Source organism: Hippichthys cyanospilos, chromosome 3 (assembly GCF_059441005.1).
Source record: "Hippichthys cyanospilos isolate Australia breed blue-spotted pipefish chromosome 3, RoL_Hcya_1.0, whole genome shotgun sequence".
Classification (NCBI taxonomy): domain Eukaryota; kingdom Metazoa; phylum Chordata; class Actinopteri; order Syngnathiformes; family Syngnathidae; genus Hippichthys; species Hippichthys cyanospilos.
The window spans coordinates 2,239,327-2,503,672 of NC_142371.1; the positions used below are offsets into that span (position 1 = coordinate 2,239,327).

A 264,346-nucleotide genomic window follows, 5' to 3' on the forward strand; every position below is an offset into this window, starting at 1 on the left:
TAAATTAATGGCAAGTTTCAATTTTTCCAATTTGTATTTTCAAGTTGGTGATGGTAAAACTGCTCCAAGAGAGTAAGCACCAATACCTTGAAATACTGTAAGGCATCAGCCCAATACCAATATTTCTTATCTGTATTTGTGCATGCATAATTATAAAAACGACCTGTCTTTGCAATGGTTGTCGAATATAGGTACCACTGGAGGCATGTAAAATTTTAACCGGTTTTCTGCGAGCAAACCTAATTTAGTGCTTTTTTAGTGCTGTGGCAGAAACAGTACATTTTCAAATCAAAAGCACGTTGTTGCGGTTTTATTTAGTCAAGTTTTATGCAGCTGTGCATTGTCATTAGTAACACAATTTTACCAGTAGATGAGACAGAAATAAAACATGATCTGAACAAAATATTACAAGTCATACTGCTAAAAAATGCAGATCCAAAGATGTGTATATCAGAAACGGGTGGCACAGAATCCTGTTTAGAAGCTTTTTTTTTTTTTAAATCAGGTCAGGTGGTGCTTAGCTTAAAAAAATACTTCACGTGCCTACACCATTGATGAAAGGTTCAGAAGCTCTGTCCTCACATTAAAAACACGAAAATAAATAAACAGAAATGCTGATTGATAGGTCAAAGACTAGTCTAGTCACTTGAAGAAACAAACCCACATAAGGACTTCAATGAAAGTCATTTCCATTGTCAAATTTATTTACAGTATGTCGTTTGTATGCAATCAAAACCTGAAGTCAAAAACTGATATTGAACACGATTTTTAAAACGGGTGCATGCGCTCGATTGAAGGGTCAGAAAAAGAATTATTGAATTAAATAAAGCACAGATTGTTCTTTTGTAAACATGGACAACTCAGAGTTGCACTTAATACAAGAAAAAAATAACATTTAATGAATCAAAACAAACCAGCTGTACCAATCTGCAAGAACGATTCGAAATTCGACATAAAATATATACCTTAATTAGATAGGCTGACGCCGTCCAGTAAAAACTGAAATGTAATAGGCTCAAATATTGTCAATCATCCTCCACGTGACCCCTTGTTCCCCGCCCCCGCGGAGAGCACGTGAGCCAGTTAAAGTGACGCAGAGTGGAGTTGTTGTCACTTTCCGTCTGCGTTTTGTTCTCGTGAGTCCAACGCCAACTCCAGTGAAGACATCATGAAGCGAAGCAACAACTACAGCTCGTCCGACAGCGACTTGGACGACAACATCGAGGTGGAGAAAGACAGCGGCGACGAAAATGGGTCGGTTTCCTTCAGGGAATGATATTCTGTTAAGCGATTATTTTGCTTGTTTTACGCACAAATGATGACGTTATTATGCTGCTGCAGGCCGCCTGATTCTCACGGCTCAATGTCACCGTCCACGACCACCACTCAAGTTCAAGCTAGAAAAAGACGCAGAGGAGTGAGTAGGACTACTTTTTTCCATTACTTGGCTTACTGCGGGGTTCTACAATGATGTTTGCCTGTTTTCCCTAAGATAATTGAGAAAAGAAGACGCGACCGCATCAACAATAGTCTGTCTGAGTTGAGAAGACTGGTGCCGAGTGCATTTGAGAAACAGGTAAAAACAACATCAAAGACATTGTATTTTATAAAGTTGTATAAACGATGGAAGGGTTTTATAATAATGTATTGATATAGCATGAATCGAAACAGCCTTTTTTCTGCTTGATTGTTAACGAAGTAGCTAATTTTACTTTACTCATTTAGTCCATCTATTTCGATGGAAAAATTTACAGCACAAAGTTATACCCTAAATAGTCACTTTTTAGTGCCGCTAGATTTGTATGTCTATGTTTTGAATGTTATCTATTAGGGACTATTCATCTTAACCAATATTTGAAAGGCTACGTGAGCAAGATAATTGAGCCGTGGCTCATTTATGACTCTGAGGTAAAGTTTGTGAAATGCAAATAAGTGTCTTCACTTGCTTGACTGCAGGGATCAGCAAAATTGGAAAAGGCAGAAATACTGCAAATGACTGTGGACCATTTGAAGATGTTGCATGCATCCGGAGGCAAAGGTACAAACTATCACACATGAACTGACTATCGTATGACTGCATATTGCATGATTCAGTGTACTTTCCAGACCCACCTATATATATATATATATATATATATATATATATATATATATATATATATATATATATATATATATATATATATATATATATATATATATATACATATTTAGACCTATTTTTAAACTTCATTTTTTACCACATATAAACTCAGCAAAATAATTTTTAACCCTTAATACTTTTGTTTAAAAAGAAAGGGAGTTGTGCTTGCATGATGTAGTTTGTTTTTCACTCCCTGTTGAAGTTTTTTTTGTACAACTGACACATAAATGTTTAAAAAGACCTGTACAGAGGAACCCGACTATTTGTGCTGCGTGTGTGTTTTTTTGTTTTTTCAATAGGAAAATCTCGGTGGGGCGGGGAACAAGTATAAGCTCCCATGAGAAAGGAAACAAATTAAAATTTCAAAGATTTTTAATAAATATTGTGGGAAAACAAATCTGTGACTATGTGGGTATCGCTTGCTGTGATTTTGTCTGATGATAGTCTGCAAGCTAAATGTAAACATATGGGAAATAACCATTAGATGAGCTAACAGAAACTAGCCTAGGCCATTGGTTCTTATACCAGCTACCACCTCAAGAAATACTTAGACCCATAGAGACCACCATAATAACCACCATCATCATAAAGTACAGTTTAATTACTCAAAAAACATTTCTAAGATTATTGTAGGCCACTATAACATTGTGCACAGTTTGAACTTACAATTAAAAATAGGAAAAACGATTAAATTAAAATGGATATCACATCCAAAAAAATGGAATGACTGCTCAATAAAGATCAGAAATGGACTCTTTTCCCAGATTAAATGCAGTTATTAAACGAATATTGACTGCAACTGAACTGTACTTGTTTTGTTTTTGTTGTTGTGTACCACTAGAGGGTGTCCATGTACCACCAGCGGTACTAAAACCACATTTTTAGACTCAACCTTTAACACACAGCAGCAACACATACAAGCCCACAAAACAAATATGTACGAGTATTCTGTGCTCTGCGGGAAGAATGAATATTCAGGCGGGGGTTTGATAGTATAGTATGGTGTGATGACGCGTCTAACTCGGTGACCGTCTCTCTTCCAGGTTACTTTGAAGCGCACGCCCTGGCGAAGGATTACCGCAGCCTGGGCTTCAGGGAGTGTTTGGCCGAGACCGCCCGCTTCCTGAGCATCATGGAGGGCCGGGACAGCGCGGACCCCCTCCGCATACGCCTGGTGTCCCACCTGAGCAACTACGCTTCTCAGAGGGAGGTGCAGGCCGGACTGGAAAACCTAGCCTGGGGCTCAACCTACGCCGGCGCCCCGGCGCCGCTGCCTCACCCCCTCCTTCTGCAACCCCCCCAGGGCAGGACGCCCGCGTCCAGAGGAAACAGTCGCCCGCCCTCCACGTCCTCCTCGGATACCCCGTCCAGACTCCTGCCCGCGGCGGAGCCTCTCAGGGCGCCCCCCAGCGGTTCACTGCCCCTCAGCGTTCCCACGTCCAAGCTCTCGCCGCCCCTCCTGTCATCCCTCTCCTCGCTGTCGGCGTTCCCCCTCTCCTTCGGCGCTTTCCCGCTTGTGTCGCCGTCGGCCCTCGGCGCAGTGGCCCCCCCTTCCACTCTGTCCAAGCCTTACAGGCCGTGGGGCACGGAGATTGGGGCCTTTTGAAGACGACAACTGGACTGAGGGGGCAACAGCTGAGCTGGGCTATGACCACATGACCATCTGTTTTCCCAGCTATAATAGACAGGTGAACACAACAAACTAGCCTCAATTTTTTTTATTTTTTTTTTGTAAAGGATGTTATCGTTGATGGACTTTATTGACTCTTTGTTTAGAATTAAAGTTGAGCTCTGAATGATTGTATTTTATGAATTCAAATTGATAACTAATTTAGCTAACATGCACGCCGGGGTTTGAGGGGCCGATACGCAGTATTGGACTGAATCTTTTCAAGCTGTCGAGGAACAACTTCATGAATGTGCGTATTTCATATAGTGAGATAATTTGGTCTGCTTGTTTATATCAGGACTATTTGGAAAGCTAACTTGCTCACATTGGGACACTTGCCTTTTTATATCTGTAATATTTTTGTATCAATAAAGCAGAATCAGAATCATCTTTCTTGGCCAAGAATTTTGAAACACACAAAAAAATTGGTGTGGTTAAATGGGCTCCTGAAATAAGAATTGCATGCCTTGTTTCCCCTCCATACGTTAATAGACTTAATACATGCTGAATCTAATATAACTCCGTATATACAAATATAATGTTCAGGTTTGCTATGCCTATATTAGATGTATGTATGTGTTTTAAAACAATATTATTGTGGTTTTAGTTTAGTTTTAGTGTCTTTATTTTTAGGGCCCTCATATAAACTGTTACTGTCGCCTGCAATAAAAATAATTTTCATTTAGTATCTCTTTCAGCAGGGACAAGCAAATTTAAAAAGTTAACTCATTGATCAAATAAGGAAGAATTTATTATCTTAATATGTTGATAAAACCACGGAAGTGATTGTTTTCTTTAAATAACTAAGATTTATGACTGCGGTTACACAATGAGTAACTAAAATAGTTTATTCCACTAATATTTTTGTTTACAGTAAATCAGTTAAAGAGTTAAATGGTATCAATTATTTTTTCATTATCCAATTAATTGGAGAAAAAAGATGCTAATTAAAGGGCACTTTATAATGCATAAGCACTGAGTGTCAAATTAGAAATCAAAGCAGGCCATATGTGGGACCTCGCACCATACTTTGCTCACCTCTGCCTTACAGTAGCTGAGCGTTATTGTCTGCAAAGCTGAGTTGTTGGCACATTTTAAGCTCGCAGGTGTACCTAATGATGTGCGCGGTGGCTATGCAGGCACTCGGTCACCAAAAATCCCATAAAAGCTAATAAGAAAAGTAATGAGGGTCCAATAATGGACCTCAGCAGCCGTCCCTTCGCTTCGTGCCAGGTAAGTAACCGAATCCAAGAGTATTGTTACCCTTCTGAATAGCCAGGAAATCATTAAGAGCCACAGGAAATCCTTTACAATGTTGCCCTGACCTCACCGTCTTGGGTTGGCCCAAAGCGGAGACAATAGTGTGAACAGGATGCGGACATTGGAGGGAAGCGCTCACGAGCAAAGGCAACACACGCATGGCAGCTGCGCCTCTAAATCACCGCTCGACTGCAAGGAGAGATTTTTTTTCTTGTGTTTGAACGGGCACGTGCAGTGGGGGGTGCTATGGGTCCCTGTCAAAGGCCCTTTTGGCAATGATGCCCCATGTGATGCCCAATGTGCCAGTTTTTTGTTGTTGTTTTTTTGTTTTGTTTTTTTGTGCACGTTAAAGCCCTCCTGTGTCCTTTCATGAATAAACGTCAAAGGTTTTCATGAATTCTTTTCTTAAAGGTATAGTTTACGTATTTAACCATTTTCAGTAGTAAAAAGTTAACATCTTGTCATTAATTTTTCAAGTACAATTAACTCCTTAAAAATCGCATTTTACCATTTGATTTCGACTGATAATGAAATGACAGTCACCTGATACTCGCTGATGACGTCATCTACACGTTGACAACACGAGTTTGTTCTTTTATTCATCTTGGAGTGAGGTTGACCATCTTGCATCCTTATTTTATCGAGTGAGTCATTGGCCTTTCTTTCTTGTGGTACAAATCTTAAGTACGATATTCTGTACTTGTAGGTGTTTTTTTGACTCTCAGTGTCGATGGTCAGTAATTTTGCAATCAAATAAATCCAATTTGCAAGCAATTAGGAATGATCGTATGGTTTAACCTTTACCCGTTTTGACAATCTAGTCGTTTTAGCCTCCTAATGTTTTTTTTTTTTTTTTTTGCTTTTTTAATGCTTAATTTATCAAAATCAATGGCCTAAATCGGGTCGAAATTGACACCAATGAGGTGCTGATTGAATGTGTGCTTTCTGAGTAATCAAGGGCGAATTATGAATGAGCCCCATGGAGCAAATTTGGTTAAATCACGTATTTCTGGAAATGAAATATCAATGTGTCTGTTTTACATGCATTCAATTATTTACAGTATTAATTTGTCAATATATTATTCTGCAAAAGTGAAACTTTGAACATGGAGACTCCATTTTGTCAGCAGTCCAGTAGAATATTTAGTGAGTCGTTGCCTGTGCCCACGTGTTGTGATCATGTAAAACTTGTCTAACCAACTATTCTCATATTTTCATCTGTAGCCTCGGCACTCTGGCCAAATCCGCTCAGCCCCACCCAGAAATATCCTCCGTTTCATCATCATCATCATCATCATCAACATCATCATCATCATCATCATCATCATCAGTTTCTTAGTCCCCAAAACAGAAGCTCTTCAGCACACCCAATCAGGTAAAACCGACCTTCCGCCCTTACTTGAGTAGCGGAGGCACTTTAATAGTTCATTTATCGGTATTCGAGCTAAATCTTTTACTGTCATCTGCTGGTGAGTCAGTACACTGCAAGCAATGCAAGCATGATGACGGAATTCTCAAATTCTCAACATGTAGTTTGAGGTCTGCTAACCTTGAAATTGGTGTCCAAATATAATTTGCATAAATCATGTCATATTTTAATGAGTACACACCTATATTTATATGGCACCCGATCAAACCAGGCATACAAAACTAAACTTCTTTCCCCTCCCTACCTTAGACAACCAAACTGTAAGTGCATTAACACTGCGATTAAACAAAGGACAGTTTTTTTTAATTTTCTTAAATAATAAGTGAATTAAAAAGACAATACTATAAGGCTAAATGCAAAAACAGTACCGTATGCTGAACTGTACTACAGCAGTCATTCTTTTGAATACCGCTAGATGAAGATCTGAGTACCACAAAGTGCGTTTTACTAACTACTTTCATAATTGTGTTTTATGTCTTAAATTCGATGCAAATAATTTAGAAATGTAATACAATGTTCCATTTGAGCGTAATCACTTTCACAGTAAAACATTCCACAGATCATATTTGATCTTTTATTTGGCAGTTGACACACTCTCTGGTCTCCATCACAGAAACTTATGAGATGGTGCATGCCATGTTCACCAAACCCCAAATCTTTATTAAGCAAAGCTTTCACAGAGAAATCCATTAAGGACGGGGAAGAAAAACACAAGCAGCAGAGGTCGCAGGCAGATAACAGCGGTGCTGTATATTAAAAAGAGACTACAAGTAGATCAGTGTGCTGAATGTATACTAAAGCATCCCGTATCCTAAATTCACGCCTTGTGTTGAGTTCCTATTCTCTTGCAGCCAAGCAAGCACACATTTTGTTTTTTCACGTAATCAGATTACAGTCAGAGAATATTCTCGGAGTTAGAAATGCATGGTTCCAATATGTCGGTACATTCTGTCTTCATAAGCAAAGTGACCTTGGGAATCAGCATGAATAGAAACAGTTGCCGCCTTTTTTTTTTTTTTTTTAAGACATTCTCAATCCTAATAAAGCACCAATCGACCATCGGGCTCATTGCAAACGGACATTTTCTATTATACATTCCAAGCGTGCGTAAGGAAGATACAAGTGGCTTGTGTTTGTTTTGTCGGTTTTTGTTTATGACCTCAGTTACACCCTACATTCTTCACAAAGACACAAAAACATCGTCATCGTCGTCGTGACGTCATCATCAGGAATACATTGCAATCGTCAGTCTACATCCAACTCACAATTCACAAGAAAAGAGTGGTGGCATAAAAAAAAAAAACACTGTACAGTGCAGTACACAGAAATCAATTGATAGCAGCTAGCAAGCTAGCTAGCGAGATAGGTATATTAGATTAGATTAGATAGATAGATAGATAGATAGATAGATAGATAGATAGATAGATAGATAGATAGATAGATAGATAGATAGATAGATAGATAGATAGATAGATAGACAAAACTAATATGTACAAAATAAGACAGATCCCTCTCTAAAATCAAGAAATCATCGCAGCTTTCAAGAGATGAGTGACACTGATGCTTGTCAGGGATAATACTGAATTGACGGATTGATTGCTGAGTGTTGTGATGTGGTGACGTCCTCCACCTATGGGGCGCTCCAGGTTTGCATGTCTGTTTGGGGAGAGGGTCGGAGCAGGTTGAGGAAAGAGGGATGGACGGATGGATGGACAATGGAAGTCGGGACTTTGTGCGGTGTTCACGCTGTAATTTCTTCTCTCATCTCTTTGTTTCTGCGCACCAACGCCGCGCGTCTCTCCTTTGAAGAAAAAAAAGGTGACTGTTTAGCTATCACTACAACAAGTGGCCACTAGATGGTGGTGTTTCTTTCTGTTTTAAATTGATTACAAAGAAATTGTTATTCTCCTCCAAAGTGATTTTTTTCTTTCAGGAATTGTATCGTGTCATGAACAGTTTGTGTTTATAAAATTTGTAGTTCCAAACAAATGAGATCGAGTTGATTAGACATTAAGAAAAATATTTTGTTCTCGCCAGGTTATATAAACACCATTATTTTGACAATTGACTATATGCATGCACAGATTTTGTGCTGCACAGACTACCTGTTGAAAATTAGGAAACGAAGATGTTATCTTGGCAAAGGGTAGGCAACTTGCAGTCTAAATTTTAAAATATATTCTGTATTGATGAATATTTTGACTTTGGTCAGTGAATTTAATAATCAGGATTTTCTTTTAAATGATCAAAAACACTGAATTACAAAATAAGTGGTTAAGATAATGGACAGATGTATTACAGTGTGTTTCCAAACTTTTGACTGCCATAGTACACGATAGAAAAAGTCTATGAACAGGGCTGTGTACACTTTTTATAACTACTGAAGTGTTATCCCAAAATATTGTTGATTTACCATCACAAATCTCAAGCCAGAAGGGCTGCAATTTTACTACTTTTACTTATTAAATGGAAATATTTTGTTAATCATATTTCAACTTTAATTTTGTGTTATTAGTTTTCCTTTTTTCATTAGAAAAATCTGACCAAAGTGAGAAACGCATTTGGCACCTTCTCCTGTCGACGCTCCATCATGGCTGCCAGATGGGCGTCGCGGTTCTCCTTGATCTGCTCCATCTTCATTTGGAGCTTCTCTTCGGCCATCCTGCTGAAGTTGTTGTTCTCCTCCAAGGCCTTGAATAGCACGTCCCTCTCATGCTCCCGCTTTTCAGCCAAAGCCCTCAGCACCTGTGTTTCTTGGTACTAAAAGAAATAAATAATTAAATAAAACACATCAAGTTATTCATAGCGGCTCAAAGTGAAGTAAAAAAAAAAAAAAAATCACCTTTCTCCGCTCTTCGGCTGCTTCCAGTTTCTTATTAATGTCATCCAATGAGATGTCCCTCTTGGGGGGAGAGGCCAAGTTGTAACCCACATCTGATACTGGAGACAGGGGCTTGAGGATCACCTCAAACGCCTGCCCGGAAGCTCGCTTCTTTATCGGCCTCACCTCGATGTCTGCAGTCAGTAATGTCCATTTTGTCAGAATTACAAGAAGAGTGGGTGGGGCACAATTTTCGAAAATCAATTCCTTACCTTCCAACTCATTCAGGACCTTGTGACCTTCCGGGTGAAAGCAGGAGCAGATGAGCGAGAGGACGGAGAGTTCCTTCATCTTCTCCTTGTATGCTGCAGGTGAAACGTAAACACGTCATCCAGGTGAGTCATCATTACAGTAATACAATACAAAAGCATACAGTAAACGTCCTTAAGAGCCTTCTTAATAATTCATTGCGTTCTATTCTTTTATGTCGAGGGTTAAGCAAGCGTTGGCCTTTAATATGACTGCATAATGGAAAACCAAGCACTCACAAATTGTATTAAACACAGAACTGTACTTGAAACTCTCACATAAAAACAAGATGAAAAAACAAAATAAACTACTGTCCTATATTCTGTCATAATGAGAAATAGCTTTCATATTTGGAGTTATCTTATTAAAGCTGCACATTAGTGCGTTGGAAATGATCCAATTTCACTCTAGTACAAATACTACATTTTTACTACAAATATGTATAACCTATCTATGCATTTTAGTGCTTTATTCCAACTCGAATAGGTTATTCATGAGTCCCACGATTGCTAGTGATGTTAAAGAGAGAGGTAAGAAGATGATTATATAATATAATCATATAAATCTATATAAATCCTTTATATAGATTTTTTTATTTGATGTGATTTAATTGTATGCAAGTATATTATTTATAAGTAGCACTCACTATACCATTTTGATACCAATTTTTAATATGTATATACAATTTTTATTTTTTTACCTGGCGTTTTGCACGCATTAGCTAATTAACATAGGTTTGGGTTGCCCGGCAACCACCAACCACAGAACGGATTAATCTCGTAAACCGGGCCACTGTATAGTGAAAGTCGGAACGTGAAATGTTCTTCCCCTATGTCAATAGTTGTCCATTTTTACACCAAGGACCACTTCAAGAAATACTTGGCAAAAGCAATAAATGATCATTAAAAACAAGGCAAAGGCTTTATATCTAAAAGCTACTGCGCAGGAATGTTCAGTATATTTTGTCACGGGGTATTTATTCCAGGATCCAAGAGCAACTTCAGCAAGATGCTACGTCATCAGTAGGTAAATGACTAGTTAGTATAAAGCGCTTTGAGTACCCAAGGTAGAATAGACCTATATAAGTAAAAGTCCATTTACAGAGGGTGTCATGCGCACTTTGTGATATGCGTTTCCTTTGTGTCATACTTTCTCTTTGGGCTGTCAAAATTAAAGCATTAACTTTACATTCCAAGGAAGCAGAGAGTCACTGGCAAAAAGACAAAATTGCATCTTTACAAAGTTTTTACAGTGAGTCTGATTTAGTAGTTTTGTTCGTCAGTTGTATTTTACAGGAAAAGAATTGTATTAAAGCATCGAAGAACACTATTACGGCAATCTTTTTTTGAGATATTAATATAAACAGTATATCACGTTTGTAAATATATACCTGTAATTTAACACAATAACAAATAAGACCGAACAATAAAAAATTCTTTCTGATTGCAGAGGAGTCAATCAGCCACAGTATAGCGCCAACTACTGCCTAGTTTAGTGACAGTTCCAGTGACAGGTATCGGCATGAGTAGCCGATTCCTTAAGAAAATGTAGGTTTCAGCCAAATCTTAGTAAATTCTGGTATTGGCACTTGCATATCTCTAACATTATGCACATTTTATCCTAATCACTTTGTTAAATATGTACAAAAAAAAATAATAATTGTAGCGACTAATCCAGTGGCCTTTTTAGCCGCTCAGGTGGGTGCGGGATGGGAGATGTTTTTTCTGGCGGTGAAATGGTGAGTAAATGATGTGCTGGAATCCAGAATTTATGCTCGTGATGTTTCCGGTTTATTTACATGTTATGTATAGCATGGAGTGCTTGAGTTGTGTTTTCCTTGCATCCTTGTGTGGCGTCTAACGGTAGAGTTGCGTGGTAGTGTTGGTGTTGCCTTGCGATGCCGTTGTGTGCGGTAAAACCACCTCATCACCCATCACCGTGCTGCCCACACACCTGTCCTTAAAAATGTTCCTAATTACTTCCTCAAACCCTACCCCGCCCACCTATACCGCCACCCAGTGGCCACTTATACAATAATAATTACAGAAAGAAACAATGGCTGCTACAATAATAATGCACTAACCCTAACCCAATGAGTCAGTCACGTCACTGTACCTTAAAAAGTCAAGTCATTCGTCAAAATAATTACAAGCAATTCCAAAATGGTGCACTAATGGTATCTGTTTTATTCAAAAACAATAATGACCCTTAAGAGCGAAGAGGCAAAGCAATATCAAATTTATGAATGAATTCCAAAAGAAACTAAATATATTGTTTAGTGGCTCTAGTGCCAATCAAAGGCAGTTGTCTACACATCAATTGTACAGGATCTCATTAGAAGCCCTTTCGGTCCAGCGGCGGAGTGATAAGAAAGCTGACCATGTGTGATAAGTAATTTAATTTCCTGCATTGTGTGCAATATCATCTGGTAGGTCAGTCTGTCTTCAACTGCTGCTTTTGTACGCTTGTACAGTATGTGATGAGGTTGCTAAATAAAAGTGCCGTTCTCACTGCAGGGCTGCCTAGCTGCCTTCACACCCCAACCTATGGCTTCAGTTCTTTTTTTTTTTTTTTTAAATCTAACTAGCACTTGCCCATCAAAAAGCTATATGCAAAAATCTGACATGCTTACTTATAGATAGCAAGAATGCTTTACCTTACATTAAATTACTAAAACTTAGATCGAGCAAAGAGTGGGGTATCTATATGGCCCTGGAGAGTAATTGACAGTATCCACCCACATATGCTCATACTAATAAACATTAAAGTTGATTGCATCATATTATCCCATCAATGTGTTACGACCCTCCGGAGGATTCAAAACAACTGTAATAGGTCCTTATAGGCAAAAAGATTCCCTATGATGTTTATAGAAGTTTGATAGAGTCGGCCAACCAATTATGAAAGACCTAACACGCCTTGACTAAGGCACCCAACCCACCCGAATGCTAAAAAGTCGACCACATGATCACAAGTAGATTTGAAAGAAAAATTGATAATGGCGCTTAGTTTTGATTGACAGGCATGTATTCATTTGTCATTTGGCCTTATGTCAAAATGAAAACGAGTACAGTTGCACAGCCACACTCAGAAACTGTAGATACATCTCTAAAAACAAATCATCAGTTATCTAATGTTAGATAGCATTCTATTGTGCAAGTGTATGGAAAACAACAGCTAAATCAGAATAATTACGTTTAAAAAAAGACAATGCACTAGTCATATAGAATTCAAGCTTCCCAACAGCTAAACATTGCTGCCACATGTTCTACTGTGAAACAAAGGATGATGGATCACTACAGAGGTGTTCTAAAAAAGGAGTCGTTTCTATTCATAAACTGATTAATGATGATTATGGCAGAGCAAAAAAAAAGTGGGAAATGTTGAGGTTGGTAGCCTGGCAGTGGAAAAAGTGATGACGCCCTCTAAGGCCTCAATGGTGGGCAGCATCAGCATCTTGGGTGGGGTCCGTCTGCATTATGCTGCATGCTGGGGCCGATGGAGTGATGGAGCACGGGTATTTTGGCAAAACTCTTGCTAAATTGCACTTTTATGAATATCTTATTCATCACGGGCAAAAGCATATTTATGCATTTAATCTAAATGGTGGAATAAAATAGCCCCTTGGTTCATGCTTGCCTTGCGCGACCACGCAGATGAAATCATAGAATATCTTCGCCATAGTCCTGAAAACCAAGTCCATAATCTGTTTATACAGCCGTAAATGCTGCCGCTATGTAACATACGATTGAAAAGTGGTGATTTTTCACATTAAACCTAATCGCCGGCCGGTAGACGACACACGCCGGGCCCATAGAAATAAAGAAGCACAAATAGCCGGAGAATTAATTCATTTTCCTTGTCTTTCGATACCTAATGGAGGTGATGAAAAATATCTTACCGGTTGCTGTTTTGGCCATAGCTGCAGGGGTTTGTGCGGAGAGGATGTATGTCTGCTGCTGTGCTGCGTTCAGGTGAGCGACGAAAATGCTCAACCAAGGCACTGAGTCAGCGGGCAGGGGCGGATCGGGTGGCGGCGAGGGGGCGGGCGCATGTCCTCTGACGCACGCGCAAACGCACACGCACACACAGTGCACAGGACGATGCACTCATTGAACCTATGGCTGAAGTCGACCGTCCGCAAAGAAACGATCGCATGACAAAAAAAAAAAAATCTGGCAATGCATTCTATATGAAAGCGATTAATCTCCAGAGTGTGCTGTCATAACAATACAAAAAATGTGCAATGTAGCTGAAGGTGCAAGAAGTGCATCGTCAATGGGAGCAATCATTTTTAACACTTAATAGCGGTCAATAATTTGAAAAAAAAAAAAGGCAAACCAAAGGGGGAAAAACAATAGTATCCATTTGTTAAATCATATTGATCAAATATGGACGTAGGAGATTTACAACATATGGAAGCAACGGCTGCTGCTTGGTCGTTTCGTGTTCGCCAATAGAAGCGGTTCCGGTTATTTATTGATGATCTGACGAATGTGATTAATTCTTTTGTGTTTTGGGTAACAAGCTCAAATTCAGACAAACGCTTTGGTACTCAGAGGATGGCACTTGACAGTGCAGATGGACAATGACCTAACGTATACTTGGAATTGTGTCAACGTTCTAATATTCAGCATAGTCCCGGGATTGCACTTTATTATATTTTATATAAAGATGCCCATGTGTATGAGCAAAGAGGGACTCAAATGTTGGATCCGACTGCTAGTTCATTTCTTGGAACCAAGAAAGTAACAACCTTCGTTAACACTGCTAAGAGATAAATGACGGAGAACATAAACCAGAAATAGAGTGCAGCATTCCAGATTAAAAGCAGTATTAGGAAGAATTCAATACACAATAAATCTCATTTTGATGTCCGTTTGTGAACATGGATAGATTCAGGAGTTGGTTCAGTCTGCTTGTTTCTTTTATTGAAAATAATGTGATATAACCTTAACAAAAGCTGCTGTAAGCAACTCCTCTGGCTGCTAATACCCAACAGATTCCGTCCGCTTCCACCCTCCCACTCGCCCATTACTATGATTATCATAAGAATACGTTTGAGATATATGTATTTATATAAACATCTTTGTTTCAGATGTAACCAAGTGTTTGTGGCTCTCGGTGTTCTTATCTGTGGAAACTGGGTCAAAATGGCTCTTTTAATGTTAAAGGTTACCAACCCCTTGTCTAGAAAATTCAATCATCAATTGAATTTAGGTAGTGTAGAACTGCAGTTTTAGATGACTGATTTTGCTAGAAAGGAGCAAAGATTCTGAAAATGGTTTAAAGTTGGATTGTGTTAGGTGCACTTAATGGCTGGTGAGATCCATTCTACATAGGCAGACGTAGCTGAACTACAGAAATATGGGTGTATGCTTTATTAAAATGATACATTATAGTCAAATAACAAGGCACTGTAGAACAATAAGAAAGTCATGCTTCCCTTGAATATGAAAAAAAAGCAACACAATCAAGTAAAATCTGCATTTATATTTGTAATTGAGACATCAGGAATTCATATATCACAAAACAAACTCCAATCTAAATGTGTGGCACCATAAAAAGTGGTCATGGCTGGAGTGCTTTCAGTGCCTTGAGCTGCTTCTTAATGAAGTATCCCACAAGGATCTGAGGCCGCTGCTGGTAGCTGTGAAGGACTTGATGAGAGCTGGTCATTTGGTCTCCTTTCAGACGGTCCACCAATGTTGTGCAAACTACGGCCGCTTTAATATTCCAAAACAAAATGTCTGAAGGTTACATGTGAAAGAATTTCCATCCATTCCATCCATTTCCTATAGCAGCTACCCTCATTAGGGCCGCAGGCTTGCTGATGCCTATCCCAGTCGTTTTCGGGCAGTAGGCAGGAGACAACCCAATCACACCTAAATTAGAGCGTTCGATACACCTTCCATGAATGTTTTTGGAGAATGGGAGGATGTTTTTGGAGAATGGGAGGAAGGCAGACTGCCCGGAGAGAACCCACGCGGGCAACAACAACATACAACATGCAGCCTAACCCAACTCCACACAGGAGGGCCAGAGCGAGCCGGAATCTAACTCGAGACTCCGAACTGTGAGGCGGGCGTGCTAACCACTCTTCAATGTCACCCATTAAATTTTGCTGATGTCATTTCTCACCTCGCAGGCCGCTCTGTTTGCACATGGCAGCAAAAACGGTCGACTCCATTTCGATATTGCAGACTCCTGCTTCCATGGCTTTTTGTAAGTATTCGTGCTTGTCCTCCTCCGTGTACGAGCAGAACGCACCATCTAAACGGCCTTGACCTACTTGACACCACACCAAATGTGCATTATTGTCCCTTCATATGGATCAAATTGTTGGTACCCCTCAGCGTTTATGTAGAGAGGATGTCTACAATCCTGTGAATTTTACATTTCTGAATGATTAGAGGACACATCTTGGTTGAACATTATATCATTTTTTGTGGGCCTGTTTCTTTTTTTTATGTAATTATGTTGAACAACAATTCAAAAGCACTCTAATTTCCACTGACTGGTATTTTTTATTCATGATTGCACTTGTCAGATTCAAATAATTTCTGTGACCATTTGGGAGGTTTTTTTTTCTAACAGAGGAATACCAACAATTGTATTTATATGTGTAACAATGACAACAAGAATGAGGCATACCTTCGTAGAAATCCAGGGTGCACATAGTGTTACCCATCACAGCGTTGAACTGGCCTAGTTCCTTGCTGCACCGAAGTAGCTCCTCGGCTAGGTCAAGGTTGAGGTCAGTATTGCGGATCACCAACTTCCCTAAGATCAGCTGCTCAAATTTGGGCACGAATGTGGCGTCAACAGACTGTTTGGTAATAACGACAGTACCAGGCTCAAGCCCTTAAAATGAAACAAGGAGTTAAAATTAGTAACGTGGAATACATCAAATTTAACAACCAAGATTTAGACAAATCATGTTTGCTTAACCCTTGTGCAGTATTTGAATCATTTTTGGGTCATTTTCTTCTACATCATTCTTGCGGTATTTTGGCCAATGGATGGAACTCTCCTGGTAGTATGATAACTAAGTGGTTGCGCCATTTTGAACTTTGACACCATCTGGGTGAAATTTCAGCTCCCTGGTGCCTTCTTTCAACGCTTTCACTTTGTTGTGAAATGCTGTTGAGGTAAACGGATTGGACAAAATATTACACAAGGATTAAACTCATGACTAATTGTCTATTCCACGCAAACTGCTAGTAGAAGCATATAAAAGAAAATGTTCGACTTTTTTAGACAAATTCTTTGTGCTCCTACTGTTTAAGCACCCTGACATCTGCAATAACTCAAATGAAAATACAGTAACGTTGAGGGCTACTGTTGACATCGTTTAAAGTTTAAGAGCGCCCTCTTGCGGCACTTAGCAGAAGTCTTGGTTGTCTGTATACTGTATTGTTTTAAAGCGCTGTACTGTACGATCAATTCGAATTCCGCATTACAAGCTTACCTATACCACCTGATGTCCCAATGCGAATAATTGTAACATCTGTGCAACGTGCATAGTGAAGGAGCTTTATTAGCTCATGCAACATTATTGCCATGGATGGTATTCCAATTCCATGCTGCAACATACAGAAAATCATATTAAAAAAAAATCTTTAGCTTGTACATTTGAATATAATACTGTAGTTGGCTTCTGCTTACACTAACAGAGAGTACAGGACCAAGTTTATACATGGCATAGCGGTCTGTTCCGGCACAAATATTGGGGTACTCTGATTTGGGGTCTTGCATTCCCAGCTCTGCAGCAATGTACTCGATGAACTCTTTCATGCGCCAAGCACTACCCCCGACACATACAAACTGTTGGAAAACGCACATTAAAAAAGTAAGAATAAAATGTTCCAAAATATTATTATTATCAAATCATGAAATATTCTTACTCTGACATCCCCAAACAGGGCAGGAAGGTTGTGTGTTCTTGTTCCCAGACTGAAGTGGTACAAGATGTCATCTTTCATGGCACGGAGGTTAGGGTTGTGGATAAGAACAGGTCTTGAAAGTGCCAAATTTGGGGGGAAAACATAATTAGTGCACGTTGCCTGATAAATGCGCACTGTTTAATGATAAAATATATATTATTAATTTATTTTTCATGTATTTAGTTTTTATTTTTGATTTTCACTTTTTGTTGCTTTTTGAACCCGGTTCAATAAGTGGATTTGTTAGCATTTGTTTGTTTTGAAAGCTGTTTTATTTTTGTTCTTTGAGCCCAATGTGAAACCTCAAACTTAAAAACTGTTATGTCAGATTTCCTAACCACTTTAAGGAGTTGACCCCTCCCCTCATTTTTTTTTTTGTTTGTTCAAAGTATTTTACTCCAGTGTATCTACTGCTGCTTAGAGTATGAATACTGTTGCACTCGTAGTTGTTGTTGTCTTTAAAATACACATTGCACAATGTTTATGCTCAAGGCTAACATTGTCACTTGACAATGGTCCTTAAAATATGAGGACAAATATTTGATTTGATAAAATGAAGACTTGACCTCGGCTAACATTGTCACTTGACATTGGTCCTCAAAATATTAAGACAAATATTTGATCTGTTAAAATGAAAACATGAAATGGGGGGAGGGGGGCACGTTACCTGCTCGTTTCCTTGTTCTTTGAGTCCATCTTCTTTGTCGGGAAAAAGGAACTAAATAAGTAAAATAAAAACAAAATAATGTCAAACTACAGCATTAACTGACTGCACTATGATGCGCCATTTCAGATACTCGAGCTGTTATCAGCAAGCGTAATTGAAGAGATAAAAGTACGTATTCGAGGAATCGCTGGTTGTGATGTTTGCTTTTCCCTATTCAAAACGGGGTCACTGAATGCACCGTGAACACCGGATGGTTACCTCGGAAAGTTGGAGAAAGTTCGCGACCCTTGACCTGACCTCCACTTTCAAGGTGGATGCTCTCGTGTCAACATTTAACCTTAGCTTTAGTTATGCCGTTTTTAAACATCAAATATATTTTTATTTGTGTGAAACACATGTTGTACAAGATGTTTGTTTCGTGGCTGTGTGATGCGCCTTAAATATTGGTAGCCCAGCTGGAAAAAAAACGGTTTTTTTTGCACCGGTTTTTGTGATAAATTTAAATGATTTCAAATTGAAGGCACGTACCTTAAAATTTGCTGATGAGCCGAAGCGTCAGTCGTCACCACGTTTTGCTTGTTCACTTCATGTGATCTCTTCACAGACACCCTTTGTGATCCTAGCTTGCCTTCATTTGCAGTCCAAAGATGAGAGACGACTACTTTCATCTATCAACACGTCAATATTGTAAACTTCCTGCCTGTTTAAATGCCTTTCCTCGGCCCAAGAAAAGGTCTGTGTTTACAACTTTTAAGTCAATTGTGTATTGGGTTTTAATATTTGTAATATATCAGCGAACCACTAAACAAAAAAGGGCACAAAATTGGAAATATGCTGTACTTATTTTTCTTATCTCGTCTTGATTTATTTCCAAATTTGGGAAAGACGTTTAGTAAAAAAAAAATTATATATATATATATATATATATATATATATATATATATATATATATATATATATATATATATATATATATATATATATAGGAGTGATTGCTTTAATATTTAGCGTTTGAGGGGGGCATGTTCACACAAAACAATTTCTCTGAAATCCAAAATATTAGGGTATGATTAGTCATGTGTAATTATAGTGAAGATTTATCACAATTTTTGGACATTTGACATTTTTACACAAAATTTTATCACTTTAGACCAGTGGTTTTCAAATGCGGGAATATGAAGGCATGAAGTGCGTACATTTAATTTTTACAAGGTTAATGCAGGTATCAGCAAATCTAATTGTATGATTTTTTTCAATGCTGCGACAAAGACAGGTTGTATTAGATTTCAAGTTAAGAGTAAATTCATTAAAACAGTTGTTGCTAATTTGTGTAATCCTTTACAGAGCATTGAATGCCTTTATTTTAGGTTTTACACCAGAAGTCACCAACGTCTGGCCTTGAGGGCACTTATCCATTGTGTTTTTTTCCTATAACCCTCCTTCAATTCATCGGGATAAGTATAAAGATCTGCAGAGCTTACTGATGGCACAGCACTGTAATTTCTTTGCACTGGTTAGGAGATCATTGGCAAGAAAAAAAAAATTACACAGGGGGGCGCATCACTGGAAAAAAAGGTTCACAACCATTGATTTAGGGAACCATGCTTGATTGAATGTATTTATGTATGCCTTTTCACATGTGAAGGCCATAGTGATTTTACTTTTAAAGACATCTAATGTCCACAAGCTATAATAAGTAGGAAAATAAAATAAGCTATAATAAGTAGGAAAATAAAATAAGGTTGAATAGAATTCCTCATTTCTTAAAATGAGCCACAATCATGCAGGCATCGATCTTGGCTTTATGACACGTTGATATTTTGCACAAATGTTTTATTGAACATTGTCACAGAATGCAGAGTAGCAAACATCACTCCCAAAATAAATATGCAATAATGCAAAATCTTTCTTGAAAAGAAAGTGTAAACAATAAGGTCAGTAAACTATGAGGAAAAAACACACAAAAACAATGAGGTACATCTCTGCGGGTGTTTTGACTAATTGCACGGGATCAGTTCCCACTCGGTGATGTTGTAAATGGTCATCTGAATCTATTATGAGGCGTGACTGGTGACCAGTCCAGGGTGTTGTCGGACTTTCTCAAGATGTCACCTGAGATGGGCTCCAGGACCACGTGACCTTGAACAAGTACAAAAATAAAGCCATTTTCTTATGCTCACATCTTCACGTAATTGTCTTATGTTGGAATCTGTTAAACAAATTATATGATCTTTCCCTGTGGCAAAGTAGTCACAATTAAAAAAAGACAAAATGAAATGTTTTGGGGTGAATGGTGTTTTCTGACTCCCACATTTGGAATGTGATTGGTTAATTTGTTCCACTATTGATCTCGATCTAATTTTTTACACCACACATTTGGCATTTAACCAGAAGTGTGATGACAGCACTAAGTAAGTAGGTGCAAAGTTAGATGCTTCGCAATTAAAGTAAAAAGTCAGACAAATGTCTCATAATTAGCTAAAATTTGGATTAGCAATCAAGAAAGTTACACAGACAAAAAAACTCACCCTCCTTTCCGTGATTCCAACCAGTTTTGTTTCCCCACAGACAACTTGGATCTCTCTATTGACACAGTATCGACAAATCCATATTCCATCACGACAGCATGGTTATAAACGCTAATCTTGTCAGGCGGACTTACTGCCTTGGGTAGGACTATGGGGTGGTCTGGTAAAAAATCAGGCTTCTTTCTGGCTGCTGGACAACTTGCAAGACCCATTAAAAATTCTCGAGAGTAACACAAAATCTCTATAAGGACATATTGGGAATAACGGGACAAAGAACTGTCAAACAATCGTGTCAAATCAGTCAAACTCGTAAAAAAATTACCTTTCTTCTGCTTTTGAGGGATGACAATCTTGAGGAACTGCTCAACTGTAATCGTTGACTACAAAATGCATAAGAAGATTAATATTATAGAAGTTAGTTCAAGAAAAAGGGCCAGCTTTGGCAAAGTGATCAAAGATTGGAAGAACAATGTACATTCACAGCAGTAAGCCTGCAGTGTCATCACATCAAAACCAATGTCACTTTTTGTTAAGTTTAACCGTGATTATTAACGCTTAAAAATGAAGACTTGTATGATTTTTGAGCAGCTGCTTCATTAAAATACTAGTAAACCTCATACTTCTTGTTTTATGTCCTTTTGTGAATTAATATTGTGTTACTATAGTATATAATTGTGATGCAGTACAAAGATATTGTATTGAATAAATCAGATATCCATTGGACAACCCCATGCAAAATCTCTCCTCCTCAATTCCGGAACAAAAACAAGACATGGATAAGGTCGGGGTATATATATACTCTTGCACGGATGGTACGAGTGCTTCCTGTCGGCCTCTCGCAAGTCATGTTTATCTGCTCGGGTGGGGCTGGTGCTTAGAGTGCAGAATAAGACAGGAATGCTTCCATATGCATCAAGGAAAATACCGTAAATGGGCGCGAATGCACGTCAGGATGCACGCGAATGGAGCGACGCGAATGGCCGCGCGCGGTCACGAGAAGCGAAATTTTGCCTTTCGCGTGAAGTTAATTTTTTTTTTTACTTTTTCCGCGTTTCGCGTCGCGACAGCCAATCAACTTCGGGAACATTCAACTGCTCACGCAGGGGCCAGGAGTGAATCTTGGCGGCCGCTCCAACACGGCCAGCTTAGCTTTCAATACAAAACAGAGCCAAGCAAGAGCACTCACCTGGCTTGTAGAAAGGCGGAAGCGAGAACTTGGGACAACTGGCATGTGCAGCGTTTGCTTCACTTAACAGCTGTTGAACCCTAGTTACTGTGCTAAGCTAACGATAGCGCGGCATTGTCAGCACGATATTTAGCACGGTCTCGGCCACTGCGAGATTGCGACATTGAAAACTTTTGGCGCCGCCTCTGGCCGCTGTTGATCTTACATATATTACATACATGGTGAGAAGGATGATGTGGCTTTCAGACGTGATCAAAAGGTTGGGGACCACTGATTTAAAGCACAACATATACTGTCAAGGTATGGCTTTGTAGTACCCCTGGCCTGCAAGCTTGGTCTTAAAACCCACCCAACATTTTGCTTTTGTGGAAACGTGTTTTTTTTATTGGCTGTTTCATTTACAAATGTCTTTATAATGGACATTATAATGCTGTAACTGGTAATTTCCTACGCGATCATTGATGAGATCGACTGACATTCCAGTCCATTGGACTGTTTTAAAGCATTTTCTTACCTTGTCATCCACAATGTCAATCAAGGTCTGTGTACGCGAAGCTCCACTTAATATGGGTTCTAAATCAATAAATAGATTATACATTAGAAGAGGGGGCAATAACTCCAAATCAAAAGAAAAAACACAAACATCCTTTATTGATGAGCGTTTTACCAAGTGAGCTGCCGGTGCCGACGGGGAGGAGGCGTCGCAGCGGTCTTGCAGGCTCCAGGTGCCTCTGGAGAGTTCGTCTCCTTGATATCTCCATTCTGATATCAAATCACAAGTTTCCAATGTTCATTTTTAGAAGCTCACATTGACTGTTTGTGTATGCAGTGTGTTTTAAAGTGACATTTTGTGGCATCTGTTGCTAGCCAATATATAAACACATGCATGCATCCATAGCCGAATGTAAACTCTGATTTCTTGTTTTTATGTTTGGTCAGCTACGGGTTCTACTCAAGGCCGACGTCCGAGGACCGTTACTCCGAGAGCAACTCCAGCCCTCCCTGTTCCCCGACTACGCCAAGTGATGGAAATGGTAAGGGATAGCAGTACAATTACTGTATAAGCTTTATTGATGAAAGATTTAAGTAAATATGTGCACTGCAGTAATCTTTGTCTCATCTGTAAATAATACTTTCCAAGTTTTAAGAATGTTCCCACATACACATGTGTAGCAGGAGGAGTAAAGTTCACTACTTCCTGCTGGCGTAGCAGTGTTACCCTACAGACTGTTGGCAATTCAGTAATTCGGGCTCCACCTATAAAAGGAGGTGTCACTCTAGCAGGCGTGACTCCTTGGCTCCAAGGTCTGCCCGCTTTCAGGGCTCCTTCTAATAATCAGGCAGGTAAGGTTTGTGAGGTTAAGTTGCGCAGCTATTTAGGCAACAATCATGATCCGAACCCATCTACTTTTTTAATTTTAGACAATGCGCCTCAGATGTTAGGTGCGCACTTCATGGCCGGCATCAGGCCATGATGCAGCTGGGAACTGGCTGCGCCCAATTTCCCCTCCATGTCCTCAATTGAGCTGATTTGGAGGTAAGGTGGCCCACAGACACGTGTTTTTATAATGAAGTTACTGGTTTAATGTTACTGTTCATTGTACAGGTTTTGAATTAAAGCAGGACACTGCTCTTTTGTTTTGGCCGTCTGCCACTAACGCATCGCCTGGGTGTGGCACTCAACTGTCATGTCTGACGGGCAGTGCCATGGGTTTTCACCCTTTAATACCTTCAACAATTGGTGGCGTTAACCAGCGTCTATCCAGTTAGGACTTGAGTGGGCACAGTCAACCCTGTTTTATTGTTTCTAAGAAATGTTTTACTCCTTTTAAGAATGTTTTAATCAAATTCCTCAGTCGTCTTGGCAGGTCGTTTGTTGTGAGTTTCTATTTGTGTTCATTTATTCCTTGTCCTTTATATTTAGGACTGGAGACTTCCGGTGCCGGTCTAGGTAGAGGGTTCCCATTTTGAATTGTGGTATTTTAATTTTGGGGTCGAGTGTGCGTGTGTCACTCGGATGTTTTGCTCGAGGAGCAGCCGCGCTAGCTAAATGGATGGCTAATCAAATGGGATTTAATTTTTGCCGTAAACTTCCTACTGTTGTTTACTTTGGTGCGTTTAGAGGAACGATTGAAAGTGCCTAAATATATTAAGTTTTTCCACGTGTTGGTAGTTATTAACGCGATGGTTCTTGTGCAAAGTGTTTGTCCACCGAAAGATAGCGGTGACTAACGACCGATATTGTGTGCTGCATCACCCTTCTAAGAGTTAGAAGCAACCGAAACATGTTGACTTGTTAAACCTTCATCTGATGTTGTCACGGGCTCATATTAGTTTCTGCACTTCTACGTTATAAATAAAAGTTTCTAAATTCACCTGCAGAGGGATCTCTGTCACTGCTCCGTGGTCAAGTGGTGTGATGGGACGTTCGACACCGAGATTCCGGGGCCCGTGTCAGCAGAGATGGACATACCACTGAAAAGAAGCGCTTCAAAAATGTTGCTCAAATGTCACTTGATGACGTAATGCGACTATTTGGGTTACACGCACTCTGGAATTACATGAAGGTATTCCTGTGTTGCGTGACATTTAAAAAATAGTGAAAAAGTAGCATTTTTGCAAAAATCATTCTAATTGGTTTTCCATTCATGCGAGTATTTCAGAGAAAGTGATCCCTTAAAAAAATTATGAGGCGGCTATTCAAATGGATTATTCTAAACAGTACCCCCTCTTCAGATGGTTCGGCCCACACAATCGTTCTGCTGCCAAGAAATCTTTTTTTTTTTTTTTTTTAACTATTTGAAACTAAATTGATGCGTTTGAGCATCGTTAACGTAATCCCAGAGGACACTTTGTTGACAGTAATTTTGTGAACACTTTTCTATAATTACCTTGTTTATTGTCCAATTGCTCAAGTGAGTCGATTCTATCAACCCACGGAAAAGATTAGAACCACTGACAACTTTCTGTAGCCTTAGCTACATAAATTACACAAATGTAAGACTTAATGCATTGGTGTTATGTTGTTCACCCAAATGAAGTTAATCGTTGAAGTTGTTAGGCCCATCTAACCACCAAATGTCACAAGAGTGGGTATTTTAAAACAACTGACTGATGAAATGACTTTTTCCAAATCAAGATGGCAAAGACCTCGTTTCACAAGGCTTCTTCAAATTTCTTCTATTCGGACGATGCCTCGCCTACCAAGGCATGAAGCTAGTAAAATACAATTTGTGACATCCGATATAGTTTCTAAATAAAATGCAAAAATTCTAAATTACTCTTTTTTGTCAACCGGGGTAAGCTTAATAATTTGCTACATATTGATAAATTCAAACATCTTTCAATTTCAACAAAAACAAGTCATTTAGTTAAGCGAGGCAAAAAATCATTCAAATATTGAATGCTGATTTCTTCTTTAAAAAGTTTTCGGATAAAAGTCCGCTGTAAAAAGTCAAGGGGAGAATAACTTTTTTTGTTTTTTTTTTAATAAACATCACATTAACAAAAGCTTGAACTGTATAACCCATCAAGAGTTTACATCATGAATGCAGTCAAAGGTAAAAGAAAATGTCATTGCAAGTAAACAGTGAAGCACTGTTCAAATGGATAAAAGAAAAAAAAGACACAAAGGAGTCAAAAATAAAAACTTGATTTCTAAACGTTAAAAAAAAAAAAAAAAAAGTAAATGCACACACAATTTCCCTCAAACTTCGGATAACATTTATGTTCAAACCAGACCACTTAACCATCAAGCTCCCAAAGTCACTTTCAGGCAAACAGTAGTTGAATCTTGCGAGAACCAATCGGCCTCCCATTGAGTTCCTCTATTGCAATTACTGCCTCCTGGCGACTCTCAAATACCACGGTGGCGGAACCCTTAAATGCGCCGCTTCTGTCAAACTGCAATGAGATGGATCCCGGAATAATCCGATATCCATGGCAAAAATCATAGATTTCTTCCGTTTTTATTTGGAATGGTAAATTTGTCAGCCTTACGCATGTGGACTCTGCAGACTGCTGCCTTGGACCGCCACTACGCGTACCGTTGCCTCTGTCAAAAGGCTCGCCAAAAGACTTGTAGCCTCCGTGCGTATGAGGCCCCGCATTCATCGGCGTATTCCCAGAATGAGAGCCCCTAAAGTCAGAGTAGTCACGCTCACCGCCAACACCTTGGAAATCGTTGTATCTTCGCTGCGGTCCAGCGAGCAGCTCCCGCATCTCAGCATGCGTAATGTATTTCAGATCGATCTTTGAGCCAAGAAACCTTTGTCCGTCGAACGTGAGGGCCCGCATGGCTGCTGACTCGGAATGAAAAAGGACCAAAGCCCTACCGGTCCCTGCTCCAGTATTGTCCCGCAGCAAGTGCAAGTCTTCTTCCGAGAGACTCATCCCAAAGAAGAAATCCAAGATCTCCACTTTACGCACATCAAAGGGAAAATTTTGCGCAAGCAAGCACGTTTCCGATCCAGAATAATCCCTGGGGTGGGACGGGGGCCTGTCATTACTCCTCCTGGAGTTTCCAAAGGGGCCGCCCCTCATTTTCTGAGATTCCATGACGGCTTTCATTTTCTCTCTCGTGATTGGCCGGATATGAATCAATCGATTGAAAAAGGGCTTTGTCTCCATGTCCAATGCCTCGCGATAGTCTTGCAGGCTGTTGAAAAGTATAAATGCAGACTTACTTTTCTGGTCGTCAAAATTGACAAACAAGATCTGGTCATCGCTGAGTCTCGCATGATGAAAAAGTCTTTTAATGTCCCCTATTTCTACTGCAAAGGAGAGATTTTCCACCAAAACACAGTAGTCCTCCTTGAAGGATGGCATCCCCCAGCCTAAGGGTGACTGTGACCTCATACGGTATTGGAAATTCTTTTGGTCGTACGAAGGCGAACCACGACTTTCGAACTGGTCGCCTCGTGGGTTTGCGTTCATGGGCTGCCTTCCGCTTGCCCGACGCAAGTCCTCGTCTGTCGTCGGACAAACCTCCACATACCGAGTACCGATGTATTCCCGATCCTTCTTCAAAGCTTCCGATGCTTCGGCGGGGCTTGAAAACCTCACGAAACCCATCCCGTTGTTTTTTCCGGATGCGTTTTTCAACAGGACAAGGTCAACGACGCGTAAACCACTAAAAAATTCAGCAATTTCTCCTTCAGAGACGCTGAACGGCAACCCTTTGAGAAAAACACACGGGGACTCTTCAGCTGCGTTAGAGGGTCTCTTTTGGCGGGGCGGAGAGATGTCCGATCTACTTGCCGGCCTCTTGTTGGTCTCGGCTTCCACAGATCTTCGGCTGTGCCTTGTGTCGTCGTCGTCGTCGTCGTGACTTCTCTTTTGCTCCCTCTCGGCATTCATGGCACTTTTCTCAAATACGTTCTGCATCTCCGTTTTGCTACTGAGGAGCAAAGTCACAGGTCCGCCTCTAATCAGCCCCCCTGAGCGAGTCATGGCTCTTCTCGCATCTTCATCGGAAGCAAAAATAATGAACGCTTCCTCCTTCTCGCCTCCAATTATGTGCACACCACCATCTGGAATTTTGAGGCCAGTGAAGAATTTGCGAATATCCTGAGAACCAGCAGTGATCCTCAATCCCTGTAAACGGATGACGACTGCCATGCTGAAGCACAAACAACAGCACCTGCAGACAGAAGGGTATAGAATAGCATTATTCCTGTAGCAGGTTCTCAACTCTACACCCCCTGCCATTCCAACATGTCTCTTGTAACCCGATAAGCAACTGCATTTAAGGCAAAAAAAAAAAAAAAAAAGACTTGAAGCCCAAACCTCAAAATGTCAACAGCACACGCAACAGCATTAACGTACTGCAATGGGAAACTGATCACCACATTATCTCCTAAGTTCCAATCCTTTTTTGTAGCATCTTTAGTCACAAAGTAACTAGCAGTCAGATTCTGTTCCAAACTACATCCCAACTCAAACTACTAACCCTTCAACTCAGCCAAATATCCTTACACAGGTTGTGCAAAAATGCAGCGGTACCTTGAGATTAAGGGCGGAAATAATTGTTAAGTAATTGATAAATTATGTGAATTCATCTTGGTTTTCTTAATCCAATTTACCACTGCTTTGTTCCAAACATTGACAATTTCATTATCAATGCATAAAATGCACTAATTTTGGTTATGTTCCTTATTTTGTCCATAATATCATAATCGGGAGGTAGGTATGTTTGCAAAAGTCAAATTTTGAATCACAGAAAAAGTGACTTAAAGCTAAAATCCCAATTAGTTGGACAATTCAATCATGTATCAGCTCTAAACAATTATAGGCTAATTAATCAACATTTTTAATACAATTGATGATCATGAAAATTTGTTGATTAATTTGCTCAGTGATTAGTTGTGGATTAATCGATCATCAAACTAAGTTGTATTGCAAATCATTTATAGGAATTACAATAATCTATCGGTAAAGTGTAATGTACACTTAGGTACCCCAAAATTGTCTCATCCACACAGAAATCCGTCATAACCATGTGTGATATAACCCTTAATCAAACCATACTTGATGAGTCACCAAGAAGTTCAGACACACTACACGAGATTTGTTTTTCTTCTCAGATTCTACAACTGCCTTTCGAAAAAGTCACATCTCTGCATCTTGCATTCCGACAAGAAAAGCATAGTTGAAAAATAACACCCAAAAAGATGAACTCTGCCTGCACAAAATTGTTTTAATGAACAATCAAAACAACTATGGTCCACATGTAAATCAACCGCCTACAGCACTGCAGTCCAGCAAATCCAATTACAGTAACACTAAATGTTTTACATCAATGGTTGTAGTTTGCCAACTTACAAATATTTCCTATTTAAAATTACAAAAAAAACTACACAACCAATTATCAACACATGTCCATTCCAATATCATCGGCTCTCCACCAACCTCAGGTCCCACAGAAATAACATATTCCAAACATGATCACTCACAATCAAGCTACGCAGATCCCCTCCCATTATTTCACCTCCGAAGTCACTGCGCAAAAGAGCGCAGCGAAACGTCACCTTCCACCACATAGGCCAACAAAGTGAAACCCATTGAACACACGATCTGGAATACGAGCTTTCTCGCCAATCGTTTCACAAAACCACGCTTTGACTACTCACGCAGTACGTCACTGGAGGCTAACTGACGTCTGCTCCACAAGTCTCTATCCGCCATTACAAACGTGATCCATGGTAAAAAGAGCACCACCCCCCAAACGGTCAGACGACGCACATCCAAAAAGCAACGTTGTTAATTCGATTGCCATCCATCCCATACGTCGAAGAAAATACTCGCGCGAGCTCAACGCTGAAATGGCGCTTGATCGTCACGCAAAAACAATTTGGCAAAATGCTAACAAATGTTAGGGAACAAGCCCACCAAGGCCCCTCGCAATAATTTAATATGCCAGGCCCAGAAAATACGTTCAATATGACGTCACAATAACTACATTACCCAACAACACAACTTACAAAAGCGACAAGAAGACTCTTGTGCAAGTATTTGGAACAATTCTAAAAATATTTGAGCCAAGCCTCGATTCTGTCGCCTTATTCTTCACAGCCGCCGCCGCCGCCGCCGCTTCCCGTCTTCTTCGCTGAGAAAAAAAACACCGATTCAGAACATGTTTACACTGCGCCTCCTGCTGGTCAGTTGCGCAACATGCATCTTCAGAACATGTCTTGAAGGTACTTAAATGTTAACACTCTTAGCTATGGGTGGCTCCAATAAAATTACAACCGTATCCACAACAAACGTGCCAACATTGACGACATTTTATAAGATACATGCTCATTTGCGGTAGAGATCCGTTTAAAAGTGGTGAAAAAACACAACATACTCATTTGTTTTCTCGCATTCGGCGCGCGAATTTGATGTGCGCAGAGTCGAGCAACCGCGTCTGCCGCTGGTTCCGATTCCCGACCCGCAGTGACGAACCGAACCGGGGGTCCGCGTCTATCACGGCTGATGCCAGGCCAGGCCAGCTGTGTCCGCGCATCATGTGACGTCGCCGCAACAAGACACAGCGAATGCCGCAGAGGAAAATGTAAACTTGAGACATGGTTCTCATCCCGTCCCATTTGTTTCAAATGGACCGAAGAGCGGAATAAGTCGAAGCGAATCCCGGGGGTGGTTATCGCCGCGGACCCGATTACGATAGGCACTACTGGCACTGTACTCCCAAGTGTTGGCTCAGTGTGAGCTAATGCTAGCTGAGTAGCACAACATTGAGTGAGGCGCAGGGGAGCCACTCAGCGGCAGAGCCTCAGCCGACCATCACCCCCGACAACCCCGGGCGGATTTGACGTCGGCACGCATTGGGACTTGATGTTCGGCGAAGGACTCCGTCTCGGGAATTTTGAAGATGGAAGAGTCTCTTGACCTTAAACACTTTCTAAAGTGAGTATCCTTTAAAAAATAGGTTTGCCTACGCTGCGTGGGTTCAAGCGAACCATACACGCAAGTAAGCTAAGACAAAACCTCCCCCCTGTTAGCATGCTGGTGATGCCCGATGAAGGGTTTCATGAAACGAGGGTGTGTGCCTAGCCGCAGCACAAGCTGAACCAATGTCTGCAAACTATTCACCAGATAACGAATTAAATTCAAATGGGGTGCAAAACAAGGGCTGTAAGCGCTCCTGTTATCCTCCATGTTCCTAGCTACATGTAACCTAGTTAGCCGCTAATGCTCGCCCAAGATTAGCCTTCTTGGCACAGAAAGACAATCGATTGCTTCCCTCTTCGGCCAAACCGAACGCAAATACACAGGTCGCTTTTCCCGAGCATAACGTGGAAGATATGCTGGGAATATTTGAACCAAAACAAGCGATTTTACCTGACGAAGGCTAAGATTAGCATATCAATGTAGCCCTTTTGGTTTGCACAATTCTTGTGTGTAAATGAACTTGCAAATGTAACAGTTGTGGTAACAATATGCCTGTTTGCATGTAAAGCTTAATCCTAATGTGTAAACTACAAGTTTCATAGCCTAGCCAAGTGGAACTGAATGAACTGCCTTGATCTAGATTACACACTGTCTTGAAAAATGGACAGGAACTGGCTTTTAAAAGGCCATGTTGGGCTGCACCAAGGCTTCCTGCACAGGCCATGTTGTCCCTCTTTGCTAGTTGCAAGTGCTTCACAGCCGCTGATTATTTACAAATATATATATATATATATATATATATATATATATATATATATATATATATATATATGTATATATATATGTATATGTATATATATATATATATATATATATATATATATATATATATATGTATATATATATATATATATATATATATATATATATATATATATATGTATATATATATATATATATATGTATATATATATATATATGTATATATATATATGTATGTATATATATATATGTATGTATGTATGTATGTATTTACATATTTGCTATGGTAATAACGAGTTTGTAACATGAATTTTTACATTCTCGAGGCAGTTGCTTAGCTCTACTAATTACAATACTGTCTCTTTCTGATTCTGATTTTGTTCAGCATTTTTTTTTCCCGTTACAGTCTTTGTTGTGATGCAAAGGCACATCCACTCCGAATGAAACCCAGCAAGAGTGACAATAAAATCTGCATGAAAGTATGCAACTTGCTTTGCTCTTTGCAGTGAGCGATATCCATCTTGAGAGAAAGCTTCAGTGGATGACAGCCAAACCAACCGGTCAACAGCATGTGCTCTCTTTACATGCATACGCTAACAACATTCAATAAGTGCCTCTCTTTGATAAGGCAAAAGCTTGTTGGACTCATTGTTAGCTATTATGGACACACACCACAGTTTATTCCAAACCTATCTTTCTTTTTGCCAGGTGTGGCGTCACTTTGGAGGGTTCGTTTCTCTGATTTGGATTATTCTTGGCCAAGCAACGTCTTCAGGCCCACTAATCCTAGACGAGTTTTTCAATGGACACTCTGCTCAAGTCAGAAATCAGGTATTAGATGCCAGACAACACAAATTCCATTGTGTATGAGCTGTTTCAAAAGAAAAATTGTGGTCGCGACTAGGGCTGGGCATTGTTAAAAACCATGTTTCAATTTTGAATCTTGATTGAAACTCAATTTCATACTGTTTCAGTGAGAAGTAAAAATACACAAATTGGAGTAGTAAACTTTTGTGGTGGCTCAATAAAAAGAATGGTCACCACAGATAATAAAACCTTTGAGTGACCTTGAGCAAAATTGTCAAAGTGCCTCATGTGTCCAAATGAAGTCTCTGCTACTCCTCCGGAGAAGTGACTGCCATGATTTGGTAATGCTGTATAATAACTTCATTTTCATGGTTGAGAAGTGTTGGTGGAGAGGTCGAGCAACTGAAACACCTAAAATGTGTTTTCGGTGTTTGGTTCTGTTGTGATCCGTTGTTTACTAATTTGTCTCAGAATTGCAGTAAGTCAGTGACCCATTTTTTTAATATTTGTGTATAGTGGATCTATGTGAATCTGTTCAAGGACAGTTGTTGACTAGTGATTTAAAGAGATTTTTATGTTCCCTTTGAAATAATTGGAAAGCATGAACCAGGCTAAAACTGTGACCCTACAAAAGCATTTCTTATTTTTGTTTTGTTTTGTTTTAAGCTGTCAAAAGGTTTACAATGTCCATCGTAAAATAGAAAACCAATAAAGCATCAATTTTTGCCTTGTTAAACTTGTCCGATGTTGGAGTTTTTTTGATTGATTGTGAGTCGGGTTACTTCAAGTAACTTTCAGCAGGGTGAGTCAGGTCCGTGTCTGGGTTGTGTTAAGTTTTGCCTTTGAATACTGTGAGTGTATGTTGTTGTTTTGTTTATAGCTGCTTTCTTCCAAATGTCTGTTAAATCCTGCAATGGTAATTTGGGGAAAAAAAAAATCCTTAATGATTAAATGACCCAGATACCAAACACACTTAGAGAGGTTCCTCCAAAGTAACCGTTCGTACACTTTTATCAGCCCAATGAGATCAAATGAAATGTAAGCTAATGAGTTGCTGCATTTTTACATGTTGAACACAGACATATCTGTGCTATTTCGTCTGTGGTTATCAATGCTTGTTAAAGGTTGGGTATACAAATACAGTAGTGTCAAATCTTGATGGATGCAACCATTGAGTTTTCTCTGAGCTGTATTTGCAAAAACTGTTATACTTTTTCTTATTCATCTTTATATTTTTTTCTGGCTATACCTACATAGTAATACACATACCATTGCACCCCTGGGCTCTCCGCTCTTTCATGCGCGTTAAGTATTGTGCTGGCTGCTACTGTTGAGAAACCAAGTGAGGTTCTGTTGGTTCTAAGGCATCACATATAGCTTCTAATGTTATTGATAACGATTATCTCCTTAAGGAAATAAGCTTTACTCGACATGATTCTTGGGTTATGGCCAGCAAATTGAAGTTAAAATTCAATCAAATTAAATAACATATTAACAAATAACACCACCAACTCAACATTTGAACATCTTTAAAAAATTCAAATGTAAGTTTCTGAGTAGCCCAGTCTCAGTACATACTTGGGTCTGATTGAAATACTTAAGCATGACTCTGAAAAATGGCATTGATGCTCATAAATGCCCCTTAGTGTTAAATTAAAACAATTCTGAAAACATGAGTGAGACAAAATATTTTCACTGAACATTTGGTGTTTATTTTGCTTATCTTTGTCTGATTTATATTCGTTTGATGAGCCTAAACATTAGCTTGTGAAAACGATGTAAAGCAGGTAAAATTATTTAAAAAAGAGTGGCCCGCCACAGAAAATGTATCAGGCAAAATACTGCGGCTATAATATCTTAAGTCTTGGGTAAGATCAATGGTGAAAATGAAAATATGTTTATTAAATACAATTAACTAATAATGGGCTGTTCTTTTTCATGTCTCCATGCTATTCCCATGTATCTCAGAGACGAAGGAAGCGGTGCCTCGGTAAGTACATTTATAGTGTATTTTTTAAATATTTATCAGACTATTGGTTCTCAACTGTTGTAATCCTAGGACCTGCATCTTCCTCTTTTGGAAAAGCTGTCACCCATTTTATTGAACAATAAACAATAGAGCATTTTGTGTTTAAAATGTACCGGTAAGTATTATATGAAATTGTGACTCGTATTTTGCGACCTGCCCACAATGGGTCCTGATTGAGAAATGCTGTGTTAGACTTGCAAATTCTAAGATATGTTCATCCTTGCAATTTTCTATTGTCTACTAAGAGCAATGTATTCAAGCCGTAATGGTGTCTGTGTTTCTTGATTGTAGGTAAAGGTGGAGGGCCTTTCTAAGGCAGCTCTCATCAAAAGTCTGTCTCCTCGAGTCATGCTATCCAACCATCTTTTGCCTAAAGGGACCAAGATGAAAGTCAACCTAGAGGATCAGAGTCGTCAGAAAGTGTCCTTCAGCTTTGCGCAGACCAAGAAGCCACTGCACAGCATTTTCGTTATCCCTTCCAGCCCTGAAAAGTCTGACACTGAATCTCCCAATGCATTTGACAAGGGAAGGGATTCTGACAGTAAAAATGAACAGAACCAGACCTGCGCGGTGCCAATTTCCACAGAACAGACTTCCCAAGTTCCAAACTTTGCTGCTAAGCTGAAAATGGACTTGGCAAAGATGCATTTCAAGAAGCAAATACTCAGTGTGTCTGTGACTAGAGAAAAACTATCATCTGTTCTTCAGGGGGAGCAACTTACTTCAAGTTTGTTTATGCAGAAATCAACCAATGACAGCGAAACCAAAATCCCAATTTCGCAGCATCAGAACCCCGTAAGTGTCTGTCCTTCTGAGGATTCACATCGTCACTCCTCTGAGAGCCAGACAGTATCAAGTCACAAGAAACCTGCTGCATCTTCAGGAAAAGAGGAAGAGAATTCTAGTAATGAGGATAAAAATGTATACAGAAGAAAAACCAGGTCGCAGACCGAATCCCGAACAGAGCCTGAAGAGCCACCTCCGATGTCTTCCAGACGCAAATCAGTTGACTCCAAAAGTAAACCAGATTTGGAAAGCGGTAGCAAAACTGTGACAAAAAGGTCTTCCTCTCGGTCTCGAGGGGACGAAAAAGAAAAAAGCTCATCAAAACGATCAGAGAATCATGAAAGGTCATCTAGTCATACGAAATCGGACCGTGAGTCCAGATACTCGTCATTGCGGTCGCTGCGTTCAAACAAAGATCGCAGAAGATCCAGATCAAGGTCTAAATCTAGAGGCTCTCGTACCAGTTCATCTCACCCAAGATCAGATAGGTCGAGAGGTGACAGGGGGTCCCGCTCAGAAAGGTCTTATTACCACGATTCAGACCGCAGATCGTACCGAAGTTCTCCACGAAGAGACAGGCGACGATCTCGTTCTCGCAACGACAGGACTCGCGACAGTTCGGGATCTGAAGATGACCATCGCAAGACCAGGACAAGGACAAGTGACTCCAGTCGATCATCCACCTATACAAAGTCCTCTTCCTACTCTAAATCTGACAAAGCTTCTAAATCTGTAGATACGCCACATTCGTCAGAGTCAGTCAAAAGAAATCAAAGTTCATCGTCAGTGTCAGAAAGGACTACTTCAAAGCGAACGTCCGAATCCGACCCCCAGCGCAAATGCTCTCCAAGTGCAGATACTAGGCATCATAAAACTGGAACCCATTATACACAAGACGCTAACAGAAAATCCAACTCATCCACTCAACATATCTATGTGGATATTGAACAACACGAACATGGAAATTGCCTGAAAAACATCTCAAGCGACACTGAATCTAATCAAAGGACAAAATCACAGGCGGGCTCGGTTTTAGAGGTAACAATTAGTTGTGTCGATGCAAAACAGACCGCCTGCTCCAAATCTTCAGAAGACACCAGTGAACATAATAGACAATCAGAAGACATATTTTATAGCCCCATTAATGAAACAAAACATGACTCTACGGTAAAATCGCCTTTGCTAGATGAAAAAGAAAAAAATAATGTCAATTGCGTTCGAACGAGAAATCAAGGGGACCATCAAGATAGCGGGTTGTCAAATTGTAACAGATTAGATGCACTAAACTCCAGTGTCAAACTAGAAAAAGAAATCGCACCAGTTATAAGCTCAAATGAGGACATGCCACATGTAAATGCCACCCTTGAAAAAGTAAACAATTTGAACGACAGCCTTTCTTCTCCAAATGTACCACACGTGACTTCAAATGCAGCTTCTGAAAGTTTACTCGATAGTAATAATGATGTGGTGTGCAGCACGGATGTGAAAGGGGTTGATTCTTTGCAAGGGTCAACGCCTCTACCTTATGCAAACGATTTAGACGCTGAACATACTGCTCCGACATGTAAACCACAAGATGATTTTTATGATGTTGCCACTGCCATTGAGCAATCGAAAATAAATGCCCCATTGCAATCAGAGCAACAATATAAAACGGAGAATCTGATAACACCTGAACAAAACATAGACAATGCTCAAAAGAGCACTCCGAATAAAAAGTCCCGGTGGGATATTGTTGGACAGAATAGTCCAGGAAATGAAGTTTCACAGCAGACACTTGTTGCTGAACAACATAAAATGATTGTCTGTGTGAAAAAAATTGAATTTTCCAAAAACCAAAGTCAATTAGAAACGATACAGAGCACGCATGAATCTGAAAGGCATTGCATAGCTGAACAGGAGAAGGAAAGCCCCAAGCAGGCACTTAGTTATGTCTGTGGGGATTCTTCACATGGGATGAAGGGCATTGACCATACTCCGGCAACGAACCTAGACAAGCCTCTGTGCAACAGTGATGCAACGCAGATCAACAGCGCTCCAAAGATAGAGAGCTGCAGTGTAAACGTTAAAGAGAAATGTAAAGCTAATACATTATTACCCAGTCAGGAATCCAGAGAAGGGCAGAGCGAGGCCAGTGAGAGTGACAACTCTGAATATGACTCTGATTGTGACGAGACAATAAAACGATTGCAATCTGTAGTGGTTGTGCCAAAGAATTCAACAGTAACAAGTGAATCGCATGACGCCGGCCCTTCTTCGTGCAGTTCTGTTATCGTAGAATCCCCCATTAGTAATGAAGTGAATAGTCATGAAGTCCAAAATCAAAGCGGCTCTCAACAAAGACTCGAGAGTGTTTCATACCACACCGGGGCTTTTTGTCAATCCCAGAGTAATATGATTGACAGCACTAGTCACTTGGATGGATCCAGCTCTACTGGTGTCTCACAGCCTTATGTGACTTGTTCTACCAATGTCCACCAAGGTATCACTTTCCCGCAGAGCCTTGACAGTTCTGGACATTACAACCAACTGCAAGGCCAGCATTATGTTAACAACAGAGGTGAGCTGATGCTGGCACACTATCACCATTCTGCAAGTATTGGCCATATCAATGACAGGGGTGGTTTCAACCCAAGCTGGAGTTTTTCACAGCCTGAACAGCCAAGTAGTACGTATCAACAGCCGGACAGCAGTCATGGACCGTCGTTACCGCAGTCAAAAACCTTTCCTAGCGCACAGCAGCATGGGCACCACAATATCCCATGGAACCACCAAACCTCAGGCATGCAGACAAGCAAAACTCCCTACCTCCATGTTTATCAGGATCCCGCAGGTGAAATCCACCCTGACTCGCTCACTAATGACCATGACGATTATTGCCGGGCCAAACCATCCAATCAAAGTAAACCGACTGTCGATCACGGCGGTCCTCCGGGTGCGCCCGGTTTCGTTCAAGGTCACGAAATAAGCAGCAACAGCAAGTGCTCTGCCGTACCCGACCCCCCGAGGGAGGACAGCTTCAAGGCCCACAGAAGCAGGGGTCCGCCCAAGAAAAGACGACCGGAAATCGAATCCGATTCAGACAACGAGGCTGAAGCCGGACCCGCTGCCAAGAAGGAGCGCCAGGGAGAAACTGAGGATTCCGCACAAACTCAAGTCAAAGTCGAGGCGGTCCGTCCATCGCTCACTCTGCAGCACTTCCAAGACTCCAGTCGATGGAAAGAGTTAGCCAAAACAAAGAAGATGCCACCTTATTTTGACCTGATTGAAGAGAATCTGTACCTAACTGAGCGGTAAGAATTTGTTCACAAATTCAAATGATTTCATAATCTCAGACTGAAAGAGTATGAATATTTGTAGAAAGAAGAGCAAATCTCATCGCGATATCAAGCGTATGCAGTGCGAGTGCCCGATCCTGCCCAAACAGGACCGTTTAAGGGGGATGATGGCATGCGGGGATGATTGTTTGAATCGGCTGCTTATGATTGAATGGTGAGTTACGTTATACTCAGAAAATATACGCCTTGTTTGAAAAAATGTACAGAAAAAAACTTTTTGTTTGGCCGTAGCTCATCACGCTGCCTGAACGGACATTATTGCTCCAATCGACGCTTTCAAATGAAGCAGCATGCGGACTTTGAGGTCATCCTCACCGAAGCCAAGGGCTGGGGTCTCCGTGCAGCTAAGGACCTGCCTTCGTAAGGATTTCATCTGCAACGAAAGTAGCATTGTGTCAGGTTGATCTTTACGTACATGTTTGATTCCATCACAGAAATACCTTTGTGCTGGAATATTGTGGTGAAGTGTTGGACCACAAAGAATTCAAAACAAGAGTTAAAGAATATGCACGCAACAAGAACGTCCACTACTATTTCATGGCTCTAAAGAATAACGAGGTAGGTAAAATAAAGGTGGCAATACAGTGCAGACTAATATTTACAATATCACAATCACAATTCGATGCTTGACTTTGTCTTGTGTCTGTTCAGATCATCGATGCAACACTGAAGGGTAATTGTTCTCGGTTTATGAACCATAGCTGTGAGCCCAACTGTGAGACTCAAAAGGTACGGAAGCCAAATGAAGCAGTTTTTAAATAATACTGTTCAGTTGTCATGTGTTGTCATGTCATTACTTAATTGATCTCATTTCAGTGGACGGTCAACGGCCAGCTTAGAGTTGGGTTCTTCACCACCAAAGCAGTCAGTGCGGGAACTGAGCTGACATTTGACTACCAATTTCAGAGATACGGGTACCCCCCCCCCCCCTTTTTTTTTTTAAATTCTTGTGTAAAATCATAATGGCATATGTAAACATAACAAATAAGTAATATTAATCCTTTGCTGTAGGAAAGAAGCTCAAAAGTGCTTCTGTGGAGCTCCTAGCTGTAGAGGCTTCCTAGGAGGGGAGAACCGAGTCAGTGTCCGTGCGGCTGGAGGGAAGATGAAGAAAGACCGAACTCGAAAGAATGCTCTCACCACAGTAAGTTCACACACAACTGAAAGTTGTTCCAATTGCTTCTTTCTAATGGTTTTCGTTTGTATGTTTTATAATATATGCTTTGGAGACATTGACAATGACTGTTAGATATCATTTGGACAAATAGAAATGTTTTTTTAAACAAGTGAATAAAATGCAATATGATAATTATGTGTGGAGAAAAACACAGCAAAATTAGGTCCGCCAAAAATAAAGAAAAACTTAGCAAAACAACAGCCAAAAAAAATCAATTCAGCATAAATAATACCATACCTGCGTACTTGGGCACATATAAGTATAAATGTATGTATTTCTGCCTGGTATATGTATTTTCTATACTACATACTGGTCTTGAGGAATAATCATATTGATGCACAAAATATAATACGATAAAATAAGAGTCTGATTTGCCATATATATATATATATATATATATATATATATATATATATATATATATATATATATATATATATATACACACATATACACACACACACACACACACAAAATTTTACCGTCCCTTCCGCTCTCAAAAATATGTTGCATATTTCCTGCTAGTAAATTGTGTTTGGCTTTATAAATTAATTGTGCACTTTCAAATTCTACATGTTCTGCAAATTGAAAATTCTGGATTAAAGAAACAACTGGTTAGTGTGGTGAAGAAATCCAACATTCTGAATAGTTCTCATTGCTTGTACTGAATTTACAATGCTTGGAATTCACTTTTATAAGAATTTTTACTTACCATCTACCGTGTGTTTTTTTTTAGGTTGATGAAGAACTGGAGGCATTACTAGAGAATGGCGAAGGACTCTATGATGGCAAACAAGTGGTGTCCCTGTGCAGGCTTATGGTCCGCGTGGAAAACATGGAGCAGAAGCTTACCTGTCTCAAGCTCATACACGTAAAATCAACATTACAGTGTTCATATTCAAGGTGCCTATTGCTTTACATAATTGTGAGTTTGCGCCATGTAGGATACACAGAATCCATCATGTTTGAAGCAGTTCTTAGATCATCATGGCTTGTCTTTGCTTTGGATCTTCATGGTTGAGATATCTGAAGCCAAAGGCAACTGTGCCAATAACATCAAACTACAATCTGAGGTGAGATCTTTGCAGTCTTGATTTCTATACCTTTGGAAAGTAACTTATTTTTTTACCCCTAAATTTTTGCACAATTCCTTTTTCTCCAGATTTTGAAGACCTTAGCTGTGTTACCCATATCCACTAAGAACATGCTGGAAGAGAGTAAAATCTTGACCTTCATTCAGCGATGGGCCCAAACAAAAGCACTCCCTCAGCCCACCGAGATGGACGGTTACTCCAGTGAGAACACGTCTCGTGCCCAGACCCCCCTTAACATCCCTGATGCTACCTCTTCTAAATTGGGGCCAGAATCTGACAAGGACACCTCCAAGCCTGCTGTGGACCGCCGCCTTAAAATCATCAGTGAAAACAGTCTGGACAGTGCACTTTCAGATGCCAGCAAAGCATCTGATGGAAAAGATGAGGAAGAGGAGGAAGATGATGACGACGAAGAAGAATCTGTTCCGAGCGCTCTGCCTGATGACAAACTTAAGGTGGATGTGGTCAACGAAGCTGCTGATCCAGGGAAAGAAACTCCACAAGAAGGGGTGACAGAGCAAAAACAAGAAGAGTCTGAAATCGCAGAAAGTCGGCAACAAGTTCATGTTGAAAATGTAAAAGACCAAGCTGAGTTGGAGGATAAACCGTGTGAGGTAAAAGTAGACTTGAATGATGAAGTGACGAAGAATCTTGAGGTATCTGGGATTCCTAGCGAAGAAGAGCTGATTGCAGAGGCAGGTACAGAAATGACCATGGTGGAAGGTGACCAGCCCGCAGTTGAGATTCAGGACTCAGAGATTGAATCAGTTCAAACAGTTGTTCCAACTGAGGAGCCTGTAGAGCAGATGGTAGCTAACACAGAAACGTTGCAGGCTGAAAATCCTACTAGCCCCAAGGCCCATCTGGAAGAACCTGCCCCTGTTGCCCCCTTAAGCACCGACACCCCTGAGGTCAGTACGGCATCTGAAGACACGCCGGCACCTACAGATCCCCCCGCGGTAGAAACGCCTTCTCAGGATGAAGAGGAAGGAGTTTCCGATGTGGAGAGCGAGCGGAGTCAGGAGCCCCAAGTCGGCGCTTTGGACATTAGCAGCATGGCGGCCAAGCTGTTGGACAGCTGGAAGGATCTCAAGGTGAGCTCAGACAAATGGGGGGAAAAAAAAGTGTGTGTTCGTAATATGATTGGATTACAAATCGCAAAATTTGGATTTGAGCCTCAAATGATCTGCCTGTCTTTCAGGAGGTGTACAGAATACCGAAGAAGAGTCAGGTGGAAAAAGAAGCCAATGGTAATTGAATTTAAATGCTCTCCAGTCATGTTCATAATTATTTGCGACATGTGTACCAACCGCATTGTCTCAAAACAGATCGCAGTCGAGATCGTGACACAACTTTGACTCCACGCAACACTTCTGGTAGTCGAGAGCGCGAACGGGAGCGTGACAAGGAACGGGACAGGGACAGAGACAGAGACCATGACCGGGATTGGGAAAGGGACAGGGAGCGAGAGAGGGATCGGGAGAGAGAAAGGGACCGGGACAGGGAGCGTGATCGAGACAGAACTCCGCGCAGCACTGAGAGACGACGGCGACGCTCCACGTCACCGCCCTCTTCCTATGAGCGGAGCAGCCGGCGTACTGAGGAACGGTAAGAATTGGAAATAGACCAATTTGTTTTGTTATGTTTTTTCGCTCCATGACCAATGCTGATTGTTAGTATTTCAAGAGGCCAATAACCAATATTTGATGTCAATTTTCACATTTTTGGTCAGAAGGAAAATCTTGGCATCAAAATTTAGCTCATTCACAGCCAGTCTAGTGACAATTTATCTTTGAAGTCTGTGGTCATATTTGTTGTAAAATTATAAGAAAACATTGAGGGATCTCTGAGGGTCACCGGCACATCTTTAAAGGTTGAAATCAAATTTCCCAATATTTTACTTATATACTTTTACTAATACTGTATTTGCATTCATTTCAAAGAAAAGTGTGGTGTTCACAGAGTCAACAAAATCACATATATATAATGTTAACTGAAATGTCAAATAAATACCTGCATTTCCCCGGTTAACATGATTTTGATGTGATCTGTTATCTTGCCCTCAGAAAAAAGAAAAAAACACCACCACCAATTATCTGTTCCGTTGTCAAATTACAGACTATCGACGGCTATTAGTCGAACCCTAGTAAGAATTTCTGCCATCGGGAGCGTTTGACCTTGTGTACACTAGGATGTGGAGCAGTGTGGTTTTTGTTACGTGAATGATTTCAGGTTTGACTCGTCAAAGACACCGAGGGGCGTTAGCAGTAAGGAGCGCAACAAGCTGTCTACAGAGGAACGCAGGAAGCTGTTTGAGCAGGAGGTGGCTCAGAAAGAAGCTCAGAAGCAGCAGCAGCAGCAGCTTCAACAGCAGCAGCAGCAGCAACAGCAGCAGCTCCAAACTATGACCTATGACCCTGCCTTGGCCTATGCCTCCACTTCTGGCTTCATCACCTACCCACCTGGATACCCCCTCCAGACATTTGTGGACCCCACCAACCCCAACGCAGGCAAAGTACTACTACCCACCCCTTCGGCCGATGCCACCATGACCTATGAACAGACTCCGCCCCAAAGACTTGTCTCAGAGCTTGGGCTTCCCTCTCCGTCATCCACTTCACAAGCCACTCCTGTCTCTAATATCTCTCAGCACATCACGACCGCCGACCTCACGCCTGCAGACACCCAGCAATATGCCCAGCCCGCTGTCGCGGCCCAGAATTCCAGCGTGCCTGTCCTCTCCGTGCCTGCCCAGACGGCGCCGCAGGTCCAGGGCCAGCAGGGTTACGCCACGCTGTGGGACCCCGCCACCCAGCAGGCGGTGACCGTGCAGACGCAGCCGGCGCAGCAGTACGCCGCCGCCCCGGCGCAGGGCGCCACGCAAACGGCCATCTACTACCAAGGCCAGCCCTGCCAAACCATCTACAGCATCCCCACCGCGTACCCTCAGACCAGCACGCCAGTCATACAGGTGGGATAATCATCGTAGAGCCTAGGCATTAAACCCGTATCTTTATGTAGGACTGCGACGGCCTTAATAATCTAAAAAGAATTGATACCGTCTCGTTTTAGGTGCCTATCGAGGTCAGGCCTGGTTAGTTCAGTGGTATCGCTGGACCTTGGATGGGATATCAACTGCTCAGCTTAGTGCCGGTTATTAGCCCAGATAAATCTGTGATATTTTAAATTTGGTGCGACTGACGTTTTTCTCAGATTTTCTGAAATAGTCAATGCAAATTGCACTCAGCAGAATTTTCAAGTCCTCAACCATTACAACGTTCCACATTATTACAGTTTTCCTGAATTCTTATCTTTCTGGTCTAGTGACTAGGCATTTTTTTGTTGGTTTTCGTGCCATTTTTTTAGCAATACAAATAGAGTACTCAGCATTCAGTATAGTAGTCACAGATATCAAGTACTGATACTCAAAACCAGACCAATTTTTCTCCACATATCTGTTTCAATAACATTAATTCAAATGCAAAATAAGTAATATGTCATTTAGAAGGCTTAAAATGATTTTATATACCTCTATTACAATATAGTATGCATCCGTTTTAGCGCGTTTGCACTTTCAAATCCATTTTCGTCAAGGGTTTTATTGCCTCTTTATTATCAACGAGGCCAGGTGGATAATTTTTCCGGAGGACTTTAAAACATTATGAAAAAAAGACAGCTTGTCCGTTCAAGACAAAAATGCGAGAGCAGTGGCGTGGCACGCGTGGATGTCAGAAAGTGGGGGAAGAAAAACAGCCAAGAGCAACCGATCCACGCTCTGTTCTCACCACAATCGGCACTTGGGTAAAGAAGTCTTCAGCAAAGAATTTTTGGAGACCCCCATTTCAAGCAAACTGGATTCACCCAAATTGTAATGGGGGGGGTCAACTTAAGCACGAGATTGCCTTGTACACTGAGAAATACAATAATTATGAATGATTGTTTTTACAGCCTTTAAAAAAAATTGAATAATTAAAATGTTTTTTTTTTTAACTTTTTATTTCATGATGTGCTTTTGCAGGCGTACTCTGACCCTTCAACCAGCTACTTGCATGGCCAGACGGTGTATCCTGGGCATCAGCAGGGTGTGGTGGTGCAGCAGGGAGGCACAGTCACCACCATTGTTACCTCTCAAACTGTCCAGCAGGTAATCAGGCCACCTTCATTCTCAATGCATTACTAAACCCTCACTAGAGAAAAGATTTTGGGGATTATCGTCCTTTTACATTTTTCTTATACTTTTTTTGTGTCACTTTTTTTTTAAATTGTAGGTGATATTTTCAAAATGTCTAAAAACCTTTTTCTTAACGATTTTTTTTTTCTATACCTGAAGCATGAAGAACAAAAACCTTGTTTTTGCTCATGCTTTGTTGCATGCACTCATCTACATATTTCTTTCTGTGACACTCAATGGTGTTGGACAGTTAAAATAAAGGAGCCAATGTCACATAGGATAAAATACTTCGAGCCTTTGGCCACAAGGGGGAGGTATATGTGTGCCACACACCCGCACACCAAGCTGTGTGTAGATATGGTTATTTGATGGTGATTTTTTCCATGGCAGGCTGAGCAGTAATAACAGGTTGTAAATTAAACAACTTTTCCTTTCCTCAGGAAATGATCGTCCCCAACAATGTGATCGATTTGCCTCCTCCCTCTCCCCCGAAACCCAAAACTATCATTCTACCTCCCAACTGGAAAGTGGCGCGGGACCCTGAAGGAAAGATCTACTACTACCATATTACAACGAGGTGAGGAGTGGCGATAGGGGGCCATAGAAGTTTTCCAACTTTTGATTCATATTCTATATATACATACAAACAAACAGGTATCTTTTCTTTCAGGCAAACGCAATGGGATCCTCCAACCTGGGATGGAAGTAGCGAGACCAATCTGGACCATGATTCTGAAATGGACCTGGGCACTCCCACTTATGATGAAAATCCCTCTAAGGTAAACTTCTAAAGGACACGTGGGAACTTATTTTCTAAATATAAAAAAAGGGTCATTGTGTGCTTAATTTGTTGTACAGTACATAAATCCGCCTTGTTGGTGATGCGTCGTCTTTGCTTTTTCATCCGCTTCTCAGACAGTTTGAGGTTGGATGAGAAGCATAATTATAGCCTTTGTTCTTTGTTCTTTGGAGCCGGAGACGGTGCGCCGGTGATTACTTTCAGCTGTGTTTTATGGAGAGGAACAAACGTCATCACAACACCATCTCCAGGCACCTAGATGAACTCCGCATATTTGTCTCAAAGTGACAAAGATGGTCTCTAAAATCCTGTCCCACTACTTAACAAAATGTCCCCTGGGCTCAGGGTCATAAAGTGAGGACAAAATTTGTCCCATTTGTTTCCCCTTCTTCACTGGGGATAATGGAAAGCATCTGGATGAGCCAGAAGTTATTTATTTGGGATTTTTTTATCACTCTTAAATGTTCCCTCATTGTATCACTGAGATGCATGCTGAAGAAGCACAATGAGGTCACGCGCATTTCATTTCGCAGCACTTGAAGTTGTGACACGTGTTCATCAGAGTATAAATGACTCCACTGTCCCGCCGCTGTTTTTTTTTTTTTTTTTTTTTATCATCACACTTGGCATCTCAGCTGTTCTTGTCTCCTGTGTGTTGGTCACAACGGTTGGACGTCCTGCCAGGATATTCCCGCTTTGTGTCAGGTGCTGTTTGATTTCCCAGTTGACCTCCATGGCTACTCTTCAGGCTGCCAGCTGCCACATTTAATTGGGGCACATTTATGCTCTCACCAGATCATAATTATAGATGGCCCCGACACTGCTGCTTTTAACCTCTAATGTGGTTACAATGTCTTCCACTACAGCTGAGAAAATGTCTGAAATTATACACCTTTAAAAGCCATCACATGAAACCTGGAGACAAAATATTAAAAGGGCACTGTTGCTTGTTTTTTTTGTTTTGTTTGTTTTTTTAAACAGTTTTCAACGAAAACTGCAGAAGCAGACACTTCGAGCGAACTGGCGAAAAAAAGTAAAGAGACATTCCGCAAAGAGGTAGGCATGTGCCCCCCATTTACTCGCATGTGTTGGACTTCAAGAATGGCTTTTGAACACGTTTGTGTGTTTGTTACTCAGATGTCCCAGTTTATTGTGCAATGTTTAAATCCCTATCGGAAGCCAGACTGCAAACACGGCCGCATCAGCAACACTGAAGACTTCAAACACCTGGCGAGAAAGGTAACATTCAACATGTTTGATCATTGCTAAGCCCTTGGAAAAAAAATGTGCTTGTAAAAAAAAAAAAACAACAACAAACACAAAATATACAGTATTAACTCATTTAGTGCCATGGACGAGAATTCTCATCTTTTAAAATAGTACTAACAATGATACATTTCTGGTCAAATACGTTTTTGTATGGAGAGGAGCTGACACCCTTACCTAAAGCTCACCTAATGTAAGCCAATTGAGCAGTGTAGTAACAACTGTGACCATTGGATGGCAATGTTTCCACACATAGATATTACCTGCATGCAATTCAAAATAAGGAATGCAAATCAATCTTTCATACAATACCACCCATATTTACATAGAAATAGCACGCAATTTTCGGCCGCAGTTGAAAGATGAGTGAAAATGTTGAACATACTGGCCCGCTAGAGGTTTCCTTTTCCAATAACGCTCGGCACTGAAAGATTTAAAAGTTCAAACGGACTGAAGCGACAGCAATGAACGTATGGGCTAAGCGCGACTGTGTGACCGGCAAAAGGCTACTGCTAGTGGGACAAAATATTCATGATACAAATGACTCTCTTGTTTTTATGGTTTCATCATAACCCATTCTCTGACAGCGCAGAGAACACGGGAAAGTATTCAATTTGATTCGTTAATTAATCGCTGTCATTTGGCATATACACACAACCATAAACTTGGTGGAATGGTAAAAGGAACTCGAGCTGCGTTGCGAGGAAAAGGAAAAGCAAGTGCTTGGAGTGCATCAAAGTTACATTGGCGAGGCGTTCACCGACCGCCCACATTGTGGGAAATCTGAAATAAATATCTAACTTACAGGTATGAACGCAAGAATATATGAAGAGTTTACAAAAGATGTTGATGATTTATTCTGTTTTTCTATAGTTTTTACATTGCCAAAATGTCGGTGCGTCTTATACACGGTACCGTAGAAAATGACCAGAATTTCACCCCAAAATTAATAACACAGGTGCGTCTTCTATTTGGGAGTTACGGTAGTTCCATTAATGGGTTCAGAGTTAATTGAAGATCCCGACGCCGTAACAGTCCCAGCAATGTAGCTTGTCCTTTTCGCCGCCAGCTAACCCACGGCGTCATGAACAAGGAACTCAAGGCGTGCACCAACCCCGAGGACCTGGACTGCAACGAGAACGTCAAGCACAAGACCAAGGAGTACATCAAGAAGTACATGCAGAGGTTCGGCGCCGTCTACAAACCCAAGGAGGACACGGAGGTCTACTGAGCGCACACGTTTGCCTTTTCCCAGCCGTGAGCCACGGCCGCGTTGAAACGTTGAAACCCGGAGGACACGCAGGGGTGCTACACACAACTTTCATACACTGGTGGAGTTCTGAAGTTCTTTTTTCCAATGCTTTTAAAGGCCTGCGAATGAAGTACAAGCCAACTTTTGTTTCTTTCCACTGTCGAAAATGGACCAACCAACAGTCCGCTTCATTTTCTGGTGCTGCTTTCAACTGCGGAGGTCCAAGCTCCCGCTCGATGAAACGCCGGCGGGACTTTTGAGGGTCGCTTCCGAGCTTCTGTCCACTCCAGGTCATCCGTGTTTTGACATTCATCATGTCTTTTTATCCGTTAGGCCGCTTCGCACGCGGGGAGCACGGTTTGATTTCTACTTTTGATGTGCCACCCTCACGTTCTCTTTGAACTTGACTCGCGCAGAAGAGTGTAGCATTGCAGTTTTAACTTATCCATTTTAGTTTTTAACTAATTTCATGACGACATAAGGAACTCTGCCTTTTTATTAAAAATCAGCCCCTCCCCCTTTTGTCTCGCAAACCGTCACAGCCTATTGCATTAATTGTTGATATTTGAAATAGTCGTTTTGGGAATGTTTAAATTAACCAGACACTTTGTAAAATGACTATCATTTCGTGATTCTCAAGTGTAAATATGTTGTATTATTATTACCAAACGTGTATGCAGGAGCCACAAGTGACCAGCTCGACCCTTACATCAAGATGTGTCACCCTCGCCGGCTCACGTCAGTGCACGAGGGGGACTTTGTTTTCTTTTCTTTATTTTTTAAATGTACAAAGTAATTTTCACCCTATTCGACTGTAAGTATTGTGCAAGCACATTGTCATACCGAGTGTACAAACATTTTAAAAGATAATAAACTGTTTTTTGTACACCTTTGCTGTGACTGTGAAGTGGGAAGTTCACTCAGGTGTCAGTTTAATGCAGAGATGGAAATCGCTGCATTAGGCGTTTCACACAAGCTTGTTGACTAATTTGGAGTCACTCACTGCCGACCCTCCCACTTCCACGGCATTTGACATCGGCGGCAGGACGTGATTTCAAAAACCGCATGCGGCAAGTGACACATGCTTTCATCAAAAGCCTCGGGGAAGTGTGACACTTGAATTTGACGGGTATGCTCCAAATTCCTTCGCTGGTGTTGCATCAAAATTGAAATATCCCGTGCCCAGCTACCCCCCACCCCTGTCCCTGTAGTTACAGTTAATTTAAAACTGCAAGAGATGCAAAAAATGGCTTAAGCAGGTGTTGTAAAAGGAGATGAGTCACAGGCCAGATGTTCGGACACAGTCTGGAATCCACGCAAAGACCTTCATTAGAGACATTGGCCCCGTTTTCACTGCCAATGAACGATCGATCACACGAGACCTCCAAACAAGCTCCGTTTCCCTTTTTTAATTTCCAATTTTTACACACACAAAACCCGAAAGACGGCTCATAATGGATAGCAACACTGCCTTCTAGCGGATAAAAGAGGGATAGATTTTCAACGTGAATATGAGAATATCTTAAGACACACATTCGGCACTTCAAAAACACAACATTTATTTACAAACGACAAGTCACGATGAATGCACAAACATTTTAAAAAAGGTGAGAATCGCGCACATTTGTGGATATGAAATTGTAAAAATCACGTGGATATTGAAAACGTGGAAATAATATATGCATTTTGAGACAGCTCTCTTTTTGCTTTGTTCTGTGTGAAATTCATACTAATGGCTCACTATGCAAAAGAGGCTTCAGAAGCCTGTCCAAATAACATAAGATGTTCAGATCTTGCCGTTGAAGCAGGGTTGCGTGTGTAACAGAACTGCCCTGGGCCATTCAGCCGCATTGAAAGAGAAAGGAAAAAGATCATTAACAGATTGGAGCTGTGAGAAGAAACTTTCCTCCACTCTATTTTCATTAAAGTCTTATTAAATACCAGTCTTCCCCTCAGGGTCCTCCCCGGATAGGAAATGTTCTGATGGACTTAAATCCCTTGATATGGAGCAGGCCGTCCAAGTACGCCTGGGTTTCGCCCAAACCCTCACCCGTCCTCCCTGTGTAATCCATCAAGTCAATGTGAGTGACAGAGAGTCCGGGATCGCAGGCCAAGTCAACAATCCTATTTCCAAAAAGGTCAGCAGAGCAAATGAAAGAGACACTTGTGCCAGAATGACAAGAACAAACGCTGCGAAAATTTTAGTAGAGGCAGAGTCAATCCTGAAACCAGCAATTAAAACAGACACAAAATTACTGGGCCGTTTTCCTAAAAAAAAAAAAAAAAATAAAAAAAAATTAAGCACTAGTTTTGAATGAGTTAATTGAGACTGCACGGCAAAGGTATACTGTAAGTAGAACAATAAATTACTGTCCTATACAGAAAAATGAAAACAAGCATTTGACACATTTTTGTCATTGATATAGGACCTAAAACAGAGCCCTGAGGCACTCCTTGATAAACATAAAGCAAGGAAGAAGACTCCCGTGCAAAATGTACACACAGGGTTCTCTCTGACAATGTTTTTATTCTGTTGAATAATCTGCAGGTACCTCTGTAATATACTGGACACATGCACACCATTACAAGAGCTCTGGCAACTGGGAAAGAGAAACATATTTGGTGACTTAAGGCCAAAGATCCAAGCAAAGCACAAGTCTTGCCGGTCACAGGAAAGTGGACCTAGTTACTTTTTCGGTTGCTTAAAAAGACTCCCAAATATCCAGGAAAAAAAAAAAGCAGCAACGGCGTTCTCAGTCGTAGTGTGTGAGTGTTGGGGCAGGCGTTGCATCACACTACCGAGACGCCCTGCGCGGGGCAGTTCAGAGCCGAGACCACGTCGGGCCTCTCGATGCGGGCCAGCGCCGAGCACAGCAGTCCCAGGGTCGAGCCTTCTTTCAGGGCCCAGTTGGAGAGTAGCGTGTGCGCCGGGGCCTCACCGCGCCCAAACAGGTCCAGCTGTTCGCTTTCGTACCCCAGCGCCTGGCCCAGTTGGCGCCAGCCTCGGCCCGCTCCCTCCTGTAGGAGGCGCTCCACCTCTTCCTGTTTGTGGGGCGCCAGGTTGATGTACAGGCGGGTGTCCTGCTTGCTGTCCCTTTTTGTACCTGGGAGGGGTGGCCACAACCAAGTCATATTTTGACAGTTTTTAAACAATATTTTGACAGTTCCATTTAGGGTGTGCTCACTTTTGTTGCCAATATACAATAAATACAATATATAGGCTTTATGTTGAGTTGTTTTGAGGGAATACACACACACACACACACACATATATATATATATATATATATATATATATATATATATATATATATATATATATATATATATATATATATATATATGGGTTTTCACAAAACCTGGCATATGTTGGTCAAAATTATAAATGAGATATTGTTATATTTTAACTCCACATAAAATGACATTTAATGCATGGCGCTAGCTAAAAAAAATCAAGGTTGCTAAAGCGCTTTGAATGTTGCCAAATTGAAGTCCCAAGTTTTTAGAAACAATGTGCTTTAAGTTTTGGTCCATTCATCTCGAAAAAGGCCATAGCAACCAGTACCTTAGGAAAAAGACATTGTCTTGAAACTTTCAGGAAGTGTTAAACGAACACTGGAGAGTAAATTCAAAGAGCAGGTAAGGACATTTGAGCTTGAGAAATTCGGTTTAAGATTTTTGTGTCAATTAAAACGTGTTTTGTCATTTAGCGTGACCTAGAAAGTTTTATCCTGTATATTCTATCTTAAAATGTTGATTTTACAGGCTCACTATAATTAAGCGCTTGTTGGTGGACCTAGCGCACCTTTGCAAGGCTGATTGTCTTGCACACTCTGCGAGTCGAGAAAAACTCCGCTGTCACTTTGCAGCTTCTCTCCCTCTGGAGACGCTCCCAACTCAGCCGCGCGCGCCTTGGACAGGGCCTTCTTCTGTTTACACGATCTCCAGCTGCGACCAGTATTGAGAATACGTCAGGCAAACGCGCTGCAGTTTTGGCTATAATCCTTCTTATGCCCATATAAGGATATGGGCCTGTCACTGGTGGCCACCTACCACTTGTAGGCCACATAGACCAGCAGGCCCAGGACCACCGCAGCCAACACCGACACGTAGATCAGGATGTTGTTGCTGCCTTTTTCTCCCTGCGGGGTGAACTTGGGTGTCCCGAGGGCAAAGCCGTCTCCGCCCGGCGTCACGTCCTCCACACCAGACCGGCTCGGAACGTTGCGGGATCCATCGGATAGGATGTGGAGCTTTTTATCTGGCAAGAGAAGTGCGCAGACGGTCTTTTCAGTGGGTGGATCATGAAAAGGCCTAAACGCATCCTGAAGCACCTACACTTCAACCTAAATTTTTGTACCATAAAATGATATTCATTTACCCCCGTCAGCCTTCATCATGTAACATTTCTATTGGCTGCACTGCTTCTAGTCTTACATAGTGAAGGGATTTATATATTTTTATACATGATAATGAAGCTTTATTATCATGTATAAAAACATATAAATCCCAACTCAGCCGTGCGCGCCGTGGACAGGGCCTTCTTCTGTTTACATGATAATAAAGCTTGTATAAAAACATATAAATCCCTTCAGTTATATAAATCCCTTCAATAGGAATGTTTGGATTTTTTCTTTTTTGGTCCAATATGTTGTTAGCCTATTTGATGTAACTCGAACTATACAAACATGCCTTGATTTATAAGTTTCATTAGTTTTATGACTCAAGCTCAAAACACACATATTTCCGCATCTTGCTGACATTAATTAAATTAAACTGCCATTCATGCATTTCAACCCCATAAAAAAAACTCAAAAACACATCGTACGTTAAATATAATATGTTATAGAGAGAGTAAGGTAACACACAGTAATAACAACTAAATAATAACATTTAAAATCTAACTTTGTATCATGCTTAAATATCAGTCACAAATACAGTGACCCATTAGTCAAAAACAATAGCTGAATGATATCTCGTATACCGAAAAGCTCGTAAGTTGGGTCTTTTGAAAGTAAAGATACAAACAATAGGGTTGTTTTTTTAGCCAATCAGATTTCAGATTTGTCCTCACAGGGCCAGTTTTATTTAGATCAGCATTTTTATGTCTTCTTGTTAGTCAGAACAAAACAAAACTAGTGAGAACTTTGCAATATACTGTAGGGATCTTTATGCGTTATTTAAAAAAAAATGTTTTAAGTGTGATGTATTTTATATGAATAATTCATAATAGTTACTGATCCTGAACTGCTCCAAGTAGTCTGGTAAGTCCCCACTGAAGGCCCAAGTACCAAATGCACAAGGCGCTAGAAGTTTCATTTGTTGAGCTCCCCCGAGGTTTGAAACTCTTCCATTCATCTTATTTACCTAGCTGCTGTCTCCATTTTGTTGTTTCACTTTTTTAGGCTCAAACGTCACCAGCTACTGTGACGACCCCTCGCAGATCAAAGAGTCACGACGTGCACAGATGACTTCACTCCCAGGGAGCCAGCGTAGTAAATTGAAAACCAGGAGACAAACTGGTGGGCTTGTCTGCGATTTGGCCCTTGGTGCTGCACTTTTTTTTTCTGCTGCTACTTCCTGGTTGGGATTTTGTGCAGTTCTTATGAGGTGTGGATTCAGATGTTGACCACATGTCCGTGTTTTTCCGCTGAAGCCCTCCCACTCCTTTTAGATTCTTTTTATCTCACAGAGGCCTTTTACGTGACGCTCGTTTCAAGTGATCAAATCTGTCGTTTTGGCTGTCCCTTCGCACGACATCAGCGCTTTAGAACGTCCATGCGAAAACCGTTTTCAAAGAGGGTGACTTCAAAAACAACATTATTACATTATTATTTCCGACACAAAATGTTCCATCTTTGATAATGGACTGCACACACATGTTGGGCGGGTCAACATTTAAGCATAGTCCAGTCATTTAAAAAAGACATTACTGTTGGATTATGGCACACCTGATGAGCCTTTCATGGCACACTAATGAGCAACTAAAAATAGATAGATAGATAGATAGATAGATAGATAGATAGATAGATAGATAGATAGATAGATAGATAGATAGATAGATAGATAGATAGATAGATAGATAGATAGATAGATAGATAGATGGATGGATGGATGGATGGATGGATGGATGGATGGATGGATGGATGGATGGATGGATGGATGGATGGATGGATGGATGGATGGATGGATGGATGGATGGATGGATGAACATGCCATTATAGTGCGCTGCCTTTTCTTCTCCCTCAATTATTTTTTTCCCACAACTTACCCATGCAGAGTGTGTCCGAGTTGGGCATGCAGGCCCGGATCTCCACCTCGCTGTCCGTGCACTGGGTGCAGGACTGACACGGTTTGTCATGAGCGTGCTCTTCGGAGAAGGTTCCCAAGTCGCATATGCGACACTGCGTGTCGCCCTTGGGCCCGCACTGCTGCGTGGCCCCCTCGCCACGCTTGCATTTGGAACAAGGCGCACACAGGCCATAGGCTCGGAAGAAGAAGAAGCCGCTGTCACACTGTTCACATTGCGTGTCTTCGACGGCGGAGCACGCGGCCAATGTAGGGACGCCGTACGGGCACTGCGAGCACGGGAGGCAACGGCCGAGGTCTTCGGAGGAGGAGAAAGTACCTGGGAGGAAGACGAGGTTAGTCGGACATTGGCCTGTTGCACCGACAAAGGTAGCAATTAGACAGGTCTTCTGTATTAGTGGGGAAGGACTAGAAGATAATTGCTTACCCTGTGGGCACGGGGCACATTTGGTGTCTTCTTTTCCGCACTCCACCGCTACTCCAAAACCGGCGGGACACACACTGCAGCACTTGCCCGATTCCGTCAACTGTCCGCTGGTGCAAGCATCACAGAAGACAACCTGGGAGGAATTACTTTATTATTATCTCTATCAAGAAGGTTAGGGTGTTGCCTACTGATTGAACATTTAACAACTAAAGGTTTGTCTACCTACAATTTCAAATCTCAAACATTTTATATGTGAAATCTGATGTCATAAAATGTATTAAGTCATGAAAGTAATTACAAAACACATACAGGCAACTTCCATCCAGACTGATTTTGTGGATAGTATTTTGTGTACAGATTAGGAACAGTACAAAACTAAGTAAAATCATTTCGCAATATTTTTCTCATCAGGCTGGCCTCAAGCATCTAATGACCTCATTTAAAAAAAAAAAAAAATCCGGTGGTTGAAATGAAAGGGCACCAAAAACAGTTCACCAGAAATAAGAAATTGTGATTTACAAGGCATGTTTCAGAAGTGATCGTTTAAAAATGTAAACTTGGTCAACATCAAATAAATCAATAAATCAAATGAATTAGATTTTTCTTTCTAATAACCATAAAGACCATTTGAAAATTAGCTAAATATTGGAATTGCACAACATAACAATTACTATTATTGTGGCATATAAGTTAAGCAAATGCTATGAATGAGTTCATATATATATATATATATATATATATATATATATATATATATACATGTGTGTGTGTGTGTGTGTGTGTGTGTGTGTGTGTGTGTATATACACACACTTATAAAAACTTTTTTTGGCCTTGCCCCACGTGTGGGAAATGACATACCCATGAACAATGGAAAAAAAAAAAAATCAGGGTAGCTGGTGACTGGGTGGATGACTACACAAACACGCACACTCACACACGCACACAAGCACACACACTAATAAGCACTCTTTTATGGCCTTGCCCCACATGTGGGAAATGACATACCCATGCGCAATTAAAAAAAAAAAAAAAAAAAATCAGGGTAGTGGGTGACTGGAACGGGGTCTAATCTTTCCATCTGCCACGGTTTTGGCCCCCTTGAAGTGCTGGGAGCCCTTATCTACAAGTGGGTAATGGAGAGCCCAGCATGAGTTATGACATGAGGGCTAGATCAGACATTCCTAAAAGATTGTGCAGCGGGGTTTGGCGCCTGACAGCAGAGGCTGGCTTTAATCAGATGGCTTTAGAGCGCTGCGAAGAATAAAAGGGGGCGAAGAGGGAAAAGCAGGAAGGAAGAGGAGCTTCGACACCTCCGGCTCACAGCCGGCGAATGACAATAGCTGGACTTTATGTGAATTCTCCGGAGAAAGACGTGGGAGGCGGGGGAGGCATATCAAGGGGACGCTAGCGGCCTGAGGCGAGGGTGTCGCTTGCACGCGGCTGCCCAGCATGCGAGTGTCTGTCTGGGGGAGAGCCGGACCTTTGAAGTCGCCGAGAGCCCTGCAGGTGTGTAGATGAAGCTGGCTATTTCACTACTCCCCTTCTGGAGGCATCTTAAACATGCACACATTTCAAGGCGGATCGGCCCGCCGTGCCCTGGGGGGGGGGGGGGGGTCTGACGAGAGCAACCAGATGTCTAACAACTAACCTAAAAGGAGCAAAGTAACAGCCAAACAACCCGCCGATGTTTCTTTTTGTCTCAGAAGTCTGAGGAAAGGCTGAGAATGCGCGTGAACCTGCACCCAAAGCCGCCTTTTCAAGTACACGCCGTGATTCTAAAAAAGGCTCCGAGCTGATATGGACCGGAGGAAGCGTTTTGAATCGGGGGGCTAGTCCGAGTCCAAAAACAACACCGGGCCTGAGTGCGGGCCTTTCAGAGGAGTCCGATGATATCCGAGCATCGGCCACAAAACCCAGATCAGACGCAATAGGGCGTTGAGGCGGCGGCATCCGGAACAGAAAACAGACTCAACTCCTCTTAAATCTCAGCTTCACTAAATATTTAGAGACGGAGACTCTGTTTGGGGGTCCGACACGTTTCTCATCGCCTGAGTGAGTTCGGTCCAGCCCAGAGGCCGCAATCAGGCCGGAGCTGCAAAAAAGGCCTGGCGGTGTCCATGCGAGCGTACAATGAAGTATGACATCCCTCCACAGTGGGAGCACTCACTGGTGACTAAGTCATTAGGCACTTTATGAATAGAATTGTGGCTACTGTTTACAAGCAGGAGTTACAATCATACCCTGAGTATGAGATTTATTATGATAATATATTTGTTTCCTGTCAATGCAATTCAATAGGTGTCAATAATATGTGGATTTCCACTATTACATATTGCTAGCGAATATTTAGTAAATATATTGTTTTAAAGACAAACAAAAATCCTTTTCGGTCTTTCCTCTCATTTTGTATTTGTGTTACTAGTAGTTGAGTGGGTGTCATGTTTAACACATTTATGGCTAATCTATATTGCACTATGTATTTTAAGATTTTTTTTTAAACAAACTGTGACTTTAGCTTGTGTGTAAAGTGTTGACATCCAGGTCAATTCTTTGCAAAACTTGCTTGCATTGTTCACCCAATCATTGCTTTTAAAAATTAAGATTTGCTTTGTTTTGAGTGACAGAAAGAGTTAACAAATTTCATTATAAATATGAAAGGATGCAAGGTATTGCTTTATGTTAAATAAATAAAATTGCTTTATGTTGAATAAATAAAGACATGTGTTACTTGTATAAAACTGCTGCAAATGGTTGGCATACGTAGCGGTAAAAAGTTAAATGAATCGATTAATAAAATAATTGTGAGTTGCAAAGCTAAACATGAGATTAAGACCGTGAATTTGTCACAGTATGTATAAATATTGTACTTTTACTTACAGTATATAACTAGGGATGTTCAGTACCACCTTTTTTCCAGTCCAGACCAATACCAAGCACTCAACTTCAGTAGTCACCAATATCAGGACCAAGTACTGATATACTGGTACCTTCAATGCACAAAAATTCCTCAAAAACAATGACAGGTAATTTTAAAGACCTATGTACTTCCTCCAATGTGGCATTTTGTTGGAAATATTTTGAGTAACTAGGGATTCTGGATGCCCCATCCCCCTTTTTTTCCAGACCAAAACCAACTCTTGAGTTGTCATCAATACCAATATAAGGTACGGAAACCACAATTGCTTTTGATACACAAAAGTTCCCACCGAATCCCTTAAAGATCATTTTTAAAGACCTACCCATTTCAAAATTGCAATTTCTTAAAAGGTTCATGAAATAGCAATGTTCTATTTGTAATTTCATGTGTGTGATCCTAAAACAGCTTCTAGAGAGTGTCTGATTCGAGGATCATCTGCCATTGCTAGTACAGATATTGTACCTTGAGGGAAACCCAGGAATCGACCTGATAACGATACTTGGTGTCAGTATTCACCCATCCCTACGTATAAATATGCTATCTATCCATCTAATTTCTTCACTGACTATCCTCACAGACATGCTGGAGCCTAACCCAGCTGTCTTCGGGCTGTAGGCGGGAGATACCCTGGACTGTTTGCCAGTCAATCGCAGTGCACACAGAGGCAAACAACTATTCTCACTCATAAGCACACCTAAGGGCAATTTGGAGAGTTTAATATACCTACTGTACCAAGCATGTTTTGGGAAATGTGGGAGGAAACAGGAGTACCCCAGAAAACCTAAGTGGGCACGGGGAGAACAGGTAAACTCCACAGAGAAAGGCCTGAGCCGGAGAAGAAACCGTGATCTCAGAACTGTCAGGCGGACATGCTAACCATGCTGCCAATAACACAGATGATCAGAACATAAACAATCACACAGTTAGTGCTTCATAACTAATTATGTGTGTACTACTTGTGTCATACAGTCACGCAAACAACAGAGCTAACCCTAAGCCTAAATTTCACTAGTTTTATAAGTCACAATAAAATCCTATTTGTCATTTTCACAATGGGTAAAGAATATTTGTGAGTAGTGATTTTTTTGTCTGTCTACATGAGTTGCTGCATTGATTGTGTTCAAGTTCTTTTGCTTGACATTTTGTAACTACTGGAAAATACTAATACTTGGCCATCAATGCAACAGCCTCATCAAGCTTTTCATTTTCCGTTTTTCCTTAGAATGCTGATTGTGTTCCGATTAGCTTGACACGTCCAAATCCACGGTATCTGTTGACGTTCGACATTAATAACTGGCACATAACAACAACTAGAACAAAATAATAATATTAATAGTAATAGTAATAATAATAATAATAGTAATAGCAATAATAATAATTCTTTAATTAAAAAAATGCTGATTCATGTCCTTCTTAAATTAACCTGCTATAAAACAAACTGCAAAATGCATATTTTTTCTATAATATTGTTGCAGGATTTTGTGCATGTGCCTTAAATCCTCCAACCTCCCATGTCACACGCTGTCTGCTCTGGAAGTCCAACCACCAATTTGTTCATATTTATGATGAATCTATTCCAGAGGTTAACTGTCGCCATCATAAATCCTTTTTCACGACCAAAAGATTCGAGTGAAGTGAGGTTTTTTTCCATCTCAGTTAGGAATCCTCTTCTAAAAAAAAAAAGATCCAAATCAAGCAGTGAACTGCTATTAAAAGTCCTGCTGTGACTTTGTGTGCACATTTCAAGGAGGCTTTAAGTGGAGCGGCAATGCACTCAAGCACACTGACACTTATCTGCTGCCTTTAGGGCGACAAAGTCAAAGAGTTGAGAAAGAAGCAAATGGGAGCCGCAGTTGCTTTTTTTTCCATTAGAGTATGAAAAAATGGCAAGATGAAGGATTCCCCAGTGGGAAGAGACGGACCACCAAGGAGCGCGGCTTACAACGTGGGGGCTTCTCTACTGCACGGCTGCCCAAGTCACTCAGTCAACATCACGCACACACATGTTCACACAGACTTCAGCCAGTCTTAGTGAAACATTTTCTGCGTGCTTTGAAGTGAGTCAAAGCTTGCTTTTTAAGCATGTGACAGCCTCTCTGCTGTTAATTTAATCTGCGTGAAAATAAACACACAAAAGGATGCACTCACTCTTGCCACGGCGCGAACACACTGACCCGTGAACTACACCATCACGCCGACAAGACGGGCCTCTTTCAGCAGAGGGAGATCTCCTAGGCTTGGGAAGGGGTTAAAGGTAGGGGGAGGGGAGGGGGCTGAGTACTCTCGTTAGGATATACAGGCAACATGAGGGACACATTAAAGGATGCTTGTTGTGCAAAACTATGATAGTAAATAAAACCGGAGTGTCATCATCTTACTGGTTAAGTGCTTGAGATTTACGCGACACCTCCTCCCCTCGTGGGGAATTCTGCTTAACGTAAATGCTGCGGTAAAAATAACTTAACTCCCCACCCCCCCTCGCACAATTTATATGGGCCACAACGTGGGAGAAAATAAGGATAATTGCTCCAGTCCGGATATCCCGACACCAGCCATGCTGAGAGCGAGGCCATTTTTTCGATGCCCAAAGTAACAAGAGGACTCGATTAAAAGCAGGGGACGTTTACACCAACTTGCTTGTAATTGGAACCGGATTAGAGGTTTCTTGACATGACCACGTAAAAGGAGAGAGATCTGAAAGTTACTCGTTGTATCATCGTTAGATCTAAATGGCCAAGTGCAGAGTGGGCAAAGTACGGCCTGGGGTCCAAATATTGCCCACCCCATTCTGTAAACTGGCCCAATGAGCATTTACATTATCAATTGAATTCATGTTTTTTTTTATACTGTAATTAATTATAAATACTAAATTTTGCATACTTATAAGTACTAACATTTAAAAATGACATAGGAAAAAATAAAAGAAAGACTCCAACTGTTGCCAGTGATATGTTATGCAATGTTATGAGGCTTAATCTATTTCTTACCATAATGTAAACCTTATTTTTTGTTTAGTTGTATTTAACATTTAACCACCATACATTTGCATGTAGAACTGTTTGATGAATTGTTGCTTAGATTTTCAAATTCCTAATTCCTTGTATACCTGCTGTACAATGACAATAAAGGTATTCTACAGTCCGGGTTCTACTATACATTTACAGTTACCTTTTATGTGCAGCAAATGTTAATTAAATCATCATTTAAGTATTTTTGTTTTTGTGTTTTCATGTTTAAACTGTGGAGGGCTTAATATTAAAAATACTATTAGGAATAAAATTTGCATCCGTGTCTTGTTTTTTTTTCTTAATATCATTGGCAATAACGGTTGTTGTTTAATTCTGGTGGTACTTAGCGAGCTGAGTATTTTTCGGGTGTGCAGTAGAGTCACATTACTTATCAAGGTTGTCATTCAACGCAGCACAAATTTGCAATCGAAGTGTGTAAATAAAAAATGCTGCTATGCTGCTTTACAATGACATCACCAACTACTGGCCTGGCATACACATTACAGTCATTTCCTATAAAACCTTTGAAAAGAAAGTGCCTCTAAACCAGTGCTTCGCAATATTTTTTGTTGTTGCAAAGCCCGCCCAAGGAAGAGAAAACCTTCTGCCCTATCCCCCACGAGTATCCTCCAACAGTATCCTTTTTAATGTTAGCAAAATTAAAAAAGCAAATATTAATCAACTTTCTACAAATGTTATCTACTTTTTTTTTACAGCATTTATACAGGTTACAGGTTAGTATAAAACAGAAAAAAATTACCGAGTGCAAAACAGTCTCTGAAATTAAAATAAATAAATGAAAATGATGTCTATACTTATTTTATTGCAATTACACTTCACCTGGCAAAAAACAAGCCTTTCCCCTGGGGTCATACCCCCTTTATTTGAGGAGGACTGATCCAAGAATAGAAATAAGCCCTTTTTAAACCAACTGTTTACATAATTGTATGTCAACCGTATTTAAATATATATCCCTTTGATGTGATTAAGTGTTTTCACTGGGGAGCATGTCCAAACAAGACTGCAAGCCCCAGGCGCTTTCAAACAGTCATGTCTGTGACTGTAGGCCCCCCTTTATATACTATAAATGATTTCATAACAATAATAACACGTGATCGCCCGTGACCACTTCACTCATCCTCAAAATCCATTATTCTTAAGACTTTAATGGGTATAACGTGTTTACAATCTGCTTTACTTGAGCTGCTGGCAATTATGATGACTGAGGGCGGAAAATTAAGTGTCATGGGGTGTTCATATTTTTCACAGATGAATACATTAAGTTTTCCAGCATGAAAACTCCCCAACATGCCATTAGTGCGTGTTGTGTGTCTTTTCGGGAAGTGTGCCACAAAGGACTGAGATTTTTTTTTTCAGTGCCATTATTAACGAGGTTTTTGTCACCCTGTGAAAATATTGTTTGTGTCGACTCTGTAAAGTTACTTATTTTCCTGTCTTAATACTACTGACTAAAATTATGAACAAAAACTTTAATTAGCCATTTTAAAATATGGGGCGGGGCCACAAGCGTTACTGTAAATTTATGAAGATTTTCTTACTTTGAGAAGAATAACGCTGCAGATGAGGAGCGCAGCCATCCTTTTGGACTTTTTGTATGGCGAACGATGAAGGAAACAGGAGTCAAAAGCAGCAGAATCCCATACAAAAATATACCAAAACTGAAAGAAAGTAGCCAAAACGTCTGTTTTGCTTCGGAAAGAACAAGAATTTGTTCATAATCCAACAACACTCGTCTTGTCTTTTCAGACAGACATTGATGCGTTCAAAGTCCCTGGGTCATTTCAGCAACGTCGTTTTTCGGCCGATTGGCACAAAGTTTCTTTTGTTTCAGCTCTCAAGATGCAGCGGCCGTGTGTGTGTGAGCGTGCGCTCTTGCTGCTCCTCCACAGCACAGGCGAGAAAAGCTGCTGCGATCTGTGCTTATTACATTTTCCTCCTCCCATAGCCACGGACCCCACAGAGGCCTCCTGATTGGCTGCATCTATCCAGGGGCGCGGTCTGTTCGACCGGTTGCCAGTTACAGTCTTTCATCATTTTCTGCAAATTATTGGGGTACTTTATAAACACACTTTGAAAGTTGGCGACAAATGTGAATTAATGAATCATGATTTAGTATGCTTTGGCCCACGAGATGTTTCTTGTCATAGAGCTATCCAGTTTAACAAAATAGTTCGATATTATTACTATATCCAAAGCATACCACATCGTGTGTCAGTCATTATACGAATCACATGACAACTATGTTTTATAGAGCACTTTTAAAAACACAAGGGTAAGCAAAATAAATAATATACATACGTACTTATAAATTCTCTACATGAATGAAACAGCTCACAATCCAAAGCATACCACATTGGTTGTTAAATATCCATCCATTTTCTTAACCGTTTGGGCAGTTGGTGAGGTAAACCCTGAAATAATGACAGTCAATCGCAGGGCACACTAACCCTCACACAAACCTAAGGGGAATTTTGAGTGCCCAAGATACCGACTTACCATGCTGGTTTTTGAGAATGTGGTAGGGAACCCACGCGGGCACAGGGATGATTATGGAAACTCTACCCAGGAAGGCCAGAGCTGGACGCGAATCAGGGACTGACTACTAAATTGTGAGGCGGACGTGCTAACCACTCATCGACTGTGCCACGCTGAGTAGGACAATAATCCATCAATCTATCCTAGGCGCTTATCCTCACTAGGGTCGCGGGCTTGCTGGTGCCTATCCCAGCCGTCTAGGGGCAGTAGGCGGGGGACACCCTGATGTAGGATCCAGTCAATTGGCAGGCACAGAGGGACGCACAACCATTCAAGCACCAATTCACACTCAAGGAGAGTTTAGAGTCTCCAATACACTGCCATGCATGTTTTGCAAGGTGGGAGAGCGCTGTTTGCCCAGAGAAGAGCTGTATGGGCACGGGTAGAGAATGCAAACTCCTCAGTGATACCAGAGCGGACGTGTGGATCACTCCACTGTGCCACTCAGATAATAATAATGATAATTATTATTAATATTATAATAAAAGATAATAGTAATGATGATTTTAATACTAATGATAATAAATGATATAAAATAACATACAATATCAATTTATAAGATTCAACAGCACCTTTTGAAGCAGTGGTTAGCACATCAGCCTCACAGATAATGGACAGATACCTACTGCCTGAAGTCAGCTGGGATAGGCAACAGCAAGCCTGCGACCCTTGTGAGGAGAATCGGCTACAGAAAATGGAGGGGCGGATGGAATATTCACTTGTATGGAAGGAACACTTCATGATCCTAAAATATGAAACGGCCTATAATCCAAAGCATATCACATCAAGAAAATGAATTACAATCAATTTTACATTTGTTGCAAATCCCCACAATTTGCTTGGATGCATTTGCTATCTACAATGGTATAAATAAGTATAGGACATTAATGAACGCAGCACGAGAAGTTGTAAAAGTGGAACGTGGTAGATTTAGTGTGATTAAAGTTTGGCGATGGTCACGCCGGCCTGCCATCAGTTGTTATCAGCAACAAAAGAGGAGCAGCCGAATCAAAGGACGGCCCCCTCCAGAAGATGTCCACGTTTGATCTCCGCAATTGAAAAGATTAGCAAGCCAACGTGGGCTCAATGGCACACCTTGTAAAGTGAAGTGAATGCATGGCAGGGGGCCTCAGACATCAGAGGCAAACAAATGGGCAGAGCCCTCAGACACAATGCTACTTACACTTCAAAGCCACAGACCGGGAGAGGACGTTGCAATTTTGATAAAGCGCCGGGCATGTTTTGGGAGACGTGCAGTTTTCTTTTTGGCCTCTTGCGCATGCATGAGCCGGTGAAATAGCCATCGTGTCCATTGAAGTTACCTGATATAACAAAATGAAAAAAGGTTGCAGAAATCCCTTAACTCGCACTGCAAAGCTTTGAATGAACTAGCTATTCGGAATGAAATGCAAAAATGTTCAGAACTATTTTTTTTCCATTTGTACCACAGCGGTTGCTGAATTTTTCACACCAACTAAAAAAATGCATGGCTCCATGACATTTAAGGAAATAGTGAAACAGTACGTATTGATATTTAGCCATTATTCCAATTGTGAGAAATGATGAATGTGATTTGTAACATTACATACATATTTGACATTTCTGTACTATTATATAATGGCTGTGTTTTTAAAATAAATTATTTCATGTTATTTGTATTTCTTACTGTGCTTGATTTTTTTTTATATAATAGGTTTGTACATTTTTATAAATGATTTCCTGTTTTTGTATGATTGCGTCTGGTAAAATGTCCCATAATCACAAAAGTCTTTTAATTTTATTGCACAGTTTATAATCATCTGTGAATGTGTACTGTATTGAATGTGTAAAACATTCACTGAGATTTACAAATTTGGTTTCCTATCCAGAAAAGTTACACCCATTTAAAATCATGTGAGCACACATTACATACATGCACTACAAATACATTTTAGAACGCTAGGTAAAAACTTGAGGGGAAAAAAAAGCTAGGAAATAAGAATAAATGCCTGCTCAACGACAGCGGAAGAAGACAAGACATGGTGGGTTCGGGGTCAATGGGGAGGGGGGGGGGGGGGCATTGTAGACGAAAGCTGCGTCTTGAGGATTGAATTGGACTTGCTTCCAGGACCTGCAACAAAATTGCTGCAATTTTACAGTGCGCTCCCCCCTCGGCATGCCCTCGGGTCTGGAGGGGTTGGGAGGGGGGCCCAGGACTCGGAGACGCTGCCGGTGAGTGAGCACAAGGTGTCGACCCCTCCCACCCATTGTCAAAAGCCACATCAGAGCGACTGCTGCCCTCTTTACCCTCTTACTTCACTTCCCTTGGTCACTGTTTTGTGTTTGTGTTTGACTGGGGGGGGGGGCAGGTTGGTTTTATCACCCCCCCCCCCCCCCCCCCCCCCCCCCCCAGCCCCACCCCCCCCGCGCACACACACACACTCAATTGTACCCCTGAGGTGTTTACAGGGACACCGACAGGATGTTCAGCCCACCAGGACATCAAAGTGTCCTCTTGAAGCAATACGTTATATTGCTCAGCAGTGCTGACCTTTTCAACTGCGACGGGACTAACATCACAGACGCATGCAAGGCCCGGATCACGGATCGGTGCGGCGGCTTCCTCCCTTCGCACCACAATCATCGTCTCGTTCTTCACTGATAAGGAAAGAGGAAATGGGATCAAAAAGGGAGCTGGGAGCGTCGTCGCAGGCCGCATCACATTTTTCAATGCACACTTCTACAGTGGAACCTCAAAGGTTTACTGGTAATAAATTCAAGCCGCTTTAGAAAGAAATTCTCCGAAAGTAACAACAGGGAAGTCCTACCTCTAAAGAATGAAGAATAACCCAAATGAGATACTTGACACGTGTTTCACATTCTTACTTATGTGTAAAGGAATACAGTAAACATTCACTTAGTTGGGTTTAACAGGGAAACCAATATTTTTTTTTCTCCAAATCCAAACAGCCCCACTGCTTTCTTGGTTTGGTCATGTGACATTCACAAGATGAGCAGTGATTGGTCGTTACCTAAGCCTTAAACACGGTGATGTCATTTTCAGTCACCGGATTTGGTTTTTTTTTAAAGGTAGTAATTTTACTTTAAAATAAATTGATAACTAAATAATTTCAAACACACTTTTATGTTTTTACCGCTTAACATGGCCAAACCAGTTTGGTATCTGTTTATGTAGCAAAATCCAGCTGTTTTTTATCCATTCAAAGGGTAGCCATTTTGACATTTGCTGTTGACTGAAAATACATCACATTTGAGAGTGAAGACCAACCATGGCTTACTTTGTCAGTCACATGACCAAAAAGACAAACAAGCTCAAACTATCAAACAAAATCCAACTTTTTAATTTTATTTCAGAATCAATAAAGAATTTTATAATAAACAGTATCAATAAAGGTATCAGGATTGCTAAATTCTCATCTATAACCAATCCAAATATAAAAGATGAGGTGTGGGTCATTTCATTTTTTTTGAACAATTAAGTGCTGCACACGTGTAAAATAATTAACTTTTAAATGTAATTAAACATAAAATAAACAGCAATAATAATAATAAAACTAGAAATGGTGAAATTCCTGAAGAAATCAGATGAACTGGGAATGAGTTGAAACACGTGAAAAAAACGGGCGGAATAAAAAAAGAGGAATAACAGATGTGTGAAGGCTTTGATACCTGCTTACAAGATCTGTGAGTTTTTGCAACTTCAGACGAATACTTTGCTTCCTAGAGTTTTACTGTGTTCTGCAAAGAAGATATCGATGTAATCCTGTACAACAAAGAGTCAGCTGAAGCCATAGTATAATAAATGTATTTATAACAGTCACAAAAAACACAAAACAAAGGCAGAATAATAAGGCAGAGTACTAGGCAGAGGTGGTCCAAAGCATTAAGTTAAAATCACACACCAGAAACGTTATATACAGTTTATATTTACAATAAACCTGGTGGAAACTGAGCATGACTGCAAGGCGAAATGTTACATTCATAACATTTGGAGCGCAATATTCAAAAGGCAAATTGTATTTTCACATGATTATACAACAAAAATTCACTCTTTTTGACAGGCTGAATAAGATATAAACTAGTAAGGCTCGACGAGCTCTTCCAAACGCTGCTCGGCCGTTTTGTTTTGCTCACGTTGACCCAAACACTTGGCCGGTTTGGCGAGATGCTGCATAACAACGACCGTGTTCCAACCGCGGCCAAAGAATTCCTCTGAAGCTCTCATTGGGACTTCAGATGTTTTCTAAACAGCGCAATAGCAGCCAACACTTGACTTCATGTCATTAAAACTATCTTCTGCACATGTGAGTCATGCCTGTGTGTTAATAACCAAGGCATATGGTGAGCTGGGACAGATGATTGCAATCAGTGTTTGCACAGTAAGACGCAAGCTAAAAAAAGGCACATTTTAGGTTGAATGTTCACTACTCGCATACGTTTAAGAACGTTTGAACTTAAAATTCACGAGTCTTTACAAGTGAACCTAATTTGACCTTCTTGAAACTTTTGAATGTACGCTGCCAAATGTTCAGAAGTCATGCAACTTGCTCTGTAAAATAACACAAAATCAGATAGAAAGGAGCAAGGGCTGGTTTCTTATTACTCACACTAAAACAAAATATCATATCAGGTTATAATGACACGGAACACATTTTAGTACAAGTAAGAAAGCCAAAAATGGTCACTTTTCCTCTGAGAATATCTGGTGAAAAGGTTGATCGGTGACACCTTGGATTTATGGGCAAAATATGAGCACAATGAAGGCCAACAGTTCCGATCGGATCAAAAAATAGATATTAGATTGATGAATAGACCGATGCATTTGTTTTTAAAAAGTGCAGAAGTGTGGAGCTACCAACCAGGAGTGACCATTTTTAACTGATAAATTGGCTTGAAGGTATTTACTTTTGTTCAAAGGTACGTGTTACTTAAATGCTAAAAATATTTGTTTTGTTTTGCTCCCATCCTGAAGAATTATCAGAAAAAAAGAGCTTTGTCTTCTTTTTGTGAATGTCAAAAACATAAATTTTGTTCCCAAAAATGCCACAGGATGTTTGTGAGAATACCCTGCAGCATTGTCAGATTTAAAAAAAAAAAACTTTTTTCAAAGATAATAATATAGGATTTGTTCCTATAATCCCTATAATAAATACACTCATACATAGGGTATGTTTTTTTTTTTTTTTAAATGCAAATGTTGACCCTACCTTGTAGGGGTAAAAAAAGAAACAGTTATTAAATGTTAAAAACAAAGCATTATTCCCATAATGCCATAGGGCGTTGATAAGCACGCATCACAGAAGTATGGGGTAAATAATTATGTTTCTAGCATTTAGTTTACAAGTTTGTTCAAATCATTTGCATGCACATTCAAACAGTTTTGCAAGTATGTTCGAACAAGTTTGAAAAAAGGTTCAAACAGGCCTGTTAGAAGGTTTCAATGCATTTAAATGTTCAAAAATGTTCATTACACATTGGTGGCACCACCCTTCCGGACGGGAGAAAATTGTGAAAAAAAGAGAAGGAAATAAAAAAAAAAACTCAGACGTGAATTGAAAAGTTTAAAGAAGGTCACATAAGGTCATCCTGAACAATCTTCTTTTTTCTGACTCGAGCATATAGGTTTGTGGAAAACTCAACCATGACATAAGCCACATTGCGCAAGACGAAATCACTCACAAAAGTATTATTTGATATGATATGCATGAGTCAACTACATTTATTCTAGTTTTACCCAATTGTATTATTATGAATTATTTCTGGATTGAGTGAGTTTTTCCTTCATTCTCTCTTGTATTATTGTTTTATGAATTACCTTTTATCGGAGATGAAATGAACAGGTAAATAATTAAGTGCGCTAACAGGGAAGTGGAATCAACCCCTCCAGAATTCAACAGTGTCAACATCAAGGCGAATGTACATTACTTACTTGACCATTTAAGCACTTTTTTACTTTCAATGTAACAGCATTACAGTTATAACGACGGCAGGGTTATTTGCTAGGCCACTGCGGTGGACATGGGCCGCGATTCACTGCTATTGCATTAAGCAGCTCCTTAAAGGTTTTCAAGTTTGCAGGAGTTTTAAGAAGCATTGGCAGAGCTACTGGGAAAAAAAAGTGGTGTGTTTGTGTGTGTGCGTGTGTGTGTATCCTTCCTGAAATGTTTGTACAGTCCAACAGCAGTTTTCAAGCTCAAACGCCAAACTTTTCTGCCTCTTGAAAACAAGGCCACTCTTTGGAATGATGCTGATTAAAAACAGACAGTAGTTCACAATCAAATATAAAAGTCTACCCGAATTAGAAAAACAACCCCCCCCCCAAAAAAAAAAAAAAAAAAAAAGTGCTGAGTGTTCCGTTGGTCTCAGAAGTTCCCAGGCTTGTGAAAAGAAAGCCATAATAAGTGTGTGGGTGTAGAGCAAGTCCGCCGGCGCTCGCCAAAGTCGCTCTCATTTGCCGGCGCTCTCGGTGGCAGGGTTGTATTCCGTCTCGCCCGCGGACACCAGAGAGATGCGGCGGGTGGATCCCCACAGACGGCGGGAGAATTGTCCCGAGCGAACCTGACACCAGAAAACGTCATTAGTCCGCTCTGAACCGCTGGCACTGACCTACATTTGAATGCTTATTTCAAAAATTTGGATTCATTAATGTTTAGCATGACACCACAGACATCATGTAAAAAAAGAAATCTTACCAAGGTGACCCCCCCCCTCCCCTCTTTCTTTATTTTTTTCTTTATTTTTTTACAACTCCCTCTTTTCAGAAGAACTTTGTGTCCCGTTTCTCACCTCCTCTGGCTTTCCCGCCCCCACCACTATCAACTTCCCGTCTTCCAGGCCCACCAGGATGTGGCTGCTCTCTTTGGTGACAAACACGCTCCTCACGGGGACTTTCAAGGCCAAAGGTGGGACGGCGGCATCTAGGCTGTAGAAAATAAACAAGATTCTACTTGAAGTCTTTTGTTTTTTTTTAAACTAGTGGAAAAACAATGTCATAAGGTGGATGCTAAGCCCTCACTTAAACATAGTTCCTTGACAACTAAATAATGTTACAACATGACTTTATCCTGAGCAAAAAAATAAAAATAAAAACAGAGAATAACTATAACAAGTTTGCAGTGAGTAATGGAGGGGAAATGTGCTTGGTTCATTGCATATAGGAGATTTATCATGATAACCAATGAAACCCATCCTGACCGCACATCATTAATACCTGCATTTCGGGTGTCCTGTTGGTATTACAATAACAATGCTACATTTCTATACATGGAATTGCATTTGAAATATAATGTGGAAAATCATCAAATTGCAGATTCGTCCATAACTGCAAACCTAAATGTTTTTTAACCGAACAAATCAGTCATTAAATTGGTAAGACAATTGTGGAGAACGCAAGTGGAATCCATTGAGACCAAATAAACTGAGAGCATGCTCTCAATCATAGGGAAGTATGTTTATTTGATTCAACATTCATGTTGACTACAGGTCTCAACAATTTCATTTTGAAAACTATATAATGCCAAATGAAATCGCCAAAGGGAAAATCTCTTTCTGACAACTATATTGCGCGCATGTATTGGTCAACATACACACAACCAAGGTGAGATGACAGAGTGAAGGGGTCAACAGATCCCGTTGATTCCAATTAAAAGCCAACTTTGACTAGTTCATAAATTCCCCAAGTTTCTGGAATCTGGATAGCCAACTTGCGGATGTCACTGAATTGTGAATCTTTGCAGTTTGGAGGTTTTGGGGTAGCTACCTGCATAGGTGGCGAATGTGGAGTCTGCCCTGCATGGTGCCCAGGATGACGTATTCAGACACCAGGTGGAGAGCGCATACTTGCTCCTCCATGTTGAAGGAAGACAACAAGCAGCCATTGACCGAGTAAACGAGGATGGAGTCCTTCCCCTGGAGCGAACGAGCAAAAGTGTAGGTCGCAATAAACATAAAGTCATTGTCTTCGCTGTGCTGTGTTCACATACCTTTGTTGTATTGGATGGCTCAGCCCTCGAGGTCTGCACCACCACGTGGCCCTCCATGCCCACCTGCAGCTTGGAGATGTAGGAGGGCTCACCTGGTGGCCTCAACGTTCTCAGGTACTGGCCTCGTCTGATCGTGTGCACGATCACCGTCCCGTCCTATCAACATTCAAGTGAGTACAATGTGGTATTCATTATTTGACTAAATCCACATACACAAATATTTCTGAAACCAACTATCTTTCTACCTACCAACCAATCTACCTTATCTAGGTATCTATTTAAAACCTAGCTACTAACCAATCAGCTCCCTCCATACCTTTCATCTTGCTACTAGCCACCTACCAACCTACTGCATCGCCAACCTACTGTACCTGCCAATCACCTACCTACCTAGCAACTTACCAACCCATCTATTTAGCTAGCGAGTTTTGTACGTATCGACTGACATACCTATGAAGATCAGTACCATCTACCTACAAAGAACTATTAATTGCGAATTCTCACCTTCTCTGCTTATGCTTACCACCTAGACACCTACCTTTGTCTAATCTACTTACCTACTACCTACCTTTGTATGTAATTGCCGAACTACCGACCTAGATGATTGCCATCTACCTAGCCACCTACCTGCCAAAACTATCTACTTGCCAAAACTACCTGCATATATACCTATCTACCAGGCACCAACTGGAGTACTTCCTACATAGCACCGATGTTTTCTGAGCCAGACTGTACTGTATGTACTGCGCTGTACTATATAAAGTACAATGTACTTTATAAAGTTGTGTGTTTTGGAGCAACTAGAGACCTTTGAGCCTGAGATAGCCATGTCTAGTTCCGTGCTAATGGCCACACAGGTAACCTCCTGGTCGTGTCCAGATAGCACCTGGACGGGCCGAGGAGACAGCGTGCTGGAAAAGCCACCCTAAAAAGGAAAAAAATGACGCTTTGTGAGTTTTCCATGAAGATCCTTATCTTTTTTGGATGTAAGACTAAGTTTTTTTCCCTACCTGCTGTAGAACCTGCCATACAATACAGGACGTGTCTCTGGAACCAGAGATGAGGTAGATGCCACACAGATCCAGAGCCAAGCATGTGACAATATCTTTTAGGAAACACACAGAATTCAATTAAAAAGACAATATTAGGTCAAGCAGTGGAAAATGCAAAACTTTGATTGACACCTTGCCTTCAAATACATCTGTGCATTATACATATTGTCAAATTAAATCCTCTTTTATCAATGTTTCAACAAATTGAGTGTATGCATACAGTACATGGGGACGTACCAATGTGCCGGCAAATCCTGCCCACCAGTTTGCCTTTGCCCAGCTGGGTGACCCGCAAACTGCAGTCCCAGTGCCCTCCACTGAACAGCAGACGTCCATCATTAGACACCACCAGGACCTGAGCGCTGATCTCCACGCTGGGTGAGAAAGGTCCGCCAAGAAAACGTTGTGTCCTAAAAACGAGCAGATGAGAGTGCATGTGAGCTGCAGCCTGAAAGTGATTATTATGAGCGCATTAAAAATGTCACTCCAAAAAATGACATTTCCAAATGGCTCTCAAACACATTGTTTGAGTTTTGGGGGAATGTGTGTCGTTATCCATGTTCAAGGTCAATTTAAAAGGATCCAGTTAAACAGGCTCTGAAACATCCCAGATGTTTCCTTATAGAAATACAACAGATGTTCACTATCCTGTTGATGTTTTTAAAACATAGTAAAATGATGGAGATTAGATTATTTACGTAACGCTATGATATTTACAAGGTTTGAATGTGATGTAATAATCATGTAATATTATTTGGCATTCTGCTTAGGTGATGTGACAAAACATCTGGCTCTTTTTTTCTATCTATCACAATCATTACAACATGTACAGTATAAGTGTAAAAAATGCAAAGTGGATTCACTTGGGATTATTAATGGTTGGATCCTTGGTGAAGGTGAAGTAGTTGGCAATGTTCTTGTCATATGGCAGCCAGCTGTGCGTTCCTATCAAGCCGCTAGAGCTCACTGTCACCTGGAGAGACAAATGGAGGCCGATTTAAAAAAAAGTTAGCAGTCTTTATGGTGAACGTATAAGAAGTAAAATGGTACCAGTATATCCGAGCCATGGATGATGAAGGAGCGGTTCTGGTTCTTTGGTACGACCGCCTGGACCAGAGGGAGGCCATCACTCACTACCTGAGGTACACAAACCAGTAAAGGTCATGCTCCATTTCGGCTGAACGTGAATGCGTTCAAATCTTAAATGGTTTTCTTTTTCAATGATTATAAAAATTGTTGGGGTACTGTATTCCTTTTTGTATGTATCTTTATTTTTGAAAAAAAAATGTTTATAGTAAAGATATATTATTTGCTCCTTATTTAACATTTTGTTACAAGAAAATGTATATTTCACTGGTCATCTTAATAAGTAAATAAAGTATGCATCAAAAGTTTGGAAACAAACTCTAAAATATTGAAAATTTTCCCATATTTGCCCAAATAACTGCACATCTTGGTACTAACTGAGTTAGTTTAATGGTGTGGATCAGTGGTGTCAAACAAATTTTTATTTTGGGCCGCATTGTAGTGATAGTTTCTGTCAAAGGGCCGGAATGACTGTGAATTCAAATACATTTTAAGTGTGTTGATCACACATTGACCAAGATTTGGTAAAAGCCGGCAAAAACTGTTCAAAAGAGATTTGGAGAATAAGAAAATGTTTGTTTTTCTTCCACCAAATTTTTGAAAATTAAAGACAACTTGCAATTTTGGTATTTTAGTCAGAAACCTGAAATCACATCAGCATTTCAAGGGCCACAAAAAAGTGAGGTGGCGGGCCGGATCTGGCACCCGGGCCCTGACTTTGACACCTGTGGTGTGGATGATTTATGCCTGGAATGACTTTCAGTTCACAGCGATGCATTTTCAAGCATTAATAGCTTGGATGCCTTGGTTTGAGACCATATGAGTTTGAAGGTGTTTCGAAACTTTGACAGGTACTGTACAGTAAATGTTTGGAAAAATCTTACACACATCAAGAAGATTCAATTTGACCCTTCAGCCATTGGTTGCATCTTTACCTCCACAAATGAGCGTAGCTTATCGAGGTGATCAAAGATGTTAACGGGAAGAGTGTCCAGGCGGGACTGCCGCCTTGATGCATTTGCAGCAGACATACGTGGCGGATGAGGCTCCTGTTTGCATACAAAAATGCGACTGTAGCTTTTCAAAAAGCGATCAAAATTGTATTCATAGTTAACAATGAAAACAGAAATTTAGAGCATATTTGAAAGTCACACCTTCAGCAGTTGGCAGGGTGTTTGTCCAAAGTTGCTAATGATGCCTTCAAGTGCCTTGCGCTCTGTTTCATCAGCAATGGCATCCAGATCTACAGCACCTGTTGAAAAAGCTCATTGAGAGTTTGGTCTTTTTATCTTACCAATTCAGAAAAAAAATATTAAAGGTTGTCGTACCTTCATAGGTGCAGTAGTAGAAGACATTGAGAGCTTTCACTGCCTCTTCGCCTCGCTGCTTGTAGCCGAAGATCAGGTCAATCCACTCGTGTAGATGACACGACACATGCTCGCTTTCCTGAAGTGAAATAAACTGATGTCAAGTTGAAGCGTTCTTTTGACTAAGCTGGAGGATAAACAACTTCTCACCAGAGCTTTTCGATGCTTTCTGATGAAGTCCTCCCTTGATGTAGCCCAACGGGGAAGTAGAACGTCCTCCACTGGATCCAGTGATATCTGCAAGGCTCCCAGGTCAAATCCTGCAACAAGAAGGAGGGATCAGAGAGTGTTTTGTGAGACAAATGCTGTATTTTCTCAAATATTATGTCTCATTTCCATCCTGACCGTGAAAAAAAAAGGCCAAATTTGACCAAATTATTTCTCCCATAACACTTACATTCAAGGGGGAAATGTATGTTCATGGGGAAATGGCCAACATACTCTTAGTGATTCCTTATTAATTGTTAAGATTTTTCAAAGTCCTTTTTTAGTTTTAAAAGGTAAGGTAACCCTGGGACAACTGACAAAGAAGATTTAAAAAAAAAAAAAAAAAAAAAATCAAAAACCTGAAAATATATTTGGGGTTGACAACTTTTAAATTGTAATATTACCAAGCACTACTAGATGGCAGGCATGCTTTTGTTGCACTTAGACTGGGTATGCTTTTTTTTTTAAATTATATTTTCGAGGACATGGAATATGCAGGACAAACAGTACTGTAGTTGAGTTTTTGTAAAAAAAAAAAAAAAAGAAAAAGTTCTTGCATTAAATATTGGTCTCGTTTACAATTTTGTGCCTCCTTGAAGTATATTAAGCATTTTGCACAAATGCACATATTAGTTCATAAATAAACAGCATTTTTGTCACACATCTGGTTGAAAGTGTGCGGTCCTATGCCCTCCACCCACCCAAAAAAAAGCACTAATGAAAAAAACAAACAAACCATGAAATCATGAAACCTTTCATTTTGTGTGCGCTAATTTGAAAGGATTTGAGTTTCACCCAGCTACTGAAATAAACAAATACTGGAAGTCTTACTCACCATTCATGTTTTGCAGGAATTCTGGAAAGTAGAAAAACTCCGGGATGAGCTCCTTGACATCAGCGGGGCTTTCTATACGAGCTTGCCAGGCAGCTGCCACCGAGTGGAACTGTCGGTCCGCACAGTCGAACCTGAACGTAGTTGAAAAAAGTGCTGGTTGAGAGCAGCCTGCCGCGACTTGGTACACCTTGATGTAATTCCCACCTGCCGCTCTGCAGCTGAATGTGTAGCGTGGTGAAGGGCTCCATGCGGATCATGTAGTGCATGACTCCTGCTGCATTGGAGTAGTGTGTGCCATAGTGAAATTTGTCGATGGTGCCTGTTGGATCCTCAAAACTTTCATACCTAGTGGGAAACAATGAGGAAAAAACAGCATTGGATTGAAAGTTAGTTGGCTCCACTTTTAAAAATCCAATTAAAAACATTTTTAATTGCTGCTGATTTGCCTGATTTCATGTAAAACATTTTGAAAAGAACCTCCAAAGCTCAAATTGTGTGTGTTGCTGGTTCTTTACAAGCTCGCACAGGCTTTTTCCATTTATTTATCCTTTCATTTTCATGTGCAACAGATAATTGCAATTGTTTTTAGTACAATTAAGAGGCATAATAGTTTGATTGGAATAGTTAGTGGTTCACATTATGTGGCTGCTCTGATAAAAAACATGAGTGTCTATTTATGACAACCATTTTTTGTACTTTTTTTAAATATAGCACATTTTGTACTTTGATGAAAATGGCTACAGTAAATTTACCGTGACACTTTTATTAATGCCAATATTATTTTATTTTATGCAGATTTCAACTCCTTAAAGGGACATTTAACTTATACTCGGCTCATATATATTTCACGTTACATCCGAGAGACTACACACACACACACAAGGAGGCATTCAAGGACAGACGAAGAGTAAAGTGTGCAAACAACGCAGCACCTCTTGAGCTCGTAGTTCGCTCAAGTAGCGTAGGATGCCTTGCTCAACTGCACCTCGGCAGTAATCATAAAGCGGACAACAACTTCAACAACTAACAATAGTTGTTGTTTTTTTTTTTTCTTATTTTATTTGAGAAAGAACTTTCTTGTTCCAAATGAGATATTGCTCGTCCTCAGGCTATTGTTTGTCACAAAAAGACTTTGAAGGCCAACTTACTTCTCTTTGACTGCCTGTGCATGACGAGGGTTGACCACGCCGACAGGTTTGGACAAGTCTCTGAAAACTGACGGGTCCTCCAGATCCAGAACGGGGGAGGTGTAATCACAGAGAATCCATGGAAACTGACCAAAGACAACATGGACGTCATTTGTGGTGTGTATGTGTGTGTCTGCTGCCTCAAGTTATCTTTCATCTCATGTGTGGTCTTACCACAGGATATTGCGATAGGTCATTGTAAGTGCGCCCAGCGATGGTGTTGAGTTGCATCAAATATTCAAAATTAGATATTTCCCTGCAGACCCATTTCTGTGCAACACATGAGAAACATAAGCATAATATGAGGCATTTAGCAAATTATAATACTACAAGAAAGAATAACAATTATAAACACCTGTGTGAGGCCTGAAGCTTTCAGCAGCTCCTGAGGTGAACGGGATCCAAAGTAAAATAAGTTGGGAGGCCGCAGTCCCAGAATCCTTGAATACACTTTATTACGCAACTAAAATGAGCAAATACAAAGACTCCGTTATGAGGTTATGAACTGAGCAAATGTTCAAATGCTAAGAACTGTACATCACCTTTTTCTTGAAGTTGATAAAGTAGTGAGCCTGGTCAATGAAAAAGAGCTCCAGCGCAGAACGACGCAGGTTATAGCGCCTCAAATGGACCTCTCGGAGCTGGGAAAGAGGTCGTTTGAAGTCGAACCCAATTCCTGCAGGGATGGACAATATCCATGCAGATGCTTACCAAAATACCTACATACAGTACATTATATACTATATAATGTCACATTATGTATTTCTGTCTAGGGCTGGGCAATGAATCAAGTTAATTTTAAATTTTCATTTAAAAAATCAATCATTAAAAAATGAGCTGAATTGTGAAATTGAGGTTTTTCACAAGTGGCGGAATGCTGGGTGTGTGGTTTACATGTATACAATAGTTACTAACTACTGAATTTGACATTCAAGCAACTTCTTTACTAGGTAAGAATAGCTATTTTTTGTACACGCTATGAATGTTAAGTTTATGAAAAATTTGAATTAATATCAGTATACATTATTCTTGACTGACTGTTTTGCACGATTTTTAATAGATTTCTAATTTCTTGAAATAGATACCTTTGATGATATTACAGTGGTGCTCAATAAAGATAAAAGTATTAAATAAGGGCAGTGCGGCTATGGCTATACGTGAGAGAGCTATGCAGAGACATGCACGCGAGAGAGTGGTGGTGAGAGAATGCATGAGGAAACCTGCATTCTGGGTAATAGGTGGGCGAGTGTGTGTTTGTGTGTGTGTGTGTGGGGGGGGAGGGGGGGGGGGTAGATAGTGCTCAGAGACATGTTGAACTTCCGTACTACAGTTAGGAGATCACTAGGCATGGTAGGCACGTTATGGAATTCACTTATCATGGCGGTTTTCCCCATTAACCACGAAAAATGAGGGAACACTTTAATAGAAATTGCAAATCAAAGTTACACTGACCCAGGCTGACAGTGTCGTTCAAAACTGAGAATTCTAATCTTCATAACGGCAACAAGCTCAGACTGCATCTGTATTCAATGAAGTGAACTTTCCTCACCCTCTTCAGTTTCCTCTTTTTCAATGCTGCCGTCGTAGAAGTAAAGATGGTGCGTGGTCACCTCCAGTCGACCAGGTACCTTGGCTACAATGGTGATGAGTTCACAGTCTTCGGATAAAACCAGCTTTTCCTTTTGGCTCTCATCTTCGGACTCCACGCTAAATGCAAATGTCAGAACATTACATTGGATTTGGATATACTGTACTGTATTTCGGTCTATAAAAGTGATTTTAACTTGATGTGACGTGCACATTTAGTCAAAGGCTCACTTGTTATCTAAAAAAACAAGATCCTCTTCTCCTAACTGGTCATCCTCCATATCGCTCACTTTGGCTTCTTTGGCAACCGCCAAAGGGAGTGGCTCAGAACGTGGACTGTCCGCTCCTGGAAAATTGATGACATCATTTTGAGTTTAGATTTGTGAAAAACTAGCCAAATTCATTGTGGTCCACTGTATGACGCACCCATGTTGTCTCTCTGGGCACTAGCCTCTGTGTGGGGATCATAATGATGGTTGGGAACAAGTTTGAGGCGCATTTTTGAATATGTCTCTGCACTAGACAATATCCACTTGGTCTGAGGCTGATTTCTGCAACACATAAGGAAAAATATGCCTTTATCATCTGCATGTGCTCCTCTGTCGCTAAAAATAACAAACAGTGCAGTGAGGGAGGAAAAAGTTGAAGGTCAGACTGCAAAAATAAGTTGGAGAGTGCTTTGAGGCACATGCAGATTCCAGAGGAAAGTGGCAAAGCACCCTTTTTGAAGGAATGTAAAGCATGTTTGGGTAAAGTGAATAAAAATAACATTGGCTAAGTCCTACTTCTTGGCCCACACTGCTCTCTCGCTGGTCAACAGCCTTCGCAGAGCCTTCCAGTGTTGCCATACCACCCCCTGCTGGTTGGAAATCTGCTTTTGCCAACTGACATAGCGTCCGTTTTCACTTCGAACGCGCTTCAGGTAGGGATCAACGATCAATTCCTGTTATGACACAAATTTGAGTCAGGTAAGTGGAGAGGTCAAAAGTTAAGGTCATCGATTAAACAACTCCACGTTGCTGCCACCTGAAACTTTGCTTTGCTGTCCGATCTGTCTTTGTCTCTTTTGAAGGCTGTGCTCATAAGGTCATCGAAACAGGAGTTCCAGAAATTGGACATGATGTCATGACTGCGCCCAAATGTGTCCAGCTCATACTGCTCCATAGTAGGCTGAACCTGTACATATGTGAAAAAGCCGAAAATAAATTGTAACAGCATCAAGATTGTCACTTAACAACATGTTTCTTTTTGTGGTTGTAAATTCTATAGTGGTGCAAACCTGTTTTAACATAAGACTCAGTGAAAAAAATACAGTAGGCCTACTTTGGTTAATGATACTTATTAACAGTACATAAATTGGTAGAAGAATCCTAGCGTACGAGGGGTTTATGGAATAAATGTAAACATTAGAAAAACAGAGGGATAAAAGTTTTCAAAATGTATTTTTCAATATAGTTCACGTGCACTTTGTCAAGGGCTGAACACTCACTCCAATGGCGCTGAAGCACTTTTATCCAAGTGAAGAAGTACACTTTTATTTGGGGCATGCATTAACACTCTTACAAACTGCTTAAAGGGAGTATGTGTAATTTTTCACACGCACCCTGAAGAAGTGCATTACAGCTCATTATGAGCATCGCAAAATGGGCTGAGATATAGATGCGTAGGTGGGACTTGCCTTGAGTGATTTCAGCTCAACAGTGGTCAAGAAGCTCAAACATTTTAGTAGCCTTTTGTTTGTCCCTACCAAGATTATATTACTTGTGCCAAAGCCCAAGTCTTTATAGTTGAGATTTCATTGTACAACCCCAAAATAAATTCTGAAATCAGCTGGCTAACACAAAGCTATACTGTACCAATTCCCGCACTGTAAACAGAAAGAGAAGTATAAACTTTAACACATCTAAGCGAAGAGCACCTCTGTTTAGTATACAAAAATCTGTTATCTCAATATTAAATATAAACTGATTTGTGTGTGTTAATAAACATGTTTTCTGTTTTGAAACAACAAAAATTTATGAGCATGAAAGTTTGCTTGAATCTATCCAAAATATTTTTTTTTTTGCTTTCTTTCTTTATAACCATTGACAGCTAGTGCACCGACCTGTTGCTGGTAAAAGCTCTGCCACTCCAGCGTGTGGCAATAGGCTTTGAGGTCCTGGGCAAATGTGGTGCTGCCATTGGTGATGGGCAGACTTGGAAGCAGCTGCTGGACTGTAACTGGGTCGGCGTGCTGGTCCAGGAGGGCTCGTACCACCGGGACCACCTGGGAGAACATCTCTGAATGCTCGGTGTTGTTGATATCAGTCAAATCCTTGTCTGGCCACAAGGGGACGCCGATACGACCCAGCAGGAAGCAGACCTCCTCCCAGCTGAGACACAACACAGTCTGCAGCAGGCTGTGCAGCTTCACAAAGGCCATCACACACACCTGAGTAGACATGAGGGCCTTTTCATCATCAATTCAAACCATTCATTAAATGTTTAGATTTTCAGAAATCTCTATATAAACGTTCTTATAAAGCTTTTAAAATGATTGTTTTCGAGCCTGTAATAATGTGAGTCAGTGACAAACGCTATCTAATACATAAATATAAAAAAAAATCTTCTGCCTTTAAATCACTGTGACCTCATTTAGTTAAACAACGTAGTAAAAATATTGGGAACATTTTTCAGCCTGGTGCATTTGACAACACTTTAGACTGTACCCACATTTTACCTCTTTTGTGTGTGTGTGTGTGTGTGTGAAATGTCAACAAAAATCATGTTCTGTGTTTGTTCAACCTATTAAAGTATGTTTTCTTTACGAGCTAGTGGAATGTTTTATGTGAGCTCAGTTCCTATCTACAAAGCGCCAGATTGTAGTTGTCCATAGGATAAAAACATGGAGTGTAGTATGAATAATTGATTTAGCCTAATCTCCTCACAGGAAAAAAAAATATTATCAAGGCAGATAAATCTCACTGATATATGATAAATTAAACAGCACCCAAGTTAGAGTAAATATCACAGATGCTGAGTCACAGCACAATTAATTTTATTTATTTTGAAGAATGGCTTTGTGGGAGTTGCTTCACTCTGGAGATGAGTAATTCAACCAACAAGTAATGTGATCGGAAGCCTTGTGGTTGCTTCAGTTATGACCACTCGCACAGTCCCTCAATGCGACAGCGACAGGAGCAGCAGTCATAACTCAAGAGAGGAAATACTGTTTCACACAAAACACTCCCCATGAGTGGAATGACTGAAATGCCTTTGAAATAAATCCCTTACAAGGTTTGGCATTTGTAATCTGCCTCTATCTGTGCGAACCCTTCACATCACCTAAATATTGCAAAGCAATAAACTGGACTGCAGACCTGTGACTGCTGCTGTTGGATATATCCGGTGATGATACGTAGGCCGATTTGGGACATCTCCTTCAGTTCTGTGCTGCCAGGGCTACCAGGAGTGCTATGCCAGGCTTGCAACTTGTCCAGTAGGTTCACCACCCCCTCAAAGATCTGTGATACAGCGACTGTCAACAAAGGACTGGCAGTTCTTTCCGAACCTAAAGCCATTCAATACAACAACATCAAACCCGAGCTTAACTACAATTTCAACAATGATTTGAGGGATGCTTTAAGAGCTGCAAATAAACTACAGAGTCACTACTCCAACATGATGGTGTGAAAGAAGAGCATGTCAAATCAATAATGGCAAATCCTCACCACAAAAGAGGTATCGAGTTTCAAACATTTGCACTGACTATGAGAAAGAAAACACAAATGACGTTGCAGGCAGGCAGTTGGATGTACCTTTTCACTCCATAGTGTGTGATTGTCAGTTCCTTCGGCAAACAGAAAGTCCTGCAGCAACCTGAGGAGCCTCAGCAGGCTGGGACAAAAAGGCAGGAACATTCCTTGGGCTTCCCTCAGGTCAGACAAAGATGATTCCAGCATCATCTCCAGCAGACTGTTACATACAGTAGCACAGCACCATGGGATTTCATCAAATGTACACAAAATCTATAATGTAAACTAAACAGTTTTTACAAATTTACCGCATTTAATGACAAAAACATGGTTAACAGCATGTCATAATCGACAGAGTTGGCCTTTGAATTTTCTGCCTTCCAAGAGAGCCAGAAGCCTAACAGTGGAAGAACAGTGATAGTGTCAAGATATATAGCCCAAATGTGCTGAACTCAACTGTCATTGCCGTACTGAGGTCACTGAGGCTGCGTGAGTAAACACAGTAATTTTGTGACTTGTGCGTAGAAAGAAAAAAAAATCCTCCTCCTACCATTCAACTGCTATGCCAAATTACCAGGAATGCAGCTTAAAAGTGGCATCCCAAATTCCCGCAGGCAATTTAGTGTAGGCAGTTATCCACCCAAGAAAACAGTTTGTGGAAGGCTTTTTTCTGTTAAGAGGCATCCCTTTTATTGATCATGAATATGGTTTTACTGATGATCCATATGTAAAATGCATGTGGGAAAAAATAAGATTTGGTGGCCCGGTGACAGCTAGGGAAGGAAGCAGGGAGCCTGCGACCCAAGTGAGGTTAAGCGGCTATAAAAAAAAAAAAAAAAGGATGGATGAATGGATAGATGGAAAAATAAATGGCATTCAACCATTTTAACTGATAAAAGTGCCTTACTCAAACATGACCGACAAAAGGACATTCTATTATGCAACAGTAAATCAGATTGGCTCTCCATATTTGAGTATTTTTGCAAAATCTGAAAGGGACCATGGAGAGAAATTTCTAAGCAAAAATCTGACCTTGAAAAAAAAGTTAGTGCAACTATGTTATTTTAATGACAAAAAGCATGGTAAATGACCACCAAACCTTCTAAAACCACACTCAATAATAAGATCAACTAAAACTTCAATTGAATGTTTGAATGTTTTAAGACCTCAAGTACTGTTACAATTCCACGTTTTTTTTCTAATTACTCTATGGGCTTTGTATGAAACAAGTGAATTATTCTGGTGGGATTTTCTGTAACGTAATGTCCAGTAAAAGAAGCTAACCTCCGTTTAATCTCATCAGGCGGGCGGACCAGTTGAAAGGAGGAGCCCAGTTTAGTGAGAACAGAAAACACCTGCCCCCTCTCTCTCCAGACCACATCTTCATGGCCGTCTGCCCCGCTGCCGCTCCAAAGCACGGAGAAAATAATGTTGGTGAGCAGGTTGCAGAGCTCCTCTTCTGGCGTCTGCTAAAATTTAACACAGATATGAAACCTCACTGAAAACAACAGAAAGCTCTTTGAGACAAAACTGTCATTATCCCTACCTGTGGGTTGGACGTGTTGGAGATGGTGTCTGCAGTGGGAGGGTCAGTACCATAGCTGGCATGGTCCAGAACATTGGATAGACTGGAGCTTTTCCTGGGTCTCAGTGGTGGAAAGGGTTTGCTGTACTCCAGAGGGGATGGTGTGTTTGTGAGGCTCCCTGCTGGGGTAACTATATCTCCCATGCTGCCTAGTTCCAAATCAAAAGGCGGCGATGTTCCATATGGGGAAAAAGGCTGGTAATCTCTTCCTTCCTCATCGAGGCGAGACGAAGCAATATCCACCACCATGGAACTGGAGAGTGAGGACGAGTGACTCTCTTGGTCTGCAGAATCGAATGACTTGAAAGTTTTAAGCCCTACTCCCACTCCACAGGGTGGCGATTGGGATAAATCAGAATAGCCCTCAGAGATATCTCGCTGGACACCGTCTTCCTCTTCCTCATCGTCGTCCTCTTCCTGCGAGGTGCCGTAGTTCAGGAAGATGCCGGTGCGTGCATCCTCTATGAGCAGACTCTGGTCTCTACGCAAAGGAGGCCTGAAGTTGGACTCTGTGGATCCTGAAATACTGGCAACGAAGGACTCATAGGACTCCTTCACATAGAGCTTGGTAAGAACATCCTGCCAGCCGGGCTGCTTGGAAAGCTGCTTCACGTAATCTTCGCTGAGATAGATGAGGTGAAAGAGCTGTTTGGAGAATCCCAGGAGACATGAAGATAATCTGCCTCAATAACTGAAAATCGCAATGATTCGGATGATGCTAGAGAAGCATAAAATCAGACTGACCTTGCGACAAACATCCAGGCGTACTGCCAGGTCAGCTCGGTGGGACAGACACACCACAGCCAGGAGGTCTCTAAAGTTAGGGCTTGAGTCTGACAAGAGGCAGCAAACTCAGTAGCTGGAAACTTTCACATATTTAGCAGTCAATTCAATTCAAGTACAATACAATTGGTTGTGTTAACTTCCCATACCTTTTGTTTTATTTGGATTAAAAATTAAAGGACCATTTCAAATTATTCCGTGATATTAACTGCATTCACTCTCATATATATATATATATATATATATATATATATATATATATATATATATATATATATATATAAATAACTAGCCATGTCATGAGGAAAATAGCAAAAAGGAAGCATACTACGACTAACAAAAACAAACTGAGAAAAAAAAATATATATATGTATACTTTTGAGTAAATTGCTATGACTTATTCTGAGAATTTACCATTGTGTACACCTAACATAGTCGAACTGAAATACCTGTCGCGAGGACCTGCTCGTACAGACATCGCACAGTCGTCATGGTCACGGGAATGTCTTCAAGGAAAAATACCAGGCCCAGATAGCCAAAGTCCTTAAGTTTGAGGCGCTGCTTGTTGCGCTCTGACACACGCTCGCTCTTCAGGAGTTTGTATAAAACCTGCAGACATAGTGTACTGTTTGAATGATTGATGGTGTTGACGGTGATTTTCTTTTAAAGACAGACAGACAGACAGACAGACAGACAGACAGACAGACAGACAGAAAGAAAGAAAGAAAGAAAGAAAGAAAGAAAGAAAGAAAGAAAGAAAGAAAGAAAGAAAGAAAGAAAGAAAGAAAGAAAGAAAGAAAGAAAGAAAGAAAGAAAGAAAGAAATGAATTCTGACCCTGAAGACCATCTCTCTGGCCCGGTCCCCAAAACTTGGGTTGAGAAGAAGACTATAAAGTTGTTCCACTCCCCACTCCAGCAGCACAGCCTGCACCTGTTCACGAGGTGGGCTACTTCGCAAAAGCTCATAAAGCACATCCAGCGCCTTTACAACCTAAACAAACAAGTGCAAGAAAGAGATGTCGGCGTGAATTAGAGAGGACCAAGTCAAGTGTCCAAAAAGTATGCTATTCAGAGTAGGTCATTGTAAACGGGATCATTTTGACTAGTGTGTAAATAATCAGTACCTGTTGCTCATCTCCCGCACTCAGAATGTAAGCGAGCACACTGTGGAGCTCCTCAGCCGTCGGAGACCTGAGGAAGTCTTTCAGCAATGCAAACAGAGAAGTCTGAATCATCTGCTTCTCGTCACAGAGAGAGCTGCCATCTTTCTCTGTGCTGCATTTGAGACATGAAGAGCCTGTATTAAATGGCATCTTTGGTATTCTCTGCAACAGTCCTTTAGAAGCAAATGTAAGTCCACCTGTAGTAAGTACGAATGGTATCCAGAATGTACTGAACTCCATATTTCCTCTTCAGGCGCTGTTTTCCTTTGTGTATGACGGACGAGATGTACTGGATGTGATCTTGGAGAGGACGAATACGTTTGATGAAAACAAAACAAAACAAAAACAAAACAAAACAAAACCTATGAATTCGAAGACCAGAACCTATGTGTGATAGACTCAGCTTCTAATATTTCATCTTACCTAATGTTACTTACACCATCTACTGTAATTCACCACTTAGTCACGATGTGCATTGAAGCATTTACATTTGAAAGCATCAAAAACATCTCGGTAGAAAGAGCTGGGTACCACGATCACCAACACAGAAGCTGCTTGTGCCTCACCGTGACAAACAGCAAAATGACTCCTGGTCCACAGGCGGAAATCAAAGAGCAGGTGTTGGTAGAACTGCTGCAGAAGTGGACCATTCCCCTCGTTGAGAACCTGATCCATTAGCAGCCGACATGCAATCAAAACATTCATGTCCATCATAGTGCCTGAAACCTGGAGGGAGGAGAAATGTGTATACGTTTGTCCATAAGACTTCATCATGCTTATTTTATGACATCTGACATCTACTCGACATCAACTTTAGCCAGTACAAATCATGGAAAATTTACGAGACCAAAAACTCTCAAATTTGCAAAAACAAAAATACTGTAAAACCACATCCATTGTGACACTACACTAATGCAATTGAGAAAAAAAAAATCACTTCATAATTGGCTCACTGCTTGAAGAATTAGCCAATCTTACTTTGCTGAGCATGGCTCCAATAATACTGGGCCCGTGACACTGCAGCAGGCCTTCCTGATTGACAGGATGACGACGGATCATGTTCTTCATCATCAGCAAGAAGGCTGCAATGCTGTTCCGCTCTAGTCTCGCTTCTGGAAGGACAAAACAAACAAACAAACAAAAAAATAAATAAGAAAAACTTGCAGACAATTACATTGCAACAAAACTGAGGATTATAGACAATATTTTACAGAAAGTTAACGTCAAATTGTGGTATCTTTTGGAGAATGTTGGATTTGTTTGTCATTAAGGACCATACAAATAAATTTGACTTGGCTTATATATGTAGTGCTCGGAGATGAATTAACTGCCCTAAAGAGCACATATAGGAAGAAGCACAGCCCACAGGGAAATCCCCACTCTGGGTCTGTTAGAATGTGTGACTGTTGTTGAGTCAAGTTAAAAAAAAAAACAAAAACAAAAGATCCAGCACATTTTATTTTTTTTAAATAGAATACAGAACGCTGGAAAAAATTCAACTGTGATCTAATCATTTTCATGTGTACAACCCGAGATTTACCATATAATAGTCTATCTACAGTAATATTACCCGTACAATTAATGAACCAAAATCTGACCTGAAGACTTGAGTGGCAATAGCATGGCAGCCGGGCTTCGCGATGATGTCACTTCTGGTCCGAGGAATTCTGATATTTCCTGAGCGCCGTTGCACATCTGCTCTTCCTCGCAAACTTGCTCAAGGAGGGGCAGCAAAACCCCTATACCCCCAATAACATTAATGGCATCCTACAGGGGAAACACATCCAGACATAGACAAAACAGGTCAAAACGGAAAATATCTATGTATATACTGACAGCAATTGATCTTATTAAATAATGTATTTTGCTTGGATTCTGGGAAAAGCACAATAACTCTTACCTTAACATCCCAGTTGATGACTCTGTGTCCTGTTAGCCGGCCGTCATAATGATGATTAGGAGACAAATCCAAACATATTTGGCTCTTGAATGCCTGAAGCATACACGAGGCATAGCAATTACTTTTAAAACGTAGTGGCTGATATAAACACTTCACCATTTTTTCAGTTTGTTACCTGAGGAGTATAGTAGAGTACAAGCTTGCCATTGAGATCAGACAATTCTCCATCAGCTTTGAACAAAGGCACATGATTTGGCCCTATGATAGAAAGCAATGCGACATTTTACACATGCACGTATTCAACTGTTATCTCTTGCCATTTTATGTTAAAGTAGTGTGGCTTACCTGCAGTATACAATGCCCTTGTTTGGCTCTGCTGCAGAGGCTCATGGCAAATGAAGGCAGTGCCCAGGAGTCCATCCAGAGAAGAGGGAGTTCCCCACTCTGTGTCCTGAAGCCCCGCTGGGATGGTTTGCACCGTGGAGTCATTCAGGGGACCCCAGCGGCCCCCTGCAAAGTTGGCCGGAAAAGACTGGGAGCGGAGTAGGGAGGGGGCGTTGGTAGGAAAGGAAAATTCTGGGGACTGGCCGGAAGACAAGGATGTGGGTAAATTAGGTGAGGTTGTGGTGGTAGTTGTCCGGTTGCCTGCAGAGCCGATGCAGCAGGAAGTAAAAGGCTTCAAGGGAAAAAAAACAAAACAAAACAAAACAAAAATGATGAGGTAATAGAATATTTATGTCAACTCCACAATGAAGTAACATAAGAAAAAAGTGTAACTTACCTCACTCAAGGATGGAAAGCGAATTTGGGCAGTTTTGGATAACTCTCCATCAATGAAGATGTTGACCAGGTTTTGACCAAAAGGACGACGTCCTTGAACGTGGACTATGGCAACTGAATGCTGAAAATAGGATCAATAACAAAATACTTGTAATATTAAGAAGGTAATGGTGCTGAGAGAGAGTTTGGCATATATAACGGAAACTAAATACGAACAACTACCAAATTGAATTCCTTGCTAATGCAGAAGGTTCGTTTCAGCATTTGTCTAACATTTGAACTTAAGGGTCAACTATGAGTAAAAAGTATAATTTATTATCCATTAACTGTGGAACATTTTCAATCAGTATGTAAATTTAGAGTGATGAAGGAGTGTCTCTAAATGTTTTGAATTACAGTATATATGTGAGATTATAGCAGGTATCATCAGCAAACGTAATTGAATGTTTTTTAAATCCATGAGAGGAACTATAAATGTTCTATTTAAGTTAAGAGCAATTACATTGGAACGTAAAGCAACTGATTGTTCAATGGTGTTATAGTGACTCCTTCGCACAACATAAAGTTTAATATGGATAAGCATTGTCACAGCAGAATATGGTACACTATGTAACTTATGGAGTTGCTGAATAAAATACATCTAGAGATACCACTATGAACATGGTTCCAAAGTTTACTGAATCAGACATGGACGGCATGGTACAATGTCATTTTCTTTCCGTAATAAAAAGCATCGGGTGGTGCTACTTGATGTGCCCCCAGTGAAATATTTTTACAATCATCAAAAAAGGTTGAGAACCACTGATTCAGACCATGGGGCTTTCAAAAAAGGTTGAGAACCACTGATTCAGACCATGGGGCTTTAAAAAAAATGATGTAATATTTTTTCTGGGTTTATTTTTGGGAGAGTCCGAGTTCTCACTACACTTACCCAGCGTGAGTCAGCAAGAGGGAGTTCTGGCAATGCGACAGCCATGTAATCCTTCTTAGTGCAAACAGCCACGACCAGCACACCCTCCATTGTGAAAAAGGCTTCCAGTCCTGTTCCGCTAGCTGTGAAGAAACTTTATGGAAGACCAGAGATTTAAAAACCAAAACATACGACATAATAAGTCATTTCTCATGCCAGCCCTGCCCTTCTACCTGTAAAGCTGCTTCCTGCGAGGTCCTTTTCCCATGTCATGTTGACTTGCTGTGACCACGTCGGTAGCAGGTTTGTTGAAGTCTAACTGAGGGGTATGGGGGAAGTCCATATTGAGGCGAAGCCAAGCATGAAAGGCGAAGCTGCTCCCTGACCACCGCTGGATCGTGGGCACCATGATACCCGCCATAGGGGGTGTGAGATCAAAGTACTGCAAGGCGCTGTCACGACCTTCTCGAGCCGCCATCGCAGAGAGCACTTGGATGATGCGAGTACAGAATGGGTGTATGCCATTATCTTGATCCAACCTGAGCAGTTTGAGAAGGCTCCTCAGCTCCTCAGGCTTCAGGCAAAGTGAGCCTAGGTCCTGCAGGAGCCCCAGCATGGCATCTGCACATTGTCTGTCCAGGTGCTGCGGCTGCAAGAGCACCTGCAGGAGGGCCCCCACCATGCCCGCCTCCACTGCTACAGTTCGACAAGATAGGGAGCCACCGCATACAGTGGCCAGCCACTGTGCCACCAGCAGCTGAAGCTCTCTATGCCTGTGCAGTTCAGGGAGCCACTGCAGGAGCAACAGCAAGGGCTGGTCATTACTAATGCCTAAGTGGTGTGCGTGGGCATATTCGCCCTCCACTGCCTGGAGAAGAACAAACACAGAAGTGGCTCATAATGAGGATGAGATCGGGATGTGGAGACATGACGCCATCTAAAAAGGTCATTTGTGAGGGAAAATGGACTGTTCTGTCGGCAATGAGCAGATAATGAGAGGAAAATGCTTTTCACCATGTTCATCAGCTCCTGCAGCAGCCTTTTGGTAGGCTGACCTTGACTCTTGAGCACGTCAAAGAGCTGGGAGTAGCCGATCCTCTCCTTGAAAGTCTCCTGTGGGATGGGACAGAAATAGTGAGTCCACAGAGAATGCAAAATTGGCACACTTCCACGAAAGCAGTTGGAATACAACGAGATTTCCGACAAGAATGAAGAACAGCCTTCCTCAGAAGCTCTATCTATTCTAGTGAAAACATTGAGATCAAATATATTGTGTGATTATATATTGGAGCTGAATAATTTTGAAAAATAAACAAACTCAGACTTTTTTTTGTGCAACTTAGTATGCAGTTAAAGTTTTCAAGTCCTCTTCCCATAATTTTTTTTTAACAAAGACAAGCGATACATTTATCTTTTATAGAATAAACATTGGAGGTGCAAGGATTAAATGACAACTAATTGATTACTAAATTACAGATAAAGCTTTTTGATAATAAGAGCTAAGATTGTCCAAAATCCTCAGAATTTCTGCTTCTCCACAAGAAATATTTTCAGATTTCTTTAGTCCTCTATGAAAATAGATGGATTAGCATGATGTTGAAAAATAAGAAATATCTACTTTTACTCTGGGAAACAATGATCAACATTTTCAGTATTTAGCTGTTATGCTGCATGCAAATGGATTAAGTTGCCAACAGAATTGAAGTCAGCTCCAAATAAATATGAATAATATATATAAATGCTTTTCAAAAACATGCTAGAATCTATGTTTTTCCCCCATTTTTTTTATCAAAGCATTTTTAAAACCAGTTGGACCAAAGGAGACATTATAATGTCTTTACCTTGGCAGTGGGAGAGTTACTCATGATGGCTGTAAGGACTCCTAAAGCATGCACTGTGATACTGTCAGAGCCTCGCTCCAGCACCTACATCAACATAGGGAAATGAGCTCATCATGCCGGTGCAACAAGTCAAACCGTACATTGTTCACCATGAAAAAAAAGGGATTGAAGTAGAAGTGGAAGGAGAGGTGCACAGTCCACACCAGGATTATGTGAGATACCCAGGGCAAAGAAAGAGAGACAATTAAGAATCCCAGGATACGAAAGAGGTCTTTATGGTATTACCATCAAACCAGCAGCCAAGGGAGTAATAAGTGTCATGCATCAACCACCATTTCATGCACTTTGTAAAAAGTAGTCAAGTGTAATCAACAGGGAATTCAGCCTCTAAATAGGAACATGGTTTATTGTATGTATTGTCTCTCAGAACATTACATTTTTTTGTTTCAAACAAGACGAGTGAAAGTTAATTTCACTTCTCAAAAGAAGAATCCCATTGGTTTGAGTCACTGACCTTAATAGGTCAGATCTGCATGCTCATTAAATGATGAACAGCACTTCTAAGCCAACTGTTATTTTATATTTTACTCTAACACTGCTACAGATTTAAAGTTTCATGTAATATTGGATTATTAATATTTGAATTCTTTCATTTTTTGGGTGTTTGTGCATTTTTCTTACTGTATTGCAATTTTGTGGAAGAGCCAAACTAGGTGGTCAGAGTTGAAAATTAGCGTTTGCTATAATCTACATGCATTGCAACATGCATTGCATCATCTTGCAAGCCTGTAAACTTGACTGCATTGTCCTTGTCAAATAAAGCTTCATTTATTAATTCAATCAATTTATAGTGCTATCTATTGACTCCAAAGGAAAACGTATAAACTGGTGTAGCATGTGTAGAAAGGATTAGCACATCAGCCACACAGAGGAGCAGTTCATCCTTTTTTTCCTTCTGCGTTCTATAAACTTGTATAATAAATTGACTGAAGATTTTAATATTCAAGATCCAAAGTGTTTATCGTCATGTGCACAGTGTAGAAACAAGTCTCTCTGTACAATGAAATTCTTACTTTGCTGTCCATACAGATGTAGTAAAAAAAAAAAAAAAAAAAAGAATAATCACATGCGCGACTGTGAGTGTGAATGATCATTTGTGTATGGTGGCATAAGACTTGAATGGGGAGGAATTGCAATTATCTTTCAAAGTATAAGACCCAAATGAGGACACGCATAATGAAAAAGTGACGGATAGATATACAGTAAGAGAGGAATGAGGTACAACGATCAATGTTAAAAAGATTCGAATATAACTCAACAGTTGTTTTTCCACCAATCCCCTCCAAACTATCAGAGGTCACTGCGCAAGATGTTCAAGCAAAGTGCCCACTGAATTTGAATGGTCTGCACTCCATCAGTTTTGCAAAATTCTACATTCCACCCTTTATCCAGCCAAAAAACCTGCAACTAACAGATGTTTCTTATTTTCAGTGTCTGACTATCAAAATGAAGTTTCTCAGGATATATGTGCAAAGATAAGGTCAGTGTCTTACCCCAAAGCAACATTTATCACATCATGCTACCTGCTTCATAAGCCTGCCTTCCTGTCTAGAGTTTCCTGTTTAGACAACTAATAGCTGTGAACAAGTGGAGAGAAGGCTGAGTTTCCTGCTGACAGATCAATATCAACACCAAAAGTTTATTTGGGGGGAGTACCTGGTCCACTTTGACCTCTGTGAGTAAACTTGTAGTGAGGTCACACTCACTCTTCGGCCTAAGCCTGTTGCTCTGAAAGAGCTACAGGACATATACACACAGTGGAACAGTGGAATTTAAAACAAACGTAAAATACTGTAGATTTGAATATTGTTTTATATTAAAGTGACACACATTGTTGAGGGAAATCAGACAGCAATCAGACAAACAAATGAGGAAATGCATTTGAGGAATATGAAGAGAATAAATGAGGAAATCTGTGCAGACTAGACATGAATAAAACGCTGACGGGCACATTTTAGACTAAACATCTAACCTTGCTGTTCTGGATGAGCCTGAGGATGTGCTCAAAGCAGTTGTTGTTCAGGAAGACAGCCTGGAGGGCAGGCCGATCTGAACACTGCAGGATCTCAGGTACTGCATCTACCGAAAGAGAACACGTAGTAACATGATCGTCACGTCAGTCGTTTTGCCTCCGTGTGCATCCAGTCATCTTACTCAGCATCAGGCTCTGAAGCGAAATTAGGCTCTCTTCAGAGTTCTGTCGGTCTTGCTGTTCAATGCTCAGCGGACGGTTCCAGTTTAAGAGCTGGAAGAAACTCTGCAGTATGGTCTTGATGTTCACTTGCCGCTCTGAGGGGCTGCTAAAATGCAGCAGGTGGATCATTGCGGTCAGGCACTGCAAGGTCAGCCGAGGGAGCGATGTATCCTTTGACTGATTGGACGACCGGCAACACCAAGCTTGCAGCACAGAGAAGAGGTCCTCCACAGCGTGGGTCGTGACAGCAAGCAGGCCGTTGTCCTGGAAAGATGCATAATACGAAATGATTCCCGGTAATTACATTCCCTGACAATCATAACCTCTGATTATGAGGGTACAGAAATTATGGAGACAGACCTTTCCCCCACTAATGACAGCACCCTGGAGATGAACCAGCCTGAGGGTGAGAAGCTCTGGGATCTTCTCACTGTCCTGCAGACTTTCTGTACATAGGTCAAATGGAGACATTAAATAAATGCAGTATTAAGAAAAAGACCTAACTAGACGCACAATAACAATTTTAAAAACCTTTTACTGAGAAAATGCATAACCCTAAACAATAATAAATAATATAGCTCACATTTTACTTTTAGAGCGGTGACAAAAAGAAATAGATACAAAATATACCAAAATCGATTTAAAAAAAATAAATCCCAATTCTTGTCAGGGAACGACATCATGTACCATGCTGCGAAGGGCAGGGTCAAAATAAACACAACAAACAATACATGGGTATCAATGCAATGCAATGTGGGGAGTAATGCATTACAAAAGTAATGTAGTTACTGTAATGCATTACTTTTTGCTCTAGCGCGGTAGTGTAATGCATTACGCACAAAAAAAAAATGGTAATATTTTACACTGTACAAATCAGAACATCGCAATGCATTTTCAAGACAAAAACATATTTAGATCTTGTCTTTAAACGTTAGGCCTACTTTCCACTGGATGTGTAATGACCGTAATAAGCTACATTTCGAATGGCAAACCCATATTTCCAGTTATGTTGGTATGAGTAATAATAAATAAATAAATAATGCATTACAGTTTTGAAGTAACTTGCCCAACACTGTGTAGGGGTACAGTTAACATTTGACAAACCTATTTAGCTGAGAAGATGAAAACAAGCTCTCAATACTACAAGCACAGTAGCACATGCAAAATGTTGACCTTCGCCAAGGCCGAGCTGTCTTAATTTGAATAAGTGCCAAATGATATGGCCCTCTCATACAGCTGCTTGTCATCAAGACAAATGCATTATTCATTAAAAAATTAAATCCGGGCCCGGGGTTATTTATAGCTCTTTGGCACTGCCAATCAAAACGGACCATTGTTACGTTTTAAACAACAGACTGTTTTTACACATAACTCGTATAGGACCACATTGTATTAATTTAATGTGGTTACTGAGTGATTATGGATTAGCAGCTAATCCCGCTTTTGCAAATCATGTTATGTAAAGGAATCTGGGTCTACTGAGACTACTCAAGATTCCAAGTTAGAGCCAACACGTTAAAAATTGAGTAAAAAAGCCGTGGCCATAAAAAACATGCTAATATTTACAGTATGTGTACAGAACAGGCTCACAATATCTCTAAATGTGATGAAGATCAGCAACAAGGCCAAAGGGTGAGCTCCTCACCATGGAAAAGAGCGGTCATCTCCTCTGGCAAAAGCAATGGAGGGAATTTGTACTTGTTTCTCTCCAGCACGCTCACCTCCTCCCTGCAACATACACACAAGGCAGGAGTCAGACCCGCCTACTCATGCTGAGAAAATAGCGCTCTACTGATGCTTGACGTCAAGAGGCACTCAGACAAGATCTTACACATGCCCTACGGTTGAGTAAGACGTTAAAAGTATAATATGGTGAACTTCAGTTTCGTGTCAATACATTCCACCCCCAGACTTAAACATACAGTACGTGCTGTACGCACACTCACCCTGCCAGCCGTCTCCTCCACGTCTGATAAGGGTCAAAGACGCACTCCCAGAGCACCAGTCCATGATACACGACTGACTGCAGGGTTGACTGCTCCCCTTCTCCGTTTTTTATCTGAATAAAACAAAGAATACAATCACACAAATGGACACACCTAGCGTAGAGTTCATACACCTGCTTCAAACAGGGCTATCATAAAGATCCTCATCAATATACTCGTGGTATATTATGCGGTAAAATATTTTGTGTAGGTATTCACTGTACATATTTGAGTGTACAGGGGCAAAGACATTTAGTGCTTGAACATTGATTAAAAATTCTTCATTACATCTTTATTACAATCCACCCATTGACAGTTTCATGTTAGAAATGACATACCTGGTGCAAACAAAAATTCAGAAGTTTTATTGATTCGAAAACAAAACTGGGGGTCTTGTCTGGGTCGATGTTCTCCATGTTTCTAGAAGTTGAAAGAAATGCAATATTAGGAAAATGAACCCCTGCAAGATGGCCATCTATGGTAAAGAACACAGCATACACGCAGAATGAAAGGGAGAACTTCCTGATGAAGGGTTGCGGCCCCTTTGCACAATTCATGTCGCAATGGCAGGACAAACCAAATAACTGTAAATTACCAGCTTCCCTTCAGCCAAAAATAAATTATATCGGTGGTTCTCAACTTTTTTTTTTTTGAATGATGTACCCCCTGTGAAATATTTGCTAAGCGGTACGCATATTCTCTTTGGTGAAGCACGAAAGAATTATTGCCCAAGTACAGTTCTACAATTTTATTGACCATTAGATTGGATCTTTCCTAAATTTATGTGCAGCTTTAATGCTCAAACTGTACGTAATGTTGCACTGACTTAGAAAAATATTATAACGAACACTTAGACCGACTACCCAACTGAATTTCAATGTTGGTCGTGGTGGTACTTGGTACTTGGCTTTGCTATGGTTATTTTTAGATGATACTTGGTGTAAAACGGTTTGAGAATGATTGAATTAGATGAACTTGACTCTTGATTTTTGTGTCTATATTAGGGTTTCATAACTTCTTGAATATCTAAAGCATTGGTTCCCAAATGCTGGTACATGTATACCGTTAACAGAGTATATGCAAGTATCATCAAATTAAATTTTGTGCTTTTTAATGCCGGGACAGAGAATGATTTTCTTTTCAAATTATGAACAAATTCAATGGAACATGAAGCAACTTTTTTGCTAAATTGTGTTAACGTGACTTCTTTTCCTTTATTTTGATAAATTCATAAAGATGCATTGTCATTAGTCACACAATTTTCCAGCAATGAGTCAGAAATAAAAGAGACAATGTTACACAATCTAAATTCTGAGAATCTGGAATGAAATATGCCTAGTGATACCTCTACATACAGTATGTAGTTCCTACGTTGAATAAAATCGGATCCTATAGCACAGCAATCTGTACTGTATCTTTTTTGTTTTCCATGCAAAAAAAAACACATTGGCGATTTGCCTGAAAATTTGTCTCACTGCAGTTACATATTTGAAAAATGGTGCAGAACATCTGTTCTACTCAATACTTAAATATGTGGTTAGTTTCCACCATATTTGATGCTTTTACTGAAAAGGCAACCCTGCCACTGAGTAGATGACTAACCTGCAAACGATAATGAAGAATTTGATGAGTAGGAGGGGATGAGGGACACTGCTACTGTGGTCATGGCTATCTGAGAGGTGCGTCACACTTTGCCAAAGCTGCGTGCTAAGGAAAACCAGGACCTCCTTGGGTAGCAAAGGCACCTCGGAGGTGCACTCCTCCAGCCTGGAGGATGAGGGGGACGAGAGATGTGAGGGAGGAGGAAAAAAGTGTTCTCAGGGTAAAATAACCTTGACAATACAGTATCTTTGGGGGAATGGTTGAAGCTACACAGTTTTTGCACCAAAGATAAAGCTTCTTACCGCCGAGGCTCGAGCGAGTGCACATCGATGAGCCTTTCAAAGGACGCCACAAATGCCTCCAGCCACTGCTGCAGATAGCCCACATCTTTCTGAAAAGGAAAAAAAAGAGAACATAACCTAAATATGATAATGCCTGAAAATACAAACTAAGAACTACTTGCACAATCTAAAAAAATAAATACATTAGCTGTATGAAAGGTTTCTGCACTTATTTTTTATATTGTACTCAATTTTGATTGACACTGGCATAGAGATATTAATTGAACAGTACATACGTAACTAGAAAAACTCAATTCGTTCCCTGTTTAAATGTCTTGAAGCATATGTTTACGGCAGGAAGTTTGTCAAAAAGTTTAAAGGAAAAATCAATAGCTCTCTATGGCTGTCTACAATGAAGTTCTCTAAAATTTTAAAATAACAGGAATGCTAAAATTTCACACATTAAAAGTGATTTATGCTAAAAGGGTCAGCAGAATCTCTAATAAAGGAAAGAGATTTAAAAAAATAATAATCCTTTGAAGTTTTAAAATACTTTATTTTTGGTCACCAGATTTTTAAAAAAGGCTGATGCCGACAATTGTCAAAATGCCAAATATATGCGCCGACAATCATCCAATCTTACAATCAGTCTATTCTGTATCTTATACAAATATCATATCTTTATGTTCCTTGAAAAAAAATCTTGAAACATACTACAGTACATTTATTTAAGCAGTGTTTAGACTATATTGTTTTTAAACTTTGAAGTATTTGAATTAGTGCCTTTTAAAGAGTTTCCAATTATGCATATGCATCAACTATACAAATAAGTCAAATTAGGTTTTTGATTCCCAAAAGTAGAAATACTGACATACAGCAGATATTAGTTGCATACGATCAAAAGTCAGCTCAGCGAGTTGAGCTAGCCCAGTCATGTCAGTGATCACAAAATTATAACACAATAAAATAAAAGGAATGCAGACTGGGGTTGCCCTCCGGTAAAAAAAAAAAAAAAAAAAAATCTGCTTAGCAAAGGGGTACATTGTGTCTCCTGTCAGCCTTACAACCTGATTTTTGTAACAGGATGTTGCAAAGAGATTTAACTCAGAGAGGAAAAGCATGCCCCATCAGTTTTTTTTTTTATCCCATCAAGGTAGGATATTGAACCAAACAAGATGCTGCAAGATAATTAGTCATGAAAATGACGCACAATAATTCACAGCACTGTTGTAAACTTTCTAGTATGCAATGTAAAAGACTTGAATTTGTTATTTCAAGTCACGTGTTGCTCAAATGTATAAACAACCTATTTATATAGAAAATTACTTTAATCATTTTTTGTGGACCTCATCCTTCCTGTCTTCAACCCTCATACCACAATCTTCAACTCACGCCCACCACAAGAACACAATGTCTTATAGGTCACGTTTGTGGGTCGAACCTTTCAACTTCTTTACGATTTGCAATCAAGACCTTGACACGCGCACCAGAACCAAGGAGATGGTACCAGAATAGTGACAAACAAGAAACATTCCCTGATATCTTGAAGTATCGGATGATAAAATAAACAGCAGATTGAGATGTAGCTGAGTATGTATGAAACCTATGATAGTGAGGAAGCATCCTTTGTACAGGCGGCATGAGGCATACTTTCAGACTGACTCACAGTACCAAAATAAAACTGTATATTGTCAATATAGTATGGCGTGACAGTCCCATTGGAGTTCCCTTTACCTGACAAGTATACTTGTGACAAATTCAGCATTCTGACATGAAGATACATTGCAATGTGACTGCATAAAAGGTACATAATCATAAATAGATATGTAGTTAACATGCAGTAAACACTGCAGCCATGTCTTTTCTACTGCTTGCTTAAGTTTGCATTACCAGCTGGTGTGGACTCCTGAGCCAGTCCATCTTTCATTGTTATGAGTTTGAGCTTGAGAGGCCAGAATCCAGTCTTAGATGTGCCGATACCGGTATGCAGCTCGGCAGCTCATTTCTCCACAGAAAGCACTCTAGTGCTCTAGGTCTTTCTCATGTCCCAACATCTAGTGATCAACCAGGAAATGACATGCCGCTTTAACTAAAACTTGTTTCCTTCAAACACAACAAACCCCTTCCTCTTCTGCCCCCCCCCCCCCCCCCCCCCACTATGGACCATATTCATGCTAATTTAATGGATGGTAATGGTATTGATGTCATAGTATTGGAGCTTTTTTTTTTTCCATGTACAGGTATGGATACAGAAATACACAGGATTAGCATTTCCATAGTTTTGGCACTTGTGTGTGCAGTAGTAAGGACAGCACTTTTTAGTTTAGGACTGAGTGTCAGTGAAGGAAGAGGCTCTCTTGATCTCAACAAGTACAGTATCATCAAGGTAATAATTGTTCTTAAAAAATTCTTAAAAAGTTCTGAAACAGTCCTAATTGTTTTCAAACAGTCTCATTTGTTTTATGTGTTGCGAGGAAATTTTGAACATGTTTAAAATTTCAAATGTTCAAAATTTCCTTGCGACACAAGAAACAAAGCCCCCATTCTAGTGGGTTCCAAACGTTTGCGAGTTTTGACCAAGGCAGTGTATGCACAGTCATTTCAGGGAATAGTCAAGGTTTTTTCTACGTTGCAATTGTTCTTAATAAATTCTGAAATGGTCTTAATTGTTTTTTTGTCCTTGCTACACAAAAAATAATTAAACATCTACAGACATCTGCCTTTACTTTGGAAAACGATCTGTGTGTTTGCTGATTTACTGGTGTTACTGATGTTTTGAACCAGCTGCCAAACAATACAAAATTAAATAAAACTTTTAAATTGAAATTTTAAATGAAAAAAAAATCTTATTTATAATAAGGGTTGAAATAAAAACATTAATTCATTCATCAAATATTGGACAACATAATCAACAATCGATTATTTAAGTAATTGTTACTTGCAGCCACATACAAGTTTACTGAGAACTCCAAAAAAAGTGAACATTTTTTGTTTACCCACCCAGAAAAATGAGGTCACTAATGCTGGACCAGAGAGCACTTGGTATCATAAAGAATCTGATGTCATGAACCCCAGAGGTCTTTTACAGGACTCATCAAATGACCAAAATCATGTGAGCATGAATTTATTGAGCTTGCTTTGTACATCATTGGAGACAACTCTTTTGTTAGTTCTCTTACATTTGCAAGTCTAGAATAGTAAAAAAAAAAAAAAAATGTGACCAAAACTGTGTCTCAACACTTCTGTCCACAGCTGTTTATGTCTGACAATCTAGTTGTTGCTGTACAGCAGTGCTTCTCAAATAGTAGGGAGGGGCCCCTTGGGGGGGCGCGAGGTGATGCCAAGGGGGGCGTGGATGATCCCATAAAAAAGGCTGTTTTTGACATGTGGAATGTAATTACAATAAAGTAATAATTCTCATCATTTTCTTTTAGTTTCAGGCACTTTGGTGCGCTTCTTTTTTCCCGTTTTAGACTAAGCTGTAATCCATATAAACGCAATGTTGAAAGTTGATTTATATTGCGTTTTTCTGTTATTAATGTTAAAAAGGATAAATGTGTAGGTATACTTAAACAATTTTCATCAAAAATAATCTTATTTATAGTCAGTGCATCGACTGGGGGGGGCAAAAAGTTTTCTCTTTTCTAAGGGGGGCCTGTTAAAATATAGTTGAGAAACACTGCTGTGCAACAACAAGCTAACAGTTATATTTCTGCAGGGTTTAAGAAAAACATGACAAAAAAGGAAATGTTTGCTGATAAGAAGTAGAAGGAGAGAAAGTACCTTGAATCGTTATCAACTTCTTAAATAATAACCCAGGGTCACACTACTTTTTTTTTTTTTTTTTTAAAGATCAACCCTTCCAGTACATATCACATTTCTGTTACAATTTGCCACAACAACTGGCCATGTGATGTGTGGTCATAAAAGGCCAAATTAAGAAAAAAACATGCCCAATGAGATGTGTCAACTCCAGGCATGTACCGGTATCTGCTCTGTCTGCAGCTGCTGCTTGACATTCAGCTTGGCTCCGTCTTCCTGCTTTAGTGGCAGCAAAGAGCACTTTGATTGTCCTGCTTGTTGGCTCTTGTGCTAGCAAAGAGTGCAGAAACCTCAAGTGTCATGTGAGCCGCGCTTGATTTTCTGATCCAGTGTTTCCCAACCTTTCTTGAGCCAATGCGCCAATTTTACATTAAAAAAACAATCTTAAAGACAAATGTCTTTGTGGTACAATTGTATCTGGTTCTCTTATCACTATCTCCATCATTACAAATGTGGAGGAGGATTCTCAGCTGCACAGAACCAGGATGTCATGTAGCACACTTAAATTAGTCCCTCACACCACTTAGGCCAATAATCACAAGATAACCACCCGTTATTTCTCATGCAGAAACCGTTTTATTTGGTCCAGGCTGTCACACAGCCACTAGAAAGATGTTTTCTTTACTTAATTTCCGTTTGGAAAGATGGTTATGTGCACAGAACAATACATTGAAAAAAAAAAGAACCATTTCAATATAATTTAAAAAATAATCTGCTAATCATCCATTTCCGCAGGGGTACATTCTACTCCTTGAGGCGTTAATGATCATTATCATCATGCTTTCGAATGGTTGTTCATTGTTATTCATTATCATCATCATGCTTTCAAATTGTTTCCCTCTGGTTGGCGCTACCCGGCTCTTAAAAACCAGTCAAACACAGTCAGACACAGCTTTTTCCTCAGAGCCATTAACGCTCTGAATAACAACAAAACAAGAATGGACTGAAAATAACAAATGATTGCATTCCCGTTAAACCATGATAGGCCTTGCATGACAAACTATGGGTAGCATCACAGCTCAAAATATACCACAATTGTGAATTAAATCCCAAATAATATGGATTTTTGTAGACAAATGAACATTTTTAGCTGAAAATAAATACTGATTATAGATAAATCCATCGATTAATTTAAAACATATATAATAAATAAAATAGTATTTGTTTACTCCCAAATATTATTGGTATTAAATCCCAACTAATAATAGGAGCCAACAGTAAATATACTGTCCAAAAAAAAAAGAAAATCTTCCCTTTTGTTTCAAAGAATGTATTGCATGGCGCCATACAGACATTACAGTATAAAGGCATTAATTTAAATTAAATGTTAGATTTTGTGATTTTTTTTAAACAAACTGTGACCTTAAGCTGTGTCTAAATAGGGACATGCAGGCCAATTCTTTGCACAACTTCCTTGCATTGCTCACTTTATCATAGTTTGAAAAATTTAGATTTTTTTTGGTTTGTTTTAAATGATAGGTCCACTGAACGATCGAATCAACATCAACAAATTTCATGTATATATATTATATATACACACAGTATATAAAACATTTTAGGATACAAAGTTATGGTCTGAATTTATGGGTAGTAAATAATGGTACTGGTGTTACTTGTATATAAGTAATATAAATGACACCTGAACTATACACAATAGTCATTAGTGCTGCGCTCGTATTAGTTCTTCAATGCAAACGACAGAAAGTATATGACTTTAAATGCTGTTATATTTTCTGCCTACATGTTGTTTCAGGGATGTAAACATTCATTCTACTGTTTAAAGTGTTAAATGACACATCAACATAAGTGCTAAACAGCATAGCATTAAGCTGTCAAGGACATTTCTTCAGACTGCTGTTTGGCTGCTTTAGATCCACAAGGCGTAGTTCTATTTGTTTTATGTTAAGTTTGACAGTAAACTCAAAGTTGGGAGTGGCATTCGACAGCTTGAAGATCATTTTTTATTCACTCGTTAGCTGCTGCTTATTGTGAGGTGAGATGAATAGAGTTGCCACCATTTAGGGCTCGTATCTCAATTTGTGCTCACAAGTTGAAGGGGGTCATTCAGATCTCATGCCAGTACTGTGAGTACAAGCTGTCGCTTTAATGAATGAACATGAATGTGCAATGGGAAGGTATACCAAAATATCTGTATATACAGTACACATGTCCTTTACACTTAGTTTTTTTTTGTCAATTCAATGATGAATCGGACAAAAAACAGTTTACTTTCTAACCCTTTATGGAAAAACAGGACAACAAAATTGATAGGGCAGAAAATGTACAAATGTAAATTAAGATTCAGTTCCTGGTTTGGTCCATGCAGTCAGAGAAAATTTACTGTTGAGAGCCTGAATTTCAGAGGATAAGTATAATATGACATTTAACAAAGTCTCAAAACGGTTAAAAGATTATTATAAATATATATTTAGTTGAACATTGATTACTTTAGTCAATTAATTGTTGAACCATATTCATGTGTGGGTGTGCGTAAAAATGATAAATGACCTTTGTACTATCTATTTGTTACCTGTTGATTCAAGCCAATATTTTATTGATTTAAAATTGTGATTATTTTCACACCTGTGTGATTTAGTAATTAAAAAACGATACTTGCAAGTAAGGTTATTATGATGAAGCGACACTGTATTGAAAGCTATCAGATGAATAACTTTTATTAGATAATAAATATGTATAAATAAATATCACTAAAAGTTGCAAACAGAGAACTTGTTTATCATCCAGGAACACCAATGATTAAAAAAAATGGAGTGAGGTCTGGCAATTTTGGCAACGAACATCTTGTTAAAAGTGTACAATACATAGTGGATGCAGGCAAAACACCATGTGCCTTCATTGTGGACATCAACAGCCAATAATTTTTATTTTGGTTGATAGATTTATTATGGTAGCCCACTTACCCAAATGTGTCTCTGCTAAACATCCATGAGCTTTACTGAATCAGGGGCCAAAAACGTCAGATGACAAGTCAAATGCTATGTCAAGTTTATGATGTGACAATGGTACATTCCGAAACAATACAAAACGGAACTGAACGTTTATTAGGAGGCTAATACATTATTGTATATCTGTTTTATATGATCTACTGTATAAACCTAATTTGATCTTTAAAAGACTTTGCACGGGTGTGTTGATGTGTTGCACAATCAGAGGAAGCCAAGTTCCTTCATCACACGTAGCCAGAGCAACTTTTCTTCTGACAGAATATATACAGGAGGAAGGCGATGGGACAAACGTGTTTAAATCACTAGTTTAGATGTACAATGCTGTCTTTTCTATTTATTCTTTTCAGTTTGACTTCAGGGATTAGCGGCAACAACAGTGAGATCTGTTAGGATCTGTCTGGGTGTGTTTGTTGTCTCTAAAACAAGGTTCCAGGTCAAAAGTCATGTTTACTGTCAAACAAAAGACCTTTGAGTGGAACTCAAGTCTTTTAATGGAGCCATCTATGCTAATTTGCCTCATCCAGAGTTGTTTTTCAAAAGAAATCAAATTGTGGCTATGTTCAGATACATACACAGGACATGAACACACAATGACACACTGAAAGTCTTTAGAAGCATTATTGTTTTCTCAAGTGGCTCTGCTGCCTTTCACCACACTATTATGTTCCATTTGATCACACAAGGTGCAGAGAATAAAAAGTAGGCCCAATTTAAAAACCAGCAACATTCGAACAAATGCAAATTCTGCTTGGTAAACATCACACATATTGATATTTGATACTAGGTACATTAAAAAAAAATCATTCCTATCAGCACACAATTGGATACCCTCAAGCAGTAGATGGATGTTGTCTCCTCAAATATTTAGTGACCAGGGTATTTATTTATTCAACTGCAAAAAGTATGAGGTGGTTATTTGAAGGGGGCGCCTATGTGAGAGGTTAAGCAAGCGCTTGTGTAAGGGTGGAGCCAGACACACGAGTGTCTGTCAATTGGTCGAGGGGCAATTGTTACTCCTGTGTTACAATGGGTATGGAATGTGTAACAGCCTCAAATAATCACTTTTGCTTCCTGTGTCCTTTAATTTTTGCTTTCTATCAATAAAACACAAAAAAATCTTTTGCATTTAATTGCTGTTTGCCATGTAAAACATCAAATGGGAACTTCATAAACTCTGCAATGGCAAATAGACACTGGGAAACATTGTTATGCTCTTAGGCTGTTTCTCTACATTTCTAGCAATACCTTATATCCATAGAATTCCATCTTTAATCACAAGGCAATGTTTGCTCTAGGATTTAAAAAAAAAAAAAAAAAGTTATTTATTTATTTTTTTAGTAGAGGTGTTCTAGGGAGCTTGATGTGCTTGACCACCGCAACCCTAAACAAGGAGGGATTTACTCGATGTGCAAAATGTTAGTGTCATGAAAACGAGTGCACACAAGTATATATCCATACTGGGCAAGATAGTGATATACATCAGGCCTCTACACTGCCTTTTACACTGGGCAACTTGAAACTGGTGCAGCCATCTCTTTGAGTTTGTTGATACATAAACATCTCAATTTGCATACCATTATTTCATATGACAATGATCAACAGTGACTCAAGATATGATATTCGCAAAACATTTTACTGTAACAAGAACTGTTCAACAAGCAGTGGCTGGAAAAACAGGGCAATCATTTTATATAACTTTAAAAAAAGACATCTGAAAAAGGAAAAAGGTTTTATTTTTCTGTGAACATGATTTTGTTCACTGCAGGGGGGCCAACTGAACATACTACCGGTAATTTAAACATATGGTCACACCGTGTGACCTATATTTGGAGCCTAAATTCATTTCAGTAAAAGGGAAAAGAACAGTAGCAGCAACTTATAAAAACGACTAACCTCAACTTAACTTTGTTGAAATATGTAAAGGCAAATGTTTATAGAAGTGTTTGTTGTTGATAAAAGACATCTTTGGTCTTAAACTCTAATAAAAGCTCAGGAAGCTCCCAATGCTATCATTATGTCTTAAAAAATTAATTGACAAGCAGGAAATAACATAGTGCCCTTAGTTTTATACAGTAAAAAAATGTTGCCAATATTTCAAAATAATTGTAATTTATTATGAAACTTTTATTTAGAGTATCTTTGTTTTAACTTCATACTAGAACAAAAGGTACAGCAAGTTCCCAGGGTCAGCAGCATCTCCGATAAAGTTAACTGAAAATGTAACTAAATAATTATCACAGTTTTTTTTTACTAATCTTTTAATGCTGGTCAGGTGATTTAAAAAAGGCCAATCCAAGTATTTGTCAAAATGCCAAATAATAGCGCCAACAATGGGCCCAGCTGATAATTGGTCTTTCTCTAGAACTGTAAAGTTTTGGTACGATCTGTAAGTCTGTTCAACTTTGCACTTGCTGCATGGCACAAAGACCACATTAATGTGGAACTGATAACTGATAACGACCCAGATAATTTGAAACAGGTGTATTGGTTGAAAGAAAATATAGAAAATAGACTGGAAGGTGGCTCTCAAGGACTGGACTTGGCCCCTGGTTTAGTCAGTCACGCTACCATCCGCTTTTTCCCATTACATATTGCAGTCCTAACCCACTTTTATAGAAATCAAGAACAGTCATTGTTTATAAACAGCTTCTCAACAATTGCTTAGTGTATTTTTAAAACTCTATTTCAATTGAATTTGTCATAGGCTATTCACCAGCCATGATATATGCTAGCCAGAGACTGAGCTTTACTTCAAGGCAGGAAAAAGTGTAAGCATGTTGTAGGGCATATAGAAACTGAGATTGAAACAATATATTGCAAGATGCTGCCAAAGCAATACTTTTATTAGACAGTGCTTTGGCTTGGGCACAAAAAGAGCAAACAGGTAAATTCTTGAGTGCCAAAATTGCTCCACAACTCGACACACCAGTTGAGACTCACTGGCTTAGAAAAATCAAAAACGCTTGAGTTGCTTGTTTTCTTCTTCGACTACAGATATAAAGTGATTGTTATCCATTAAACTTTGTGGTTATCAGTAAGGTACCCACCCACCCCATCCTAATCAAATCTGTGGATGAAGGTCCAGATGAAGCACAATACGAAACAAAGGACACATGCAAATGCATAAACTGGAGGCCAGGCACCTCTGTTGAAATCTGTTCAAAGCGACCACAATGTCCACTTTGATAGTGACTTATTCCACGAGCACACTTTAAGATTTTGACAGGCTTGATCTTAAATCCAGCCAAAATTTCACAGAGATTAAAAACATAAACAATTGTCCTTGTACATAACAAAACATTGCGCTTATCAAGAGAGTAACACTTCTGCTGCAATAAGACAAGGGGAGCTGCTGTCCCACATAAATGGGAAAAAAAAGTCTCATCTTGTTTCCCTCTGTCCTCAGGCATTGAAACATATTGCCAACACATTAAATAACAATATCATCCCCAGCCCATTTATCGTTCTCCATCAAGTGAAGACATGTCATAAATGAAAAATTGGGAGTACTTTAATCCTCATAACTAAGAAACATTAGAATGCCCTGTAGTCACATACACAATTTGTAAAACGTCTGGAAAACAGTAACAAAACAGTACACAGGTATGCAGAGAGAAATGACACATTCATTATACTGTATGTAGTTTGCTTTCCTTTATCTTGCCAGATCTTTGACAAGACAGATGAAATGTGATTTATAAGTTGAACTGCATGACATTTTGGCATACAGTCACCCACAAAAAAAAAAAAAAACAATCTTTGGGATACAGGATATATTGTAATTCTGCTGCTGTCGGCTATAGCACAAAATTGTGAACTCATTTAAGAGATCCAGAGCTGGTGTTGGATCGTTCATGGTAATTGTTTCCTGTTGTATGCACCTATGAAGTTGGAATGCAATAATGAATGTGGTTTGAACATAAAGCGTGTAATCAAAACTACATTTGTCTTTAAAGGCTTGACAATAGTTAGTAGCTCATGTAATTTCCATCATGATGGAAGTGAGCTAATTTTTGTGCTTCAGGTTACACTTGATTTTTGAAGTGGGTAGATATACCATTGGTTGGACCCGATGGATCATTTGTACATCAGTTAAAAAAAAGGGGGGGGTGTGAAAGATCAAACAAGTTTTCAAGTAGTTGAAAGGTGTATTTGCAAATGTGTAATTAATTTTTAATAATAATCATAAAAAATGCTTATTTTAAAACATTAATTTATTTGAAAATCATTTGCAATAATTTACAATAAGGTGTTTCTTTAAAATGAGATTAGAATTATCCTAAAATATATTTTCTAACAATCTATATGAAATGCAACAAACATTAAAGAGCTCGTGTTAAAGTAAAAGCTTAAAAAACGGCGTGGGTCATACTGTATGTTGCATGTGGGTCTTACTTTTGCTCTCTAGGCAGTGATCACAAGTCACTGAATTCTTCCTGACTCTACACACACATACAGTTTTTTTTAATTTGGCTGTTAGCAGTTATACATACATTTTCATCCCAAAATATGAAATTCTAAGAGTTGTTGATTACAATAAAATTCAAACTGATAAATATCCCAGAGGCAACACGGGGAGAAATTAAGCAAATATTATGATTTTGGCTGTAGTGTGCAGTGGCATCACCCCGCGAGCTGTTTTCATATTTTGCCTGTCTTATGTAACTAATAAGCCAAACATTATGACATTGTGATGTATTACAGTTCTACACTACTGTAAACTCCAAACACAATAATCCATCCATCTTCCATAGTGCATATCTTAGTGTGGGTCGCAGGAAAGGTGCAGAGAGGCGGCCTACACCTGAGACTAACCACCAGCCGATCGCGGGACACAAATACACAACGATTCACACTCATATTCAGATCTATCTGGGTGGACAGTTTCAAGCAGTCATTCTCAACGACTGTTTCTCATAGTATGCGGAAGAATCACTGCTTAAATACAGTACAGTTGTTTTTAACTTTTAGGTTAAACACTGCATATTTGAAATTAATATTCTACAAGTTTTTTTAAACATTTACATATTTTGATACTTTTTTTCACTTTTATGTGCAATAAATTTAAATTGAAGCAATATTTAAGTACTTTATTTAAGCACAATGTGAAGGTTCTAAATGTCTAGATAATGTCACAGCGGTTAAAAATAATGTCAAATATTTTTTAAGATATTTTTGCTGACTGTTTGGGCCAGGGGTGTCAATTTTTCTCCTCTTTAGGATGTATACAGAAAATTGTAAGGATGTACACTTAAAGACCACTATTCTTTTTTTTATTTCAGCTCTATGCCGCCAGCATTATGTGTCCACACCTCTCGTTTTCCAACCATTTTAACATCATCATTACAACTGACCTCAATTGAACTTTATTCAAACAACATTTTTAAATGCCTTGTTTACTGATCAAATTATACAAATTCAGTAAAATGGATGTTAATATAGACGAGTGGTCCTTAAATTGGGGTGGGATGGGAAAACATCCAGGTGGTACATGAGATGTTAAAAAATATTTACAGAGTAGAATTCATTGCAAAAATAATTATGGTTATATAATGTGTTTGTTTCAGAAAAATATACTGTGAGTTTATAAAAAAAAATTCTATTCAGTAGCCTATTCCATCCATCCATGTATCCATTTTCTAGAGTCGCTTATCCTCACAAGGGTTGCAGGCTTGTTGGTGCCTATCCCAGCTGACTTCGGGCCGTAGGCAGGGGACACTACACTGGTTGCCAGTAGTAGATCACTGCAAAAAAAATCTGAGAAACAATTCTCGATGCGCAACTAAAAAATAATAATAATAACAAAAAAAGATCTCACATATGTTTTGGTTCTTATTATTATATGAGGAAACTTTTTTTAAACAGTGTTTAAACAGTTGTCGCAATGTCTTTTTTTTTTAAAGTAAAAACAGTTGAGGGCCACAAATGACACTCATGCTGTAATTTGAACAACTCTGACAGAACCTTTGTACAACTGTATTTCAGGCTTGGTCATAATGGTGGTCCTGGAAGACCCAATGAGTTTGTGAGGTGCATTGATGTAAAATGTTGGCGAACCACTGATTTAGAGTTGTCAATGAACATAGCATGTTTTTGGAATGTGGGAGGAAAGCGGAGATTCCACACAAGAAAGTCAGTTAATCCTAAACCTCAGAACTGTGATGCAGTTGGACACACCAAGAGTCCACCATTCTACCTGAATCATAAACACATTGTAAAATTATTACTTCTGTAACTGTGAGTCCACATACTGTCCTTGTAAAGATGACATACTGTGGCTGTTGTGTACCTAATAAACCGGCTTTATTTGACCTATTTATTTGTCTGCGCAATTAAACCGTCACTATTTGAATACCTTAAACTACAGACACGTGACAATGGGGGCGTGGCTACAAGAAGCAGGAAGTAGTCGGTATGAGGTTACACCTGAGTCACAGGCCAGGTGCCAGACGAAACAACATACTGGGTCAACCTGCTACCAGAATCTCACACGATTTGAACTGCATCAGCGTCACACACAAAAAAAGCCAAGTGATGCCACCTATTTCATTTATAAATAGGGAAGCTAACGTGCAACAGAGTTACTTCCGCTTATAAACGGTCTGTCACAAACACGAGTCAAAGAGCACCTGAGGTGTAAAAAGTAACCAGTTTTAGAGATTTACAAATAATAACAATAATGATAATGAAAAAAATGTTAACAATAAGCATGAAAGTGAAGCAGCAACAACAGGTGTCTCCGTCAGGTGAATGTCCTCACCTTAGTGTAGTACAACATCCACAGCTCGTACAGCTTCTCCTTCGATGCCATTGCGTCTCCAAGCTTCCGGTTGCTCATTAACCCCCGTTTGCGTTTGATTAAAAACTCCAAGGAGGGAGCAACATGGTCAGTGGCGAGCCAGGCGCAGCGTCAAGTCGTTTCCGACACAAGGCAGCAGGACGCGGTGCGCTCCTGCCGTCAACCATTCCTGCCACATTCGCCCTCAGTTCATTAATCCGCCTCAAAAGTGCAGACGGGTTTTAAAACTTCTCACGAGTTCTTCTCAAACAGGCAGCGTGGAGTACGTGCACACGACGAGAATAAAGTCGAACGAGGAAGAGAAATTGCGTGGAAATAATGCGTGAAGAGGAACACCCATGTTCAGAAGCGAGCGTCTCGGACAGTGGCTGCTTCCGAGTGAGGGGGGGGGGGGGGGGGGGGGCGTGTTTGTGTGTGTATGTGTGTGAGAGTGAGTGAGAGAGAGAGAGAGAGAGAGAGAGAGAGAGAGAGAGAGAGAGGGAGAGAGAGAGAGAGAGAGAGAGAGAGAGACTTGAGCAGGAAACGATCCGGCGGTCGCAGGTACATTGTGGAGAGTAACGAAGTACAAATATTTTTTGACTGAATGTTGACTGTAGATTTGTCAGATATTTGGACTTTTGTTGGGTATTTGTATGGAGCCGATGTTAACGAATCGCCTGGTTTCTGGGTTAGGCCACGTGACCTATGCACGGCTCAGGGCGTTTTGTCGTCAATTTAGTTGACAGCAGGTGGCAGTACAAGACAAACTGGCAACAGGGGCGGAGCTAGGTGGTGGCCAGGTATGGATATGCCAACCCAAATCACTCTGTGGTCCAATAAAACCTTGTTTGTTTTTCTGACATTTTCACATAGATGAAGTATTCTTAGACTCCGTAATGTTATAAATAATAATTGATAAAGGTCACAGTCACAGGGAGCCACTAAGAAGCAACGCCAAAGACAGTGGAGGTGTTGGTTCATTTTCCATGCTATTTTCAAATAAATTCAAAACAGGTTTTGAAGTGTGAAATCCAAAATAAACCTAAATATTACTCTTTGAATGGGGGTTCCCGGCGCTATGGATTTCAAAAATCCGTAGAAAAAAACCTAGAACAAAACAAGTGTTTTCAGCAAATTGTGTTTCTATGTACAATGAACAAAAAAAGGCATTAAAAATTGAAATAATTAAAAACTAATCATTTTAAATGAGACAGCTTGGTGAAATTCAAATCACCGAGTTGTCCAATTCTATTGGACCGTATTCATATCAAAGAACAAATATACAGTATAAAAATGACCTGAATGCAAAATATAACAGAATTCTCCCTAAATAAAAATAAACATTAAACTATACCAATCAATATCAATCAGTTTATGCATCTTTATAGTCACGGGTGACCATATTTATTTAATTTAATTTTATTTAATATGACATGAAATAATAATGAACCTGTTTATTGATGAAGGTAGCAGATTGGACATCTAAAGCTGAAAACACACCATATTGTTGTCACTTTGGTGGCTAATAAATAAGTAAGCAAACAGGTGCTACACAGATAAATAATTGAACAGATAAGATAGAGAAAAAACAAAGTTCCATATAGCCTAAATGAATGTTATTTGTCATCTTTACTTCAACCCCACCCATGTTTGAGTTATTACACACGATTACCTGTACTAGGAACTAGTGAAGAGTGGATCAGCCGTACTTCCATGCTGATGACCTACATTCCTGACAGTGGGAAAGCATCTCTCTGTCCTATATGTGGCTCTTGTTTACATTATGGTATGCAAAGACTTGAATCAATTAAAACGATCAACAAGTCCAACCACATACATGCAGTTCCTAAGCACCTTCTGTTCACCAAAGCATGTAAGTATTTTGTAACTTGACTACAAACACACACTCATGCACGCATGCACACACACATTGATTTTAATGAGCCCCAAGAGGCAGTGTTAGACATCTTTGTGTCCCTTGACATGTGCTGAATAAATACCGTATGAGAAGATGTTATCATGCTTCTTCTTTGGGCTGCACCTAGAATGACTAAATTAAATTAAATTGAAAAAAACATTTTTAAATTTCCATCTCCTTATTAAAAAATAGGACATTATTTTAAATTGGTTGGGTTGTAGATGAATTGCATATATATATATATATATATATATATATATATATATATATATATATATATATATATATATATATATATATATATATATATATATATATATATATATATATATATATATATATATATATATATATATATATATATATATATATATATATATATATATACATATATATACAGTATATAATATTCTTCTTCCTTATCTTCCTTATCTTTCGTTTCTGTGCTTTTATTACCACAGTCATCAAAACTCGCAAAAAGAAATGCCTAATAGATTCCACTTCGTGTGTGAGGAACTAATAAGTATACTTTTTGAAACAAAGTATTGAAATAAATGGACTTTTCCCTCGATGTTCTAGTTTAGGGGGACCTGTCTGTTTTTGTCTTAATTTTAAAAAAAAATCAGAAAAGAAAAAAACAGTCGAATGCGATCGATTTCTCGTCAGTTGACTACTCTGACCTAACGTGGGTTTTGTAACAGATTGAAGAACAATCGAGCGGCGTGTGGATTTGAAAAATGGAAAAAAATATCGGGTCTCTTCAGGAACAAGCTCTGAAGCGAAAAGAGAGATTGAAGGCGTTGAGGGAAAAACAACTCCACGTAAGTATAGCTACGATCTGCTATATGCAAAGTTAGTGATCAAAAATACTCGATATTTTGTTGAAATAATATGTGCAGTAACGTTAGCATGTAGCTAGCCATTAGCTAGTGTATGACTGTATTGCGGTTTTAAACCCACATCTGGACTTTTCTGTCGCATTGAATAGCGTTCAAACTTCGTGTTTATAAAATAATGTCACAAGCCCGCTAAGAATTAGCTGCATTTTCGTAATTTTCATTGGTTTCGACGTAGGTTTAATTTAATGTTGACGCTATAATATGATGTCATCGACTCGGCGAGTACAACAGTTCTTTCACTGTATCAGTTTCGAGGGGAAAAACTTGAAAAATGAACAGCAAGTTTGAAAGTGCATTAACACGTATTCTCAGAGCAACAAAACAGAACTCCGGCTTACTTATAGAAGGAGACCATTTGTTTTAGTTGGTGATAGATGTTTACCATTGTAGGGAAGAAAGGAGGAATTTAATGAGCCGTTTATGTAGTTTGTTTTTAAAATTTCTACATACGTGTGTATTAACCAACCGAACTCACACTCCCTGCACTAGTTTTGTATCGGCCACAATATACAATCTTCACATTTAACGTAAAAGGCAAGTCAAGTCAACAACATTCTGTACGATTATATTTTAAATGCATATTCACTATTAAACATTCTGATTAACCTTACACTTTACGAATATGAATTTAGCAGCCAAATCAACCCGTTTTTATCCATCTCGGGTCGGCCACTTTGCCACTTGCTGTTTGGTTGGAAAGGACATCACATTGGCTTTGGTCTCAGGTAATGGTCTTTGGTCATGTTGAGCCACCTGCAGGGAGAAAAACAATTTTCAATTTTCACCAAGATGCTCTAATTACTAAAGGACTCCTTCACCCCTGTTATTATTGTTGTTATTAGTAGTAATAGTAGTAGTAGTAGTATTTTCTTTTTTTTCATTCATCTTATTATTATTATAAGAGTAAGAATGCACCCCATCTAGCAGTGAAACGTGTTCACTTTGGACACAGGATGACACTGAGGAGGCAAAACATGGAAGCAAATTGACTTGGCAAGCCAAGTGTGATGGAGCGCTGTTGACATTCTTTGCTTTCCTTTTTTGCTCCCCTTCAAGAATGAGTCAGAGCTATGAATTGTTGTAGCATGTGAACAGGAAGCGTCTTCAGGAAAATACGCATTGGGTGGGATTTGATATCCTTTGTTACAATTTGTCTTTTTCCAGGATTTGTGCAAGCTTGTTATTTTGTTTACTTTGTCCCCACTCATGCTGGTGATCGATTGAAATGCAAAATATTAGTTTGTTAGCGTTAATGGCTCTTGTAATGAGTCCCTAATTATGACTTCGTTTTTTTTTACATCTCTGTTTCTATAATTTTTTAAATGATCGCTTTTACAACATGCCAAGGAAATCACAATGCCCTATCAGGTGATCGGACTATTCATGTGGTCCATGTTTTATTCCCACAGGGGCACGAGCAGGAAGATGGTGAGCCAGAGCATAAAAAAGCTTCTTTAGAAGAGGAAACGCCAGAGAAGAGACACACGTTAGTTCATCATTTGAATTTGGAAGGTCTTATTATTTGTGTCTTGGCTGCACGGAAGTGAAACTGATCTGATGGAACGCCACAACATTTATCTGCAACTCATCTCAACACCAATTATAGATGACACATTGAACTCTGTTTACTCTGGCAACTGTGACATCCCTGTGCTATTAGCTGCTCAAATATCCTGCAGCTTCGTGCCATTTGGTATGCACAAGCAGGCAGCCATCTTTCCTGTCCTACAAGAGCTTTTCCATTGTTTATTTTTAATGACTCCTAGGTGACCGCGCCAAGGGAGTGCCTATGTATTTCCCCTGGCCGAACTGAACATTTTTTTTTTCAAAAGAAGGCCGTTATGGCCTTATATGAATGACAAAAAGACAGAAAATAAAAATCACCTGGCCTAGCTAATTGTTCAAGGCAATTCAATACACATCTTTTGACCCAGTGTGTCATGCATCACATGTTAAAACATTAATGAGGGATCACTTTGCCAAACTAAAGCTTGAAAAGCCACACAGTCAACATGTTTGTTGCAACTTGTGAAAGTTAAAAAAAAAACAAAAAAAACAGAAAGATGATTGTTTCCGCTGCTATGTGCAGCAGGTAGATGTTGTATGCATAGTTTATATTTAACCACAAAGTAAATTCCAGCAAGAGAAAGTTTGATAGATTGATTTAAGTGTAACGTTGAAAATATTCTGAATCCGGTTTGTGCTATTTCTGTAAACACTATTGTTAAGCAGGCCCCGCTGTGTGTTAAGTCACAGTGTCCTATGTGTCATATGTGGCACAGTTTTGGGCCCTTCAAGCATTCACACACACACGCACACAAAAATGGATTACACAAAAGAATTGAGGAATGGTAGGATGGATGAATTGGACAATCCAAATTGCCCGTAGGTATGATTGTTAGTGTGAATGGTTGTTTGTCAGTGCAATTGGCTGGCAACCGGTCCAGGGTGTCCTCCGCCTACTGGCCGGAGATGGCTGGAATAGGAACCACCAAGCCAGCAGCCAAAGGAAGTTGACAGATGGGCTAGTATTCAGTTAAGGGGGGCTTGCGAACCCACAAAAGCCGACTAGAAACACCCATGTACCTACCTTCATTTGAGAAAAGCTACTGAACATGATTAATTGATCAAATAGTTGTGAATTTGATATCAATGTGCCGAATTTCATTTCAAGTTCCGTTGAATTGCAACTTCGAATGATATCTATTATATCTGGGTCAAATATGCTGCAGTATTGCAGTATTTTTATTCCATTCATTTCAAAGGGGAACAGGAATGAGTGTGACACCCCAACTTGACACGCTAACTCAGCTGTTTCACATGACAGTTTGACCTCCAAGCCCAACCTTTGAAGCAAATTTCCCTCCAGATTTGTGTTTCTAAAATAAATTGATACATCATGCACGTTGCCAAAATAGATGGCTTTGCTCACATTCCCTTTCCATCAGAGACTTAAGATGCAAGGAGAAAAGTAAGAGTGGCGAACATGACCAGCATCCTTGCCTATAGCCATACAAGGCACAAGTCTGTTGGTTGCAAAGGGGGGGGTGAATGTGTCAGCTACGTGCCCCCGCTAGCTTGCTCAGTAGCTCACTGAACTCTTTTCATGTTCCACACATGGCCAGACGGCGGTGTACCTTCATAGCACCAGGACCCTGTGTGGTCGTCGAGCTCAGACTGCCAAGAATCCCTCTATGAAGAGTCATGATGAAAGTAATTAGAATGTCAAGGACGGCATTCCTCAGCCGGTTGTTGTCTGTGCCCGGGAGCAGGTGGGACGCGTTAACTAGACGGGTTCACAGGGAGGGGAAAAAGGGTGACTTTATTCCCCAGCCTCCAGTCAATCAACAGACTTCCATACAGGGATGCAGATGGTCTTTTTTTTTTTTTTTTTTAAACATTGAGTTTTACCTAAAGTCCACACTACCCTCTGCTGGACTCACCAAACCTACATTTTGTATGCTCAAGTCCAAAGGTTTGCCAAACATGATTTAGCCAAGGCAAAGACTTAACATTGCAAAAACCTCATAGACATTGCCCCAAAAATCTTATAAGTGGAAATATTGATCTGTTTACTGAAATCTGTGCATATTTATTTGAGCATACAGCTGATATACTCAAAGGCATTGATTTCTCAATCACTGCTGCCATTATTTATTCGGTGAAAGATTGTCTCCCTTTTTCTATCTGCACAGGGAGCTGAAACTGAGAAACTACACTCCAGAAGATGATGATCTTAAAGAGAGGCAGGTCCCCAAAGCCAAACCGGCATCAGGTTTGTGAAAAATTCTTTATGTGATAGCTTTGGAAGTGCTACTGCTGTTGTCATCATATACAAGTAGATATCTCCACTGCAAATTGGGATTAAAATTCCCAAAAGTTTTGTCCATTTATCCAAAAGAGAATCCATTTACAGCAGCTGTATACGGGCAGCACAGCTGTCATTATTTCTTACACATTTGATTACATATTTTGAAATTTGTTGATACGGTCGTGCCGTTGACCTGTCATTCAAAACCAGGCAAATCTGAATTTTTTTACAAGCAATGCAAGGAAGTTGTGAACCAAATTGACCTGGATATCACTACTTGCCACACGACCTAGTCACAGTCTGTTTTAAAAAAATAATAAAATACATATTGCAACATAAATTGAGCCAAAACATGTTAAGTATGGCACACAAACACATGACAAGGATCAATAGCCTTATAACGTTAATAATTAAATCCAATTAGACACATGATGCATTCCGGGAACTGTAAAGGAATCTTTTTCTAACAATATGTTTGACCCCTGCTTATCTGGAGTAAGTATCAGGCCAGTGGAATTTGCATATAATTGATGCCCCTTGAATCCAGTGGGAGGAAACAAATGTTACTGTTTTCATTAATTGTCCCATTAATCAGATTTTTTTTTTCTACGAAAAACTGGCATCGATCTCAAAAAATTAAAAAATAAATAATGGAAGGGTGCTAACAATTTTACAAAACATTTGAGTAAAATCTAGATTTCAAATTCAAAATGTGTCTCATTACCTTTGCCCACACACATTAGATTAATGTTAGAGTACTTATTGGATTTAAAGGAGATTTATTTTTGTTTCCAGTGGAGGATAAAGTCCAAGACCAGTTAAAGGCATCTAATCCAGAGCCCATCATTGAAGAAGTGGTGCGTTTTCTTTTCTTCATTCCTGATTTTATTGCTGAATCACAAATGCGTTTTAAAACCCTCTTCAATTTGGTTTCACCAGGATTTGGCTAACTTGGCCCCGAGGAAACCAGACTGGTAAGAAGACAATTATTTATTTTCACTTTGGTGTGAAGTGAAGGTTATATCTCTGATTGTGTGGTTTTGGATCAAGGGATCTCAAGCGGGATGTGGCAAAGAAACTGGAAAAGCTGTCAAGGAGAACGCAAAGGGCCATCGCAGAACTCATTCGTTAGTATTATTATTTATTAAACCCTTTTTTTATTCAAGCTCTTCTGAAATTGTAATATTTATCTGTGTATGGTGTTCAGGGGATCGATTGCGAGGCAGTGAGGAGGAGCTGGCTGGTGTGGTGGGAGCGGTACAAGCAGAACAGGAAGATTCAGACTGATTTGAAGATAGGAGAGAGGAAAAGCCACGCTGGAAATGTGGAGGCACATGGCAGGGGTCCAATCCTGGGATTTATTTTTTTTTTTTTTGGTCACAGGTGTGTGCTGGAAACTTTGTCCAGTCTTGCCTTGTCTTTTTGTTTTTGTTTTTTCTTTTTGTATCGTGACAGTCCAATGATACAATCTGTATATGTGGTTGAATTGTCAACTACCAGGCTAAAATGTTCAAAGAATTGTATTTTAAAATAGAAGTACAACGTATGTTTTTCAAATCCCTGTGTTTTATTGGGTCATTCAGCATCCACACACTTTTAAATACAGTACATCATATTCATTAGGAAAACTATGACTCTGTTATTAATAAGTGGCGACTACAGAGCATTAAACTGATGGTTTGCTACAAGTGAATCAATTGAGTTTTGATTCACAAGGTGGTACACTGGAACAATGACTAAAGGACAACAGAAACTTTTTTTTGGTATGACATTCACTAGTGATATCTATTGCCAACACCTAAACACCTTGGTCCGAAATAACAGCGTCCTACTCTTTAACCATAAAGTGCATTTATTGTCCGAACCCTTCTCCTTGGTGCATATTGCACTAACCACCACGCTACAAGGCCACCTGCACGCTTGACTGCCATTGCCCTTGGTAAAAGGCAAAAAGATAAGGCTCTAAAGAGAAGCAAAGCATTCAGTCATTCCCATCAGATAACACATAAACTACAATATTGTAAATATGTGAATTAAGTGTCACTACCTAACATGTTTGACTATCTACTACTTTGAACAAAATAATCGGTCGAAACGGTCAAACAAGATGACTTGTTGTGTTTATGGGAATTGTAAATAAATGCTGATGTTGCTCTATTTCTTCTAAAGGAAAGTGAGAAGACTGGCTGAGGGAAGCATAGAATCATACATGATGGAGGCAGATGTTGCTTTGGCACTCTGAGTGAAAGTATAAATATGCCTGCATGTGATCGAAGATGGCGGACGGTGTTCACTCACTTGTCTGTGTTGATAGTGTCTGACCTGGACAGATTTTGTTAGCCCTTGAGCCGGATAGCTGTTAAGTTTGTTTTTTTCACAATGAGTGTAACTGTTTGCTTGGCTACGGGAAGCGTCAGGTTCAGTCGCACTGCCCGCCGCCAGATTCGATCTTCCTGGCTGCAGGGCCTAGCTCCACCTTGCACACCCTCTGGGCAAACTTCAGCGAGCACAGCGTCTCACCTACGTTGCTCTCCAGAGAAGACACCTTTGGAAAAGTAGGTCAAATTAGGACAGGCCAAAACAAGTCTCACTTAGGTGAATTTCATTTGTGTATGTGAGCGTGTGTGTGTGTGTGTATGTGAGCGTGTGCGTATGTGTGTGTGTATGCAAATGCTTGACAGCCTGACATAGTAGCCATTACTACTGATGACATTTTAACAAACCATACTGACTTAAAATATGTTGTTTCAGGTGGTAAATTTGTTGCTTGGACTAAAAGGGAGGGATTTGCCTAAATTCTTATTGTTTTTAAAGAGGAAAACTGTGTGCTGCTAACCACAGTTTAAATTTAATTGAAAAAAATGTTGATCATCAAAAACTTCGTCATTCGTAACAAAATGGACATATGTTATATGGTCTTAGTTGTTTTGAATAAAGTATTTTAATATAGTCAATAGCTGCAGCCCTACACTAGATTTAAACAAAAAATCTTAGCAACCACGGGACTGTACAAAATTCACACTTAGATGCGAGATTCAAAGCCAGGACCTCTTGACTGTGAGGTAAATGTGCAAAATTAACCACCAAGGCCTCCATGTTACCCAACAGAAAACTTGAGTTCCAAATGGGTTGAAGTCTTACCTGCACCACCATGGCTGTTTTGCTGCCTTTACCCAGTGAGTCCTGCAACAAGTACGTAAGGCGAGAGTTCCTGAACGGGATGTGCGTCTGTCGCGCTCTCAGGGCCTGGATGACATCACCGAGGGCCAAGAGCGAGCGGTTTATATTCTGGGCCTCCTTTAGCCTCTCGCCCTCTGCCCCAGACTTCCATACTCGCTCCGATCCCGCCAGGTCAACCAGGTTCAACTTCCCTAAAGGCAAGAAGAAGAAAATGGCAATGGTGCTGAAATTACCATCGAAATGTCACCTGTCCCTATTGGGGAAAACGTCTCGTCACATTAATTATACAGCAGGTATTTCTCCAAAGATGTTGAAATGTTGATGCCCGTGGCGACTGACCAGTGGTTTTCGAGCCAGTGGCGAGGTCCGTGCCCTGAACGGTGATGCAGAGCAGAGCGTGAGAGCGAGAGCTGTGCTGGTTCATCTGAGTGCCAAACGTGATTCTGTTCCTGCGGGCCATGGCTAAAATCTGGAAACAAATTGGGCATTTGAAAAATGTAGCTCCGCCCCTGAATAGTAATAATATGTAGGGGCAATTGTGCGTTTGATAACATTGTAAAATGATTGTCAAGTGATGCTAAAAATACATTTGACACCCCGGCAATATAGTAAAAACATCTGTCACCTTCTTGATATGCTGAAAGCTCTTAACCTCGATGACCCTGAGGCCCGGCACGTGTAGCTGTCCTGTTCCGTCCGGGTTGATTTTAATGTCCAGTTTTTCTCCATCCTTACTCAGTAGATCTCTGAGAGCCCACATATGTCATTAACCAAAAGTCATCCTATCATCTTGCTTTGTTTTCCTGGGATTTATCCGTACCTTAGCACCTCGTTGTAGATCTCCACAGAGCAGACAGTGACGGTGTAAGACCACATGTCCTTCCGCTCTTCTATTTCACTGAAGAGATGTTTCAGGGCCCTTTGGTTGATGCCTGGGTTCTCCACACTGCCCTAAACAGCAAAACAAACACAGCCTGTATTGAGTTGACAGAATGTGTTGAAAAAGAAATACCAAGTACCAATTAATTGATCAATTAATTACAAATATTATTAAAAAAAACGTGTTTCCCGATAAATTTCAATAGGTGTCAATTAAAATTTTTACACTTCACAAGCTGGCCTAGAGCCGCAACGTCAAGTTATATCGTATATTGTTAAAAAAAAACGTTCCATTTCAGTTCCAATTCTTTTAAATAAAGATTTGCTGTCACTGAATGACAATTCCGTATCAAAAAATTTCATAATATTTTGGTCAGGCCGTGATTACGTAACAATCAAAATTTAGAAAAAAAAAAGATGAATTTTGTTGAGATTTCACAGTACTGTTCTAAACACACAATAAATTACAATTCATGGGCTAGTTCTTGAAATAGCCCACCAGTGATGGGACATTGTGATGTCCCAGGAATGTTGTGGAAATGCAGCTTTGAAAATGTTACTACTTTCAGGTACTCCTTGAAATGAGGTGTTGCATATAATACACATTTGATTCCAACTTTTCTTAAACCATTATTGTTAATTATGCTGAGAAAACATTATTTTGTCAGGGGCGGCTCGGAGGTCCAGCAGTTAGCACGTTTGTCTCAGAGTTAAGGGACCTGAGCTCGAATCCAGCTGGCTCTGCCCTCCCTGTCAGGAGTTTGCATGTTCTCCCCGCGCCTGCATGGGTTCCCTCTGGGCACTCCGGCTTCCTCCCACACTCCAAAAACATGCATAGCAGATGTAGTAGACATAGTAAATTGTCCTTAGGTGTGATTGGATGCATGAATGGTTGTTTGTCTCTGTGTGCCCTGCAATTGGTTGGCAACCAGTTCATGGTGTCCCCCGCCTACTGCCCAATGTCAGCTGGGATAGGCACCAGCAAGCCTGCGACCCTTGTGAGGATAAGCGGCTATGGAAAATGGATGGAAATAGAAGGATATTTTTTTACAAGTGTGTATCAAATCAATAGCCTTTCAAAATGATCCGTTTTTAAAGTCAGCGACCCCCCTGGTTGCCTTAGTACGTACCATGCAGTGGAAAAACATGTAAAAAGTACAAACTTTTGCATAGAATCTACATTACCTCCATTGTGTATGTTTTTCCAGACCCGGTCTGTCCATATGCAAATATGCAAACATGGTATCCATCGATGCATGAGGTTACAAGTGGCTCGATCTCTTGAAAGACCTGAACGACGGGAAAATGCAGGTTATATTTCAGCTTTCCAAAAAATGCATTTTCCTCATCTGTGTTACCTCCTCCTGTGTGGCCTGAGGATGGAAGACCTTGTCCAACTCAAAAGTGCGAGCCTTTCCCTTACTCAACACACTAAGAGAGGACTCGTTGTCGGGGTCTGTGGTAACCACAACAGATTGGCCCTCCTCGTGTTGGTCCTCTTTCAGCACAGGCTTTACGCGACACAGAACGCGGATGTTGCCTTGGGGACAGAACACATCAAATATGATCTAACTGCATTCTATGAAAACCATAAGCTCTTGACAACTTCTTATATGATAATATTGGTGCTAAGGTCATTTTATTTTGTACCTTTTAGTTCCACCAGTTGCTCGTGCAACTTCCTGCGCAGTGCAACCTCCTTTCTGTATTTCTCCAGGAGGTCTTTGTTGGCCTCTGACATCTCATAGATTGCTGCTGAAACCTGCAAGACGTAAATGATGAAAAGGCATCCACCTCATAGAACCAACACGACTGCCAAATGTTTAAATTATTCGGTTGCATTTTTAATGTTTATTTTTTTCTAGAAAAAAAGACCAAATATTGCGTGGCACAAAGAAAGAGTGGTTAGCATGAGCGCCTCACTGTTTAGTTCTGTGATCTGGCTTGCACGTACAATTGGTGGCTTCACTTTCTCTTAATTTCATTTCTCCTTACAGCAAAATTGAGGAATCACACACAAGGCTGAAATATGATTGGACAGAAAAAAAACTAACATCCACATATAAAAAAGAAACGATGAAATGAAGGGATAAGGCAGTTATGAATAATTGAGAAAGTTTTTTGGAAGAAGTTTATTTGCCAGTGCCAATGATATTGAGTAATGGGATGCTTGTTACCTGTTTCTTTGCCTCTTTAATTGCCGCTCCATAAAACTCAGAGAAGTTCCGAACTTGGCTCCGTAGGCTGGCATAGTCTGTTTTCATGCAGCGCAGAGTCGGAGGAAGGGCAGTCAGACGCTTCTGTAAATCTGTTGGGGAAAAAAAAAACGGCGTTTAATTTGGATGTATTAGATCAGGGGTCACCAACTCCGGTCCTCGAGGGCACCTATCCAGCATTTTTTCAGTGTAACCCTCCTCCACTGCACCTGATGCAAATTATCATGATCATTTTGGTGCTCCTGCAGAGCTTCTTGATGAGCACATCCTATGAATCAGGTGCAGTGGAGGAGGGTTACACTGAAAAAATGCTGGATAGGTGCCCTCGAGGACCGGAGTTGGTGACCCCTGTATTAGATTGACATAAAGAGTTAACGTTGTAGATGTTGACCGAAGAACTGGTGCTGCAGGTCCTGAAAGTGCTCTGCTGAGCAGTTTGCAGCAGCCTTCACTGCCTCCTCTTTTCTCTCCTCCAAGTGGCCGATCTCCTTCATCAGCTCCTCTCTCAGCTGTCCAATCTCCCGCTCATAAGCTGCAATCTATAAAAAAGGGTACAGATATGTCCACCAGTCAGCAGATATAAAACTGCCATTATTATGCCATTATGACCTGACAGTTGTACAGGATAACTATAGTATTATCTGTGAAAACATAACCGTCTCTGGTCCCATCTTGTGGCTCTAATTTGATTATCAAGAAACTCTGCCATATTTGAGCATTTTGCCACCCCAGAAATTTACATTATTAATAATGATTGTTGCTGTAAAACTGGCATTTATCGGTTGCAAGTTCTATTTGTATGCCGGATAAAAATTCCCCCCTTTAATTAATTTGATTAATTTACTGTAATGGAGAAAAGCTGCTGAACTCATCAGTTTTTTTAAATTATTTTATTTATGATGATGATCTAATCTGCCCTTTTTAAAAAAAAGATGAACAATTGTAATAGAATTCTATATACAGTTCTGGTTAAAGATATTTGTGTGCAATATAAATGGTGTCCTGAACAGTAAATATAATAGAGTACATTTTACTGTAGAAAGACTATATTTTGTCCCAAAAAGTCCAATTTACATTTGGTAGTCACATATTCGCAGTAAATCCAAGAGTAAATTTGACTTTGTTTAGACTGGGACCTGATATAGTCTGTTTTGGGTAAAATGTATGTTGCAAATTTACCTTGCGCTATTTATAATGAACATCTGCAAGTAATTGACCTGCACTTGTAATTGCCAATAAATGCCGTAAGATGGCAGCAACAGTTTTTTATTTTTCCGAAATGAAACTCCTCCCTTTACTTTAATATACAGGTATTGTTTTTACTTGAATGAAAATTGCATCAAGGTGGTGTTATCAGTAGGCAATGATTATAATTATTACGTACTATCCTTATTTGATTAAATATGTTAATTTAGTTTTATAATGCCTCACAGCAGACCTTAGGTGGGCGACGCCGTAAATAAAAAAAGACTATGTACCTTGTGCTGCAGATTACAGCTGTATTCATCCGATTTGCGGATTTGCTCCTCCAGCTGTTTGCAGCGCTCATTCTGGGTGGACAACTTCTCAGACAGTAGCTCGTTCCTCTGTCTGGCTTTACTCAGCTGCTTCATGGTGGCCGGGGACTCCACCTCAACAGTCTGAGTGACATACTGGGAGACACAATAATATGCATCTCAGAAGGCGCGTAAAGGTCGAATGTTTCCAAACGATAGATCCCAAAGTAGTTTTCAACCTTAACCACGGGCTCCTTGCCCCTCTCTCTGTCCAACTCCAGCTGCAGCTCCCTCACTCTGTCTTCTCGCTTTCTCAGCTCCTCCCCTCTCCTCCACTCCCTCCGTTCGCTCTGCTGCTCCAGCTGCGACAGCCGCTCAGCGCGCTGCTGCAGCGAGGCCTCCAGCTGCTGCACTCGGCTTCGCAGATTCTCGTTTTCCTAAGTCACACGGTGGGAATCGTTTCAAAATGTGCCAATGAATGACACGGGAGAATCTCACCTTGATGAGCATGGTGCTGGACTGTGAAGGGATGGTGCTGAGTTGCTGCAGGAGGCCTTGGGTGACAGTCAGGCTCTGCTTAAGAGTCTCGTTCTCCGCAGAAAGACACAATACTCGTTTTTCTGAATCTGTGGCGCCCTGAGGAAATGAAACATTTGGGACAAAAGAATTGGGACAGAGTGGAACTTTATATAGAGAGCGTGAAAAGACAAAAAAATAGTATTGGTCACCTTTTGATTTTTGGAGTGTGCCACCATAAAATTGTTTTGGTATTATGACAACTTAAAGGAAAAGTCATACCCAAAATGGTCTTTACAATAATAGTTTCTATGCATCCCCACTAGGCTAAACACGGTGTTGTTATTATTATTCTGTTTGTTGAATATGAATTGAGCAGCGAAACCTACATTTTCTTTTTAATCCAATTCATGTGTAGGCCATTTTGCAGCTTTATGTCAGCTGAAAATTGCATCACAGTCACTCAGGTAATGACAGCTCAATTTACGACAGACATTGTGTCATTTTCACTCGACATACAACACATGGCAAAATGCCTGTACCAGAGCTGGCAAAAAAACGGTGGATTTTTTAAACTTCATTCATATTAGACAAACACAATATTAACCAGCTATGCATTTTTTATGCCAATGCCGATATTTTGAGGACAGAAATACTTATTATGGATTAGTGAATACATTCATAATGAATAAAATTACATTTGTTTGCTTCCAGCTCGTCTCATCGGCATTAATTATATTAAGATGTTCACCATTCCCTATAGTTTCAAAAAAAAAAAAAAAGGTTGGGTCAAACCATTCAAGAATGAGGCAAAATCAGGGTTTTAAAAATAATTCAATTGAATAACCTACTGAACAGAAATTGTGTTTTATGAACATATTTTCTTGAAACATTTAAATAATTCAATAATTATTTTTTAAGGATTTTTGAATGTTTGTTTGTTTTATTTAAAATCTCAAGTACTCCCAGAGGTACTCGTATCCTCGTTTGAGAACCACTGCTGCAGAGAAGTGATCCAAAAGACATAATTTGTAGTAAATAAGAATTTCCAGAACGTACTGTCTGCATTCAAATTGCTCACAGGTTTGCGACAGGATAATAATTTAATCTACTACTGCTGCGTTTGATAGCACTTACAGTAGCAGTTTTGAGTCTGCACAGCTCCTCTTCGCGTTCTTCAATCCCACTTTTAAGCTCATCGATCTGTACAAGAAAAATATGTATTCGACACAGAAAAACTCCAAGCGGTTTTCCTATGGTGGTTAAGTTTATCTACCTGCTGCTGAAAGGCCAATATGCGCGAGTGTCGGTCTCGATCCTTTTGCTCCAGCTGTGAGCGCAGATGCCGCAGTTCTCCTCTGAGCTTGCTGCGTTCCCCCTGTAGGCCGTACAGGGACTCCACCAGGCTATGAACCCCCACTTGAGCATCAATGCCGCTCCCCCCTGGAAGTTCACAAATTAGTCTCTTTAATAGCGCTGGAATGAGCTCTGATTATATTCTGTCACATCTTACTCACATTCCTATGAGGTCAACCAGAAATAGCATTACTTTGTCTATGACCTTGTTTTGTAATAGGATTTTCATTAAGCAAGTTGGGTAATTGCAATTGCATCAAGTGACAGTCTGTTTCTCAGCTATTTTATGATCATGTAGCCCCTGTGGAATATATATATATATATATATATATATATATATATATATATATATATATATATATATATATATATATATATATATATATATATATATATATATATATATATATATATATATATATATATATATATATATATATATATATATATATATATATATATATATATATATATATATATATATACATAAATTACTTAAATTCCAAACATTTGAATTGCATGATATTATGACCATAGTGGTGTATGGTTCCATACTCTCTGAAGGGCAAAGAAACCAAAGACTCCAGTTTGCTTGGATTCTTAAACACGTGTGAAGTTAATGAACATTAAAGATGCACTTAAAGCCTTTTCACACTCTGTGTTGAGAGACAGTGAGGCTATTTGGATTCTCCAGGGTAGCCAAGCTTCTCACGTGTAGCCTCACTCAAGCACAAAAGCCGCAAAAACCCTGTCCTCATAAAACTTAATAAGAACAGAAGGAGCATCTTATAATTACAGATTCAAAATTGACCAGACAGGCTCTTTCGCCTCTGATCTTCAATGCAGGTCATGATAATGTGCTATGACACCATGTTGCAGGGAGCAATCATGGTGCAAGCAGAAAGCTGTGCATTAGTAGTGCAAATATGAGCAACAAAAGAAGGCCTGTTTGAACCATGACACACAATGCGTATTATACACATAGCATTGATTTTTTTTTTTTTGATAAACACAAAGAGACTATTCAATGCAGAATGCATTTTGTATGAACATTTCCTAAGGGCTTGCATGTTGCATTCTAAGCAAAACAAAGCTAACAGCTTTACAAGGACACCAGCCACTGCAGCTATTTTTAGCCCAACACGGGTACACGTGCCACCTTGCATGTGCCAGACTTGTAAATGCAACTCTCACATATTATTCATAAACACCTCCAAATCCAAGAATCTCAACGAGGACTTTTGCATTCTTGTCCTGTAACCTATAAAGGATTAATATTCATGAGCTGGACATTGCACATTTTAGTCCCTATGGTGGTATCACTTCCAGAATCATGTCCATGTGAATATACTATGCACTGTATATGTGTGCACAAGCACAGAGCTTGGAATTAATTCTGCCTGTCTGCTCTCGGATCAAAGAGCCATCTGTTTCATGCTGATATCCACCATACATATACTCACATGAAAAGCATGTATTGTAGAAGTGCAACGATCAATCAATATTCAAATTAATCAGTATTTATATTTGATAGTCAACCCCCTCAATAGTAGATTTTCTTAGTCCGCTATGATAGTAGACCATATTATTTTTTCAATCAAAATAAGACATTTAAAAATTCTGCTTTTATTTTGGAAAGCAATGATCAATATTTTAGCCAATTTTGTGGCATGTTACCAACCAAACTATTGAATGAATCACAAATATTACTATATTACAGAATTTCCTCCGCCGTGAATTTTGAAGGAAAAAAAAAGGACTGTTTTTGAATGATATAAGAGAAATAACCCTGCAATACAATTATACATTAAATTCTTCAATACTGCTATAGGCCATTGTGACTTAAAAAAAAAATCAAAGATTAAATACAAATATAGAACAAGTGTATCTTTTAGGTGTAAATTGATGGAAAAGTTATAAAATAGAACTTAAAAGGTGTGAATCACTCATAGTGTTCAAAAAGAGATTTAAAAACATATTGTTACACAAGTATAAGTCAGTGATGAAAATAAATAAAATTACCTGTACACATTTAAGATGTTTTTATTTTTACTTATTTTTCTTTCTTTGTCAATCTATGTGTGTGTGTATCGGAAAAGGCTTTATAAGTTGCGCTCATACCATAATTATTCATACACGTGTTTGAAACAATCGTTAGCCTCTAAATCTGATTTGTTACCACACTAATAGCACAATTGCAAGTTTTGCACTTCCTCCATTTCCTACGGCATTTGTCCGTATCAGTCATGGTTGAGCTCCAGCCTATCCCAGTTTCCTAAGGGTGAGAAGTCACGATCCGGTACTCACACTTGCACACTGATAGACCTTCTTGAATGAACCTCAGCAGCTCATAGTCCAATAGCTGATGTAATTCTGTTCTTCTATAGACTCCATTGCAATGCATTGAATGCCTCATATGTGAATGTGCAACTATGCACCCTCCCCCCTCACGTGCTCGACCCTTTCCCTCACCGTCACTCTGCGGGCTCAGCTGCTGGCTGACAGCTTCCTCCAGGTTACAAATGATGCTCTTCTTGTCCTTGAGTCGCTGACGGTAGGAGGCCCGCAATGCCTTCATCTGTCGGCGGTGCTGCACCCGGTGCCGCTTGAGCTGTACGCGGTACTGCTCGGCCTGCTGCTGAAGCTGCTGGAAGTGGGAGTACTGCTCCAGGAAGCTCAGCAGGTGGGACATGACGGCCATCAAGGGGGACTCTCCCAACTGAGCACAACAGTTTTTATTGCACTTGTTTTTGTGATCAATGTGCTTATGTATGTCACAATATTACCTTTCCCGTTGTCTCTAGCTGCCCTTGTGAAGTCCTCCTTTTGTCAGACTCCTGCTTAAAGGATAAAAACGCTGCCAGAGGAGTGCAAGCTGGGATATCGGTGCCATCTGGCTCGTCTTCGTCACTCAGGGATATGTCATCACTGTCACTGCTACTGCCTGGATGAACACAAATCACATTTACAGGAAGTAAACATCACAAGGCACTCGCACTTTATTCGCGATCGACAGATGATTTTTATAAGGACCAATTCCAACTATTAATAATCAAGGAGAACAATACATGATATTTGTAGCTAAAGCAACATTTTTTGGAATAAATTAGAATGAAATGCCTTAATTGCCAGATTTGCATAATAATGTTTATATTTTTAATGTGTTGACAATATACATATTTGCTGTAAAATTTTAACAAAATTAGAAAGCTCCATGGTACATTGGCATGGCTTAAAAAATTAATAAAATGTTAAACAAATAGCTCCCTAGTTTCCTACAGGACAAAAAAAAAAAATCTAATTGACTAAAATGTTCAACATTCACTAATCTTTTGTTTTTTTCCACACAAAAAAAGGTGCAGAATTCCCAATGTCAGAAGAAATAACAGACAATTTAGTTCCCCGAAAACAGTTTTAAATTCATATATTTTTTTAGGCATCAGATAAAAAAAAATATATATATATATATATATATATATATATATATATATATATATTAATGATCATCATCTACCCCTTATCCTTGTCCATTCATCCATTTTCTATAGCCGTTTGACCTCACTCCGGTCGCTAGCTTGCTGGTGCCTATCCCAGCCGTCTATTCACACATCCAATCACGCCTAAGGACCATTTACACCCACCATGTATATTTTTGGAGTGTGGGAGGAAGCCAGAGTGGTAACCCACACGGGCTGGGGGAAAGCATGCAAACTCCACACACGGAAGGCCGGAGCCACTAGCCACATTTCCACCGAGTCGCCATTATTCATATCCATCACCATTTATTTTGTGCACTTACTTGAGTCACCAACCCTCGCACAGGCCTTCTTTCTCATTTTGGAGGTGTGGCCATCATTCCCTTGACTCCTTGTTTCCATGGAAACAGCTCTTGCCTCCTGAGCAGAGCAAGATAAATGACGGTCATGTGGTAATGATCACAATATTTACACATTGCATCTGAGCTGCGTGCAACACCATTTCAACTGGCAGTTTTTTGCAATGGCTCATGCGCCACCCACGCAAAATGCTATTATTTGACAAAACGACCCCCGAGGCTGGATCTAGACATACGTCTGTAGAGGCTCCACATGATGCCTCCAAGGCGTCCTCCTCCTCCTTCTTGAAGACAGTGTAGAAGATGTAGACTAAAAGGGAGTAGAAGGCGTACATCTCCACGGTGCAACAGTTCCTGTACATTGAAATCAAATCACATAGCAGAACATATTTCTTGCCATGTTAAAAAGAAAAAAAAACACAATGGCCAAATTCCATCACGCAGTGTACTCCATTTTTTACCTCAACTTGTATCGTCTTCTCCTTTCTGGCAATTATTCGACATCCCCGTCATTTGTATTTGTCTTTCACACTTCATCCGTGACACATCCTTCCCATGCAGCTCCTTTTCTCATGCCAGCAACAGCATCCCAGTGCTGTGCAGTTCATCTGACCGTTTTCTCCGCCTCCTTCTCCTCCTCCTCTGCACTCTTGGCCCATTTACAGGCTGCAGCTGCAGTGAGCATGCTCAGTGCACAGCCTCAGTCAGCCGCGATGGAGGATTGACAGACATGATTCGTGCGTTCAATGCAGAAATAATGAGCTTTTAACTCACAGAAACAGATATACAGGGTGTCCATAAGGTCTCTTTAACATTTTAAAAAAATATTAAAAATGCAATTGATAAGATATCTTACTCAGATTTGTTCTATTGTATTCAGTGTTTATTAAACTTTTTTTTATCACACTGCATTTGTGTGTATCTTTGTTCGTGTATCAAACAAAGATAAGGGACATTACTGACCTTAAACAGAGGATTACTGATGCGACTGCCACAATTGATGAGGCTATGCCACAGTGAACATGGCAAGAAATATAGTACCGTCTTGATGTGCTTTGTGCTATTGGTGCCCATGTAGAAGTGTATTGAAAGAGGTAAAAAAAAATACAATAGAACAAATATGAATAAAATATCCAATCGCATTTTTGACAATTTTTTGAAATGGTAAAGAGACTTTATGGAAACCCTGTATGTTTACTTACTTTGTGGATGTTTAAAGGGGAAATTAAGTCAAGAATGTTCTTTACAATAATGTTTTATGTGTTCTTAACATGGCATTCTGAATAATATTGAGTTCATGGAATATGAATCCCAAAATCCACCCGTTTTTATTCATCTCGGGGGCACTTGATGTCGGTTGAAAATGACATCACAGCCGTTAAGGTAATGACCAATCATGGCTCATTTGTTTTCTGAGTCCGGTCTTGTGACATTTGCAAGCTGAGCCATGACTGTTCCTTCCCACAGCCCTAATAACTGTGATGTCATTTTCAAAATGGCTGCCCTATACTATGGATAAAAACTGATGGTTCTGGCTGCCTAATTCATTTTCCATAAATGCAATATTACCGGTAATTTGAATATCATATTTTGCCCAGTGTGGCTACATTGAACATATTGCGAAGAAAATGTTTGTCTTGATTTTTCTTTTAACAAATCTGAACAGTATTTTATTAATGCATATTGAAGACATCTGGTACAATAAATCACTTGCAGTGACTCCTAAAAAGCTATAAATGACACATTAGGTGATTGATAAACCATTCACAAAGTATAAATTGAATGAATAATAAATATAGTACACAGAAAAACATGATACATGAAGATAAATGTAACGAGATGAATAGATGTTTTAATCCTGAGTATTATTCAAGTTAAACATATGATACTTTAAACCAAGTGCATTATATATTCCACAGCAAATGCATTTAGTAGAAACATGTTAACTGCTTAGTTAGCACTATATAGCCAATTTCCATTTTTTCCTTTGGGAAAAACTGATCCAACAGGAAGTTAACAGAATCCCAGACTGAATTGTGCTTGACCTCAGAGCTTCCACGGTATTGTCTCTCTTTATGAACAACTGTGCAATATTTTGACAATTTTTGGATCATTTTCTTACGCATCATTTTTGCAGAGTTTTAGCCAAAGGATGGCACTCCTGGTAGTTGATAACTAAGTGATCATGCCATGTTGAACTTTGATATTTTGTCACCATCTGGGTGTAATTTCAGCTTCCTAGTGCCTCCTTTCTATGCTTTCCCTTTGATGTGAAACATTTTTTATGTAAAGATCAAAGGATTGGATAAAATACCGCACAAGGGTTAAACTAGAACCTGTCATTGAGAGCTTTACTGATTATATGCCAACATACGTATGTACATGAACAATGTTCTACATGTTTAAGTGGTATTTGTCAGTCACATCCAAAAGAAGCGTATCCAAGGAATGTTTTGAGGTCCAACAGCTTGTACACATGGAGCCTTTCAAAAGCCACTTCAGAGTTCCCACATTGGTGGCTGGAGAGACAAGTGAGGCAAATGTGTGTGATCCAAAAGTAGGTGCCAAAATTACTGGCAGGCTGATTGTTACACTGGTCAGAGCCCCCATGGGGTTTCCTGCAAACAAGCACACCATGAGGCAACAGGACATGGACGCCAGGCCAATGCAGCGACTCAGGACAGTGAGTGTATCTGGTGAGAAACTGTCACACAGTCCCAGTAGCAGGCATGAGCTACACAGGACACAACACGCTGTGTTGCGGTCTTGACTGAGCCAAAGGAAGTGGAAGGCAAGCAGTGCTGGAGCCAGAATTTCTCCGGACCATTCTGCATCTTTTTGGAGGGAGGTAAGGAAAGTACTAGAGAAAGGCAAAATAGCAAGTCCTGCAGAGATTCCAACCACGAAAAAGCCAACTGAGGGAGCTCTGTGATCCTACAGAAGCAAGACAAGAGACCAAAAATAATAATCGAACATATACACACAAATTTCATCAAAATAATCAAAACTAGAAAAAAGGTCAATACATATTAGTTAAGTACAATGTTCAAAGTAGGAAGTAGTTCACGACGTATAAGTCCCAGCTACTTGTTCTCTAGAAATATTAAAGAAAAATGTTATCCAGTAGATGTATTTGTATATTTACCCAAATATGCCATTAATGGAAATGTAGATGATTCCACAATAATGACAAAGGTTTTCAACATAGGTTGTCAACTAGGAAACCTACCTTAAATAGTTTATATGAGGAGAAAATAGCTGAGCAAAACAAAACAATATTGATGATTAATGATATCCACGCATTGAACGCCATCAACTCGAAAGACGATTAACTTGTAAAACTAACAATAGGGCGCGTGTCAGGGAATAGCTTTAACTATAATATATTATAAAATCGGATTATATGCGATCTCCTTTTGCGGTTCACACAAAATGTTAACCAGACAAGTCGAACTTTGCTTAACAGTGGCGCGTTTGTTTGATCACGTGACACAAACAACTCTCATCAATGCGCACGCGCAAAAATCGATGCGTTCAATGTATCTCGTAAAGTCGGACATCTGCTTTGCGACATTTTCTTTTTTTTTTTTCTTTTTTCTTTCTCTGGGTCACCTGGGTAATATCTGAACATTGTCCGGTTTAACTAAAATCGCGGACAGACGTTAGTTGACCTAATTTCACGACTTTATTTTAAATGGTTCCTCCTAGTCTCAGATGCGAAGACATTTCTATTTAACTGTGATTTAGTTGCAGAAATACGGATATTATTTAAAGGCGTATTAAAAAAAAACAGTTACGTTTATTTGACTTGAATGGTGAGAAAGTCGTTCAGATAACTTGAAAGCAAGTTCTCAAGGGAAAAAATGGCGCCCTTTACTTTGGTGGCTTTAACTGAAGAGTGGATTGTAAACAAATTGGGACTAAATCACGAACGCCTTGGTAACATTACTTCCTACTTACTAGAACCAAACACATTCACGAGTAAACTAAATCTCAGTCAGTCAATGAAAAATATAAGCTATTCTCACTGGTTGTGGAATTGCTAACATAGTTGCTGTAAATATACGCTATAAACGGAATTACTCTGAAAAGAAAACTATTTTTAATTTTGCTATATATTCCAAACAGGAGATGTTCGTTCATTGAGTCTTCCTGGTACATACAAGCAGAAAATTGGATTTCTGGGAAATGGACTAGCCAACTTTGAACGTCTGAAATCACTGAATCTATCACATAATTCTTTAGTCTCTGTTGAGGTAGGGTTAAACGTTTGAATCACTGTTTTTTTGTGGCTTTTTAACGTGTGTAATGTCTTTTGCTTTATCTCCTTAGGCTCTGCAACATCTAAACCATTTGAAAGTCCTAAATCTATATTATAACTGCATACCTTCCCTTGAGGAGGTAAAGGTCCTATTTGTGTTGCCAGTTTTGAGAGACCTTGATCTGAGACTCAATCCTCTTGGCAAGACTGAACCACACTACCGGCCTTTTGTAGTTCATGCCATGGCTGGCCTACGCAAGTTAGGTAAGATGGTGCGCCAAAGTTCGATAAAATGTCACGAAGATTGTTAGTTTTAGGTTTAGTTTGCGTGTTTCATGCACATCTTTGCTTTCAGACGGACGTCCGATTGAAGATGGTGAGCGTAAGACTGCCAAGAAGAAGTATTCACAACTAAGGTACAAGGAGGCCAAAAGAGTTGTTGTTTTTTAATGGGGCCCCCACAATCCCTTGGCTGTCTGCATTTTCTCACTCTTGATTATCAGAAGTCATAATAACAGACAGGCCCTATTGGATCGCCTCAACAAGAAGCTCTCCCTTGTGACTGATGATGAGTCAAACCAGACTGAGGCCCAACATAGTAGCCGCAGATATTCAAATGAAGAATTAAAGTCATCTCATCAGCAGCCAGGTAAGACATGTTGTGACACTTGGCGTCTTAGAAAAATAACATGGCTTCACACAACTGTTCAGTTCTTGATGATTGTAGTTTTCCTGTAAAAACATCAGTCTGTTTTCTTTGCAGTATGTGATTAAATTCTGCATAAGGAAGCACAATGTGATATTTGTGACACAAGGTGATCTTTTTAAGGAAATGTACCTTTTTTTCCAATAAATCCTTTTACAGAAAATCTTAATTCAATCTGAAAAAAAAAAAAGCTTGTTCATGTTCTTCTCAAGCGTCTGCTTATTTTAGTTGGGTAATTCCAGCACTAGGTGGCAACAGTGGACCACTTCAAAATGTTTTCATAGCTCCAACATGTTAGTCAAATGAATGTTTTTGTTTGTTTGTTTTTTCAAGAAAATGGGACTCAGTTGTTTATTTTGAGTGTTTAGTCAGTCAGGTTTTGACTTCTGAATTCATAAATGTGGACAAAAAAGTCTGCTGTCATATTACTAATGTTACTAAGGCCCCACCCGTATGTCATCCCTTTACTCTAAAACAGTGGTTCTTAACCTGGGTTCGATCGAACCGCCGCAGAGGTCCACCCCTCAGTCTAAAAAATCATATTTTATTTTTTCTAAAGAAGGTTTCGGTGAATGAGCATATGAAACTGGTGGGGTTCGGTGCCTCCAACAAGGTTAAGAACCACTGCTCTAAAACAAGACCTTGCATTTCTGTTTGTGTGTGTACATGTCTGTGTCATGTGCAACCGATAATGTACAGTATAATCAACCAAATGAATACAAAAAATACATTAACAATAATCTCTGCATGCATTGTAGGCAAACAAATCAGTGTTTATTACTGCAGTTGTAAATAAATACTGTACTTAATAGTTTGTCCAAAGTGCTGTCATATCCTACCACCTCAAAAATATCAGAAATGTATGTTACATTTGGACCCAAAACCTGATAGTGGTGGTAGTTGTATAAGTGTTGATGTTAATCATTGTGTTGCGACATCTTCAAGCTCAAGACCGCCAATCTCCCATTTCCCATCATACTGGCTCCAACCCCAACTTGCACCCTTCACAGATGACTGAAGGCGCCAGCTCACTGCCACAAGAGGAAAAAGAACAGGAGGTACACAGTCGGCAATATCATCAGCTGTGACGATTTTCTGTTCCAGCTTGTTGCTACATTCACATGTTATCAGATAATCTAAATGCTCCTTCCAGTATAGTTACAAGAAGCCCTTGGGAGAGTTGCTTGACCTCATGGACAAACAATGGGTGGGGCAGAGAACTTTGCAACTTAACACTAACTTCCTGAGTGAGTTTGCAATGGGGAATTTGTGTAATTGCAGGAAGTTGCACTAAATCAAAACAAATCTTCACATTCTCTTTTTTCTGAATCCAGCTCAGATTGTCCAGATCCTCTCCATGATGGAAAACCATATCTCTAATCAGGATGCTGAGATCAAGACCTTAAGAGAGGAAGTGGCTGCGTTGTGTCTCTATGCAGCCACACTAGAACGAGAACATGAAACTGACGTGAAAAAGTTCACCGCTGATCTGGTGATGACACTCTTGTGTGTTGCAAAATTTTGAGAACTGACAATGTTGAAAACGTTTCATGGGAAATCGTGGCAATTATATAACACAGAGATCCTTTGAAAAACATAATAAAGTCTAGATGAGAACGTGTACCTCTGTACAATATGTACGCAGTGTAATGAGGCCACAAAACCATTGAGTGTTGCAAAATTTTGAGAACTGACAACGTTGAAAACATTTGAAAACATAATACAGTCTACATGAGAACCCATACCATGTACGTAGTGTAACAAGGCCACAAAACCCACAGATTTCATCCATACAATCATGTTTTGACTACGTGTACTAATAGTGTTCATCATTGTGTTAGATTACTTTATTTCAAGAGATTCTTAGGGACAATGAAATCTAGCGTGGTTACAATAAAAGATAAAGATAAGTGATGGAAAAACCCTATGATAGGCCACCACAAATTTTATATAGACAGCTGCCACTAAATTTATTAGCAATAAGTAATATTTACAAGTGAATGAAGCTTAAACAAACCTCATTAAAACGGAATTTAATCTCTAATTCATTCGATAACGTCAGTATGTTTCATGTACAATTAATACCTTTGAAATGCATTTTGCTATTTTCTATCAACTGAAAATAATCCCGTGTTCAGGGTTCAGGTAACGACCAATTGCAGCTCACCTGTTTTCTGGATTTGTTTTATGTGACATTTGCAAGCTGAGCCGTGATTCGTTGTTACCTAAGCCCAAAGCTCATCTGAAGTCATTTTCTGCCAACAGCGAGCGGTAAGATGCGTGTTTAAAGCTTTTAATTGTACATGAAAAAGTATAGTTATCTAATGTATAGGCAAAATACTCATAACCTTTTATTGATGGAAATGGCTAAATATGTAAGTATCCCTGCAAGACTATTTCCCCAAACATCCCATGGAAAGTTTGCATTTGCGGTTTCTCTTGCAAACCAACACACATTGAGCATTTGTCCAAACTAATGCAGGGAGAACTCAACAAGCAGCTGAGGATTGCCTTGGAGGACAACGTGACCCTCCAAAAAGAGCTGATCACATCAGAACGCATATTTCGGCAGCATATGATGGAACACCCCCGTCCTTCTCAAACATTAGGTGAGTGGCAAGATCAATTGTTTTATTTCAATTTTTTTTTTTTTTTTGCTTGTTAATGATAAACCGTCACGTTTGCACGAACAGAAACGCAGAGAAGGTGGAGAAGAGCAAGGGAAAAGTGATGGAGGCCCAGCGTGCCAATGAAGATCCTCTGGTATGCTCCACTATTTTAGCTTTGGTGAGAAAAAAATTCTAGTGTCAATTTTAAAAACATCGAGAGATGAATGAATTGAATTTCATAATTAATTCATCCAATTAACCTCTTTTGTTGCCAAAGGAATAAAAAATGAAGAGTAATTAAGATTTGTAATTACTTAAGTGAGACTTAAAATTTGAGTAATTAGAGTAATCTCATTTTATTCTCACAGAAAAATTTCTGAGAAAAACCCTCAAACAATATTTTAACCTTTAGTTCCTATGTTTTTGATTGTCAATTGCCACATAATTAGAAAGTAACAGACTTGCTCAAACGCGGTTGTTCTCAAGTTTAGTTTGGCAGAGAGCTTTGCTATGGCTCATATTAGTGCCTTTGTTGCTACTGCTTGGTATGTCTGCAGTTGCAGTTGCTGGATGTTTTACATTTATGGGGTAGGGTAAACTTGAGCAGCTTCTATGGTAAGCACTGCGCAAGAATGCACTGCTAGCCAGATTTGCAGTTTGCTTTATTTTCCCCTCCAATGTGTTCGGCCGTATTTTCACTTAGCTGTTCATTATTTTAAATAATGTAGAAAGCCAGCGTTTATTCCAATTTAAACTTAAGAAAAATAATTTATTAAAGGAGGCTTGTGTGTGTATTAACAAATGATTTTGGAGTGAAATGTTTGTGACTCGTGGTTGTGTCTCCTTTTAACCTCTGTTGTCTTTCACATTTGTAGGTCAGAGCAGATGGAAGACTAAGCAGCACTGAAGCCCAATGGATGCATCAAGCTTTCAGCTGTGCTGTGAGGTTTTTGTTTTTTTTGTTTTTTTTACACACAGACACCACCTCAGATTCGAGGCATCAGGCACGTACACACACATGCAAAGACAGAGCAGTGAAGACCATATCAGAATAGTTGCCACAATATTTATATTTTCTGTTTTATATGCCCAAACAAGCTGTAACATGATGCTTTCACTTTCACAGCATGAGTGTTTTGTGTGCTTTTTTTTATTGTTATTATTTTATTTTCAATAATGCACTACAAATCATGAACACACAATTAAGAGGTCTAAAGAACAAGTACAAAGATCCACTGCATGCACCGGGGGACACAATAGCACATTAAAATGTTATGAATTAAAAAATCACACACACATATTGTTCCTCCACATTAAAGGTGCACAGTATTTGGCATCAAGCACAGGGAGCTTACTCGAGCGACTGCAGCAGACAAAATAATTACACCGATAGCTGCTATAGTTTTGCGGCTGCGATTGCAGGCAAGTGTGACAACAAGCACTTGTCACTATGTTAAAAATGTTCTACAAAAGTATACTGTTAGAATTGTTTTTTTCCCCTTTCATCTTAGACAGTATTTAAGGATATAACCGGCATTCCCTGCTTTACTTCAGTTCAATTTGTGCCTTGGATGATGATACCACACGTTAAAAGGTTCTCTGGATAACAAATATAACAGCATTTGATGGTGGCCAACATTGTACACGTACATATTCTTTAGATTTCAAGCATTCACATCATTTCATCATCACTTTTCAGGACTTCAGATTTCTGAGCAAGAAAACAGCTGTCCAGTAGTCTGTCCCTTACAGCAGGCACAGTAGAGCAACCACAACACAGTTCTACTATCATTTCTGCGCTTCTCCATCAAATGTAATATACATAATAACATGCACAAGGTACAGAAACACAGAAAGGAATATTCAGCCAGAGTCAGAAATCAAACAAAGTGGCTACAGTTATTAGAATACACATCATCTAACCACAAATATATTAGAAATATTTTGCATACATGGGGGAGCTAATATCCGATGTCAAATGTTAAAAATACAATCGTAACTTGCGTAACTGTGCTTCTGCTTGTTAAAGTCACAGATTAATTCAGTCACTACCAGTGACGGCTAAAGACGTCGAAAATCCATTTTTTACTGGGCTGGCAATGAATAGTTTAACTCATTTACTACTAGTGGGTAAAAAAAAAAATCCATTTGAACTGGACTGGCAATGAATCGACTTTAAAAATAGATACAAAATAGTGTTAATGAAGATGGGAGAGAAAAATATGAGAATCACATTAACTGGACTTGGGAGACAAAATGGCTGAGCAGAAGGCATATTCATAAAATGACTGATTTTATAAAAGGAAGAATATGAACAGCAGACAAGCAATAGACAAAAATCAGAACATTAAATATACATCACCATATGTATGCCAATTGTCTGCCAATTAAAATCTTATAAGTGGGCATAGAAAGTATTTTTCCTGCAAATGAAAGTGCAATGTTATTACATAAAATCCTTGTACCTTACTTGTTGCTTTTCTTGGCTTTCATTGTTCATTGTGCTTGATGAATATTCTAAGGCCCGATCAAACCACAGAGCTTCATTATCATCATCATCATTGGCATTCTCCGCTTGGCAGTAACTCACTATTAGACAGGAATGTACCAGCTGGTGAAGACTTTGTAAAAATAGATGTAAACAGTTTTCCAGTTCTCACACTTTCACAAAGAGAGGAATTCTCCCCGCACACACATACACACAAAATAACCGCTGGGAAAATATTTGACAACCTGTTTTGTTTTGTTTGTATTTTTTTTTCGGGTACTCTTTTCGAAGGAAATGATCCTAGCCGTCTGCACGTTTATCTCCGCCCCTCACATGGGTTTGGCAAGGGAAGGTTTGGTGACCTTTTTTTCGTAAGAGCCTTGATGCTTGTATCCTGAGACGTACCCCGAAGTGTCGACCAGGTCTACTCGTCCCGCTTTCCCCTTCCCGCGTCCCGTGTCGTCAAAGCGCTCCTTGTGCGACCCCGTGAACTTGCTGGTGTCTGTCAGTCGGTTCACTGTCGGTGAAGCTACGGCTCTCTGCAGGAGAGTTGAAGGATATTAAAGACCCACCTAAAGGTCACTTGAGGATCCGATTTTACAAGAACTTTTACCGTGACACCGGAGATCACAGGCGTCTTCCCCTCAATCAGCTTGAAAACCTCCGCCTCCGCCTCCTCTCCGGTCTTCTCTCTGTACTTCTTCCTGGCAAGCTCTCCTAGCGCAATCTTGAACTCGTCATATGTGATGGTGCGACAGGATTTCTTCCTGAAACGGTAAAATGATTTGTTACAGGAAGGCGCTGGGAACTCTAAAATATCCGCTCACAGGATAATCAAGAAAAAGGAAAGTTCTCAAAGCACTGATGACAGCAGATGATGTAGTGATGGTCTTACCACTTTCAGTATCTTGCTTCTCAGTTTGTACATAATAATTGACAGTCCTGGTGGCTTAAAAGCCTTAAAGGCACATCTTATTTACCCAAAGGTAAAAGTTTGTGTAATTATGCTTTACGCCAGAAATGAATATCATAATTGTGGGATGTAAACGCACTTGAATGAAAAGTTAGATTTTGTTGTTGTTATTTATTGTGATTCTATAAGACTTAGAACAAAAACTCAGTTTATTGGTGCTTAAGTAAACATCTTAACTAGGGGTACCAATAATTATTGAGGGTGCTGTACGAACTGAGAAGCAAGATCCTGGAGACAAGACACACCTAAGATAACAATCCAGACTAAAGTGCTGAAGTATCTAATTTTAGTAATCTACCCATCCTTATCTTCAAAATTCTGAACACAAACACCAACCAAACTATCAGACACTATCCAAACACTCCAATAAGTGACTCAAATATTTTTTCACAAAACCCCACATTTTAATGTCTATGTCGCGCCTCGATAACACACTCGGTGGACACACCCTCCCATTAATCGACAAAAGCCCCGGAGCCTCGTCTCGTTACTAAAAAAAACTCTTGGGTTGACTTCCCCTTTAAAAATGATGTCCAGATATGATGTCCTTCAATGATAACTTGGCATATCATGTCACATCCGTTCAAGGTCATAGCATGTGCTTAGAAACTTGGTCGTCAAATCAAATAAGCGGATACCTCCAATTTCCAACCTATGCTTGCCTCAGTCTGTAATGGGATATTTGCACTGAACATTTAGATTACTATAATATTCTGTAATACTTTGACTACTTTTATAGTTCCGAATGCGTTTATTTCATTGAAATTTTAGCGCAACGTCAGCATTCATGCGCCGTTTGAGAAAAGACACTTTTACTTGTAACCGGCTACTTCATGTGGAACCAAACGTATTGACATTTATAAGGTCAGCTTGTTAACAGCTGGCAATAAGTCAGATCTTCCTCACTCATGCTCCCATCTGAGAGCGCTTGACTTGCCTAGTTGGCCGTGTGCCCCTTTCACTTCCACATAGTAACAAACACAAACATTCATCGCTGTGGAGATAGATCAACCAAACAACAGCATACGAAGCCCAACCGTCTCCCGGGGCAACCTGCCGTCATAGCAACAAGACACAGTAAACAGGGGTGTTAGGGTTTATCATTCTTTTTTCTCCCCCAATTGACCTGGTCTGTTTAGGCGGTCCGTCAGTGTTGAATATTTGGGCGTTCCATGCTCGGAATCATTCCCGTGCTGCCTAATGTCACACGGGAAGCTGAACTTCCACTGCCGTTTCTGTCTGATGAAGACAAATGTGTGTCCCCATCAGATTGAGTCATACTGGCTTATGGTTAAGCTTTGTAAACAAACAGCAAATCAGCATTTAAGACGGTTACAATGAAGAAGGATAAAGGTTGGACAGGGAGTGGAACATTAGTTCACCTTGGAAAACTGCAGCTGACCTGTTTTAATTTACATACTTGAACCATCTGCTGGACCGCGAACCATAAGTACGCAGACGGAAGAATGTGTTTAATCCACGGCTTCCAATAACGCTCACTGATGGGGAACCACGGCATGGAAAATAAGGCCACCAGAAAACCATGCCAGTAATTAATTAGTCTGCACTTGAGTTTTACGGCTGTCACAGTTTATATTGAGGCTCCGTGCTCTTAACACTCGAAACCTCCGGAATCACTCAGCCACACGGTCTTCAGCCAGCGCTCATTAATTTCATGTACATGTGCATGCAAAGAGCCTTGACACTGATTAAAGGAAAACTCACAGCCGTCTTCCGCTGCTCAGTCATGCCTGGAGCCAGTCGGTACGTGAATGCCAACCCCCAGTCTGGACCCCGCTGCACTTGACACAGATGCTACTGCACTGACCTCAACGCGATAGACGCGTGTCTGTTGTCGATACAGTCGCCAAATTACCAGTTTCCATAGCTTTGCTAATGTGAACTGAGTATCAACACAATACAAAAGACATCTTGTATTTTTTCAGATTAGATGAAGAATGATTGAAGGCCTGAAGTTAGTATTCACTCCCAGCCCAATTAAAAGGAATTATTGACTTACATGGCTGTCAATGGCAGTGAATTAGGTGATATTGTGTTTGAGGAATATAGAATTAGTTAGCCAATTTTACCATCTCATGGGGTAAACTTTTTGCCGTTTGTTGTTGATGAAAAATGACATCACAGTTGCTCTGGGCTCAAGTGAGCAATCATGCCTCGGTTGTGAATGTTACATGATCAAACTCTGAAATTTCACTGAATGTTGAAATTAGGCATACAGCGATCAATCTTTGCTATTCAGATATCCTACCACAAATTCAAGTCGAATATTAAGTATTTCTGATAAAAATAAAAAATAAATTTTATTTTTGCTTGGTATTTTCTTTGAATATAGATGACCAAATAACACATTGCCACTTAATTATGAATGACCAACCTTTATCATTTTTTAATTATCAACTTTTTTTTCTTTTTCTTCAAATTTGAACTGAACTGAACTTAGGTACACATGACTTTCCACCTCATCCCCCCATAAAATTTGGTCTAAGAGATGAATTTGCAGGCTGAAAAACCACACTTGAGTCAGCATGGTTTGTTTCATGTGATCATTTGGGATGGCAACTTTGACAGCTTGTGAGCATTAAAGTGTGCAGTCATTTACATCTATTACACTATCCTATATGGAGCACTCGAGTGCTGCGAGCTAGCGGCTAATGCGGATTATTTATGTTAGGCACAGCTATAATGGAGCCTGAACCACGAGTAAAAATTGACAACTGGTGCCGTATGCCTATCTCAGTGTGATTAAGTCGTTAATTGGGGGTCGTATTGGGGGTCAGAGCAACAATTGCAAAGAAAGACAGTGCAGATGTTATGCGGCAAAACACTTCTAATAACAACTTCAAAATAAATGCATACCAAGACATTCATGTCCATATTTTATTCAGTAAAGTACGGTTTATTTTGAAGTTGGCAATTCCTGACATGTATTAACAATTATTGCTGTAATTGGCTTGTCATTTTTTTCTGACCTGTACATAACTAAGCGGGTGTCCAGAGTGAAAAGAATTCATATATGCCACAAGTCCAAAATTCTATTATAATCTTGATTGCCATGGAAACCATCACAATTTACACAAGTCTGGCTGGTTATGTTCAAAATCCACAAAGTCAGCCTGAAATTTCATATTTCATGGCCTGTCCCACTCCTGCAGCAACACTTGATGAGTTACTTCCAACCATATTCTCCTTTGTTCTCATAATTTATCTAAGTTACTACCATTTGATTATATGACACATATTTGCAGGAACAAGTTGTGATACGTCCAACTATCTAGCACACTTTGTTCACTTAGTAAATAAAACATTTCCCTCTTTAGTGCAATTGAGGTCACAGTTTATTATTAGAGTCTAGTGCACTTAAATCAAGCAGCAAAGTATGAACCAATCTAGCCTGGGGAGGAACAGGAGGACTCATCCATCCAGATCTTTTGTTCTGGTTTTTGATAACAGCCTGGCTTAGTGGCATGTTCAAAACCCAACAGAAATACTGTAAAGCAAGTCATGGACCAGTATGGCTCCAAAACACCGCTGCATGTTTGATCACATCTAAATGTGTTTTTCCTCTCCCCCTTCAGTGTGCTCATAATTACAACCCAAGCGATGTTTATGCCACTTCATTGGACTTTGGGGCATGCGTGAGAGTTCAGTGACTAAGTCTGAAGTCATCGCCGCTTCGGCATCCGTAATATAGAAGCAGTCCTGTCATGGCACATCTGTGGTGAACCGCATTTAGCCAAATACATCAGCCTCAGAGTCATGTCTGGATTGATATTTTCTCATGTAACAAGGACTTATCTCTTCTATTTACGGATGGGTGAGTGCCGATGTCAATATTGGGCCAATACCAGCCTTATTTTAAAGGGATACCAAATTCATTTGACTTTTTTCAGCAGTAAAAACTTCAGTTAATCTTTTGTCTTTATATCATTTGACAACTACATTATTTTTAATGTACAATCAGTTGCCTTTTAAAACAAATATCGGCACTTGCTGTTGAACAAAAAATACATCACACGAAGGCTCAGGTAACAACCAATCATGATTCAGCTTGCGTCACATGACCAATCCTAGAAAGGTATTAATTGCACATGAAAAATAATTACTGGTAGTTATCAAATAAACTATAGACCAAAAATTAACTATAAATGTGTTAATTATTTAGTCAAAATGGCTAAATAAGTTTAATAACATTCAAAAATATCAAAGGTTTATGGTGACTGCTGATACTAGCCACAGATACCTAAGGGGATACAAAAATTATGCTATTTTTAGTAGTCAAAGTTTTATATCTTGTCAAGACTTAATTTGACAACTAAATCATTATTTTTTAAAATACATATAAAGTATTTTGCTAGCTGCTGAAAATGAAATGTATGACATGTATTCAGGGCATAGGTCACAACTTAATCATGGCACAGTTAGCGAACGTCAGAAGATCAACCAACGTAAACAGATGTCACATTAGCACTGTTAGAAATTGTGAATCATTTTCAATGGACAGCATGTTGACAGTAAATGTTTTACTGCTGAAAATGGCTAAATATCCTATTTTGGGCAATGAAAAGTTCATATTTGTCTATCCTCAATATGACAACCGAATATTTTCCAAGTACTATTAAGACATTTAAAACTACATTTTGCTACTTGCTGTCGACCGAAAATGAATTTACTTAGGGGGTACATCAAATCATGATCCAACATGCAAACGTCACATGACTAAACCCAAAAAGCAGTTGAGCCGTGATTGGTCATTATCTTGGAAACAAATTAATTTCTGAAAGTATTAAATGTGCGTGGAAAATAATTTAGTTGTCAAATTAAATACAGAGAAAATAAGAACTTTTTACTGGTGAAAATGTCTGGATAAGTGGTCTATACCTTTAAGACAGTGATTCCGGGTTCGATCGAACCCAAAAGGTTTGGTGTGCTGGTCTCAGGGGTTCGGTGGAGCCTTTGCTGATTTGTTGTGAGTTCATGGACCGTGTTAGTTATGTTCTTTAAACAAGGTGATGTTCATACACGGTTCATTTTGTGCACCAGTAAAAAAAAACAAAAAACAAAAAAAACCCATTTAACTGTGTTTTGAATTTGATAGAAATTATATTTTATTCTTCACTTAAGCAACAAGGTTAAGAACCACCGCTTTAAGACCAAAAAAATGTATCTAATCCGACTGGGCAGTAGTTGGCGCTATAATGCAATTTGACACTGACACACCTAGCCATGTTTATGGTGGAGGAAGTCTGCTTTCTTACTTGACTTTGGAGAAGACAATGTCAACATCTGTGAGAGTGATGGTCTTGCCGTCGATCACGCCGCAGTCCTTGCAGAGCTTGGACCAGTTCTTCCCGTGCATGTCTTTGCCGGTAGCGCGCGTGTCGCCATGAATGGCAAAACGTCGGAACGCTTCCTCTAATGCGGTCAGCTCCACCGGTGTGGATGAGCCCACACCTCCTTCGCTGGTCCCGTTTGAGTCGGTGGAGAGCCTTTTGGAGGCACGGTCTCTCGAGTGTTCGCTGTGCGGCCGTAGTTGGGCCGAGCTGATGTTGGTATTCTTGGCTGTCTGAACTTTAAAGTCATCTAGTCTGTCTCTGAGGGAACAAAAATTGTTTATTTCACAATCGGTTTGGTTTAAAAGACGAAGAAAGCAGATAAGATCAACTGATGTAGTGATGTTTTTTTTCTCTCGTATGTGACCCGCTCTGGCAAATATAGATTGTATAACTGAACTGCCAAATCCATGATAAAATATCAATGAACCCTGGCAACTTCAAAGATATTTTGCGGAAACCAAAATCACAATTTTTGCTCAATTTCATCTGTTAAGAGGTCAAACTTCATAGCCTTTCAAGGCTTAACATTTTGAAAGATGTTCTCACCTTCTTTTGGAATTGACTTGCCAGGAGACTTTCTGCAGTTCTAGAAAGTTTGAGGTCAATAACTTTTTCTTGTTACTGGTTTCTCAGAAACCTTTGAAAGGTGTACTGTAAAACTTGAAATTCGTTTTTCTCAAAACTAAGCATTTCAACATAGCAACGATGAAATTACTGTAAGTTATCTCTGTGTGTTATCATTTTAAAGGAAATCAAATGTACAGTCAATATGTGAATAACTCAATTTTCATTTCGTTTGACACGAGGACCATTTTGCCAGAGCTGATCACATTTATGCAAAGCCACATGCAGAAACACATGAATTTGTTTGTTTGTGTATGTACTCCAGGGGGAAAAAAGACCCTGGACAGAATGTAAGTGGTCTAAACATGTTCTAAAAGAGTAGTAGGCAGACTCCTGTAGACAACGAAGGCTTTTGGCTAACATTTTCATTGTCCCTGCCAGTGAAGCGTAGCATGCAAGATCTCATTCTCCCAAATTGCAGTGCACTGTGAATGGACTGATTTATCTGTTATGTTCTCATGGCGTTTTACAAACAGACAAATGGTGTGGGGGTATAACAAGCATAGACTGGCCGCTTATGAGTTGGGAGCTTCTGAAACTTACTTCTGGTCTGCCATGCTTGTGCAGGAATTAGCTTCCCTCTGTGCAGTGCTTGGATGAGCTGACTTGTGTTTTCTCTTTGTGCTGTGGAAAAGATGAGAATGGAGGTGGATACTGTGTAATGATGTGCCCAAATGTGACGACGGGAGGAGGAAGACAATAACAATATGCTTGATGCGTTACAATTAGAGCATTGCAATTAGTCAAATTAATACTTTTTCCCATGACTGTTTTGAATGCTATCCTTGCAAAGGTTGCTCTCCAGTTTGTACCGGAAAGCCTGAAAAAGTAGCGTGACTCGTAAACATCTAGTAGTATAAACTAACGGCACGGTACAACCCAAAATTATCATCCACCCACAGTGCATTGTATGTGACGGTCACATACTGGGTTGTAATGATTTCAATTGTTAATGTAAGTAATTGTTTTTTTGCAGATTAATCAGTGAATTCAAACAAAAGTAGCTTAAAGTTCCACACGTTTATTCGAAAACAGGGCATTATTTTAACTCATGAATTGCCCGGTAAAAATGGATCTTTGACGTCTGTAGCCGTCATTGGCAGTAGATGAGTTAAATGCGTTTTTAGTATTTGAAATATGACGTATATGTACACGTAGGATAATTAACTCATTCACTGCCAACCCAGTTAAAATGGATCTTTGACGTCTATTGCCGTCATTGGCTGCGATGAGTTAAAATGACAATACAGAAAATTCCAAATACAAATCAATTACTGTAAGATTCAGTTAAGTTGGCTCATAGTGACTATTAAAGGGTGGGTGGGGGGGGGGGGGGGGGGGGGGGGGGATTCTTATCCTCATTTCCTCAGCTAAAGCAAACAAACGTTTGCAAATTCCAGTTTGCTTCAACACCAAAAAATGAATAATTCTGCTTAGCTGGAACCAGATATTTACTTTTGAAACATTGAAATTCCAAGGATTCGGGTCATTTTAAATTAAAGTCGGTCTTGAAACAATTCATTGATTAACACAAGTTATTCTTGATTAATTTCATTATCGATTAACTGTCGATTAATCATTGCAGTGCAACTGGGTTGTGATATTTTTTTATTCTAGTGTGCTGGAAATAAAACATCTAACTCAATGTTATGTAACTGATAACATCATAGCCCGTATAAGGACTGTATAAGGACACCCTAACATACCCTTCCTTAGATACCATAAAAATATGCACCTAGTTGCTATGTTAAAACTTCTTAGCATTCCTCCAGTAAGGTATAGAAAAAATGTGACGAACAAACTTTGAGGAAATTTTAACATGACAGGCTGACGACAAATATTTGCAAAATGTCTCTACACACTGAGAGCAGCAGCACACCACCTTGACCTCAACTCACACTAGAAAAAAAACATTGCTTGAAATCCTTATTGTAGAAAGCAGAAAAATGATATACTGTACCTAAAAAGCAAATACAGTAAAATGCCATCCGTTCCAAACTCAATCCAGTGGTCCTGTATGCTCACCTTTGAGCTGTTCCCATATTTAACGCGGCATCTTGAAAGTGTGCGTAGCTATGGCAAATACTATAGCACCGTGAGTAGCTACTAGTTCAAGTAGATTCAGTACGAACTGCTACGTCTAACAAACTAACGCCCCCGCTTGAAGCAAGAAGTCCTTTTTGTCCACGTGACTCATGAAGCCCTTCACTGACTCTCCCCACAAGACTCCATGTAAAGTTAGAGACTATTGTCTCCACCCGCATGGACAGTCAACACTTAAGAACATAACCTTGCAGAGACAATGGGTACAAAAGCTAAGATTGACACAGCATAACAGAAGATATTATAAATGTGTGAATAATGTGGCTTTCAGGGACGCAAACACTGGGAGGCCTTTGTCTGATTGGAGGACGGCCCTCTCCGTGCGACCCTTGCACATTTATTCACACGCACATGGCGACATCGTAGACTCTCACGATTGACGCAAAGGCACTTTGTCATCGAGGACTCAGGCCAGCACCGCAGTTGAGTCTACAGAAAATCCTATTCTTTATATTAAATTTGACATCTGCAGTATGCTAACTTACGATTGCACCTTCTAACTTGAACAAGTCCTTTGTTAAGCTTAACGGTACGTTTGTAGGTGATTTTACGAGTGTTTTGGTTACTTGATATCAACAGATAATTTTCCACGCTGGCATGTTCTGAGTTTCAAAAAGAACGTGTAGACAATTTAGCCTTTTTATAAACAAATACAAAAATAGCTTTTTTGCTTCAGGAGAGATCTAGCTCTCGGTTTCAAAAAGGTTGGTGACCCCTGTTTAAGACAAAAGACCAAAAAAAAAAGCAATTTAGGAAGTGTTTTGGGTAACATTTTTCAGTGTTTTTATATTATTGAAATATGAATTGTATTTACATGATCAATATTAATATAGACAAGGAATTTTCAAATCTCAGGTTGATCAAAATGCTTCGTTTAAGTGATCATTCAAAAGATATACATTTTTTTTAAAATACCTAAATGATCTCTTAAATTATTAGTCAATCAAATGATTTAAAACACACACACACAAAACACATTTTGTCCTTATAACCTTGTTGTTAAAAAAGGAAGTCAAGTTAAAATGTCCTTTATAAAATCTTCTATGCACCCAACTAGTCTTCGCGGTTTTATGATAATATTGTGTATGAGGAATGTATCGAGCAGCAAAATCCACCTGTTTTTACCCATCCCAGGGGGCGGCCATTTTGCCACTTGGCGTCAAATGCAAAATGATATCCTAGTTCCTCAGAACTCAGGTAACAATCAAGCATGGCTTACCTATTTGGTCATGTGAATTTCACAAGCTGAACTGCAATCGGTCATTACCTGAGTCCTGAGCAACTGTCATCTATGCATTGAACATATTATTGTGGGAAAAACCGAGGTTGACTTCCCTTTAAAGCCCACAGTTATTTAAATTTACTTTGTTTCCTTTACAGTCTCTTTTGTTTCCCAAAATACAAAACCTTCTAAGAAACAGACATAATGATTTTAATGAGACTGACTTAAACCTAACCTATTTACAAATTACATGGTGGGTAAGCATTCCCTCTTAGAGCTTGTAGTAGTATTAACTTTGAGTGACAATTCATTGCATTTCAATGGAGCTGCTGCAAACTCAATGACACAAAGCAGTCTTTTCTCCATTCTCCACTTTATAGTCTGTCGTCTCAAGTGTCCAAGTCAAGAGGACAAGGGGCCTCCTCACACCATATGCTGAACAATATAGAAAATGAATAAATATTAGTGCTGTCAAGAGAATCAAAAAATTGAATTCAATCTAATTAAAAAAAAAAATCTCTTCAGAAAACCCCTTTTCCTAATTTAGATACATTGTATTAATGTGGCAGATCTAAAGATTCCACAATAAAACAACATCACAGACTTTAACAGATTCAGTTGTAAGCATTTACCTGCTGCTGTAATTGAAACTTGTGCCAAGTGCTGGCTGCAACGTTTTGTATTGACCATTAGTTGGAATGTTGCTGTTTTCTTTTGTCACTTGCTCAAATGTGGCATGTTCTTGAGTTTAGTATAGCAAAGAGCTTCGCAATGGCTCACCGTATTAGCATCTTTGTTGTTATTGTTAGCTGTGGCTGTAGTTACAGCTAGGTGCATTGCATTTATGCGGTAGGCTAAAGTTGAGCTGCTTCTGCAGAAAGCAATGTCCTTCCTACAACAAATGCAAATAATATCACTCTTTCATTATCAAATATTCTGTCAGGGTGATTTTTAAAGTTAAATTTATCATTCATCGGATTAAAAACACACAAATGGCCGAACACTATAACAGCCAATCATTGCCCACTTCAGAGTGTGATTGATCTTTGTTTTCCAACACAAGAAACCCGATCCATGAAGACTGATTTAATCAGCATACAGAAAGCATAAAGTTAGAGATTAAAAATGAGATTGACTATGACTGCTATTAATTGATCACATTTAATCAGTTAATCAGTTATTTTGACACCCTTAATAAATACCCTTAATATGAATACAAGCATCATTGTATTTTTTTTTAGGCCTTCAAAGCGAGGTCGAGGGTAGGTCTCCGGAGAGAAATCTGTGAGTGTATGACAGCATGCTTACATCTACTCGCCTTCTGGCAACATGCTGCACACATGAGTGCGCCAAACATAAGTTGACCCAATTTTAAGTGCATCTATTCAGAGCAACAATACACCATCACGACTGGAAACATTCTACTCATGCTCAGGAGAGGAGCTCAGCCAACATCAGACAACGTGCAATGTATGCACTGCCAAAAATGTGCTTGTTTGGCAGATGGTGTGACACATAAAATGATGACATCGTTGACGGCGAGGAGGAGGCGGAGTGTTTAGGCTACACGACATCATTTCGACGCATCCCAGTGAACCCCATCTGTGTTCTATCTCTATCTTTGCCAGGAAGAGGCTCTCGATTGGGACCAGTCAATCATCAAGTAGTAATCATTGTCCTTACCGGCAAACTCCGCCCCCATTTGCCACGCACAATCCATTTTCAGATGCAGGTCATTACAGTATTCGATTTTTTTTCCTAAAATCAATACATCCCGAAACCAAAAGGCCCTAGGTTTGATGTGAATGTACTGATAAGCAGCCAATCAAGTAATAGATTTATAATCAAGAGTTTGGAGATTAATTAATGCAAAATTTACATCAACAATATTTCAAGTGAACTATCTAATGCCACTGGAATCAGCTTACGGACCTACTGTATTTAGTCACTGTCACCCGCCCCCTCTGAAAAGAAACATCATAATGATATCATCACAGTGCAAAGGAGACCTGTGGTCACCACCACCAAACACTCTCCATCAGTCTTCGCCTTCCTCCGACTGCTCAGAATCACACACGTTGGCGTGCACTGAGCTGTAGAGTAACAAGCTGCTTCGAGCCGAGCCAGCCACAGCGGTTATTGTTGGCAGCGACAGTGAGCCCAGTAGAGATTGTGTGAAGAAAGCATGACACCATAGATGCAAATGGAGAAGGCCAAGTAGCAGTTCTTAAGCTACAGTTTTTTTGGTTGCGACGAAAGCAGAGCCAACAGTTTAAATGTGAAAATGGAAGAGCAAGTGAAAGTTGTCAGTTCAATAAATGGTAAATTGACCTTTTTACCAAAACTCCCCGAAAGCACCTTTGATAACGGTCGTGTGAAATGCATTCTTTGTAAGGAGGTGTTTGATAACCACAGTAGATAACATAAATGCAAAGCGCCCAAATTCGACTGCAGTCACAGTTAACGATGGAATCATAGACCACTAATGTAGCGATGCCAAACTAAATTTGAGAACATACTGCATTTGAGCGAATTAGTATGGAGGATGTTTTGTTTTTATGTTATTTTCTAATTATTTGGAGAATGACATAAGAAAATGGCTCCAATTTGCAGCCAGCATTGGGGACTCGACACAAACACAGCAGAAGGTTACAGCTGCATCTGTTAAGGAAACTGAATGGCTGAAGGCACTTTTATTTTTTTGTCCCTCAATAATTTAATATGCCACAATAACACAGTGTATCTTAATTTTAAAAAATGGTTAAGCATGTTCCTCAGACATTGAGGTTGAGAAAAAAGAGATTGAATAAATTGCTTGGTAGGTTACCTGAGGACTGTAAACTGTCCATAGTGAGGGCCGACCAAAATTGAATTTTTGAGGCTAATACTGATTTGTGGCAGAAAAAAAGTAAAGATTAATTCACCGATTAATTTCAAAATGTATAATGAAGAAAATAATTTTGGTTCCTCACGATATTTTTCATCGGGGTTCAAATCTATGTATTTTTTAAACAAACTGACTTTTTGGGGGATATTTGAAGGGCCATGATTGGCTGAAGAATCATTCTATAGGTCCATGGTTGTGAGAATAACTTCCTTTATCTCCTTGTCTTTTAAGTGGTCTGTGATTGACCAGTGACCAGCCCAAGGTGTATCTATTTTGCCTGTAGCCCAAACATTAGCTGCAACATACTCCAGGTCACTCATGACAATAACAAAGACAAACAAATTGTATCCTCAGAGGTCCAACTGTACTACAGTAACCTGTTTATGAAGCCATAGCAAAGAATAACACTTGCTGACCTAATTTTGACCCATTTTAGTTCACTGTACTCATTTTCACAGCGAGGCAAATTGTTTGCGACATCAGCCAAAAGGCTCTTACAGCTTTGTGAAATCTGGGCCAATGACTGTGTTCCTCCCATGCATGTCTGATTCAACCTATAGGGGGGAACACGTCACCATATCTCCCCTTGTGGCATATGAGAGTTTCTGTAATAGATATGCAGTCATTCATCCATCCTTTTCTATAGTGCTTATTCTCACTTGGTTCATGGGTGAACTGGGGCTTACCCCAGTGGGGCCCACCTTGGACTGATTGCCAGCCAATAGCAAAGCACATGCAGGCAAGAAACTATTCTTTCTCACATGCACATTTAGGGACAATTTAGAGCAGAACATTGCAGACCACATTATAATTATGACTGGCTCAGGGGGCTAGTTATGACTGTAAAAACAAATGTTTACTCAGTGTGAAAGGTTACACCAAATTTCTCATTTTGTTCACATGAAGTACACCAAGCTAACAATATGCAAAAAAAGAGTGCTTATGTTTTGCTAAAGAACAGATATAGAATAGCAGTCATACACACACAGAAAGACCAAGATTCGGACCCAGAACCTCTGAATCAATGAGCATATATGATAATTAGTGCATTGTACTGCATAATATGTAATCGATGTAATCATATTTAATGCTCAACGCATGCATGCATGTGCATGCTATTTTGCAACCCAGAGCGTCAGGAAGCTGATTAATGGGGCCATGCATCCTGTCTTGCGTGCATAATTATGTAACTAGCCTACACATAAGCTTTGCATAAAGATCTGCAGCCATAGGTCAGCCGAGGTGTCAGTCATTCACAGCGACCAACCAGCGCGCTCATACGGGTGCGTTTAGAAGATAAACACGGGCGAAGACACTCGTGTTGTTGATGTTACACAGACATGGCTGCGGGTGCAGCTGTTGCCCGAGTCAAGTGTTACATAAAGCCGCAATTGCCACATTCGCATTCGCGTACCTCAAATGTGCTCGTAAAACATTTGGATAATTGCGCTAACACGCTGAAGTAGCTGCATCCCGTCCGTTTAAAAGCCATGTCACATAGAGGGAGCGTTGACGCAAAGGAATGCAAAGAAAGGGCACCTTATAGAATCGGATGCGGTAGTATAAGGCAATCAGCTTCTGCTTTAACGATATTAAAATGTACGAGCAATTTTGCAAAATGACATTCAATAAATGGAGGCAATTACCTGGTGACGTAATCCCCCACCTCGTTGTCAATTCAAAATCATAGTTAAGTTGCACCTCCGTCCGTCCCTTTCTCTCTGCTGCCCTCGCTTCAGTCTTGCGATGATGGCTTGGTTGTCTCCCCCCCACGGGATGCTGGAGAGAGAGCAGCCCGCTGATTGGCTGCCTCGGCCCCGCGACTTGCTCCTTCTCCTCCCGCTCGGCCGCGGTGCCGTGCGTAAGCGTTGACTAACAAGCACTCGTAGCAATTAAAGCATCTTGTTTTGTTTTCCCATAGAATCGCAATGATTGGCTGACAAATATTTATCACCCTTCGAGTGCACTGCGGTTTAGTGAAACGAGTCTTGTTTTTGTCATCCTGGCGTGGATGGTGACAATTTGCTATTTAAAGATCTTTGTGAAGGATGTAGCGACACAGGCTGCCCTCTGAACCGGATTCTCCTTAAAGGTTGTTACACAACCATTGTGAGCCTAATGGCTGAACTCGGATGGGCCTTATGTAACCTTTTAGCCCTCGCCGTGGCACCAGCGTAATATGAACCCCTCACATTAGATTTGCACGTAAATGCATAAGGCCAACTTAGTGTGGATCCAACATCAGCCATGCATCAAGCAGACATCACTTATAATTCTGACAACCTTTCACACCTATTGCATTTTTAGTTGACAACAAATGGAAAATATGTTCTCAAATGTGCTAATTGCATATGAAAAAAATTGTTGTCTAATTATAGACAAAGTATTACATTTTACTGCAGAAAATATCTACACATGTAGCACTTAAACCTCACACTCTTGTTATTGTAATGTGTGAAGAGTACGGGGAGAAAACTTAAACAAGCTCAAGGAGAGCAGACAAACTTCTCACAGGAAAAGCCTGAGTTTGAACTCATGGCCTTTCATATGTAAGGCAAACGTGTTTACCACATGAGCTCCAAAAGAGTAAACATGTCTTGTCAACATCTTGGCATCACCTCAGTCATTGCAGAAATAATTACAGTAAGACCTCACCTATTCACTTTTCATAAACTTCACTTACAATATTGCTATTTTTTCCGCTTGTGGAAACTATTCTTGATTGCGTATGATTATTATACCAAGAGTACACAAGATGGCGTAACAGCCCTAACAGTATATTAGACATTTGTTTCAAGACGTAATCTTGAAGTTTTCCACTTCAACTGCTCTGAGATCTTTGTACGCTAGAAAAGCGCATATGTTTTGCTCTGCTGAGTGACTAAATGTTCAAGCAAACAACTGTGATCCAGTCAAATATCAAGTCATAAGCCATGTATTTTTATGAAATATTAATGTGAACTGGAAACATACGTTTAAGGTACACTGTACTTAGTTTTATTAATTAGTTAGTTCTATTAATATGTGACATTACTTTATAACATTATTTTTAAATGGGGACACTCCTGAATATTTCCTATTATTTACTGTGTTCTGTCAAAGACAATAGTTTGGGCAAGGTTAGCAGTTTTGCTTTTAGTCCACAAGGGGGCACAATTTATAAAGGGGAAGACTGGAATTTTCTGGCTCAAAAATGAAATCAATTATTTTCCCCCAGCCACTTTGTGTCACATTGGTTATTTACAGGCACTGATCAGTATATTATTGAAGCCTATGCTAAAGGGCCACCAAATGAGGTTTGCCAAAACATTTTACTTTAATGTAAATAAACAAAAATTAACACAAAAATGTTTAAAAAAAATTACAACAGTTGACTGCATAAACGCAGCAAGTTCTGGGACATTTCAGCAGTTTCAGCAGCTTGTTCGATGGATGCTCCACAGCTAATACGTACAATTTCGAGTGCCTGTTTTTGGTCTCCTAGAAAGCTGTGATAATGAGGCAGTGGGTGATTTTTTTGACTTTATATGGGAATTTTGATGGTGGCATTATTGTGTCTTTCATCGTGTACATTTTTAACAACTCGAGTGCTCGGGAGCAGCAGTTCTCAAAATGGCAAAAAATATATTCATTGATGAGTAGACACGGACGCGGTGAACCAAGGGTAACACTGGATGCATGTATTCCCCTACACCTTTTTGACCTGCTTTTAATGTGCTGATTTGTTCATTCATCACATTTTCACACCCTGATTTATTGCACTGGTTAGTGCTTATTCTGATCATACATTTTGTTGCCTATCAGTAGCATAATTACGTGTAGAAACCCTTCTTAGTTATGTGTGTACTTGTTGCAAACGCCTTAAAAATCCTATGTCCCGAACTGAACTTGTACAGTGTAGTTTGCCAAGCACTAAATTTAGAAATCCCCGCCACATGGGTTTCGATAAGAGAAAGTAAAAAGATCAAATGAGTGTTCCCGATTTTTTACTATTCATTGAAACGATGCTAATACAATGGACTAAACATACTGTAAGAGATGGCTGTACAATTTTCATCTCCGACTAGAATGTGTTGTGCCCTCCTTCTCAACACAATTTCTCAAATAGATGCTATTTGACCATACAAGGTTGTTGCTTTGGTCCAGTAGATAACATTACATGATTTAAGCGTGACTGCCCTGTACTTGGAACAGGTTTTGTTTGGAAAATAAATACAAGACCTTTCGATGCCCAAAAACATCTACTTGACTAAGATTAATGGCAGCCATGCTGCCATTGAAATCGGACAAGTCCATGACATGAAAAAAATAGTTGACATAATTCAACACGTCGATGATTTAAGCGTGACTGCTTTGTACTTGGAACAGGTTTCGTTTGGAAAATAAAGATCTGCAGATGCCCCAAAACATGTACTTGACTTAAGATTAATGGCAGAGACGCCGACATTGAAGTTGGACAACTGTACAAGTCCATAACACGAAAATCGTTGCCATAAATCAACATTAAAAAAAGCAAAGTGAGTAATGATGGAAAAAGGAGTGTCCGCTTTTAACAGGCTTCATGACTGGTATCCAAGTAGTGGTGTCATGTCGAGGATGTCCTCGTTAACACCAAATGGCTCCATGGTAACTCATTTTAACAAGGTGTCCCTGAGTGTAACATAATCCCAACGCACTGCCGACTGTTACGTGTCATCCGGAGTCATCACTAAGCTTCCGAGGGGATTCTGCACCTCGGGAATGCTCTCCACTGATTTGACGCTTTCACTCTGGAAGTCATCGCCAGTGCCAGGCTTCCAGCTTTTCGAGGTGCTCATATCTGTTTCTCCTTTTTTTGAATGTGAAGGAGCACAATTATTGATGATGACAGTTTGAAAAAGGCATGAATGAAAACGTCCACACTGATGGATGATAAATACGCACTCTCTTTTTCTGTAGAATTCCGTGTATCATGATGGAAGCTGTTTTCCTTTTCTGATGGTTTTTTGGTATTTTCCATCTAGATCAAAACAAAAGAAAAGGACAAATTTTGGGTGAGCATTTTAAAATGGAGTCAATTAAGCACACCAGTATCCACACTCACAAAAACCCCAAAAAAAAAAATCTGACATTTTATGACAAAAATCACACAATTACACTCTGCACGAATTACTCTATTGCCCTCTGGTGTGCACGTCTCAGCCTGATGGTGGCAGTAGGGTGATACAAATCCAGGCTAAAAATCCAGACTAAAGTACCAAAGTGAATTATAATCTAAGTAGGGAAGCACGATAGTTACCAGAACTCAATTTTATCGACCCTAAAATGGTAAATATGATGTGACTTGTATCTGATCAATATCAGGAAATTAGGTCACCCCAAATACACGTACATTGGTCTGGTTACCGTCTCAAGCTCTAGTGACGTGTCACCACACTTTCAACAAAATGTTATCCTTTTAGGCCGCAACAGGACATACGTTTAGTATTTAAAAATATGGTTCTCGGTATTGGAATGGAGAAGCACGAAATTACTGGGTACCCGAGAAAAAAAGAAATTATTGTGCATCCTTTAATCGAAGTATATTTTCTTACTTCAGTGCAGATAGGCTCTGACAGTCGGCTGGAAAGTGGTCCTTTATTATCAGACTTGCAAGTACTGCTGAAACACAGACCCCATTTAAAGAGACCCTTGGCAGTTTGTATTAGCACAAAAGGACCAATAGTATCTCGATGTTACCTTGCGCCATTAATATGGTTGTGCTCACAGTCCATAGAGCTCAATGGATTCTTAAGCATAGAAACATGTGTTAAAAAGTAACATAGAAATAGTAACAGAGGGGCCCTAGCAGCAATTGTCACCTGTGAGACCTTGCTTGTTATTTGCAGGTCGTGTGGAGTTCCCATTTCAGTGTCTCCGTTTTTGGCTTCTTTTTGACGCTGCAGCTTTATGTACTCATACGTGCTTAGTCCTTTACACACTGCAAAGATCACCATTAGGGAAAAGTCAATGGATGTCAAATAGTAAAAGAATATTTTTTGGCCTAAACCAATTATATTTTGCTACACCCCCATCAAAACTTTTTGCGGCCCCAACCCAGTCGACACGCTGACTAATTTTATGCTATAAGTTTATACAGGTTACACCTGAGTCTAAAACTGAAAAAATTAACAAAGTGCCTCAAAGTGTTTGAAAAATAAGATGAAAATTTTTATTTTATTGCAATTACACTTCATATGACAAAAACAAAGCCTTTTCCCAGGGGTTATCCATACACCCGCGGCATCACCTTGCGCCCCTCCCAGGGGGGCGACAATAAGTAATTGTAGCAATAAACAACTTGTCATAATTTTGGAAGTTGCCTAAAATAATAAAATTGCCTTTTAAGATTCGCTAATGCTAGGGAAACCCGAATATATTAAGAAATCATTTTAAGCCAATTTATGCTGTCCCCTACTGGTTGGAAGCATGACAAGCTTCTTGCTAGCAAGCTCTTGTAGCAGCTGACAACGTGTCATAATTTTGGCTGAATTACAAGTTGCCTAATATAATAGAATTGCCTTTTAACATTCGCTAATGCTAGGGAAACCCGAATAAATTGAGAAAATGCTTTTAAAATAATTTATGCTGCCCCCTACTGGTTTCAAGCATGACCAGCACCTTGCAACAAGCTTGTTTAGCAACAAAAATCTACGTTTAGTGAGAGCAAAACCATACAAGTTACATTGAAAAAAAATATATTTTGGACCATTATTTTTATTATTTGGAGCTATGTGACTTACACAGGTAGAAATGGAAACAGAGCAGGTGCCAGAGAAGCAGCAGGCACATCAGACTCAGCATGGCGGTAACAAAGGCCACTATTAGGAGACCGGCTGAACTAGTTTTTATGGGTGCTGATGGTAAAAACACAAGCCAGGTGTCATTTGCCAGCCCACCTGCAAAAAGGTGAAAACATACACACACACACACACTTGGATTGGTTTGGATGAAGAATTATCATAACAAGCATGAGTTTGTCCCCTATGCAATAGGATGACGACTCACCATGGAACTGTGGGTTGGTCCGTAGAATGTTTGGATCAAGATAGTGTTGGATGAATATAAACAAGATGACGGCAACGAGCAGGCCCGCGCCGATTGCTGCAGAGGTCACGGCTGCAAAGAAGTACCTAAAACACAGGTGAACTCATGCTTAAATTGTACTGATAAGCACCTCAGGGATTATTACCGAGTCTCTGGTCTTACCTGTAGTTTCTGCCGCCCACACAGTTGTTTAGCCATTTGCAGTGGTGATCAAAATCAGACACACACTTGTTGCAAATGCTACAATGTTTCACTTTAGGCCCACTGAGGAAAGAGAAAAATTTAAGACATTTAGAAACGAAGACTTAAAAATCACAGAATCTGCAGGGCAGCAGTAAGTTCTCGAACTGTTCTCCACTGTTTCAGCACAAAGTAAAAACAAAATGCTGGTCTTTATGTCACTGAAAACATCTGGTTTCTTAAATGATCAGTTTCATAATGATGGCAGGGTTGACACATGGGGTGGGAATCTTTGTTTCACGATTTGATGTGGAGTACAATTTTTGGATCTCGGATTAGATTCCGAATCGATTATGGATTCAAAATGATTTTGATTCAATTCAATAAAAATGATTTCTGGTTCAATCTATAGATGTAGAACGAATCATACTAAGTTTTGATTTGTAGGGAACATGTCTCTTTCCACAAAAACAGTATGTGGACAACTGCTACTCTTTAAAGATAGCTATAAATTTTTATTTTATAAAATGAAACAAAAACAAAATGGATATGTATAATAAAAAATGTAGAATATATGTGGTCCTTTCAAAGAAATTTGCAGTGCCATAATGTGAAAATGTCTTGCACAAATGACATAAATATTCCTCAGTACATTTATGACAAACAAAAGATATGAAATTAAACTTTTTCAAGTGAGCAGCTACGTTGAGAATATGGGCGAGCAAAGCATGAAACGTGTTTGGGAGTTAGGGTTGGTTACCCTATTTGCTGCCACTGACAGAACATGAAAACCTGGCAACTACCATTACCTATGTGGTATCGATGCAAAGCTCCCCATCTCTGCTTTCAGAATCCATTAAATTTTGTTGTTAGTACAAAGGGTTTAGGAGTTACAGGGATTTGAAAAACAACTAATGTGTATTACGTGTATGTGTGTGTGTGTATGTGTGTATGTATGTATGTATGTACGTACGTATATATATATATATATATATATATATATATATATATATATATATATATATATATATATATATATATATATATATATATATATATATATATTCCTGTTTCCTTTAATTTCCTTTAATTCACAGTAAATTAGAAACCCAATTCTTATGTGAATTGATTTTTTGGCACACCGTTGCATTGTGATCATGTTTATAAAACAATAAAAACAAACACACAGCTTCAAATTTTGTGAAAGGCTGGCATACATACACCTTGACTTCACACAGGTAACAGTGCAAGTCCTGGATAACATGAAGGTGTACTGTGCGGTCAAACAGTGGCAATGGGCCGGTATAACTCTTTTTGGCCCTCACGGTGGCATCGGCCGGATCTATGCTGACGGCAGCAACGTGGCTGAGCAAGTGCACAAGAAAGGCCAAACCCGTAAACTAGATGGCGCTAGGGTTAAGGAAAAGTGCACCAAGAAGACAAAAACAGTTCTGTTCCTACTCTATTCAGTTTTCATAGAGTCTGACACAAGCAGGGATTTATGTCTGCAACAGAAGGTCATAGAAAGCCCCCCACACAAGAAAAACCTTGTTTGGCGGTGAACTCTAATTTGTGAGACAAGCAGAGGGCCAGCTGGGCGTCTGCTGGGAGAGTTAAGGATACGGTGTAGAGCACGTGGTTCCAAGGCAGAGGTAGGAGAGGAATGAACATGCCAAAGGCCACTACGGCGAGGTAGTTGTACATCAGCCATGCGATGACTTGGAAGATCTGGGGGGGCCAGGTCCAACCGTTGACCCGAGGGGTCTTGGACGAGACCAGCTCGTTTTGGCTGCTGCTGTGCATGGGGGCCGTGCGGCTCACCTTCCCACTTAGGACGCTCATCTAGTAGACACAAATCATTAGACGGTGAGGTCTACATGCCCTCATTGGAATATGCAAGCAAACAAATGACATGACCAACCAGAACCTTGAAAGTAACATTTGCTTTTGAAACCCAGGATTGATGTAACAGAACCCAAAGTTGCATTCATGTTTAACAATTCACATAATCTCAAACAAAAAGAAATGTAATTCTATGTTTATTCAAAATTTAATTCTTTAATACTCGAAATTTATTCTTGGGAGGATTTGCCGTTATTACAGTTCAATACATATTTATATTCTTGGATTTCTTTTAATCTGACTAATTTTAAGTACTGGTAATTATAGGGTAATATATTTAAAATATTTTGATTAATTTGTGCATCGTATATTTCTAGAAAACATGATAATGCCATTATGATTGCGATTTATGTAATCATTAAATACAGTAATTAATACTTCATTATGTAGCTTAGAACATAATTAATACACTAACATTAAATAAATTTGATATATTGATTGCTAGATAAATTGTTAATTTAGAAATGCAAATACAATTATAAATATATATATACTGTATATATATATATATACATATATATACTGTATATATATATATATATATATATATATATATATATATATATATATATATATATATATATATATATATATATACTATGTATTAATTTATTTAAAAACAGAGACAATAATGCAAATGATACAATGCAACAATCTAAAAAAATAATTTTGACTCGACTGCGTAATAAATTATTATTTTACCCCACTTAAAGAGATCATTGTTTATTCTTATACTTCTATTCTGTCATTTTAATATTAACTTGAAAGCCCTTGGGGAAAAAAAAAGATCAAATGTAAATCGGCATTACAAATGTGGTTATCACATCAATCAACTAATGTTGACAAAACATCGGCAGTGTTGGACGGTGACTAAATAAAAACATAAAATAGAAAACCATTTACCAAAAATGTATATCAGATTATTAATAATAAAGCGAATTCATTGTGAAACCTATACTGGTTATTGTACAAAATGCCTTACACAGAATTGCCTTTCTTATCTGTCTTCTAATTTTGGTCACAAGAATCACATTTTTCTTGACACAAATACCACTGTGAAAGCCTTCAAGCCAACCGTGGTTATGGAGTTAGAAAATGTTCAAAGACTCTACATCCCTTTTTGGGGTCATCTGACTCATGTTTTCCTTTGGGCCTTTCATGCTGACACAGGATTTTGATGTACGTATGTTTTAAGCGATGATTGACTTGCTCATTTTAAGACTCGAAGACCTAAACGCTGTTTGATCACCACTTTTGCAACATCAAATGACAAAGAAAATACGACTTTACCTTGATTGCATACAAATGATCTAATGCGGGTTCAAATGTGTATTTCGAACAATGCGTTGAGAAGGACTTACTTTCGTCGATGCGTTCATTGCAACCTCCTATTCATCGATTTTAAGATCAAAACAATGAACACGATGAATCCCGGCGAGGGGGTTCATTTTTTGAGGCAAAACTCACGTCACGCTAGAAGCCGCCGCTAAACCAAGGCAACATGGAGAAACGTGAAAACAGATGAGATAAAAGCGCCTCTGCTGACGCTAACTTGGTCTCAGACGAAGCGAAAGATGTTGCAAGAAGTTGAAGCAGTTTGCTCCGCGGCTCTCGGCTGCGCCATGGCAACTGCTGCGCATGCGCATTCATGTCGAGCCTCCACCCGTGTAGCGTTCTTGTTCGTCACAGCCACAGCCCACATTGTTTTGTTGATACGCCCCCAAACTAGAGAAAATCAGTATATATATATATATATATATATATATATATATATATATATATATATATATATATATATATATATATATATATATATATATATATATGTATACAGTATCTTTTTTTTACTTTTTTTTTTTTTTTTTTTTACAAAAAATCTGTCAAAAAGTGTTCTACATTTATAAACTGATTATGATGCAGAATATGAAGCGGCAAATTGTGTATAAATACAGGTGCAAGCATTTATTTTTCCTGTTGCACTCATACAAAAAATAATACAAATAATCAAACAAAAAATACAAATAATCATACAAATAATCAACAAACAGTCTGTACAAATAACATTCATCCTTGAATCGAGGTCACAGGCTTGTTGCCACGGTATCGGAACAGTCGATGCAGATGGAAAATGAAATAATGGAGTCAGTTATTGGCTGGGCTCTCTGGCTCAGGAGACTGCAGGAACTCGTAGGGGTCGTGAACCATCTCGGACTGTGACGGGCTCCCTATTGATCAAACAAAACTATTTAGTTGAGAGTTGAGACAATGCAATACCGTCAAGTCAGCAAGTCTACCCAAGTGGTGCTGATCCCTCTCGGACGCATTGGAAAGCGACGATAGGTTGGACGAGGGCCTGGAGCCAACTCTGTCCACCTGAGCCTCCTGAAATTCCTGTAGAAGTTTATCAGCGTCATCAAAGTGCTGCTGGCCCTCTTCGTTTGCAGGCTCCTTCTTCACACCTTTACCTGGCAAATATAGTTTTGGAGAAATGAACTCAGAAATGTTGTTTTCGGGTAAAATGAGACGCAAACATAACAGCAATGTTAGACCATATTATTGCAGGCCAGCATGATTTCAAACTTTTTTGACTGTTTCTGTGTACTGGATCTGACAGGCATTAACTACCTATCCTCAACTTTTTTTCTGAAAAACTCACATCAAAATATGCCACAAAATAGTCGGCAAAGACCTGTCTAAATACGAAAGGTTTGTACTTCTGATTTGTGTCAAAGAGTATGTAAATTGAAGTTATAAATTTTGATTGAGAGACAAGCTTTGTATTCTGCGGAGAGGCTAAGGGGAGCCCTGATTTTTCAGTCGACAGCCACTTTTAAGCGACATGTCTCGCTACAAATGAAGAGTGCGAAGAATTTAAATGCCGTTTTACATGAGCTGGATCAAGCGTGCAATAGTAAAAGCGGCTGCTGGGAACGTGGGCAATATACCTAATGTGTTGAGCATGGATATATCAAGAGACATGTCAGGGTAGTTTTTCAACGACATAAAGTCCAACACTGAACTGCTCTCTCCCAGACCGCCGCCATCCACCATCTAAACACAAAAACAACTTCAGTCAGATCATACATGGCCATGTTCGACTTAAACGTAGCCCACATGCAGCCCACCTGCAAATCGCAGAGGCCTGTCTTGGATTCGTCAGGTTTCAGCATCATGTTTCTCTTCTGAGAAATAAGTCTCGGGGTTCACAACTGAGTGACGCGTACCGATCGATATGTGACAACGGAGCCAGCCGCTTACCTGTCGGATCTGATTGGCGGCTTTCGTGTGATCGCCTCCTGTCATCTTATCTAGAATTCCATCGACCAAACGTTTGGTGGCACTTCCACAGCCCTTTACAAATTCCAGTATGCTGAGTTGGGGAAAAAAAAATTGCACGCAAACTGATAATGGCGAAACTTTTATCACTAAGCGTCAATATCCTCCAATAGTTAAAACTCTCTCCAACGCTACCTGAGAGCGCATTGTACCCCCGTTTCATCTCCATAAGCCGAGCACAGCAAGTCCGACTCATCGGGTAACAGGTCCGGAAAGACCGAGTTCTTTTGAAGGCTCTGCACGTTGTAGGCACTGCTCAGGAAAGTCACTGCAAAGCAAGGACAGGATTAAGTAGTCGTAAAGAAATTCAAGAGCGAGCGTTTGAATATGTACTGTACCTTTGTGTCTCCTGTCGTCTTTGAAGCCCAGCGTTGTTAATCCAGGAAGAAGTTTATTTGACAGTGAACTCAAATCCACTTTGTGTGTCTCCTCTTCTGCAAAAGTGAAAGCAAAGGTGGGTCTTATTTTCCTGAATTTGAAAAATACATTGTTCCAAAATTGTCCTTGTGCTAACATATCCAACGTTCCCCTAAATAATGTATAAAAGGTATATTTTAATCTTTTATTCAATTTTTTTTCAGGATGAAGAATGACATTTACGAGCAATGAAAAGGCCTTTTGTATGCTAGAAATCTGTGACAACATAGTCAAATACTTGTTATTTTAAAGAAAATTAAACAAATACACCAATAGGAGATTTGGATGAGGCAAAAAAAAAAATACAAGGAAAAGGCAAAATAAAAATGTATATTCTGTCATGACTCGTAAATTCCAAAGCCGTTTGAATGTTTTTTTTTTTGTTGGTATTTTTATTTTTCAACTTAAAGCTGCAGTATGTTATATTTCAAGGGGTACAGCACGTGCACTATGCCGTCTCAGAGAGACCATACTTTGCAAGCCTATGCCAAGTGAGCAAGAGAGCCAGAGAATACGAATACAATTCGCCATTGGTTTCGGTGCACAAAAGCACGGACACTTCAAAAATTGGAATTTTTTTTTGTCAAAACCAGTAGAGCCAGAGGTGATCAGGATGCCAACGACTGATGCAAGTGCTGCACAATATGGACTCTATAGTGAAAAGTCAACACTAACCACAGTTTTTGTAAACGCAAAGAAATGTATAGTGATCCAGGTAGATGAGAATGAACAAGAACACGGCGCACAGAGCAGGCTGTTCGCGACACAAAAAAACACATATACAAGCCACTTTCCAGGCCGTTTTTCAAAGATAAATTCTTATTGTATCGTGATGTCTTTGCTGGCCTTTTCTTTTGTGTCGTTGGAGCATGTTGTGATATTCTCTTGCATGGAGCAGAATCTCCCCTGCCACCCTTTGTTGTCTTCCCTCTCCTTCTCTTATTTACTAGTCATACAAACCTTCTTTTTCCTCTTTTTACGTTTTTTGTGATTGACATACAAATGAGAAACCTGTGCATTCAAAGCAACATCCAAAACAGAACTTGAATTATGTTTATGAAATTCTCCTTCTTCGCTTTTTGTAGCTAAAAAAGAACCATGACATCCTCCGTCCGAGCAGCACTCCCCTTGTAATATAATTAGCGATTGATTGACCTATGATTACACTAAAAAATGGTAAATGTGATGGAACACATTTATTTGCATGTTAGTGAACTATATAGTGAGGTTTTAAAATCAACAACTCACTCAATTTTACACACTGTACCTTTAAGCCAATGTTTGCTTAGAGCAGCGGTTCTCAAATGGAGGTACGTGTTGGCGAGGGATTCTGCAGGTTAGGAAATCTAATGTAATGCGTTTTAATGCTATGACAGGAAAAGACCCAACGTTATTTTCAAATTAAGAGCAAATTAAGGAAACATGAACCTGCTTTTTGATAAATATAGTGACTCCTTTGTAAAATGTTGTATGCTTTTATTTGGTTAAGGTTTCCATTTAAGCATTTATGCATTTAAGCACAAAACACTGTTAAGTAAATTTTTCTCACCCGAAAATGCTTATCACTGGTTTGGGCATAGTAAAACTTTTTTTTTACAGGGGGTACATATTAAAAAAAGAAGTTGAGAACCACTGGGCTAGAACATTTAGTAATTAAAATATCCATGTTTTAAAATATGTCCAATTTTTGGAATCACCCTTTATAACGAGAATGTGGGTGAAGAAAACATGCGATGCCAAACCTTCTGCATCGGGATCCAGCTGATTGACGACAGTGTACACAAGAGATGTGTCGGACTCTTTCTGCAAGTAGCCTATCTAAAAGCAAAGAGCAGACCGTTGTCAGTGTAAATAGTGCTGATGTACTGGGAACATGATGAAACCGTGATCATGGAAAGTACAATACCTTGGAGTTTGGCATGTATCTGTTGATGCGATCTCGTGCTTCGTCAGCTGAATGTTCCACCAGGGCAAGAACGTGTTCCTCTGCTGTGCTGTCAGTAAGGCTGCAGGCGTTTCCCTCTGGCTCGAAAAGGTAGCTGCAATCAGAAAGGCCATGAGTTTTAATTCCTCCACCAGCAAACAATATGTTGTAAACATGAATTGAGAAAACTAATTTACTTCATGTCTTTGACGGGTTGTTTCTTTGACTTTTTGGCTGATTCCACTGGCATAGGAATGATCTCCGTTGGAGGTATGTCAGCCGCAAGTTCTTCGTCTCCCAAAATTGCTGCCATGTCCTGCATGAAAGACATGCTGCGCTTCAAAACCAGCAGGCGATCCTGACAAGACAAAATTGGAAACATTTAACATCACATCCATGTATACAGTATAGTACATTTACATGTATGGTGAAGTACATGACTGTGGGTGAAATCTCAGCATGAACTAAAATGCACTATAACATTTATAGCTGATTTTAATTTGACCTATAAAGTTTTGAATGCAAATATCCAACGAGTTATATGAGTTGAATGGCAAATTCATATTGGGCTAAAGAGACTAAAAGAGTAACTAGACGTAAAAATCCATTTGAGAATTTACAGAGGGGAAAAAAAATGTCATTGGGTTCTTTGTTATAATATCTGACAATGTGCGTTATTAAAGTCTGATATAATTGTCAATCATGAGTTCTCGCCATTTTAATTTCAACATATAAAATTATTTTTAGCATACTCCAGGATGTTTAGGATTCATAAAAAATAACATTTATAACTGAAATGCAGAGGTAAAATTTGAAGAATTTACATGAATTTACATTTTTATTTTTTCGTCCCCCCCAAAATGTAAACTCACGGTCTATGCACTGTATAAGGCACACCACATTAAAAGGCGCACCGTCAACCTTCTTGATACATATGTCTCCTTTTAGAGTTGGCCGGGCTTAATTTGGGACTATATTGTGCCGTCTCGATATCCATAATTTAGTCCCTTTCAGTTACCTAATACTATACCATGAAGCTCATTATTACCTTGCTCATCATTTTAAAACCAGTATGGAGAAGTTTCTTGGCCGCCTTATAGTAGACAGTCTCCGGGCGGTTGTAAACCATTGCATTGTCACACATCAGTTTAAAGTCCGCCTAAAGAACACAGTGAATTCAGGCAGGCAGAACATCAAACAACCTTCCAATTTGCTACTTTTTGTCCAAGTGATCATTTTTGACTGGTGCAAAGCCTTATCTCACCTTGAATTCTGTCACTGTATTGTACTCATTGTTTGTAATCTTGTCTTTCATGGTGCTGAAGTCCATTGGGTGTTTGATGATCACTGAGTAATTGGGCGCAATGGCGTCTGTTACTGGGAAGGCAAAGAAACCATGGGCATCTTTTCTGTGATGACAAGAGATAAACACTGTGGTTAGAGCAGTCTTTCTGAGACTAGTTGGACTCATTCTCTACTTTGCACTCACCTCTGCAGCTGACGCAGGAAGTGCTCAAGTAATAGCTGCCGGGGAGTGGATTCATTCTCTGTATTGGGGGTAATCAATGAAAATATTGCAACTTTGATTTTGTTAATGATAACAATAGAAGCTTATTCTTACCATGCTGTGTCCGACATGCTCGCACGGGCCTTTCTCCTTGGTGCTCTACTTCAACCTTCACACTAGGGTGAAATTCCTCAAATTCAGGCTCACTCTCAAACTTTTCCTTCTTCCTTTTCTTCTCTTCTGGCTGATTGATAAGATTGTTTGTGATGATCATATTCAAAACACAATCTCAAACTCACCCATGTAGGCTTTATTTTGCATTCCTCACCTCTACTTTGATATTCATAGTTTTAGATATCGTGAAAGGTTCGACAGGCACCCCAGTGCTGACTGCAGCCGCAGGTGCTGCCTCAGACTCATTCTGCTCTCGCTCCCTTTTCTTCCTCTTTTCCTCCTGTCGGATAATAGACAAGGTGCTATTTGAGCAAAAAAAAAAACTGTCTTTAACAGTGAAATGTAGTCATCTCATTAACCCGACCTTCCGTCGTTTTCTCTCTTCGTCGTCCACATATTTGTCCTTATCCTTTTCGGACTTTTTCTTTTTCTTCTTCTTTTTCTCTTTGTGGCGCTCATGGTCTGATCTGTCATCATAGTAGCTGGAGTCATGGCCCGAGCCCGAGAGTTCTGTCACTTCACTGCCTCCAACTTTCAGAACAAGTTTTAGTGGTTTTTCCAATGCCTTGTCCTCATAGTCTAGGGGAAAAAAAGTACGACCAAATGTAAAAGCAAGTTGAAAAAAACGTTTTCACTTGCTCAGCCAGTGACTTGTGGATCTATATCCTAAAATGTTGTGTAAAAGCTCATGCTTTTTATATGATGCAGTTTTAAATTAAAACTGTGCCAAAACATATCAAATGAGCTACTTGCTGTGTCTCCCTCTGTTGGGACAACATTTATAAGACAAAAAAAAATCCCCAAAAATGTGTCACAAAAGAGAATTTAAAATCCAAACTACGAGGTTTCCTTCTATTTCCCAACCAAAAACTGTCAGATAATCAGGCATTGTGAGGAGGTTCGCTGTCATAGCGACGCATAGTTAACCCTCCCCTCTTATTGCACATTGAATCAAGCAATCTCAACTTCGTATACATTTTACTGTAGTTTGTTATTCGAAATACAGGTGGCACACTTTGTACAATTCATTGATTTATAGTTCTTCCACTGAGATTTGCATTTCTTTCTTTATTATTAATTACGTGTTACTACGAATCAAAGGTTTTGAATAAACTAACTGATGGTACACAACTGGGAATGAGATTTATAGCATGTTTAGTCAAAATACAAGGCTTACGAAAATGCACCACAAAGGTAGACAAACCTAGAGTGTACGTGTGGTTGAAATACTGCACAGCACGTAAATAAAACTGACTACCACGAAGTCAAATCGCATGCTACTTATAAAAGTGTCTGCTATGCAATCAACAAAACAGCTTTTGTGCAGTTATGCGTTAGATGTTCACATTAAAAACTTGTATATTATCTGCTGTACGAATGAAAACAAACGAGATTCGCTGCCATTGATAGCAAGTAGATCTAGCACAAAGATTGCAACAATAACAGACACTAACTGTCGTTAACTGGCAAAATGTGTCACAACATTCGATTACCATCAACGGTTCTCCACTCCGGTTTATGTTTTTTATGTTTCTTTCCCATTTCGCAATGATTACACCTAAAATGTAGGTTTAATCAGACTGTTCAGCAGGCGTTCACGTTAGCATTTGCTTTAGCATGAACACAATCGCTAACCGGAAGTGACTGAATACGAACGTTTATTATTTCCGGTTCAAAAAGCAGCGCGCTGAATTCGATTTTGGTCTTTTCATTTTGATAAAGTGTCAGAGTGGGCTCTGTAAGTACATTTTGGTACGTATCATTTTTACATAAAGTTAACGTTAGGTTTCATAGATACAATGACACTTTTCGAAAAACATTTTATTATTGACTTGGCTTTCGTGCTAACTTACCCTAGCTAGCTACCTTACTGTGCCAACCGAAATAAAACGACGAGAATAATATATATATTTATAAATTCCGGTAACGACAGGCGGGAAGGCTTAGAATTTTTTTGTTTGTTTGTTTGTTTTCCCATTATGTTTTACTGTCATCAGGAATGGAAATTGACGACATGGACGCGAGAACCAGAGAAACCATCGATTTGGAAGTCCACATTAAATCCCAAAGGTAGGCGATGGTCATACAATTTTTGTTGCTCTTTTTCCCCCTTCACCCCCTTCCATGTGCTTGTTTTTTTTTTTATCAAGAGGGCTACAACAACGCCTTTAAGTAGTAAAAGTAATACCACCACTATCTCTGCCTGTCACCATAATATAATTATTTTTTTAAAATAAAATTCAATGTTGTAGACACTACTCTATTTTAAAAATCCCTTTTTGCTCGCCTCTGTCGCCCAGTGCTTGCACATTGAATTCGGCTCATTTCTTAGTATGAAAAGTTAGAAGTCCTTATAAGGTTCACTGATGAACTTATAACTAACTTGAATTCGAGTAACTTGACTAGATCGTTTAGTTTCACTGCAAAATTTGTATAGTAATATTGTTCTCACGTAACCACAATTACTATGCTGATAGCTTGACCACAGATATATTGTTGACTTGTTGATATTATAGTACAGCTAAACTGCCTGAGGTGAAGATGCATGTCCAGGCTCTGCTAAATCGACACAACATGGTGTTTGGGAACTTCAAGTGGACAGAGTTTGATGAAGGCTTCTTGCAAACTCATGTGGAATCTGTGGCTATAGTTGGCCGAGAGGAGATGCCATCACAGGTAGACCCCCCCCCCCCCCCCCCCCACACACACACACACACACACACACACACACACACACACACACACACACAATAACCACTTGATGATTACTTGTGTGGATCTTTTATTTTTCTTGTTTCAATACATGTTAAGCTCCTCGATTTGACAAGCTGCACAATTTCCCTCCACATCTTTACATTGAATGAGAATGGGCCGAGTACACTCAGTTTGGAGGAGGATGAGGAGCTCTCAGCGGCTACCCACTGGTTGCTTCCAGCAGGTGATGTCAGACATGCAAATGAGAACACAGAGTTTAAAGTCTGATGTAGTTATACTTCAATTTGGAGAAAGACAAAATGAAAACAAAGCAGCAAACATGAAATAAAAATATGAATAGATGCATAATCAAACTTTAATTGTTATCATGCTTTTAGAAGCCTCACCTAAACTGACCTGATGGTTGTCAACATAATACATTTATGGTAATATAAGGGCCCCGCTCAACTTCAATAAGTAGCCAGCCAATTATCAAGGATTTAAAAAAATGTACTCTAATTAATACTGTGTTTGTGGAATAAGAATTAGGGTGACACAATGGCACTCCAAAAACAAAGTCCAGCATTGAGAAGGGAATACAAAAAAAAAAAGTAAAGTTTATTTGTAAAGCCTTGAATCACCACAGTCTCAAAGGGCTTTACAAGTAAAGAAATGATAGAATCACACAGAACATCATAAATACCCTACAGCATCCCCTGAACAAAGCTCCCAAAAGAGGGAGGAAAAACTCAAAAAAACCCATTTGGGAAAAATTAGACTAAAACAAAACAAAAAATAAAACAAAAGATGTCTCAGATGTTTCAGTTCACAGCAAGTGGCCAAATGTGTTTTAAAGTGAATTAATTGGACATGGACATATAACGAAATTATCAAATTAATCAACCATATACAGTACTGTACAGTAGCCTGAACTAAAAGATTTCAGTTACTATGTGGTGGCTTAGTGTGAACACCAGTGGGCGCCATATAAGAGGAATGCTACGCGAAATTGAGATTTTCAAAATACCCAGACACACTCACTCACTTTCCCACCTGCCTCTGATGGTGAAATATTACCTGAATGACTCTGCTACCGCTTTCATGTCACTATTTATGCCAAATAGCTTTTACAGCCAATGTAAAAGGGCCTGCCTGAGTACTGAGTACATTAGTAGTCACACTTATTAAACTGTAAACTTTGAAGCCGTGATCAATGATAGTCCAACCAGTTAAATTGTTATTTTCTCCTTGTTTCCTCACAGCTGAGTTCCATGGTATTTGGGAGAGTCTGGTGTATGACAGTGGGGTCAAAACTCAGGTAAACTACTTGTATTTTTCTCCGAGGTAATTACCGTAAGTAATCTGCCCTGTCAATGAAATTAGCAGTCATATCAGTCATCTGTGAACATGCTATAATTTTTATGCCATCTTTACACGCAAATTCAAGCAAAGGTAATTTTCTCTGATTCTCCTGCAGCTACTGGATTATGTCAAAACAACAATTTTCTTTTCGGACAAAAACGTCGACAGCAACCTGATTTCGTGGAATCGTGTTGTGCTGCTCCACGGTAACAAATGAAAGAACAATACTCCAATTGTTTTTACGTCTTGCTGTAACGCAGAAGTCAAAATGTCTCTGTGTTCACACATCCAGGGCCTCCAGGCACCGGGAAAACATCCTTGTGCAAAGCTCTTGCCCAGAAGCTGTCAATCAGACTGTCAAGTCGGTGAGAAGACCTTCAGTTAATTGAACCGCCTCGGCTTCAAACGCACATGCTGTTTTGTTTTGTTTTTTTTTCTCCCGCGCATACTCTCCTCCCTCTCCATGCAGGTACACGTATGGACAGTTTGTTGAGATAAACAGCCACAGCTTGTTCTCAAAGTGGTTCTCTGAGGTAAATGAACTCTTTCTAGATTTCTGTGGACCGGAATCCTTCATATTTACATGTCTAACTACATGTCTTTGCTGCAGAGCGGCAAACTGGTCACAAAGATGTTTCAGAAGATTCAGCAGCTTATTGATGACAAAGATGCTCTTGTATTTGTTCTGATTGATGAGGTAAATAAAACACTTAGTTAGTCCTTATCAAGAATAGACAGCCATTGCAATGCATCAAAGTTCTGTCAAAAATTTGTGTTTCCAAAATAAGTACATACAGTCTATGTAGAAAATCACGTCTAACAAAGTTTTTCTTGGGATTAATTGCATATTATTTTGAATGCAGTCGGGTTCCATTCAATGTAATTTAGTTTCCAATGACTGTCAGAAAATATATTGACCAACGTCTTGTCAAGAAGAATGTTTTGGATCTTCATTTGAGTGTTATGTATTTTAATCAATCTTGTTGTATTAGGGTTAAACTTTGGCGGTCCAACTCTATAAGTCCACCGTTTTCTCTGATAACTGGATGGATATTGTGCAAGAGCTCCTTTTTAAGGCAAATCTAGTTAAACCATTAATGCTGCTCTGATTGCAACCAATAAAACAAACACCATCCATGCAGTTCAGGGCCAGTTTGTCATGTGTCGTTGATGGTAGGTGGAGAGCCTAACAGCTGCAAGAAACGCATGCCAGGCGGGTACCGAACCATCCGACGCTATCCGCGTCGTCAATGCTGTCCTCACTCAGCTGGACCAAATCAAAAAGTTTGAAACATCTTTTCCCCATTTTACAACCTCCCGCAACAGTGTTGTTCGGTATGACGCTAACTTCCAGGTTCTTGTTTTAGACATTCCAACGTGGTGATCCTAACTACCTCCAATGTGACTGAAAAGATCGACTTGGCCTTTGTAGACAGAGCGGACATCAAGCAATACATCGAACCCCCGTCTGAGAAGGGTATCTACAACATCTTTCTCTCCTGCCTTGAGGAGCTTATGAAGGTAAGAGGAGTCACTCCTAGATGAAAGCGACTATTGTGAATTTGTGTGGTGATAATGATTCCCTTGTGTGTCTAGTGTCAAATAATTTACCCAAGGCAGCAGCTCTTCACCATCTCAGAGCTGGAGACCATGGGTTTTGCTAAGAGTGATGTATCTGAGTACAGTCTGACATTGTGGAACATCTCCCTGTGAGTACACTTTCCCATGATGCATCTTCGGCCAGTTATGCGCTGTCCTTCAAAACGTTTTATTTGTGTGTGTGTGTGTGCGTTTTGTTCCCCAGAAAAAGCAAGGGTTTGAGCGGAAGAGCACTTAGGAAATTACCTTTTCTAGCTCACGCAATCTTTGTAAAAGTAAGCATTTTGATTCAAACACGAATAAACTGGGAAGAATTGTGTGTGTGTTTTTTTGATGGTGCTGTTTTTTTCTACAGACACCTAGAGTGAGTCTGGAAAAGTTTCTAAAGGCCATGGACCAGGCGGTGGATAAGCAGAAGGAGGAAAAAGCTAACCTCGTAAATGGTATCTGACACATTTGAAGTCTCCAAGCTTCAGTTCAGGTGCTGACTGTTTACGCCATTTGATTCAGCCACAGAAATGTATCGTTCTAAAGAAAAAAGCTGACTTTATATTTACAGATCAAATGGTTTCTCTTCTAGTTGGGAAGTGTTTAAAATGTCCGATAGTAAGATTTAGTCTATACAGTGGGTACTCGTTTGTCTCACGGCAAAAACGGCGTGTGTGCCACATGACATCTTATGCTGGTGCTGTTCATACCTTTGAAACGTGCATGTTGGCACTGGTAAGAACCAAACTCTTTCTTCTATGCAGACTTTAGTCATTTGAATTCACAAGTGAAGGTTCAGATCCCCTGATGTGTCATGGATATAGTCATATTATAAGCAGCACAGGAAGAAAATGTTCAATGTTTCATCTGGAAAAAAAAACATAGTTTTTGAAGATGGACGTTTCATCCATATTTATGCGAACAAATATGCGCTCTCTTGTTGCTGTTGTACATACGTAAAATAAACTTTGTTTATGCAGCGGCAGTGAAATGTTTTGTCGCTAGATGGCGCCTCAATGCTATTTACAAATATCCTTAGCTGCTTTTGGTCTGTTCCCACTAGAATACACGTTTTTCCTTTTTCAGTCAAATACTAGTTGTTCTAATAGCACACTGATGAACGTTTACCAAGTTTGCCTAGTAAAACACTTGCTTCAAGGATTTTCCAGACTTGTAAATTGTCAGAATGAGTTCAGACAGTGTGACCCAAAGTGGCATTCGAGGCTTGTCTGGTGCTTGCTGCCGCCTTGACCCGAACACACAACTGTCACAGGGCTCCTGATACGTATCAGTCATAAGAAGTGTTTATATGAAGAGATCAGTGGTGGCATTGTTCATAGGAACATGTCTCACATTCTGTGAATACTCGGCTTCTTTGCATGTCAGCTGCAGCGTGCAGACAATGGGCCCTTTGTTTGTTGGCCAACACCCCCCCCCCCCCTCCACGCAACTTCAAAGGTTTCTGCAGAACACACAAAAAGTTAATCTTCATTCCCCACACAATCGCACCAGTGTCACCTTAGGAACATCTTAGCTCAGGTTGCCACACTAAAAACACTTGACACGCTGCACCACGATCCCAAGTCTGTTATTAGGATCAAACCGTGGTTTTTGTACTCTAATCATAGATGTATCTCAAAGCTGGGATTTAAAAAAAAAAATCTTGGATTGGATTCTCTACATGCTCAAAACTCCTTCATGTCACAAGGACTCATGCTTGTTAAGTGAGAAAAATGAAGATGAAGAAATACTACTGGAATGGCTACAGTAAATAAAACCATAATTGCTCTGTCTGGAAATTGCGTTCTTCTGAAAGTAGCTGTCAAAGAGTGATCAAGCGAGAGGAACAAGACAAGTCAAAAGCCTCCGTGTTATTGTTCCAAACGTCTTTTTTTTCTGAACTCACTATTCAATGACATAGAAGCCCAAACAAAACAAACAAAAGTCTAATGTTTCAGGTAAGTCACTAAAAGCAATGGGATACTAATGCATTTGCCAATATTGATGCATGTAGACAGATTCTATGGCATGCTTGTGTTAAACATGTATGAAAAAAATCGTTTTGTTGTGGTTTCCAAACTAGATTAGACAACTGTTTTTCAATGGTATGTTGTTCTGTTCATTAACATGACTGTTGGAGCCTATAAACATTCGAAAACAAGTCTTGGATTGAAGGTTAAGGAACAGGATAGGGAAAAGTTTCAAATGCAAACGCTATTAAATTGTTGTAATGGAGATGACACTGTATGAAGTGTCAAATGATTATACAATAGTAAAAAAAACTGCATTATTCTATTGGTATAATTTTTGATTGATATACTTGCAAATACAGACTCCAGTTGGGCTGCACTGTGAAATATTCTTTAATGCTGTATTTTTCACACTATAAAATGCTCCAGATTTTAAGATAAACATCCGCCAGAAATTTTAATTTTGTCATGTATAGGCTGCACAGGACTATAAACCACTTATTTTTTTTAAAAATTTTGTTCTTATTTGATTTTTTTTCCCCAAACTGCTTGGTTACAGCAACATCCTGCCTTCAACACAGACTATACATACCTGCATGTTTAGAAATGAAAGCAGCACAACACACCAACATAACATACATACCTGAGCATTTAGAAATAAGAGCTGCACAAACATAATTTCAACCAACACATTTGGATTCCTAGAATACTGAACAACACAACAGTACAATGCCTGATTGCATTTACCAGTTGAGAGTGCCCTTTGATGGTGAATAAAATAGCAGTTCAAGCTCAAAATCAATACTTAGATAGGGTCATAGTTTGGACCACTGCTCTAAATGATTGTTCCATAATTACAGACATACTCGACTTAATCAACCATTTTCAGCTGTGGAAAGTGAATATTTTGTCTATCAATTTTCATGTACAATTAAAACCTTTAAAAAGATTCTGGCGTTTGTTGTCAACTGAAAATGACATCTCTTGTATTCAAGGCTCAGGTAACAACCAATCACAGCTCAGCTTGCAAATAGCAAATGAACAAACCCAGTAAGCAGCTGAGCTGTGATTGGTTGCTACTTGATCCTTGAGCAGGTGATATCAAGTGGAAAAATGTCTTTTTGGATGTATTTATTGTGCGAGTAAAAATAAAGACAACATACATGTTTTTACATTGTTATTGTTTTAAAGTAGTTGTAAATTAATTTGACAATCAATGAGATGATAATTCTAATAATCGATCAATTTTGACTTGTGACCCTTGTGAGGTTAAGCGGTTTCCACAATCGATAGTTGGACACTGATTAGGATCGGGTGATTTTTACGTGAAAATCGTCCATTTTCTGAACCATTTATCCTCACTAGGGTTGCTGGCTTGCTGGAACCTATCCCAGCTGTCGGTCGGCAGTGGATGGGGCACACCCTGAAGTGGTTGCCAGCCAATCACAGGGCAAACAGAGACAAACAAGCATTCACACTCACAAACACACCTAAGGACAATTTGGAATGCGCAATATACCTACTGTGCATGTTTTTGGAAATATGGGAAGAACCCGGAGAAAACCTATAAGGGCACGGGTAGAACAAGCAAACTCCACATAGGAAGTCTGAAGCCAGAATCAGACTCTGAAACGAAAGGTGGACGTGCTAACCACTCTGCCACCAATCTGTGATTGGCAAATGTTCATCAATACTTTTTGTTGCATATTATAGAGATCCGCAATGATATTATCATCAATCAGCCCCCCCCCTTTTTTTTTTAAATCGGGGGGGGGGGGGATGCACTAATCCTAATTCTTCCCAATCTCCTTGGTATGTGCGTACTATGACGTTGTTGATGTCACGCAAACACTGGCGATAGAATTGTGTGAAACATGTCCTCTACATCTCGAGTTTCCGGCTTCTGGTCCCAGGCCGCTCTTTCCTTGCATTCCGGCGTTTTTCCACGCGCTTGTGATCCCTTCAAGGAAAGTGTGTGATGTAGCGCAGGGAAGAGAATCACGCGAGGAGGATGCAGCCTGCATCCTGTGAGCCGGGCTATGTGAATAATTAGGCGAGGTGGGATGAGTGAAGGCTGACATCAATGCCATATGCAAATGCCTACATTAATCCGAGCAGCGGCGGCATACATGAGAAGGTCCTCTGTCTGAGAGCTTCCATCGACGCCATCCAGCAACATTCTCACGCACGGGAAGTGGGATAGGTGCGCGCATTGAACGACACTGTTAAGATAATAAAGGCGCTTGTGTATCAGTCCATGGCTCATAATGTCATGACCGTGGGCCAGCGCTTAAATCGGCGCTTCTCAAGCTAGGGTCCTGGTCTGCAAAACACTGGGCAATAAATCACAGTATGTCGGTCAAATATTCTCGGGTTGAAAGTACAAACTTGGGTCAGTAGTTTTTTAGGTTGTATTTACACTGCAGTCTGCACAGCCTTAGGCAAAGTTCAGCATGATTGACTTCCGCCAGACTCCTTTCTCGTTATACCGCAAAAATTGTGGAAAAAAAAAATGTCGCCTGGGAATCAAATACGCTAGCCACTTTTTGCAGAGAAACGAAAAGCCAGGAGAGCAAGTGCACAACTACCTAGGAATTGTGTCTAATTTGCACAGTCTTTCTGTAGACTACCGTATTTGTATGTATTTTGTGCTATTTCCGTGCTTATTTTATTCAGCAACTCCAGAAGATAAATCATGTCAAATCATCTTTTATATCTGTCGTCCGCCATAATATTGCATCTCTGATGAGCAATGCTCACCTGCATAAAACTTAACTTAAGGCGTACAACATTTTGCACACGAGTCACTCCAACACAGTTTAGCAATTACTTTGCTCTTAATTTGAAAGGAAAACTACTGTTCTTGTCATGACTTGAAAAAGCATTAAATTAGATGTGCGGGTACCTGCAATAAATCTATCGTATCCCCTAAAGTACTCGTACGCTCCGGGGGTACTTGCGCCCCCATTTAAGAAATGCTACTTGAAGGGGAACTCGAAAAGTTTTAGAACTCCTTGCTTAACTCACATTTCAAATAACAGGGGACCTCTGTGTTAACTCTCTAAGTATGTTTGTGCACTGTAACGTTTCACTAACCTACATAAATACTGTACAGTGCTTAAGTAGGGCTAACACATACTTGTACTTAAGCGTAAATTAAGAGTGCTAACAAAGAAAAAATCTTATGATGATGATGTATTCTCACATGGTTGTGCAAACCATTTTTTTGGCGTTTGAAACCTAGAAATGTCATTAACTAAGAACCACCTGTAAGCGTGTCCACTCATTTGGAATATACAGTGCAGGAGTGTGGTGTGTACAAAATACACATTAATGAGTTCATGGGTGGAAAAAAAGCGATGGACCTTACGTAGTCATAACATTAGGGCGCGTGTGTTCTACAGCCAGACTCTATTTTAACACCCGCCAACAGAAACAAACCATAAAAGTGAGGAGCAGCTTTTGAAGTGAAGAACGTTCAAAGTACAGCGAGTTCTTCCAGGTTCTCCTCTACAAACAGCAGTTTATCTTTAGCACATGTGCTGCACGCTCCTTAAACTCAAAAATTGTTTTAGTTCACGGAAATCAATTGCAGGGGGGGAAAAAAAGCCTCAATTTGGGCCAGTTTTGTTGTGCACATTCTACAGTTTAAATGACCATTTAATGTTCTTTGTAACCGAGTTAACAAACACATCCCTGCTCGAATCCCATCTTTTGAGATATTAAAATGAACTAAATTTCAGACCAAGGCTTGTGCTGCAAGATTTAACAAAAATGTTATGGAAAGCCTACTTGAACATTTGAACTTTATGGTCAATCAGAGGCACATTGAATAGTAGCGGGCATGTGTTGAATCTAATATAACAAGACTTTTTATGTACTGTAATTGATTAATCCTGAACACAGCGAAGTTTCCTGCAAATTAGTTTTTGAAAAGCTTTGAAATGATGTAACTATCTTTTTCATTTCATTACTTTGCACAATTATTGCCTTTTGCACACGTGAAAAGATAAAGCTTGCTGGATGGGCAAGCTAAAATATACCGGAAGTTGAGTCAATTCATTTCCAAATTAGTTTTGGTATCACAGGGACTCAACATATACCTTAAAAAATTCATTTTATCTAAATTATTCGAACTGCTAATACGCAATAAGGCATTTACAATCTCTGATGGGTGAGTGGAGACGAACATTTCAGCTCCTCTGCATGTCACTAGACGTATCACTGGTGTAGATAGATAAAAGAATATAACATCGTAATAAATTAATAATAATTTTCTGGTCAAGCAAATGAAATTGTTTCTGTGATTACTGTGGATGGATGGATAGATGTAATCTATCTTCACCATCCCATGTAAAAACAATCACTTGTGCATACCGTTTATGCTTTTGTTTTTAAAGGCTTAATCGGATGCACTTAAGCTTTTGTAATGTCAAACTTGACACGCATACAAGCGTGCCTTGTGGGCGCTACTTGCCAGCCTCTCCACTTCCAGTCTGACTGGGATGGAATGAGAGGAGAGACGTGCAGATAAATGCTCTCCCACCATCACTTTTGACGACTTCGGCTTGTTATTAGAGGACGCTCGTACTTTCTTCATGTTCGAGTCTTTTAACTGTCGGACTTTGGATAAAGTTGGAGTTCGGCCACAGCACGATGTGACCACGCTGAATTGAGGCACTTCGGACTTACTCGGTAACGTTTTATTGATCCACAGACGCGGGACTCAAGAATGGGAAAACTACAATCCAAACACGGTAAGATGTTTTTATTCATTTTCAATGTATTCATGGTGCACCATTTAAACATCAAGCTTTTAAAGCATTAACTAACAAAGGTGTCTGTTTTGCATGATCCAAAGCGTGCAAGCGCCGAGAGAACCCAGAAGGTTAGTTCATTGGACAAGTGCATAAAAATTATTTAGCAATCTTGTTCATAATGGTGAATCTTTGATTGTTTCATATTTTTGTTTTTGGTTTTTTTAATCTTCCAGGGGACAGTTTTGTTGTGAACGCTTTCCTCCGAAGGGGGATGGATGAATCTGAGCGCTATGGCGGGATGGACCACAAAACGAAGAATATGCAGGTATAGTGTATATTTGATTTGTATGTAATTTTGTAGTTTTTGTTAGCATGAAAAAGTCACTCTTAATGGTCATATACTGAAAGGTATTGGCGTTAAAGTCCATCACGTAAAGGGGCAAGTATAAATCTCATACAACAGCACTTGCGTTGTACTTACTGTTGTTCACAACATGAAATACATGCAGATTTCAAGAAAACATGCACTTTACGAAACAGGATAAGCACACAGGTAAATCCAATTGAACACTTTCAATAAATGCCCCTAAACCTATCAAATTGAATCTAATCTTATCTGTCTGTCTGTATCGATCGATGGATGGATCTTTCGTATGTATGTGTATATACGTATGTCCTGTTTTCGTAGACACCGGGTTGAGGTCCAAATTGGGTTATTTTATATTGGGTGGGGCATCCTTCGAGTATAAGGTACCAAGTAAAAAGCACACGTTACAATTTCATGGAGATTGATTTTTGATGCATGTCCTCTATGTTCATTTATGTATAGCTTGTACATGCAATTCATTGTCAATGTATAGTGATATGTTTCTCAAGTTGAGTGAAAAACAATTTTGGTCTAAAAGGGAAAGTTTGAGAAACCTTCCTTTCAAGAATGCTGCATGTGTGAGCGTGTGTGGCTGCGTGTGTTCATTGATAGGATGAGTGTGGCAGGCACTTCAAAGTTGTCTGCTCGGAGCTGTGACCCCCCCCCCCCCCCCCCCGCCCCCCCAACACACACACGCAAACGCACACCCTGTAAGAGGAGATGAGCACTCCTTGACTTTTAAGGAGGAGGCGAAGTGTATTGACGAGCACGCGTGAAGACCCGTGCAAAGTGTCTTGTTGTTCTTTCTGACACGTCTGCCACCCCCCACCCCCCCACTCCCTGGTTAGGATTAAAAAGGCACACATAGTGTACACAGTGGATGGAAAAGTAGCATTTTATTCCAAGTGGAGTGCGCTGGCATCCCCGCTTCAGTTTCTCCCATTTTATAGTGTAGCTGCCAATCAAGAGCATCAAACGACAACACTTCAGTTCCTTTTGATGTGGCCGCAAATTGTTTTACATGTGGGGATAGGTGAGGCGGGTGTTGTAATAGTGCAAGAGGTAGAGATTAAATCAGGTTATTATCCACCCACTGGTTGCAAATGAAAGGGGCACTGGAGTTCACACTCACCCTAGGGGGAAACCACCAAAAGCAAAAGACTTTTATGAGTAGGTGCTTCCCACCTGCACATATATCATGCTCAACACCCTGATGCATTTGCTACCATCAGTTACTGGCATTATCAAAGGCTGGAAAATTGATAGGTATCTACTTGTATATTTCACAGAAACCTTAATAGGAGCAAATGAGAAGGCATGGCTGAATATGCCATCATACAGTATGTATGTGACCACATGTACTATAGTGTCAGTGGTAAAGTCGGAATAATCCTTTTTCCATGCGTTTTCATTCCCTCCTTGCAACCACATCTGCATATTCAGCCCCTTTTCCATCTTTATGCATGTCAGCTGTCGCCTGAATCTGGCAAAAAGATGAGGGTTTGTTTGGGAAAATATATCAAAAAAGTCTCTAACATAACCGTCTATGAAATACGAACTTAAAATGAGCATGTAGTGTATATGTGTGTGTGTGTGTGTGTGTGTGTGTGTGTATAGATAGATAAATATGATATTGGTAATGGGTCCGCCTGCTCATATGTTACATTAAGGTTTTAAATGAGGCTGCAGTTGGAGTTTGTTGATGTAAAGATCCCTCAGGGGTGTTTTACTGTCCCTGCATAACAAAGTCGGAACTTATGTAGTGCAGCGCTACATACTTTAAATTTTAAAGTGATTACTGGTGGTTAGATTTTTTGAAATGTGATTATTAGATTATGTGGCTTTTGTTTCAAGGCAAAGAAGCAGCGGTAATATGACAGGTATTTGTCAAAAATGTATTTTTTTTGTACTACATGAAAGAAATATGCATGTGAGGCGCAGGTATTATTGTTGTTGCTGCAATTTACCTGACTTTGAGTGTGTGTGTGGCTTCAAAAGATAAGGACTACCTAGTGAGTGATGTAGGTGTCAGTCAGCCAAGGAGAGTACAGTTTGTCGTGATTGCAGTTTAGCAGCTGGCTGTTGACTGGCTAACCGTTAGCCAAACTGCCCAGCGCTTTGGCGACAATTGGTGCTTATTGCATTTTGTTTGTTCCTGTTTGTTCAATGAATGGATTTAAAATTTCACCAGTAGCTTTGTCCATTCAATGCGGGCCTTAGAATATGTTCTTACAAGTGGTGCTAGGCTATATCAAATTAACTAACTTAAAAGCTAGCTTAAAAGTTGACACATTTTACTTTTTTTTTGTGTGGTGACTCAAGATATTTGTTATGTTTGTGTTATGATCCCAAACTTGTTCATGGTGTGATGCATGAATCTATAGCAGTCCTTCACAAATAATGGGGGCACGATGCAATGCCAGGGGTGCATGTATGACACAGAGGAAGAGGCATTGCTTTTGCTATGTGAAGTGTAATTTCACATCCACAGCACTAGGTGGTGCAGTTTGCACTCTCATTGTCAAAGCCTTTTTTTGTTGTTTTTTTAATACACAGCAAAATGCCTTAGACAAGCATTGTTTGGCATATTTGTAATTAAATGACCTCCAGGACATCCGGTATTATAGCTTCTACTCTGATAAAAGGTCTCACGTGGTGTTTTGATAGATGAAACACACGCTGGCATTCAATTGGCCATCTTAAATATAGAATTTAATGTAATTATCTTGAGTCACCATCATAAGCAAAATAAATTTGGCAAAGAAAAGTGTAGGCCGCAGCTTTTAAGATTTTGATCAAACAGTTGGGAAAAAAAACAGTATTGACGCTCTCAACATCTGGCTCTAAGTAGGTGGTTTTGTCTTAGCAGTGGCTTGCTTAATTAGCTTCAGGGACAGATTACTTTACTTGTGACTTCATAGAGGGAAAGCAGATTGGCCAAACACGCTGTTTAGCTGTGACCATCCGACCCCCCTTCCTCTTCATTGTCAAATGGGGGAGTAGGATTCCTGAGCTGTCTGGCTTTGACTTCAAAGTGCAGTGCTGAGAGTTATAAAAGGGCTCTGATATCAGTGGAACCTCCAAACCCTCACCCCTCAATCCTTCTGCCCCCTCTTGGGGAGGGAGGGGAGGTGGTGCGGCAGGGGGCAGGGGATGATGTACTGCCGGGAAAAGGAGCACAAACATGGCCTGTGCCCAACACGAGTCTGCGTAAACCTAAAAAAGCTTCTTGATAAAGCTTTAATTTTGACCCGGCAATCTTCCGAGGCTTTGCTTTAGGAAGAAATAACAGCAGATCAAGCTTGTTTAAATATTGGTTTTTCGGCAAAGCGTGACTCCAGTCGACGGCTGGCTGGTTGCCTCCGGGACGTAATCCCACTTCGAGTGCAGAGGTGGACACCAGCATGGTCATGCCTGAAACACCTCCACTTCAAGTAAGACCAATGTGTGCGGTTCACTTCACTGAAATCAGCAAGTCTACACTTATGGAATGCTTAAAAGTTCCTAAGTCAGTCTGGAGAAGTGTGTTTGTGAGTTCAGGAGAGTCCTGTGAGGGTTCACTGTGCGTTTCACCTATGGAAATATCAACAAGGTCCAAACCCTGTCGCACACAAGCAAAGTGCTTCAAACAGGCTCGTTGGGATGCCCCAATAATGACAGGCTAATTTGGCCTTTCAGCACCGCCTTTTGTCTCAAATCTAGCTGCAGACTAACCTGTGGGGAGTCACTGTGTCAACACCCTTACATTCCACGACCAAAAAAACATTGGTATTCCACTTTAAAAAGATTAATATGAATACACTTGGAGTAATAAGGGGCTCAGTTGAGATTATGTTCCAAATGTCTGTCACATAAATGTCATTGGCAAAAAGAGGATTTAAAGCAGTAATAAGAAATAAGTGTTTATTCTTCTTTTTGACATTCCCTTAAATGTATGGTTTATTCTGTATTTTGAAAGCCTATTTTGGAATTCATTGTATTTTTAACAACGTTGTTCCATAGGGCACAGATTGCTCAATACTGTTGCTATCAAACCTTTACTCATTCTACAGGGAGTGATTTAAGTAACACAATGATTTCTACTAACTCATTCAATGCCATGGACGGAAATTCTCATCTTTTAAAATAGTACTGACAATAATAAATAATACATTTCTGGTCAAATTTGTTGTTTTAAGGAGAGGAACAGTCACCCTTGACTAATACATACCTAATATAAGCCAGTTGAGCACCGGCTATTATTATTCCACAACGACTGCTAACAGAGACAATTGCGTGATTTTTTTTTTCGAAGATTTTGAAGTTTCATTCTTTATACTTCAATTTTTTTTCATCCAAATCTGACGACGAAAAAACAAAAAACAAAGGAAAAGCAAACCTTTTTAAACCTATTTTAAGCAAACCTGTTTTAACCTTTGTGCGGTATTTTGGCTAATCCTTTGATCTTTACACCAAAGGCATTTCACACCAAAGGGAAAGCATTTAAAGACACCATTTTGCTGAAATTTATCTGCGAGGCAACAAAATGTCAAAGTTCAACATGTCACGACCACTTAGCTTTCACACAACTGGAATGTTCCCTTCCTTGGCTAAAATAATTGCAAGAATTATGTTGAGGAAAATGACCCAAAAATGATCAAAATGCTGCACAAAGGGTTAAAAGCCTTATTATAAAGTCCAGTATAACACAATTTGTCATGTTAAAATCAGAGGTTAGACCCGAAGCAGACAGGACATGAAATTGGAATCGAAGAAAGTATTAATACACAAAAATCCAACGTAATCACAACCTGAAAAACTTAATTTAAAAAATTAGACTCGGTAACTAGACTCGGCGGTTTAAACTTAAGAGTTTAAACAAAGAGTTTAAATATCCATCAAACATATATGAATTAATAAAGCAAATTAAACAGCTTTCCGGCGATGTGGATCATTAAAATGATCATTTACAGCTATTTTTTTTCCGTCATTTGTCTGATATCTACCGAACATCTCGTTTTTTGAAAGGTAAGGTACTATATCATGAAATTTAATATGCCTTTTATTTCGAGTTTGGAACTAATTAGGCAATTTTGATGTAAAATGTGATTCACCATAAGAATGATTCAGGATACAAACTGCACTCCGGAACGGATGAAATTTGTATCTAGAGGTTCCAATGTACGTTAAAAGGACGGTGACAAATAGATGACCAAAACAGCTGATCGCACACTAATAGATTTGCTTAAATTGAGATCATAAAAAGTTTCCTATCAAATCTTATTTATTACCTTTGCAAATCTCCGCGCCAAACCTGAGTTTATAATCAGTATATCAATAGAGAGATGTTGCTGCTGCTCATGCGGCTGCAAGAAGGAGTCTCATCAGCAACGCGCCGTGACTTTACGCTTTGCTCATGATTTGGAGCGACGAAACACCAAAAAGCACCACCTGAGTTGCGAACTTGGCAGAGAGGAGACATAAAGGTGCGCTGGTATATGTAGCTCTTTTTAAACAGTCTTGAAGGCATTTGGATGGTCTGTTTTTTTTCCACCCCTTCTCTTTTTTTCCCCCCGAAAATGGCTTCACAAGAAAGCGAGCTGTGAGCCTTCATCTCTGAATGAAAAGCATGTGGCTGGCATCCAGAACAGCGGGGTCTTTCAGCACGGCCCCGGCAGACATCTGTTCCTGGTTTGTACTGAAAAATCCTGGAGCGGGGAGAGGGGCTGTGGTGGGAAGGGGGTGGAAGGTTGCCGTGGAAGAGGAAAAGAGGAGGAGGAGTAGGGATTTAAGGGTAGTAGGTTTTTTTTTTGAATTCTTTGGGGAGATATTTGAGGGGTTTTAGAGGTATCGGAGGGAAGGGGGCGGGGGGCAACATCTGCCTCACTTTGGGAGGAAGACGCTCGCTCCGCTGGTTCAGTTCGGTTCAGTTTAGTGTAGTTAGGCTTAGATCTGTACATAAGTTTCCCAACTCTCAATGGTACTAAAATAAACCACTTTTTTGGCACGCTTCTGTTGTAGTACCAACCGCAGAGAGGGAGGGGCTTGACTCACTTTCAGCTCATTGATTGGCGGGCAGTAAAACTGCCTTTTTTCTCAAACATGTCTTGGAAGGTAAAGCCAAAAGTACTGGATGGCATTCTCCATTTTTGCTACTGTAAAATATGAAACCACAAGGTTTTATCTCTTGAGTGATGATGATTGATCAGCAGTATAAACTTGATGGTAATGTTGTAAGAGTTTCTAAAAATGACTTTCGGTCAAACCCGAGTTTGTCACATTAAGAGTTTTGAAAGTTAGATGACGTGTTCTAGAGAAAATTACTTAAAAAAAAAAAAAGCAAAACATTATCACTACTTTGTTAACAACTATTATGTTATGGTGTACCTATCCTGATTAAGATGCATCTCAAATTTGTCAGGGAGAGTAAATTTTCTAATGAAATGCAAATGCAAATGTTTGCAGAAACAAAACAACAACAACAAATGATTTAAACCCTTTTTATTCACCAACCCATTCAATTTGACAAGAAGTATATTTGTCACTTTTCAGCTATACCGAAGTTTAGAAAATAAAACTTGCAAGCGTCCTTATAACAAACTGCGTCAATTATTTAGTCAAAAACAGCGTTCTAAAAATAAAATGCCACTTCAGCTTTGCTGGCTTCATCGCCTCTTTAGCAAGCGGTTGTAGACACAAAATGCATTTTGACAAATTTCAAAATTATTACAATTTTTAGAAATTATTCAATTGGTCGTCTCTGTGTGCCCTGCGATTGGCCGGCAACCAATTCGGGGTGTCCTCCGCCTACTGCCCGAAGCCAGCTGAGATCGGCGCCAGCAAGCCTGCGTCCCCTAGATAAGCGGCTCTAGAAACTGGATGGATGGATGGATATTCAACTGGTTGAATTGATTGCTTTACTGAAGCGTCATGAATACGTCCACAATTTAATAAAAAATAAAATGAAATTAACCCCAGTTTGAGAACCACTGATATAGTGGGCTGCATGGTGGACAAGTAGTTAGCATGTCCGCCTCACAGTTCCGTTCTGGCTCCGGCCTTTCTGTGTGGAGTTTACATGTTCTCCCCGTGCCCGTGTGGGTTTTCTTCAGGTACTCTGGCTTACACCCACACTCCTAAAAACACGCACGGTAGATATATTGTGCTCTCCTGTAGGAGGAGAAACTCAAAGTGCCAGTCACTTTATAAAAGCACATGATTTTCTGGACTTGAGTGGAAAATCCCCCATCATGCTTTTTCACTTAAGGATACACTTGGCACAATATTGAAGTCATCCACCGGTTATACTAAATTGACTATTGCAACCCCACCTAGACACTAATCCTACCCAAATCGAGGATAATCGTTGAAAACCGTACCGTGGTGCGCTGACCTTTAACGGAACATCTTTTCATCTCACCTTCCCTTCCTCCGTTTGACAGTCAACCAATATATGCATCACTCCACACTTCTGCCACCGTTTATCTTTTCCTATGTTGATCGCCATTTGCCGAATACAGACCTCGCCGTCAGTGTAAACATCATCACCAGGGCGGCTTCCACACTCATCACCAGCGCGAGATGCTTATTTAGCCGTTCTTTCATGTTGCTGGCGTTCACATGAGCGTCACCGCGACGCCTCTGAGTCAGAGGGCGAGTCTCACCCACTCGGTGTGTTTGATGGAAAGAGGCACTGCTGGAGCATTACATGTCCATGAGGGTATTTTGGAATACTTTCAACACAGCTCCATTGTAACACGCTGAAACACAGTGCTGTGACACTTCGACTAGTTCTCGGTGGAGTGATGACCTCTGTCAAGGCCTAACAGTTCTGAACATGTCCGCCTGATTGGTTGAGAAATCCTAAGGTGGTACTGCTTTAATACTTTCGTTGCAAGCCGATATAATGCTGGATTAGTCACAGCCCCAATAAAACTGCATCTTATGGTTCTGAATATGGTATTGTTCAGTGTTTTAACTCCTGTTTAAAGGGCACTAATTTTAATGTGCTCCAGGTTGTATGGTAAATGAGATAATAAATATATATAACATGCAATTTTATTCATTCTTTAATTCATTGACATACCATCCACTAGAATCAAAGACAGAAATCTTCTTATTTGATTATGTTTTTTAAACATTAGTGACGAGATACACCTCTGATTTCATTTAATTAAAATATCAGAGTAATTTACCTCCATCATTCTTGATATGTCAGATTTTAAAGATTAATAAGAAGTCCACTTTGTGTAGACATTTGCCATTATTAATGTTTCAAGCAATGACAGACTTTTTTCTAGCTGATTTGAGAAATGGGCAACTTTGAATGCGCTGCTTACATAGTTAGCAGCTATCGCTAACGCTGGAGATATATGCTGGATCATACAATGACATCGTCATCAGTTGGATTTGAATGCAGTTTTGGTTTTAATTGTCTTTCAGACAGATCCCAAGAATGCATTTTTTTGCCCTTTTCAGCCAAATATTTTCGATGGCCGAATATTCAGTGCATCAGTAGTAAAATGTTACATTTTTTATTGAAGCTCCTGAAACATCTTGCGTAGCACACGCCACTGAAATCTGTTCCAGTCTACTTTCCACAACACTCAATAAATAATTCTGCATATTTTCATAATGAAAAATAACATTGTGCTTTACGAAAACATACAAGTAATGACGTAGATAAATAAAATTAACAAACAATCCCCCCCAAAATGGGTCATTTTGTGAAGAACAACCCAACCTGTGTTGTTGTTTTTTTTTTTTTACCCAACTGTTTTGTGTTTATCGTTGTCCCACAGATAATTTTAATTCCCTATAAAGCAAAAGCATAGCCATTGGTCAATAAAATAGCATTCAAAGCATTCCTCTACACATACTGCATGTATGTATTGCATGTTAATGTCCATCTATTAAGCAATAATACCAAAAAAAAAAGATGTGCCTTGAACATGAACATGAAAGGATCTCATCAGCGTCAAGTTCTCAGCCAGCTCAAAGGGAATATTTTTAGACAAGAGACCCGCTTTCATTATTATCAGAGCTGTTATCTTCATGGAATTAAGTTGCGTAGCCTTCTCGCTGTGCCGTCAGTGGCCCTTTGAAGTCACTTTTCGTCTTGTCGCTTCTTTTCATGATGTTTACTCCGTTTGCCGCTTCCGGACTTCAGAGAGTATCCAATGTGTAGCTTCACAGCGCAAGACGTTAGCATTTGATCATAAACTTACGAAGTTGGGCTGTAAATCGAAGAATAGGACTCGGTGTTACCCAACCTGGGGTCTTTCTTTACCCACAAATCTAAGGTAGGTCGTCTACCATGTAGTGGAAGATTTATTTGCATTATTTGTCTCTATTGGCAGCTGACAAAAATCGATGAACAAAACAATAAAATAATTGATCATTTTCTGAGCAATCACTCATTAAATCTCAAAGACTTTTTTATGTTTATTAAAGAGTTTTTTTTTTCATGTTTGGCTAAAGGAGGGTTTAAAATGTCCGTTTTCAAATTAAGTACTAAAGTAATCGATTACTTTAGTTAATTAATCAATGAGTGTAATAGTTTAGTACATAAAGAAATCAATGATCATAAGGTTGTAGTACTTAGGTACCCAAACTGATTGACTAGTTTAGTACTTCACTACCTAAAGATGCGTTGGTACTTAATTACTTGAAGTAATGCATTCTGTTATCACTTAAATACAAATTTACTTATTTGATTTAGTACCAGCCAATTTAGACCCTAACGCTTGCAAAAAAATTGAAAGAGATGTGGGTAAGTACAGTACATGGGATTATATGGCTGGGCTCTTAAAAATAAATCTATCTATCTATCTTTGGAATTGGATGAATTAAGTGAAATTGGGTTATTTCCTGCTGAAACCTTGATGGTTTCTTCCGACTCACTAATATGCCATGTGACAGTGGTTGGGAAATCACTGAAAGACATTTTATCCCATTGGGAATTCTGGATTTGTTCATGCTTTTGTGGTTGAAATTACAACATTAGGAGCCTTGTTTGCAGATGTGTTTGATGGGGTTGAGGTCAGGGTGTTCCTTATGTTCCTCGCTTTGTATGGGGAATTTGAACATATATATCAGTCCATATGGTGACTTTGAAATTATACTATGTGAATGTTTAGACTGGATGTGGATGGCAGCAGGCAGCCCTCATTTTCCCAGCATGCTTTGTGTGGAGGCAGAGCAGACGATGGGATGGTGGGGCAGGCCCTTTGAGGGTTAACGCCGGTCTGTCTCTCTACTCTCGCTTGCTGCCAGGGAAAAGAAAATACCTGATGCTGGAGCTCGGTGCTTAATGCTGACATTTTTGGCAAAAGCGTCTGGATTCAAGTCTGTGTTTGATCTTGTTGCGTCTCGCGGCCAAGTAAAACACCGGGAGACTCAAAGGTTATTACATTTTAGTGTGTAAGGTATGTTTCCACATAAACCCCTGTCCCCCGCCCCCTCCTTAGACAGTCACTGCTCTTTTCCAAGTGGACTTAATTTCACAATCCCTGGATCATCCAGGGGAATATTCTTTTTTTCACTGATGGGTGGTGGAGATGTTATTATGGGCATTTCTAATTGCGCACACTCCATCTTCAGTGATGTCTGTTCGTGCGATGAGCTCACTGACAACTGAGGCCGCGTGAACTTTTCCCACATGTTGTCTCTTTAAATATTTGTAAATGGAGGCTTCTTATTTATTTTTAGGACTGGAGTCCCCTCTATTAGATAAAAATGTGTTTTTCTATGAATGAGTGTGGTGGAAACTTGAGATTCTCTACACAGAGTTCAGACTGCGACCTGACATATATTTCACACTAGATTCTTGGGGGGTGGGGGGAGGAAAACAGCACAGTACATCGTTAGTCATAAATCTGTCGTAGTCTAGATCTGACGTTTTTTTGTTGCTTGTCGAGAACATAAATAGCAGTGCCATAAGTGCAGCATTTAGTGTGCAATTACTTTTTTTTTAGCTTTTCGTGTTCACATTGTGATGCAATGTGCATCCAACTCAGTCCCTTTGGAAGGTTACAACAACCTACTTTGTTATTCTTAGATGTTTGAAAAAAAAAAAAACTCAGACAGTTCCCCCGAATGCTTAGAAATTTCATCCTCACTCCGCATTCCTGAATCTGACGTCCTGCTAGGTTGGAGGCACGGAGAGTAAAACCACACACGGCTCAAACCCCTCGACTTCCTGTCAACCTAACTGAAAAAAAATTCAAAACGACAATTGGAATCTAGAAAAATCTACCGGCATTGTTTTCTCATTATGAGCCTTTAACATTGATATCCATCTTCCTGCCCTCTATTTTCATATAGCATGCCGTAAGATTGATGAAAGCCCCCCCCCCTCTCAAATTGAAACCCTGGAGGAGTTTAGTTATCCTTTTCTTTGCTCTGAGCCTCCCCCCCACTTTGGGACCCCAAGCTTCCACATGTGTAAGTATCGCTTTTTACTCAGCTCATAAAATGCCACAGTCCCATCTGAAAGTGGTTAGCTGTCGAAACACTCGAGCAGCTTCAAAGCTGGAAACAGGCTATGCAGACAGTGCGGGGCTGGCCCCGCTTTCTGTATGTCATTGAGTCCCTCCGTTGGAGGGGTGGTTGAAGGGGAACTAGCTTTTGTTGCAAAAACCTGTTCCCGTCATCCAAACCCTCAATGTTCCACGTTAAGAGGAAGTGGGGTATTTTAGTTCTGTACGAGGGATTTGAATTTGGGAAAGAAAGCCAACTTTGCACTCATGTGAAGAACAAAGTACAATATGAAGGTTCCGATGATATATGATACCAGAAGACCTCTTTTAGTGCATGTATATGGAGATGATGACCCGGCGCTGAATGAAGTCTCTGTTCTCATTTCCTCTGAAGGCGGCCTTCTTTTCTTCCCCCCATCCCTCCACCCATTTCTTTCCTGAGGCCCGTCCACTTCAAAAGCTGACCTAGCCCTGTGTGCCGTGTAACGTGTTTACCTAAAGGCGCATTTCAAATAAACAGCAGTTCTCCGTATAGTACGCCCGGCCCCTCACTGAGAGCTTCTCACAGAAACCATTTGCTTCACAGGGCAGGCTTCACATAGAAAAAAAAAAAAAGTGAATATCTAGTGTAAAACAACAGTAACACCTTACAAAATCAAATAATTACAATAATGATCTGTCATTTTGCTGTAGTAAGTAATGCATGCCATAACTCGACGGTCCCTAACACAGATCTGTGGCCCATTTTGGACTGGGCTGCAAAATGAAACCGTCCAAAAATGTAAATAAAATTGCAAAGCATATACATCAGCCACAGAATTTCAGTTTCTCAACAGTAAATGCTGTCCGGTCCTCGAGAGCCAAAATCCAGCCTGTTTTGAATATTTCCTTTCAACCAAATCACTTGGTTCAAATGATTACCTCATTTGCATGCTTTGCAAAATTTGGAAAACGACCCTGACCATTTGAATCAAGTGTGTTGGTTGACGGGGAATGTCAAAAACAGGCTGGATTGTGCCTCTCAACGACATGGCCACCCATGATTTTAAAGGGATAGTGTGTAAAATTTAAACCGTTTTTCGTTACGGACTGCAGGAGGTGCTGCATTTCCCATTGTCTGTAGATATAACAAGCATGGCCGCCTTCGGAGAAGTGTCACCCCCCATGTAATATAATTTAATGATAACTAGACCTATGTTTATATTTAAGACATACTCTTGGTCAATATGAACATATTCATTTGTAAATTTTTGAAGTTTACAAATCACTTATTCCTTTTTAATTAGAAACGGGTTAAATCTTACATATTGTCCCTTTAAGTAAAAGGTTTGCTTTTATATAAAAATAAAATAATGATCAACATTTGTTGGCTATTTTCTGACATGTTACATGTTAACTGAATCCTAATGATATCATATCAGTTTGAAATAATGACGTTTTTGAATGAACGCATTTTTTAAAAAAGTATTTTTAAAAACGTATTTCCAGTACGTTTTTTAAAAATCTTCTCTAATAGACAAAATAAGCGACACAATTGATTAGCAAAATAATCATGTGTTGCAGCCCTAGTATTCACCACATAGTTAGTTTCCATATGGAAATTAAAAACAGATGACTGAGGACCGAATGTTAAAAAAGTAAAGAAAAATCATTGCTGACTGTGTGTAACTCAACCTGACAAATTCCACTTAATTCAGTCTAGCTTTAACGTTATTGGCAGACTCCAGTCAGAGTTTGTACAGTCATTAGCTGGTCAACTGTAAATGTCAGTCTGTAGTCCTTTTAGGGGCAATTTGACCAATGCTGAATGGAAATAATTACATTTAATTAGAAAAAAGAAAACAACCTTGGCGGCTAACGGGATATTTTTTGCACATCTGCCTTACAGTTGAGAGCTTCTGGGTTCGAATCTCAGCTTTAACCTTCCTCTGTGGAGTTTCCATGTTCTCGTTGAGCATGACTGTATTTTTTTCTTGCCTACTCCAGCTTCTTCCCACATTAGAAAAACACACTTGTTAGGTTCACTGAAGAATCTAAATTGTCCGTGGATGTGACTATAAGTGGGTGTTTGCCTAACAGTCCCTGCAATCGAAGAGAAACACTAATACCGCAATAGATATGGAATCTGTTGGAAGATTTATTTTGAAATGACAGTAAGCATTAATAAATACTTGAATTACGGAAGGGTCTAACTCCGCAGTGAATGTTTTGGGCAAAACTGTCCGCGAATATAGTCAGGGCTCTTCCTATAACCAGCACCTACGTCTGCTTGATGATAGGGGCTTGGCTGATCTTATCATTTGAAGAATGCCAGTGTATCAGAATATCTGAACTTTTCCCCTCAGTGTCATGTGCCTTGCTTTGAGGACTCCGTCATCCTGGTACTACCTGATTATCTCATAGCTTTTAAGCTCCTCTCGCACATGATCACCTCCTGCTGCTATTCCAGGCTTTCAAGAGCTTTTTCAATCAATACTCAAAGTGCCTCACTTTGTGCTTTTAAGTGGAATGCCTCCAGACTTTCTGCACAACCAGACCCGGTCGGTCTTGTGGATTGAGCGTCTGAGATAAGATAAGAATACAGCAGCAAAAGTGACTAGCCAATGCAAAACGCGGCCGCGCCGACTTGGTTTGCAATAATCGAGGCTTTGAAAAGCAGCAGCTCCTCGTGCGCTCTGCTGCAAAAGCTGAGAAGAAGGCGGAGCCGCGCTGAGCTGCCCTCTGCACCATTGCCTTTTCATCTCCGCTTTTGCCATGGATGAATTACGTTCCTGAATTTCACACTGGGGAAGCGTGTTTGGTGCACACGCAGCTTTCCTGTCAGGTCACGAAAGTGCACACACGGCCAGAAGCAAACAAAAACGGTGAAGTTGTCGTGTTTGAAAAAATAGGCTCACACGTCGTACATGAGCTTGCCAGTTCAAAGGCATTTATCTTCACATGCTCTCTGTTCACCCCCGCACCCTCACTAGTAATTTCCTTTGAGAATAATTCATCAGAAATTTGGTTGAGCTGCATGACTTTGTTGCATCAGTAATTGACCGGCACACTACTTTGATATTTATTTTTTTTAAATCTTATTTGTCGATCAGTGATCGCCAACCACTGTGCCGTTATTATCTATTTTCCCTTGTTTGGAACCAAAATGATTAATTACTTTTTATTAATTACATATCTATCTTTGTGCACCTATCTATGCAAGCGACATATAGGGACTGGCAGAACAAATAGATGCTCTTCAAACTAGATGGCAAAAGGTACAATTACTTCATGTATCCATTAGTGATGGGACAGGACACAAATTCCCTCGAGATGAAATGTCTCATGAGATTGAGTCCTCATAAATGAAACAAGATGAGGTTTTTGCAACATTTATGATGAAACATAATGCTTAGTTGAAACTGTCTTCTTTTCATTGCATTGACTGCGAGAAAATTAACAATATAGCTTTCAAAAGCAAGCTTAATCAAGCATTCAAATGTAAATAAAAAAGGTGGCAAACTCTCTTTGTCTTTTCTGCCAATATTTTACCATCCTTTTCCTGAACTAGAAAACTAAAATATTGCCAAGCGGGTGAAAGTAATTAGATAATTCTTTTTTTGTTCCTCCTTTAGGGTTGTAGATTTTGGCATTTGCATAAAAGTTTTTTTGTTTTTTTTTCCCTGGGTGAAAAACGGTTATAAGCACAGAAGACCAACTAACACATTTCCACTTAATAATGACTGGCCAACTTCCATAATATTTTGACAGTCAACATTTCTTATTTGCATAAATATAAACCAACATTTTAGACTCTCTCACCATAAATAATTGTCAATGTGACAAAGGGACATCAAAACCAGAGGATGCACATTTGAGTAATGTAATAGCAGAAAAACAACATCTGTGTTGGGCTGTCAATTCAAAGTGTGAAGTCATTTATGTCTATTCAACTGCCTTTAAAAAGTAATCTGGCTGCGCTCGACAGAATATATGGAGCACTGTTAGCTAGCGGCTAATTCATACTAGTGCTGAATGCTGGCAACAGTCACCATACTGGACAATGTTAGCATAATCAATTCATATATTTTTTTAGCGTCCTGAATTGGTAATTGAACATGATTTCAGAACGTTGTGCTGTTTATATCATGGGTCGTGACTAGCAACACTCTCCGGGAGCAATAGTTTGTACAGTGGAAAGAGTCAATTTAGCTGTTGTTGTGTCACGCATCTGGGAAAAACTTAAAAATAAAAGCATACCAAGGCATTCATGTCATTCCAGTATTTGAAATGGTATGGTTTATTTTAAATCCCTCAACACATTCGGTGGTGTGATTTACCGTCATGCAAAGCATCAACAAGAAATTTCACGGTGTTCTTATCTCGCGGTACGATCTCGCAATCCCAGTCCTCGTTCCATTTAGTATCCACCTGTTCCCTTTTCTAGAAGAGCAGTAGCTTTGTGGTCAACTAAATAAGTCCAGATTTCACCCATTGTAAGTCAAATTGTCTGTAATTTTCTGTTTGATAGTGTGCCCTGAGATTTTTCACATAAAAGGTCACAATTTTTTTGCCACAATGTTGGGAAACTGTCTTATATTCATGGGAGAATGCCTTCAAACAATTAACATTTACAGTCAGGGGACATTTGGATATTTTCCATGTTGAAAGCCAAGGCATTCCTTTACATCATCTGAACATTGTAGACTCTCCTCTACATCCTGCGCCCGCAATCATCAGGAATACAGTTGGCGTTGACCCTGATACGACCCCTTGCCTACTTTCATCCCTGTGAGGAACTTCACAGCTTGGAATTAGGCCTGTTTTTGCAGGGTCAAGAATTCTTGTGGTCTTCCCTAGACTGGCAGGAATTGCAGACTGTCAGAGAGTTACTCAACAAGTCCAAATGAGACTAGAGACAAAACAGGTGCTGGAACTTGTGTTTTGTGCAACATGTGTTTAAGAGATTCTTGCCCAAAACATGTTGGCAAGACTCAACCGAGTACGGATCCCCGGACATGGCGTGGGCCGTTTTTTTTTTTTTTTTTTAAAGATTGTGGCCACAATGTAAATATAGTACATGCAGAAAATACTCATTTGTGGCTTTGGAGAAGCTGGGGCGCCATACTGCACAGTTGGCTAAGCAAATCAGGATCGTGTTCTCAGGAAATGCTAAGTTTGAGGTAGAGGTCTGGGGAAAAGCTACACAATGGATGAGAACAAACAGATTGAATTTATATTTATGATTAATTTTATTTTAGGCTGGGGATGAACTGATGATGATTTTTTTCTTTGAAATCTAGAAAAGACTGACATTGCAAGAAACATTAGTACTTCAGGAAGACGTTTACATCCCTGCTGAAAAAAAATTGTAGGCTATTTCACGAGCATGTTATTCTGTATCTACTTTGTGGCCTCCGTCTCTTGTGTGTACTTTACTTCTATTTTGCAGCTACAAATTAGTATTTTACTGCCTGTTACATGTTTGTGGCCACATTTTTTCATGTCATGTGCATGTTATGCTTGTTTCTTGGCTACAAATTGGTATTTCATGCATGCGGTATAACTAGTTTATCGTCCCAAGTTGCACGCACTTTATACCTTTTCCCACAATTTATTATTTTGCGATCATCTTACCCAATTCGTGGCCACCATTTAGGGCTGCACGATTATGGCCAAAATAATTATCACGATTATTTTGGTCAATATTCAAATCCCGAATATTCATCATGTTTGGTCAGAGATGTCTATTTATTGCCTTATTTTAAACAAGCAGTATATAAGCACGGCTTCAAGGCTTGATACTTACAAATGATAATAAACTAAAATAAATAAAGTAAAAAAATTAACTCACTTGTTGAGTGCAAACCAATGAAAAAAATGAAGCCTAAGCCTACTTTAAACCAACCACTTTGTTTACTTTTAAGCAAATTTCAATCAATTACCAGTCAAAATGTCATTTTCTGTCATTTCAAACTGAATTTATTCACATTTTTCTGCAAATGTTTCAAAATAGGTCTCAATTGACAGCTAGCAAGGTACAGTATATGTTAGGAATCAGGTGAGAAACTCAACGCCAATTCACACTGGTAAATAATGTATTAAGGTTATTAAAAAGCAAAGGCCTTTGTCATGCAAACATGTGGGAAGCATTGCCCCCTGGTTGTAGGATGACAAAGTGCTTGATTTGACATGTAATGTAGCCGGCTTTTTAAGGGTTAATATTGCTGAGGATCAGCTTAATTAATCGTGGCAGCAAATATCGTGATCGTGATTAAAATTCGATTAATGGTGTAGCCCTACCACCATTTAGTATTTTGTGTACATATACCTAGTTCATGGTAATCATTTAGTATGTCTTGCGGACATTTGATCTAGTTCATGGCCAAGATTTTGTAATTAAGGTGCACGTTATAGTAATATTGTGGCCACAAATGAGCATTTTACGGCTGAAATTTAATTTGATTACCTCAGTTGAAATAATGCTCAAGTTAGTTTCTTCTTGCCTCGGATACTCGCTTTTTAATGGAAACGAAGGAAAAATATGTCAAGCCAATCGCAGCAACAATTGTTATTGCTCTGCATGGCAGTAAAATACACTGTAAACTTCAAAATTTAATTTGTTTGCCAAATAATACATGGAGAGAAATGTCTTGGTAAACTTTTATTTTTCCTGGCAGCATGTCAGGGCGTAACAGCTTGATTAGTCTTTCCACGGCAACTGTTGCTCTGGACTCCCAATACAAATAACACAACGATGTTCTAAAATCCTGTTGAACTGCCAATTCAAGGTGCAAACAAACAACTTAATAACACTGACATTGATATAGGACTCCTGTTGTCATTTTTGCCAGTGATTCAGGCTATTTTGTAGCTGGGTCTATCTTAAATTAGCTGCTAGCTAGCAGCACCTGAGTGCTCCATATAGGCTGGCGTTATAGACTTAAATGACTCTACACACTTTAATGCTGACAGCCTGAAAAAGTTGCCATTCTTACTGATCACATTTTAACACACCATGCTGACTCAAATGTGCTGTTTCACTTGGCAAATGGTGGCGCATACACCACATTTTATGAGGAGAGATTGTGAGGAGAAGGAGAAAAGTAGTGTTTTCACCAAGCAAAAAGATATATATTTTATACTCTATATTCATTTTGAATTTTCTGAAGGATACCGAATTCGAAAAACACTCAATAGCTGCAGCTCTAATTTTGGTGAGCATAACAGTTATAAACAGGATTAATAATCTGGGTTTACATATTCACTATTTTGTGCACACATTTTCCCATATAATGTCAGGAGCTCCATACAAGAACTTTTAAATCCAAATTGTTCTTCTTGTTATTCGACACTTTGGCTGCTTATGGTTATACAGTATCTCGCATCTCAAACCATATGTTTTTTTGGATGGCTGAATGTAGTAATTGGCCCATGCCAGAAGACATTCTACCGTGTCCGTTTGCCCAGTGTACCTCCCAAATGGAAGTGTGGAGTGTTCATGCTACATTACTCACTGATTGGTCACGGCTGCATGAGCGCCCCTCATCATCGGCGGTCATTTGGATCTGCACCTCTCTTTGTAACATACCCTTTGGGAGCGGTGACAAGTGGACTGTAGAGCCGCGGTCCTGACCGTGAAGCCTCTCTTATCCCGTTGGAAGGCATGTTCCGGAAACCCTGCGGGAAGCTTATCCAGCAGCCCGCAAGCCGTTAACAGCGGGGATCCCGCAACCCAAAAAAACTCATTGTGGATTACATGGACAATCATCCCTCAAGTGTGTGCGCTGTTGGCGCTCTTGTGCGTGCAGCTGTCCTTCCCGACGTGGTTTGTTTACATTTCTCAGTCACCCACAGGAGCACTGTAACGCCCGTGGCCCTAGCAGCCCCTCAAACCACAGAGCCTCACCCCTATAAAGTGCTTGGACAGCTTTTCAAAGCATAGACTGGAATCCCACGCAGCTTAACAAAACAAGCCGGGAAAACAGTGGTGTCGCCGCTTATCTCGCAGGTGAGAGCAATTACAACTGACATCGCCATGCTAGACAGACAGCTAGGAACCTGACTCGTACGATCACAAGTGTCCTTAAGGGTGAGAGTGATCGTGTTGAAATGTAGCAGAGGCTGATGAGGGTGCTTCCAAATCCAGGGTTACTGACATTGACAGGCAGCGCTCTGAGCGTCCCTCAGTCGCAGTATTTTTATATGAAAACATTTTGCTGGGGTGAAAACCACAGTCCCACCTCAAGGTTTACCCATAGCGTTTTTTTTTTTTTTTTTTGTGGACCCTGACCACCGTTTGTTTAGAAATTTGCCTATTGCCAACTATTGCTGTATCTTTGTGCCAAGGTGCAAGTTAATAGGAAAGTAGTAATCAGCCTTTTTTATGTGAAGACATTTACAGCAGCACCTTTGCACCCCTTTTTATCCAGGGCTGCAACTGACAATTATTTGAACAATTTTTATTATTTTCTTTATTTTATTATTTTTAATTAATAGGATTTTAAAAAAGTGACTTTCTTTATTTCTATCCCTATATTCAAACACGAGACATTTTCAAATTGATAGAACAGAAAACAAAAGTAAACTTTTTATTTTTATTATTCAATTAGTGGTTTGGTCAGACACCGTAACGTCATATTTTATTTAAATATGATAATCTGTCTGCTTTTTAGGTAAATCAAGAGTACAGGATATTTCCTAGTGAGAGGCTGATATTCTGAGGATTTGGACTTGGATTTGGATTTAAGTTTCTTCGCAATTAATCTATTATCAAAAATATTCGTGGATTAATTTCATCATCGAAATTAATGTCGATTCACCTTTTTCTTAGAATAAAATCTGTGAGACATTTTGAAGACTAATGTTGGAAAAAAATGTTGAAATTCTATAAAAATATGGCATCATCGTATTTAGCATTTTAAGTAATTCTAAAAGCAGTTGTAAACATTTTGGGTGGGACTGCAATAACTCATGGTCAGTGGTCGCTCTTCTTTCCCTCTCTCTCTCTCTCTCTCTCTCTCTCTCTCTCTCTTTATATATATATATATATATATATATATATATATATATATATATATATATATATATATATATATATATATATATATATATATATATATATAGTTTTCCTTCCAGTGTTAAAGTCATACTACAAAAATAATTCAGCATTCAGTTACCATAAAATTTTATAATTCAAATTAAATTTAAGCTACCCAGCAGATGCAACCATGTTGGCCAATATAGGATTGTTTTTCATTGCCGCGTCACACTTTTGCCACATATTTCCAGGGAGTTTATAAGGATCTGTCTTAACCAGTGATATAAGCTGCCAACCTGTACACCACCTCCCGCCTAAAGCCAGCTGGCATACTATTTAGCTCAGCTTTAACCTCCCTTACATATAAAATTGAAAAAGGAAAACAGTGCCGTTGGTGTACTGCCACTTTGTAGAAGGGCAACTTTGTTGGCATGTTCAGGTTTGATACCCATAAAATAAACTGCATTTATGTTTTTAATAGTTTAGCACAGTGCCAACACAACTGATTTGTACCCCCTTTGTCTGTTTTTGTCATCTTTTGGAATGTCAACTATAGTGGGGTACTACAGTCGGTTAGTCGCCAATACATTTTAATTTCCATGTAAACATTGGTAATTGAACTTTATTCCGTGGCTGTTACACTACTTAACTTACTGTATGATTAGTGTTTCATAGATCAGTGTTCCGAACAGTGCTTCATGGGGGAGATTTCTCACTTTGAGGATATATATATATATATATATATATATATATATATATATATATATATATATATATATATATATATATATATATATATATATATATATATATATATATAAGCCGTTCCCCCCTCAGAGCCCTGGAATGTGCCTCAAATCCTCTTTTTTTTTTTTTACTGTGAGTGGCAGACAACTTGATTGAAGAGCAGTTTCTACTAAACCCTTCAAAACGAGACAAGAGAGTCTCGGCATGACTTTTATAAGAGGTGGAGTCCCTTCGGGCCCTTGTGGGATTGGTGTCCACGCCAGCTCAGCTGCAACCTGCCAGTCTGAGGTCTTCTGTGTTGTTTAAAGGGTCTGTGGAATGTGGAACAAATCTGTTCAGCTTTATCAGCCTGGATGCGCTCCCTATTGGCTGGGCTTAAGAGCCAGGGGCCTGCGCGGGAGCTTACAGAATTTCACATAGAGGCCACAAACAGAGGCACATCCTGTTTGAGGCCAAGTGCCTGTCCTGTTCATTGCCTGGCGCCTTCTTCTTCTTAGACGAGGTGTGTGTGTGCGTGCGCGCGTGTTTGCTTAAAGAGTATCTTGTGTGTTTTCCCTGTGGTTTCTGTGGACACGTTCCTGGAACAAAGTTTGAAGCCATTGTTTGATTAGTAGAGCAAAAATGGACAGTGTACTCAGGGTCAGGAATAGTAATAATCTGGTTCAAGGTTGGGCATTTTAAAAACTGGAGGGTGCCGCAATTTTTTAGGCGTTACTAGGGGGCCATGTAGGACCAGACACTTCATAACTTCCTAATTTCATATGTATGCAAAATGCGAGGTCATTCTCGGCCAGCCATTTTAGAGCATTTTGATATTTTCAAGACACCCCCTGTTGTGCTTAAACTCATTGTCACAAAGTGGTGTAGTAGGTTCCAGAAACAACTAGTTAATGTTTAATAGTTATTAACAAAAACAAAGCATGATTGGAGTGCAAACATCCTAAACAGCCATGTCTGGTAGTACTGTTCGTCTGTTATAATCTGACAAAGCTTTCACAGATGGAATTCAACTTCTACACTGGACAAAATAAAGGTCTTAAAGACAAATTGTCACATATTCCTAAATTACATTTAATATCAAATCTAACTGACATACAAGCCTTCATAACCCTTTGTGATGCGAATGGTGACATCTTGAAACAAACGCTCAATGACATCTTAAAAACTTCTTGTAACACTAATGATAACATACGTGCACATTATGACAGGTGTTTGGAAAATGAAGCATCGGTGCTATCTACTGGTGATAGCGGGTCAGTAAAGTTGTTTCCAAGATCGACATTTACAGTGGAGGAGCTTAAAAAAAATCCTCACTCAACCTAATTGAAAAACATCAATGACAATTTTTTTAGCTTTTGGCTAAAAGATTGTCTAGAAACTGCTGGTGAAATAAGTATTAAGTAATTAAACATTAAGCAATCAATTACTTATGTACTTAAGTCATAATTTCCTTGAGGTACTAAAAGCGCTCAAGTACATTAGTACCCTAAAGCAATCAATTATGTAATCAAGTAGTAAGACAGTTGATTACTTTAGGTATTGAGTGTTAAAGTACTCAACTAATTTAAGTAATAGGCACTTAAATAATTGGTTGCTTTTGGTACTACATTATTAAAGGAATCAATATTGATTACTTTCATACTTAATTACGTAAAGTAGCTTATTAAGTATCTAATTCATTTGGCACCAGCTTTTTCAAACACTGCTAAATTGAAAAAGATTTCAATAAGTACCCTGGATTCTTAAAAAAAAAAAAAATGAAAACACGTCTTTGGGATTGAATGAGTTAAAATATTTTGTTTCAGACACTCCATTTTCAGTGCATGGACGGTATATAAGATCCATTATCCTAGCCCAACAACAAAAGGTTTGAAGAAAAATACAAAATAACTGTTGCATAAAATGCCATTTACTGCAAGAGCTCTTTTTGTACACCAGTTTCCCATCCCTCACCCTGTTAGTGCTAATGGAAAAATACAAATAATTTGCAATGGTGCAGGCATTCAAGTGCGGAATTACAAGAGGAAAATATTGCACAGTGTAGTTAATAGATTGTGATGTCATTTGTTTAGCAGTCTGATAGTGTGTGGGTATAAGCTGTTTTTTTTTTAGTTGTGTTTTTTCTGTAATGGTCCTGTAGATTCTGCTTGATGGGAAAAGTTTGAAGTATCTTGTGAATGTATGCTGCAAGAACTCTATTTCCTCCCTGGAATGTTAGCTCACAAATACATCAGATGGTTCTCTTAACACTTCCACAATACTTTAGACCAAGGGTGTCCAAATTTTTCCCTCGAGTGGCCATATAAGGAAAAAGTGAAGGATGCATGGGCCTCTGAAATTTTTTGAATTAATTTATCAAGCAGGCCAACATAAGTCAATTGCATATTCTTTATTTATTAAGGCAAATAATTTAGGATTTTACAAGAGTTTGTGAAGATCATAGACCATTTAACCCACCAAAAAATATCAGTCCCTGCACTGAACGGCAAATGAATCCCACTTGTACAAAACAGGAGCAGTCTTTCAAAAGCTAGCATTTTTTTGAGCCATTACTAGGGAACCTTTCATGTGACACCTTCACAGTTTGGACCTTGACAGCGGAAAATGGTGGGAACAATTTTTCTCGTAAAAATGAATTGCTATTCACCAGTTGCATATTGAGAAAAGCTCTGCTGTAGTATTAATAATAATAACAATAATAATGAAAATCATAACAATGCATTAGTAGCAAAAGTCATTTTTGTTACATGTTAAAATGCACTTGCACTGAAATGTTCATGCCATGTTGTAACTATCGGGGTGAAATTTCAGCTCCTCAGTGTCTTCTCTCATTGCTCTTTCCCTTTGGTGTAAAATGTCTTTGCCGTAAAGATGAAGGGATTGGACAAAATACCACACAAAAGGTTAAGTGAACAATTTAGCTTTTGTTTACCGAATACATAACACAGTGAGCTGCCATTTAACCCCTAACACGACCCGGTGGAATGAGATACACGCTTTCCGAGCAGCAGCAGCGTCCGCCGGCTGCGTGACAGCTGAGAAAAGGGCCTCCATTGCATCACGTTGCTATCAACGCTGGCTTTAATGAAGCTGAGCTGATTACAGCATCGTTGACAGATGCGCGGTGGCCAGCTAGCGGTGCTAATCTTTGTTGATGCCGTCCAGCAGGTCAAATCAAAGTGAGAGGATAATCAGGTTCGGGAAAGGGAGGGAGAGCGGCGGTATGAGAAGAGTTCTCAATTGTAGAGGAGCAGGTGACTTTTAGTGGTTTAGGTGCGCTTATGTCAATGGCTAAGCATTCTCATCAAACCCACGCCCCCCCCACCCCTCGCAGCTGTTGTTACACAAGGCCCGAAGAGACTTCACCCCCCGTGATTCATGTCCTGCCAAGGGAGAGGTTCTGCCTCCTGTTTGACCTCAAACAGAGTCCCGCTGGCCTGTGAGAGTCGTATCTCGGCCACATGGAGTCTGTCCAGATGACGGCACGGTGTTCGGTTCTCATCTCGATGCCATTCGGGGAAAGACATGTCACGGCAAACTGATGCATTGATAAAATTCCCCATTAAACACCCGTATGTTTCAAATTCCATAACTGACCTGACAATGGTACATGTTGATTGACACTTCAAAGCGGCTTACTCACACTGGCCTTGCATTCCTGTTTATTTTAATAGAGCAGAATCTCTTAAGTTTAATGCCCAGACAACTTAACAAAGCTCAAAGTGCTGTCAAGTACCATTCAACAAAACCGCGTACTACCTCGCAAGATGTTTAAGGAGAATCCAAAGAATAATCAACTTGGCATTTAAACTTGTGAGATAAGAATTGTTTCAAAGTGTTTAAAAAAAATGTGCGAGACATATTTCTGTGGAAGCCCAAAGATGTCAAAATTGTATGGCCAATAAATTGTAAAATACGGTCATATTATCAAGTATATTTCATAATGATTATTTGAACATTTAGATTTTTAAAAATCATATGTATTTAAAGGGCCCCTATCATTTTTTTCTATCTAGGACTGTGTAGAAGTTATGTACAATTTCCAGTGTGAAAAATCTATTCAATCATCCAGGCACGGATTGCGTTCAAGGTTAGAGGTTCAGCGCTTTTCCCATTCGATATTATCTGAGGCCAGTGTTCTGTGTTGATTCAGCACCGTAATTACCCTGACTCGGGCTCTCCGCTGAGGCCTCGGTGAACCACCGAGAAATAGGGCCCGCATGTCTGCCGTCCATTCATTGTTCTTTTGCTGTCTTGCAACCTTCTCACTTCTTGCTTCCACTCATCATCTTTCCTTTCACTGGCTCTCTTCACTTTAAACACTTACATCTGGTTTTGAGTCTAGGCCAGATTGGTTTCTCCCGGAATGGCGGTCCTTTTTTCCTCAATGACCCCCCTCGCTCTCCAGTTTCACCGTGCGGTGACGACTCCACCAAATGTTTACAAAGTGGTGTTCCTTTCTTCGCACTGACACCACCGGAGCCGTGTTTCCGTTAGCAATTAGCCGCCCACCAATCACGCACGATTAATAGACCGCCGAAGGGCTTGAAGGATTTCCCTTGGCGCCTTCCTCAAGGTGTCAGGTGACTTAGAGTATGTGTCACCTTAGACACTTTTGAGGAAATGACCAAACTCTTGTTTGGACAAGGGAAGAAGAGCTGCAGTGTACAAGTTATTTGGAGGCTAATTACACAATTTCAGAAAGCCGCATCGACTGGAAAATATAAGGAAACCCCTTGAAGATATCCTGTTTTTTATTTTCTCCACTATACAGTATGTTTGGACTTGGATTCATATACAGGCTGCTGTAATTCATACCCCGAGGCCAGAGGAACTGTTTAGCCAATCTTTCGTGCTAGTCTCTACTTTTTTTTTTTGGAAGATTTTCCAAATGTGTTGTGCACATCATACCTTTTGAAGAAGGGCTGTGTGTATGTTTTAAGAGGGTGAGCTAGGGGTGGGGGTGTAAGAACAAAGATGTGTACTGTTTTCTTGTGGTAGGTTGGGTGGGGGGGTGCCTGATGTCACCTGGTAGGGAGCTATGAAAGCTTCCCCAAGGTTGCCTTAACCCACATTACAGGTACTTATATCTTTTTCAAATTTTTTCAAGTATTTGTCCAAAAGATTGTTTGAAAATGTGATCATTTTAAATTCCTTTAATACCCATATTACTAATTACTTTAGTTCTTATTACTAAAGTAATTGATTATTTTAGTACTTATTAAAGTGAGTAATAAGTTACTTGTACTTAATTACATGATATGAATGTGTATTAGTGCTGGCCGATAACATCAATATAATAATATAATATGCAATATAATATATATATATATATATATATATATATATATATATATATATATATATATATATATATATATATATATATATATATACACACACACACATATATAATATGCAATACAAAGTGACGCAATACGCATATTGCAATATGACGTTCAATTTCCAATGTACCGTGTATCGGTTTTGAAACACCTTATTGTTGTAACATTTCGTTTTTTTAAAGTCGCTTTTGTATCATGATTTTTGTCATGTTATGAATAATGTCTAAAATGTAAATCATTCCAAGGCCTTCAAAAACACCACATGAAATACATAACCTTTTGAGTGAGGTGATGTTCCAAAGCAAATTGCTGGAACTGTCGGATTTTGAACTACCTCCATGTATTATCTATTATTTTAAAGGAATATGAGTGTAGAATTAGAATATATGACAATTTCCATTTCAAAGACATATGTATATGTATGTGTATATATATATATATATATATATATATATATATATATATATATATATATATATATATATATATATATATATATATATGCATCTGGTATTGAATATCTGCACTTAAAAAATGTCTTCGGCAGCGTTAAAAGAGGTAACTTTTTTTTCTGGTAACCCACATTAAAGTCTGCCAGTAGAAGATGAAGCTGTAGGGAAGCTCGGCAGAGGTGCCGTAGTAAACATCAACAAACATCACACGCTTTCCAGGCTCTCACTATGCCACATCGCCTGGAAGACACTTGTTTACATGTTAGTCCTGTCAATGCATTGACTTGTCCTTGTCATGCTGCTTGTCATGCGTCTTCCTCTTACTCAAAATATGCATGGATCATAGCTTCCAGGTGGAAAACAAGAAAGCCCCCAGACTTGTTTGCATAGCCTCACCGAGCATCTTGTGATCTGATAGAGAAAGAATGGCAGCGGCGAGATGCCAGAAGGCACTTAATTACACATGTGGCTAGCAGATTTGGAGGCCGCCACCATAGGCAATGTAGACTGCAGACTGCGGTCAGACACGGTCTGCTCTCTCATTAGTTCTCTCATGGGATGTAATGAGGAGGTACTGGGGTGCTCCTTAGCACAGCCGTGTTCTGCGTCAATCAGCGAGATGTTACAGTACATCTCTTCCAACCTGAATTTTAATTGGAGTATGTTGCCTTTGTTTGCTTCATGACAATCCCCTCTCTCGCTTAATGCTTTGCTGTATCAAGAGATGAGATGACTTTTTGATGTTTCTTTGAGCTGCACAATAGCTTACTTTCCTGCTCTTTGTTAGGGCATTCATTTACACAACAAAGATGTAGTAATAACTGAGACTTTTTTTCACCATGTAAAGACATTTTCAAAATAGTCTTTGAACACCCAGACCTCTAAAAAGGACTAAAAATGCAATAACATGATGCCAACCCAGTAATTAATGTAAAGCTTCCCGTCAATTGAACATAGATATAGACCCTGGGCGCCAAGATGCTAAAAAATGGCAGTAAAACATTGCTTAAAAAAAAAAAATATATATATATATATATATATATATATATATATACACACAGTATAATTTATTCTGTTGAATTTTTTTAATGACAAAACATGTTTTAATTTCTATCTGTATTCCAAAACAGGACTTTTTTTTTTCAAAATCAGAGTGCAGAAAAACGCATCAACATGAATTGGTTTTAATAAGGTTACTGTTCCTAATCTGTAACATGTTGTAAAAATGGCATAAATGTTCATAATTGTTTTCCAAAGTAAAAGCTGATGTTTGTAAAAGTCCGATTTTGATTTACCAAAATGATAGCTCACTTTCATTGTGAATGAAAGAAATCTTGCGTATTTACAGCCGAAAGGAAGCTGTGTACTTTGCATTTACTTGGTTGGCTAAACTTGAGCTGGTTCTATGTAATCAAGATCCTTCTTACAAAGTATGCATATCACTCCACCCTCATCAAAGGTGCTGTCAGGGCATTTCCTAAAGTTACATTTATCATTCATCTGACCAACAATTTTCACATGCTCTTTCATTTTCCTCTTCCTGCTGCTCCTGAACTTGACCTCCCATCCACAACGAGAGCCTATCAGGTTAATTACAGCCAATCACTGTCCACTTCAGGGTGTTATTGACCTTAGTTTTCCAACCCCCACCATCTCAAGCACAAGAAGCATAAAAATGTACTATTTAATCAACATACTGAAAAGCATGAAGGTAGAGATTAAAAATTAGATTAATGCTGGTTAAAAAGTAATGGTTTAACGGTCACTATATAATTGATCGCAATTATTATGTTTATCTGACAGCCCTGAGCACAACAATCCTCATTAACACAGACCTGTAAAATGCAGTCGTAAAGAGAACAGTACTCATTTGCACTCTTTTCCTACTCAGGTCATCAACAGGAATTTTCCATGAGTGTATCATATAGTCCACATTCTATATACACACAGCCATGCAAAAATAACTCCAAATGCTGCAATGTAAATGTCACTTTGTAAAGAAATATTGCACACATGGTCTCCAACTGCTTCTCCAAAACTGTCTTTTGAATCCCATTTGTCAGCATATATGTGGTTTTATAATTGTTTATAATTAAGTGAGTAACTCCGCTGGACATTCTAACAGTGTAGTAAACGCACACTTTGCACGAGCACTGTACTTTTATACCTATTTTTCATCCTAGTCGATTTAAGGCTCAAAAGGGATGTTGTCATATAAAATGGATTCTAAGGGACTTGAGAGGTTAAAAAAAAAAGCTCATTTGTTTGCTGTGCATTTTCCTGAACGTTTAGTTTGAAGTGTGTGTAGTGTATGCAATGACTTGTTTGGAGTCCGAGGAGCAGAGAAAAATCTCAGTTTTTAGGCAGAGCTCCCAGTTAGCATGAGATAGTCCCTATCTATCTCCCGTTAGTCAAACGACATCCTCTTCTGGTATCTGGTTCTCTCCCATCTTTGTTCCTCTTATCATCCCTTTCCTCTTTTGTGGCTTCACTGTCTTTATTCCCTTACTTCCTGCCTCTCTCTCCCACCCTCTCCCTTCATTTCTCCTTCAACTTCCCCCAAGGCTTCACTCCCAATCCTTAGCAGTTTTCTCCCCCAAATTCTCATGTGGCCAATTTGCAGCGGGCGTTCAAACCTTGACCCTGAAACACGATTGCTGCGCTGCACCCCCTCTATCGGCGGTGAAGGTCAGGGCTAGATTAGAGGCTGGAGGACCCGTCCTGTGAAGTGGGGAGTAATCACGGTCTCCAGATTATTAAATAGAACCACAGGCCCTGCTGTTATTACTCTGAGAAATAGAGGAAAGGGGTAGAGCGAGGAGGGTTTTTTTTTTTTTTTTTTTTTGGGGGGGGGGGGGGTCTTTCACCTAAACGCATGCAGATGTTCCAACTCAGATGCAGTACATGCAGTTCTTTTGTTTTTCAAGCATCTATCTGGTTTTTATTTGCCTCCTTGCAGTGGGCCTCTGAGCCGCAGATTTGATTTCAAAGTGCGGGGCAGCTCGGAGGAGCGAACATGACGTAAATAAGATGAATCATTTGTTGTTTGAGTTCTTGTGGCTTAAGGCTTGTGCTGCACTTAATTGTCATTGTTTCCACAATCCAGGCATAATTAAAAGTGTGCACTTGGGTGTATTAACACGTGTGGGGTGGTTCTGTTTTATGTAGGATGTGGATTATTCCCTCATGACGGCATGTTCCCCTTGCACTACTTTGTCTTGTGCATAATTAAAGTTACAGAATAACGGAATGACAAAAAGTTAGTCTGACTATTGTTCCCCATTCCAAAACTTCCTTTAACTTTTAGCCTCATTCATCAAGCTTTCCTTGCTGAGCACTTTCTGTAAGAACAACAGTTAGGCAAGAGAACGCTCACAAGATGAATTGCAGCTCCTTCTTTTTATTTCTTTTATTTTTTGATGGATGCAAGGGCCCGTTTGAAGGCTTGGGAGGAATCTTAAACGCTTGGCTGAGCTTGCTTGCCAGTATCCCAGACAGTGAAACACAATCAGTGAGGCGCACATGTTTCAAAGTGTTTGACCGTGCTATAGCACCGTCCATGTAGACACTTTTTTTTTCTTTTTTTTTTGCACACATCTGACGAGAAAATGTTTTTGCCTGAAATGTTTATTTTCTCTGCGTCTGAGGTCTGAACTGTAGATTCACTTCTCTGATCTTCATTTTCTCACAGGCGTTCCTAAATGGGCATATGAAAGCAGCGCACCCCGCAGATCAACACTGCCCCCTAGAGGGTAAGTTGGAAAATACGCGCTAATAAAATTTGATGGAAAAAAAAAACCTAGGCAGATTTAGAGAAATGCTGAAGACCAAAAAATATCACCCCGGGATTAAAGTCTCAATACTGTGAAAGTAAATGTGTCTATTTTCAAATGTGTATATTGTTTTAAGATTGAAAGATGTTCTATTTTGTTAATAAATTCCAAAATCACAACAATAAAGTTGAATACTTGAGATCGAGGTCATAATACTTGAGATTGAGGTCATGTTACGAAAATTAAGTGTATTTTCACAAAATAAAATGTAGTTTGAGCTAGAATGTAAAATATTATTTTGAGACTAAATGTCAAATGCTAGAAATATTTTTTGTATTTTTGAGTAAGAAGTTGTATATTTTTAAGATTAACAGTGATTATTTTTAAGATTTTAAGTCACATTACAAGATGAAGTAAACGTATGATATCAGAAGAACAGTCTGTAAAATGAGCAGTGTTGTTTTTTTCCTATAATATTACAACATTGAGCTTCAAACCATATAGTGTAACTTTGTTCTTTTAAAATTACAATCGTTAAAGTGTAATGTTTATTTCAGTGTGGCCTATTTAGTGTTCCGATATTATTTGGGTCAAGTTCTAAAGAAGGAAGGAAAAGTCCAGTTTTCATATTAAAAATTCATAATAATATAGGACAGCATAAACCTAATCTGCGTAGTTAAAAAATAAATCTGGATTTTGAATTTTTCCTTTTTTTGGGGGAGGGGGGGAGTCCTGAAAAACATCTAACTTTGTTGTCATTACGTATTATTGCGTTATCCTCCTCTGTAACTCCCAACTTAAAAAAAAATATTTGGGTCTCTTAAAACATTGTAATATGATGTGATCCCATATGATCAAGATTTTTTGAGGTCAAGTCATGAGAGCAGCAGCTTTAGCAGGGAAGCCCAGACTTCCCTCTTTTCATCCACTTTACCCAACTGTTCTGGGGGGGATCCTGAGACATTCCTATTGTAGTCGGTCCTCAGGCCTTTTTCTGGTAGAACTTACCCAAAACACTTCACCAGTGAAGTGTCAGTACGGTACTGTTTTAGGGATCTGCTGATTTTCTGTATTTTATGGTTTGCTATCGCTTTTAAATTACACCATGAGTGAAAAGTATGCGTTTTTCATTTCAATCTTGTCAATTCTTTTTCACGGGTGCCTCTAGCAGACAAGTGCTCCCATTTGGAATATTCATGTGTGCTTCCTCCCGTATTGTCAAGTTATCCAGATTTTGAAACTCATACATGTATCAAAGTAACTAATGGTGATAGTCCAAAAGTAACTTCAATGTGATTACTTGACTGGAAAAAGTAACGCATCAGATGCGTCTGTCATTACTTGTAAAATGTGCATATGGTATCATGGCCATCATTATTTAGAAATGATTTTTATATATATAATATATAATAAAATATCATTAAACATTAATGATATTTTCACCCAGCCTTGTTCTTTCTTCTGTCGTAAAACTGTGTGTAATTGTGTGTCTTGTAAACGTGTCTCTTCTGACAGTGGCTCTTCCTCCCGAGAAGGCGGAGGGTTGTGAGAACTACCTTCAGTATCTTCATGCAGAAGACGGAGAGCGAGAAATAAAAACTAGCGGGAAGAAACGAATCAGTCTGGATGTAAGTCTCTGCTGTGATCATAATATATCTGATTTTTATAAGAAAAAGGAAGGCAAGGGGAATGCAGTTCAAATGACCAAGATGGGCTATTTGCTGCAGCTTTATGTAAGCACTGCTTCTGTGTATTTAAAACCATTTACATGAAGAATAGAATGTATTGCGAGTTCCTGAACATCTGTCAGTACAGTATACTGCTCCAGAACAAAATTACAATTTAGGGTTGGTTTCCATCTTTCAAATGCTTTACTGATCAGTCCTGACCGCATGTGCTAAAGGGACATTATAGAGCCATAAAGGACTGCTTCTCCTTTGGGCCCCATCGCTCGTAAATGTACGCTGCTTTTTCACACAGCTCCTCCACCAGGCCTACAACAATCCAGATGTTTGCCTCTTCAAATTTTCATGTTACCATACTTTTGTTTTATTATTAGTACTGTATTATTGTAGTCATATGATTGTGGATGAGCTGGACCCCGTTCTAGTTTACTGTGTTCAAGCAACAAGGTACACCCTGAAATTACATGACAAACAACCAAATGGATCATTTAGAGGCGTAAATAAACATAATACACTTTATTTAACTGTTTAGTCTCGTCTGTAAGACACAAATGTCAAATGAAAACAAACGCTCTTCTAGTTGGAAGAATACTAATGTAGCGGAGGTCAGTGTTTTCCGCTTTGGTTGTAGATAGTTTGCCGCTACCCCCTTGTGGTAAAGTAATTTACCTTAATGTGCGCATATTGCAAATGAGTGTAAAGGAATACAGTGTGTGTCTCTGACGACATACTGAAAAGAAAAGCGAAATGAGCGCAAACTGTATGTAATCTGATGTCTGCACAGGACTTGGAGTGTGATGTTTCTGTGGAGGATGACAACCGCCAGGAGTGGATATTCACACTTTATGACTTTGACAACAGTGGCAAAGTGACAAAAGAGGTGTGTGTCTGTACTGGATTCATGACAAATTTTGGGGCCGACAGCCAAAGCCAATTTTTTTTCCTGTTAATGTAGGATATGTCCAGCCTGATGCACACCATCTACGATGTAGTGGACGCCTCGGTCAATCACTCCTGCCATAATAAAAGCAAGACGCTGCGTGTCAAGCTGACTGTCACTCCGGAGCCTAGATGCCATAAAAGAGAAACAGGTCGGACAAATATTTCAAATGTCGTTTTAGTATTTTGTCTTTTATGCTTTCATCTAATTTGTTCTGATCGGTTTCACAATCCTTATTCAGATCGATGTCATCAAGAGGAGGGTCGTTCAGCTGACAAGCGCATGTCTGCCTACATCAGGTCAGTCTGATGATTAGTACTCATGGCAGATAAAAAGTAGGGACTGGCACTTTTTCTGGAATCCCATAGGTCATGGGGAATTGGGAATCAACTTTACCTTTAGTCACTGGATTGGGAAAGTACAGGATAAAACCTTCACAAAAGTAGACGGGATCTGGATTATGCAATAGGTGTATATATATATATATATATATATATATATATATATATATATATATATATATATATATATATATATATATATATATATAAAATGTATGTGAGACAGAAGACAGGACTGTAGTGAAAATTAAGTGTCGTGTCAAAAGTACCATATTTTTCAGACTACACTGTAGGCCGCAACTTTTTTCTCATGATTTGTGCCCTGCGGCTTTTAGGCTAGTGCACCTTATGTGCAGGGTTTTTTTCCCCCTAGCCACCGGCAGGCAGTCCACAGGTAAAACATAGATGTGTACAGTGTCTGTCTGTCATTTTGTGGAACATCTATGAAATAGAGACGGAAAGATGTGAATCAATGGCTTTGTTCAAATAGAGATTTAAAAATATAGGATTAAAGAGATAAAATGATTGATAAAATGTATGTATAAGGCAATTAGCTTGGAATAAAAATAAAAACAAAAAAAGGTATTAAACTTCCATATAGCATCCATCCATTTTCCAGAGCCGCTTACCTCACTAGGGTCGCAGACTTCTGCATAAATATCCGATATGACTTGCGTCTTCAAGTCCAGCGCGGCTTAACCGTGACAAAAATGTTTGTTTTGTTTTGTTTTTTGTTTGTTTGTTTTGTTGCTCAAATATTGCTGGTGTGGCTTACATACCAGCACGGCTTATAGTCGGTAAAATGTGGTAATATTTTACTGTGTTACTCAGTTCCTTTTTTTCTTCTTTTTTGGGGGGAAAAAAACAGGAGGCAAAACAATGAAGCCCAAACCAGTGAAGGTCAGCATTATTGTGTAGATGAGAACACAGAGAGGAGGAATCACTACCTGGATTTGGCTGGCATTGAAAACTACACTTCCAGATTTGAAGGTAAGTTGTCATTTTTTTCAATTTTAGCCGTAGAATAAAATGACCTTTGATAAGAAATGGTTACCTCCTGAATGCCTCACTTCAGCATTCACACTAAACATTTTGGACACTTGATTGAATGCTCACTTGTCACCATTAGCACAATGAAACTTTGTGCTGAAGCGGCGGTGAGAAACGACCGTTCCTTCTCAAACTCTGACCTGTCTTTCAGGAACAAGCCCACCTCAGGAGAGTCACGGCCGAAGTTCCCAGAGCCAGAGCCGCTCTCGTTCCCACGAGCCGGAAGCCCAGCTGGTTCACCAGCGGCGCTCACAGGTCATCGGTGACAATTACAACCCCACAGAGTTACGGGGGAAAGGAGCGCAGTTTGTGAAATCTCCCAAGGGAACCAACAAAGGAGGCGGCGGTGGGGGCAAATCCACTAAATGTCACGGCTACCACCCTCCCATGCAAAGCGCGCTGCATGGTGGCAGCGCTGCCACCCACGGGGGTCAGGATGTATACCACTTACCACACCAAGTCCAAGCGTCCGGCCATCATCAGCACCCTCTGCAGTACAGTCACAGCAAACGCGTCAGAGCCAAAGCCAGGGAGGCACTTTCCCCGAGCAAAACGCCTCTTTCCCCGCAGCCTCACCCCCAGGGGCCGCCCACAATGCCCTCTGTGCTGCCAGGCCTGGAGAGGGAGCAGGTGTCCGGCCCCCCTGGGAGCCCGGGCTTTGTGGTTCCTGTGGTCCAGCGCCATGAGCACCACCATCACCATGAACACCATCATCACCACCACTACCACCATTACCACCAGACATGACCACCTCCGCTCATGTCTCACGTGTAGGACCAAGCACCACTCCCAGTCGAGGATCTTTATACTCGCCTCATGCAAGCTATACAGATATATCCTGACATGTAAGGAGTTGTTTTCTATTGTGATGACCTGCTCTAGTGGACCTAAAAGATTTCTATAGTTAGTGTGTTACCGTGTTACCACAATGGCTGTGTGGCACAGCTTTGGGTTTTTTTTTCTTCTTTTTTTTCAAATCGAGTCTTTCCAGGGATCGCAGAACTTTTTTTTTTTTTTTTTTTTTTTTTTAAAGTAACGGGAGCAAACAACACACCAGAAAGTCAAAAATTTGAAGAACTTCAGCACATTTTTCCCCTCCGGATGCTGTTGATTTCTGCCATGCCTGGAAGCTAGGAGACGTTCTGTGGGAGATCTCTCCAAAAAAAGAGAAAAGGAAAAAAAACAAACATAGATCTCAGGTGTTAAGGTGCTGCTTTTTCACATGGACCTTATGGTCTTTGGACTGAGGGGATTTGGAGTGTGTGTGTGTGTTTGTGTTCGTGTGTGTGTGTGTGTGTGTGTGTGTATGTATGTATGGGGGGGGGGGGGGGGGGGGAGTATAAAATCACCACTGCCAGTTTTTATGCAAAAAATCTTGCCATATGTACTGTATAAAAAGTATATATAAATATAAACACATTTTACTCTATAATTATGATACTGTATATGCCAAGTCCTCATGAATATAATTATACATATGTGTATTTTGTCTTTTATATATAATAATAATAAACATTATAGAGTTCATGGTCGTCATTAATGGTTTCCTGCGGGTACTCACCTCTTTCTTTAAACACAAGCTGAGGACGCCAGTCTTGAAAGCAAGGGTAAGTATTCCTCTGAATTTTCTTAATGTGGTCTCTCGCGCTTGGACATCGTTATCTATGTTTGATATTAGATAAACACATTTTAATATTAGGGGGGGAAACCCTCACATTTAGTAGTGCTTCAAAAAATCCATAGTGATAATGACGCTGTGTTAGTGAACTATGAAGCTAACTTCCACTTAGCCAGAAGCTAACAATCGTCCAATTCATTAGCTAGCTTCTTGCTAGCTACTTGACACCGTAAATGCTAAACTGATAGCTTGACTCTGTTTAGGTTGTTTGAAAGTTATAAACGACAGTAAGAAACAGAAACGGATTGAATTAGTGCAAAAAGTATGAACCCGCCAAATATAATGTTTAATTAATATGACGTGACTAACTTGGTAATTTTGCAGCTGGACAATTATTTTTTTGTATTAATACTAATCAACCACTAGATAGCAGCAAAGACTCAACATCTTGTTGCTGATCGTCACACTGTTTGTATTTTTTGTTTAGTTTTAGTTGTTGCTAAGCTGCATTTTCAGTATCTAATAATACCCTAACTTTAATGGCATATACAAGCAAAGAGGATGTTTTGTACTGTATATTCGGAAAGTGAGTAATAAAGTTTATTAATACGTAACTTCATCAATAAGTTATAAAAAAGTTACAACATTTTTTTTCATATGTCCTGATGAGATTATTGTCATGAGTGTGACAATTCAGTCTGTTAGGTGCTAAACATGCAGCATTCTACTAAAAATGATAAAAACTGGTTGATATAATGTCCAATAAATGCCCGATAAAAGTATCAACGTGTCTTTTGTTAATTGCCAGCCGCTCAGAACAGAGAGAAAAAGGAAAAAAAAAAAATCCCTGCTCCAGTGGTGAGGGATTTAGGGAAGGACTGAATCCGAGCTCCGGCTGGGACAAACAATGGCCGCTATGAAAGGCGAGGGGAGGGTCCACCCAATGCAAATATCCACTTTGTGCACCCCCAGAGGACCTGCTGCTCTCAACTCTGACATCCACCATCAAGCAACAAGTGTGCATTGCAGTGTAGTCTGAGTTTTCTTTTCTCTCTCTTTTTTTTTTTTTTTTGTAATACAGCTCTGAAAGTTTCATCCAGGTGTGTAGAGGTGCAACTAGTGAGAATGTCAACTGTAACTTTCTTTTGGAGGACTGGATGCAGCATCACTGAAATACACCTGTTGTAACATAAAGACCAGGGGTAAGAATGAATCTTAAAATTGACTAATTGAATTTAAATGGATTTTTTTGGCTCTTTTTTCCTACAATTGTCAGCGATGCAACATTTCCAGTTGTATGCCACACATTTTTTTTCTCCCTCCCTCTATGTGCGGCTTATTTAGCGCAGCTTAGCCTGTCTCAGGGAAACGTGATTATCCTCTGAGCATTCAAGACATGCATGAGAAAGGCTTTGCAACATAATAGATCAGTGGGAGCCTGTCTACTTGTATGGGACTGGGACAAATGCAGGGGAATCTCCCTTGAATGTTGATGCTGCCGGGCGTCCATACGAGTGAACAATATTGGGAAATATTAGCAGCCTAATTTTTGAATATTGTGCCTCCATTGTTTACACGCTTTTCTGGTTTCAGTGCTAAAATATGAGCCTCACTTAGGCTCATTCACACATCCCCGCAGTGTTTCACCATGTACAAAACCAGTAATAGTGTATTGCTACTGTAAAATCCCAGCACAGACTCCCCCCCTCCATACACGCTGCCCGCCTACCCCAACTGAAACTTCAAAGTGGGCTCGACATGAGGCCTTTATGTGAACAATTGCGCTATTCTACCCTGCACCCCGCAATCCTTACGCCCCCCCAACCCCCTATTCCCATTTCCACTTGATTAAGCCCCGAGCTGAGCGGCCCCGCTTGAATGTGGAGGGAAAATGGTTCCCTAATTCTGACTCTCAAGTGTGACACAAAAGAGGAAGAGTGTTTGCACTGCTCTAATTTGGGAGCAGTTCAATAAGTTAGAACGAGTTTGCTCTGTTGGGGTGAAAAAGAGCTGTAGCTGTTTTCATTTAATTTCTTTGAGGTTTTTTTTTTTTGGAAGTTTGCTTTCGTTTTATTTTTGTGATTGCTTATTTTTTGCAGTGTTTTTCTTTAATGTGTTTGTATTTGTTGCTTGTTATTTTTGTTTGTTTGCCTCATTGATGTTTGTGTTTGAAATGATCACATTCTCATCATAATTTGTAATTTGTATGTGCACTCAAATGCAAGTGCTTGTACTTGGTCTTAGTTATATACAGTACTAGTATTACTGGTGCAACAATAAAAAAAAAATCCTATTAATTTATGAACAACATCAGATGTTCCCTCATGCTTTTAAACTTTGTAAGAAATACAAGATTTTGCAGCATTTTCCAATGACTGTGACCTAATTCTGTAATCGTGTTTTCCTCATCAAAATACAGTCATGATGAGAAGGTCAAGGAACATCCTTTTACTTAATATAAAGTTCAAATACAAAATGGTGTTTAAAAACCAAACTGTTGCTTAGGAGTCTATGCACAGACTGCTTAGTTTTCTTTTTAATACTTTGCCAATGCTGATGCAAATATGTCGATGCAGTTCGGGTCCCTAAGACAGATGTTAATTGTCAAGCATGCGTCAGCATTGATGTGCTAAACCTTATTTACTCAGAAGTGTGAAAGCCATCATCCTGTGAGTGTGTATTAGAAATGCAGATGTTGTAGTTTGAATTGTGTCAGTGTAAGCAAGTAGCGCTGTAGTGCACTGTCACGGTTGCTAGGCAATGTGAGCTGCTGGATGAAGGCTGCTGAGATGATTCTTGCCCCCCCCCCCCCCAGCATCTCATTCTCCATCTTTCTTTTCAGTCGAGTAACCCCCAACGTCTACCCCAAACTCTTCTGCATACTAAAAAGCAGATCTCAAACTGAGAATGTTGCAGTGGAAAAACTTATCTGAGTCTATTTTGATTGTAATATGTTATTATTATTCATTCATAAAACGTCTTCTTTTATAGTCATGCAAAGGTTTGTTCTTGCTTTCTGAATTTTGTCATGTGACATTCGAAAGCTGAACTGTGATTGGTCATTACCTGAGCCCTGAGCACCTGTGAGGTCATTTTCAGTTTACAGCAAGTGGCACAATGGCCGCCCTCTGAGAAGGATAAAAACAATTAACTTTTGCCACTTCATTCATATTCCATAAGTGTGATAATAATCAGAATGCAAAGTTAAGATGAAGAGGACAACGTAGAAAATAAAACATTTCAGACCCGATTTCTTTAGATTTCATTGATAAAATCTCAGAATATTATGCAGGACTTGTGTATCATAATGTGACTGTCTGAAAGGTCAATCAGTTCCTCAATATTTGCTGTATGTGTTTTTTACCAGAGGAGGGCAGTAACACAATACACTTTCCGCCGTCTTTAATTCTTTTTTTTTTCTATTTTTAAAACGTTTTTATGATACAGAAGCTTTGTCCTTGCCCTCAACAACATTCGTACGCCACAACGTTTCGCTGATTTATCTTGTGGACATCTTTAAACAGGATGTACTTATTACGGTGACAACAACTCAAAAATAGAAGTGGCACAAGTTTAGTTTAAACAAAAACAATCCCGCAGTGATAGGCTGACAGTCTGCATGAGAAGTCAATATAATCAGATGTTAGGTGTTTATGGCACATTGGTAGAATGAGTAATAGTTAATTAACTAGAATGATCCACCTACATTGGAACCTTTTTTGGAATTTAACAGAACTGGCAACCTCACCATGCTGAATATTGAATATATCTTTGACCTGTGTCTAATACATATTTGATGGACATGCGCATAGCTGACATTTTGGAATTGAGGAGATTCCGAATGACAAATTTCCTCCGAGTGATGGGCCCTGTCCCACGGGAGTGGTATAATTAGAGCAATGGAAACAGGAAACACCTCGCCCTCTCTATCATTCTCCCCTCAATTCTCTCACTCCCCCGTCTTTCTCTTTTCTACTCACCCCCCAGCCCCATGAGACATTGCCTGTATAAACGTATAGTGTGTGTGTTCGTGTGTGTGTTATATATATATACAGTATATGTATATATATATATATATATATATATATATATATATATATATATATATATATATATATATATATATATATATATATATATATATATATATATATATATATATATATATATATATATACACACATATGTATATATGGTCCGTGCATTTCACACGTATTATTATGCTAATTTTCAGAGCATTTAAACATCAATAAACCAATCAATAAATTAAAACATATCATTAAACGTGCCAAAACTCAAAATAAGTCATAATAATTTCAAATGTTTTGTCCACGAAGTTTTATGTCCATCAAGAGCAGGCAAGGTTTAACAAGATTGTACGCTAAATTACAAATTGCAAAGTGTCACGTCTGGGCATTGTGCCACATCCGAACCTTCTCTGCTGGTCTAACATAACCTGACATCATTATCATAACTATAATTAACTATAATGATAACTATAGTGAAAGTCCATTTCATTTTAAATTCATGTTTACTAAATACATATATATTTTTTATTAATAAAATTATTCTCCATATTCTGTTCTTTTCGTGTCATATTACTGTATATCTATTTGGTTATGCTCCTTCTAGTAGCTTTAAATTGGAGTTTTTAGCCAATTAGAATCCAGCTAACTTGTGTCCAGGCTGTATGTAATCTGCCTTAGCCAGAAGTGCCTTAGCCACCACTGATTAAGTTTTGATTCAAGATAAACCCAGCCGAAGTGAAAGGCACTTCTGGAAGAGGACAGAAAACATTCAAAGCTCCTTTTATTACACTGTTGGAATTTGTAACCCCTCTTCTTGTACGTGATTCATGTGTGGTGAATGTTTGAACGCCAGCGTGGTAACTCGGTCCAGCATGAGGGATGCAGGCGTGGAGCCTCTAATTTCTGCTTCTTCCCACCAAGATTAAAGACCCAAAGTAGACCAGGTGTACGATCCAGACCAAAGATGTTGCCTTCTATCTTTTCTCCATTCATCTTAGGTGCATGGCTGGTGTGCCGTGCTCCGCCTCCCGCAAACTTTGCACAACTGTGTGAGTTGCAGTTTTCACTGCTGGCTGGGAGCCTGCTTAAAATTTGTCCAACAGAGGCGAATGGGGCTTTCAGATGCCATCGTTAGGAAGTGAAAATAGATTGGAAAGGGTCTAGCTAACAAAGGCGTTTTGAAGCCTGAAAATGCAATGTTTCAGAATATGCAGAAGGCAGGTACCGAGTGAAAAGTTTTGTTTTTGTTTTTTTCATTTTGGACATGTATGCACACTTTCACACAGCCTTACAAAAAATGCCTAATATATCTAAAAATGACTTATAGTCAGAAAAAAATGTACTATGTAAACTGAAGATGGCAGCACAGAGAAAGAGTGGTTAGCATGTCCGCCTCACATGCATAGGTTATGCATTTGATTCCATATCCGGCCTCCCTGTATAAGAGTCTGCATGTTATTCCCGTGCCCCTGTGGGTTCTCCAGTTTGCTCCCACCTATAAATCTGTTTGAATGTACTGTACTTGAAAATACATTCTGACTGAGTCTCTCAGTCAAAAATGATTACTCCACATTGGCAGCTCCATACGAGTGCTTGTGCAAGTCCGCGTTAACATTTTTTTTGACATCATGTGTTCATAAAACTTGTTGAAAAAATGTTCCCAATTCCTAAGTTCCTGTCTAGACGTATCCATGATGGATCAATTCTGTATGTCTCTCATTCAACTCAAGTTTTGATTGCAAACAATCCCAAAATCCTTTCAGCCTTTTTTTTATTGCCCTCTTAGTTATCATGCTAGACTATGCTTGTTTAGGGCGGAGAGGTGATTGGTTAACAGAATTGTTACTTATGCGTTACAATGGGATCATAAGAGTGGATGACATTCATGATGCCAGCATTCTGACAATGACAGTACAGTAGCATTGTACTGTGTTGTTGGCAAGCCCTATCATGATGTCATCGTATTTAGATTTCCTGACTAAGCTATTTCCATCCTTCATTCACTACATTGGTCCATTGATCCGAACCCCACTGTGGTGAATTGAAATTGGCGGAAGCAAGTGGTGCTTGACCCTGCTCTTGCAAGTGTTTTAACACAGAGGGAGAGAGAAGTCAGTCATTTTTATTGATTCAGGAGTGGCTCCCGCCTTTCCTTACTGGTGTGGAATGCACACCTGGAGGTGTTTACTGAGTGGCTCAACTAATCCATATGACAAAGCAGAATGTCTGGTACCATCAAAAAAAGACTGTGTGTGATTTTCAGTGGCAGGTAGAGAAATTTGTCTTAATATATTGTCACGTTTGTCCTTCGTTTTCCCAGCAGAATTCAATATGGTACCTGTGAATGGCAAAGTCATGGGGATGATGGAATCTCTAATATTGACACAAGACTTTTACATTTCCCTACATGGAATATAGTTTGGTGTTCCGCTTGTTGACATGGCAGCCCAGTTGAGCTGCACCACTGCAGCCTCCAATCACAGTGTACACACAGGAGGAGATGGGCGCCGATAAAAACCACTGGGTTACGCCCCAACGAGGAATTGGATGCCTGGAGGGGGTGGGGGTATGTGGTGCTGGCGAGGGGGCTGACACAACTTTTCTGTTTGGCTTCCCTTAATTTTGTGATTGTTTTCAGGTCATTCCTGTCAGTTTCTTTGATGGAAGAAGTTGAGTTCCTGCAGGACTCGGGGGCAGGTCTTCTCCTCTGGTTAGACAGCTGTCAGCCCCGCACAGGCCAGAAAGTCAGACACTGACACTCCACAACTGAACTGTGACCGGAGGTGAGTGCTTATCCTTGAAACTGTGATTTCCTTGACTGATGCTTTGTTTACAGTACATTCTGCCTGCATAATCAGTGAATCAGAGAAAACTGGCTTTATACTTTTTTATACAAGCCAGTTTTATTTTTTAATTGTATCTGATTTTACGTGGCCTCCTACCACAAAAATGGTCAACCGACCTTGTGCTGGATTTTAAATTCTTGTTAATTCATGCAGGGGCATTCAGGCAAGTCTGAGCAAGGACAGTAAACAATTGCACTAAAAGTGATTTTTGAAGTGTGAACACTGTCTGAGTTGAATTAGGACAGCAACTCAGGATTATTTTAATAATCGATTATCTGTCCAATTTTATTGTGATTAAATGCTCAATCTAATAAAAACAAACTTATATTTCCATCATATTACTTTTTCAATTTCAAAGTGCAGAAACCATACATTAATTATGATTCAGTTCAAGGTTTGCCCTATGGCATTTTTGACAATAGTTAGATAAGTAGAGTGATGACAAACAATTGTTTTAATACAGGATTAATCAGAAGATTATTTTGTCAATCAATGGATCGGGGTCATTTCCACCCTTTTATTCAAACAGTGAATATTATTTCAAATTGAAAGTGCAGAAAATGTCAATTAATTATGTTTTAGTATCATGTGAGAGAATTATTAGGCATTTAGGGCAGCGTCAAACGATTATTAATTAATTCAATTGTAGATTATTTTTGTCAGGTGGCACATTGGTAGACTGGTTCGCACATCAGCCTCACAGTGCAGAAGTTGTAGGTTTGCCTCAGGCTCCAGCTTTCCTGTGTGGATTTCGCATGTTCTTCCTGTGGCTGCGTTGGTTGTCTCTGAGTGCTGCATGGGTTTTCTCTGGGTACTACGGTTTCCTAAAATATGCAATGTAGGTATATTGAACACTCAAAATAGTCCCTAGGTATATATGTGAGAATGAATGATGTTTGTCTTTGTGTTGCTTGACAACCAGTTCACGGTGTACTCACCCTATTGCCTGATGACAACTGGAATAGGCTATTGCATGCCCGTGATCCTCGTGAAGATGAACAGCTAAAATAATGGATGGATGGATTATTTTTGTCAATTAATGAGTCAGATTTTTGTCATTTTTAATATGCATCCCTTTATTCAAACATCAAACGTTATTTCAAATTGAAATAGCAGAAAACATAAAATAATTGGAATTCATTAACGCTTTGCCCCCTATGATGTTGGAAAATAGATAAGTATTTAGTGGCTAACGGTTATTTTAATCACCAGTTAATCTGTCTATTAGTTTGCCATTATTACAGCTAAGTCAAACATGCGTTCTCACAACTTGAATGAAAAATGAATAAACAGCTGTTTTATTTTAGTACTATCTAAAGAATTGGGAAAAACTCCTTTGGATTACATCAAAAGACAGTTAAGATCAATGCCAAAACGAATCAAGAGTTTCAAAGAATATAATTATGATTAAATAGAATATAATTATGATTAAATATTAAACTTAAATATTTTAATTAAATTGGATGTCACCACACAATTATTTTAACCTCTTAAGCTAACTAGGAATTCCTAGTTACGCTGCGCTAGGTAAACTGTATATGAACTCTGTCAGCCCAAGTTTGCACTTTGATGAGTGTGGGATCCGCCTGTGTAACTCGAGCTAGCCACCTGTGCTCGCATGCTCAAAGAAAACACTGGCTTTTGTGTTGGAGTGAGACATCCACACAGCAGGGGGCTAAGGTACATTATTGTGGGGGGGGGGTGACAGGTGGCATCCTCCTCCCTCTCCAACGCAATCTCGGGGTTGCTCACGCAACAGCTGCATCCCAATCATTGCCGCGAGAGACCCCAAATTTGATTCAAAGTATTCTCACATGTGCCCTAGAGCCGAATGAGTGTGTGTGTGTCTGTATGTGTGTTTGCGTAGCTGTTTGCATTTGTGTGGTGACATCATGGCTCAAGCAGAGGAGGAACAGTTCACATGGGATCTTAAAGTGAGTTGCTCTTAGGAGGCCAGCTCACACGCAGCAGAAGATGAGAGTGTCTGCACTATGAACGGATATGAGATCTAAAGGGGACATGGAAGGCAGCGCCGACTGACGCCGACTGATCCTCCGAAAATTGTGATCTGTAAGTAGAGATGCTGTAGATAGTAGTAGAGAGTATTGTAGATAGTATAGATCAAAGGCTATCTCACATGGTTCCATTCATTACTTGTGGCCTCTTGGGTATAGAAAGTGGCTCCATACCTTGGAAAGTAGTCGTTGGGTATAATGTGTGTACCTCATACGGTTCGCATGAAATATGCTTAAAAATAAGCTTTAAAACCAAAGCTGGTCTTGGAGTAGGAAACTGAAGATGTTTTCATAGCTTTTGTTGATGGGTGGCCTGTGTGGCACTATGAGGTTGGTACGAAGTGAGATAGGACCAAGGTGTCACATTCCACAGTTTGGTGTGTGTGTGCGTGCGTGCGTGCGTGTGTGTGTGTGTGTGTGTGCGTGTGTAGGTGCGTGTGTGTGTATGCGCGTGTGTATGTGTAGGTGTGTAGTTCTTAATTGCAAATGACCACCCACCCATTTACAGCTAAGAAGGCATTTGCTCTAAAATAATTTTAAATGTTTCACACATTAGCCATTTCAAGCGCTTCTGTTTAAGGTATTACATGTCCCACTGTAAAACTTTATAGCACTGTTGCAAAACAATACATTTACATTAAGATGGTCAGAAGAATTTCACGATTGATTTAAATTATTAATATCCTTTCTGAGTACACATATACAACATTTGTGTAAATAACCAATAAAATATCTACCTACCAAGATAATTAAGATCAGATCTTATATGAATGTAACTGGGCTGTCTCTATCATGTTTTGAAAGTTGATCATCCTGTTGATTATTCCATTCCATTTTTTTCTATTTATAATTATCTACTATCAGTTATTTTTCATATATAAAAGATATTAGTTAAAGGTGGGTTGAATGGAGTGGCTTTTGTTGTGCTATTATTGTCTGTAATGTAAGCCTGCTAACTAAAATGTGAGCCACTTCTCAAGATGTTTTGCATGTGTTTTTTTTATTTCTTAAGGTAGTGTTGTGGTATGCCTTTTTCACTTTGCAATAATTACTTTGTTTTTATTCATCTTCCCACCCTTGCAACGGTGTTTGCGTCTGCAACAAAGGACAAATATTATTATGTGTATTTGCGCAGTCAAATTTTGTTGTTGTGTCAGATGTGTGTTGGAAAAACGATGAAGCTCCTGCTCTTGTGACATCTGTCTAATATGTTCCCATGCTAGTTTTATCAGATGGCATACCACCCAAGAGACAGTCGTATCGCTTCTTCACATCACATAAATAATCCTTACCAGAAGCCTGCATAAAAGTAGCTATTTTAAAATCGTTTGGCTTTGCGTGCCAAAACAACAGGAAAAGTTTAATTTCTGTAGTTGCACAAACAATATTAACAGAGCCGATCTTCAAGCAGCTGTTGTCTTTGAATCCAAACATATTGGTAATTATGGTGTCCAGTGCCACAGCATACAGAAACTTTTATTTTGGGAGTGATAAATCTTTCTGAATTTAAATGCAGCTTTAAGTCCCAAGACACTAAGTTGTTGACTGTTTATTCAAGTATGGTAGTTGGACCCACAAGCCTCCTCTAGTGGACACGTGGGAGACAAATTTCACACAGGACACATCCTAAAATACATTTATGTGCAATGATCCACAATGATATGTATTCATATACTGTGTATCGGTGGTTCCCATACTTTTTTCAAAAGATTTACCCCTGCGATTTTTTTTTTCAGCAAAGTACCTCCTAACCAGCGCAAAGCTTTTTTGGATGAAGAAAAAAAAAAGCCTTAACATTCAATATTATTCAATCTCATTCAATCACAGATGTATTTTTACTTATTTTTTTTAGTCCCAGGTACTTATTATTATCATTATCATTATTATTATTATTATTACCACATCACATGAAATGTGTTTTGTTCTAATCTTTTTATAACATGGTGTCAAGGTACACTACACAAAAAGATGATTTCAATTATATATCATTTGTATTATATTTAAACGGTAAGGAATTGGACCAAGCATTTTTAACAACTACTTTACATCTGAATTGCAGACAATTAATATTGTCTAATACAGGGGTCACCAACATGGTGCCCGTGGGCACCAGGTAGCTCCTGGGGATCACATGAGTAGCCCACAGACCTGTTTTGAATATAGCTTTTAAGTGATAGTATATAGTGATTTTCTAGGGGTTTTAAAAACAATTTTTCATATATCACTTTTATATTACATATTACACTTGATTTATGTACATATTAACTACAGCTGTTCCTTATTATTGCCAGAAATCATTAACTTGGCCAGCGTCTTCACATAAACTGGTAGCCATTCATATTGCTCAGTACCAAACCAGTAGCTCTCCGTTTTACAAAGGTTTTGATTCCTGGTCTAATTTATTCACAAATATTACATTCCCTAGTACACTCGCGCTGACAACTTTCTCCTTTTGGTAACCAATATTTTTCCCCAGCCTAGTAGCTTTAGAATGTCTCAAACATAACTTTTCACCATGTGGCCATGCAGACACGCCTGCATTTTCGCTTGCTCGCACTAAATTATACATTTGGCCTAAACGCAACCATAGAGAGCATCCTTGACGTGACATGATTGCATCTCTCGCTCAGGCCCCAACCGAGAATGCATGCTGACTTCCACTTGAACCCCACCCCACCCGCCCCCCCTTTCTTTTTTGCTGCTGCTCATGTGCAGCAATTCCAACGTAATTAGATAAGTGGGGATTAAAAAGAAGGCTAAAGAGAAAACTAGTTGGGATGAAAGTAAAAAAGCCCGCCCTTGCTGACACTGTAGCCACTGCAAATGGTCCGGCTAGCACAAATTACAGGTTTACTATGCTAGCGGAGGCCTGTGTATTTGTAGAATGTGTATGTGAGGTATGTTTGCTTCTGTTTATGTAGGAGATTATACAGCAGTCATTTACATGAGAGTAAAGGCACTATAACAATAGCTATTTATAACTTCATACTATAGAAGTTTAGACTTTCCAGTAAGTTTTGCGTGATGCAATGCGTGCTCTGTTACCACAGTAGGAGACACTGTGTCGTCGTCTCAGTTGTTGTGTGTCTTGCTTTAACAAGGCTCTGCAGGAAGCCGGGCCTCTCTCTAAATATAAATCAATTTGATTACCTAGCCTCACTACCTTCTTTGTCTAAGCTTGTGTGGTAATGTGATTTTTTACACATGCTATGCATCGCTTACTGTTTATGTGTACAGTAAAGTCCACAAGTATTTGAGTTTTTGTGATTATACTTTTATTCAAGTAACGGGCTGGGAAAAAAATCAAATTCATTCAATTCATTCATCATTGGATCCCTTTCTGGAACAGTGGTCACTACACTGGACAGCTATTCAACTGGTCATTACAGTGGACAACTATTTAAAAATGTCTTTCTCCTATATCCTCCTGAGACCCAACCTATTTATTTGCGTCTACCGTTGTGTCCATTTTATCTCAATAGGACAGTGCAGTTATTGTTATCCATCCAAATACATTTGACATAATTGTAAAGGTCAGAATGTCCTCTTCTGAGCTACTGAAAGGACATGAATGAATCTTAAAAAAAAAAATCCTTAAAAATGCTTTTGTGTGATTTTCATGGCTCATGCATTAAAGTGTCGACTTGAAAAAAGTAAAATCTCGAAATTGAAGTTTTGCACAAGTGACAGAATACTGGATGGGTGGTTCTCAAGACCTTTTTATATTAGTTAACTCCTTGACGCTCACCAGGCAGACTGAGCAAATTTGCAACAATGAAATGAAAATCCCCTTACAATTCCACATTAATATTTCATGAGCCATTTTTTTACTCTGAAGTCTAAGAGGGTTAATTGTGGCATTCAAGCAAGTTATGTATTGTGTATTAACTAGGATTAGCTATCTTTTGCACAAGCTAAGCATGATGAGTTTACATCAAAAGTAAAGGGGCGGCGAATTTTTGGCCACTGACAAATTTTGGCTGAAAATGGCAAAAAAAAAAAAAAAAAAAGGTTATTAACAAAAGGTGCACACAACATGTCAAGTAGCAACTCAAGCAGGCAAAAGTACAACTCAGGAATCAAAACGGGATTAAAAGTACAAGTTAAAAGAGACATGACAAAATTGCATGTCACTAACCGTGATCAGGGACGAAACCAGCAGAAGGTCGTCGCCATAAAACTCAAAGTACAAACTAAATTCACTAACACAGACTGTGGAACGAGAAAAGGCAAAGTAGCAACTAAAAAACATATGTTGTAAAACAGAGAAACTAGGAAGCAAGGCCGGTGGCTCCGCCCCCTAATCTGCAGACAGGACAAGATATTAGGGACACGGGATGTGACATGGCTACCGGTATTTTATGCAGAGTTCTGCGATTTTCAAAGCTCTGTTTTATTTCAAAGGAGTTGAAGCTGATACAGGAGCTGAAAATAGATGATAATAATAGATGATAGACAATGCTGAATTAATGTGACTGCTGACAACTTGTGCAAAAGCTGCCTTGAGTATTGTGGCAGTCACACAAATTGATGCACCTTTCACCCCACTTTGTGGCTAATTTATCTTCCAAGATCATTCTGCTTCGATGTCAAATTTGTCTTCCTCAATAGAAGTATATCTCTCATGTGTCACAGGGTTCTAACAGCCGGTTAAAGTATTGGGTTTTCCCCTGACAAAATTTGAGGGGAATGCTATTGTCGTGAGCGACTTGAACCACCAATCCTGCGCTGATGTCTTCCTTTCTTTTTTTTGCCCTTTTGAAAAGCAGCAGAATAAGCTGAAACCCTAGTCCATTTGTATTGTGGGGACAAAAGAGGGCCCATTGTGGCCAGGAGGGGTGCGGGGTGCTGCTTGTGGAGGTAGAGGTGCAAGGGGTCACTGGGCCAGAGAGGAGTTAGTCAGAGTCCGACCCCTACTGGGTGGAGAGTTTGGGACTCTAGGACCAAGTAGCTTGCATGTGTGTGTGCGCGTGGGTGTGTGTGTGCACATTGGTGTGTGCGTGCGTGTGTGTGTGTGTGTATTTAGAATGATGAGTTTCAGCAGTTTGCATCTATCCAGCTGGAAGAGGTTTTCAGCATGGAGAGGCAGGGCTTTGGGTGTATTCTGGATAGGAGGAGGGAGTGCGATTGAGTGACGGGGACGCTCTCACGCCCCAGCAGGAGTTTATTCACGTCCAGCTGCCACAAAGCACAAGAGCTGGAAATGGACCTGGTGAGAGGGCAGCATTGGGCTGATCATACACTGCATTGTGCAGCTTGGATTTGACACAGCTTATTTCGTCATTAAAGAACCGCCTGGGATTTTGATCAGGTGCCTCAATGCTGTCACATGGCAAAATGCACGCCAGAGCCAAGTCGAGGAGTTGTGACAACTACCTGAGTATTAAGGTATGGACTTGACATGCGCTTTGGTGACTTGTGCTGGCATGTACTGCGTGTAGAAGTTATTTAACGTGTTATTTTGTTTACTGCTTGACTTCAGCCCTTAAAAAAAGCAGCTGTCTATTTATATTTGCATAAAAGAAGAAGAAGAAGAACAATGTGGACGCTGACACTGCATGTTGTGGCTGTTAAATGACAAACATATTTCTCTACATTTATGTTTTAATTAAAAAAACATTATATAGAGAAAAACATAAAGAAAAACATTTACATAAAGAAAAACATTTTGAGTTTTGAAAACAATACATAACAATTCACAGATAAATGTTTTTATGAACTTTACTCGCTCTGTTGTCTCGCCATGGATAATCGACTTAAGTTGTGATCTGTTGAAATTCTCTCTGATGTTAGATGCATGTGACAAAGCCCAATCAGGAGAAAAAAAAAGATTTAAAATGTATACTTGTATCACTACTTAGGTCAGTGAAGTACACAACTTTGTATCCTCTCTGATAAGCAACTTTCCTTTATCAACTCCCAACTTGTTTTGGTATGCACCCGTTCTATATTTACCTTGCACAGGAATCAACAGATTTTTTTCTAGAGCTCTTTTTGACTCTGCTGTCACTTCCCACTTTGTATTTTCTCTTTCCAATATCGCAAAGAAATATGTATACAAGTGTGTGTTGAGGAATGTAGAATACTACTGCATGGAGTCAAAAAGGTCAGCATGGGCTACTCAAGAACAATATCCTGCAGAAAGTGCTGTTTACATCCTGTCAAGCAAAGACATCAATCGGCCGACAACATAAATCAAGTCTTTCTCTTAACTATGGCAAGACTCTTAAAAACAGCTTTAATAAGATGGCGCAGTTAAGATTCCCTACATGTATTTTCAAGCCTAAAATGTAAGTTCCCAGAAATTACCATTTGAAACCCTGAAAAATGACTGCTTTCAGAACATTTGAAACTGGGCCACTCTTATGATTTTATTCAATACGAACTGTCATACTTTTGAAAAACATCTTACCTGACAACTGAAAGCCCTTCAATTATCTCTTTAAAGGGGACCCTCCCAGGGCTACCCCCTGAGATGCATAAAAATGCATAAAAATGGATGGATTTTGTTTTGTTTGTATTTTTTAAATATGTTAATAATGTTAATCTAATATTTAATTTCTACTGTAAATGTATGTTTTTAGTATGCTGATTAGATTCACTTTTATGTGTCAGGCTAACTGTGCTTGAATGTTTGGGGATTTGAAATCAAAAGTCAATCACACTCCAAAGTTGACACTGATAGGCTGTCATTGTGTGTGGCATAACCTGATAGGTTCCTGTTGTGAATGGGAGATCAAGTTAAGGGGCAGATGGAAGTTATGAAAATGAAAGTGCATGTGAGAGCCGTCGGTCTGATGAATGGAAAACACCACATTTGATAATCATAAAGCAGTGCTTACCAAAGAAGCAGCTACTCTCAAATGAAGCAAAAGAATGGTTACAAAAACTGCATCTGTTAAAGTCTGTTTAATAAAATGAACACACTTTTTTGTTGATATCAATCTTTTGATCTGCCACAATAATACAATGTGTCTAAATTTTTAAAAAAAAGCTGGTTGAGGGGTTCTGAAATGTTTAGTTAAGATTAAAGTAAATGAATTAATTAAATTCATTATTGATCTTAATTATTCTCAAAATTGTACAAACCTTTACAGTACTACTAAAAAACAATATTAATCAGAATGCTGTGCTTGCACTAAAGGGGGTGCATTGAACATTATATTGTGAAGAAAATATTTGGTTTAAAACTCTGTCATTGTCCAAATACTTCTGGACCTAAGTATACAGAACTTGTGGTCATTTTTTTCACGCAGAACTTACTGAAATATTGATCTTAGAGTAAGTGACCCTCAAAGGTTAACATTTATCACTAAGAGATAGCCCTCCCTAAAGAAGCTTGTTTTTACTGTCGTCAAGGCCACAAACCCAGACAAAGCCTGGTAACTAATGAACAGGCCAAACAAATACAATTTTATTTTCCACTTTCATTTATGATTATGAATGATGATTATGATTGTCATAACTGCAAGCCCAAATCCATTAAGTCTATCAAGTCCAGTTTTTTGCTGATCCTTGTCATTGATTCCTATCAATAGAGTGGACGAAATCTTTAATTTAAATGACCTGGCAGGTTTGAACCACCTGTGGCCTTTTGGCATCATCCTGCTGCCTGTGAGACTCTCAGTAGCTGGGGGCTCTCCTGTTACACTCCCCTGGTGGCTTCATGCTTCACTGAATGCCTGGTAGGCAGCCTTTTGTGCCCGTGACCCACTAAATGAGTCAGCGAGCACCTCTCGATCACTCTCACTCCACCTTTCGCTCGGATGCAGCCTTGGTGTATGCCTTTTTTTCCCCTTGATTCATTTTTTGTTCCAACTTAAAAACTATTGGATGAAGGCATAATGGATGCCCAGAAGCTGTGTTGTTTCACACACTGAATTAAATCTTCGGGCTTCTTTTTACGCATGTCGGTAACAGCTGTTTTTCTAATGTCTCAGACAAAAGTAGCCCACCTGGATCCCGAGGCCACTAATTCCTACCAATCTCCTCCATCTCACAGGCAGCCATTTACCAACAAAACCTGGGATCATGAAAGGGTGGGACTTTCCTCTTCATTACTATGTCATGACCGAAGGTCTAAAGCAGGGCAACGTCTGCATTCCTGTGTACAGCTGAGCTCCTTTATTTTGTTGAACATTAGATAAACTTGCACGAGATGGGTTCTAGTTCAAGACTTGTAATAAATAGTTTTAAAGTGCTACATAAATAAAGTTGAGTTTGTACTCGACTGCAGACAATTCACTCAAAGTTGGTACAATTTCATTGTCGCTGGCAACTGATGTCATTAGATGTGTGCAGGTTCAAAATTAGCAGAGATAAGGGTGGGATTTTCTTAACAACATTAAATGAGCACTTCAAATGCTTCAATAATACCCCATAATAAATAAATGTAAAAAAAAAAAAAGATTGTTTTTGTACATGACAAATTCTGTTGCCCACGCTGCTTTTCTCACCAACAATCTTCCATCTACTCATTAAATAGAGCTATTTAGGCAAGTGTTAGCATTTGAATAGTGACACTTAATTTTCTCCCCTGAAAACTGAATGTATATTTGTAATTGAAATTTAAAAACCAATGACAGAGTGTAATATTCTGTATAGAAGGCAAAATAGAAGAAGGACAATGTTGAAAAATAATAGTTGGTTTACTCCAATTTGTCTTTTGACCAGATAGTCAATATAATACAAAAACAAAATTGCTGTTTTCCCCATACAAAAGGCTCACTTTCTCCAGAATGCTGGAATCTGATTCCAAAATCTGATTTTCAAAATTCCATCAGCCTTATACGGTACTCACATCGAAGTGGCTTTTCACACACTTTGCATTTTGACAGATTTTCATTTTTTAATAAATCTTGTCAAATTGCAACTAGAGATGGTAGAATTAATCAATTAATCAAAAACATTAACTTTTTATTATTTTAAGAATAGACTAATCAGCCAGAGCCATTGTTTAACAAAGTTATCAAAATCCTCAAATTTCAGCCTCTCAGCAGTAATTCGGATTTCTGCAATCCTCCATAGTATTTGTTTGGTGTATCTTGGCTGTTTAATTTAAGTACTGAATCCGTTCTAGAAAGGTTAGCAAGTACAACATCCTTCCCTTTTGTGTAATATTGTTTTATTTTTTATATCACTAAACAATACCGAGTTAACAACAATGGTTGGTGTTCTACATGTATTAGCTTGAAAATCTCAGGTCCCTTCTTGTGCTTTTTTTTCCTTCCTTGGGAACCAAAAAAGGAAACCTAGTGACCCATCTTCACAGTGTCACGAAGGCTTTCCTTCCATTGTTGGCATTCTCCTCATAAAACACCACGTTGTTCTTCTCCTGCCTAGTGACTAAAGCCTAGAGACATTTCTGTCCCGCTAAGTGCTGTCTGACTACTAATGGAGGTGGGCGCTTTGTTTCTGGAGACCAACACTGTACTGCTCACACCACTTAGGGAGGTGGTGATCACAATGAGGGCCTTGTAGCCAAGTCGTGGCATGTGTACCAAGGCAGTGAACTGTACTCAATCTCCTCTAATAAACAGCGTTGAGCTGCTGAGTTCAACAGTCCTACAAAGGGTAAAACGATGTGCTGTCTGATTTAAACCACTGAAACATGGGATGCTTTGATTTAGTTCACATTGTCTTGCAAATGTGACCGAGTGAAAGTTCCAAAATGTTTTTCAATAGTGTTACATAGATGCCAAATGGTGGGACTTTCCCTGGCTTTTCTGTGTATCTGCATGGTTATCACGAATGGCAGATGTCCATTGTACTGTTGTGTTCCATTTGGGAAGGACAGATAGCGGTAGGATGTTTGGCCTTGGCGCCCTTGCCTGAGCTGTGAACATGACTTCCACTCCAGATCAGTCTCTTTATGCTCCATGACCGCCATTTATTCTGGCTAATGTACTTTTCTAAATAACTAACCTGTCAAGTCATGTATAAGTCAGAATTTTTTTTAAACGCGCCTCGGCTGCTATTAGAAGGTCAGGCTGCACTGGGTGGATTTTCCAGTTGTGCTGTTTGTGTCCACTCTGAGTGACGTCACTTGGTCCAGGTGTTTCCCCTTTGTCTGATGGAAAGTTCATCACCGGCCCGTGTTTCCTATCATGATACAACTTCCTGAATACATGGGATCATGATCAGTCTGTAAATAAGCATATTTATCTGCAGTTATGATGATGGTCATTCATGAGAAACAATCAATCTTTCTGGTACATAAGCGTTTTTTTTCCAAACACGGTTTCTTTTGGAAATGATATAAATTTGCATGAGTAGTCTTTTCATGTTTTAAGGGGAAGTCAAGACAAAAATGTCCTATACAATAATATGCACCCCAACACCATATTCTTATTAATACAATTGTTAATTGACTGAGCCCAGACCAATTGTGATGTCAGCCCACAGCAAAATGTCCGCCATCTGAGATGGATAAAAATGAGAGGATCTTGCTGTCTATTTCAAATTCCACAAACCCAATTTTACAAGAATGCCTTGTTTAGTCTATTGGTAGTGCATAGAACATATTATTTAAAAAAAAAATATTTGACTCGACTTCCCATTTAAATGGTCATATGTTACAAGTTTTCAGTTCAGCTTGTCACATTATGTTCTACGATGGTGGACATTTCTTGTGGTTTTACTGCAATGTGTGTAGGTGGTATGATAGTAGCTGTGAGACTGTGCTGTCTACATGAATAATGTCACAGATAACCAGTGTCATCCGCCAAATAACGCAATATTGAACATATTTCTATTGTTGCATTGAAGGAATAGGTTTCTTTTGACCATCATTTAGTAAGTGATTAACTAAGCATTTTTTTGGTCCTCCATACATAAAAGTGAGCCAATCTATACTCTGTGAAAGTCTGGATGAAACATTTCTGTGTTTCTCTCAGGACGCTGAGTCTTTGGACAGCTGTATCCAAAGCACTTTGTCGGCCTTGTACCGGCCCTTCAGCGCTACGGCCTCCACCGTCCTATGGCAACTTTTCAGCGTGGTGGAAAGACAGTATCGTGGGGACGGCCTTCGCTGCTTCATCGACTTCTTGCTTCCAGCCAAGAGGATTCTTCAGATCATCCAACAAGAGACTTGTGTGAGTGGTTAATTTTTGTGTCATTTTGATCTCATAATGTTAGTCGATACAAGTACATCCTCCTTTTTGATGTTCTTATGCATGTTCAACTCAGTGGAGTATTTAACTTGACTATAGAGATATGTCATCTGAGTTTTATTTATTAAACTTTGGAACTGCATTTGTTGCGGTATCTCAAAGTGTATTTTATTCAGCATCTCCAGAAGATAGCTTGTCTGTTCACGGTATTAAAAAGTATTGAATCAGATTTGCTGCAGAAATCCTGTTAAAATCTCATTAGCATCTGAAGGGCTTTCACATACCCTCAAGGGTACTTGTACATCCATCTGGGAACTGCTTAAGAAACAGTTTTCTAAACTTTACTTATTTTCTTTTTTTTATATATATTTTCTACTTAGATTAATACCTATTTTTTTCCATGTGCAATTTATACCAATAAAAACACATTTTGCCACTTGCAGTCAACTTAAAATGACATCACATGTACTCAGGGCTCAGGCTACAACTCCTCACGGCTCCGCTGTTTTCTGGGTTTGGTCATGTGACGTTCGCAAGCTTAGTATGATTGGTCACTTGCTACCTGAGTCAACAGTACATCTCACATCATTTTCAGTGAACAGCGGATGACTAAATGTATTTTTGGAGGTATTAACTGTACATGAAAAACAATGAAGTTATTGAAGTAAATATGAACAAGATAAGTGGCTTGGTGACGCTGTGAATAGCACATCTGCTTCATAGTTAAAGGAACCAGAGTTTAAATCCACCTCACTCCGGCCTTCCTGTGTCAAGTTTGCATGGTCTCCCCAAGCCTGTGTGTTTTCTCTCTGGGCACTCCGGCTTCCTCTGGCACGCCAAAAACATAAATGGCAGGCAAATTGCACATACTAAATTGTCCTAAGTTGTGATTGGGTGTGTGATAGGTTGTTCATCTCTGTGTACCCCGCGATTGGCTGGCAACCAGTTCACAGTGTCCCCCGCCTACCGCCTGAAGCCAGCTGGGATAGGCACCAGCAAACCTGTGACCCTTGTGAGAAGAAGTGGATTTAGAAAATAGATGGATGAACAAGATATTAACGTTTTACTGCTGAAAATGGTTAAATAAGTCTAGTATCCCTTTATTATTTTGGTCACAACAAGGTTTTGGTTGTTTGGAAACCAGGCTTGATCTGACAAGTCTTTCTAAGACAAATGATCACAGTCAGTGATTCATCATGTGCTTAGTGACTCTCTATTAAAGTTAAATATGTGTTGTAACTTTAGTGACGATTTTGGAGACAGTGATGCAAGTCGCCTCACAAGCTGTCTTTACACACAAAAGGCAATTTGTTCCTGGGACAAGTTTTAACTGTATTTCCCCTCTTCCAGTTGAGGTTCCGAGGACTGCTGCTCTATAATGAAGGGTGGCCTCTCTGCATCCATGACAAAGTGGTCTTGCAACTGTCGCCCTTGCACAAAGTGAGGCTAAAGCAAGGAGACTTCTACCTTCAAATTGTCCCATTAGGCCGCAAGGCTGCCAAGCTCGTGATAAAATGCTTGTCGGCCAGTGGGCAGGCCATCGTGGAGATCCTCATTGCGGAGAGCATGTATGGCAGCGTCTTCACCGCTGAGTTCCTGCAGAATGTAACACTGGAACGGAACCTGCACTCGCTACAGAACTGCCTGCTTACAACTGGCAAATCTGTCTACAGGACCCCGTGGAAGAACGTGGTCAACCCTCTGTTTGTCAGCAGCACAGCGGAAGCCATCATGCAAGCACATTGCAGCAGGGTGGGCTTCCGCGGCCAACTCAGCACCTGTAGTACGAGCGGATCCACGGGCACCCTGGACAGTCATCGAAGCTCCAGGGAGTCCCTCCATTCTCAGGGAGCGGATTCCACTTTTTCGGAGCCCATCGCACTAAACAGAAACTGCACGGATACCAGCAGCGATAGCCATAGCATGCATAGGGTAGACATAACAACTCCCATCATTAAGATCAGCCACACTGAAGAACGTGGGACAGAGCACAGTGGGGAGGACACTGGCGGGAAAGAAAGAGGACCAGTGTCTAAGATGCTCTCTTTTAGTACGGACCTCAGCAATCCAGGCCCTCGTAGACGTCATCCAAGAGACTCTGCGGCTTTTGAGAGCAGAAGACTTTTCAGGAAATCCTACATGGAAGCCCTGCAGAACCCCATGAGCCTCGGCTCCAGCACTGAGTCCATCCTGGAAGAAAATACAGAACCTGCTGGCTTTAGAGACGGCTCCGTGACGCCAGGCAGCAGCCCAGACACTCGTACTTCTTCTCGAGAACACTTATCCCGGAGGTTGGGAAGTCGAGGTTGGCTCAGTGGTGACGATTCCAGAACCAGCACACCTTTGCATTACTTACAGAAGGGACTGCGGAGTGCGGAGAGACGGGCGGAACGCCGCTCCAAGTCGCTGGAGAGGGCTAACAAGGCTGGCCAGGGTAAAGCTCACAGAGAGAGGTCTTCTTCTGGCGGCTCAACTAGCATCTCCCCCAAAAAGCTGATGAATGGCTATGTTCTTCGATTTGGGAAGTTGGAAGTGGAGGCCTCTCTTCCTGGTTGTGAAAGGAGGAGCAGCAAAGAAGTGCCAGGTATGTGCCAGTATCATATGTCATGATATGCACCTCACAATGTTCAAACTTCCAAAGATCATTATATAATTTTTGTCATAAAGACTTTCTTTATTTTGCCCAGATGGGGACCGCAACAAACATACAATACATTAGAATCTGGTGTTGTCAATGTCAGAAGGGAAATCAAGTCAAAGGCTATTTTCTTTGTCATTCTTCCATGATTAACCCTCTTTAACAACTGATATTGTTCCACAATTTAATTTGAAACATCATTCACACATATTTCAAAATGGGCTCAGTATACTGTGATTCAGTATGGCTCATCATTTTACAAGTAACACAACAAGTGTATGAAAACACAAATTTGGGAATTGAAACTATAACAGGCTAAATGTGGGCAGGTTTTAAAATGATAGCCTGCAGCAAGACTAGCTACAACAGCTCATCAAGAGTGAGACAGCTCACAACTACGAAACATTAATGCCGTCACTGCTGACAGATTGCTTTTTCAAAGGAGACTTTTTGTGGATTTTGGCACCTCTGTGTGGGTGTGTGCAAACGTATGGAGTGCAGGTTTGGAAAATGAAGTCACATCTGTGTGTTGTCTTTTGCACTGAGTGTTTTGTTTGGTTTTGTGTTGTTTCATGCAGTGTACTGTAGCATAGGTAACAAATAACATAAGGGTGATGTCTGAGGGGCTTTTTTGTTATGGAGGAAGCTTATTTCATGGGTTGGACAATAACTCACTTTGAGAAAAATCCTATTTTTTTCATATTCATTAAGTAATTTTACTGTGGTCATTAACATAAAATAGTATATATATATTTTGTTTTAATTTACTCCCTTCACTTAACCTTTGCTAATGTAATATAGGAAAAAGGAACAGTAAAAAAAAAAAAACATAAAATGCTGATGTTCTTTTTTTACTTGAATATGTGCAATAATAATTATCTGTGCCTGACCATTAGCTTTTAAATGATTTTTCTAGTCTAGACTATACTTTACATTTCCTTCGTTTGAATGGGCAAATTAATCCAAAAACAACGTTTGAACATTACAATAATATATTCTATCCAGCCTATAAACATAATATTCTGATTAATAGTGTTTGTGGGATATGAATTCAACAGCAACATTTACCTGTCAAGCTAAAATGATATCACACTTGCTCAGGGCTCGGCTATTGAAAACAAATTCAGAAAACAGGTGAGCCATGATTGGTCAATTTTGAGCAACTGTTATGTTGTTTTCAGTTGACAACAAGTCATGAAATGGCCGCCCTTTGAGATAAAAACGTGTGGATCTTACGACTTTAATTTATATTTCACAAACGAAGTATTAGTAGAATCCTGTCTTTAAAGTAGCGAGGCGTGATTGAGCATGTTACTGTAAAGACCATTTTTGGCTTGACTTAGTAAAGGTGATTTCAGTGGAGTTTAAAATACTTTATATATTATTGAATCATCCCACCAGCATCTCACAGAAATCCCAATCCAGTACAGTAGAAGAAGTACCGGTAATCAAACATCAGATCCCCTTTGCACTCCTAAGATGACCTCAGAAGAGATTGCCTTTCACCTGTTGCAAAGCAGGTTTCCCTCAACATTGTTTCAAAGATGACAAAAGATTCTGTAAACCAAGCAGAAGGACCTCTGTATTCTACAATAAGATGGTCCTACAGTGCTTTCAAGGATGGGGATGCTCAGATCACGTGTGGGTTGACTCTATTACAAAAGTACCCTTTGTCAACCAACAAGGTATCAAGGTGGAAAAAAAGATCCTAATTAGTATAAGTCGAGAAAAGATTTAACCAAACAGGCTGAGCACAAGGTCCGATCTCTACAAGCTGATGCAGAGTTATCCTCAACAGTGTGTTGTGTCCAACCAGGAACACAAAAAGCAGATTTTCACAATACTCCAGAGGCTTTACTCTGTGTTTGTCACTTCCTGTGAAAACAAAGCAATTTAGGAAACATGCGGCAAACACTGGCGGGCTCACACAGTGGCACAGGAAATGCACTGACTATTTCAAGACAATAGAGGCTGTGCTGGCTGGTTTTACTCCCACACAACTGAGTGGGACATAAAAGAGGCCTCCAACTATTGAAAAATACAACAGTCACTGGCACGCAATCGGGGACTCTTTCAGTTTCTGTGTTTGTTTTTACTTTTTTTCACACTGCCATCAAGACTTATGACATAAGTCATTTTGGGCTCTTCTAAGACTATTGGTGTCTTCAACATTCATTGGATTTTTTTTTTTTTTTTTAAACATAAACTGCATGTTTACTTACAACGAGCGTCACTGTACTTATGGTATATTCGGAGGGCTGCATCCCTGTCTCTGCTGGTATTAACAGCTGCCTATCAAAGTTTCTCCATTATTGCACTCCTGCTGTGCCAGCCCTCCCAACTTGGCAGAATCCATTCTGCTAAATTGGCAAACATGCACAGCGAACCTTGCGGTAGTACAAAAATCAGGACAAGGCAGCATTTCTGCGTTTTTGATTAATCATTGAACCTCTACTTTGTAATGCAATACTGCCATAAAAACAGGTGTCTAAAACGGGTTTGGAGAAGACCCGTTTAAATGATTTGTTTAAATGACATCACCAAAGTTTCTCGTTTCACTTTCCCACTTTATTAAGAAGAGAAAATGTTGTTTCTCTTTTAGGTTTTGTAATGCGTCACACAAAGCCTAACAGTGAGAACATTCTTGTATTGTACTAAAGTGCAATTTGAGATCAGTGCTAATTGAGATACACAATGAATAATCTTGTGCGGATGTGCTTTTACAAAGCCACACACTAGATCCAGTGTGGAAATTGCATTACCCATAGAGAATGTGGGTTGTGCTTATTAACGGGCCCCAGGGACCAAAATGCTGACGTTTATAATAACGGCGAATTCACTCTTGACTCATGCTGATGCTCCACCTGGCCCCCAGGATGAGTCAGTGTGGTTTACTATGATTATACCACACTGAGGTGAAAGGAAGCTTCTTTTTCTTAAATAGTGGTTTATTGTTAATATTACAGGCCAGGAGGAGGACACCGGTGATGACAGGAAGTCCAGACTCACAGAGGAGGAGTCCGACTGCCCAAAAACTGCTAATGGGATTGCCGTAAGTTTGGGGTCATCATCAAGCTCCTCCAATGACAGTAATTTGTCCCTCCCCAAACGGATGTCAGAGGTCAATCAGGAAATGCTTGCATCTGGCGCTATTATTTTGCCAGGTAAGTTGCACCTTGACCTCATTTCATTCTTCAGTCTCATAGGAAAAACATTTTTGTTTAAACCATGTATCAGTGGAGTCATACTTTATTTTTATATCATAAATTGTGAAAAAGTAGTCCCCTCCTTTTCAAAATATTTCACCCCCCGCTGGTCTTTTGTCTTCCAGGAAGCCGAGATCGCAGTGGGAGGGCGGTATTGCAAGTGTGCACCAGAGCTCAGGTGTGGGCAGGAGAAAGTTGCACGGTGCAAGAACTCAGCAATTTACTCGTCTACTTCCACTCCACACTTCGGTAAGCTTGGAATGGTCTGATTCTTCAGCAAATAATTTTTTACCAAGGTGTGTCCGTTCAACAGACTGATTGCAATCAATTAATTACAGTCATTATTAAAGTGTCATTCTTTTTAATCGGGTTAAACTTGTTTTCACTCTCTAACCTTCTGCTTTCCGTATGAGGATTCTGTCATTTTTTGTTTTTGTTTTTTTATGCTTCGGGCTTCTTTTGCTTCAGTTGTTTGGGATTGGAAAGCAAAGGTCAATCGGACCCTTGAAGTGGACACTGATTGGCTACCATTGTGTTTGGATAACCAAATAGGTTCCTGGAGATCAAGTTCAGGAGCAAAAGAAAGACATCAAATGGAAGCGCACGTAAGAGTTGTTGGTCCGTTATTTGTAGGAAGCAGCTCAAATTTAGCCTTGCACATAAATGCCAGGCACTCAGCTCCAATTGCAGCCACAGCTAACGATAGCAACAGAGATGCCACTGTAGCAAGTCATAGCAAAGCTTTTTGCCAAACTAAACTTAAAAATACTCTGCTTTTGAGCAAGTCTGCAATGAACAGGATAGAATAATGTTAATTTCTTAATATTTGGCCATTGACAAAATAAAACAGCACCATTCCTACTGATGGTTGAAACAGAAGGTTGGAGTGTCCAATACACCTAGCGTGCATGTTTTTGGAATGTTGGAATAAACCGGAGTGCCTGGAGAAAACCCTTGCGGGCTCAGGTAGAACAAACAAATGCCACACAGGAAGGCCAGAATGAGCTGCTTTTGAACTTGGGACTCTGAACCGTGAGGCGGGTGTGACAACCACTCTGCCACCAAGCCCTCTCTAATACTGTATATGTATTTTCATCTGTGGTTGTGTGTATGTGCCTTGTGAATTTTTTTGCCAGTTTCCCTTAAGGCACTGATGGCTATGTAAATATGTAGTCGAAGTGACTAGAGTATGCTTGCTGTGGTTGTAGGAAAGAAAAACGTGATGAAGGTCTGACAGTTGTGATAGACTGCAGAAGGCAGCAGCCTGTTCCAGCACTCTTGTCATCGTTGTCTGAGTTTCAGGTGAGAACAGACAGCGAATGTGCACAGACCTGGTTTGCAATACCCAATAAAGTTTACTGACCTCATGTGTTTAAGCAATGGCAATTGTATTACTTCTTTTTACATTCTATAACATGCCCTATACATTTTCCTAATGTTCAGCGTTTCAGCAGAGGCACACCTTAAAGTTGTAATGACTGCATATCCAAAAGCCTCTTCTGAGAAAAGCCTGGCCTGAGGCCTAACCTGTGCTTACATGCCTGTTTTTAACTCGCTGTGACTGAGTTGGTGTCAGAAGACTTGCAAAAGCCATATGATTACATTTTTGTGTCTGACTTAGAAATCCTCAGTCTGGAAACCCAGACATTGTAAAAAAGGACATATTAGCACCTGTCTACATGTGTACCAATACCTTTATAGGCCACTACAGTAAAAACTCTCATCCTTTCAACTTTTGACATTATGAGTAGTCGTAATCATTTTAATAATCGTGAACATGTGCATGTTTCTTCAGACACTGGTACCAAATGCACTTTACTCAGTTCTTTTCCTGGTGGACAAGGAGGCAGCAGCCAAACCTGAAAGGGACATTGTCAACGTACAGGTAAGTAAATATAGTTACTGTCACATGAGTAAGTCATGCGGTGACTTTTTAAAGTGGCTGTTCCCAGTAGGTTATCCTTGCCATGCATCTGCCTATTCTCAATAGTCTGTAGATTTGGGTTTTAAATCCTGGTCCTCGAGGGCCGCTCCCCTGGATGTTTTGTGTGTCACCTGGCTGTGACACACCTGATTCAAATGGTTAGATGCTCAGCAAGGTCCACAGAAGCTTGATAACTGAGCATTTGAATCAGGATTTTGTAGCAGGGAGACATATATGGTAAAACATCCAGGACACCGGCTTTTGAGGAGCAGAATTGATAGATGTTTTTTGGATGACTTCATCTTCTGTAACTAATGGTGTTTGTTGCCTTCTTTGTCCCCACCCAACTCTTTTAATCACATTAGTGTTAAATACAGACAAGAGATGTTCACTGACCCATGTGTTTGTCTCACCACAGACTGAGACATTGTCATCATTGAAGTCTCTGATGAAACATATTGAACAGCATCAACTCACGCGTGACTTGGATGGCACCTTCCATTACGACCACAACCACTGGATGCTCTTCAGACAGGTGAATGGTACAGACGACGGGCAGAAAATAACAGTTTGGTTAGCTGGGTTTGTTAATCCAGATCAGATCATCTGGATTGACAAATTTGGATGAAGAATATTCACATTTCTATGAATAATAATCGAATGAATAAAAATGTAGAATGAGTATTTTATTTTGTCATTTCTCCTTCAAAACTATTTCCGCCAAAACTGAAGGCAAAGCCTAACAAACCTTTTTGAAACACTTACAGAAAATAGAGCCATTTGCCAGCAGCTGCAGCGAAGCCATTGCTTCCCTCCAGGAATCTATTGCCACGTTAAGTGACTGCGGCAACCTGAAGACATCTGAAGTATGACTTGGAGTAAATAGTCCCGTTACCCTGAAAAATTGGGAATCAATCAAAAATGATCCTTTGTTGTTTAGGAGGTTTCACAAATGATAGCGCAGCAGAAGCATCTCATGAAGCGTGTGCTCGATGACACTCATCTAAATAGGTTACGTCTGGAAGGAGGCACCATCCTCGCACGCATCAGGAAGGAAGAGGCCGGTGACAATGAGGCCTACAGGTACTGCTGCAGTCGAGGCGTCTCACTTCCTGTTAATGCAAAAAGGACCTTGTCAATAATAATTTTGCATGCCTTCAGGGATGCTGTAGATATGTTAAGTGCGCTGTACAACCAAGTGGATGAAGAGGTCCACGAGCTTGTCATTCTGTCCAACAAATCTCAGAAAGACTTAGAAAGTCTCCTGGAGGTGCGCAGGTTTGAGGAACAGACACAACAGGTGAACTCTCACTATTTCGTTATTGATAGCTTCCCTCTAGTACACCAGTGGTCCCCAAGCGCCCGTCCAAAAAGAAATTGCAGAGCATATATATCATAACCCCACTCCCACCCTGATTACTCTCCGATGAGCAACATTAGTAGGGCTGGGTGACTGTACCATTGAGAATTGTGATATGATGTGACCAGTGGCAAGCTCTGAGCTTATTTTCTCAATCAAATGTTGCAGTCAATCCGTGTCCAATTTTTTCCTTCTAACTTTGGTTTGCAAGTTGAAGTAAAGAAAATCATCCAGTAAATGAACGAAGCGTCAGTACTGTAAACAAAACAGAAGAGTAACATGCAGCTAAGCATGCAGGTGATGGCTAGCCATGACTTGCCATGATTTTTACAAGTTGAACCTATTTTGACAAGAGAGTTCCTTCCCATGTTTTGCACAGTGGTGTCACTAGAGCGATGGGAGAAAAAAATGAAGCAATTGCGCAAGGCATGTCGGCAAGACTACAGATCTGTTGAATCATTTGAACAAGTAGTTCCCAAGTAATGGTGGAAAGCATGAAAATGTGAGCAGTTTGCAAAGCCTACCCACATAACTATTAGTCAATAGTTTAGCCCAAATAAAATCAATCACCAGACCAAAAACAACAATCAATTGTAACACATTCATTTGATCGTGCATTTTTTATTTATTATGCATTATTCATTTTTTATTTATCTTTTAAAATTCCTCGGGTATCCACTTTTTGTAAGTCCTTGTGTATTTTCAAATACAGTGTTTTCCTACATTTGTTTTATTCTTCAATATTTCATTTTAAATCTTCCTTTTTCTTTAAAATTACTGCCTCAGTTAAACTGTCAATTTAAAAGCAATAATGCAAAGTCTCCCCCCAACACACACACACACACCCCCACCCATCCCCCTGTCTGCAAAAAATAATGTACGTTTCTAAACCGGTCCATGATACAAAAAGTTTGGGGATCACTGTGCTTTACAACAACGTGGGAATGTATTTATTTATGTATTTATTTGTTTGTTTGCTTGCTTGTTTGTTTTCAGGTCAAACTGTGGTTCAATGAGGAGGGAGATAAGCATCTGGCATCTTTAGAATCACTCGCCTTGTCTGTCAGCAGCATAAAAGACATGAAAGAGAGCTTGGACCATTTTCTAAAAGAGTCAGTGGTAAGTATCTTGTCAAGAACAGAGATGATACCAGAACACATGAATTTCTGTGATAGTACATTATAAAGACAAAATTTATATTGTGGACAACCATTATGGGCACAATTTTCATAAACCGCACACATGTGCAGGTGCAAATATTGTTTTGTTTGGCAGGCCATGCTGTGCCATGCGAGATTTTTCAGTGGACCCAGGGAAAAAAAAATTCAATGCCCCTGGCGTACCTGACAAATTGATGTCTGAAAGTAGACAATTTTACTCGTCCTAACAACTGGCCTAATTTCTGGCGCATGTAGTGGACTGCAAGTTTGCTTGTGATTTGATGATTGAATCTCCTACATGGACTCCAGCCATTTACACTGCCGGAGGAGAAAGTAGTCTACCTTCACACCCACAACTGCACAAATGCCTAAAAAGAAAGAAACCTTCACCCGTGTGCACAGTTATGTTAGATTTTTGCTAGGCACAAAACTAGCGCCCTATGTGCCCAAAATTTTGTCCACGTCGTTTGTGCACATGATCTCAAAGCGTAAAGTAATCAGTTGTCCTTGTATTGGTTAATAGCACCAGCAGAGACATGCCATGCAGATGGTGAACGAATCTCCACAGTTTCTTCCTGGCTCAGTTTCCTCGGAATTCAAGGAACATCTTGTCTCCATTCTGAGCAGAGTGGAGAAGAGGAAGGCACAATTAGACATACTGGGAAACCTTTATGAGTTTTATGAATCTGTAAGTGTAAAGAAGATTGTGTATATTGCAAAGCAGTTCTTTTCTGTATGGCTCAAGAATCAGATGTGTACTGGAGTCCAAAATAGTCAACTCTCTTTTTAACATCCATAGGTAAACCAGTGGAGAGAGCACTGTCAGGACTATGTCAGTCACCTTAACACTACAGATGAAGCGCTTTCACCTGCCGTGATTCCAATCCTGCAGGATTACTGCACCGAGGCCTCCAAGTTCTCCGTGGACAACTTCAGCACATTAAATGAGATGGTGCTATCCCTGGAATGTCCTCAGTTAGTACAGCAGTGGAATGCAGTGTGGCACAGATGTCAGCAGACCAAGCAGCAGCTGGAGGACACTTTGGCCCGAGCAACAAGGACATCGTCAGACTCTATTTCCTCTGAACTTACAGATATTTTAAAGCCTGCAGAGATCCAAATTAGTGTAGCTGAGAATAGTGGCTGTGGGATTCTAGCTGATAGTTCATCTTGCTCCAGCAGGGCAGTAACATCTCAGGCTGCCGATGACACCAAGCTGTATTCCGATGAGACTCTCCCAAGAAGCCCCTCTGGTTCAATCGCCTCCTCACGCTTCACTTTCCCCCCTGTCAGCAAGATGAGTCCATCTATGTTTGATGACACGGACAGCGACTGCACTATCGACTCCACCATCTCATGCCATTCTGAGCCCATCATCTCTGCAGCTTTCCGAGTCCGCAAATCACCAATGAAGAAGATCATGAAGAAGACAATGAGCTACGAACTGACGCCCAGGGATGGCGGCCATTCAGACTCCAGCCACGTGCATGGTTACACGGGGGTATACATTAAGGGTCTAGAGGTAGCCAATAACGTGTCAGCAGAGAAGAAACTGCAGAGACCTGATGTCATGAGCCCAGCGTTGGGACGTAGCCGCAGCATGTCTACGCCCTCCAGGATCCATAACAGACACATTGAAGGGGGTGGCAAGAAACAGAGCAGGTCAAAATGCTTTTATTCTTAACTAACCTTCATACAAAGTTGTAACATTTTGGCTATATACAGTAATCATCAATTGAACTGAAACTAAAAGAATATGCATCTATACAGGTTAGAGATGTTGCCTTGGGTCATAGACGAGCTATCAGCTGCCGTAGAAGCGCCAGTCAATTAGAGGACAAGATTAGAGCTGTTTAAATCAATGAGTTTTATATCTGTTTAGATAGATCTATTATCAGCCCGGCCGATTAATGACTGATATTCTGCATTTGGATGAATAGCGGCATTGACTATATTTTAAAATTGGCAAAGATTAAACAGAAACCCTTCAAGATTTCGTAAATCTGAGAATGTGTTCAATAGAAACATACAAGGCATTTCATTACCAATCCAGTGTGCAAATATAAACATAAATAGGACATTCTCAGTCATGGCTCAACAATAAAAAAAACGAAATAAATCTCGTACTGTGCAAAGACAAAAAAAATTTGCGGCATTCTAATCTTGCTAGATCTCACTTTATTATTCAACATGATGCTTTTTCTGTTTCCAGTAAAGTGCAGCACATCATGGACGAGATGATCGCCACCGAGAGGGAGTACGTTCGCTCTCTCAGCTATATCATTGAGCATTATTTCCCCGAGATGGAACGTCTGGATCTGCCTCAGGACCTGCGCGGGAAACGGAGCATTATTTTTGGCAATGTGGAGAAGCTGTGGGACTTTCACAGCCAGTACTTCCTCAAGGACCTGGAATCGTGCGCTTACTCCCCGCTGTCCATCAGCAGCTGCTTCCTCCGACATGTGAGTGTGTGCAAACAAATCGCCGTGCCCCGAGGAGGCGTACTGACAACTTACTAAGCATGCTCAGGTTCCATCAAAATTCATGACCTTTTGACATCTAATTACACAACTAAATGTGATGTTTCCAGGGTCATGATTTGTTATTTCCAGTGACATTTTGTATGGAGGTACAGTAAACATGTACCTAAAACAAGTTATTTCTGTGACCATTGTGGGTATTTCTGTAATTAATAGACAAGTACCAACATTTTTTTGCTCATGTGTTTTATATGGTGGAGAATTGTACACAGTTTGGCCTTGCGCTCAATAGCACAAAACTCCTGTGGTTTAAAGTACTCCCGATATTTAGGAGAGCACGCTGACATGCCAGTTTGCTTTCATGACTGTTCTAACTTGTTAATTGTGTGTGTGTGTGTGTGTGCATGTGTGCAGGAGGATCAGTTTGGAATGTATGCCCTGTACAGCAAGAATAAACCCCAGTCCGACTCCCTGCTCAGCAGCCATGGGAACGAATTCTTTAAGGTGCGTCTGGAAACTCTGGTAACATTCTTCACTGGGTGTGAAGATCATTACTAGTCCACAATGGTGCAAAATAAAAGAAGTGAAAAATGCATGTCTCACAAGACATGTAGCAACTCAATCTATACATCTACAAAGTTTATTTGATTACAAAACATTTAGACTTAAAACATACTTTAATGTTCACGTTGTATGTAAACAATCAACCATTAAAACAGTGACTATTAAAACATTGCAATGGCTAGAACCATCTTAACTGTGCTCTCACGTCCTAGAATAAGCAACTTGATCTGGGGGACAAGATGGACCTGGCATCCTACCTATTGAAGCCCATCCAGAGAATGAGTAAATATGCCCTGCTGCTCAAGGATCTCATCAAGGAGTGCGGCCAGTCACAAGCGCAAGAACTGAGCGACCTTCGCACGGCTGAGGAAATGGTCAAGTTTCAGCTTCGCCATGGCAATGACCTGCTGGCGATGGATGCCATTCGGGGCTGTGATGTAAGTAGAAAACATGCACTTAATGGACAAAAGTATTACAAAGGTATTACACGACAAAAAAAAAAAAAAAAAATCAAACTTCCTGGTGAAAAACAATAAAAAACACAGAAAAACAAATTACACATTTCTACTTAACTTTAAATCTCAGTTGCTTTACTTAAACATGAATTACTTCATTTAATTAATGACACAAAAGTTTAAATCAACGGTTTACTTTAATACTTAATGACCTCCTTCAGTTCCAGCTATTTTTAGACGTTGCTTTAGCTAATCACTTGAAAAATATTGGTTTTTTTAATACGTAAATGATTACCTAGGATGGAACGTTCGGAGTCTCAAAAAAGCGTGAGAATATATCTTTGATACTGAAAGAGTTAATAATGATAATCATCCTCCTCCTCCAAATCTCTTGTAAATAATTTTTGTTCTATAAAACAAATTTGGCGACTGAAAAAGCACATGTGAGTCAGTGCAGTTTGTTAAAAAAATGATCTGAAGGAATGGCAACTATATCAAGCTGTCAACATCAAAACGTGCAGTTATTTATTTTTTGTCACTCCAGCCTATATGGAGTACTGGAACGGGGCTAGCCAGCAGCTAATTTATGCTAAACAAATTTATAATGAAGCCGTAGCCAATGGATTAAACACTTGCAACTGTATGCCAATATCAGCAGAATAAAGTTGTTTGTTCACGCCCATAATTGGCCATTGAACGTGATTTCAGAACAATGTTGTCTTGTTCGTTTCGGGAGTCCTTTATTCTTTATTCTGTGACACGCTGCCGGAAACACCTTCAAAATAAAAACATGACAAGCCATTCATAATTGATATATTATTTGGTTAAATAAGGTTTATTTTGAAGTTGGCCTCATTGCGTCTTTGCCATGTTTTACTGTCATGCAGAGCATTTACATTTATTGCTACAATTGGCTTGACATTTTTTCAGACATATGCACTAATAAGCGGGTATCCGAGAAAAAAAATGCCTTGAAAGTTATTGTTGTTGTTTTGTTTTGTTTTTTTTAAATAAGGTACTTAAAATATTTAAGGACTCTTTCTTCTTTTTTTGTAAATAATTAATTTAACTACTTCATTAATTTTCATGTACAAATACCTTTAAAATGCATTTTGCATTTGCTGTCGACTGAAATTGATATCACATGTAGTCAGGGGTCAAGTAACTCAACTTTATTTATGTAGCACTTTAACCAATCATGTATTAGCATTTTTGAATCTAGGTACTCAAATTACTCAAGGACTCACTTCATGGACTTGGACAGTTCCCTTGAAATTGTAATGTGAAGCTTTGACTTCAACACTTGCAACAAAACAGTCATATCCAGGGGATACCAGGGTTGGCCATTGGGAATTTCAGGAAAAATTATGGATTCTCTCGGAGGGCCACGCTATTTTAAAGGGTTGTAATTATCACATCGTAAATGCTAGTTTTATTAACACTTCAATGATGCTTTACATAAAGTGCTAAAAAAAGAGCATGAGACAAAAGAACAAAAATGTCCACAGGGAACTTGAAAATCCACAAGGAAGCTCATGTCTCAATGTCACGTATACTCTTATCTGGAGTGCATATTTAAAATTGATGTCATCTTTTTTTTTTTTTGTATACAGTAGAGTGAAGTCACCATCCCGCCAGTACTTCCATTGTTGTGTGTGACGCATGTGACCCGATGTGCTTCCCGTCTAGGTGAATCTAAAAGAACAGGGTCAACTTCGCTGCCAAGATGAGTTCATCGTCTGGTGTGGACGCAGGAAGTTCCTTCGCCACGTCTTCTTGTTTGAAGACCTCATCCTCTTCAGCAAGACCAAAAAGATAGAAGGAGGATATGACATTTACATCTACAAACAATCCTACAAAGTAAGGTTTATTTTCCGCCTGCCAAGAACTTATTAGGCTGCCTAAACAGTGTTTTTTTTTTTCTTCTTTTTAAAAAAATAGACAGCAGAGATAGGTATGACTGAAAATGTTGGCGATAGCGGTCTGCGCTTTGAGATTTGGTTCCGGCGAAGGAAGTCCCAGGACACGTTCATCCTGCAAGCAAGCTCCGTGGAGAGCAAGGCGGTGTGGACTTCCATCATAGGGAAAATCCTTTGGAGGCAGGCGTTACGAAACAGAGGTGTGTTTCTTTTTCAGGAGTATCCATTAATTACGCATTTTTAGACAAACTGTTTGTGTATTTTGGCTTGCAGAGTTGCGCATGCAGGAAATGGTGTCAATGGGAATTGGAAGCAAGCCTTTCATGGACATTAAGCCCAGTGATGCAGCCATCAATGATAGAGCCATTGACTATATCATGAAGGGGTCTGGTGAGACTTTTTTTAATAGTCCCCATCATTCCTTTATTACTCCTGATGCCAGGGCTGAACAATTTTGAAAAGTAATCTTAATTGCAATGTTTTCCCCTTCCGTATTGTGGTTTTATTAGTGATTTTTTCATGGTCCTCTTCCCATTCATTTTTAACAAACACAATCAATAAATTAATCTCTGTTGCAATAAGTAGTATTAGATATTAAAGCCTACAGAGCAACCAAATCAAAACGGCACTTTTGCAATTTGAAAATTGCATTCTGCTCCATTGCAATTTGAATTTTATCAATTGTTCAACCCTCCAGGAAGGTGTATTGTATTTTGTTGACCAAATCACTTCTAGCTGAATCTAAAAAAACTCATTTTAACCACCCTAATTATCTTTGGTCTCATTTATTTCCAAAAGTCAAAACATTAGAAACATCATTAAAATAAATCTTAATCTGAAGACGTTTTTTGTATTTCTAATTTTCACTATCCATCCTTCATTTCAATACAATAAAGGGGAAGTCAATCCAACAACTTTCTTTTCAATAATATATTCTATGCAGCCCCATTAGTTTAAACACAGTATTTTGATGAACTCACTTACTTTTAGCCCAGTTAAAAAAAACATTTTTGACTTCTATTGCTGTTAATAGCAGTGAATGACTCAACTTATTTACTATCAGTCCAATGAATGTAGATTTTTCATCAATGGGACGTAAATGGGAGTGACTGAGTCAATATTCTGTTTGTGAAGTATGAATTAGGCAACAAAATCCACCTGTTTTTATCTAGCTTAGTAGCGCATTTTCCCACTTGCTATCGACTGAAAATGACATCACAATTGTTCAGGGCTCATGTAACGAACAATCAGAGCATTTGGTATTTTCAGTTAATAGCAAGTGGCAAAGATAGAGATAGATCAAAAAGGTGGATTTTCCACATTCACAGTAAATCAGTTTTTTACACTCATCGACATTGAGCACACATCTACAATGATGTTCTCATTTCACACACAATCCCACTTTTTTTTTCTCCGTGTTTCCATCAGAATGTAGGACAAGGGCCTCCATAGCGGTCCCCTCGTACGAATACTCGGCTTCCATCAAGAGACCGCACTCCACCATCTCCAACAGCAGCACGTCCTCCTCCAGCAGCCAGTCGTCCTCCTCCCTGCTGGGATCGCTCAACCTCCACCTGTACTCCTCGCCCTCGCACCCGCACGCTCATCCTCACCCGCTGGCCACCGTCCCTTGCTTCACTCAGTGGCCGTACGACTGCATCGAGGAAGACGAGCTGGAGCACGACTCTGGGAGCCGGCCTTCAATGCGTGAGTTTGTTTGTTTGTTTTGTTATTTTCCCGCTTTATTTTCATTTCAAAATTCCTGGCTAAATCATGAAATCTAAATCTCACTTAAGTGGCAGAAAGCTGGATAAGCCGTTTACGTTACATGTTTGCAATAGGTAGTAATTACTTAAATGTGGCATTTAAAGGGTAGTCCAATTACTTAGCCAGTTTTAACAATTAATTTTTGTCAATAAGCCATTTTAGGCACTCCAGCCTAACACCTAAAAATGTTTGAAAAAAAATCTAAATTATTACCTAGGATTTGATGTCTGTGCTCTTAAAAACATAAAGTTACAGCTTTGGGATTTAATGAGTTAATGTGAAAAGTATTTTTTACGCACAGTCAATACTTTTCAAAACACTCTTTTCACTTGCTCTCACCCTGAAATGACCTCACGTGTGCTGGAGGCTCAGGTACCCAAAAGTGATGTCATTTTCAGTAAACAGCAAGTAGAAAAATTCATCATTAATGGTATTAATTGTACATGAAAAATAATTATCAAATTAACTGTAGTCAAAATTAACTTTTTACTGCTAAAGATTGTGATATAAAAGGATTATCAATTTAAGCAAGCTATAGTGTTAATGTTACATTAAAACTGATTGTAATCTGAATTTATTATTTTTGTCTGAATTTCATCCACAGGATTTTTTTTTTAATAAACAGTTCACTAAATGTTTGTTGGGTTTATTTCTTCCATTAAAGTTGATTAAAATCACAATTATCCGGAATGATTGAAAAAAAAAAATCAAGATTTTATTTGTTGTCCATCTTGCCACATCCAAACATTTGTGAGTACTACTTCCTGTTTTTGCTCAAAAAAGAATTCTTCTATTTGAAGTGTTACATTTACACAACACAGCATTATTACACAACACGTGTTCATGCCAAATGATCAAAATGACAACAGCACGTCGCCTTGCCTGAACTTGCCTGGACAGTGCAAATAACGATGACTCACGTTATTTATCATTGTGTCAGTCACGGAGAGTTCCGAGACGTCATCCCAGTGCACTTCCAATGACAGCGTGACCGGCCTGAGCACCCTCACCTTACCAGGACCCCCCGACGGGCTCCTGGACTCGTTCAACAACAACAGCAATGAGGAATCCTCCTCCTTCCCGTGCTCCTCCGTGCCGCCTTCCTCCATGGAGGCCTCCTCCTCCCTCTTCTCCCAAAGTGAAGACCTCCAACCGCAGAGCAACAAATTCATCACAGCGGTGAGTCTTTGCCCTGCATCCTTGTCTTACTAATCTACTAATGATGAATTCAAACATAATAATTCACCACCAAATAGCTCGGGGCAAGGATATAAATATTAGTGGAAAAAAGTTTCTTTCGGTTCACAGAATGCATTGCATGGAGCAATTAATGAAGTTATATTAACTCGTCATGCATATTTGTGTTACTAGGAGGTCAAAAGTCATATTTAACAAATTTACACTTATTTCATGTGGCACTATATATTTTATGATTTTTATTTTTTTCAGCAAATTTTGACTAGGTTGTGTGTAAAGGTCAATTCTTTCCACAACGTCCTTGCATTGCTTGTAAAAATTTAGATTTGCTTTGTTTTGAGCTACCTTTTTTTTTTTTTTACCAACTTTATGACATATATTTAGGACACAAGTTTATGGTAGGGATTTATTTGTAATAAATAATGACACCAGGGTTTCTTGTTTGTTACTGGTTTCAATCTTTGAAGTAAATAAAGGTAAAAAGTTAAAATAATCAGCAAATATTGCCCATTCGGCCGATTTCTTAAGGCCCATAATTCAGTCAGGCCTACTTAAGAACTGAACTGTGCCTTACAAAAAAAAATAAAATAGATCGAAAAAATATTATTTCTGCACAGTTTGAACATTTGTGAGCAGTTGATTCGCTGTGGCAACTGCTGAAGGGAAAAGCCAAAAGGAGAACGTTTCAGTCAGTGATTCTTTTTTACGCCACTAGAGGGAACTATTGTGCCCGTAGTGGCACTCATACCACTTTGAGACTCACTGCCGTATTACTACCATTAGCCATTGTAATCATTTTACATCGGCCATTTTGAAGTTTATTTTGAAGCACTTGTTAAAATGAATACATTTAAGTGGATAGTTGTAATTCCTTCAAGTGCATAGTTTGCACCGAGTAGGAAACTTTAAGCACGGATGATGTGAATTGTTTGTTTTTGCAAGGCCTTGAGGACAAGAACCATGAAGTAGCTCAGTTTAAAAACTCCACTTTTTCCCCTCGTTTTCTTTTTTTTTTTTTTTTTTTTTTCGCCAGAACCAGAGTCCTCATATAGCAGTAGGCCTGTCAACAGTGGTGTGAATAAAGCTTAGCTCTGTAAGTATTCAGTGTCACCATTGTGGTCATGTTAGCAGCCTGTTCAACAGCCGTGATGATGACACACGGCCTTGTTACTAATACAGCATGTGTGAAAATCATGCATGGTCGTGTGGGTTTGAAGCCTTTGCTCCATTGGCTGTTTTACCTGCCTGCCATTTTTCCCTGCAATCTTGTCATTCTGAAAGGATTGTGTGAGTGAACACATGCATGCTCCTGACCACATTCAAATGATGTCACTTTTGAAGGTACTCTATGGATATCATAAGTCTACACACCCCGCTCGAAATTCCAAGAAACAAGATCAAAGATTCTCGCCATTCATAGTACCTATAACTGGATTAAATCTTTACTCATGGGGAAATGTGTGCACACCCACTTGTAATTGGGTTGTAACTGCCACCATTTCAATGGCATCAGCAGAAGCCTGACTGTTTTACTCTAATAATTCGACAAAGGAATGTTTTATCACAAAATACATCAAATCGGGGAAATAAATCTAATTCATTTGATTATTCTGTCATTTCAAAAATGGAAGAAATTTTGCTAAACCTTGCTGTGAATAAAATTATGTTAAACCTGGTATAAAACCACTTCATTGTTGTCTGAATATTTCCTCATTATTTATTTGTTTTTAATCATTTAAAGTTAATAAACGTTTGATTGGTGTGTTCAATTTAAATTGATTAAAATCGGAACGTCCAGAATGATTGAAGAAATCTGAGACTTTATTTTTTGGGCCATATCGCCCAGTCCGTATCGCTAAACTGCAGTATTGGCAGCATTGGGGTTTTTGGTGGGCTCATTCTCTTCAGTTCATACTGGAGCTGTAGTCAAGGTGATGGCATTTATGAGCAGTTCTGAATAGCAGTGAGCGGTAGTGCAAAAATGTGTCAGGAAAAGTCTACTAAAACATCTGTGAAGTGTATGACTTCCATTGAATGTGAATTTGAACGTGAGCCATATCCCCATTTAACAGAGGGTGTGCACACTTGTGCAAACAGATCTCTTTTGTTTTTTACTTTGGCTTTTTCCCCAGTTGAGTTGTACCAGTTATAGTCATAGTACAGTCTTTTTTTTTTTATTACAAAAAATGTGGCAGTCGAACAGGGATGTGTAGACTTTGTATAGCCACTGTAGTATTTTCTTTTAAAAACAGCTACATCGAATTGAATGGGACGTGTGCAACAAAAAAAAAAGTGTTGCTAAGCAGGTCAGCGCCATTTGTTTTAAAAGTTACAACAACTTGCATGTAAACTCCACTTGAATAATTTGATGTTTTTTTTCCTAAAAATATTTTTTTTCTTTGCAGCTGTGAAGTCTGGACAAAGACCAAATCTCCAACAAAGACGAGTTGGAGGTTCACGTTACAAAATTGACACCATGGTACTCAAATGGTTTGTAACATTTCCTTAACAGTTTGCATCCGTGTGTTTATATTGTAGATGTTTCTTCTTGTTCATGTTTTTATTGTTGTTGTGTAATTTACAAATAGCTGGCAGGTCAGTTCTGAAAAAAAAAAAGACAAAAAAAAACTGCAGGTCTTCTGTTTGCTGTCCTGCCTTGTGAGACTTGTACAGATGATTAAAAACGTTTGTATTAAAAGATTGGTTGTATTTATTATGTATCACATTTAGTTGAGTTGGTGCAAAATAGCCCATAATGTGTGAAACAAACAGAGTGAGGATGATAACCACAACGTAGCATTTCAGTTAGCGATGTGTGTGTGTGTGTGTGTGTGTGTGTGTGTGTGTGTGTGTAGGGGGGGTCTTTTTCCTTTAAGAGCACGCACGCACTTACCGCAACTTTTTTGACATTGGTTAACCCAACATTTGAGATGGAAATAAAGACACGAAGCAGTTCTTATAATGCACATATTTGTTTGCAATAGATTTAATTGTTCCACTTGTGACGTTTCACTTTGGAGAGCCATACACAGAGAATTACACTGAGCAAAAGCTGAAGTCCCAATATGCAAATTTGCATCACCTCCATCTACAAAGAAATGGGGGAAAGATCATGAAACAATGTGCTTTTTCTCCTTTTTTTTTTTACATACTCACAATCAAATAGTACTCTGTAGTCGGATTCATTAGGTCAATGATGATCAAACTGATAGCACCTAATGTCATAAATATACATGCTCTGTTGATTACAAGAGACACCTGAAAGAAATTTGGCTATTAGTTCAATGAAACAATTTTAACAAAATTAGAACCACATGTAGAGTCATAAAGATTACTTACAGTCACTAATACTGGATATCTTATGAGAAGGCTGGCAACAATTCCTGCAATAATAAACTGAAAAGAAGGAGAATTTCAAACAATGGTTAAAGAAATTTGACTTAGGCTTTTTGATGTGTGATTCCAAAGGAAAAGCAAACAAAAAAATACTAGTAGGCTAAAATATTGCATAGCGTGTCAAAACATGACGACTTTCAATATACCACGCTGCCGTCCCTTCTATATGCTTGCAAAAGGGGGTGGAGAGCTACACACTATATGTGTCAAATTTAGCCCATGTCGGGCTCATTTACTGCCATTCAAAATCGGAAATATTGTCAATTTTGGAAAATTTGAAAAACCTGATGTTATAGCATGCGTGTGTGTGTGTATGGATGGATGTTAGGGCTGATGCCACTAAACATTTTGAGGGTTTGAAAGTAAAATATATTTATATTTGACGATGTTACGACCTTTGCAAAGTCATCTCAAGTTGAGTTATAATAATGCCACGCTAGTGAAAAATCTCCAGACACCCGGGGTTTAAAATAGACTTCTTACCAGCATTCCGGTGAAGTGAGCAACTCTGAAGAGTGTCAGAAGCGAATGATTTATCCTCAGGCTAACAGCCATGGTAAGACCAATTCCAACACTGGGTAGTCCGCTGACAACCTGGAGGGACTGTAATGATTGATTCACCATGAACTCATGGGAAATATTTATGTTTTAAAATATATGAAATTGTTGTATTTTAAAACATGTTAAATAATGCAGTACGGTGAAAAAAAATCTAAAATTGTGATCAGCAAATTAGAAGCTTAACTCATGTTTGATTAACTTTTATCAACTCTCACATCTAATCCCGTGTAAAAACGTGGTTTGAAAAAGTTAGCCAATGCCTTATAAAACACGGGGTCTTTTTTTGCAAGATATTTCAAATATTACTGATTTGATTCTTTTACAATAGTTCCAAGATTTTACTCTGTATCTGTAACAAACTTAGTAGAAAATAGTTTAAAAATGTGATTAATTAGTCAAAAAGAATGAATCATTTGACAGCACTAGTAAAAATATTTATTTGAATGTTAATAACTTGAATGTATTTGCACCATGAAAATGTTGATTTCTGTGCACTCATGTTTTTTGCAATAAAAATAGGCCAGTCTACAGTGCATACATTTTTTTGGGTATTGTTTTTCACCATTTAAGAGTGAGACCACAAGAGCCGAACGGAGTTTCCTGTTTCATGACATTCAAACTGGCTGGACATCCTTTAACTATACACCACAAAACCTCTGTCTATCTACAGTATCTGTCTGTGTATCAACTGCATAAACCTTTGATTGTGTATTCACTCCAAACCATCAGGGCTAAGGTTTTAAAACATAAATGCATGCTCCAATATTTGTCAGTCCACTGATTTTTTTTTTTTTCCCCGTGGGTTATGTATGTCAAATATGCGTCATAATTCTCTCCTAAATTGTGCTGGCTTTCTCCACGTACTTTGGCCTCGTGTTTATTGAAGACTAAATTGTACATCACCTGCGCTTAAGGCTCGGGTAACGACCAATCATGGCTCACCTGTGGGTTAAGTGGCGTGTGGTCATTTTAGTCAACGGCAAGTGGAAAATTACTTTTTCAAGGTATTTGACATTAAAAATGAAAATATTGACTTTTTTTTTAACTGCTGAATATTGCTAGATTAGTATTCCTTTCGCAATTATTATACCAAAAATGTACTTTTGGTTTTTGTAAGGTCAAGCTGCCGTTTGGGAATTCTTTACTTCTCAACACTCATGTTGACCTTGTTTATTTTGTTGTTGGTTTTTTTTGGTCAACAAATACGTCATATAAAAACTAAACAAATACTAAAAGTAATACAAATGTAACTAATTTAAAAATACATTTTCCTTCTCTGTCAACTAATAATAACATCCCATGCTCAGCTTGTGAAAGTCACATAAACAAACCCAGAAAAAATGCTAGTTTAGTATTAGCTAACTACATGGTGGGGTTTTTCCATCTTTGCCAATCAATTTCATACATGAGCTCTTTTTTTATGGCATATATTTATTTTAAATGTATTTATTTTGATATGACTTTACAGGAATCATCATTTACATATATTTCTCAGAGCTTTTTTGACCTAATTTTCGATTTTAGTTGACGAATATCTTTATTGAGAAAAAAAGTTAATAAAAACTGAATTATTTTTTTTAATAAACAATAAATTCTAAGAAAGTCCTTCTAAAAACTAATAAAAATGAAGTCAAAATGAAATAAAAATGAGTTCTCCTGACGACCTGGGCATCATGGAAAATATCCTGTTGTGGGATTCATGAAGCATGTTTATTAGTACGCACTTGTCGGCCTTACCCCTAACAGTGCGGTCGTAATCTTTAGGACGTCATGCATGGCCTGTGTCTCATCTTCGTTGACCTTTGTGACTTGGTATCGTACCAACCTCGGCAATTTCTCAGCTTCTCTGTTCAGGTTTTGTTCATCTTCTTGGATCTCCATTTTTACTACCGAACAAGCCATGCTTTACTCACCTGCAAGTGCATAATAAAAAAATTAATATTTTCATTTGTTTTGTATTATTATAAGGTTAGA

The 264,346-nt window shown here is 39.5% G+C and overlaps 17 protein-coding genes and 1 long non-coding RNA gene across 29 annotated transcripts; 8 read left to right on the plus strand and 10 right to left on the minus strand.

Moving 5' to 3' along the window:
- The first annotated feature begins 1,005 nt into the window (after nucleotides 1-1,005).
- On the plus strand, nucleotides 1,006-4,202 carry LOC148425402 (hairy/enhancer-of-split related with YRPW motif protein 1-like). The gene is made up of 5 exons (XM_088410818.1): nucleotides 1,006-1,254; nucleotides 1,342-1,417; nucleotides 1,493-1,576; nucleotides 1,957-2,038; nucleotides 3,187-4,202. Exons 1-5 carry the CDS (start codon nucleotides 1,169-1,171, stop codon nucleotides 3,747-3,749), a joined length of 891 nt encoding a protein of 296 aa, XP_088266944.1. The 5' UTR covers nucleotides 1,006-1,168; the 3' UTR covers nucleotides 3,750-4,202.
- Nucleotides 4,203-7,061: 2,859 nt separating this feature from the next.
- LOC148425403 (stathmin-2-like) lies at nucleotides 7,062-13,672 on the minus strand. Its single transcript, XM_088410621.1, has 5 exons — nucleotides 13,533-13,672; nucleotides 9,595-9,687; nucleotides 9,344-9,516; nucleotides 9,070-9,261; nucleotides 7,062-8,302 (listed from the first exon to the last, which is right to left on the minus strand). The coding sequence occupies exons 1-5, from the start codon at nucleotides 13,549-13,551 to the stop codon at nucleotides 8,243-8,245; spliced, it is 537 nt and encodes a 178-aa protein (XP_088266747.1). The 5' UTR covers nucleotides 13,552-13,672; the 3' UTR covers nucleotides 7,062-8,242.
- Nucleotides 13,673-14,989: 1,317 nt separating this feature from the next.
- On the minus strand, nucleotides 14,990-18,905 carry LOC148425404 (uridine phosphorylase 1-like). 2 transcript variants are annotated; one of them, XM_088410619.1, is made up of 8 exons: nucleotides 18,773-18,905; nucleotides 18,245-18,295; nucleotides 17,539-17,650; nucleotides 17,300-17,458; nucleotides 17,103-17,217; nucleotides 16,286-16,495; nucleotides 15,773-15,922; nucleotides 14,990-15,357 (listed from the first exon to the last, which is right to left on the minus strand). In XM_088410619.1, the coding sequence occupies exons 2-8, from the start codon at nucleotides 18,271-18,273 to the stop codon at nucleotides 15,203-15,205; spliced, it is 930 nt and encodes a 309-aa protein (XP_088266745.1). In that variant the 5' UTR covers nucleotides 18,274-18,295; nucleotides 18,773-18,905; the 3' UTR covers nucleotides 14,990-15,202. The 2 variants fall into 2 exon arrangements, with proteins under 2 accessions (XP_088266745.1, XP_088266746.1); XM_088410620.1 differs by having other exon boundaries at nucleotides 15,773-15,919; nucleotides 18,773-18,904.
- LOC148425405 (uncharacterized) lies at nucleotides 18,758-23,286 on the plus strand. Its single transcript, XR_015865074.1, has 3 exons — nucleotides 18,758-18,977; nucleotides 22,898-22,992; nucleotides 23,132-23,286. It is a non-coding gene; the product is annotated as an uncharacterized LOC148425405 (long non-coding RNA).
- On the minus strand, nucleotides 20,061-24,684 carry LOC148425406 (uncharacterized protein C8orf88-like). 2 transcript variants are annotated; one of them, XM_088410622.1, is made up of 7 exons: nucleotides 24,335-24,684; nucleotides 22,626-22,720; nucleotides 22,473-22,531; nucleotides 21,095-21,152; nucleotides 20,907-21,013; nucleotides 20,773-20,827; nucleotides 20,061-20,383 (listed from the first exon to the last, which is right to left on the minus strand). In XM_088410622.1, exons 2-7 carry the CDS (start codon nucleotides 22,717-22,719, stop codon nucleotides 20,286-20,288), a joined length of 471 nt encoding a protein of 156 aa, XP_088266748.1. In that variant the 5' UTR covers nucleotide 22,720; nucleotides 24,335-24,684; the 3' UTR covers nucleotides 20,061-20,285. The 2 variants fall into 2 exon arrangements, with proteins under 2 accessions (XP_088266748.1, XP_088266749.1); XM_088410623.1 differs by lacking the exon at nucleotides 24,335-24,684 and having other exon boundaries at nucleotides 20,773-21,013; nucleotides 22,626-22,719.
- Nucleotides 24,685-25,434: 750 nt separating this feature from the next.
- LOC148425407 (RNA-binding protein 12B-like) lies at nucleotides 25,435-30,135 on the minus strand. Of its 2 annotated transcripts, none has more exons than XM_088410192.1 (2): nucleotides 29,808-30,135; nucleotides 25,435-27,599 (listed from the first exon to the last, which is right to left on the minus strand). In XM_088410192.1, exon 2 carries the CDS (start codon nucleotides 27,575-27,577, stop codon nucleotides 25,730-25,732), a length of 1,848 nt encoding a protein of 615 aa, XP_088266318.1. In that variant the 5' UTR covers nucleotides 27,578-27,599; nucleotides 29,808-30,135; the 3' UTR covers nucleotides 25,435-25,729. The 2 variants fall into 2 exon arrangements, with proteins under 2 accessions (XP_088266318.1, XP_088266317.1); XM_088410191.1 differs by lacking the exon at nucleotides 29,808-30,135 and adding an exon at nucleotides 29,440-29,571.
- Nucleotides 30,136-30,248: 113 nt separating this feature from the next.
- Nucleotides 30,249-48,721, plus strand: LOC148425408 (histone-lysine N-methyltransferase SETD2-like). 2 transcript variants are annotated; one of them, XM_088410190.1, is made up of 23 exons: nucleotides 30,249-30,367; nucleotides 31,823-31,945; nucleotides 33,890-33,911; nucleotides 34,242-38,029; nucleotides 38,097-38,228; nucleotides 38,306-38,434; nucleotides 38,509-38,632; nucleotides 38,726-38,803; nucleotides 38,891-38,988; nucleotides 39,086-39,218; nucleotides 39,988-40,122; nucleotides 40,196-40,324; nucleotides 40,414-41,439; nucleotides 41,547-41,595; nucleotides 41,674-41,953; nucleotides 42,578-42,860; nucleotides 42,996-43,316; nucleotides 44,364-44,489; nucleotides 44,957-45,093; nucleotides 45,187-45,295; nucleotides 46,297-46,371; nucleotides 46,453-46,554; nucleotides 47,651-48,721. In XM_088410190.1, exons 2-23 carry the CDS (start codon nucleotides 31,917-31,919, stop codon nucleotides 47,810-47,812), a joined length of 7,467 nt encoding a protein of 2,488 aa, XP_088266316.1. In that variant the 5' UTR covers nucleotides 30,249-30,367; nucleotides 31,823-31,916; the 3' UTR covers nucleotides 47,813-48,721. The 2 variants fall into 2 exon arrangements, with proteins under 2 accessions (XP_088266316.1, XP_088266315.1); XM_088410189.1 differs by having other exon boundaries at nucleotides 42,578-43,316.
- A 506-nt stretch (nucleotides 48,722-49,227) lies between these two features.
- On the minus strand, nucleotides 49,228-62,398 carry LOC148425409 (tumor necrosis factor receptor superfamily member 16-like). The gene is made up of 6 exons (XM_088410699.1): nucleotides 62,055-62,398; nucleotides 54,570-54,702; nucleotides 54,105-54,461; nucleotides 51,887-52,094; nucleotides 51,639-51,781; nucleotides 49,228-50,937 (listed from the first exon to the last, which is right to left on the minus strand). The coding sequence occupies exons 1-6, from the start codon at nucleotides 62,091-62,093 to the stop codon at nucleotides 50,624-50,626; spliced, it is 1,194 nt and encodes a 397-aa protein (XP_088266825.1). The 5' UTR covers nucleotides 62,094-62,398; the 3' UTR covers nucleotides 49,228-50,623.
- A 6,980-nt stretch (nucleotides 62,399-69,378) lies between these two features.
- LOC148425410 (neurobeachin-like protein 2) lies at nucleotides 69,379-111,081 on the minus strand. The gene is made up of 55 exons (XM_088411266.1): nucleotides 110,721-111,081; nucleotides 97,194-97,282; nucleotides 96,892-97,056; nucleotides 95,628-95,709; nucleotides 95,251-95,363; nucleotides 94,950-95,032; nucleotides 93,665-93,750; nucleotides 93,265-93,568; nucleotides 93,083-93,189; nucleotides 92,767-92,847; nucleotides 91,051-91,134; nucleotides 90,224-90,322; nucleotides 89,443-90,077; nucleotides 89,231-89,363; nucleotides 88,301-88,420; nucleotides 87,865-88,195; nucleotides 87,695-87,777; nucleotides 87,520-87,612; nucleotides 87,218-87,386; nucleotides 86,598-86,731; nucleotides 86,186-86,345; nucleotides 85,817-85,919; nucleotides 85,581-85,731; nucleotides 85,292-85,447; nucleotides 84,906-85,065; nucleotides 84,418-84,506; nucleotides 83,635-84,318; nucleotides 83,373-83,557; nucleotides 82,152-82,308; nucleotides 81,714-81,857; nucleotides 80,459-80,785; nucleotides 79,381-79,530; nucleotides 79,140-79,297; nucleotides 78,781-78,905; nucleotides 78,586-78,700; nucleotides 78,317-78,474; nucleotides 77,310-77,443; nucleotides 77,123-77,230; nucleotides 76,942-77,037; nucleotides 76,729-76,853; nucleotides 75,785-75,925; nucleotides 75,581-75,711; nucleotides 74,689-74,798; nucleotides 74,500-74,617; nucleotides 74,326-74,423; nucleotides 74,107-74,220; nucleotides 73,136-73,222; nucleotides 72,949-73,058; nucleotides 72,323-72,495; nucleotides 72,044-72,138; nucleotides 71,842-71,958; nucleotides 71,034-71,189; nucleotides 70,811-70,959; nucleotides 69,838-69,973; nucleotides 69,379-69,609 (listed from the first exon to the last, which is right to left on the minus strand). Exons 1-55 carry the CDS (start codon nucleotides 110,796-110,798, stop codon nucleotides 69,499-69,501), a joined length of 8,400 nt encoding a protein of 2,799 aa, XP_088267392.1. The 5' UTR covers nucleotides 110,799-111,081; the 3' UTR covers nucleotides 69,379-69,498.
- A 2,246-nt stretch (nucleotides 111,082-113,327) lies between these two features.
- Nucleotides 113,328-119,054, plus strand: LOC148425411 (coiled-coil domain-containing protein 12-like). Its single transcript, XM_088411401.1, has 7 exons — nucleotides 113,328-113,477; nucleotides 114,965-115,041; nucleotides 117,251-117,330; nucleotides 118,162-118,223; nucleotides 118,306-118,340; nucleotides 118,417-118,493; nucleotides 118,574-119,054. The coding sequence occupies exons 1-7, from the start codon at nucleotides 113,394-113,396 to the stop codon at nucleotides 118,651-118,653; spliced, it is 495 nt and encodes a 164-aa protein (XP_088267527.1). The 5' UTR covers nucleotides 113,328-113,393; the 3' UTR covers nucleotides 118,654-119,054.
- LOC148425412 (kinesin-like protein KIFC3) lies at nucleotides 118,913-131,494 on the minus strand. The gene is made up of 20 exons (XM_088411400.1): nucleotides 131,306-131,494; nucleotides 131,081-131,198; nucleotides 130,809-130,905; nucleotides 129,796-129,953; nucleotides 129,482-129,728; nucleotides 126,930-127,096; nucleotides 126,791-126,856; nucleotides 125,636-125,773; nucleotides 125,377-125,574; nucleotides 125,120-125,293; nucleotides 124,033-124,180; nucleotides 123,603-123,733; nucleotides 123,076-123,187; nucleotides 122,784-122,965; nucleotides 122,611-122,715; nucleotides 121,367-121,497; nucleotides 121,172-121,292; nucleotides 120,886-121,015; nucleotides 120,508-120,737; nucleotides 118,913-119,911 (listed from the first exon to the last, which is right to left on the minus strand). Exons 2-20 carry the CDS (start codon nucleotides 131,177-131,179, stop codon nucleotides 119,786-119,788), a joined length of 2,760 nt encoding a protein of 919 aa, XP_088267526.1. The 5' UTR covers nucleotides 131,180-131,198; nucleotides 131,306-131,494; the 3' UTR covers nucleotides 118,913-119,785.
- A 2,978-nt stretch (nucleotides 131,495-134,472) lies between these two features.
- On the plus strand, nucleotides 134,473-139,546 carry LOC148425413 (centrosomal protein of 72 kDa-like). 3 transcript variants are annotated; one of them, XR_015865067.1, is made up of 11 exons: nucleotides 134,473-134,783; nucleotides 134,973-135,100; nucleotides 135,177-135,369; nucleotides 135,461-135,521; nucleotides 135,609-135,754; nucleotides 136,757-136,869; nucleotides 136,965-137,058; nucleotides 137,146-137,303; nucleotides 138,294-138,420; nucleotides 138,505-138,598; nucleotides 139,296-139,546. XR_015865067.1 is itself a non-coding variant. In XM_088410543.1 (11 exons), the coding sequence occupies exons 1-10, from the start codon at nucleotides 134,708-134,710 to the stop codon at nucleotides 138,540-138,542; spliced, it is 1,134 nt and encodes a 377-aa protein (XP_088266669.1). In that variant the 5' UTR covers nucleotides 134,473-134,707; the 3' UTR covers nucleotides 138,543-138,574; nucleotides 139,296-139,546. The 3 variants fall into 3 exon arrangements, 2 of the variants coding, with proteins under 2 accessions (XP_088266669.1, XP_088266670.1); XM_088410543.1 differs by having other exon boundaries at nucleotides 138,505-138,574; XM_088410544.1 differs by having other exon boundaries at nucleotides 135,624-135,754; nucleotides 138,505-138,574.
- Nucleotides 139,467-156,052, minus strand: LOC148425414 (tubulin polymerization-promoting protein-like). Its single transcript, XM_088410545.1, has 5 exons — nucleotides 155,718-156,052; nucleotides 148,403-148,483; nucleotides 147,158-147,493; nucleotides 141,522-141,675; nucleotides 139,467-141,447 (listed from the first exon to the last, which is right to left on the minus strand). The coding sequence occupies exons 2-5, from the start codon at nucleotides 148,414-148,416 to the stop codon at nucleotides 141,238-141,240; spliced, it is 714 nt and encodes a 237-aa protein (XP_088266671.1). The 5' UTR covers nucleotides 148,417-148,483; nucleotides 155,718-156,052; the 3' UTR covers nucleotides 139,467-141,237.
- Nucleotides 156,053-158,040: 1,988 nt separating this feature from the next.
- Nucleotides 158,041-164,842, minus strand: LOC148425415 (palmitoyltransferase ZDHHC11-like). 3 transcript variants are annotated; one of them, XM_088409387.1, is made up of 11 exons: nucleotides 164,686-164,842; nucleotides 162,940-163,158; nucleotides 162,538-162,716; nucleotides 161,299-161,400; nucleotides 161,098-161,222; nucleotides 160,833-160,988; nucleotides 159,912-160,030; nucleotides 159,790-159,839; nucleotides 159,645-159,711; nucleotides 158,995-159,070; nucleotides 158,041-158,899 (listed from the first exon to the last, which is right to left on the minus strand). In XM_088409387.1, the coding sequence occupies exons 2-11, from the start codon at nucleotides 163,156-163,158 to the stop codon at nucleotides 158,757-158,759; spliced, it is 1,236 nt and encodes a 411-aa protein (XP_088265513.1). In that variant the 5' UTR covers nucleotides 164,686-164,842; the 3' UTR covers nucleotides 158,041-158,756. The 3 variants fall into 3 exon arrangements, with proteins under 3 accessions (XP_088265513.1, XP_088265512.1, XP_088265511.1); XM_088409386.1 differs by having other exon boundaries at nucleotides 159,645-159,708; nucleotides 164,580-164,842; XM_088409385.1 differs by having other exon boundaries at nucleotides 164,580-164,842.
- Nucleotides 164,843-165,154: 312 nt separating this feature from the next.
- Nucleotides 165,155-172,212, minus strand: LOC148425416 (bromodomain-containing protein 9-like). The gene is made up of 17 exons (XM_088410676.1): nucleotides 172,070-172,212; nucleotides 170,941-171,155; nucleotides 170,731-170,856; nucleotides 170,517-170,646; nucleotides 170,385-170,442; nucleotides 170,160-170,304; nucleotides 169,944-170,054; nucleotides 169,093-169,253; nucleotides 168,878-169,010; nucleotides 168,714-168,789; nucleotides 166,893-166,988; nucleotides 166,690-166,822; nucleotides 166,477-166,588; nucleotides 166,344-166,400; nucleotides 166,164-166,269; nucleotides 165,513-165,683; nucleotides 165,155-165,443 (listed from the first exon to the last, which is right to left on the minus strand). The coding sequence occupies exons 1-17, from the start codon at nucleotides 172,116-172,118 to the stop codon at nucleotides 165,361-165,363; spliced, it is 1,962 nt and encodes a 653-aa protein (XP_088266802.1). The 5' UTR covers nucleotides 172,119-172,212; the 3' UTR covers nucleotides 165,155-165,360.
- Nucleotides 172,213-172,235: 23 nt separating this feature from the next.
- On the plus strand, nucleotides 172,236-177,377 carry LOC148425417 (pachytene checkpoint protein 2 homolog). 2 transcript variants are annotated; one of them, XM_088410728.1, is made up of 14 exons: nucleotides 172,236-172,328; nucleotides 172,574-172,646; nucleotides 173,093-173,252; nucleotides 173,388-173,514; nucleotides 174,533-174,588; nucleotides 174,748-174,838; nucleotides 174,925-174,997; nucleotides 175,102-175,165; nucleotides 175,243-175,329; nucleotides 175,810-175,916; nucleotides 176,000-176,153; nucleotides 176,229-176,341; nucleotides 176,437-176,506; nucleotides 176,587-177,377. In XM_088410728.1, exons 2-14 carry the CDS (start codon nucleotides 172,576-172,578, stop codon nucleotides 176,680-176,682), a joined length of 1,269 nt encoding a protein of 422 aa, XP_088266854.1. In that variant the 5' UTR covers nucleotides 172,236-172,328; nucleotides 172,574-172,575; the 3' UTR covers nucleotides 176,683-177,377. The 2 variants fall into 2 exon arrangements, with proteins under 2 accessions (XP_088266854.1, XP_088266855.1); XM_088410729.1 differs by having other exon boundaries at nucleotides 172,243-172,314.
- Nucleotides 177,378-182,692: 5,315 nt separating this feature from the next.
- On the plus strand, nucleotides 182,693-219,434 carry LOC148425418 (protein naked cuticle homolog 2-like). 2 transcript variants are annotated; one of them, XM_088410790.1, is made up of 10 exons: nucleotides 182,693-182,946; nucleotides 183,051-183,077; nucleotides 183,183-183,274; nucleotides 214,030-214,090; nucleotides 215,627-215,739; nucleotides 216,581-216,676; nucleotides 216,752-216,887; nucleotides 216,978-217,035; nucleotides 217,946-218,067; nucleotides 218,279-219,434. In XM_088410790.1, the coding sequence occupies exons 1-10, from the start codon at nucleotides 182,922-182,924 to the stop codon at nucleotides 218,872-218,874; spliced, it is 1,326 nt and encodes a 441-aa protein (XP_088266916.1). In that variant the 5' UTR covers nucleotides 182,693-182,921; the 3' UTR covers nucleotides 218,875-219,434. The 2 variants fall into 2 exon arrangements, with proteins under 2 accessions (XP_088266916.1, XP_088266917.1); XM_088410791.1 differs by lacking the exons at nucleotides 182,693-182,946; nucleotides 183,051-183,077; nucleotides 183,183-183,274 and adding an exon at nucleotides 192,455-192,597.
- Nucleotides 219,435-233,880: 14,446 nt separating this feature from the next.
- LOC148425419 (pleckstrin homology domain-containing family G member 4B-like) lies at nucleotides 233,881-262,766 on the plus strand. 2 transcript variants are annotated; one of them, XM_088411383.1, is made up of 24 exons: nucleotides 233,881-234,022; nucleotides 239,530-239,727; nucleotides 241,096-242,329; nucleotides 245,350-245,547; nucleotides 245,715-245,838; nucleotides 246,798-246,891; nucleotides 247,385-247,474; nucleotides 247,932-248,048; nucleotides 248,281-248,379; nucleotides 248,454-248,596; nucleotides 248,675-248,813; nucleotides 249,870-249,992; nucleotides 250,557-250,721; nucleotides 250,833-251,695; nucleotides 252,246-252,495; nucleotides 252,928-253,017; nucleotides 253,290-253,514; nucleotides 255,222-255,392; nucleotides 255,474-255,651; nucleotides 255,725-255,841; nucleotides 256,880-257,158; nucleotides 258,159-258,397; nucleotides 259,449-259,508; nucleotides 260,821-262,766. In XM_088411383.1, exons 1-23 carry the CDS (start codon nucleotides 233,954-233,956, stop codon nucleotides 259,491-259,493), a joined length of 5,250 nt encoding a protein of 1,749 aa, XP_088267509.1. In that variant the 5' UTR covers nucleotides 233,881-233,953; the 3' UTR covers nucleotides 259,494-259,508; nucleotides 260,821-262,766. The 2 variants fall into 2 exon arrangements, with proteins under 2 accessions (XP_088267509.1, XP_088267510.1); XM_088411384.1 differs by lacking the exon at nucleotides 259,449-259,508 and having other exon boundaries at nucleotides 260,821-262,765.
- The last annotated feature ends 1,580 nt before the right edge of the window (nucleotides 262,767-264,346 follow it).

Coding starts and splice junctions, on each gene's coding strand:
- LOC148425415 (XM_088409385.1), bottom strand. Junction 162,717..162,939: donor GGAACCACGTGCTCTACACC/GTATCCTTAACT, acceptor AGCGCCATCTAG/TTTACGGGTTTGGCCTTTCT. Junction 160,031..160,832: donor CTGTTTCCATTTCTACCTGT/GTAAGTCACATA, acceptor TGATCTTTGCAG/TGTGTAAAGGACTAAGCACG.
- LOC148425402 (XM_088410818.1), top strand. CDS start 1,169: ATGAAGCGAAGCAACAACTACAGCTCGTCCGACAGCGACTTGGACGAC. Junction 1,418..1,492: donor CTAGAAAAAGACGCAGAGGA/GTGAGTAGGACT, acceptor GTTTTCCCTAAG/ATAATTGAGAAAAGAAGACG. Junction 2,039..3,186: donor GCATGCATCCGGAGGCAAAG/GTACAAACTATC, acceptor TCTCTCTTCCAG/GTTACTTTGAAGCGCACGCC.
- LOC148425403 (XM_088410621.1), bottom strand. Junction 9,517..9,594: donor GGTCCTGAATGAGTTGGAAG/GTAAGGAATTGA, acceptor TACTGACTGCAG/ACATCGAGGTGAGGCCGATA. Junction 9,262..9,343: donor CAGCCGAAGAGCGGAGAAAG/GTGATTTTTTTT, acceptor TATTTCTTTTAG/TACCAAGAAACACAGGTGCT.
- LOC148425414 (XM_088410545.1), bottom strand. Junction 141,676..147,157: donor ATTGTCTTCTCCAAAGTCAA/GTAAGAAAGCAG, acceptor TTACCGTTTCAG/GAAGAAATCCTGTCGCACCA. Junction 141,448..141,521: donor CTGTGATCTCCGGTGTCACG/GTAAAAGTTCTT, acceptor ACTCTCCTGCAG/AGAGCCGTAGCTTCACCGAC.
- LOC148425413 (XM_088410543.1), top strand. CDS start 134,708: ATGGCGCCCTTTACTTTGGTGGCTTTAACTGAAGAGTGGATTGTAAAC. Junction 134,784..134,972: donor ACTAAATCACGAACGCCTTG/GTAACATTACTT, acceptor TATTCCAAACAG/GAGATGTTCGTTCATTGAGT. Junction 135,522..135,608: donor AAGAAGTATTCACAACTAAG/GTACAAGGAGGC, acceptor CTTGATTATCAG/AAGTCATAATAACAGACAGG.
- LOC148425406 (XM_088410623.1), bottom strand. CDS start 22,719: ATGGAGATATCAAGGAGACGAACTCTCCAGAGGCACCTGGAGCCTGCA. Junction 21,153..22,472: donor TTGACATTGTGGATGACAAG/GTAAGAAAATGC, acceptor TGCATTTTGTAG/TCAACGATTACAGTTGAGCA. Junction 20,384..20,772: donor TTGGAATCACGGAAAGGAGG/GTGAGTTTTTTT, acceptor TACTTGTTCAAG/GTCACGTGGTCCTGGAGCCC.
- LOC148425409 (XM_088410699.1), bottom strand. CDS start 62,093: ATGGCTGCGCTCCTCATCTGCAGCGTTATTCTTCTCAAA. Junction 54,462..54,569: donor ATGTGCCCCGTGCCCACAGG/GTAAGCAATTAT, acceptor TCTTCCTCCCAG/GTACTTTCTCCTCCTCCGAA. Junction 52,095..54,104: donor CTCGGACACACTCTGCATGG/GTAAGTTGTGGG, acceptor TTCTCTTGCCAG/ATAAAAAGCTCCACATCCTA.
- LOC148425404 (XM_088410619.1), bottom strand. CDS start 18,273: ATGGACTCAAAGAACAAGGAAACGAGCAG. Junction 17,459..17,538: donor CCCTGTTTGGGGATGTCAGA/GTAAGAATATTT, acceptor GTTTTCCAACAG/TTTGTATGTGTCGGGGGTAG. Junction 16,496..17,102: donor TGGGACATCAGGTGGTATAG/GTAAGCTTGTAA, acceptor TTTCATTTTAAG/GGCTTGAGCCTGGTACTGTC.
- LOC148425416 (XM_088410676.1), bottom strand. CDS start 172,118: ATGGGAAAGAAACATAAAAAACATAAACCGGAGTGGAGAACCGTTGAT. Junction 166,589..166,689: donor GGGGTACAATGCGCTCTCAG/GTAGCGTTGGAG, acceptor TCCCCAACTCAG/CATACTGGAATTTGTAAAGG. Junction 166,270..166,343: donor CAGGCCTCTGCGATTTGCAG/GTGGGCTGCATG, acceptor TTTTGTGTTTAG/ATGGTGGATGGCGGCGGTCT.
- LOC148425407 (XM_088410192.1), bottom strand. CDS start 27,577: ATGGCAGTCGTCATCCGTTTACAGGGATTGAGGATCACTGCTGGTTCT.
- LOC148425418 (XM_088410790.1), top strand. CDS start 182,922: ATGGGAAAACTACAATCCAAACACG. Junction 217,036..217,945: donor CGCATGTCTGCCTACATCAG/GTCAGTCTGATG, acceptor GGAAAAAAACAG/GAGGCAAAACAATGAAGCCC. Junction 218,068..218,278: donor CTACACTTCCAGATTTGAAG/GTAAGTTGTCAT, acceptor CCTGTCTTTCAG/GAACAAGCCCACCTCAGGAG.
- LOC148425411 (XM_088411401.1), top strand. CDS start 113,394: ATGGAAAAAAATATCGGGTCTCTTCAGGAACAAGCTCTGAAGCGAAAA. Junction 117,331..118,161: donor CAAAGCCAAACCGGCATCAG/GTTTGTGAAAAA, acceptor TTTTGTTTCCAG/TGGAGGATAAAGTCCAAGAC. Junction 118,341..118,416: donor GCCCCGAGGAAACCAGACTG/GTAAGAAGACAA, acceptor TTTTGGATCAAG/GGATCTCAAGCGGGATGTGG.
- LOC148425419 (XM_088411383.1), top strand. CDS start 233,954: ATGCTGTCACATGGCAAAATGCACGCCAGAGCCAAGTCGAGGAGTTGT. Junction 248,597..248,674: donor GGTGACAATGAGGCCTACAG/GTACTGCTGCAG, acceptor GCATGCCTTCAG/GGATGCTGTAGATATGTTAA. Junction 251,696..252,245: donor GGTGGCAAGAAACAGAGCAG/GTCAAAATGCTT, acceptor TTCTGTTTCCAG/TAAAGTGCAGCACATCATGG.
- LOC148425408 (XM_088410189.1), top strand. CDS start 31,917: ATGGACACTCTGCTCAAGTCAGAAATCAG. Junction 33,912..34,241: donor ACGAAGGAAGCGGTGCCTCG/GTAAGTACATTT, acceptor TCTTGATTGTAG/GTAAAGGTGGAGGGCCTTTC. Junction 38,435..38,508: donor GCAGCTAAGGACCTGCCTTC/GTAAGGATTTCA, acceptor ATTCCATCACAG/AAATACCTTTGTGCTGGAAT.
- LOC148425417 (XM_088410728.1), top strand. CDS start 172,576: ATGGAAATTGACGACATGGACGCGAGAACCAGAGAAACCATCGATTTG. Junction 175,330..175,809: donor TATTTGTTCTGATTGATGAG/GTAAATAAAACA, acceptor CGTTGATGGTAG/GTGGAGAGCCTAACAGCTGC. Junction 176,154..176,228: donor GCCTTGAGGAGCTTATGAAG/GTAAGAGGAGTC, acceptor TTGTGTGTCTAG/TGTCAAATAATTTACCCAAG.
- LOC148425410 (XM_088411266.1), bottom strand. CDS start 110,798: ATGAGCAACCGGAAGCTTGGAGACGCAATGGCATCGAAGGAGAAGCTG. Junction 81,858..82,151: donor ACACACTATGGAGTGAAAAG/GTACATCCAACT, acceptor GCTGTATCACAG/ATCTTTGAGGGGGTGGTGAA. Junction 77,444..78,316: donor AAAAGAGGAAACTGAAGAGG/GTGAGGAAAGTT, acceptor CCATCCCTGCAG/GAATTGGGTTCGACTTCAAA.
- LOC148425412 (XM_088411400.1), bottom strand. CDS start 131,179: ATGTACGCCTTCTACTCCCTTTTAGTCTACATCTTCTACACTGTCTTC. Junction 122,966..123,075: donor GCAACTGGTGGAACTAAAAG/GTACAAAATAAA, acceptor TCTGTCCCCAAG/GCAACATCCGCGTTCTGTGT. Junction 121,293..121,366: donor ATCTACAACGAGGTGCTAAG/GTACGGATAAAT, acceptor GTGGGCTCTCAG/AGATCTACTGAGTAAGGATG.